Source organism: Choloepus didactylus, chromosome 5 (assembly GCF_015220235.1).
Source record: "Choloepus didactylus isolate mChoDid1 chromosome 5, mChoDid1.pri, whole genome shotgun sequence".
Taxonomy (NCBI): domain Eukaryota; kingdom Metazoa; phylum Chordata; class Mammalia; order Pilosa; family Megalonychidae; genus Choloepus; species Choloepus didactylus.
In genome coordinates, this window is record NC_051311.1 from 50,286,518 (window position 1) to 50,563,689 (window position 277,172).

Sequence of the window (277,172 nt, forward strand, 5' to 3'; positions counted from 1 at the left end):
ATCTATTTAGCCAGTTATCTATGTATCGCTGTCATTTATTTTCTAAACATTGGAAAGTATACATCACGATCCTTAATACTTACATGTTCATTACCCAAGAACAAGGATATTCATTTACGTAACCACGTTAAATACAATCAATTATCAAGTTCAAGAAATTTAACATTAATATAAAGCATAAAGTCTACATTCCAATTTTTTCAATTATCTCAAAATATCCTTTTGGGTACTTTCTCCTCTATTATTAGATCTAGCCCAGGATTATATATTGCAATTAATTGTCATTGTCTCTTTAGTCTCTCTCTCTCTTTTTAATTGTTGTAACATGAATACAACATAAACTTTCCCATCTCAACCAATCCCAGGCATATAATTTAGTGATATTAATCACATTCACAATGTTGTGCTACCATCATCACCATCCATTACTGAAGCTTTTCCGCCATCCCAGAGACCCTGCACCCATTATGCCTTAATTCCCCACCCCACACCCCAACCTGTCTCTGTGAATTTGGGTATTCTAGTTATTTCATATAAGTGGAATCATACAATATCTGTCCATTTGTGTCTGGCTTATTTCATTCAACATGATGTCTTCAAGTTTCATTAATGTTGTAGCATGTATCAGAACTTCATTCCTTTTTACAGCTAAGGAATATTCCACTGTACAAATATACCACATGTTGTTTATCCATTCATCTGTTGATACACAATTGGGTTGCTTTTATCTTTTGGCTATTGTGAATAATGCTGCTATAGACATTGGTGTACAAATTTCTGTTTGAATCCCTACTTTCTATTCTTTTGGGTATATACCTAGAAGTGGGATTGCTGGGTCAGTCACAATATTATTTTTAAAAATAAGTGTCATGGCTGATTTATTTTTGCTTACCCTGACATCACATTTTTCCATTACCCTAGCTCAGCCACACCCACGGATGGAGGCAAAACTACAGGTGCACTGAAAGGGAACCCAGAAGGGCAGAGGATTCCCTCTTCAGAGATAGTGTTGCAAGATCTTTCTTTCATTTTTGTTTGAGGTTGCTAGGATCTTAGCACTCTTTTTTCTTTATCTGGATGGGAAACGTGGCATATACAACAGTGAGTAATACTGGCGACAAGGGTCCTGCTTGCATGGGCTACATCATTTCATTATTTCAAACAAAAATCTAAAGCTTATGTCCTCCTGGCAGGTCAGTATCACACCTAGCAGCCCGTTACTTTCTATGAAAACAAAGAGCAGAATAAAGCTTTTTTTTTTTTTTTTTTTTTTTAATATCTATACACCATTTTCTCCCAAATTACAACTTTTGACTGGGAGAAACGAATCTCTCCCTCAGTACCCTTTTCCAGCTAACATTCCTTGCCCGTATAGGTCCACAGACGCCACCACTGCACTGGAAGCCCCCGCCCCGACCCCGACCCCGACCCCGGCCGCGACCCCAACCCCGACCTCGGCCCCGGCCCGGGCCCCGAGGCCGCGGGTCCCGTCCTCTCCCTTCCCCTCCACCCTTCTTAACCCCTCCCCTCTACCCTTCTTAACCCCTCCCCTCCACTCCCCGCTTGCAACCGCAGGTGAAGTCGCCGGGTCGGACTACAATTCCCAGCATATCTCGCGCAACCAGGGAGGGGGCGGGGGTCACGTGAGCGACCGGAAACCCTGGACCCGGAGCTTTGAGGTGAGGTGGCGGCGGAGTTCAGGCGAGCAGCGGAGCGGAGCGGACTGAAGGGAGCATTGTGCCGGAGCGCAGTGGTTCTTGCGTCCCTTGGGTGCGCGAACCGCGGCGCGTGGGGCGGGACCCGCGCAGGGGCTGGAGCCCGGCTTGGGGGACTGAGGGGGGCTCGAGGGGCTTCCGGGGAGATGGAGATGGACATGGTGGCGGCTGGTGGGTGTGGCGCCGCGGGTTGGGAATGTCGGCCGCTCGCCCCCTTTCCCGCTCCGGGCCTGGGCCTGCGACCCCTGCCGCCCTCATCCTTGTTAGCTCTGCTGGCAGCCAGCGCGGCCGGTCGGCTGCTGGGTTCTGGCGGGGCCGGGGAGGACAAAGAGGGGTAGGAGAACAGGAGGAGAGGGACACTGGGAGATAACGCGGCGGCGGGGGCTTCTTGAGCCTCTTGTCGATTCCGGTGTCGCCGGCCTTTGAGTCTGATAGGTTTCGACTTATCAAGTAAAGGAGTTACAGTTTAGACCAGATGAAGAGATACTTTTCAGGTAGTGTGGGGCAGCTTTCTGAAAGGGTGACAGAGGCCAGAGAGAGAGTAATGTTTTAGTAGAATAACTGTGTTTTGGTTTTTTTTTTGCTTTTTGTTTTTTGGTAACTATTATCTCATTCGGTGAATTTGATCAGATTGCTTGATTCATTCCTTCAGTTTTATTATTGCAGAGTGTGGGCTTTTTATACTCAGTCTTGACGAGTATAATGGGAATGTGTCTACAGTTTTTTGGTGTTTCTTGAAGTACAAGATTGTAGGCGGTCTCATGGTAACTTTACTAAAATGTTTATAGGAAGGAGAATATGTTCCCATGGTGAGCAAAGTCTGATTCTTTTTACTATCTTATTTCATCACTGCTTTTTTTCTACCTTTCCACAAGTTAAATCAATGTGTGTGTGCATTGTTGCTGTTGTTGGAGGAAATGTTTTAAATGCTTTAAGATTTGAATTATTTCCTTTCCATTTTAGTGTTTACTGTATGCCAGCTTCTATGCTAAGAACTATATGCAAATTATCTCACTTAATCCTTTTTAATGAGGAACTTGAGACTCAAAGAAGTTAATTAAGTGGAGGGTCTTGGATTCCGACTCGAACCTTAATGCCTTGGTGTGGTCCACACCTGACTGTCCCTTGAATGACATCATTCTTCTGCTAATCTTTGGTTCCCAGTCTCTGCATCAGAAAAAAGACCTCCAAATTTAAGTCAATGCATTGTCTTATTGTTGCCCTCTAGCTGTCAAGATCAAGTGCACTATTCATTATTTAAGGCTCTGATTTGTCCCTGTTCATCAGCAATAATGGCATGTCACTACTGTGATGATTAAGTAGAAGTCCTATGTCTAGGAGAGTGAAAGATTATCTCAAAAGCTGGTTGACTTTGGAATATGTTCAAGATAAGTAGGAAGAATTTGGCTTTTGGAACCCTGGAATAAGATGAGAGAATTTTACACCTAAGTGTTAGGTATTTTACATCTGTGGTAAGGAAACAAGAGAAAAAAAAATATTTCCAAGAGGAACGTTGAGTTTGGAATAAAAGGATTTAATTGGTAGAGGTATATGGCTTTAAATTAGAAAAAGGGAGGTAAAAAAATTACTTGTATAGCAATGTAAATGTTAAGAAACTGTTGAACATTGGGATGCTAAATTACAATACACAATCCTGTAAAAATAGATGAACCCAGCTATCCATTTAATACTTTCCCACCTACCTCCATACTTTGAGTACACTTGATCTTTTTGCTTTGCAGATATAAAAACTGAAGACTGGGGAGTGAGGGCCCATCCAATGTCCTTTCATTTGTGTAAGAGAACTACTATTACTCCTCCCAATCTAGATATATATATCTAAGTTTAAGGTGTGATATCTCTAATTATCATGTTTTACCCAGCTTGGGATATTTTATATTTTAACCTCCCCTCTTATGCAATATAACATGGGATCTGGAGTCACGTCTGGGTTTGAATGCTTGCTCCATCTGCTAAGAGATGTGTGACCTTACTTTCTTTTTCTTTTAACTTAATTTTTTTTTAATTAGAGCAGCTGTAAGTTTAAAAAAATAATGCAGGAAAGTACAAAGTTCCCATAAGCACCCCCCCATATACAGTATCCTCTATTATCAGCATTTTGCAGTAGTGTGGTATTTTGTTACCACATGGGTGAAACAATGTTACTGTCATTATGCTGTTAACTTAGGCCAATGTTTACACTGCGGTTTGCTCTGTGTTGTACAGTTCTGTTTTTTTGTGTGTGTGTGTGGTGTGTATGTGATGACTTATATACAACCTGAATTTTCCCTTTTTCATCCCTTTTTAGAAATGTAATTCAGTGGTATTAATTACATTCACTGTCCATTGACAAAACTTTGCCATCATCCCAAAGAGAAAAGGTAAACCAATAAAACAGTGACTTCCCATTTCCCTCCCCCACCTGGCCCCTGGTAATGTGTATTCTAATTTCTGGCTTTAAGAATTTGCATATACTGCTTAATTCATGTGAGTGAGGCCATACAGTGTTTGTCCTTTTGTGTCTGGCTTATTTCACTCAACACAATGCCTTCAAGGTTCATCCACGTCGTCCCATGTATCAGTTCAGTCCTGTTTATGGCCGAATAGAAGTTTATGGACAATGTGTCTTGAAGTTCATTCCAAATGATCACTGTGATTCACTGCAGTATTTTTAACAGTCCCAGAGCATTGGATTGTAGCGGTGGACCCTAATACACGGCCCCTGCAGATACACTTCCAGGTTGTTTTCAGCCTTGCTATTCTTTCAAACACAGCAGCCTATTTGCCTGTCTCTGGTTGCATATTTTTTTTCTTTTTTTTTTTCTTTTGAAATAAATTCAAAGTTATAGGAACAGTTGGAAAAACAATACTAACCCCATACGCAGAACTCCATCATACCCTGACCCCCCTCCCCTGATAGGCCAACCCACCAACTTTAACATGCTGTCACATTGCTATTTCTTTCCCTCCACCCCTCCCTCCCTATCTGTCATCAATCATCTGTTGCTCTGTCTTCTGAACATATGAGAGCTAGCTGCACACATCCTTGAACAAACACTATAATTCACAGATACACTTCCCATGAACAAGAACATTCTTTTATGCAATCCCATTAAGTGCAGCTAAGAAGTACGAGAGATTCAACAATGATACAAAGCTTACATTCTATATTTCCTTTTCCTTATGTCTCAACTGTGTCCCTTTGAGCCTCGTGTCTTCCATCCTCCAATCCTATCCAGTTTCATCCTTGGCATTCAATCATCATCTATTTAGACTTTTTTTTTTTTTTTTTTCAGTTGTGGAAACATATATACAGCCTAAATCTTCCCATTCCACCCCCTCCCTAGCCTTCCATTAGTGGGATTAATCACATTTAGAATGTTGTAATGCTCTTTCCCACCATCTGTTACTAGAAATTTCCCTTCACCTCAAACAGCAACCCTACACTCATTTCTTAACTCCCCATTGCCCCTTCCTCCATTTCTCTTAACCCATACTCTACATTTCATCTCTATGGCCATATTCTCTGATAATTTCTTTGTGTTTACTGTGGGCCTAAAATTAATCTCTTAAATCCATACCAATCTTGTTTTTCTTTGATACCACCTTCACTTCAATAGGACACATAAACTATGTTCCTATACTCCATTCTCCCACCATTATATAGTTGTTTAAAGTTACATATTTTACATTGAGTTCAAAACCACTGATGTCATTAGAGTTTGTGTATTTTATATCATGTAGGAAGTAAATAGTAGAGTTACAGTTAAAAAATTATTGACTTCTATTTGTATTCCATTGTGGTTGGAGAATGTGCTTTGAGTATATTCAATTTTTTTTTTTTTTTGATTTCTTGAGGCTTGTTTTATGTCCCAGCTTATGGTCCCTTCTGGAGAAAGATCCATGATCACTTGACAAAAATGAGTGTCCTGGTGATTTGGGATGTAAGGTTCTATATATGTCTGTTAAAATTCTCTGTATCTCTTTCTCCTTTCTTTGTTTCTCTGTTGGTAGGGCTCCCTTTAGTATCTGAAGGCAGGTCTTTCATTGGCAAAGTCTCTCAGCATTTGTTTGTCTGTGAAGAATTTAAGGTCTCCCTCAAATTTGAAGGAGACTTTTGCTGGATAAAGTATTCTCGGTTGGAAATTTTTCTCCCTCAGGATTTTAAATATGTCATGCCACTGCCTTCTCGCCTCCATGGTGGCTGCTGAGTAGTCACAGCTTAGTCTTATGTTGTTTCCTTTGTATGTGGTGAATTGCTTTTTTCTTGCTGCTTTCAGAGCTTGCTCCTTCTCTTCAGTATTTGACAGTTTGATCAGAATATGTCTCAGAGTGGGTTTCTTTGGATTTATTCTATTTGGAGTTTGCTGGGCATTTATGCTTTGTGTATTTATATTGTGTAAAAGGTTGGGGAAGTTTTCCCCAACAATTTCTTTGAATACTTTTTCTAGACCTTTACCCTTCTCTTCCCCTTCTGGGACACCAATGATTCTTAAGTTTGGACGTTTTATTTTGTCTATCGTATCCCTGAGATCCATTTCTATTTTTTCAGTTTTTTTCTCCATCCTTTCTTTTCTTCTTTCATTTTCTGTTCTGTGGACTTCTAGGACACTGAGTCATTGTTCACCTTCCTCTAATCTTGTATTGTGAGTATCCAGAGTCTTTTTAATTTGACCAACAGTTTCTTTAATTTCCATAAGATCTTCTATTTTTTTATTTACTCTTGCAATTTCTTCTTTATGCTCTTCTAGGGTCTTCTTGATGTCGCTTATATCCTGGGCCATGGTCTTCTTGATGTCCTTTAAATCCTTTGCCATGTTTTCATTCCTCGATTGTAGTTCTTTGATTAATTGTGCCAAGTACTGTGTCTCTTCTGATATTTTGATCTGGGTGTTTGGAATTCTCCATATCGTCCGGTATTATCATATGCATTAAGATTTTCTGTTGTTTTTGGCCTCTTGGCATTTGCTTTGCTTGATAGGGTTCTTTCAAGTTGTAAAAAAAGATAACAATCTAATTTTTAGAAACACAAGTTGGTGGCATACACTTTCTCTGACTAACCAGCAGATGGCGTCTGCGAGTCACCTATACCCCTCAAGTCAGTTCTCAACCTTGTCCCCGTGGCGTGTGGGGAAATGATTCTTGTGGGGTTCAGTTGGTGAATTCCGTTTGGGTGTGTTGCTGGAGCCATCCGCCCTGAATGTGGGGCATGTGTCTGGGTGGCCAGGGAGGAAGGGCAGCTTTAATGTTCAAACCCCCCAGTTTCCCGGAGATTGAAGGCCGCCACAAGAGTCTAAGCCTTCATTTCTGTTCAGCCCCAGACCCTATCTCTTGCTGACCCACAAACCACCGGACTTGGCGTAGCGTCCCTGGGTTTTCTGAGCAGGCCCCCTTTCTCAGCTGTGATCTTCCAGGACCTCTGCTGAGGGAGGGCTGTGCTACATCACCAGTGCGCGCTGTCCCTCAAGGGAAGTCCTGGGCTCCCGGGCCGTGCAGGAGCGCTCTCAGCCTGATGCAAAGATGGCCAAACGGGGCATCTCAACTCCCCCCTCCTCTCACAGTTCCTCCTTCCCAGCTCCGGGATGACTGGCGGGGCTCTGGGCTGTGGGTACGGCCACGGGCAGGAGTTTATCCAGCCCTCCGGGGAGCCAGCTGTGAGCCATGGGGTTTCTTTCTGCTTCTGGCTCTCCCCTCCGCTTCCCTGGTCCTGAGGGTATCTGCAGCGGGCTATCCTCCAGGCCAGACACCGAGAGGCCGGCTCAGCCCTCTCATGCTGTGTTTTACTGCGTGGTTCCCACTGTCATAACTGCAGCCGCTCCTGGGTTTTCCTTTTTTTTTTTTTTTTTCTTTAAAAGAACCAGTTGGTCTCCAAACGCCACCTCCTGGCTTCCCCACACCACCGCACGGCTGCGGGTCTTCCAGCCAGCTTACTTACTCGTTTCAGAGTGCAGATTCCCGGTTTCACCAAGTGTACGGCCTCTGTGGTACTAGCAGACCTCATGCAGCTGGTGCATTGCTGTAACCGGTATTCTGGGTCACTTTATGGTTTTTGTCTAGTGGTTTTCACGGAGGTGTTTTTTTGTCCTGTGTTACCTAGCCGCCATCTTAGTTTTTCCTGTGACCTTACTTTCTAAATTGTATTTTCTCATCTGTAAAATATTGTGAGAACTAAATGAGATAATACATGTTAAGTACCTAGCACAGTGCCTGACACATTGTAAGCATTGAATGTTGGCCATCAGTCAAGAAATTCATTCACTCAACAAGTTTTTATTGAGCATACTAAGTGTTCTGCTAGGTCTTGGGCATATATCTCTGGACTTAAGTCAGATAAAGCTGCTGCTTTCCTGGAGTAGATGAACAATAGGCATGTAAGCAATTAAACCCAGATAGTTAGATTGGGAGAAATGCTATGAAGGAAGGAAACACGGTGATGAGAGAGAGAGGAGAAGTAACTGAGGGGAGACCCTTTTAGATAGGGTGATCAGGGCACACTACTCCAGGAGGTGACATTTATATGTGATGAGCTCAAGAATTAGAAGGAGCAAGCTATCTGCAAAGAACCTGGAGAAAAATATTTCAGGCAGTGGAACAGCAAATGTGAAGGCACAAGACAAAAAGAGTTTGGAGGGTTCAATGACATGAAAGGGATTTGGTGTGGGAGAGATTGTAGTGAGTGTGGAGGAGTGGTGGTAGTGATGCTGGGAGGTAGGCAGGCAAAGTGTAGAAGGGAGACATTCTAGCTCTTTGCTGTGTGCGCTGGCAAAATACTGGGAACCACCCAGATGTCCAGTAGAGGACTGGTTAAATATGTGAAGATTTGTTCACATAATGGAAGACTAAGTAATGTTCAGAAGAATGAGTCAGCTCTGTAGGCATTGATACAGACCGACCGCCAACCTTTGATAAGTGGAGGGAAAAGTGCAGAATAGTATATATTCTCCCATCTGTGTGAATAGGAGGGAGGAGGTGGCTGTGCATAGACATAGATTCTTCAAGGCTGCAAAAGCAACTGGTAGTCGGAGAACAGGGTGACTTGAGAACAGGAAAGGGAATTTTCACTGGTTACCGTTTTGTGTCTTGAATTTTTTATCATATGTATATATTATCTGGTCAGAATTAAAACAAAACAATCCAACCTTTCCAATTTGATCATCAACACAGGAGGTCCCCTCCTTCACCCTCAGCCTCTGTCTGCCAACACCTACCTGTCATCTCTGTCCCTGAGCCTGCTCCCTGCCTCTTAACCTTACTACTTCACTAAAAGGACCAGGTTATACTAGAGTTTGAAGGTCATGGCAGGGAGTTTGTTTTTATCTAATAGTCTTAGGAAGCCATTATAGGGTTTTAAACCAGGGAATGACAGCTGATTTAGGTATTAAAATATATTTCTGGCTGATACGAGGAGAGCAAGTTGCAGGGTGGGTAGGAGTGGAAATAGGGAAACCATTCAAGAGGCTATTGTGGTAGATGGTCTTGGTGGGAGATGGTGGTGGTTTATTTCAAGGTAGTGGCAGTGGGGATGGAGAAAAGAGGGTGGGTTCTGGATTTTGGAGGTAAAAAGGACTGGAGTTAGTAATGGGTTGGATGTAAAAGTTGAGAGAAAGGGAGAAATACAGAGCAAATAGGAGAAATGGTGGTATCAATTATGGGGGAATATTGGGAGAGGAATAGGTTTGGAGGGAGGAAAAGAATTCTAATTTAGTTACACATGTGTACGTCAAGAGGTCAGTTGGCTGTTTGGAACTTGAAAGATCTGAATTAGAGTTATAAATCTGAGAGTTGGCATAAAGCCATGGTCCTGGATGAATGAAAAGAGAAAGAGGTTGAAAGTTTAGTGAGAAAAGTATGAAATAGTTGTCTCAAGAAGTTGACAAAGGAAAATTATTAGGGAAGTGTAGTAGAGTTGCCGGGCAGTGTTGCATGCTCTTTTGAGGTTTGTGGTTTTGAATCTAAAAAGTGAAACCAGCTGGTTTGTGTGATTTTTTTTCTGGCAAAACTGAGCTGCTTGGGTGCAGGGAAGGAAGAGGACAGAGGCAAGGGAAAAGAAAAGGCCTATAAGAGAGAGAGAGTACAGATTCTAAGCTGGTAAAGAAGGAAGTGAGAATAAGAGGAGGGTGATTGATAATAAATAGTGTGGTTATTGAACTGGGAGCCCTGTTATGGTAAAATGACTGTTGGAGGGGTAAGCAATCTGGAAGGAAAGTGGTTTTCAGAAAGTAGGATGTTTGAAACCGTTTTGGGAGGTGATATAGTTACTGGTGATGAGAAAGGCCAGGTTTCTTCCGTGGAATAGGATTTTATTTTGGGGTGGAGGAAAAGGCTTGGTGGTGAAGAGGACATTGAACTGATAGGGTAGGGAGTTAGATTATCCACCTGGATGTTAAAATGAGATGGAAGCAGTGGTGGAGAGGAAAAGTGAACCAGGAGCCTGTCTACAGTGAAAGGGACAGGAGTGACTGAGAGATCTGTAGAGGACCTCCGTGAGGGACGCAGCAGGCAGGTAAACCTAATGGCCTGAGTTATTAAGAAGCTGGGGGTCTAGCAAGGAGGAAAATGATTTGGAAGAGGCAGTGGGAACAAGGATATCTAACATGTAGGTTGTGAGAGGAAAGAAGCTTCTCTTTGAAAGGCCTCAGAGAAAGTGGAGTTAGCAAGAAAGACAGTGAGCTCTCAGAGAAGAGGGTAAACATATAGGGAAGTTTATTAACCACATAACTAGATTTCCAGGGATGGAATGGCATGGGTATCAGTACGGTCAGATTAGGTGTATGCAGTAGAATAGGCATGAAATTCTCAATGCTTTCTATATGTTATCTCCTTTTACCAATCTCTACCAATCTTTCCACTTTCTGTCTTACAGTTTACTTTTCCCAAAGTGTCCATAATACAAGGCAGCCTTAAAATCTTATCCAACTATATTTGGGTTGGAATGGATTCTAAATATTTCTATGGAAAGTGACATTATAGGAATGTTTTGTATCCCCAAACAGTATATTGTAAGAGGGAGATAGACTTCTATCTGGACAGGTTACAGTGTGAAGCTATCTTTTATTCAGCATTGATTGCACAATATTGTTGTTCTGCAAAATAACATTTTTATGGGTGATCTTCTAGGACCAAGAAAAGCTTCATTACAAATCAGATGAGTTAGTTATTATTAACTTGCTTTGAAAAGTAGAGCATGGCATATTGGTTCCTAATGCTTTTTGATTATAAGGATCTCTTTTTTCTTTTTAAACAAGAATCTTTTTAAAAGATAATCCTGGTTCTCCCCATGTGATAGTTGTACATTCATTATCCATTAATTGAGGAGATACTAAATGACAAGCTATTATAAAGTCAGGAATGCTTAAATGAATTTTGGTTGTATTAATTATAACAGCATTTACATATATTTGAAAAATGTTAGATATTATTTGATCTATATTTAGAGCAGGAAAGAAAGTGGTCTTCAGAAAGTAGGATGTGCTTGATGGATTAAGACATGGCAAAAACTCTGCTTCTGCAGGGCCCCTGAGCTCACAAATTTGGAAATCACTTCTATGATGTATGGTATATAGGTACAAGGTAGTATTATTATTATTTTAATTATGTAGGACCAGATGTTAAAGTAGCTTTCATTATAAATGGCATTTTGTCAACAGCAGGTCAATGTTTAAAACTATTTTCCCAACTGTAGTTATTAAGCCTTTTCTCCTCTATGGAAAAGATGGTTTATTTAGAAACTAAATTCAGGGAGTTTCAAATAACTCAGTAGTCATTTATAGCTAACTACACAAGTACTGAAATACATAGCCATTATTGCTGAGCAAAATAATCCCAAACTGTTGGAGCATACATTTTTGGAATTATTATTTTACCTGCTAAATTATTGGGTTTCAGATTCCTTACTCTTTCCTGAGGTGCTCAGTATGTTTTGAGGTATAAATGTATTAAATTCAAAAAGCTGTGGTTTATAAAGAATGGTTAAAGCTTTGAGATGTTCAGTTTGGATTTCATTTTTAATTTCTGGGACAGAGGTAAATTTAGCGATAACACGAATAGTTCTGTAATTCAGACCAGTGTCATTTTTTTAACTTTCTGTAATTACAGACAGAAAGCTTATTTACATTTTTTGAGTGGAATTGTATAGCCTTACTCTTCTCGTAAACTTGTTAACATTTTTCAGAGAGAATGATTTTAAGATGATATAAGCTACATTCTACTGATTTGGGATTAGTCCTGGGCAGATCAGTGGTTAAAATAATTATCTTAAATACTGTATGTACATTATGTCATTTAAGCCTCACAGCTCTCAAAGGAGGTAAGCCATTTTTTATCTGAAATTCATTGAGATTAATTGACTTGTCTAAGAGCTCATGGCCAATAAGTGAAACAGCTGTAATATGTAATATTTCTACCACCTCACGTTTCTATTAATTTGTTCCTTTTTTCCAAAAGTCTACTGGGCTCTTGGCTTTTAAGGTTTGGGTGCATCTACTAGGTCTGCTTGTGAAAGTAAGTAGTATAAGAGTGAACACAGGGAGAGAACCTAAGATGGCAACTAGGTGAGATAGGGCAAAAAAACACCTCCATGAAAAATACTAGATAAAAATCAGAAAGTGACCCAGAACACCAGTTCCAGCGATGCACCAGCCAGAAAAGGTCTGCTAAATCCACAGGGACCATGCATTTGGTGAAACTGGGAGTCTGCATTCTGAAATGAGTGAGTGAGCCGGCTGGAAGTCCAGCAGCTGTGCTGCGGTGTGGGGAAATGGTGGGTCGGCATTTGGAGATGGACTGGTTCTTTTAAAAAAAAACCAAAAAAACCTGGGAGCGGCTGCGGATACGATGGGAGAACCACACAGTGAAGCAAGGCAGGAGCGGGCTGAGCCAACGCCGCGATGTCTGGCGTGGAGGATAGCCCTTCCCACACCCACTGCTGATTGTCTTGGGGCCAGGGGATCAGAGGGGAGCCAAAAAGAGAAATAAACCGTGCCCCTTGCAGCCATCTCCCTGGCGGGCTGGGGACACTCCTGCCTGGGGCTGGACCCACAGCCCAGAGACGCACCAAGAAACTCAGTGTGATGGGGAGTCTTTCCCGCAGCACCGTGCACACACCATGATATTGGCCGTGGACAGTGGCCTTTAGAGCACCCACGGCTAATTTTCCTGGAGCTGGGAAGGTGGAGCTGTGCGAAAAGGGGGAGATTAACATGTCCCACTCAGCCATCTTTACAGCAGGCTGGGAATGCCCCTGCACGGCCCTGATGGGCCAGCGCGCACTTGTGCTGTGGTACAACCTTCCCTCACCAGAGGTCCTGGAAGAGCACGGCTGAGAAGGGGGACCTGCTCGGAAATCCCAGGGACCCTACACCAATACCAAGGACTTGTGGGTCAGTGGCAGAGACAATCTGTGGCAAGACTGAAATGAAGGCTTAGGCTCTTGCAACAGCCTTAAATCTCCAGGAACTCCTGGGAGGTTTGATTATTAAAGCTGCCCTGCCTTCCTAACCACCCAGACACATGCCCCACATTCAGGGCAGACAGCATCAACAACACACCCAAATTTAGTGCGCCAGTTGAACCCCACAAGAATCAGATCCCCACACACCACAAAGACAAAGTTGGGGAGAACTGACTTGAGGGGAATAGGTGACTCACGGGACGCCATCTTCTGGTTAGTTAGAGAAAGTGTATGCCACCAACCTGTAGTTCTGACAAATTAGAGATCAGGTAAAGCAAATGCCAAGAGGCCAAAAACAACAGAAAATCTTAAAGCATATGATAAAACCAGATGATTTGGAGAACCCAAACCCAAACACCCAAATCAGAAAATCAGAAGAGACACAGTACTTGGCGCAATTAATCAGAGAACTAAAGACAGACAACGAGAGCATGGCACAGGATATAAAGGACATGAAGAAGATCATGGCACAGGATATAAAGGACCTAAAGAAGACCCTAGAAGAGCATAAAGAAGAAATTGCAAGAGTAAATAAAAAAATAGAAGATCTTATGGAAATAAAAGAAACTTGACCAAATTAAAAAGACTCTGGATACTCACAGTACAAGATTAGAGGAAGTTGAACAACGACTCAGCATCCTCGAGGACCACAGAATGGAAAATGAAAGAACAAAAGAAAGAATGGGGGAAAAAAAAAATCGAAATGGATCTCAGGGATACGATAGATAAAATAGAACGTCCAAATTTAAGACTCATTGGTGTCCCAGAAGGGGAAGAGAAGGGTAAAGGTCTAGAAAGAGTATTCAAAGAAATTGTTGGGGAAAACTTCCCCAACCTTTACACAATATAAATACACAAAGCATAAATGCCCAGCGAACTCCAAATAAATAAATCCAAAGAAACCCACTCCGAGACATATTCTGATCAGATTGTCAAATACTGAAGAGAAGGAGCAAGTTCTGAAAGCAGCAAGAGAAAAGCAATTCACCACATACAAAGGGAACAACATAAGACTAAGTAGTGACTATTCATGCGAGAAGGCAGTGGCATGACATATTTAAAATTCTGAGAGAGAAAAATTTCCAACCAAGAATACTTTATCCAGCAAAGCTCTCCTTCAAATTTGAGGGAGAGCTTAAATTTTTCACAAACAAATGCTGAGACAGTTTGCCAATAAAAGACCTGCCCTACTTCAGATACTAAAGGGAGCCCTACCAAGAGAGAAATAAAGAAAGGAGAGAGAGAGATATAGAGAATTTTAGCAGACATATATAGAACATTACATCCCAGGTCACCGGAACACACATTCTTCTCTAGTGATCATGGATTTTTCTCCAGAATGGACCATATGCTGGGACATAAAAGAAGCCTCAATAAGTTAAAGAAAACAAATGAATTTGTTCAAAGCACATTCTCTGACCACAGTGGAATACAAATAGAAGTCAATAACCATCAGAGACTTGAGAATTCACACACACCTGGAGGGTAGAAATGAGGGGGAGATGAAAACATTCCCAGATAATCAAAAGCTGAGGGACTTCATCACCAGTTGATCAGTCCTATAAGAAATGCTATAGGGAATTGAGCAGGCTGAAAGGAAGGGACACTAAACAATTGACTGAAACCACATGAAGAAATAAAGATTTCCAGTAAAGATTACATGGTAAATATAAATACCAATACTATTGTATTTTTGATTTGTAACTCCACTATTTACTTTCTACAGGATCTAAAATACATAAACTGTAATGATAAATCAGTGGTTTTGGGCTTAATGTAAAATATGTCATTTTTGACAAGAACTACATAAAGGTGGGGAAATGATGGAGTATAGGAACATAGTTTATGTGTCCTATTGAAGTTAAGTTGGTATCAAAGAAAAACAAGATTGTTACAGATTTAAGAGGTTAAATTTAAGCCCCATGGTAAACACAAAGAAAGTATCAGAGAATATGACCATAGAGATGAAAAGTGGAGTATGGGTTCCAAGAAGTGGGGGAAGGGGCAATGGGGAGTTAAGAAATGAGTGTAGAGTTTCTGTTTGGGGTGAAGGGAAATTTCTAGTAATGGATGGTGGGGAGGTGATAGCATTGCAACATTCTAAATGTGATTAATCCCACTATTGGAATGCTAGGGAGGAGTTGGATTGGGAAGATTTAGACTGTATATATGTTTCCACAATTGAAAAAAAAAAAGTCTAAATAGGTGACAATTAAATGCTAAGGATGATCCTGGATGGCATCTGAGGATGGAGGAGAGGAGGCTCAGAGGGACACAGATGGGATGTAAAAAAAAAAAAAGGAAATATAGAATGTAAGCTTTGTATCAATGTTGAATTTCTTGAACTTCTTAGCTGCGCTTAATGGGATTGCATAAAAGAATGTTCTTGTTCATGGGAAGTGTATATGTGAATTATATTGTTTGTTCAAAGATGTGTGCAGCTTGCTCTCATGTTCGGAGGACAGAGCAATAGATAATGGATGATGGATAGGGAGGGATAGGGAGGGAGGGAGAGAGGGAGGGAAAGAAAGAAATGGAGGTGTGACACGATGTAAAGTTGTTGGATCGGGGTATCGGTGGAGGAGGGTCAGGGTATGCTGGAGTTCTGTGTATGGGGTTTGTATTTTTTTTGCAACTGTTCCTGTAAGCTTGAATTTATTTCAAAGAAAAAAAAAGAGTGAACACAGACTTGGAAATGAAACCCTGTTATTCTGTATTTTCAGTGTTGGGGGCTCTTGAGTTTGTCTCCTTTCTTCGAACACTATAGTAGATTTATCATGCAAGTCATTTTGTTAATTTAATTTTTTTCTTAACGTGGTGTTCCGGTTTGCTAATGCAGCTGTTATGCAAAGTACCAGAAATGGATTGACTTTTATATGGGGGTTTATTTGGTTACAAAGTTACAGTCTTAAGGCCATAAAATGTCCATGGTAAGGCATAAACAATAGGGTATCTTCACTGAAGGATGGCCGATGGCGTCCAAAAACTTCCGTTAGCTGGGAAGGCGTGTGGCTGGCATCTGCTTGCTCCCGGGTTGCGTTTCAAAATGGCGATCTCCAAAATGTCAGTGTCAGCTTCCAATGGCCGTCTTCGAAATGTGTCTCTCAGCTGCAGCTCTGAGGTCCTTCTATTTGTGAGCTTTTATAAGATTCCAGCGAACTACTCAAGGCCCATGCTGAATGGGCGGGGCCACACCTCCATGGAAATATTCAGTCAGAGGGCACACCCTAACCAAAGGTGTCACTCACAGTTTGGTGGGTCACATCTCCATGGAAACATTCAATCAAAGGATTCCAACCTAAACAACACTAATACATGTGCCCTGACAAGATTGCATCAAAGAACATGGAGTTTTGGGGGACATATTACATCCAAACCGGCACACATGGGGATAAATTAGAGGGCTTTTCCAACGCTGTAGATGTTTTTCCCACCAATTATTAAATGTTATATACATGTTCATTTTAGAATTTTTAGGAAAGTATATAGAAGAAAATTAAAATTACCCATAATTCTATTACCCAAAGGTAACTAGTTTGTTCATTATTTATTTTGTAAATATGTAAAAATAGAGTTGAGGTGGTTATATTTATAAATCATATCACTTTATCCACTTGACATTCTCTCATGTCATTAAAAATGCTATTAATTCATCATGTCAAATGATTACATAATATTCAGCCATGTGGATGTACCTACCATAATTTATTTAACTATTTCCCTGTTTTTGCATATTTGGGTTGTTTTTGCAAACTCCTAAGTAAGAATATTAACTTTAGATTCTTACTTTATGCTTTAGTGTTCTTAGATATCAGAGCATAGTTTGCAGCTTTTAAAGAATACCGCTAAGAGAGAGGAAATGGTAGAAAGAGATGACATTGGAGTGGCCCTTTATGACTGTAGTATAAAAAAACTCCATCATTTTGTGAAAACTGTCTTTGTATATAGATTTGAATATATCTTATATTTCTTTACTAATAGATTCCTGGAAATTGTGTCGAAGGTTTTTGATGAACATGGCCAGATTGTCTTCCTAAAAGATTGTACTAATTTTGCTTCTGTCAGCAGTGAATAAGAATTCAGAATCATACCCTCAAACATTTTTTTTTGTTCTAATTAGCATTTCTTATATTACTAGTGAGGTTGGAACTTTTATTTTAAAAGTTCAATGGCCATTTCATTTCTTCTGAGTAGTCTGTTCGTTTCATTTGCTTATTTTTGTGTCAGAATTAGTAATTTTTTTCATGACAGCTTTTGTTGAGGATGTTTTGGGTCTTTTTTAGAATTAGCTAACAGCTGTAAAACATAATTATCAATCCAGTTTTCTGATGCCAATTAGCCCATGAAATTTTCCTTTAAGACCTGATTATATGCTTACTGGATATAAATCTAAATAATTCAATTTTTGGATAATCGGCCCATTTTGAGAAAGGTTAATAATGTGTTTTGTCTTTCCAGGAAGGAGAAATGATGTAACTCATTCACTATCCAAACTTTAAGGTCAAAGGCAAGAAGGAAGGTCAGGAATATCATGGCCTGGCCAAATATTTTTCAGAGAGGAACTCTGCTCTCTCAGTTCAGCCATCATCATGTCATTGTGTTCCTGCTCACTTTCTTCAGGTAAGTGGATTGCTAAAACTGTTCTCTTGGTTTTTTTGTTTTTGCTTTGTTTCGTTTCAGGGGAGACGTTGGATGGATGGCAAGTATCTAGTGCAATGCTTTGCATGGGTTTGTAATGAACAGACTGGTTACTCCTTCTGTTGTCCTTCTTGATAGATCTAATATGGTAGTTCTCAACTGGGAGTGATTTTGCCCCCCCCCCCCCGAGACTTTTGGCAGTATCTGAGCCATTTTTGGTTGTCACATTGGGGGGACAGGTGCTCTTATTGTCTAGCGGGTAGAGACCAGGAATGCTGCTAAACATCCTACAGTGCACAAGACAGCCCCCACAACAAAGAATTATTTGGCCCAAAATGTCAGTAGTCCTGAGGTTGAGAAACCATGACTGATATAAAGTCCTCAGTTTGTTAAAACTGGCAGCTTGAAAATAGAGGATTTGCGTATTCAGAGAATGCCCAGTGCCGCCTTTGATTCATAAAGATGACATGAGACAGCTGTGGGGAACTCTGTTAACTAGTATGAGATTCCTAAAACTGTTAGTCTCTGACTTGTCAACATTACTAAATAATTCGTCCATGTTTATAATTTTGTACCCCTAAGTGGTCTTCAGGTAACATAAACTGGGCCATTCGGTATTAGGGGCATGTTATTTGCACCCGTGACATAACTGTTTTGATTATTTTCCGAATACTTTTTTTTATTATTAAACTTTGTTTCAGGCACCACAAATGGTGATGAATTTTTTTTAAGGCAGAAATTAGGAAAGAAGTTCTCTAACTATTTAAGAGTTGATAAATAGTTTTGATGGTTGGTATACAGAATATCCAGCTGTGGAGGGAAAAGGTAGCAGTATGAGGAAAAACAGAGACTCGAGGAAAAACAAGGACTCAAGGAAAAAGCTTACTGAATGGCTAATGTAGTAACTCATCTGAGTGGTCAATGGTTATCAAAGATGTAACATTCTTTACAGAACTGCAACGATGATTTAAAATGGGTTGAGATCAGTCATACCTCCATCTTTTAGTTCCAGGGATGAGTTATGAGTTAACAAGACTCTGTTGAAGAAAATAATTTTTTTTTTCTGTTGCTTAGCAGTGACTATCTCAATTGATAATTTTTATAAAGCAGTACTTATTATCTTTTTTTTTTTTTTTTTAGGAATTCTAAAATTGAATAAAACAAATGGATATATAGCTTTGATTTTATTGAGTGCCATTTTTTTTGGCTATCCATTTAGCTATATTTCTTCTCTGTTTTGTAGTTATTCATTGCTCCATGCTTCAAGGAAAACATTTAGCAATGTCAAAGTCAGTGTCTCTAAGCAGTGGACCCCAACTGCTTTCAACAAATCAACTGAACTGCCTGCAGAGGTAAGAAAAGTACTAGGATGGATTAAAGAATCCACCCACCCCTGAAGTCTTTTTAAGTTTTTTTTCTCATCCTTCACCCACTGAGGAATATTGAAAGGCTTACCATTTCCTATGGCATAAAATTCAAACTTTTCTGCCTGACTTTAAAGCTTTCTCTGATCCAAGACCATTTTTCTTATCCAACAGCTTATTTCTCTCTGCTTTGGAATCACACACTTAGTTCTGTTAGACTGTTTTTCATTGAGTTTTGCGAGTATCATGCTTATTTCTGTCTTTGTGATTTTGCTCATATTCTTTTGTTTGCTCTGTCACCTTCTCCCTTTGTGTCAAGATAAAATGCCACTTTTTCAATCAAGTTTTTTTCCACCTTGTATTAATATTTCCCTTTTCTGAACTCTTGCATACTATATATTACATAGTTTAATATCTCAATATTTAAATATTTTCTAGTTGTCTCATTTGTTTGTATTATGCTTAAGCTCCTTGAAGTCAGAGTATGTGTCTTGGTTCCTTGTATTCATTATGGACCAAATAAATACCTTGATGACTGTTTGGGTCAGAGATACTATCCTTTAAAATTCTGTTATTATTATTATTATTATTGTAAAATAGATATTTCTTAAAATTTACCATTTTAACTATTTTTGTTTGCAATTCAGTGGCATTGATATATTCCCAATGTTGAGCAGTCATCATTACTGTATTTCCAAAATTTTTTTCATCACCCCAAACAGAAACTCTGTATCTATTTAGTAATAACTCCCCATTCTCCCTTTCCCCCAGGCCCTGGTAACCTCTGATCTACTTTCTGTCTCTATGAATTTTCCTGTTCTGGATATTTCATATGAGTGGTGTCATACAATATCTGTCCTTTCGTGTCTCGCTTCTTTCACTTAGAATAACATTTTTAAGGTTCATCCATGTTGTAGCATGTAACAGAACTTCATTTCTTTTTACACTGAATAATATTCCATTGAATGTGTATACCACATTTTGTATCTCCATGCATCTGTTGATGGACAATTGGGTTGCTTCCACCTTTTGGCTATTGTGAATAATCCTACTGTGAACAGTAGCATACAAGTATCTGAATCCCTGTTTTCAATTCTTTTGAGTATATACCTAGGAGTGGGATTTTCAGATCATATGGTAATGCTATGTTTGACTCTTTGAGGAATTGTCAATCTGTTTTCCATAATGGCTGCACCATTTACATTCCCATGAAAAATGCACAAGAGTTCCACATCTTCATCAACAGTTGTTGTTTTCTATTTTTTTTTTTTCCTTTAGTATAAGCCATCCCAGTAGATGTGAAGTAATATCTCATTGTGGTTTTGATTTGCATTTCGCTAATGGCTAATGATGTTGAACATCTTTTTGTGTGCTTATTGGCCATTTGTATATCTTGTTTGGAGGAATGTCTATTCAAGTCCTTTGCTCATTTTATAATAAGTTGTTTATCTTTGTTGTTGTTGAGTTGTAGGAGTTCTTAAGATATTCTGGATATTCAACTCCTATCAGATATGTGATTTGCAACTATTTTCTTCCATTCGGTGGGCAGTTGTTTCACTCTTGTGATAGAGTCCTTTGATGCATGACTTTTTAAATTTAATGAAGTCTAATTTATTTTTCCCTCTATGCTTTTGAAGTCATATTTAAGAAACTGTTGCCAAATCCAAGGTTATAAAGATTTGCCCCTGTAATTTCTTCTAAGAGTTTTATAGTTTTGCTCTTAAATTTAGGTCTTTGATCTGTTTTGAAGTAGTTTTGGTATATGGGGTAAAGTAAGAATCCATCTTCATTCTTATGCATGTGGAAATCCGGTTTTCTCACCACCATTTGTTGAAGAGACTGTTTTTTTCCCCCCCTGAATCGTCTTTGTACCCTTGTTCAAAATCAGTTGACCATAAATGATGAGAGTTTATTTCTGGGCTCTGAATTCTATTCCCTGTTCTATATGTCTGTCCTTATGCTAATACCACACTGTTTTAAACACTGCGGCTTTGTACTAAGTTTAGAAATCTTGAATCTGAGTCCTTCAACTTTCTTCTTTTTCAGGATGATTTTAGGCTATTCTGGGTTCCTTGAAATTCCGTATCAATTTTAGGATGGGTTTTTCCATTGATCACTTTGCATAGTATTGCCATCTTAACAATATTAAGTCTTCCAATCCATGAAAATAGGATGTCTTTCTATTTATTTAGGTCTTTAGTTTCTTTCAATAATGTTTTGTTTGTTTGTTTGTTTTCATTATACAAGTCTTGTGTCTCCTTGGTTAAATTTAGGAAAGAGTGTATGTCAGCAAAATGGTGGAGTGGGCAGCTCAAAAGATCTGTCCCTTCACAGAAACATCAAAAAACAATCTGAAATTGTCAGAACCAACTTTGTCAAACTCTGAAAGAGAGTCAAAGAATTACAACAACCAGGCAAATGCTAAATCAAGAAAAAAGTAACTTAAAATGGTTGGAAATCTTTGTGGCGTTTTTACTTGCCTTTGCCCTACCCTCTCCATGGCTCAGTGACACTCTTGAAGATGGTAGCCTGTGTTTCCAGTATGAGGCCTTGTTCCCTGGTTCTGGAGAGAGCACAGCAGTCCTTATTGGCCAGTTACTGTGTTTGTCTCGTCTAACCTGAAAGACTAATACAAGGTGCTATCTCTGTTTCTCCCAATTCAGGACACACTCTGGTTGGAAAAATGGCAGGCATTGCTCAAGAACATTGTAAGACTAACAAAAAACCTGTAGTTGCATGGGGCAAAAGATTAGAGGATTAGAGCTGAGAAATACAATAGACCTCCTAAAGCCTGGGGAGAAAAGCCTGGGAAAGAGTGTTTTTGGGAGATTAGGGCATCAGAAGTACCTTTGTATACTGGGGAATTTGGAAAGCCACACTTCTGTCCATATCAGGATGCATGCCTAGAAAAGACATAAAATTTCACCACTGGTGATCTCTAGGCTCAGTGCAAGCAGCAAGTGAAGGATGAGGCAGAGTTGTAAATGGCCTGGCCAAGTCTTAAAGGAGTTCCCTAATGCAGAGCCAATCTGCAAAGACCAAGAGAGGATTTTTTTTTTTTTTTTTTAATATTAGTTGCTGTCATTCAATAAAATGTCTGTCAAAACACGGTGAATACAAACTAAAGGAACAGAGGTTTCATTGACCACACGTGGCAAGGAATAGAGTCTTTGCAAAAATAGATTGGAGAAGTCACCAAACAAATGGATGACTACAGCCTTCAACAGTGAATAACAGCAAATCAAGAGGAAGGGAGAGAATCTTTTTTCCAGGGTTACCACATTATACTATTCAAATGTCCAGTTTTCAACAACAACAAAAAATCTCAAAGCATACAAAGAAACAGGAAAGTATGGCTTACTTCAAGGTAGAAAATAAATGAACAGAAACCATCCCTGAGGAAGCCCAGACATTAGACTTGCTAAAAAAAAGACTTTAAATCTTTGTCTTAAATATGCTCAAAGACCTAAAATTCCATGGACAAAGAACTAAAGGAAAACAGGAAAATGATGTAGGAACAAAATGAGAATATTAATAAACAGATAGAAATTGTAAAAAGGAAATAAAAATTCTGGAGCTGAGAAGTGCAACAACTGAAATGAAAAATTCATTAGACGGCTTCAATAACTGATTTGAGCAGGCAGAAAAAAGAATTAGCAAAATTTAAGATAGGGCTATTGATATATTATACAGTCTGAGGAAAAGAAAGAAAAAAAGAATGAAGAAAAATGAAATCAGTAACAGAAGGAGCACTGGAAAACTGAATTTTGTGGAAATTAACATACTCTTTAAAAAATGAGGGAAAGTAGAAAATACCTTGAAAGGAATGAAAATACAATATACCAAAACTTATGGGATGCAGTGAAGTCAGTGCTTGGAGGAAAATTTATTGTTGTAAACATTTATATTAGAAAAGAAGAAAGATCTCCAACCAATAACCTAACTGTTCACCTTACAAAACTAGAAAAAGAAGAGCAAACTAAATCAAAAGCTATCAGAAGGAAGGAGATGATAACCATTAGAAGCAGAGAGAAATGAAATAGAGAATAAAGAAATAAACAATAGAGAAAATCATCGAAATCAAAAGTTGTTTCTTTGAAAATTAGTATTAACATTTGAAGAATCAACATTTGAAAAAGAATTAACATCAATTCTTTTCAAACTCTTCTAAAAAATAGAATTGGAGAGATGGATTGTGGGAAGATGGCAGAGTAGGAATCTCCAGGAATCAGTCCTTCTACTAGAACAACTATTAAACAGGCAAGAACTGTCTGAATCAACTATTTCAAAACTCCAGAGTCCAGTAGAACACAGTGCCTCATCCAGGAAAGAATGGGAGGACAAGCTGGTAAATACCAGTGAATTGCTCTCTTGGCACGTGGCATGTGGTTACTGTCATCCATCCCCACTCTTGTGGCAGGCAGCAGTGGGGTCCAGCCCCTGACATAACTTGCTGGTGCCAGGGAGGGACATTAAAAACCTGGTTCCTCAAAACCCAGGTTGGGGGTTGGGGTCTGATTTCTGATCACTGCTTTTGAATAGCTGCTTCGAATTGCTAGGGATCTGGCTCTGAGGGTGGCCTTTGTTCCAACCTGCCCCAGAGGTGGTGGAAGAGACTCAAAGACAAAATGCTTCCTCAGAACTGTGGAGGACAGTTGAAGGGCTGTATGTGCTGGGCAGATGACAAGTCAAGGAAGTGCAGCTTTGGCGAGCTGTGGAAGAAGTTCCTGGCACACTTCCTGGCCTCCCCCTCGTCCTTTCCGCCGGGCTGTTTGGTGCCAGCTGGCACTCTATTTTGTCACTCTGGCCTTCTTCCAGCTGGGAAAGACTGACTTGGGAAACACCTCTCCAGCATGCCGCCCTCTCAGAATTTGCCTTCTATGTAAAAGCAGCTCAAGACCAGGAAAACAGCATAAGAAACAATTGTGGAGGATGGTCTGGGGCAAATGCTTGCTTTAAGTCCTATAGTGGAATGCGTGGGAGAGAGAGAAGTTCTGCTTCTTGGGAAATAGAGGAACAGGGAAACTCCTAAAGCACTAGCAAGCACAATATCAGGACAAGACCCAGGCCCAGAAAGACAGGGAGGACCCTGCACTTTGCATTCTCCTTGGGCTGACCTTCCTGATAGGGGGACTGAACTCTGAAGGAGAGCACCAGCCAATGAAAAACCAATTTACAAAGTTGGTGAAAGGCATTTTTTGCTTCGGTTTGTTTGGGTTCATTAGCTCCTGATACTGAAGAAAATCTGTCACTAGCTGGGTATAAACTCAAGAAACAGATGTCTGAGGGAATAAATCCCAGAGTTAACATTTTAGAGTATTAAAATATACAGTGTGCAAGAAAAGATTACAAGATACAAAGAAACAGTAAATATCCTCATCTAAAGGAAGAGGATAAAAATCCAGAAAACATCAATGAAGAAGACCAGATTGGACATTCTGGATAAAGACTAAAAAAATGATCTTTATTATGCTCAAGAAGACGAAGGAAGATACAGAGAAAGAACTAAAGGAAATAGGAAACCAGAAATGAAAAATTCCCATGAAGGTTTCAGCAGCAGATTGGAGCTGACAGAAGAAAGAATCAGTGAATTCAGAAACAAAACAATTAAAATGAGTGAGACTGAGGAGCGGTAAGTAAAAAGAATTATAATAAGCAGAAACAGCCTAAGAAACCTGTGGGACACCATTAAATGTACCAATATACATAGTTTGGGAGTCCCAGCAGGAGAAGGAGAGAAAGGGGCAGAAGAAATAGACAAAGACATAATGACAGAATACTTCCCAAATTTAGCCAGAGACATGAGTATGTACCTCCAAGAAGCCCAAAGAATACCAAAAAGGATAAACTCCCCATTACATGCTGATCAAACTATCAAATGCAAAGGACAAAGAGAGAGTTACGAAAGCTGCAAGCAAAAAGCATTTTGTTATGTACCAGGGAGTTCCATTTAGATTCAATGCCAGTTTCTTGTCAGAAACTATGGAAGCAAGAAGGCAGTGGGTTGAAATCCTTAATGTGCTGAAAGAAAACAATTGCCAACCAAGAATTTTATCCCCAGTGAAACTTTTTTCAAAAATAAGGGAGACATTAAGTCATTTCTAGATAAACAAAAGCTGAGTGAGTTTTTATTACCTTTATACCTGCTCTACAAACAAGGGTAAAGGGAGTTCTTCAGACTGAAAGGTTTAAAGGATACTAGACAGTGGTTCAAAGAGGCATAAAGAATTGAAGATCTCTGGTAAAAATTACCATATGGATAATTATAAATGCTACCACTACTGAACTATATTGTTTGGTATGTAACTCCACTTCTTACTTCCTACAGTTGCTAAAATACAAAAGCATAAAAAGTAATGACAAATCCATGGTTTTGGGCATAAAATATACAAAGATATAATTTGTAACAAGTACAAAAAATGTGGGGGGTTGGAGGGGTATAGGAACAGTATATGTGTACAACATTGAAGTTAAAGTTACTATCGAAAAAAGTTCATTATAATTAGGATAAGTTTTAACCCCATGGTAACCAGAAGGAAAAATATGGAAAATATATTCAGAAAGAAATGAGAAGGGGCTCAAAAAGGTACAATCCAAAAAAATCAAATTAATATGAAGGGCCTTAATGGAAGAATTGAGGGACAAAAAAGGTATGAGACTTACAAGGACTAAACAGCAAAATGGCAGGGGAAAGTCCTGCATTATCGGTTACTTTAAATTTAAATGGATTCAACTCAAAAAGCAGAGATTGGCAAAATGGATAAAAAAAGCAGGACCCAACTATATGCTATTTACAAAAGACTCACCTTAAATTCTAAGACATAAGTAGGTTGAAAGTGAAATCATGGGAAAAATACCATGCAAGTAGTAACCAAAAGAGAGCTGGGGTATCTATTCTATTACCAGATAAAATAGACAAAGCCTGTTAGGAAGGACAGAGATTTCATTATATACTCATAAAGGGTCAATTCAACAAGAAGACTTAACAATTATAAATAGGTATGCACGTAACAGCAGAGCACCAAAATATGTGAAGCAGATATTGATGGATTTGAAGAAAAATAGATGGTTTTATTTTAATAGGAAACATTAATACATTGCTTTCAATAATGGATAGAACGTCTAGATAGAAGATCAGTAAGGAAGTAGAAGACTTGAATAATACTCTTAACCAACTAGACCCCCAGACTATATTGAAACACTTCATCCAGCAGCAAAAGAATACACATTCAAGTGCAAATGAATATTTCTCCAAGATAGACCATATATTAGCTCACAAAACAAGTCTCAATACATTAAAAAAATATTGAAATCGTGTAATGTGTCTTCTCTGACCACAATGAAAGGAGGCTAGAAATCAATAACAGGGAGAAATGGAAAATTCACAAATATGTGGAAATTAAACAACATGCTCTTAAACTACCAGTGAGTTAAAGAGGAAATCACAAGGGAAGTTAGGAAATATCTTAAGGTGAATGAAGATGAAAATACACCATACACAGGATGCAAAGAAGGCAGTTCTGGGAGGGAAATTTGTAGCTCTAAATGCTTACATTAAAAAAGAAGAAAGATTTCAAATCATAAACCTAACCTCAAAACTGGAAGAACTAGAAAAAGAAGGGCAAACTAAACCAAATGTGAAGCAGAAGGAAGGAAATAAGAAAGATTAGAGTGGAGATAAATGAAATAATCAACAAAACCAAAATTTGGTTCTTTGAGAGTATCAATAAAATTGACAAACCTTTAGCTAGAGCAATGAAGGAAAAAAGAGAGAGGATGCAACTATTATCAGAAATGGAAAGGGGGACATTACTACTGACCTCACTGAAATAAGAAGGACTAAAAAGGATGCTATGAACAACTGCCAACAACTTAGATAACCTAGATGAAATGTACAAATTCCTAGGAAAATCACAAACTGCCTATGCTGACTCAACAAGAAACAGAATATCTCAACAAACCAATAACTAGTAAAGAGATTGAATCAGTAATCCAAAACTCCCAACAAAGTAAAGCCCAGAGATAAAAACTAAAGGACAAATGGGGTGGGATGGGGGGATGATTTGGGTGTTCTTTTTTCACTTTTATTTTTTATTCTTATTCTGGTTCTTTCTGATGTAAGGAAAATGTTCAGAGATAGATTGTGGTGATGAATGCATAACTATGTTATCATACTGTGGACAGTGGATTGTATACCATGGATGATTGTATGGTGTGTGAATGTATTTCAATAAAACTGAATTTAATAATAATAAAAAAAAAGTAAAGCCCAGAACCAAATGGCTTAACGGAGGAATTTTCCAAACATTCCAAGAAGAATTCAATCCTTCTCAACCTTTTCCAAAAAATTGAAGAGAAGGGAACACTCCCTAATTCCTTCTCCAAGGCCAACATCACCCTCATAAAAAGCCAGGTAAAGATGCCACAAGAAAAGAAAATTTCATGCAAATATCTCTTCTGAATATAGATGCAAAAATAGTCAGCAGAATACTGCAAACTGAATGCTATTGAAAGAATGATCAAGTGGTAATTATGCCACATCTGCAAGGGTGTTTCAAAATAAAATCAATTGTTGTAATACACCACATTAACAGAATGAAGGTAAGAAATGGCATGATCATCTCAATTGAAGGAAAGAGGACATTTGACAAAATCCAGGACCCCTTCTTTTTTTAAAAAAAAATATTTTTAAAAGCTTTTTTTTTCCCAAGTGTTTTAAAAGACAAGTTTTTTTTTTAATTAAATTCAGTTTTATTGAAATACATTCACACATCATACAATCATCCATGGTATACAATCCACTGTCCACAGTATGATAACATAGTTATGCGTTCATCACCACAATCTATCTATGAACATTTTCCTTACATCAGAAAGAACCAGAATAGGAATAAAAAATAAAAGTGAAAAAAGAACACCCAAGTCATCCCCCCATCCCACCCCATTTGTCCTTTAGTTTTTATCCCCATTTTTCTACTCATCCATACACTAGATAAAGAGGGTGTGATCCACAAGGTCTTCACAATCACACTGTCACCCCTTGTAATCTACATTATTATATAATTGTCTTCAGGAGTCCAGACTGCTGGGTTGGAGTTTGGTAGTTTCAGGTATTTACTTCTAGCTATTCCAATACATTAAAACCTAAGAGGTGTTATCTCTATAGTGCATAAGAATGTCCACCAGAGTGACCTCTCGACTCCATTTGAAGTCTCTCTTAAAAGACAAATTTTATACTTAAGCCAGCCTTGAAGACAAGCACAAAATTTATTAGCTTACATTTTGTTACCCATACCAACTCAAGCACCCACTTTGTGCTTAGCACTACTCTAGGTGCAATAAAAGGGATTCCTGGAAACATGATCTCACTTTCTGGATTGTATTCTCTTCTTTTCCAGAGTGTAAAATAAATAAAACCACTACTGTTCACCATAACCTGCCGCAAACCCAGTTTTGACTCATGGAAAAGCTAATTTCTGCCCAATTTAAGATGTAATGAACATTCTCTCAAAATGAAAAGCAGAACTCCATTTTATTAAAAAAAAAAAGGAAAGAAAGAAAGAAAGAAAAGCAATTTTTCATACAAGAGTGATTTCTGTTTCTAGTTAAGTATTACAAAAAATTTAATTTGAACTTTTCTGTAAAGTTTGTACCTCCAATAAAACCTTTTCTTGTACAAGGGATACCAGACATCTTTTTATGCTGCTTTTCCTTTCTGAAGAAAAGTACTATATCTTGAAGACAAAACATTTCCAAGTTTAGTGATAAAAATAATATTTTTTAAAACTTTAAAGATGGATCATCTACAATTTCCTTCATGAAGGAAAAAAATAAAAAGCAGTGAACACTAAGATAGCTATTCCAAATATCTGTTTAAACAAATTTTAAAACGATTTTGTAAGAGTGCAAAGTTTAAAGACGCTAGGTTTTAAAAATCTTTTGGCCAAAAAATGACAAAAACCCCTTTCAGTTCAACCTAATAAAAGTGATATCTAGAAAATATTCCACATTATTAAGTCTGTCTTAAAAAGCTCAATTTCTAAAGCATTTCTAAGACTCAGTGTTCTGGAAGACAAGTGCGCTTCTGCTGGAAGACAAGTATGCTTCTGCTGGCATTGTGTTATTTTTTTTTTTTTAATCATCATTTTATTGAGATATATTCACATACCACGCAGTCATACAAAACAAATTGTACTTTCGATTGTTTACAGTACCATTACATAGTTGTACATTCATCACCTAAATCAATCCCTGACACCTTCATTAGCACACACACAAAAATAACAAGAATAATAATTAGAGTGAAAAAGAGCAATTGAAGTAAAAAAGAACACTGGGTACCTTTGTCTGTTTGTTTCCTTCCCCTACTTTTCTACACATCCATCCATAAACTAGACAAAGTGGAGTTTGGTCCTTATGGCTTTCCCAATCCCATTGTCACTCCTCATAAGCTACATTTTTATACAACTGTCTTCGAGATTCATAGGTTCTGGGTTGTAGTTTGATAGTTTCAGGTATCCACCACCAGCTACCCCAATTCTTTAGAACCTAAAAAGGGTTGTCTAAAGTGTGCGTAAGAGTGCCCACCAGAGTGATCTCTCGGCTCGTTTTGGAATCTCTCTGCCACTGAAGCTTATTTCATTTCCTTTCACATCCCCCTTTTGGTCAAGAAGATGTTCTCCGTCCCACGATGCCGGGTCTACATTCCTCCCCGGGAGTCATATTCCACGTTGCCAGGGAGATTCACTCCCCTGGGTGTCTGATCCCATGTAGGGGAGAGGGCAGTGATTTCACCTTTCAAGTTGGCTTAGCCAGAGAGAGAGGGCCACATCTGAGCAACAAAGAGGCATTCAGGAGGAGACTCTTAGGCAGAAATATAGGGAGGCCTAGCCTCTCCTTTGCAGCAACCATCTTCCCAAGGGTAAAACTTATGGTAGAGGGCTCAACCCATCAAACCACCAGTCCCCTATGTCTGTGGTCATGTTAGCAACCATGGAGGTGGGGTAGGCGAATACCCCTGCATTCTCCACAGGCTCCTCAAGGGGGCACTACATCTTTTTTTTTCCTTGTTTTTCTTTTTTTTTTTTAACTTTCCCTTCTTTTTTAAATCAACTGTATGAAAAAAAAAAAGTTAAAAAGAAAACAAACATACAATAAAAGAACATTTCAAAGAGACCATATCAAGGGGGTAAGAAAAAGACAACTAACCTAAGATAACTGCTTAACTTCCAACATGTTCCTACTTTACCCCAAGAAAGTTACATAATATAGCAACATTTCTGTCAACTTGTTCCTACTATATCCATCAGAAATTAACAGACCATAGTCATTTCTGGGCATCCCCATAACGTTAAATAGCTTATCTGTTCTTCTTGAATTATTGTTCCCCCTTCCTTAATTGCTCTGTACTGCTAGTTCCCCTACATTCTACATTATAAACCATTTGTATTACATTTTTCAAAGTTCACATTAGTGGTAGCATATAATATTTCTCTTTTTGTGCCTGGCTTATTTCGCTCAGCATTATGTCTTCAGGGTTCATCCATGTTGTCATATGTTTCACGAGATCGTTCCTTACTGCCGCGTAGTATTCCATCGTGTATATATACCACATTTTATTTATCCACTCATCTGTTGAAGGACATTTGGGTTGTTTCCATCTCTTGGCAATTGTGAATAATGCTGCTATGAACATTGGCGTGCAGATATCTGTTCGTGTCACTGATTTCCGATCTTCCGGGTATATACCGAGAAGTGGAATCGCTGGGTCGAATGGTAGCTCTATATCTAGTTTTCTAAGGAACTGCCAGACTGACTTCCAGAGTGGCTGAACCATTATACAGTCCCACCAACAATGAATAAGAGTTCCAATTTCTCCACATCCCCTCCAGCATTTGTAGTTTCCTGTTAATGGCAGCCATTCTAACCGGTGTTAGATGGTATCTCATTGTGGTCTTAATTTGCATCTCTCTAATAGCTAGTGAAGCTGAACATTTTTTCATGTGTTTCTTGGCCATTTGTATTTCCTCTTCAGAGAACTGTCTTTTCATATCTTTTGCCCATTTTATAATTGGGCTGTCTGTACTATTGTCATTGAGTTGTAGGATTTCTTTGTATATGCAAGATATCAGTCTTTTGTCAGATACATGGTTTCCAAAAATTTTTTCCATTGAGTTGGCTGCCTCTTTACCTTTTTGAGAAATTCCTTTGAGGTGCAGAAACTTCTAAGCTTGAAGAGTTCCCATTTATCTATTTTCTCTTTTGTTTCTTGTGCTTTGGGTGTAAAGTCTAGGAAGTGGCCGCCTAATACAAGGTCTTGAAGATGTTTTCCTACATTATCTTCTAGGAGTTTTATGGTACTTTCTTTTATATTGAGATCTTTGGTCCATTTTGAGTTAGTTTTTGTGTAGGGGGTGAGGCAGGGGTCCTCTTTCATTCTTTTGGATATGGATATCCAACTCTCTCAGCCCCATTTGTTGAAAAGACCATTATGGCTCAGTTCAGTGACTTTGGGGTCTTATCAAAGATCACTCGGCCATAGATCTGAGGGTCTATCTCCGAATTCTCAATTCGATTCCATTGATCTATATGTCTATCTTTGTGCCAGTACCATGGTGTTTTGGCAACTGTGGCTTTATAATAAGCTTCAAAGTCAGGGAGTGTAAGTCTTCCCACTTGGTTTTTCTTTTTTAGAGTGTCTTTAGCAATTCGAGGCATCTTCCCTTTCCAAATAAATTTGATAACTAGCTTTTCCAAGTCTGCAAAGTAGGTTGTTGGAATTTTGATTGGGATTGCATTGAATCTGTAGAAGAGTTTGGGTAGAATTGACATCTTAATGACATTTAGCCTTCCTATCCATGAACATGGAATATTTTTCCATCTTTTAAGGTCCCCTTTTATTTCTTTTAGTAGAGTTATGTAGTTTTCTTTGTATAGGTCTTTTACATCTTTGGTTAAGTTTATTCCTAGGTACTTGATTTTTTTTAGTTGCTATTGAAAATGGTATCTTTTTCTTGAGTGTCTCTTCAGTTTGTTCATTTCTAGCATATAGAAACATTACTGACTTATGTGCATTAATCTTGTATCCCGCTACTTTGCTAAATTTGTTTATTAGCTCTAGTAGCTGTATCGTCGATTTCTCAGGGTTTTCTAGATATAAGATCATATCATCTGCAAACAATGACAGTTTTACTTCTTCTTTTCCAATTTGGATGCCTTTTATTTCTTTGTCTTGCCGGATTGCCCTGGCTAGCACTTCCAGCACAATGTTGAATAACAGTGGTGACAGCGGGCATCCTTGTCTTGTTCCTGATCTTAGAGGGAAGGCTTTCAGTCTCTCACCATTGAGTACTATGCTGGCTGTGGGTTTTTCATATATGCTCTTTATCATGTTGAGGAAGTTTCCTACAATTCCTACCTTTTGAAGTGTTTTTATCAAAAAGGGATGTTGGATTTTGTCAAATGCTTTTTCAGCATCTATTGAGATGATCAATTGATTTTTCCCTTTCGAGTTTTTAATGTGTTGTAATACATTGATTGTTTTTCTTATGTTGAACCATCTTTGCATGCCTGGAATGAACCCCACTTGGTCATGGTGTATGATTTTTTTAATGTGTCTTTGGATTCGATTTGCAAGTATTTTGTTGAGGATTTTTGCATCTATATTCATTAGGGAGATTGGCCGGTAGTTTTCCTTTTTTGTAGCATCTTTGCCTGGTTTTGGTATTAGATTGATGTTAGCTTCATAAAATGAGTTAGGTAATGTTCCATTTTTTTCAATGTTTTGAAAGAGTTTGAGTAAGATTGGTGTCAGTTCTTTCTGGAAAGTTTGGTAGAATTCCCCTGTGAAGCCATCTGGCCCTGGGCATTTATTTGTGGGAAGATTTTTGATGACTGATTGGATCTCTTTGCTTGTGATGCGTTGGTTGAGGTCTTCTATTTCTTCTCTGGTCAGTCTAGGTTGTTCATATGTTTCCAGGAAATTGTCCATTTCTTCTACATTATCCAGTTTGTTGCCATACAGTTGTTCATAATATCCTCTTATAATTTTTTAAATTTCTTCAGGATCTGCAGTTATGTCACCTTTTTCATTCATTATTTTGTTTATATGGGTCTTCTCTCTTTTTGATTTTGTCAGTCTAGCTAGGGGCTTGTCATTCTTGTTGATCTTCTCAAAGAACCAACTTTTGGTGATATTTATCCTCTCTATTGTTTTTTTGTTCTCTATGTCATTTATTTCTGCTTTAATCCTTGTTATTTCTTTTCTTCTACTTGGTTTAGGATTGGTTTGCTGTTCATTTTCTAGCTTCTTCAGTTGATGCATTAGTTCTTTGATTTTGGCTCTTTCTTCCTTTTTAATATATGCGTTTAGTGCTATAAATTTCCCCCTTAGCACTGCTTTTGCTGCATCCCATAGGTTTTAATATGTTGTGTTCTCATTTTAATTCGTCTCTATATATTTAGCAATTTCTCTTGCTATTTCTTCTTTAACCCACTGATTGTTTAGGAGTGTGTTGTTTAACCTCCAGGTATTTGTGAATTTTCTAAGTCTCTGATGGTTATTGACTTCTAATTGTATTCCATTGTGGTCAGAGAATGTGCTTTGAATAATTTCAATCTTTTTAAATTTATTGAGGCTTGTTTTATGTCCCAGCATATGATCTATTCTGGAGAAAGTTCCGTGAGCACTAGAAAAGTATGTGTATCCTGGTGATTTGGGATGTAATGTCCTGTATATGTCTGTTAAATCTAATTCATTTATCAGATTGTTTAGGTTTTCAATTTCCTTATTGGTCTTCTGTCTGGTTGATCTATGTATAGGAGAGAGTGATGTGTTGAAGTCTCCCACAATTATTGTGGAAACATCAATTGCTTCCTTTAGTTTTGCCAGTGTTTCTCTCATGTATTTTGTGGCACCTTGACTTGGTGCATAGACATTTACGATTGTTATTTCTTCTTGCTGAATTGCCCCTTTTATTAGTATGTAGTGGCCTTCTTTGTCTCTCAAAACATCCCTGCATTTGAAGTCTATTTTATCTGAGATTAATATTGCTACACCTGCTTTCTTTTGGCTGTGGCTTGCATGAAATATTTTTTTCCATCCTTTCGCTTTCAGTTTCTTTGTGTCCCTGTGTCTAAGATGAGTCTCTTGTATGCAACATATTGATGGTTCTTTTTTTTTGATCCATTCTGCGAATCTATATCTTTTAATTGGGGAGTTTAATCCATTTACATTCAACGTTAAAACCGTGAAGGCATTTCTTGAATCGGCCATCTTATCCTTTGGTTTATGTTTGCCATATTTTTCCCTCTCTCTATTAATATCCTTTATTGTACCCATACCGAGTCTCTTTAGTACTGAACCTTTGTCCAAGTCTCTCTGTCCTGTCTTTGTTTCTGTGTCTGTAGGGCTCCCTTGAGTATCTCCAGTAGGGCAGGTCTCTTGTTAGCAAATTCTCTCAGCATTTGTTTGTCTGTGAAAAATTTAAGCTCTCCCTCAAATTTGAAGGAGAGCTTTGCTGGATAAAGTATTCTTGGCTGGAAATTTTTCTCACTCAGAATTTTAAATATATCGTGCCACTGCCTTCTCGCCTCCATGGTGGCTGCTGAGTAGTCACTACTTAGTCTTATGCTGTTTCCTTTGTATGTGGTGAATTGCTTTTCTCTTGCTGCTTTCAGAACTTGCTCCTGCTCTTCTGTGTCTGACAGTGTGATCAGTATATGTCTCGGAGTGGGTTTATTTGGATTTATTCTATTTGGAGTTCGCTGAGCATTTATGATTTGTGTATTTATTTTGTTTTGAAGATTTGGGAAGTTTTCCCCAACAATTTCTTTGAATACTCTTCCTAGACCTTTACCCTTTTCTTCCCCTTCTGGGACACCAATGAGTCTTATATTTGGACGTTTCATATCATCTATCATATCCCTGAGGTCCATTTCGATTTTTTCAATTTTTTTCCCCATTCTTTCTTTTATGCTTTCATTTTCCATTCTGTCATCTTCCAGGTCACTGATTCGTTGTTCAACTTCCTCTAGTCTTGTACTATGAGTGTCCAGAATCTTTTTAATTTGGTCAACAGTTTCTTTAATTTCCATAAGATCATCCATTTTTTTATTTAGTCTTGCAATGTCTTCTTTATGCTCTTCTAGAGTCTTCTTGATTTCCTTCATATCCCGTACTATGGTCTCATTGTTCATCTTTAGTTGTTTGAGTAGCTGCTCTAGGTGCTGTGTCTCTTCTGGTCTTTTGATTTGGGTGCTTGGGCTTGGGTTATCCATATCGTCTGGTTTTTTCATATGCTTTATAATTTTCTGTTGTTTTTGGCCTCGTGGCATTTGCTGAACTTGATAGGGTTCTTTTAGGGTTTGTAGACCTATTGAAGTCCTTATCTCTAATTTATCAGATCTACAGCTTCGTGGAGTACACTTTCTCTAACTAACCAGCAGGTGGCGTCCACGAGCCACCTGTTCTCCACAAGCCAGTTCTCCCTTGCTTAGCCTTTTTTTTCGTGAGTGGGGGAGTGAGTCTTGTGGGGCCCAATTGGTGTACCAAGCTTGCGTGTGTATTTGGTGTTGCCTGCCCTGTATATGGGACGTGTTTCTGGGCAGTCGGGGAGGGGGGGTGGCCCTAACAATCAAATCTCCCTGATGATCCTAGAGTTTTAAAGCTGCTGCAATAGTCTAATCCTTCAGTTCAGTCCTGCCACAGTTTGTCTCTGCCACTGACCCACAAGTCTTTGGTATTGGCGTATGGCTCCTGCGACTTGCAAGTGGGCCCCTCTTCCAGGCCGTGCACCCCGGGTCCTCTGTTGAGGGATGACTGTGCTATGTCACAGGTGAGTGCCGTCCCCCCAGGGCAGTTCTGGGCTGCTGGGCTGTGTAGGGAGGCTCCCAGTCTGCTCAAATGATGGCTGAATGGGGCTTTGTTAATTCACACTGCTCCACCTTCCCAGCTCTGGGACAATCAGCTGAGGTTGCAGGGAAGGCTAATGTCCACGCCCAGTTTTGTGGTGTGTGCCTGTTATTTGAAGCACTTCCGTCACACTGGGTTGTCTGGGGCAGCTCTGGGCTATGGGGCTGGCGATGGGCAGGAGTGTTTCCTGTCCACCAGGATGGTGGCTGTGAGCGGACACCCCCCTTTTCTTGGGAAGTTGTGGTGTTTAGTGAATTTTCTCAGCCACTGGATTATTGCCTTTTGTCTCAGAGCTCTCTTAGTTCTGCTCTTGACTTGACGTGCCCAAATTGCAATTCTTTGAAGCTTTCTGTATTGGGCTTCTTAGAGTAATTGTTTTAGAAAAGGAAAAAAGGATTAAAAAAAAAAAAAAAGGGCCCTCCTCAGAGATCTAATGGGTTATTGAAATGCTAAGAGACAAAGCAACCAGGGCCATTAAGGAATGGTCCACAGGGCAGAGAGATCAGCTTTTCTTCGGGATTTGCATATGCGCCTCAAGGCCTGAGCTCCGCCCTTCCTCTTTCTGTGTTCACCAGAACTCCAAAAATCCTCTGCTTTTATTTTGGAGTTTTTCGTGTTATTTTTTTTTTTTTCTATGCCTGTCTCCTCTCTGCTGGGCTGGCAGCTCTCAGATTCTCTGGTGTCTGGTCTCAGTCTATCTATGGTTGGAGTCTGGATCAGTAGAATGAGTTTCCGAGAAGGGCTACCACTGCAGTTCTCCCTTCTCCTTCCCGGAGCTGGCAGCCCCTCCTCCCACGGGACTGAGCCTGGCAGGGAGGGGCGCGGGTCCCCTGGCCGCAAAAACTTACAGATTTCGCTGATCTCAGCAGTTCGACATTTTCATGAGTGTTGTATGAAGTATGCCCAAAGACAGATTGCTCTGTGGTGTCCAGTCCACGCAGTTCCTGGCTTTTTACCTACTTTCCTGGAGGAGTAACTAAAACTTACAGCTCACCAGTCTGCCATCTTGCCCCGCCTACCCGGCATTGTGTTATACATGAAGCATCCATGACTGGCTCCAAATGAGCCCTGCTAGGCATCTTCTGATGTTGCTAAGATTTTTTTTTTTTTTTTTTTTTTTACAAAACAAATCGTACTTTCGATTGTTTGCAGTACCATTACATAGTGGTACATTCATCACCCAAATCAATCCCTGACACCTTCATTAGCACACACACAAAAATAACAAGAATAATAGAGTGAAAAAGAGCAATTGAAGTAAAAAAGAACACTGGGTACCTTTGTCTGTTTGTTTCCTTCCCCTATTTTTCTACTCATCCATCCGTAAACTAGACAAAGTGGATTGTGGTCCTTATGGCTTTCCCAATCCCATTGTCACCCCTCATAAGCTACATTTTTATACAACTGTCTTCGAGATTCATGGGTTCTGGGTTGTAGTTTGATAGTTTCAGGTATCCACCACCAGCTACCCCAATTCTTTAGAACCTAAAAAGGGTTGTCTAAAGTGTGCATAAGAGTGCCCACCAGAGTGACCTCTCGGCTCCTTTTGGAATCTCTCTGCCACTGAAGCTTATTTCATTTCCTTTCACATCCCCCTTTTGGTCAAGAAGATGTTCTCCGTCCCACGATGCCAGGTCTACATTCCTCCCCGGGAGTTGTATTCCACGTTGCCAGGGAGATTCACTCCCCTGGGTGTCTGATCCCACATAGGGGGGAGGGCAGTGATTTCACCTTTCGAGTTGGCTTAGGTAGAGAGACAGGGCCACATCTGAGCAACAAAGAGGCATTCGGGAGGAGGCTCTTAGGCACAACCATAGGGAGGCCTAGCCTCTCCTTTGCAGCAACCATGTTGCTAAGATTTTGAGAGGAGGGTCACACATAGACTCCCAGGGCTGCATGGAACTCTGTGAATTTATGTCTCCCCTCTGGATCCAAGACCCAGCAATAGCCTATCACAGCAAATATTTATCAGGGTGGTTGATTGGGCTATTTGGTAACCATCTCTCAGGTATATGGCCGTCTCAGAGTGATCAGTGTTCTCATATGGTGTTTGGCCCAGAGTCATGAGTTCCCACAGCGTCACTCTGAAGGCCTACACATTATTGAGCACTAGAAAACATATTAACTAGTCTTTCAAGAGCCATTAAGTGAACTGGCCTGTTTTCATTGTCCCTCAGTGATAGGTTCATGGGCAACAGATCTCTGGAGAGGGCACTGTCTGTGATCTTAACTTGAAGTGTATCATCAGTGACACAATTCCTAGCAGCTAGATCTTTGTGCGTGACTTCCCTTCTGGCCAGATAGCTCATGCCCCAGGCAATATGAATAGCCATGTGTACCAGGTCTTGTTGAAAAATTGCCTGAGGATTATTGGCCTCTTCTAATTTGCACTGCCTTAAGAACAATTTTAAGATTCCCCCAGTTCATGTAAAGCAATAGCACCATGGGGTTTTCTCCTTTTGTACATACGTGAGTAATAGGAAGATTTCTGTGATGAAGACCACATAGCTTACAACTTTCATTGCGCATCGTCACCTGAATTTCAGATGATCTTTTGTTTTAAATTCAGTTTTATTGAGATATATTCACATACCATGCAGTCATACAAAGCGTACATTCAGTTGTTCACAGTACCGTTACATAGTTGTGTGTTCATCACCAAAATTAATTTTTGAACATTTTCATTACCACACAGACAAAAATAATAAGAATAAAAATTAAAGTGAAAAAGAACAATTAAAATAAAAAAGAACACTGGGTGTTTTTTTTGGTTTTGGTTTTGGTTTTGTTTTTTTTTTTTTCCTCCCCCATTTTTCTACTCATCTATCCATACACTGAACAAAGGGGAGTGTGGTCCATATGGCTTTCCCAATCACATTGTCACTGCTCATAAGCTACATTTTTATACAATCATCTTCAAGATTCAGGGGTTCTGGGTTGTAGTTTGATAGTTTCAGGTATTTACTGCTAGCTATTCCAATTCATTAGAATCTAAAAAAAATTGTCTGTATTGTGCGTAAGAGTGCCCACCAGAGTGACGTCTCGGCTCCTTTTGGAATCTCTCTGCCACTGAAGCTTATTTTGTTTCCTTTCACATTCCCCTTTTGGTTAAGAAGATGTTCTTCATCCCATGGTGCCGGGTCTAGATTCCTTCCTGGGGGTCGTATTCCACATTGCCAGGGAGATTCACTCCCCTGGGTTTCAGGTCCCATGTAGAGGGGAGGACAGTGATTTCACCTGCCAAGTTGGCTTAGCTAGAGAGAGAGGGCCACATCAGATGCTTGATCTTTAACTGTTTTTACATATGCTTGCTTTTCTTTATTTGGATCTTCATCTATTAAAATCCCATGGGAAATATGCCCAAACGTACCTTCTTGGAGTACAGCTTTTAGAGTTATCCTCTCCCTGGATATTGCTGTATCTTTCACCTTTGCTTTGGCTTCCAAAAGAGTGACATTTTCCTTTTCTGCAAAGTAGAATAGCTGGTAATGGAAGTTACACTGTGGTGCGTGTTGGCTCTCAGATACTGAGTAGTCTGGGTGGATGGCTGAGACAGACTTGGGAACGACTGCTGCCATTGATGTTGTCATCCACTTCAGTCCTTTTCATACTCTGAAGGTGCAGAACAGCTATTACTGTTGCAAGAAATATTACTGCACAGCAAACCCTTACACTGATTCAAAACACATGTTTAGAAGTGATTGGAGCTGCATGTAACAGGGCCGTAGTTTTTTGTCCAAGGCTGAAGTTTTTACTTCTTCAGATTTTTTTCCTAGCACGTTTTACTTTGATTAAAAATTAAGTCTGTAAAATTTTTTGAAGAATTTAATGTCAAGTTGAGTTGCATTAGTATCATAACCTCAGAATCTACTTTGCCAGGATAGGAAATCTCGACTGATGAGGTGCATGGAACTTTCCCCTGAACAGAAATGTTGACCTGGGGCATGTCCATAGCCACAAAATTATCTACTTGAATCCCAGCTTATATTCAACCTTGGATTTTGCATGCCAAGTGAAGTGCAGGATGTTTGTCTCACTGAGTACTAACGGGTTAAAGGACAGAGCATAGTGACTAACAAGGTCATTTCTCACATAGTAAAGTTCTGCATCAAGGCCAATTAGCCGGCACACCTCAGTCCTCACTCAGGGAAAGGCTCACTCTGGGCCCCACAGTCACGGGCAGCAGTGCAGGGATCTGTGGGGCAGGGGTGGCAGCAGCAGCTCTGGATGTGGGCAGTAGCGGCATCAGTGCAAGGAGGAGTGGCAGTGGTGGGGCCCTTAGGCCGTGGGCCCCTGGGAGGTGGCCCCTGCACAGCAGACCTGGCTGTGCAGTCTGGTGCATGGCCACCACTGCAAAGAAGGAGCTTTAGCCGGCTGCCAGGGATGGCCGTTCAATTCATGGTGGAGCACAACGATGCCCCCTGGACCCCTTCTTGATAAAAACACTTATAGAAGGAAACTTTTGCCACACGATAAAGCGTATAGATGAAAAACCCACTGCTAACATCGTACTTAATGGTGAAAGACTCAAAGCTTTCCCTCTGAGATCAGAAATGAATCAAGAAGGCCCATTGCCACCACTGTTATTTGACATACTGGAAGTTCTAGCCAGAACAATTAGGCAAGAAAAAGAAATAAAAGAAATACAAATTGGAAGGGAAGAACTGAAATTTCCCTATTTGCAGATCACAGGATCGTATGTACAGAAAATCCTGAAAAATCCACAATAGAGCTAACAGAGCTAATAAGTGAATTCTACAAAGTGGCGGGATTCAAGATTAATATCCCCAAATCAGTAGTGTTTCTGTATACTAGTAAGCAATAATCTGAAGAAGAAATCAAGAATAAAATTCACTTACAGTAGCAACTAAAAGAATCTAATATCTAGGAACACATCTAACCAGGGGTATAAAGGACTTGTACAAAGAAAACTGCAAAAAATTGCTAAAAGAAATCAAAGAAGTCCTAAAATGGAAGGACATTCTTTGTTCATGGATTTGAAGACTAAATATTGTTAAGATGTCAATTCTACCCAAAATGATTTACAGATTCAGTGTAATCCTAATCAGAATTCCCATAGCCTTTGCAGAAATGGAAAAGCCAGTCATCAAATTTATGTGGAGGGGTAAGGGGTCCCAAATAGCCAAAGCCATCTTGAGAAAGAATGAAGTTGTAGGACTCACACTTCCTGCTCTTAAAACTCATTACGAAGCCATGGTTATCAAAACATCATAGTACTGGCAGAAGGACAGACATATATGCCAGTGGAATTGAATTTAGAGTTCAGAGCTTTACCCTCACGTTTATGGTCAACTTAATTATTGTTTATTTTTATTTTTATTTTTTGTTGTTCACTATTTATTTAAATTCCATTTTATTGAAATATATTTACATACCATACAATCATCCATGGTGTACAATTAACTGTTTACAGTACCATCATATAGTTGTGCATTCATCACCCCAATCTATTTTTGAACATTTTCCTTATACCAGAAAGAATCAGAATAAGAATAAAAATAAAAAAAGAACACCCAATCATCCCCCCCATCCCACCCTATTTTTCATTTAGTTTTTATCCCCATTTATCTACTCATCCATCCATACACTGGATAAAGGAAGTGTGATCCACAGGGTTTTCACAATCACACTGTCACCCCTGTAATCTACATTGTTATACCATTGTCTTCACAAGTCAAGACTACTGGGTTGGAGTTTGGTAGTTTCAGGTATTTACTTCTAGCTATTCCAGTATGTTAAAACCTAAAAAGTGTTATTTATATAGTGCATAAGCGTGTCCACCAGAGTGACCTCTCGACTCCATTTGAAATCTCTCAGCCACTGAAGCTTTATTTCATTTCATTTCACATTCCCCTTTTGGTCAAGAAGGTGTTCTCAATCCCACGATGCCGGGTCCAGATTCATCCCTGGGAGTCATATCTTGCATTGCCAGGGAGATTTACACCCCTGGGAGTCAGGTCCCATGTAGAGGGGAGGGCAGTGAGATCACCTGCCAAGGTGGCTTAGTTTGTATATTTATTTTTAAAGAAAAAGAAAACAAAAGCTGGATAAACTCATGTTGTCTAGGCAAAGAAATAAACTGAAATTTTTCTTTCATGTCACATATTATAATCTATGTAAGTTTTTTAATTAAAGTTATTTTATATGCCTGGGCTGTCTGATTTGATTAAAACACCACCTATATATGGCACAACTCTTTTCTAAGCCAAAATAAAAACAAAAAATAAGAAACAGAATTTTACTTTGCAATATTAGATAAAAACAAAAGCAAGCTCTATTCTATGCTTAAATGTAACATTGTTATTTTTTCATATCTTATTTCTCAAAATTCATGGTAACCTAAAGTTTAATGACACTGTCCCATTATTTCTTGCCATATTTTTACACAGCAAGTGACTGATACATATTTGTTGTCTAAGTATAATTTGGGGCACAGTTATAAAACTTTTAATTTACTGATAAGCTCTTTACTTTGTCATCTCTTAGCCCACAAGGTCTTTCATGGAGTGATAAAATATATATCCTTGGGGTCAAAATCTGTAGTTCCAGAATATTCTCAGCTATCTGATTCTGCTACAAGGTAAAGTCAGACCAGAAATAAGACAGTGTTAAGTAAAGGAAGCTTTCTTTTCCTAACACACTTCCCAAGAGTTCATTTGTTAAAATAGTACATACCAGAAATCCTGTGTCCTAATGTATACTTTCCAGGGTACCACCTGTTCTTCATTTTTTAAAGAGGAGCAAAAAATACCTGTTCTACCACTCTTAGGAGTGACTTGTAGATTTAATGAGATTATATCAACATACTTTGTAACCTACAAAACATAAATTGATATAATAATAGCTACATCATATGCATCTAAGCTCTAGTATTACTGGAATATTTACATATAAATCATTATCTCTTACTCCTCAACACAACTCTGCAAAGGTTTTAATTAAGTTCATTTCACAAATGAGTTAATAGAAGCTCAAAGAGACTGGCTGATCTGCTAAGTCAAATACCTGGAGAGGGGCAGAGTCAGGATTCAAGTCCATATTACTTCCAAATAGAAGCTTTCCTTTTCCTTTCTTCTCAGAGCTAACAAAACAGCACTATCTAATGTCCTTAAGAATGGTATATGGGGAAAAAAAAGAAATCACTATGTTATATCCTGTCCTCTCAGCACCCAGAGAACCCTCCTCCCCACCCTCCACTCAATAAAATCTATGCTTAAATTTTAGAATAGATCACAGACCACCTGCAAAGCCCTGGACTTCATGCTTTTTTTTTTTTTTTTTATTAAATTCAGTTTTATTGAAATACATTCACACACCAGACAATCGTCCATGATATACAATCCACTGTCCACATTATGATAACATAGTTATGCGTTCATCACCACAATCTATCTATGAACATTTTCCTTACATCAGAAAGAACCAGAACAAGAGTAAAAAATAAAAGTGAAAAAAGAACACCCAGATCATCCCCCCATCCCACCCCGTTTGTCCTTTAGTTTTTATCCCCATTCCTCCACTCATCCATACACTAGATAAAGGGGGTGTGATCCACAAGGTCTTCACAATCACAAATGTTTTGCTGCATCAAGTATACGGGGAAAAGTGAAAAATAGATAATTTAAATGGCATAAGAATATGTTATCCCATCCCAGCCAGATCCATGCTTAGATTTTTCATATGTTCCATTCTGGTCGTAGTATTAAGCATAAATACAAATCACAAATGACATGAAACAGTAAAAACATAATGACTTTGTTTCTGGAAAACAGCTGAGAAATAACAAAGTTCTTTGAGAAATGTAGAAGAATCCTTTTTTTAAAAAATAGTAGCTAATATGCCTCCCTTAGGCATTAGACACATTTTTGTTTAAAAAATTAATAATACAGCCATACTTTTACTCTTTTTTTTTAAATTTAGTTTTATTGAGATATAGTCACATTATACAGTCATTTGTGGTGTACAGTCAACTGTTCACAGTACCATCATCACCTCAGTCTATTTTTTTTTAACATTTTCCTTACACCAGAAAAAGCAAGAATAAGAATAAAAAATAAAAGTAAAAAAGAACACCCAAATCATCCCCCCCTCCCACCTTATTTTTCACCTAGTTTTTGTCCCCATTTTTCTACTCATCCATCCATATGGTGGTTAAAGGGAGTGTGATCCACAAGGCTTTCGCAATCACACTGTCACCCCTTGTAAGCTACATTGCCATACAATCATCTTCAGGAGTCAGGGCTACTGGGTTGCAGTTTGATAGGGTATTTACTTCTAGCTATTCCAATGCATTAAAACCTGAAAAGGGTTATCTATATAGTGCATAAGAATGCCCACCAGAGTGACCTCTTGACTCCATTTGGAATCTCTCAGCCACTGAAACTTTATTTTGTTTCATTTCACATCCCCCTTTTGGTCAAGAAGATGTTCTCGATCCCACAGTGTCGGGTCCAGATTCGTCCTTGAGAGTCAGCACATTGCCAGGAGATTTATACCTCTGGGAGTCAGATCCCACATAGTGGGGAGACTTTTACTCTTTATAAAAATCAAGCCTCCCAGTAAAAACAGAATTTTCCACACTAATCTTTAAATTCCTTCACTGAAAATGTAGTTATTAATATACACACCAATTTCTTACCTCTTAGAATATTCTGCACCATAGATTTTAGTCAGTGGAATGAATAATTTCTCAAAAAAGTAGTACAGCTTCAATTGCAATATGAATTGACAGATAGCCTTGTTTTCCAATAAAAAGGAGATTTCATGAGTAGAAACACTGGACTCTTTGAGGTTTCATCAATCAAGAGAATGTTTCTGAGCAGCTTTTGAGCAAACATTTCTCAACAGGATGATCACAGATCTGGGGTCTTCACTTCTCATAATGGCACTGCCAGACACAATCATGTTAGTTCCTGCCTCTGCACATTTATGGACAGTGTCAGGACTTACTGACCGTTAACCTCTATGTCCAAAGATGGGAATTGGGTCCTTAGTCAGTGAACCTTTGGCATCATATCTTCCATGAATTTCTACCCTCCAAACCTGGGTTCTATTGTCATAACCAAGGGCATACCTATCTGATTAGCCCATGGTGCCAAATACTCAACTGTAGTTCCTGCTTTGTTGGCCAAGCCAACCTTCATCCCATTCTCCCGAATGTCTCTGATCAAAGCTTCTGGGTTCTCAGTAGCCTCAAGATGAAAGGTATATAGGTTGGCTCCTGCTACAGCCGTTGGCTTTACCCAGTGTTCCAGCCTGGACACCATCATGTGCATGTCAAAGAAAGGGTCCTGGCCTAGCTGCTTTCAGAGGCTTTCTACCACAGGGTGACCAAAGGTGATGTTGGGAACAAAATGCCTTGATAAACTCAGGGTCTGTCATAATACTGGGAGGGGGCAAAAAAGATTTCTTAAGATCCCTCCCATTATGATCAATTACTAACAGGTATCAAGTCATTCACTCATTCATTCAACCAAATTTAATCTTGTCTAGTTGCTTTACAAAAAACTGACCTCCCTGAAAAGCAGGGTGCCTGGCCATTAGTAACATCCAGGTGCAGATAATTGGCCCTGGAGTCCAGCATCTGGAGGCACTCTGCTCCTAAGTTGGCTAGGTCGCTGTTGAGGACAGATGGACCAATCTTGCAGCTGGATGCCATCCCAACTTAATTTTAACAAGGGGGCAAAGACCACTTTATTGGGAAAGAACAGTGTCTTCAACAAATGGTTCTGGGAAAAACTGGATATCCATGTACAAAAGAAAGAAGGTAGAACCCTACTTCACACCATATACAAAAATTAACTCAAAATGGAACAAAGATCTGAATATAAGAACCAAAACTATAAAACTCCAGGAAGAAAATGTAGGTATGCATCTTTCTGACTTTGTGTTAGGCAGTGGTTTCTTACACTTTACAGCCAAAGCACAAACAGCAGAAGAAAAAAAATAGATAAAAGGACCCTCATAAAAATTAAACACTTTTGTGCATCAAAGGACTTTTTCATGAGTGTAAAACAACAGCTTACGCAATGGGAGAAAATATTTGGAAAGCAAGTATCCGATAAAGGTTTAATATCCGGAATATATAAAGAAATCTTTCAACTCATCAATGAAAAGACAAACAACCCACTTAAAAAATGGGTAAAAGACTTGAATAGACATTTCTCCAAAGAATATATACAGATGGCCAAAAAAAAAACACATGAAAAGATGCTCAACATCAATGCAAATCAAAACCATACTAAGATACCATTTTATACCCACTAGAATGGCTACTGTTAAAATAGCAGAAAATTACAACTGTTGGAGAGGATGTGGAGAAGTAGAAACACTCATTCATTAATCATGGGAATGTAAAAATGGTGCAGCTGCTTTGGAAGACAGATTGGCAGTTCCTTAGAAAGTTAAGTATAGAGTTACTATATGACCTGGCAATCCCACTTCTAGCTTTATACCCAAAAGAATTGACTGCAGGGACTGGAACAGATATTTGCATGTTGATGTTCACAGTGGCATTATTAACAGTTGCCAGAAGATGGAAGCAGCCCAAGTGTCCATCAGTTGATGAATAAATAAATTGTGGGAAAAAATCCACAGTGGAATGTTATTCAGCTGTAAAAAGGAAGGAAGTTATGATATATGTGACAACATGGATGAACTTTGGAGACAACATGTTGGGTGAAATAAACTAGAAACAAAAGGATAAATCTTTATGATCTCACTGATATGAAATAGTTAAAATAAGCAAACTCATAGCGTCAGAATCTAGAATATGGAGTACCAGGGGCCAGAGTAGAGGTTGGGAATAGGGAATTAATGTTTAAAATGTACAGTGTCTTTTAAAATTAATTTTATTCAGATATATTCACATTACATACAATCATCCAAAGTGTACAATCAATTGTTCATAGTACAGTGTCGTTTTGGGATGATGGAAAGGTTCTATAATGAGTGGTAGTGATGGTAGCACTACAGCACTGAATTATATATTTGAATGTGGTTAAAGGAGAAAATGTTAGATTGTATATATAGAATAAAAAATTTTAAAACCATCCACGGACTGCACAACACAAACAGTGAAGCCCAAGGTAACCATGGAGTATAATTAATAGTACAGTTATCAAAATGTGCTTTCATCATTTGTTGCAAATGTACCCTGCTAATGCAAGGTGTTAATAGTAGGGTGGTATACGGGAATCCTGTATTTTATGCATGATTGTTCTGTGAACCCACAACTTCTCTAATTAAAACAATTGATTTGTAGGGAATATTTCCTAATTTACTCTATGGGGCCAACATTACCCTGATTCCAATGTCAGACAGTGACACTAAAAAAACTGTGGATCAGTATCCCTTTTGAATGTAGATGATAAACCACTTAACAAAATATTAGCAAACTGAATTCTGCAGCATATTAAAAGGATTATACATCATGACCAATTGGGATATATCCCAAGAATGCAAGGGTGATTCAACATACAAAAATCAGTTAATGTAATTAGTTGAATGAAAGGAAGAAACTCCACGTGATTGTTTCAGTTCATGCAGAAAAAGCATATTACAAACTCTAACACCCTTTTATGGTAATAACATTCCGTAAACTAGGATTAGAAGGGAGCTTCCTGAACATACTAATAGTCATATATAAAAAACCCACAGCTGGCATCGTACTCAATTGTGGAAGACTGGAAGCTTACGTCTAGGATGAGGAAAAATAAAAGGATGCCCGCTTTTGCCACATCTATTCAACCTAGTACTGGCATTTCTGTTCAGATTAATTAGGTAAGAAAAATAAATAAAAAGCATCCATGTTGTTAAGTAAGAAGTAAAACTATCTTTGTTTGCAGTTGACATGATCTTTTATGAGCACCATAAAGTTTCCACTGAAAAACTGTTAGAGCTAATGAATGTCTTTAGCAAAGTTGCACGATACAAAATCAACATGCAAAAAATCAGTTGTGTTTCTATACACTAACAATGAACAATCTGAAAAGGAAATTAAGAAAATTCCACTTACAATAGCATCAAAAAGAATAAAATACTTATGATACAAGACCCTATCTTAATACACAAATCCAGTCCTCAATACTTGAGTTCTACTTATATAGAATTTTGGGTATTCTGTTAATATTCTTAGCATGTTTTATTTCTTAAAAATTATTTTCCTTATTTGGAACAATTTGAAGTTGACAGATTTCAAGTTTATATGAATAATCCAAACATATATAAATTAGTAATATATTTAATCACTTATTTGGTGTCTGTTTTATATAAAAACTCTTATAGGCACTGTGTTTACAAAGAAGGAAAACTTGGAAAATTTTTAAAAAGCAGTCTGTCCTCATGGAGCTTACACTGTAGTGAGGGAGCTCCTGTACAAGTTTTCCACAATTTTAGTTATTAGAAACTTGTAAATGGAAAGGTATTGAAAATAGTGTTCAAGATTTCAGACTGAGCCTCTTGATTAGTGCTGTGTACTCAGTGATCTAAATGATCATTAACTGGCTTGTTAGAATGTTGAGAATCAGAAATCTTAAAGATGGAAGTGGCCTTATAAAGGTCAGCACCCTAATCTCACAGCCTGTATAGAATCCTTTCTTAGTCATTTTTGAGGTTGACTTTACTACTTCCAGTCAGAGTAGAAGAAGCTCATTGTTTTCTAAGATGGACAATTACATTTTTATTCAACTCCTATTACTAGAAATTTCTTTCTTATATTGAGATAAATGTATTCTGCTGTTTAATTTTGATCATGATTTTATCTTGAGCTGTGCATACTAAATCTATTTTTGCTGCTTAATAGCCTGTTGTATAATTGAAGAAAACTCTCCCCTGGCTGCCTGTGTTTCTCTTAGGCTAAGCATCCCTGGCTGCTTCAACTTCTTGTCATATAGTTTAGTGACACTGAGCACTAAATTGATATTTGAGGTACAGTGTGACCAATATACAGAGAAATAGGATTTGATTTAGGGCCTAAATTTCTGGTTATAGTGCTTAAAGATGTCTTTGTTTTTTTTTTTAAGTAACTGGGTTGAATTTCCCCAGGACCTCCCCCAGGTTTGATGATTTACTAGAACTCAGCATTTAGTCCTCCTCATGGCTTTAATTTAGTACAGTGAAAGGATACAAAGCAAAATGAGCAAAGGAGAAAGGGATGTGAGGTGAAGTCCAGTGGAAACCACGTGCAAGGTTTCCGAGTCCTTTCCCAGTGGAGTCACATATGATATGCTTAATTCCTCCAGCAGTGAGTTGTGACATGTGAAATGACGTCTACCAGGAAAGCTTATTAGAGACTCAGTGCTCAGAATTTTTATTGGAAGCTGGTTACATAGGCACCCTCTGCCTTACCCATACTGAAATTCAAGACCTCAGAAAGAAAGAGGTATTCAGCATAAACCATATTGTAGAAACTATTTAGGTACATTCTTAATCAGGGAATAGTGAGAATGCTCTTGAAATCCAAGTCCTTAGACTCCAACCAGTAGGCAAGTAGGCCTTTTGAAGGATAGTAGTCTCAGCTTGCTATAGTAACTCTTTTCTGCCAGTAACCATATGTTAGGGTTTTCCGGGGTAACAGAACCAACAATGTATGTATGTATGTGTATATATATATATACACATACATGTGTGTGTACATATTATGAGATTTATTATAAGAATCGGCTCATGTGACCTTGGGGATTGGCACATCTGAATTTCTTAGGGCAGGCTGCAAGCTGGGAACGCTGATGAAGGTTTTGATGAATTCTCCAGGAGAAACTGGCTGGCTGAAGTAGAGATAGAAATTCTTTCTGACTGCTAAAATCATCAGTTCTCCCTTTAAGGCCTTAAAATGATTGGATGAGACTTCTCTGATTGCTGAAGTCCATCTCCTTAGATGATTGAAGGTATAATTGCCGTAGATGCAAACAACTGTCTAATGATTTAAATCAATGAAATATCTTTACACTAAGACTCAGGTCAATGCTTGACCAGTTGACTGGACAGCATAACCAATCAAGTAGTCACATGAACTTAACCATTACACTATGTGAAATTACTAGCTCTTATTGAACTTGCATTAACTTTTCTGCTTAGATATTTGTTTCCTTACATTAATTGCCACCAAAACAGATTTCATTGTTTTGTTTTGTTTTTTTCAGAACTACGGTTTAAGTAGTTTGAATAGTTTGGTGGTATAAAAGTATAGTCTAAACAATCCGGGAGATATTTGTATTTCCATACCTGCCATAGTGGGGAGCAGTGCTGATTTTAAACTTTAAAGCCCTGTTATTTTCTTTCCTGTGACCTGCTGGGAAGTGGAATGGTTAGAGTGATGTGCGTCTTTCACTCATCCTGGCTTTTGGCTCTATAGCTGTCTGTAACTCTAGCTTCTCTTTGAGGCCACCTTTTTTTGTTCAGTGTGGAAAATGTTCTCAGAACCAGAAATATATGTAAGATTAGTCTGAATTCTAAAGAGTATTTTGCTTATATATGCTATTTAAGATTTCTTAAATGTTCTAAATGGCATCCTAAAAAATATCTATTATAATTTTCATTTTTATGTGTAGCTATCTAAGGGTGCTTTATGAAAATATTTAAATAAGTTCTCTGTACCTTAAATTTATAATGTGAGATGGATCCCACTGACATGGGCAAACATTGAAAATAGTACATGAACATAAGAACATAAAATTATGTTTATAGATAATAAAGAGGTAATGGTTAGATCCACTATTTGAGAACAACTTTACTGAAAATTATAAGCCAAAATTCATTCTAAGAAATTAAAAATCTTACCTCCAGTCGGTACAGTCCTCTCATGAGAATAGTGTAAGAGAATTTAAACTTATCTGTAGGAGGAAGGAAGCAGGATTTAAGGTGTCTTCAACATTCTGTCTCAAGCTCATGTACTGCTACTCTTACTCAGTAGATTCTTACATAAGCCTATCCCATTCATCTTATAGAAAGAACAAACCCATGAAAACAAGTCATCTTTAACTCATCTTCTATGCTCACCATTCTCAGGAAGCTCTTTTATGTTAGTAGTCTTTCCCTATTCCCAATGTATAGCCCTTATTCTCTTATGTTTCTCACTTAAGAAACTCACACAGTGATCTTTAGTATGTGCAATCATTTCATGCTGCCAGGAAGTGCTCCAAAATTTAGCAATTGTAGTAGCTTAGTGCACAACACAAGAAAACCCTACAACACATACAGGCTGATATATTTACATCCAGACCAGGTTGAGTCACATTCAGCTTGTGTGGGATTTTAGTGTGTTAAATTCATTTTGTCTGTGACTTTAATTAAACATTCAATGATTCGCTATGTATACTTGGAACATTTCCAGCCTGCTAGTTTAATCATCATGATCTGAGCTAGTTTATTGACATAAATTTCTTCTGTAGGTTTTTATCTATAAATTATGCTATTATCTGAATCTCATTTTGTTAGTGTTACTTAGCTTTTTTGTGTGGTTTTTTTTTTCCACTTAAGTAGGAAATCAGAAGTATATTTTGACTGAAGCAGTAGTCTGGCAGTGAAATTTAAAGAAAAGCTGTTTAAAACCTGCCAATTCTTGTGAAAGCCACATCTGCAGGAAGCCTCCTGCAAGGGAGGAAAGAAAAAAGAAATCTTACACTTTGAGCAGCTGCGTAAGGTCCCTGTCTCTAGCTCACATTTGTATATGTACCTAACAGGTCTTTATCATGGGTCCTTTAGATGTAGGGACTAAAAACTATGGTTATAGGGAAAATGTGGCAAAATAACTAATCAAAGATATTTTGGGCCCCAGATTGTCATGCTGAAAGTACTGGTCGATCTCAGCTGTGTAATCCTGCTCTGGTTTCTTATTTATAATGAAAGTATTATGTGTGGTGGTGTTATAATGAGACTGATGCCATAAGCCACGCAGAAATGAATCTCAGTACTTAAGAGTCATACCTTATATATTCTTTGATAATTTGGGGATTTTGCTTTCTATTGAATGTATGGTGGGGTTTTTTGTTTGTTTGCTTTTTAATATTGCTGATTGTGATTTTTCTCTTTAGTATTCTCAAATCAAACTTGCTTTCCTGTAACACCTCATCTTAGGAATACCATAACATTAAAATTAAAAGGACCTCAGAAATCATTTAGTTCAGTGATTCTCTAACTTTTTGGTCTTAAGACCCCAAAGAGCTTTTGGTAATTTGGTTTATGCCTATAGATATGTACTGTTTTAGAAATTAAAACTGACAAATTTAAAACTATTTTTGTTATTTTTCAATGAATTAAATAAACCTATAATATGTTAATGTAAATAACATTTTATGAAAAATATTTTTTTCCAAACAAAAAATTACTTAGTGAGGAGAGTGGCATCAATTAACTTTTTTCCAAATCTCTTTTTGTCTGATTTAATGGAAGACTAGATTTTCATGTCTGCTTCTGAATTCAGCCTGTTGTGACATGATACTTTGCATTATATTAAGAAAATTCAGCTGGAAAAGGGAGGAGTATTTTAATAGCCTTTCCAGTTTATTGTGATATTCTTCTTTGATACTATACCAAAACTTGTCAAGTGACGATTTCTTATAAGTTAGTTGCAAAGTATAATCTGAAACTGTATCACTGAGCTTTTCATACTTTGTTACATTATGATCCATTTGTTTGTCTTGTACTTTGAGTGGATCTTTGAAGTGATGAACTCATTTAATTAATTTTTGAAAAATACCTGCCAAATGCCGAAATCTGGATAACGGTAGTTTGGATGTGAATTGTTCTTTCAAATAGAAATGATGTTCCCAACTTGTAACTCAAACAATTGCACAAATACTTTCCCTTGAGACAACCATGATACTTTGGTGTGGAGAAGTGCTTTGTACACACTTTCCAGTTCATACAGAATATTAAAAATTAGTAATACTCAAGAGACCCGATTTGATAAAAGTTAATAATTTTTACTGCTTCAACAAGGACATTCTTAAGTAAGTAGGCTTCCTTTTTTTTTTTTTTTTTTTTACTGTGAGTTTGTGGCAGCAAAGAATATAGTGATTAATAGTACAGTTTGGTGTTACTGTCTTGATTCATACCAAGGCACAACATTTGTATCCACTCCTGCTTTTGCACGATGAGTGCAAGAATTAGCAAAGGGAAAAAGGCAAATGGCATGTTAATATTATGCAAATAGTTTTCATCTTGCAGACCCCCTGGAAGACTTGAGGATTTCACACACACACCCCCGACAATGTTCCATGGACCATATTTGAGAACTATGATCTAGTCGAACTAGTCAGTCTGTCTCTCATTATATTGTATTTAAGAATCCCTTTTATATTATTTTTGAGAGGTTATATTTTAGGATTTTCCAGAGAAACAAACAAGATATATGTGTGTTGTATGAGATGTGCATCTGTGTGTAAGGTTTATTTTAAGTGATTGGCTCACACAACTGTGGAGGCTGCCAAATGTGAACTCCATAGGGCAGGCTTCAGGCTGGAAACACGACATTGAAGTCCTTAGTTCAAATTCCCCAGGGAACTGGCTGGCTAGAAATTCCTGCAAGAGCCAGTGTTGACTTTGAGGCAGAAACTCATCCTCTTACCTCTGAAACCCTTGTTCTGGCTTTTAAGACCTCTAGCTGATGGAAGAGGAGATTACTCACAGTGCTGAGAGTAATTTCCTTTGTTGATTGTAAATGCACTCAAGTGATTGTAGATGCAAATTCTGTCTATGAAATACCTTCACAGTAACAAGTAATCTGTTTGACCAAACAACTGGATACCATAACCTAGCTGAGTTTACGTAGGAAATTACGATCACAAGTTATCTTCCAGGTTCTATCATGGATGTCTAATATAGGGGAAATTCACTACACTATAAAGCAGCTCATTACATTTGGAAAGTTCTATAGATGAACTAAAATATTTTTTCCTTTGGGAGCCCTTGATAAAATTGAAGCCAACTTTCATGTGGTTCCCTATGTCTTCTCTTTCTCAGCATAAACATTTCCAGTTCCTTTACTGGTTCCTTCCAAGCACTATTTCATATGCCTTGGTCATTGTTCTTTAAAATGGAAATTAATTAATTAATTTAAAAAATATTTACAAAATAGCCATGTCTCCTTTTCCCTGTTATGCACTACATAAATATGTATAAGATTTGGTTCTTATCCTAAAGGAATTAATCTTAAAAACTAGATTCATTTAAACACAGCTCTGCAATATATTAATTACGGAAAGAATCATGTACTTACATGGCATTTTATAGTTAGAAAGACTTAATTTTGTAGATAATTGGCCACTGGGGTTCTTTGAAGGCATCTTAACTGTTTTGCCATGAAGGGGTTGCAGGTGGGCTGAGGTATCTCCTCCCTAAGCCTCTCTGGTTGCCAGGTGAGGCTTGGAATGATTTCCTGATTACGGGTGGTAAATATCCCTAGGTCAATAACTCTAACCTTGAACAGCTTCTTTTGATTACCCTGTGGTATTGTAAAAATAGTATTTTCTGTGTGTGCCTTGATATGAAGAGGTTGGAAAGTGTTGGGATAAGTGATTTCTCCAAGATAATGAACATTTTGGACTAGAGCTGGGTTTAAATCTCAAGTTTTCTGAGTACCAGACCAGAAGGACAGAAAAATTAACAAAACATTGTTATTTTTTTTGAAGTAGGTTAATGAAACTGTATTTTTAAAAATGAAGATATAATTTATATACACTAAAATTCACCCTCTTTTTTTTGGTAAAAGTACATTTGATTGTCAGACATCATGCTTACTACTATCCCTCTTGTTTGAAACTCGACTGCAGCTGCTGTGAGATGTGTTTTTAGTATTCCTTGAGTTTATACATAGAGGGATGTACTGGTTTGTATAAATTATGTCCCCCAGAAAAAACCATGTTCTTTGATGCCATCTTGTGGGGGCAGACATATTAGTGGGGATTAAGTTGGAACTGTTGGATTAGGTTGTTTCCATGGAAATGCGCCCCACCCGACTGTGGGTGAGAACTCTGATTGGATAATTTCCATGGAGGTGTGGCCCTGCCCATTCAGCATGGGCCTTGATTAGTTTACTAGAGCACTATATAAGCTCAGACAGAAGGAGCGAGCTTGCTACAGCCAAGAGGGACACTTTGAAGATTGCACAGGAGCTGAGAGAGGAGCTTCAGTTTACAGAGACATTTTGAAGAAGGCCTTTGAAAGCAGACTTTTGCTCCGGAGAAGCTAAGAGAGGGCAAACGCCCCAAGAGCAACTGAGAGTGACATTTTGGAGAGAAGCTGAAGCCTGGAGAGGAACGTTGTGGAAGAAAGCCATTTGAAACCAGAACTCGGGGGCAGATGCCAGCCATGTGCTTTCCCAACTAACAGGTTTTCTGGACACCATTGGCCATTCAGTGAAGGTACCCGATTGTTGATGACTTACCTTGGACACTTTTATGGCCTTAAGACTGTAACTTTGTAACCAGTAAACCCTTTTTATAAAAGCCAATCCATTTCTGGTGTTTTGAATTCCGGCAGTATTAGCAAACTAGAACAAGGGAAAAAATATGTTTTTAAAAAAAAAGAGTGCTTAGGGGCAAGACAGGTCAGTTTGTGTGGTGATCGTCCCAACTTTTTTTTTTTTTTAAGTTAGAGAAGTTGTGGGTTTACAGAACAATCATGCATAAAATACAAGATTCCTATATACCACCCTGTTATTAACACCTTGCATTGGTGGGGTACAGTTGTTATAGTTGCTGAAAGCACATTTTAATAATTGTACTGTTAACTGTAGTCCATGGTTTAACTTACGGTTCATTGTTGGTGTGCAGTTTCATGGAAATTTTTTTTTCTATTACCATATATACAACCTAACATTTCCCCTTTTAACCACATTCATGTATATGTTTCAGTGCTGTTAATTACTGTCACAATGTTATGCTGCCATCACCAACACCATCCATTACCAAAACATTTCCATTGCTCCAAGTAGAAATTCTGTACATTTTAAGCCTTAACTCCAGATTTCCTATTCCTACCCTGCCCCCTGGTAACCTATATTCCAGATTCTGACTCTCTTAAGTTTGTTTATTCAGATGATTTCAAATCAGTGAGATCATACAGTATTTGTCCTTATGTGTCTGGCTTATTTCACTCATCACATTATGTCTTAAGGGTCATTCCATGTTGTTGCCTGTATCAGAACGTCATTCCTTTTTATGGCTGAATAATATTCCATTGTGTGTGTACACCACATTTTGTTTATCCATTATTGGTTGATGGACACTTGGATTGTTTCCATCTTTTGCCAGTTGTGAATAAGGCTGCTGTGATCATCAGTGTAAAAATATCTGTTCAGGTCCCTGCTTTCAGTTCTTCTGGGTATATACCTAGAAATGGGATTTCTGGTCATATGATAATTTTATACCTAACTCTAGGGAACCGCCAAACTGTCTTCCACAGCAACTTCACCCTTTTACATACCCACCAGCAATGAATGAATATTCTTGTTTCCCTATATCCTCCTCTCCAACACTTGTAATTTTCTGTGGTTTTGTTTTGTTTTGTTTTGCTTTTTTGTTTTTTGTTTTTTAGTAGTAGCCATTCTAGTGGGTGTGAAATGGTATCTCATTGCAGTTTTGATTTCCATTTCCCTGATGGCTAATAATGTTGAGCATCTTTCCAAGTGCAAAATTCACCTTTTTTTTTAGTGTACAGTTCTGCAGATTTTAGCAAACATATATTTAGTCTTATAACTACTACTACGATTAAGATAAAGAATATTTCCATCATCTCAAAATTATTCTCTGCTCTTTTATAGTTAGCCCATCCACTTATCCGCAGTCCCAGGCAACCACTGATCGATAGGAAACTGTTTTTAAAGACTACTATAAAACATTTTTCTTCTTGGATGGAGGTAGAGATGATTTCTGATTTATTGGATATTGAATTCTGTAGAAAAAAAGATTGGAATCAGAGTTTATTTCTTATGAATGTCTTTTATACTTATTATCCAGCATTGTCAATTAACTTAGTAGCATTTGAGCATTTTGATTTAAAATAAATAAGTACATTAGTTAAACAACTTTCTAAATGCATTTGAAGTAAAAGTTGGTCTTTAACATTATGGGTCTTTTGGGAATGTGTGATTTTTCACACATTGAACTATGTGAGTTTGGACACATCACTTAAGTTTTTTTCTGTGTGTTTCCTTATCTACAGAGTACTGATTGCTCTTTTTAACATCACCAGGTTTTTGTGATGATCAGCTGAGGTTGTTTAAAAGTGCTTTGAGAAATATAAAGCACTACATAGGTATCAGTGATATTAAGTTATTATTATTATATTACTTTAGATTTGGAGCAGCAACCATTTGTTCCCCAGTGCAGAGGAAGCCACTCTTTTCCTTGGAACACTGGATACTATTTTTCTCTTCTCCTATGCTGTGGTAAGTTTTAGAATTCTGAAATTTCAAGTTTAGGAAAAATGTGAAAGAAATGACTCAAAACATTATGAAGTTTGAAGGAATTGTGAATTTGCTGATTGAGAAGTTCGGCATTTTGAACTTTGTATTTTGTTTTCTTCCTATTTATGTATTCATTTAATAAATATTTGTTTAGCACCTACCATGTATAAGGTACTTTTCTAGTTACAGGGAATTAGTCATTGAGCAACTCAGATTAAAATCCCTAGCTTTATAAAGCTGTCATTCTCAAAATGGGAGCTGGGGGAGACAGACATTAATAAAATGCTATGAATGGGTAAATTATAGAGTATGTTTAAAGATGATAAATACTATGGAGAAAAGTAAAATGGGAAAAGGGGTCTAGATAGTCCTGGGAATGGGATTGTAATTTGAAGCCAGTTGGGAAAGAGTTCACTAAGAAGGAAATATTTGAGCAAAGTCTTGAAATAGGTGAGTGAGGTCAGTGTAACTAGAACAGAGAAGCAGGAAGTGAAGTCAGGTGATGGGGTCTCATGTCTGTAGGCTTTTGTCTCCTTTAGGAGGGGATTTGGCCTTAACGCTGAGATAGGAGCCGCTGTTTTAGAGGAATGATACAATATGCCTTGGGTTTTGAGAGGCTTATTTGCCGCTCTGTGGGACCAAACTAGACTGAAAGGGCAAAGGCAGAAACGGAAATGAATTAGGCTATTCCATTTTTGAGGTAAAGAGTGATGGTGGCTAGGAGCCAGGGTAAAAGTGATAGAGACGGAGAAGTGGTGAGATTTTAATTAGTTTTTGAAAGGAAGAATTAGTAATATCCTTTTCTTATTGAATATGGAATATGAGAGAGAGGTGTCAAGGATGACTCCAAGGTGGAAGACTATGGGAAGAAAAGGTTTGAGGGGAAGTCACTTTTGGACATGTTACATTTGAGATGCCTATTGTTCCAAATGATCGAGCGTAGACACTTGGTTGATTTTGGAGTTCAAACGGGAGGTTCAGGCTGGAGATATAAATTTTGGACTCTTCAGCATAAAGATGGATTTTTTAAATGCATTCAGAGACTGGATGAAATCATCAAGGGGATAGATGAGGATAGAGAAAAGGTATGAAAACTTAGCCCTGGGGTATTCCAGTATTTAGAGGTAGGGAAGATGAGGAATGGGGAAGGAGGGCTGAGATAGGGTAGAAATGGAGGAGAGTAATGTCCTGGGAAGCTATACCAAGATGGTAAGGGGTAATTATATGTCTGAAGTAGTTTTCTTATATTGGGAGCTAGAATCTCTGTTTGATTGTAGGGAATTTCTGTGGTGGCTGCTGTGTTAGAACTGTGGAGCTAATGGTGGCAACATATGAACTGAAGACTGTATGAGGAGCCTGAGTTTTCCCCTTGAGTGTCTTAATTCCTGCCTTTAAAATGTGTCCAAGCCTTTTTAATTATGAATGTCAAGGTGATATGAAATACTGGGTGAAAGGCCTAAAGTAGTGTTTTTTGAGTAATTATTACAATAGCTTTTCTTCAAAGAGGAAACTTATAGAAACAGTTGGACATTTTTTTTTTCTTTTTTCTTTTTTTTAACAAATCCCAATATATGGTCATTTGACTTTGGCTAGAGTGCTTCGAGTGTGTTGCTTTTTCTTTTGAGACATCCTTTCCTTCTTTGGATTATTTCAAAAGGTTACATTGTCTAGTGGTAAGAGCACTGGTTTTGTGAAAGGACCAATTCTACCACAGTTAATTAGCCATGTTAAACTAGTATTTGGAATTAAGTTTAACCTTTTTTGATGTTTAGTTTCCTCAGCTATGGAATTGTGACAATAATACTTGTCTATAGGATTAAATAGATTTAGGAGGTAAAAATAAGTACCGCGAAATAATCAGTGACCATAGTTCTTTATATTGAGCTGAATTTGCCTTCTGTAACTTCCAGGCAATTTGCTTTTGAACAGTTTTGAAACAATCGAAAGATTTTCTTCATCCCTTTTATTATATGCAGCATAAGACAGTATGAGTAGCAGCTATAGAACATAGAATCTACCCTGTTATTTACATTTGCCCCTTTTGAGGCAGTGAATTTTTGATGATAGAGATACTGTTTATCTGAAATTTCCTTAATACAGATAGAAACAATTTATTAGAAACACTTCATCTTATCTGAATTTAGGTTTTTAGTCAAGATGTTTATTCAGTTTTCATTTTTATGGAAGAAACCTCATGTATATTGCTCTTAAGGTCTCAGCCTCCCTTCCTGCCATGCTCGCAGCATTTCAGTCCCTGGCACTCAGTGAGAAGAGCAGAAGGCAAAACATTTGTACCTATTTTCAAATGATTATAGTCTTCAGCTCCCTACTCCCTGCCTTGTGGAACCTAAGGGTCAGTTTTTTGTTTTTTTGTTTTGTTTTTGAAAAGTTAAAAATACCTTAATTTTTTATTCCTGGTACCACTACCACAATTTACAGGACAATATGCCTGATATAATGAAAAGAAAAAGCTACAACAGATAAAAGACCTCAGGAATGTACATCTAATTGACACTACATTGCATTAATCAGTAGCTGCACTTTTTGCAAACTGTGGCTATGACAGTCCTGAACGAGAAGAGTTTCCTGTTTAAGCTGCAGTAACTTTTCTGACTATGGATCATCGTTCCTTCTGTGGCAGATTTTTACAGTTCCTCTAATGAATATGGGACAACTGTCTCAAAATAACCTGCAGCTTTCCTGACAACTCCTTGCTCTCTCTCCTGCTAAGAACTGTAGCCATTTTCTGTTGAGTTTTTAGAACCTTCTGCTACCATATCCACCACTTCCACCACCAGATCCATAACCACCACCATAGGGACTGCCTGAGCTTCTTCCACCAAAACTGCCCCCTTTCCTGGGTCCATAATTTGATTGCTGTTGTCCACTGTAATTTCCAAAATCATTATAGTTCCCACCACCATAGTTAACCACCGCCAAAATTTTCTCCTTCATTGTAGCCATCATATCCTCCACCACCGCCACCATATCCACCACTATGGTTTCCATATCCTGGTCCATCACCACCACAGCCCCCTCTAATACTGTAACCAGGACCACCGCCATAGTTGCCACCATCACCTCAAAATCCATTATAACCACCATTACCTCCTCCATAACTACCCCTGCTGCCACCTCCACCACCATAGCCTCCTCTTTCACCAAAGTTTCCACCACAGCCAAAGTTCCCTCCACCACCTCCGAAGTTCCTTCCATGGCCCATAAAGTTGCCAGATCCACCTCCACAACCTCTTTGTGATCTAGCAGACTGCATCTCTTATTCAGAAAGGGCCTTTTTCACTTCACAATTATGCCTGTTAATAGTGTGGTATTTCTGAACAACAATTTAATCAGCCGTATCATGATCATCGAAAGTTACAAAAGCAAATCCTCTCTTTTTTCAACTCGGCCTGTCTTCCATAACTTCTGTGGTTTCAATTTTGCCATACTTTTCAAAGTAGTCTCTCAAATTATATTCTTCTGTATCTTCTTTAATACCACCAACAAAAATTTTCTTCACTGTTAGATAGGCACCAGGCTTTACAGAATCCTCTCTAGAAACAGCTCCCTCTGGTTCCACTACACGCCCATCAACCTTGTGTGGTCGAGCACACATTGCTGCATCCACCTCTTCAACACAAGGCTAAGTCACAAAACCAAAGCCTCTGGAACGTTTTGTTTGGGGGTCTCTCATCACCACACAATCTGTGAGTGTGCCCCATTTCTCAAAATGTTCTCTTAAACTATCATCCGTAGTTTCAAAGCTAAAACCACCAATAAACAGTTTTCTCAGCTGTTCTGGTTCCTTTGGATCATGGCCCTCCTCCCCATGGTGGCGGCGGTGGTGGGAGCGCTGCCAGAATCAGGTTGGGGACGACTGGGTGGCGATTTTACCTCCATTTTGAGACTGGACTCGCTTCCTCCAACTTGGATTCAATATGGGACCAAGAGGCAAGGGTCAGTTTTAAATAGGCAGCTAGTGTGCCCCAAGAAGCTTCTGTTATGCTTATTACAAAGTCAGAACTGGAAACTGCAGGGTATTGCTGTAACACATCTTACTACATAATACAAATAGGTGGAGAGAAGCCCTTTGAGAAAAGCTTTATAACTAATGTTTAGGAGGTAATCTAATCGAGAAATAAAGTATACTTATGACCTTGTTTTATTGGAATTATTCTTATTCTTTTCAGTCTCCTTTTAGATGGCCAGGGAATTAAGTAAAACCAAAGATTGCATTAAACTGTAATGTATTGGTGTATAAGGTGTTTACAGTTAAGTGTGCAAATGTTTATTGTCATTTCATGAAACATTTGTGAGTCTAATATAGATGGCCAGTCCAGGTATGAGAATAAGGTGTAATTTAAAATAATCTCAATGTTATGTTTGCTTTATTTCCTTTGGAATGCATAAACTTTTATTCAAATTGTGTTATTATTTGGAGCTGTAAAATAAAATGCTTTATTTTTTAGGGCCTTTTCATCAGTGGCATCGTTGGGGATCGGCTTAATTTACGATGGGTTCTGTCTTTTGGCATGTGTTCTTCTGCATTAGTGGTAAGTTGGAAAGGTCTTTTTTGTTGCTTTTAAATTTTTTTAACTTTTATTTTGAAATAATTTCAAATTATAGGATAATTGCAAAAATAATACAAACTCCATACAGAGAATTCTAACCCTCCCTCCCCCTACCCCAGATACCCAGGTCCACCAATTTTAACATTTTGCCACCTTTACCGTATCATTTTATTACCTCCCTCTCTCCCTTTCTTCCCTTTCCTTCCTTCCCTCCCTCCCTCTCTCCCTCCCTTCCTTCCTTTCTGTCAACTGTCTGTCCCTCCTTCCCTTTCTTTCCTTTCTTCTGAACATTTGAGAACAGGTGTCATACATCTATATGAACACTTAATACTGCCATGTGCATTTCCTGTGAACAAGGATATTCACTTGGGTGCAGCTGTCAAGTTCAAGAAATTTAATGTTGTATAAAGCTTACATTCTAAACTTCAAATTTTTCTTATGTCCCAACAGTGTCCTTTTGAGCCTTTTCTCTCCACTCTTAGATCCCATCCAGTATCATGTATTGCATTTGTCATTATCTCTTCAATTCCTCTTTCTTTTTTTTTTCATTGTAGAAACATATATACAGCATAAATCTTTCCATCCCAACTCCTCCCAAGTATACCATTCAGTGGCATTAATCACAGTCACAATGTAGCAGTACCCTCACCACTTCCATTACTATTACTTTCCCTTTACTCCGAACAAAAACCCTACACTCACTTTGCAATAACTCCCATTGCTTCTGCCCCGCCCCCGGTAACCTGTATTCTACTTTCTGTCTTTATGAGTTTGCATATTCTCTGATATTTTCTTCGTGGTTACCATGGGGCTCAGTGTAACATCCTAAATCCATAATGATCTTGTTTCTTCAATAGCATGAGCAAACTATGTTCTGTTCTCCTCCATCCCCCTACTTTTATGTAGTTCTTCTCACACATTACACGTTTATACATTATGAGTCCAAAACCACTGATTCATCATTACATTTTATGCATTGTCTTTTAGATCCTACAGCATTTTGTTGCCTTTTTAATTTGGGGCTGGTGGGGAGGGGCTAGGTATTTCAGAATCCAAGTCGTCCTACTTCTGTATATTAATTGGAATAGTAAAATTAATTTTTGAGTTTCCTAATCCTTTTTATGCCTTTATACTTAGTGAAGTCTCTTTCAAGTATGATTCTGGTCGTGTTCTTCCCTTGCCTCTCTGTTACCAACAGCATGAAGTCTAAACATGTTAGCATGGCATTCAGTGCTTTCCTGAACTTGGTCCTGTCCTACCTTTACAATCTTATTCATCACCATGCTTCACTGCTTTGCTTTAGCCAAAGTATATTATTTTCTGTGCTCCTTACATATCCTGTCTCCTTTCTATTTAGTACTTTTGTTTCTTTTGTTCTTCTGACCTTGAATGGCCCTCTTTCCGTCTCTTTATAGTCTAATTCAAGTTTTCCTCAAACATTGGCCAAATGACACCTCTTTCGTACAGCTTTATACTCATTCTCTCTTCTGAACTCCTGTGCCTATATTTCTTGGAAGGCAAATAAAATTGTCTGCTACTTAGCATAATTATTTCTGTATAACTCTTGCTTTTCCTAAAATATTCTATAGCATAGTGGTTAAGATCACAGACGTCCCCAGAACTGGATTGCCTGGGTTTCATTTCTTCTGCTATTTCGTAGCTTATGATCTCAGGCAAGATACTTTTCTGTGCATCTCCTTCGTCATTTGCAAAAGGGGATATTCGTATTATCTCCTCCAAGGGTTGTAATGAGGATGAAATTAGTTACTATATGTAAGGCATTTGAGTGCTACATATGGCGAGATCTGTAGTTGATTCATCTTTATTTGCGTAGCAGCTTAAAGTAAGGAGTTTTTATTGATTGAATAAAAGCTTGGAGACTAGACCTTAGTTTATTATTGTTTCCAATCTCTGCCCTTTGAATGCAGGGAAAAAGGACTTTTTTTTCCCTTGAAGTTTTAGAGATTATTTATGAGCTGCTTACTCACATATATGTTCTACTTTTGAATGTATACATTTGTTTTTGTTTTATACATTAAAAAATTGAGATATTATATGCATAAACTTACCCTTTTTAGGGTATAGTACTGAATTTTGACAAATGAATATAGTTGTATAATTAAAACTCTTCCTTTTCCCCTCAGCTCCTGGCAACCACTGACCAGTTTTCTTTTCCCTGTATTTTTGCTTATTCCCAAATGTCGTGTAAGTGGGACCATACAGTTTTGTACTATTGTTTAACCCATGCCAAATATTCCCAAATAAGGCTTTGACTGCAAATAAAATGTCCTGGAAAAAAGCAGTTATTTGATGAATGTTATTAAATTATTTGACAGGTCATGATTAGATAAGTTTAACTTACACTGGTTAACTTAGTGGTTGCAGTACTCGCTGTGAGTCTGGCACTGTTTTTTTTTTGTTTTTTTTTGTTTTTTTTTTAATTCAGTTTTATTGAAATATATTCACAAACCATACAGTCATCCATGGTATACAATCAACTGTTCACAGTATGATCATATAGTTATGCGTTCATCACCACAATCTATTTCTGAACATTTTCCTTACATCAGAAAGAATCAGAATAAGAATAAAAAATAAAAGTGAAAAGAGAATACCCAAACCATCCCCCCATCCCACCCTATTTGTCATTTAGTTTTTACTTCCATTTTTCTACTGATTTTTTTTCAATTTTTTAACTTTGTTTATCAAAAAATTAAAAACAAACAGGCAAACAACAACCAAAAAAACCCCACAACATTTCAAACAAAGCAATGGATTAAGGAAAACAAATAACCTAAAATAACTACTTTGCTTCCAATATGTTCCTACCATACCCCAAGAAAATTAATAAACCATGTCCAAACAGAGGAGTAAGAAAAACAAATAATCTAAAATAGCTACATTACTTCCAACATGTTCCTACCATACCCCAAGAAAATTAACAACCCCTAAGAAAACAAAGGAATAAGAGAAAAAAAAAACCTAAAATAACTCTGTTGCTTCCAACATGATCTTACTATATCCAAGAAAGTTTACAAACCATAATCATTCCTGAGCATTCCCATAACATTGAGATTACCCTCCATAGTTTATCTGTTCTTATTAGATTATCATTCCCCCTCCACTAATTGGTATCTCTAGGTCTCTGGCAGTGTTTTGACTGAATTTACATCTATGAAACTCACTCAGTACTCACAGCAGACCCTGAGACAAGTACTGCTAGCCTCATTTTACAGAGGAAGAACCTGAAGTGCAGAGCTTCTTTATGCAGTTTACACCATGTATCCAGTTTCAGACTAAAATGAACCTGTTTCATTTTTAGAGAATGTGCACATGATCAACAACAAAAGTCTAGGGGCTGTAGATAATATCCAGCTGATTTTCAGAGGCACAGAAGCCTGCCAGGACTACCAGAGCATTCAGAAAAATCATTGATTAAGCAGCATAATATAGTGGTGTTATGACCTGGGACTCCAGAGTCTGATTGCTTGGGTTAAAATCCTAGGTACACCAATTACTAGCTATATGATGTTTGGAAGGCTAGTTAATTTCTGAGCCTCAGCTTTCTTGTCTGTAAAGTGGTATAAAAATAACTACCTTAAAAGAATTTTAAAAGTGAGATGATGCATGTAAAATGCTTAGTGAATTAGCATAGGCTCTGGGGCAAAGTGAATTAGTTATTATCATGTTATTACCCCTCACATTTCTTCTCTCTGGTTCACTGTCCTTTGGTATCTAGTGCCCTAAGCTAAGCAAGCTGCACCCACACCCCCCAATCAAGAAAATAATTTTTTTTTCTACTTCTGAGAATAGGGGAAAGAGGAAGTACTGTTCTTATAGCTGTACTCTCAGAGTATTCTTTATATAATCTCTCAGTGTTCAGGAATAATATAATTGTATTGACTTAATGCCTCCACATGTGAGTTTTCACAAGCATCACCTATAATAATAATGTTCACTTTTATTGTTTATTTTTTTGGAAATATATGTTTCTTCATTTGATAGATGATTGTAACAATTGTGTATCTGGCTAAATAGAATAAATGAAAAAATTTTAGTTTGTCATTTAAAAACTCTGAGTTTGGAGAATGTGGGTGTGTATATTTACTTGTTATTGTAGTAACATATATAACACAAAGTTTTCCATTTTAACCATTTAAAAGTATACAATTCATTGGTATTAATTACATTCACAATGTTGTGCCACCATTACCATCATCTATTACCAAGACTTTTTCATTACCACAAACAGAAACTGTACTCATTAAGCAATAACTCCCCTTCCCCACCCACCCCCCAGCCCCTGGTAACTTCTAGTCTACTTTTTGTCTATGAATTTCCTTATTCTGGATAGTCATATGAGAGGACTCATACGTTATTTTTCCTTTCGTTTTTGGTGTATGTCACTTAGCATAATGTTTTCAAGGTTTATCCGTATTGTAGCTAGCATTTATTAGAACTTCATTCCTTTTATATAGCCAAATAATATTTCATTTTATGCATATACCACATTTTATTTGTCTGTTCATCTGTTGATGGACACTTAGGTTGTTTCCACCTTTTGGCTATTGTAAATAATGCTGCTATTATCATTGGTGTACAGGTATCTGAGTTCTTGTTATCAGTTCTTTGGGATATTTACCTAGATGTGGAATCGCTGGGTCATTCTATGTGTAATGTTTTGAGGAACTGTGAAACTGTTCTCCACAGCAGCTGCTCCATTTTATATTTACCAACAAAGCTACAAGTGTTCAGAGAATCATTTTAATACCCACACTTTTTGGGTGTCTTTCTAGCTTTGAGACAGGCTAATATGAATTTTTAAAGAAGTCTGAATTTGGGTAAGGTGATCTGTATTGCAGCTCTATTCAGCAGAAACCAAACAAGGTTTGGAATTATAATTAGAAAATCAAGTGCAAGTGTTGTAAGACTTTAATAGGTTTTCTAGAAGTGGATTATCTAGTTGGTAGTTTTAGTTTTTCAATACCATACTTTTGCTCATGTGATCATACTAAAGATTTGTACTTACCCCTATACATATAGGTTTGAGGAAGAGGAAATGGATAAGGATATAAAATGAGGTCTAAAAATGAAGGATTAATTTTTTAAAGTTGAAGATGCAAGATGGAGGCATGAGAATAAAGAGTGTATTTATGTTGTTTGACATCTTTGCCCTCTCTTAAGGGTGGTGATTTGGTGGTTATCTTACCCAGAGCTGGCTTTGAGCAGGAGTATCTAAGTGTCAACTATGTGTCCTTTAGACTCTAAATATTTGAATGCATTCTCCATATAGTCTTTACTCAGAAACATAAGTATGGTATGTAGTCAGGAGTATGCTAAAACTATGTGGATGTGACATGTCACCTTTTATTTCCTTCTCTAAGGTATTTGTCTTTGGCACCCTCACAGAATGGCTACATTTCTACAACAAGTGGTTCTACTGCTGTCTGTGGATTGTGAATGGTCTGTTGCAGTCCACAGGTTGGCCCTGTGTAGTTGCTGTTATGGGCAACTGGTTTGGGACAGCTGGGTATGCAACCTCCTTTTAACAATTTTCTATCTAAGTATCTTTAATATTGGATTATTCAGACTGGCTAAGGTCAATTAACTTCATCCTTTGGATACTATCCATGTTTTCTTTCTATTTTAGAAAGAATGTTAGGAGGTTTTGAGTCAAAGTATATTGGATATGGTATGGGTCTTCGAGATTATCTAGCCCAGTAAAACACATTTTAATAACTTTCTCTTGGCCATATTCAGATTTTGAGTATGAACTAAAGCAGTGTATCTCAAAAGTGTATCTTTAAACTTTTATTCTCATTAGAAAACATAAATCCCACTTGCCATCCTACCTTATATTTTCCTGTAGGTTTTGCCTTCCACTCCCTGTTTGAGACTCAGCAATCTAGTGTAACTTTTTTACATTAAAGATAAGGATACTGACACCAAAAGATATCCATTACTTGCCTAATGCCTAATGTCACATAATAAGGATTGTAATAAAATTCATATGAAGAATGCCAAATGTTGGGACATATTTAAGTTGGACACTTTTTTCCTGAACTTTCAGGTAGTTACTAAGTTGTATTTGACTTTATGTGTGTGGTGCTGTGGGGCAAGGGTGGATACCTACTAAAGTATCATATAGAATCATACTTAATTTACAGGATGATAAGTCAATCAAGATACCAAAAGAATTTGCTTTGCTATTTATTGTTGTTAGTGACACTCTGATTTCAGGTGTATTATTTAATTTGGATATTTATCAGTTTTCCTAGATAAATATTTATTTATGTATTGTCAGATGTACATTTATTTCATCTGTGGCCTTATCTTTTTTGTTTATTTACTCTTTTATATAGGGGCCAGTGTATATAACAGAGACACTGTGCATCTACCGTGGTGTTCAGTAAATGCTCTATCTGGCTTGGTTTTTCAGCTTCCCCAGTTTTATAATGGGAGTAAAAATACTTGTTAATGATCTGCTAAGTTACGAAAGTTCACCTATAATATGTCTTCTGGTTAGAATAAATACCACTTAATAAGAATGTTCTGATTTATATTTCAGCATGCTAGTGATTTATATTTCATTTTAACTCTAGTGTTACTAGTTTAACAATTGCATTTTAATAGGTATTCCCTTAGTTTCTTCTGGAGTAGGTGATGCTCCCTGCTCATGTGCTGTTTGTTTTTTATTAAGAGTTTTTAAGTAATTTTTTTCTGTTTACTATTTTATGTTATACAAAGGATACTTGGTTATTGTAGAAAACCCTGAAAATATAAAGGAACAGAAACAAAGGAAAGGTAAAATGATCTGAAATCCTATCACTCAAAGATAATCACTTGTTTGGACGTGCCATTTTGAGAAAATTCCTATTTAAGCTTTTATTAATTGGAGACACCAGGTGTTTGACGACTGTGACTGAACAGTCTGACCACTCATTATTTGTTTGGTTCAGTCACAAAGAAAAAAATCAAATTCAAGAAAGCCATTACAGTTTGTTTTTGAAAATAAATTTTTTCCTAAACAGAACCATAAATGAAATTGTACAGTATGAATTCTTTTTTCCTGGCTTCTATGACTCAGCATAATTATATTGAGATTCATTCATGTTATGGGTATCAATAGTTCATTCCTTTTTATAGCTGAATAGTATTCCATTGTACCCCTTTTGATGGGCATTTGGTTCTTTGGCTGTTACAAATAAAGGTAGAGGGACATTCTTGTACAAATCTTTGTGTGGACATATGCTTTCATTTCTCTTGTGTAAATACTTTGGAGTAAAATGGCTGTGTCGTATGGTTGGTGTATGTTTCTTTTAAGAAACTGACAACCTCTGCCAAAGTTACTGTACCATTTTACATTTCCACCAGTAGAGTGTAAGAGTTCTAGTTGTTCTGCATCCTTGCCAACACTTGGTATGGATTAGTCTTTTTTTATTTTAGTCTTTCTAGTAGGTGCATAGTAGGATCTCATTGCATTTCTCTAGTATCTGTTGATGTTGAACATCTTTTCACATGCTTATTTGCACCGCGTGTGTGTGTGTGTGAGAGAGAAGTATCTATTTAAATCTTTTGCTCACTTAAAAAAAAACTTTATTTTGAAAGGATTGTAGATTCATGCCTCCTTTCCCACCTACCCCTCATCCCCGTTTTTAAATTGAGTCATCTGTTTTCTTATTGAGTTTTGAGAGTTTCTATAATTTGGATACAAGTCTTTTGTCAGATAAGTATTATGTAAATATTTTCTCCCAATCTGTAGCTTATCTTTTTATTCTCTTAAAAGTGTCTTTCAATGAGCCCCAAATTGTACTTTAATATAATATTATATAATATTAAAAAAATTAGAGTTAAACAGACCTGATGTTCTGTCATTTTGTTGTACTTTTAAAATATCGTGAAATAGAATTTGTTGTACTATGAACCTTCACTGTTTTGGCTGTTTTGTATTTGAAACATCTCACAGAATCCCTTCTGATACTATTTTCTGTTTTGCACTGTTTTGCCTTTTAGACGAGGAGTTATTTTTGGTCTTTGGAGTGCCTGTGCTTCAGTGGGTAATATTTTGGGAGCATGTCTAGCTTCTTCTGTTCTGCAGTATGGTTATGAGGTAGGTACCTTTTTCAGTTTTTTCTTTTTCTTCTCGAGTATATATGTATTTTGTTTAGCCCTTGTTCTTTTTTTAGGAAACAATACTATGGCCATTTAAAACTGCATAAAGCTATGTCTGGGCAGGGCAATGTTTTTATTAAAAGTGGACAAATTTTTGATAAATTCAGCCACACAAGAGAACTCATAGCAGAAGCATCATAAGACAGTCTAAAGACAAATAGGTACTGGGAAAAAGGGTTTGCAACTCCTATTACAAAGACAAAGGGCTAATAATTTCCTTAAAATATAAGAGCACCCACAAATTGATATGCTAAAGACCAATAACCCACATAAAGAAAGGTAAAGGATTTGAATGTATAGTTTATGAAAAGGAAATAGACAACTCTTAAATATGTGAAAAGATATTTAACCTCACTTATAGCTTATTTATTCATTGAAAAAATATTTATTAAATTCTTCTATGCAGCCTATGGCATTGGAAAGTATAGCACTGTCTAAAACAGACAAAAATTTCTGCCCTTACAGAGCTTAGATGTTAGATGGGATAGAAATACAAATAATAATAATAAAAAAAACAACTACACTATGCACCTATTGGATTGGTAAAAATCCAAGAGTTTGATACAATGCCATGGTTATGAGGATGTGAAGAGACAGGCATTTCTTGTCCCTAAATAATTCCTAGAGGGGTCAATATGGACTATCAAAATTGTAACCGCTCTGACCGAGCAATTTCACCTCTAGGAGTTAATCCCACAGATATACATATATTTAAACATGTACGAAATGATGGCTCTATAAAGTTATTATGCCAGCATACTAATAGCATAAGATTGAAAACAAATGCCAGTCTATAGGGAAAAAGTTAAAAAACACTGCTATGAGATAAACCTTTTCAGTGGAATGCTGTGTAACTATGAAATAGAATTGGGGAATTCACTGTATACAGATAGGAAAATATCTCAAAGATGTATTAAATGAAGAAAGCAAGAGTGCAAAACAATGTATATTAAATGACTGTTTATGTAAAATAGGAGGAATTAAAGAGTATATATGTATATTGATTTGTGTGTTTCTAAAACTGTCTCTGGATCTGTCTATGCATCTTTAAACAGTTAAGCAGTTTTTTGGTCTCTGAAGAATTTTGGTCTAGTGAAGGTCAGTGGGCAGTCCGTTATTCATGGTTACCTTAAATCTATTTTTCTTAGATTCACACCTGGATTGTACTAATTGGTTCATAAGGGAATTTCATTTTACCCTAGTGCTACTCCCAGATTTAACTTCTGGGAATACTGCTTTAATTTTGTCACTCACTTTGTTAAAAATTCAGACTGTATTTACATCAGGCTCCTTTCTCTTCCCAATAAAATTCAGCTATGCAGCCTAGTTTTTGATGGTCTTTAATCTTATTTCAAGCTTTCCAAGTCAGTTTTATTTCTAATTAGTACCCAGAAGAAGCCCTTTACTTCAGCCAAAGTGAAGACTTTCCACCTCATTCCCACTTGTGCCTTTGCTTTAAGTTGTGCCAGGAAAGATGTTTAATTGCTTGGATTTTCAGTTCTTGTTTAAACACTGTCTTAACTGTGTTAGCCTCTTTAGCTGTTTCCTTCTTTTGAATTCCTGTGTATGTTTCTTGTTAGGAGCAGACCTTTTCATTCATTGAGCTGTGTGCTACCTTATATTATTGTTTTGTGTATTGATTTATTCTCTCAACTGGATATAATATCTTTGAAAGTAGATACTATGTCTTTTGTGGGAGACGGTACTGTGGTGTAAAGAAAAAGATTTTTGGAGCCACCTCTCATTTCACAGTCATCATAGTGCCACTTAGTTTTCAGGAGACCTCAGTTTTCATCTCTGAGCCTCATAGTGTTATGGGAAGAATTAAATGAGAAAACACAAGTAAAACACCTAGCACTGTGCTTGTCACATTATAAGGACCCCGTGCCCATTTCCTTTCCAATCTCCCTTCTCCTTCCCTCCTCAAGCCCTGTTTCCCAAACCCTACTTCCCACCTCCCACACCTTCCCACCTCCTTTAAAGTAGACATTTGATGAATATTCCCAGATGTGACGTTTTTCATCTCTCTTCTAGTATGCCTTTCTGGTGACAGCATCTGTGCAGTTTGCTGGTGGGATCATCATCTTCTTTGGACTCTTGGTATCACCAGAAGAAATTGGTGAGAAAAGCTGTCCCTTCTGTTCAGAACTTATCATTATGGACAAAGGGTACTCTGAGGCCAGGAAATCAAATCTCTTTTCTCCTAGGAAAACTGTGAGCTCCTTTCAGTTAATTAAGGGCGCATTATTGCACTATTGCTCTTTTGTGTCCTATAGATACTGTGGATAACTCCTGGTGTAACCATGTGTGTATGAGGAGGGCAATGTGTATCTTCTATAGATACAGGAAAAACTCAACATTTGCAAGAGATTTTTATAATTGAGGCACTGGATAAAAATTAGCGTGACCTATTTCTGATTTCACCTCTTGAGACAGATTTATTTTCCTTCATGAAAATAATTTGGTTTGATACATATCTATGGTTAAATGTAGAATATGTTCAAACCAAACCACAGAAACAAAGAGAAGTATGATTTTTCTATCTTTTGAATATTATTAAAGAGATATTACAGTTTAATAGTATATAATTAACTTCTTTTGTATATAAGGGAGATAGTCTGATGTAGTAGAATTAGAGTGTTGGGTTTTTGCTCATTAGCTAAGTAGCCTTAATTGACCCAACCTTAGTTCCTTCTTCTATAAAGTTGAAATAAAAATAATACCCCAACCCATAGGAAATGATATATGTAAAGCACTTAGCATAAGGCCAGGCACAATAGTAGGTACTCTTTAAATTGTAACTATTATTTTTTTTTTAGGTCTCCCAGGTATTGAGGTAAAAGAAACTTTTGAAGAAGACTCACACAGGCCTTTAATTAATGGTGCTGAAAATGAAGATGAATATGAGCCTAATTATTCAATCCAAGAAAGCAGTACTGTTACTCAAGCCAAGGCAATAAGCTTTAGTCAGGCTTGTTGCCTTCCTGGAGTTATACCAGTAAGGACTATTCAAATTTCCATACTATAGTCAGTGAGACATTAAAAGCCCTTGATATTTACTCTGCCTCAGATAAAGTATCTTTAAGTATTTAACTTCTCTTTGATACTTTAATTTAGGAATATATGTTCAGAAGAATTTGTATAGTACCCCTCAGCTTTTTCTATATTGGCACCACTTGAAATTTTATCTGATAGGTAACGTACGGGTTAGCAAGCCTTTTCTTTAAAGGACCAGATAGTATTTTCAGTCTCTGTCACAACTACACAACTCTGTAGAGCAAAAGAAGCCATAGACAATATGTAACAAATAGGCTTGGCCAGAGTTGGCCATGGGCCCTAGATTGCTGGGCCTTAATCTAACATGTAAGTTGGAAGGCAAAATTGATATTTTAAATACATACGTTTAGTCTGTTGTAGTATTATATAACTATATAAAGACCAGGAAGGGCTTTGAATGGTTCATACACCTGCCTTATTTGCCTACATTCTGATCATTTCAGGAAAACAATTGTTTGCCCTTTTAGTAAAAGGTCCAGAACAGAATACTCCACAGTATTTCTTGGTAATGCATTCCAGTGTTTCCACAACCTTTACAGTCAGGAAAGCTTTCTAATGTCTAAACTAAATCCCTTCTGCTGCAGTTTTTCTGTCTTGATGTTTCGGGAGCTCTAGCACTGGAGAGGAAGTTAAGAGACCTAGGTTATGTTTCCAGTTTACCCACTAACTTACTGTGAGACCTGGGGTAAGTCACTCAACCCATCCTTGTGTCTCAGTTCCCCTTCCCATGGAATAGAAATTGTATGAGTCTTTCCCAGGGTCTATAACATTGGGTTATTGTGTTGTGAATAAGCACCTGTTGTTTCTTTTTTAAAGTATTATTTTGTTTTTTTTAATGGTGCTTTATAAATGTAACCTCCCACATAGATTCAAAATCCACAGTCATCATATTTCAAACTTATCAATTCCCTTCTTACATATGCCCCCAGGCTAAGAGAACTAACATTTGCAAACAGGTAGTTAAGTATGAATTGTATACTTATAATGTATATGTATACATTATATATATGTGTAACTTTCCGCAATTCTCTAATCAAATGATGATACATAATATAAAAGAAATGCATATTCCTTTAGGTCTGCTCTTATGCCAATGATTGGTATCTTAATAATTATTAAACTCTTCTGCTGGTAATAGTTTAATTTCTGAGCCAAAACTTAGATTTGTCCTGACTAAATATGGAACTTTTGCTATTCATTTAGTATTGCACAAGCTATTTTTCTCCTGTATGGTCAGGGATAAATCTAGTTAATTTAATGCTTTTGTCTGGGTGGAGCAGGCTGCCTGGATAAAAAGCACTCACAATTGGGATTTGGCTTTCTAGAGGGTGGGTGTTGCCCTGCTAGGGAAGCTGTTTTAAAACAGGTGATACCTAGGGAATAGCTGGCAGCTCCAGGGAAGGAAAAATAATATACTATCCAGACACCCTTTGAAGTCAATCCCTCTGTTCCTCCCCTCTTTTCCCTTTGATGCTAATGTCAGGATTTCTTGGTAATAATGTGTTGAATATAGGAGTCCTAGCTCCACCACCCTCTTAAGGGAGCTGCAACTTTTTTCTTGAAAGGAGAGCCTCAAGGCTGATGATGTTGACGTTCTTTCATTTTTAACCCACGAAAATACTCCTCTTTTCCACTAAATGTTTTTGGAAACTAAAATTTGAAAGTAGTTTTAATGTTGATGATTTTCTTAGTCCTTGAAACTATATAGTTTAATGATTGCTCACAATTGTTCATAATATTAACTTTGCAGGAAGTAGAATGACGAAAACAGTTTGGCTGCTTGCAATAAAAGGTGTCACATTTACTGGATTTATGTACCTATGGTTAATGCCAGCTAGTGACATGAATACCATTTATCTTTGTCTAAATAAAGAAATATGACCATGTGCCCTGCTTTATAGGTTCAAAACACTGGTTTGCTTCTACCAGAGAACTGAAAGGAGGAGAAACTAGGGATAATTAAGAAAAAATCATGTTGTTTTTTTTTTTGTTTGTTTTGTTTTTAAATTCTAAAGCCCTATTGCCCATGTTTTTCTAGAAGTTAGGGATAAAAAGAAGAGAGAGCCTAGGTAGAGTCAACCTAATGGGAATTTGTAGAAATTTTGAATTTTAAAACCAGGTACTATTCACCCCAAGCTCCTTTATTTCTTTTGCTTTTAAATTACATTAAAAATTGTGGTCAGATTGTGCCATTTATTTCTTACTGGTTTGGTGAATGTTTTTCTTGCAGTATTCACTTGCCTATGCCTGCTTGAAGTTAGTGAATTACTCCTTCTTCTTCTGGTTGCCGTTTTATCTGAGTAACAACTTTGGATGGAAGGAGGCTGAAGCTGACAAGCTGTCCATTTGGTACGATGTAGGAGGAATTATAGGTATGCCAGAGATGCATCTTTTTCCTTAATGAAGAGTTAGTTTCTAGTAATCTCTTTTTGGGTTATGATATGTGGCATCATTTAAAGTTTTATGACTTACTCCACAGACAGCCATTTTCCTAAGTTGTCCTCACCAATAGGCAAACTCTTAAAAAAAAAAGAGTCCATAGAAAGCAAGACCCAGCCTAAGGCAACCCTGTGATTTTATAGGGCTCTTTTTCTCACTCCTTTGTTGATGGATCATTTCTTTTGTCTTGGGAAGCAGCGGATGTTTCCCTTAGTGGTCCCTCTAAATGTAACCCTTTTCTACACTTTCAGTGATATCTAGTTCTAAAGCTAATTGTATGTCAAAGGTGAAAGTTAGAATGTGAGTGAATGTGTCCATTTTATCTTCCTCCCACCTTCCCCACCATCCCCGAGCCAAAGAAGGGAAAATAATAGGTTAGCATATAGATTGTCAGATTATAGAGGTAGGTGTAATAGTAGGGCTTAATTTTTGTGAATGTTTTGCAGGTGCTTCATTGTAAGCAACAGATTATTTTTTAATTCAATTTTTTTGAGATATATTCACAATCCATAGAAACATCCACAGTGTACAATCAGTTGTTCACAGTACCATCGTGTAGTTGTGCATTCATCATCACAATCAATTTTGGAACATTTTCATTACCACACAAACACACACACACACACACACAAAGGAATAAAAATTAAAGTAAAAAAGAATACCCAAAATATCCCATACCTTCCATCCCTCCCTATTATTCATTTACTTTTTGTCCTCATTTTTCTACTCATCTGTCCCTACACTGGATAAAGGGAGTGGGAGCCACAAGGTTTCCACAATCACATGGTCACACAGTGTAAGCTATATAGTTATACAGTTGTCTTCAAGAGTCAAGGCTACTGGGTTGCAGTTCAACAGTTTCAACTATTTCCTTCTAGCTATTCCAGTACAATCTATATAATGACAAGAATAACCTCCAGAATGACCTCTCAACTCCATTTGAAATGTCTTAGCCGCTGAAACTTTATTCTATTTCTCTTCCCCCTTTTGGTCCAAGAAGTCTTTCTCAATCCCATGATGCCGTGGCCAGGCTCATCCCCACGAGTCATGTACCATGTTGCCAGGGAGATTTATACCCCTGGGAGTCATGTCCCATGTAGGGGGGAGGGCAGTGAGTTTCCCTGCTGAGTTGGCTTGGAGAGACAGGCCACATCTAGCAACAAAAGAGGTTCTCTGGGGGTCACTCAGGCACAATTTTAAGTAGGCTTAGCCTCTCCTTTGTAGTAACAAATTTCATAAAGGCAAGCCCCAAGATTGAGGACTCAGCCTTCTAAATTGGTAGTTTCCAATGCTTGTGAGGATATCAGTAATTACCCAGGTGGGGAAGTTTAATATTTCCACATTTTCCCCCAGTCTGTCAAGGAGGCTTTGCAGATACATTTTTATTCTCTGCCCAGATTTCTCTGGGATGTATCGGGGCTTCACACTAACCTGTACAAACCAAGCAGATTTCACTCACTATTGAAAGTTCCATCTAATTATGGTGTTTGAATAAACTAACCATACAAGTTAAATTATATAGCAAAGCAACAGGTTTTGATAGTGACTTTTTACTATAGCTGGACCAAAATATACAAATAATATTTTGTCTTAAATAAGACAGACTTACAGAATGAATTTTGATGGGTATTACTTATATGGCTTTGGCAAAACCATCATATTCTTTATATAATACTTGCATTTAAGATTGTGGTAAGATTAAACTGCCTCAAACACCTGAAAGCAAACAGTATATCTTTAGGGCGATATACAATTAATGTATTTGAACTTGTCTGCCCTTATTCTTAGATCCAGAGACGAAGGTGAGATTGCTACCTTGAGACCTGACTGTACTTGTTGTCTCCTCTAAAATTAAAATTGCCTAGGTACTTACTCTCTGATGAGGACGTACCAATTTTCTGTAACCCCTAGAACTCAAAATGGGACTGTATCTAAATGTGACAGTGTTGCTTAGAGAATTCACATCACTTCTATTTAAACATCCTGACCTATTGGTTATTACCACACTGTAATTGCTACATTTAATTTTATTGAATATTTATTGGCCATTATTAATAACCTGTGAGTCACAGACCTTAATTAATCATCTTTTAAAATAAAAACCAGAAAGTCAGGAAAATAATTAATAGCTTGTTTTAGGAGAAAAAATAGCAAGGGATAGTGGATGGTTTTGGTGATTTTTCCTTTTTCCTTATTTTGGTGTCTGATTTGTGGTGTCCTGTTCCTATTAACTATCACATAACAGTCAGCTAATCTTCCTGAAAAGAAATTATGGAGGAAGCTTTTAGGAAAGCCATCATCTTTTCAGTTAGACCATTGTTATAATCCCAGTAGTGAGAACAGAGAAAAAGGATACATGGTTTCAAGTGACTAAACTAAATTATAAATGATGCTGATTGTGATGTGCTCTTTGTGTCTGAAGGTGGAACTTTGCAAGGCTTCATCTCTGACATGTTACAAAAGAGAGCACCAGTTTTAGCTCTAAGTCTACTCCTGGCAGTTGGGTCGCTTGTTGGATATAGTCGTGAGTATTCTTTTGCAATTGTTATTTTCCTGATCAATTAAAATTAAGGCATTTGCCTTGAGTAACTGATCAAGCCTGGGGAGATCTTTGAGACCAGCTACAAAGAGATGATATATGGTACCTCTGTATTGTCCTATAAATGCCTGATAAAACTACCATTGCATAGTTTTATTTGTGTTGGGGAGGAAACTGGCATCTCTTCTGCTTGGTTGAGTTGTTTAAAAGCTTGTTTGGGAGTGCATATGCTTTGTTTGTGAGTAGGCTCCCGAGGGACAGCATTATAGCCAATAAAACAATAAAAGGGAAAAAGGTTTCAAAAGAGGAAAGATGGTAATTAGTAGGTTTGGTATATGTTTCTTAAGATACTGCTGAGATGGGCATAGAGTTTTTATTTATCTTTTAGAAATCTCAGTTTGAGCACCAGCAAGAGGCAGACATTACAAATAAAAGTTGGAAGAGACAGTGATGTGTCTCTTTGTAGTCTCTGGGAGTGAATTGTGAGGTCATTTAGATTCAGATCTTTGTGTACTGCACTGTTGAGGCATATGTAATATGCTTTTAAAGTCAACGTGACATTTCTATGACTTTCCTTACAGGTTCTCCAAACAACAAGTCCATTAATGCACTTTTAATGGCTGTTACAGGTATGGTGTATAGCTCACTTTCACTGTACTATTACTCTCTCAATAAAAAGGAAAAAAGAAAACTCTTTTTTCCCTCCATTTGAGTAACACTAAAACCTTAATTATAGAGAGCTCAAAAGGTAAAAGAAAGACATGTCTTCCGGATTATATTTCTCTGCTATTATGTGCCTCAGTCCTTTTGTACAGAAGGAGTCCTAATTGACAGAGATTTTCTAAATTTTTTTATTGCTTCCCTGGCTTCTGTTTTTTTTTAGGGAAAAAATAAGCTCTGAAACACTGTTAGTAAAGGGCACTAGGATTGGGGAATCATTTCTTTCAAAACAAGAAAAGAAAACATTGCCTTCATGATAGCTTTAGTCAACCGAGGGAAGGTTGTTCTGGGCAAAAATATAGGTGATCCACCTTTTAAAGTGTCCCTCTTGACATACAGTTTGTCTTCTATCCTGTATAAAACTCTGCTCATACTGGGACTTTACAAAGTCCTTTTGTGATTTTTAGTGTGATTAACAATATTCTTATTATGAAGCAGAATGAATGAATCCTAATTTGTAGGATTTTAAGAGACTAATCATCTTGTCCAGCTCCATCATTTTATAGATGTGGAAACTAAGACCCAGAGAAATTAATCTGCTTACTTGAGGACACATGTTTAATTAGTGACTGAAATGAAATTGGAACTCCATCTTAGGCAGGTCTTTTCTGTTCTGTCTTATTGCCATTCAGATCAGTTTTGATAGAAATTCTAAATAACGATCCTAGCATTTTTTGTTTGTTTAGGATAAGTACATTGCATAGTTATACATGGTATGTAAAGGTATATGCTCTTACACGTGATATACTTTTAGACCCAATAAATATTATTGATAAGATAGCAAACTATCCTGTTGCTAGCAGAGCTGACACTGATGTCAGGTGTAGGAAAAGTATTCACTTCTCTATCAGAAAGTTTACAGTGATTTTTTTTTGAACTTACTTAGTATTTGTTCAGTTTTTAAAGTTTTGGTTTAAAACAAGGACATAAGATTATATTTTCATCACGAATACACAGCATCTTCAGAAACCAACAGGCAAATAAGTTTTTAGAACTGTGATGTACATACATCTCATGCATAAATATAAAGGGCACATTGTCACCAAGATTTTACACTTCTGGCTATCTTTCCTTCCAAACAGCCTCATCCTATGCTTACCCAATTCCTTTTTCTCTATTGTGCATAGCTTCTTAGATATTTTTCACTGAATGACATCAAGAAAAAGCTAGCACCTACTTTATGTAGAGAGCATGAGTGATGAATGAAGCAAACACAGGGTGCTATTAAACTTATTGCCTAAAAAAACAGATGCCATCATAAATGAGGAATATCTTAATTTTGTTTTGTTTTGTTTTGGAACTTAGCTCTATCAGATACTGTTTGAAATAAGGGGACTGTTGGCTAGTACTTGTAGATCTTTGAGTTCTGTAGACATGTTTGTTGTAGTGAGTCCTTGTAGGTAGGCTAGTGTTGCATGTTACAAAAGGAATAGGTTCTAAAGTGTGTGAGGTAAATATTTTATATAGTCAGAATTCCTTCTGAAAGTATCTTAAGCACGTGCCACATTGGAAACCAATTCAGTGTCTTTCGAAAGTCCAGTATAGTTAGGTTTTACCTCTGTGTTGGAACTGATCAGTATTTCTTCACTTGAGCACCAGATGTAATAATTGAGTGCAGTTAGGGACTATGTTATTAAAAAGCATAACATATTTTAAACTTTGGATCATACTTACAGTGATATGCTCATGCTATGAGAGACACATGGAACTGATTCCAAAGCGTGAACAACATTCATTGCTCCCAACTCACACTCAATTCTGGGAAAGACTCACCAAGAGGAGTGGCAGAGTCACCTACAACATTTAAATAATTTTCCTTCCTCTTTTTTTTCCCAATGTTTGGTTAAATTTGGGTAGTTAAAAGCTCATATGATGCAATGCCATTGTAAATGAATTTGACAAGCTAATGCAATTAATTATTAATGAATGCCACTTCACAGGATTAGAAAAAGGCTATGAATTTCACTATTTTCTGTAGCTTTGAGTTGTGTAAAATGTCAATAATTCAAGAAGAGTTTTGAGAAATGTGGGTGCTAACGAGTTTGAAGATGATACTGTCTGGGAGAGTTTCTATTTATACCAGTTATTTTTTTCCTTTTGTCCCCACGATACCAATTCAAATATTGGGGTAATGGCTTGCCTTATTCAATAGATTCCTAGTGGTATTATTAATAGGGTTCTAATAAGAAACTGTTTCATTCATGACTTTAGGATTTTTTATTGGTGGACCATCTAACATGATTAGCTCAGCTATTTCTGCGGACCTGGGTCGCCAAGAACTAGTCCAAGGGAGCAGTGAGGCTTTGGCCACAGTCACAGGAATTGTTGATGGAACTGGGAGCATTGGAGCTGCTGTGGGCCAGGTGAGAGAATAGGAAATGGGTTGAAATTCCAATGTTGAGTAGTACTTTAAAGGTGTAAGAATTTAAACCTGACGGCTGTGCTGCAGTAGGTGGCAGTCTTGTGCTATAGTATACATATATTAGTCTTTTGAATTCCAGCTCATGTGAACTGATAAAGAAGGTTCCTCTACATTTTTTAGTTCCTTCTTTCCAATTTTATTGCTTCCAGATTCTTCCAGTCTGGAAATAAGCTAAGAACTCCTGAGATAGGTCCTTTGACCCCAGTCCCCTTTACCAGCCTGAACTTGGCACTCCACAGGGAAAAGGGTGAGGCTTGAGACATCCTTACCATATCTCTGCCTGACATGCAAATCCTGCATCTTCCCTTCTCTACTGTCTCCCCATACCAAAGACACACATGTCCACACATTATTTACGTGGATCTCATAAAAAATTACCCCGGACCCTGCAACTGCTCTCTCAGTCACATTTTCTCTTTCATAGATGTCCAAAAATCTAAGACTGTGCTTCAAAGGGTGTTACATAAGTTTTTTGAATCATGATTACCTGAGGTACTCCTTAAAATTCAGAATACTGGGCTTACTACAGACTTGCTGAATCAGAGCCTGGGGATCTATATTTTCAACAGACCTTCTTGGTGATTCTTATGCACTCAAAAGATTGAGCTCTCCTAAGTTAAGATTGGCCTAGTACAGGTATGCAGAACTGTTGTAATTGATTTTTTTTTTTTCTTTTGTTTTTGGTTAAATTCACACCTTCTCTCAGAAACATATCTTTCCTCTGGGAAGGAGAGGGTTTAGCACTCCAGGTTACTGAGTGCTAATTTTGCAAAAATATGGATTTGGGAGTCATGGATAAAATAGTTGAAACTGTGGAAGTGGAAAGTACCAAAGGCAGAATCTCAGGGATTGCCCAGTGGTCAAAGAGACAGGAATCCAGGAGAGTAATATGTAGTCAAGGGATAGAATTTGAGGAGTTATCAGTTAGTAGGGCCATAGACAGAAAGTCAGGAGGAGAAATGAAGGGAAAAAAAAAGGCTCTTGACATGTAGGAGGTCATTAACGGCCTTGAAGATTGCTGTTTTGCTTGCTTAGTGGGTTTGGATTGCCAATCTCTGATTACTAGAGGTTTATGAGAGAGCAGGTACTGAGGAAAAGTAAAAACCGTTTTAATACTTATGCACTACCTAACCATAATAATAAATATTTATTTGCTTAGTGTCTGTCTCTCCCACTATAATATAAGCTTCACAAAGGCAGATGTTTTGTTTGTTTTATTTTCTACCTATCCCAGGATCTAGAACATGCCTGGCACATAGTAGACATTCAGATATTTGTTGAATGATTGGCATGCTTAGCATAAAATTTTATTATGACTGTAAATGGCAAACAACAGCCAAAAAAAAAAAAAAAAAAAAAAAAAAAAACCCTTAGCAAAGGTGAGGGAAATATGCTTACTTGGCCATGCTCTGGTGTAGAAATAAAAAACAGGTATTGGCTACCAGTTCCAGTGTCTTCAAATATGGGGAATGGAGTGACTATATTGGGCTTCGTTTTCTGAAATTACTGTATTTAAGTTATCCTTCCTCACTAATGTTTTCTTCATTAATAAAATGGGTGGATTATAATTAGGATTTTAAGAAGTTTACTTTTATTTAGAATGTCTTATCTGCCAGTATTTAGATCGATCAACATTAGACTAACCTTCTTGGTTAGGGAAACAGGATCAGAAGTAAATTATTGTTAATTTTACTAATTCTTCCTTGTTGATTTTTGAATGTTTTCCCATTGCCTAAGGGATAAAATCCCAAACTGCATGATTTAATATTAAAACTCTTTATCAGGCTTGTCTCCAACCACTCCCCTAACTCACCCTGAACAGAGTTCCCAAGAAAAGAATTCATTGGTCTTTCCTCCTTGTTTCCAAAACAGTTTATGCATGCCTCTAATAGAACATGGTGTCAGTGTTATCACATTTACTGGCTTATTCATCTATCTACTGATCCAGCTTTGCATTCCTCGAGAACAGAATTCTGTTTCCTTCATCTTTGTGTTCCCATTGCTTAGTACTTTTTTTTTTTTAAACTTATTTTGAAATACTTTCAAACCCACAGGACAGTTACAAAAACAATACAGATAACTGCAGCAAACCTCCACCCCTCCAGATACCTAGATATACCAATTACAACATCACATCACATTTGCCGTATTTCATCCATCCATCCATCCATCCATTTATCACTCCATTTTCTGAACACTTGAGTGTAGGTTGCACACATCAATTTGAACACACTTTTCAAATTGCTGAAATGCAATATACCAGAAATGGGTTGACTTTTACATTGGGGATTTATTAACTTACAAGCTTACAGGTCTGAGGCCATGAAAGTGGCCAAATCAAGGCATCATCAAGGCAATACCTGAACTTTGAAGACAGGCTGCCAGTGCTCTTCACCTCCTCTGTCACATGGCAAGGCACACAGTGCGGGGCCGGGGACGGTCTGCTGGTCTCTCCTTTCTCTTGCGGGTTTCATTGCTTTCAGCTTCTGGCTGCTTTGTCTGTGGCTTTCTTTCTGAGCTTCTGTTCGTATCCTCTCTCAGCTTCTGTGTTTTCTCTCTATTTCATGCTTTTTTAAAGAGCTCCAGTAAGAGGATTAAGACCCACCTGGGGCATATAAATAACTTAATCAAGAGTTCCCACCCACAATAGGTCTACACCCACAGGCCCACAGGAGGAATGGATTAGCTTTAAGAATGTGATCTTTTCTGGGGTTCATAAAGCTTCAAACCATCACAAACACTGAACAACTACCATTTACATTTCCTAAGAACAAGGACTATTCACCCATGCAGCCACCTTAAGTACAGCTATCAAGTTCAAGAAACTCAGCATTGATATAAAGTCTACAGTCTACAATCCAATTTTTTCATATTTCCCAATAATGTCCCTTTGAGCCCCCTCTCCTTTTTTGTTAGATCCCCTCCAGGATCATGTACTGTACTTAATTGTTATTGTCTCTATTGGCTTATTTTTTCCTTTTTTATTTTTTATTGTGGGGACAGATATACAACATAACTTTCCCATTTCAGCCATTCCCAAGCATACCATTCAATGAGGAATTGCATTGACAATATTGTAGATATCCTCACCACCTTCCATTAATAAAACTTTCTCATCTCCCAAAACAGAATCCCACACCTATTATGCATTGACTCCCCATACCCCTGTCCCGCACCCCTGGCAATCTGTTTTCTAATTTCTGTCTCTGTTGGTTTACATATTCGCCAGTATTTCTTTGTAGTAACCATGGTGCTTAAATTTAACATCCTAAATGTGTAACAATCTCATTTACTTAACTTCAGCAGTATACACAAACTATGTTCCTGTACCCCTCCATCCCATGACCTTTATTTTGTTCTTGTCATAATTACATATTTATATATTATGAATCCAAAACCATTGATTTGTCGTTACATTGTATACATTTGCCTTTCAGACCCAGTAAGAAGTAAAAAGTGAAGTTAAAAGTCAAAAATACAGTAGTACTAGCATTTATATTTTCTCATGTTGTTACCCTCATAGGAGATCCTTATTTCATCATGTGGCTTCAATCTATTGTCTGTTATCCTTTCCTTTCAACCTGCAGAACTCTCTTTAGCATTTCCTACAGGCCCGTGGTAGTGAGGAACTCCCTCAGGTTTTGTTTATCTGGGAATGTCTTAATCTCTCCCCCTCCCCTTTTTTTTTGTCTTTTATTATTATTTTTTTTAATCTTCATTTTATTGAGATATATTCACATACCACGCAGTCATATAAAACAAATCGTACTTTCGATTGTTTACAGTACCATTACATAGTGGTACATTCATCACCCAAATCAATCCCTGACACCTTCATTAGCACACACACAAAAATAACAAGAATAATAATTAGAGTGAAAAAGAGCAATTGAAGTAAAAAAGAACACTGGGTACCTTTGTCTGTTTGTTTCCTTCCCCTATCTTTCTACTCATCCATCCATAAACTAGACAAAGTGGAGTGTGGTCCTTATGGCTTTCCCAATCCCATTGTCACCCCTCATAAGCTACATTTTTATACAACTGTCTTCGAGATTCATGGGTTCTGGGTTGTAGTTTGATAGTTTCAGGTATCCACCACCAGCTACCCCAATTCTGTAGAACCTAAAAAGGGTTGTCTAAAGTGTGCATAAGAGTGCCCACCAGAGTGACCTCTCAGCTCGTTTTGGAATCTCTCTGCCACTGAAGCTTATTTCATTTCCTTTCACATCCCCCTTTTGGTCAAGAAGATGTTCTCCATCCCACGATGCCAGGTCTACATTCCTCCCCGGGAGTCGTATTCCACGTTGCCAGGGAGAGTCCCTCACCTGGGTGTCTGATCCCACGTAGGGGGGGGGGGGGCAGTGATTTCACCTTTCAACTTGGCTTAGCTAGAGAGATAGGGCCACATCTGAGCAACAAAGAGGCATTCGAGAGGAGGCTCTTAGGCACAACCATAGGGAGGCCTAGCCTCTCCTTTGCAGCAACCGTCTTCCCAAGGGTAAAACCTGTGGTAGAGGGCTCAACCCATCAAACCACCAGTCCCCTATGTCTGTGGTCATGTTAGCAACCATGAAGGTGGGGTAGGCGAATACCCCTGCATTCTCCACAGGCTCCTCAAGGGGGCACTACATATTTTTTTTTCCTTGTTTTTCGTTTCTTTTTTTTTTTTTTAACTTTCCCTTCTTTTTTAAATCAACTGTATGAGAAAAAAGTTAAAAAGAAAACAAACATACAATAAAAGAACATTTCAAAGAGACCACAACAAGGGAGTAAGAAAAAGACAACTAACGTAAGATAACTGCTTAACTTCCAACATGTTCCTACGTTACCCCAAGAAAGTTACCTAATATAGCAACAATTCTGTGAACTTGCTCCTACTATATCCATCAGAAATTAACAGACCATAGTCATTCCTGGGCATCCCCAGAACGTTAAATAGCTTATCTGTTCTTGGATTATTGTTCCCCCTTCCTTAATTGCTCTCTATTGCTAGTTCCCCTACATTCTACATTATAAACCATTTGTTTTACATTTTTCAAAGTTCACATTAGTGGTAGCATATAATATTTCTCTTTTTGTGCCTGGCTTATTTCGCTCAGCATTATGTCTTCAAGGTTCATCCATGTTGTCATATGTTTCACAAGATCGTTCCTTCTTACTGCCACGTAGTATTCCATCGTGTGTATATACCACATTTTATTTATCCACGCATCTGTTGAAGGACATTTGGGTTGTTTCCATCTCTTGGCAATTGTGAATAATGCTGCTATGAACATTGGCGTGCAGATATCTGTTCGTGTCACTGCTTTCCGATCTTCCGGGTATATACCGAGAAGTGCAATCGCTGGATCGAATGGTAACTCTATATCTAGTTTTCTAAGGAACTGCCAGACTGACTTCCAGAGTGGCTGAACCATTATACAGTCCCACCAACAATGAATAAGAGTTCCAATTTCTCCACATCCCCTCCAGCATTTGTAGTTTCCTGTTTGTTTCATGGCAGCCATTGTAACCGGTGTTAGATGGTATCTCATTGTGGTCTTAATTTGCATCTCTTTAATAGCTAGTGAAGCTGAACATTTTTTCATGTGTTTCTTGGCCATTTGTATTTCCTCTTCAGAGAACTGTCTTTTCATATCTTTTGCCCATTTTATAATTGGGCCGACTGTACTATTGTCATTGAGTTGTAGGATTTCTTTATATATGCAAGGTATCAGTCTTTTGTCAGATACATGGTTTCCAAAAATTTTTTCCCATTGAGTTGGCTGCCTCTTTACCTTTTTGAGAAATTCCTTTCAGGTGCAGAAACTTCTAAGCTTGAGGAGTTGCCATTTATCTATTTTCTCTTTTGTTGCTTGTGCTTTGGGTGTAAAGTCTAGGAAGTGGCCGCCTAATACAAGGTCTTGAAGATGTTTTCCTACATTATCTTCTAGGAGTTTTATGGTACTTTCTTTTCTATTGAGATCTTTGGTCCATTTTGAGTTAATTTTTGTGTAGGGGGTGAGGTAGGGGTCCTCTTTCATTCTTTTGGATATGGATATCCAACTCCCCCAGCCCCATTTGTTGAAAAGACCATTATGACTCAGTTCAGTGACTTTGGGGGCCTTATCAAAGATCAGTCGGCCATAGATCTGAGGGTCTATCTCTGAATTCTCAATTCGATTCCATTGATCTATATGTCTATCTTTGTGCCAGTACCATGGTGTTTTGGCAACTGTGGCTTTATAATAAGCTTCAAAGTCAGGGAGTGTAAGTCCTCCCACTTCGTTTTTCTTTTTTAGAGTGTCTTTAGCAATTCGAGGCATCTTCCCTTTCCAAATAAATTTGATAACTAGCTTTTCCAAGTCTGCAAAGTAGGTTGTTGGAATTTTGATTGGGATTGCATTGAATCTGTAGATGAGTTTGGGTAGAATTGACATCTTAATGACATTTAGCCTTCCTATCCATGAACATGGAATATTTTTCCATCTTTTAAGGTCCCCTTCTATTTCTTTTAGTAGAGTTATGTAGTTTTCTTTGTATAGGTCTTTTACATCTTTGGTTAAGTTTATTCCTAGGTACTTGATTTTTTTAGTTGCTATTGAAAATGGTGTCTTTTTCTTGAGTGTCTCTTCAGTTTGTTCATTTCTAGCATATAGAAACATTACTGACTTATGTGCATTAACCTTGTATCCCGCTACTTTGCTAAATTTATTAGCTCTAGTAGCTGTATCATCGATTTCTCAGCGTTTTCTAGATATAAGGTCATATCATCTGCAAACAATGACAGTTTTACTTCTTCTTTTCCAATTTGGATGCCTTTTATTTCTTTGTCTTGCCAGATTGCCCTGGCTAGCACTTCCAGCATAATGTTGAATAACAGTGGTGACAGCGGGCATCCTTGTCTTGTTCCTGATCTTAGAGGGAAGGCTTTCAGTCTCTCACCATTGAGTACTATGCTGGCTGTGGGTTTTTCATATATGCTCTTTATCATGTTGAGGAAGTTTCCTTCAATTCCTACCTTTTGAAGTGTTTTTATCAAAAATGGATGTTGGATTTTGTCAAATGCTTTTTCAGCGTCTATTGAGATGATGAATTGATTTTTCCCTTTTGACTTGTTAATGTGTTGTAATACATTGATTGATTTTCTTATGTTGAACCATCCTTGCATGCCTGGAATAAACCCCACTTGGTCATGGTGTATGATTTTTTTAATGTGTCTTTGGATTCGATTTGCAAGTATTTTGTTGAGAATTTTTGCATCTATATTCATTAGGGAGATTGGCCGGTAGTTTTCCTTTTTTGTAGCATCTTTGCCTGGTTTTGGTATTAGATTGATGTTAGCTTCATAAAATGAGTTAGGTAGTGTTCCATTTTCTTCAGTGTTTTGAAAGAGTTTGAGTAAGATTGGTGTCAGTTCTTTCTGGAAAGTTTGGTAGAATTCCCCTGTGAAGCCATCTGGCCCTGGGCATTTATTTGTGGGAAGATTTTTGATGACTGATTAGATCTCTTTGCTTGTGATGGGTTGGTTGAGGTCTTCTATTTCTTCTCTGGTCAGTCTAGGTTGTTCATATGTTTCCAGGAAATTGTCCATTTCCTCTACATTCTCCAGTTTGTTGCCATACAGTTGTTCATAGTATCCTCTTATAATTTTTTTAATTTCTTCAGGATCTGCAGTTATGTCACCTTTTTCATTCATTATTTTGTTTATATGGGTCTTCTCTCTTTTTGATTTTGTCAGTCTAGCTAGGGGCTTGTCAGTCTTGTTGATCTTCTCAAAGAACCAACTTTTGGTGATATTTATCCTCTCTATTGTTTTTTTGTTCTCTATGTCATTTATTTCTGCTTTAATCCTTGTTATTTCTTTTCTTCTACTTGGTTTAGGATTGGTTTGCTGTTCATTTTCTACCTTCTTCAGTTGATCCATTAGTTCTTTGATTTTGGCTCTTTCTTCCTTTTTAATATATGCGTTTAGTGCTATAAATTTCCCCCTTAGCACTGCTTTTGCTGCATCCCATAGGTTTTGGTATGTTGTATTCTCATTTTCATTCGTCTCTATATATTTAGCAATTTCTCTTGCTATTTCTTCTTTAACCCACTGATTGTTTAGGAGTGTGTTGTTTAACCTCCAGGTATTTGTGAATTTTCTAAGTCTCTGATGGTTATTGACTTCTAATTGTATTCCATTGTGGTCAGAGAATGTGCTTTGAATAATTTCAATCTTTTTAAATTTATTGAGGCTTGGTTTATGTCCCAGCATATGATCTATTCTGGAGAAAGTTCCATGAGCACTAGAAAAGTATGTGTATCCTGGTGATTTGGGATGTAATGTCCTGTATATGTCTGTTAAATCTAATTCATTTATCAGATTGTTTAGGTTTTCAATTTCCTTATTGGTCTTCTGTCTGGTTGATCTATCTATAGGAGAGAGTGATGTGTTGAAGTCTCCCACAATTATTGTGGAAACATCAATTGCTTCCTTTAGTTTTGCCAGTGTTTCTCTCATGTATTTTGTGGCACCTTGATTGGGTGCATAGACATTTACAATTGTTATTTCTTCTTGCTGAATTGCCCCTTTTATTAGTATGTAGTGGCCTTCTTTGTCTCTCAAAACATCCCTGCATTTGAAGTCTATTTTATCTGAGATTAATATTGCTACACCTGCTTTCTTTTGGCTGTGGCTTGCATGAAATATTTTTTTCCATCCTTTCACTTTCAGTTTCTTTGTGTCCCTGTGTCTAAGATGAGTCTCTTGTATGCAACATATTGATGGTTCATTTTTTTTGATCCATTCTGCGAATCTGTATCTTTTAATTGGGGAGTTTAATCCATTTACATTCAATGTTATAACCGTGAAGGCATTTCTTGAATCGGCCATCTTATCCTTTGGTTTATGTTTGTCATATTTTCCCCCTCTGTCTATTAATATCCTTTATTGTACCCATACTGAATCTCTTTGGTAGTGAACCTTTCTCCAAGTCTCTCTGTCCTTTCTTTGTTTCTCTGTCTGTAGGGCTCCCTTGAGTATCTCCAGTAGGGCAGGTCTCTTGTTAGCAAATTCTCTCAGCATTTGTTTGTCTGTGAAAAATTTAAGCTCTCCCTCAAATTTGACGGAGAGCTTTGCTGGATAAAGTATTCTTGGCTGGAAATTTTTCTCACTCAGAATTTTAAATATATCGTGCCACTGCCTTCTTGCCTCCATGGTGGCTGCTGAGTAGTCACTACTTAGTCTTATGCTGTTTCCTTTGTATGTGGTGAATTGCTTTTCTCTTGCTGCTTTCAGAACTTGCTCCTTCTCTTCTGTGTTTGACAGTGTGGTCAGTATATGTCTTGGAGTGGGTTTATTTGGATTTATTCTATTTGGGGTTCGCTGAGCATTTATGATTTGTGTATTTATGTTGTTTAGCAGATTTGAGAAGTTTACCCCAACAATTTCTTTGAATACTCTTCCTAGACCTTTACCCTTTTCTTCCCCTTCTGGGACACCAATGAGTCTTATATTTGGACGTTTCATATCATCTATCATATCCCTGAGGTCCATTTCGATTTTTTCAATTTTTTTCCCCATTCTTTCTTTTATGCTTTCATTTTCCATTCTGTCATCTTCGAGGTCACTGATTCGTTGTTCAACTTCCTCTAGTCTTGTACTATGAGTGTCCAGAATCTTTTTAATTTGGTCAACAGTTTCTTTAATTTCCATAAGATCATCCATTTTTTTATTTAGTCTTGCAATGTCTTCTTTATGCTCTTCTAGAGTCTTCTTGATTTCCTTCATATCCCGTACTATGGTCTCATTGTTCATCTTTAGTTGTTTGAGTAGCTGCTCTAGGTGCTGTGTCTCTTCTGGTCTTTTGATTTGGGTGCTTGGGCTTGGGTTATCCATATCGTCTGGTTTTTTCATATGCTTTATAATTTTCTGTTGTTTTTGGCCTCGTGGCATTTGCTGAACTTGATAGGGTTCTTTTAGGGTTTGTAGACCTATTGAAGTCCTTATCTCTAATTTATCAGATCTACAGCTTCGTGGAGTACACTTTCTCTATCTAACCAGCAGGTGGCGTCCACGAGCCACCTGTTCTCCACAAGCCAGTTCTCCCCTGCTTAGCCTTTTTGGTGAGTGGGGGAGTGAGTCTTGTGGGGTCCAATTGGTGTACCAAGCTTGTGTGTGTAGTTGGTGTTGCCTGCCCTGTATATGGGACGTGTTTCTGGGCAGTCGGGGAGGGGGGGTGGCCCTAACAATCAAATCTCCCTGATGATCCTAGAGTTTTAAAGCTGCTGCAATAGTCTAATCCTTCAGTTCAGTCCTGCCACAGTTTGTCTCTGCCACTGACCCACAAGTCTTTGGTATTGGCGTATGGCTCCTGCGACTTGCAAGTGGGCCCCTCTTCCAGGCCGTGCACCCCGGGTCCTCTGTTGAGGGATGACTGTGCTATGTCACAGGTGAGTGCCATCCCCCCAGGGCAGTTCTGGGCTGCTGGGCTGTGTAGGGAGGCTCCCAGTCTGCTCAAATGATGGCTGAATGGGGCTTTGTTAATTCACACTGCTCCACCTTCCCAGCTCTGGGACAATCAGCTGAGGTTGCAGGGAAGGCTAATGTCCACGCCCAGTTTTGTGGTGTGTGCCTGTTATTTGAAGCACTTCCGTCACACTGGGTTGTCTGGGGCAGTTCTGGGCTATGGGGCTGGCGATGGGCAGGAGTGTTTCCTCTCCACCAGGATGATGGCTGTGAGCGGACACCCCCTTTTCTTGGGAAGTTGTGGTGTTCAGTGAATTTTCTCAGCCACTGGATTATTGCGTTTTGTCTCAGATCTCTCCTAGTTCTGCTCTTGACTTGACCTGCCCAAATTGCAAGTCTTTGAAGCTTTCTGTATTGGGCTTCTTAGAGTAATTGTTTTAGAAAAAGAAAAAAGGATTTAAAAAAAAAAAAAAAAAGGGCTCTCCTCAGAGATTTAATGGGTTATTGAAATGCTAAGAGACAAAGCAATTAGGGCCATTAAGGAAAGGTCCACAGGGCAGAGAGATCAGCTTTTCTTCGGGATTTGCATATGCGCCTCAGGGCCTGAGCTCGGGCCTGAGCTCTGCCCTTCCCCTTTCTATGTTCACCAGAACTCCAAAAATCCTCCGCTTTTATTTTGGAGTTTTTCGTGTTGTTTTTTTTCTATGCCTGTCTCCTGTCTGCTGGGCTGGCTGCTCTCAGATTCTCTGGTGTCTGGTCTCCGTCTATCTATGGTTGGAGTTTGGATCAGCAGAATGAGTTTCCGATAAGGGCTGCCACTGCAGTTCTCCCTTCTCCTTCCCGGAGCTGACAGCCCCTCCTCCCATGGGACTAAGCCTGGCAGGGAGGGGCGCGGGTCCCCTGGCTGCAAAAACTTACAGATTTCGCTGATCTCAGCAGTTCCACGTTTTCATGAGTGTTGTATGAAGTATGCCCAAAGTCAGATTGCTCTGTGGTGTCCAGTCCACGCAGTTCCTGGCTTTCTACCTACTTTCCTGGAGGAGTAACTAAAACATACAGCTCACCAGTCTGCCATCTTGCCCTGCCTCCTTTTATTATTTTTTAATGCAGTTTTATTGAGATATATTCATATCATACAAACTGACTGAAGTGTACAGTCACAGGTTCATAATACCATTACATAGTTGTGCAATACAACCCCATGATCAATTAGAACATTTTATTACTCCAGAAAAGAAATACAAATAAAAAAGGAAACTCACATTTTCCATGTTCCCCATCCCCCCTATTATTATTATTACTATTTTTTTGCTTATCAAGTCAGTTTAAAATGCATTTTTAAAAATTGTGGACTTTAATATATATACATAACAGTGGTAACTTTCAAAGTACGATTTAACAAGTTGTTATATGCCCTCTCTCCATCATGGGACATGACTCCCAGGGGTGCAGACCTCCCTGACAAAGGCAGAACGTGACTCCCAGGGATGAGCCTGGACCCGGCATCATGGGATTGAAAAAGCCTTCCCTTTTTATAGGCACGGCCCAGATAATAATGAGAACCTGATTGTGCACAGAACTTTTAAAATTCTGCAAGTGGAGAATTTATTCTTTCCATATGGATCAAATCTTGCGTTTTCTGATGTCAGAGCTTTGTTTTCATTCACCTTTCTTCCACCACTTTCTATTGTATTCCTTGCACCATCTTTCCAAGTATCTGGAGTGATGACAGTACCGAGTCTCTTTTCACACACCAACATTTTGCCAAAGCTCCCCCATTTTTTGAAAGATAGTTTTGCTGGATATAGAATTCTTGGTTAGCAATTTTTTGCTGTTAGCACTTTAAATATGTCATCCCACTGCCTTCTTGCCCCTGTGGTTTCCATGAGTAGTTGGAAAGTGAGACTCTCTTGCAAGTAACACATTGCTTCTGTCTTACAGCTTTCAGAATTCTCTGTCTTTGGCATTCAAGACTATGATTATAGTATGTCATAATATGGGTTTATTTGGGTTTATCCTGTTTGGAGTTCTTTAGGCATCTTGGATGTATATGTATATTCACATTTTTTGTTAAATTTGTGATGTTTTCAGCTATTATTTCTTTGAACAGTCCCTCTGCTCCTTTTTCTCTTTGTTCTCCTGGGACTCCCACAATGCGTATACTGTTATGCTTGATGGCATTCCACAGGTTCCTCAGGCTCTTTTCAGTTTTGATTCTTTCTTCTCCTCAAACTGAATGATTTCAATTTTCTTATCTTTAAATTCTGTGATTCTTTTTTCCTGCCACCTCTAATCCCCTGTTAAACCTCTCTAGGGAATTTTAAATATCTGTTACTGTGGTCTTAGCTCATAATTTCCATCTCTATATTGATATTCTTTTGGTGTTCATCTGTCATTTTCCTGATTCCCTTTAGTTTCTTTGTCCTGTTTTCCTTTTGTTCTTTGAGTATATTTAGACTATTTTTTAGAAGTGTTTGCATGGTATGACCAAGTCTAGTCCTCCTCATTGATGGTTTCTAATGCTTTAATTTTTTCCTTTGCATGGCCATTGCTTCCTGTTGCTTTGTATGTTTTTAATCTTTTATTGAAACTTGGACATTTTGATATTTTAACATGTTATTGCTGGAATTTAAACTCTGAGGCATCTGTTCCTTAAGGTTTTATCCAGCTAGTGTTGTTATGACAGTTTTCCTTGACTGCCAGGACCTAACAAAAAAAAAAAAAAAGAAAGGAACAGAGAAAACACCTTTTCCAGTCTTTGCAGAATGACCTGTGCAGGTTCTCGCAGTCAGGGCTTCTCCATACAATAAGTTTTGAGAATAGCTCCAGGCCGAGGAGTATTTTTGTCATGTCTTAGGCATGAGTGCGTGACCCAAGAAACTCCTTCACTTATATGGTTTCGCATGGCCCCTCTTCCCTAGAAAAGTTTCCTCAGGGTCCTGAGCACTGCCCTCCACCCGCTACAGACAGCAATCCTTTGCCCCAAGCAGTACAACTTGACTGCTCTTCTGCAGCATTCTGTAGGTGAGCTTTCTGAGCAGCTTTCTAGACTCAGGGTAAATTCTGGGACAGTAAGTTCTTCAGGCTGCCACCAGACATAAAAGCTTCCAGCATATGCACGTAAGTTATTCTGTTACCTCTAGTACTGGCACCAGGGATCCATGCTGGAAGCACTGTCAGCTCTGCCAGTGAGGGGTAGGAAAGGGCCCAGCCAGGGCTTCACAAGGTCCTACTGCTTTTAGGTAGCCTTTTCCTTGATTCAGTGCTGCCTTGTACTCCAGTCCTTTTAACTGTTTTCTGGAGCTTTGAGAAAGATGTTTCTGCCAATTCTTGCTGGTGGTTCAAAGCTTCTGTGGGTAGACTGCTTAGTATATTTTTGACATGTGACAGGGATCAGTAAGATTCAGTTACAGTATCTACCCAAGAGAAACAAAAACATGTCACACAAAAATGTGTACACAAATATTCATAGCTGCATTATTCATAATAGCTAAAAAGTGGAAACAACCTAGATGCCCATCAACTTATAAATGAATAAAGAAAATGTGGTGTACCTACGCAGTGGAATATTTTTTTGGCAACCAAAAGGAATAAAGTTCTGATACATGTTACAGTGTGGGTGAACCTTAAAAATATTATGCTAAGTGAAAGAAGCCAGTCACAAAAGACCACATAGTGCATATGATTTCATTCATATGAAATGTCCAGAATAAGTAAATCTGTACCAAAAAGAAATTAGATTAATGGTTGCCTAGGACTATATAGGGGTAGGAGTGAGGTATCAGATGGGGAATGACTGCTGATTGGGTACAAGGTTTCTTTTGGGGATGAGGAAATGTTCTAAAATTAGATTATGGTGATGGTTGCACAACTCTAAATAAGAACCATTGAATTTTGAACTTTAAATGAGTGAACTTTTAATATGTAAATTATGTCAATAAAGATGTCAACAAAAAGATTGAGTTGCAGTCAGAGTTTGGAGGGCCATTGTACTTGAATGAATGATTAGACCTCTGCTTTTTTGCTTTCCATGATGTGATCTAAACTAAATCACTCAATGGTTCTACTTTAATTTTTCCATTTTGAAATTTTAGTAGTAATATGATTAGAGAACATGGGTTAAATACTATTAGATCGTTTTCAGTAATTGAAAAGAATGAAAAAAACATGCTATTAAATATTAAACTAGTACAGTTAAATAGCATTATTGAAAAATGAGAGGCATACTTTAAAAACAATTTTTGAAAACATTAATTAAAGTTACTTTCATTGGAAGAAAGAATGATTAAATGGGAGTGGTTTGAGAGTGTGCATCTTTCTTTCTTCATGGCAAAGTGAATAAAAACAAACGTCTGAGCCTTATGTATTTTCTATGACAGTTTCTATATTTGGGCCTCTGTAGGCTTACAGAATTAAGGACACTAATGTAGCTTAAATGGGAATAGGTACATGGAAGAACTTTGTAAACAGGAAAGCATCATACAAATCCTAACTCCTTTCTTATTCTCTAAAATAGCCAGACTTAATCTACTTTTTAGCTATTTTATTTTACTAATTTATAAAAGTATTACATTGTGATTTCTTTTTCTCCTTTTTAGTATTTAGTGTCTTTGATACAGGACAACCTAGGGTGGATGTGGGTTTTCTATTTTTTCATTCTCATGGTAAGTATGTGCCCTTTTTTTCAATAGTTTTCTTATTTATTAAGTCACTTCTTGAAACAAGTAAAATTGTTGATTTTTTTCTAAAGACCCTTTTGTAAAAAGTAACATTTTATAAAAAATATTTTTTAAGGAGGAAAATGGCCCTGAATTTTCTCTTGACCTGAGTCTAAAGAGTATTATCACTGATCATTCCAGAATAACTAACAATGAGAGACTTATTTCAAACATCACCATTAATAAGTGTACTCTTCCAGGATACTCTCTATCTGATAAATATAAAGGAAACTAAAGTGCATGCCAAGCAACATAGGATGAATAATCAAGCATTACTATAATTAACACTGACATGATGTGTGTAGATTCTAAAATTGTTATATACTCTTGAAGCATTTGCTATGCCTTAGACACTCTTGGCTTGAATTTTGTTCTTTTTGGGAAATAGCCGATACAGAATAATGCCTTGTACTTTTAAAATGTTCTCTGTTGAAGAAGCAAGTGACATAGTCTATCACATTATCGGTGGGCAGTGCTCAGACAGGTCTACTTGAGAATCTGGTGACTACCTTTCCACCAAGAGATGCATTCAGTATTTTGTACCTAAATTTAGGTCATCCTAATTGGGGTGGCATGGTTTTCTTGTCAGCTTCAGTCACCCCAAGTACAGATGGCTCTCCTTTAGCCTTATCTAAGGAGCCCTTAAAGCTTGTGTACTCCTCTGCTATCACAAAGGATGCCTTTTTATGCCTAATTGCCTTCTAGTTTCTAAAGACTGGGCCATGTACCTCTGTGTTCCACTTTTGACATCCATGTCAAGGAGGGAAATAACTCCTGCTTTACCTGGTGGTTGATCATACTAGAAATTATAGTACAAAGAAAACTGGATGTATTTTAAGAAACATTGTTTTCAATCTGAGCTCCAGTATCAATTTCCTGCTTTACCTTTGGCAAATTATTTAATTTGTGTACCTTAGTTCTTTTTTAGGAGACTATAATGTAAAATTATTTTGTCATAATATTAACTACAATTTTTAAAATTGTTTTGTAATTCATTTAAGATTGAGTTATCTTTGTAAGAAGTAAAAATGAATGTAATTGTCTAGATCTATTGTAATGTTCAAAATGTGATGCTCTAACAGAAGTAATTAAATTATGACTGCATTTTTAATACTTCTTTCTCTTCACAGACAAGTTGTACAATTGTATTTATCTCACCATTAATAGTGAGGGAAATATACTACCTTGTGCAGAGGAGACAAGCTTACACATTGAATGAGTGATCGGTGCCTACAAAAGAAAAAGAACAATGGGAGACAATTCAGGACTATAATTTCTTTTTAATAAACCCTATTTTGGGGTTGTCTAAGCGCGCCAACATAACCTTGGATTGTCAAACCTGCTTCAACAGTGTCAGCCACCTGAGATGCTGATCTGCAGTGAAGACTGGGCTATTTTTCTACATTACAGGAATTATTGATGATGATTTTGTTATTTCATGAATGTACTGAATGGCTCATGAATCTGCAGCCTCTTTGGCCATGTTACTGTTTGTCCCTTTTTTTTCTTAAAATCCTGTATTGGCCTTGGACTCATGTTGTGAAGCCTATAAAGTTGAGGGAACAAGAGACAGAGAATCATGCATGATTTGTATCAATGATGTACGTTGTGAACAAAAAGGATTGTTGCATTTTGCCTTGGTAATGAGTTTTCAGAGGACGGGTCATCTTTGAAGCGTCAAATCCTGATGAAGTGCTCAAGCTAGATGAAGAATAAGTCTGCCTTGGACAAAAAAATCCCTTTGATTAACTGTGTTTGGAAAAAATTCTACTATGTGCTTCTTGGCTCAGTCACTGTCTATTTGATCTGAAGTCATCCAGCTCTAGAAGCAGAAATAACTTCAAATTATTGTCAATTTGTTCTGCTCCATCTTCATTCAAAATTAACTTTGACTCCTGAAAGTATTTATATTTAGTCTTCCTTTCAAGGACCATAAGGCACATCAGTTATCTTGAACATTCCAATGTATAACTCAAAACTGAAGTACTCAACCCCAGATTTGCTGTCTGGGAATTGCAGGATCCACTGTAGGAGACTATTCTGTTTAGCCCTATTTTTAGAGGATTGATCTCAGTTGCAACTGAGTTCCTTGAGTTACCTCAGCAGAACACTAGAATTAGAGAAAAGGAAATTGTAGAGTTTATGTCTTCATGGCTGTGAATTTATTCAAATTATCGATATTTTAAGGTCATTCTGTATATGTATTTTAAATTATATAAGCAAACCAGGGAGAAATGTGCAATTTTGAGGGATACTTGATTTGCGTTGGGTTAGGGAATATTTTTCAACCTCTTATTTTATACTCTGAAAGAAATGTGGTGTGTTTATGAACTTGTTAATCTGAATCAATGTTATTTAATCAAATTTCCAGCCCGTTTATTGCTTATTACGGGCAAAAAGGGAAATTATGAAACACAGGAAAGTGAAATATAAACTGACTTTAATAATAAATATATGTCCATTTGTTTATTTAAATATGTACTCTGTACTCTGAGCTCTAAGTTTTAGAATGTAGTTAATGCCTTAAGATTTCCTCACATTGAATGTTCCCTAGTGATCATTAACTAATCCTACAGTTTTGGCCTGCCAACACAATCTCTTCTCTTAGTAGATACTGGGATGGCCCCATTTCTGTTATGTTCTATGAAAGCCTTCCTTTTCCCTTTGTATAAGATTGTACTACACAAAGTTTGGTTGAATTGCCTGGTTTCTACTTAAGAATTGTTTGTACATGAACCCCATTTTTATTACTGAACCTCTTTCTGACATTTAGTTCAGCAAGAGTTTTATCCCCCTGCATAATCAGTATAGTGCCATCTTAGTGTCCCTAGACCAACCATTGTTTCTTATACAGTTTAAACTGGGTAAGTCGGTAGGTACTTTTCTGAACCTCTCAATAGTTCCCAATGTGTACTTGAAATAAAATTATAAATGAAATTATAAATAAAATAAATCATCACCACTGAAAGAGAGTATGTATTGCATTGTGGAGATATTTCCTATTGTTCTAGTTCTGGTAATCTTCGTAGGATTACCTTTAAAGAACTCCTGGGAGTTAACTTCACTTTTTAGGAATTTTTTTCCCCATTAAACAAAAGTCACAATGAAAGCTAATTTGAAAATGCATCCTTCCTGACATTTAGGTCTCTCATGCTCTAGCATGAGAAATAAGATGCTCTAGCCTGCTTTTTCATAAGATTTTTCTTTTACCCATCTTTATAGTTTCAAAATAAGAAATGTCCCTGCTTATTTCTTCCTGATTATTTTTTTCCTTTTTGCTTCCTGAGTGACCAAAGTTCCATGGTCAACATTCATGCAACAAATATTTGAGGGCCTTCTATGTGTGTCTTTTATTCTGTGAGGTGGAGAATGTAGGATCCTCTTAACCATTTACTCTTTCCCTCTCCTTTGAAACCACCAGAAGTCCTCCCTGACTCCCAAACAAGTAATTGAAAAAGACTTTTCATAAGTACCTCTAAGTTCTACTTTTCTTTTCACAACCAAGCCCTTTGAGTTGGTGGGTGATAATCTGGTGCCTTCCTGGCTCTACTACTAACTTCCTCCTCGACCAGCCAATCATGTATCTCTCTACTGAGGACCGTCTGGTTTCTGCCCACTGCCTCGCCATAGTCATCACTAACACCCCCTTCACTCTCCCAGTGTCCTGCTTTGGACACTTGACCTTTAACCTCTATAGTCTGACCTCTTAGTTTACCATCCTACAGAAACCATGCATCTGAAGGGCGTTTGGAGATTTTTTCTTCTCATTCCTTATCCTTAACTCTTCTCTTGTACTTGATACTCTAACCACTCCATCTTTCCCAGGACTTTTTTTCCTTTGGCTTCTGTGACTTTTTAATTTATTGAATCTCTTTTCTCCCTCTCTGTTTTATTGGGTTCTCTCCCCTACTCACCTGCTGGTTTCCTTTCCACAGTAGGTGTCACCAACTTCTCCCTGAAGAGCTATTTTTGTAATCTACAGTAGACTCTATTAAATGCTTAGTGTATAGGAAACCACTAGAGAGAAGAATGGTATCAATTTATTAAGTACTTTCTGGTGTATACTTAAGAACAAGTCTCAAGAGAGGAAACCTCAACCCCTCACTCCCATCCCCATAAAGACCACTCTGCCAATTGCTTGCAAGCCATGCGTTAATGGTTTTCAAGTTTTCTAGGTCATGAACAGTTTCGAGAATCTGAAAGCAATTTGCCCTCTTCCCAGATAAAAGTGCATATATGAACAAGCATTCAAAATTTTATTTAGGGTGTTCATGGACCAGCCACCCTAAGGCCATTCTTGGACCACAAAGTTAGAAACCTTGGCCAAGAGAATCAATTACCACCTATCATTGAGGTTCTTTCCAATCCAACTTAAGTCTTTTTCTTTAGTGAATTACTGATTTTCTTTACATTAACCTTCTACAAAATCAGACTAGTCAGCTCATTACTACAAATGGTGTGTATTCATACCTTCTTGATTCACAATTCTCCCTATCTTGATATCCTTTTTTAACTCAGCTTTCTGAATCTTTTTTAACTCAGCTTTCTGAATCTTAATTTTCCTTCAATGCTTGACTAAGTACCTTCTAGTCCAGGAAACCTTTCCCAACCAGCATAACTAGCCTTCCACCTCACTCCTTCCATTGGTAGTAATGTCAACATTACTTATTTGGTGTTTAGCTGCTTTGATCTTACTTATTTTTGTATCTAACTCCCCAAGGAGATTACTACTCTTTTTCTCCATTGCCTAGTTCCTTGCATAGTTGGTGCTGAATGAAAGTTGGTCATGTTAGAGAAGGTAGAAAGCAAATGAAAGAACGGAAGATGGGCAAAGCAGGCCGTGGCTCTCTAACCTGACAAACGGCCCTCCTACTTTTTTTTTTTTTCTTTTTTTAATTACAATAAATGGCTGTAGATCGTCAGGGCTGCCCCAAGTTATCAGACTTGTTTGGGGGTGCAAAATTTTCCTCTCCTCAGCTTCTTCAGTAGACCTGTCAGCACTCTTGGAGAGCTAAGAACGGTGAACAGTGAACATTTTGCTCAGTACTTTCAATATAAACTCCTTGTTACCTTATTCCTGCTGTTTTATTAATTTTTTAAAACCTGGAATGTCTTCTTCCTTCCATTACAATTCAAAGTCTATTCATCCCTCTCAGTCTCCCTTGATGTTCCACCTCCATGAAGCTTTTCCTGATTACCCAGCTCATAATGCTTTCTGTCTTTTAAACTTGTAGAGCAATTATAGTTAGACCACACCGTCTGCCCTAGTCTGATTGATTTTACTGACCTCATTTTGTTCCCTAGTCGTTTTGGTCATTTTCTCAATTAAATTGTGAGTGTTACAAGAATAAACACCATATCCAAGAACACAGTAGCCATTTAACAAAGGCTGATTTACCTTCCCAGTTTGCCTCTTTTGTACTTTTAGATTCAATTTCATTTTCCTTTTGCTTTTCCTTAAATGTTATCATTTCTGGTGGCATAAAGTTTGTTTAAAAAAATCTAGAATAAATCAGAATTAAATAGGAACTGCCTGTCTTTACACATATGGCCATAGATAATAAAAATTGTTTAAATGGTTATTGGTCTAATATTTGAAAAGGAATTCTGTACCTGGGCACCTACTGGTGTAGTCTTTAAGTCATTAATAAAAATAATTCATATGTATACAAATCTTTTAAAAAGTGTTGCCCCCCTCATTATTGTATTTTATCCTCGCTACAGTCTTTGTGAGATAGGTATGGTAGGTGGTTTTGTTTTTTAAAAGTGAGAACTGGAGCTCAGAGAAGTTAAATGGTTTGCCTAGGATCACATAATCTGGTGAATGACAGAAGCAGGACTAAATTAAGACTCAAGGCTTTTGACCCAACTCCAGCATTTTTTCCATTTTGTCATGTGGCCTCTTATCGTTTAACTTAATCTCATCCTGGACTTTCTTCCAAGGCATAAACTGTGCAACTGCTCTCATCATTTCTGAGGGCCAGAGTCCCAAAGGATGAGTAGGGCTGTCAGACTTTGTGAGGTTTTGTGTGGAAATGACCTTCAGCCCCTGCACCTGATGCTGGGCTAAGGGCTTCCCGGAACTGGCCAAGCAGCAGCGAGGACTTGCACCCAGATCTCAGCTTCTCTGTGGCTGCCTTCTGCTCTGTCTGCCTTTTAAAAAAACACCTCTTTGGGCTTTTTTCTTGAGCCTTTTACCTGAGTCTAGGAATGATTCTGCCACCTAGTAAACTCTTGAATTGCAGTTTCTTCCCTCATTCCATGTTCCTGGATAGTCAAGGAAGGTGTGATTGATGATTCTGTGTGCCTGGCTTAGCTAGGACTGACTTCGCTGTCCTATTAAGGTTCCTGCTCAGTTACTTCTTTCTAATGAATATTTAATTAACTTTGAATGAGGTTCTTGCTTCTAAAATGCCATTACTTAGCATTTACTGCCTGCCTGCTTGTTGCCCTCTGAACAAAGAATTCCTTTTTTTTTTTCCTTTTCACTCTTTCAGAAATTGGATTAAAAGTGGATATTGTTTCAAACTGTTTTAAATGCCCTCTATCACTGTGGTACAACGAAGTTATCATCTAATAACTTTATCATCAGTGAAATACTGATAAAAGGGCCACTCTGTTTTACAGGAATATTGTGAATTTTAATGGGATAATTGTATTTAGGTAAAACCTTTCATCAGACTTCAAAGGCCTTTACCTTGTTAAATAGTTATCACACCCTAGAGAGTGACATCAGGATACCATAGTCCTAGATTTTTTTTCTATGCGTATTTGCTTATGTATTTGGATTTGGAATTTTTGTTTTCTGAGGCTCACCATAGAAAGTTTCAGGAACCTAACAGTATTGCAATTCATTTCCATTTTTTTTTTTTAAAGTACTCAATGAATTGCATGCATAACTTGCCTTTGTTTTATAGAATGAAGATGTAAATAGAGTTATAAAATAAATAAAGAGCAACTGCTCTGGAGCCAGGAAGTTAGAGCTGGGAGGCAAAGGAGCAATGCTCCTGGTAGACTGATGGATATAGGCCGCAGGGATCTCCACTCCCAAATGCCCTGTAGTCACAAAATAGGTTTTGTCATTATTTATACCATTGGTTTGAGTCACATAAAAGGTGATTCATTGAACAAGCTTGAGGAGAGTATGTAAGTACTGCCTGATCACCCAGATTTTTAGAGAAGCAAGCCTGTGAAGGAAAATATGCTAATTAAATTAAAACATGACCAAAGCCCCACCATGACACCCTCAGTGCTGGTCTCTGCAGTCAGCAAGAGGCTGAAGAAACAGCCTCTGGGCACAGGGATTGGTTTGTTAAGAGAAGACTCTTTTAGAGAAAAGACTAGCAAGGGTGACCCACAGGAATGACCAAATGTTAACTCCCTTTCCATGGACATCTGGCACAACTTGTATAAATTTTGTCAGCTCATTTAATGCTGTAGGATGATAGTTGTTCTAAGTTATAAGGAGATTTTTATACCAACACTTATGGTTTTCTCCCTCTCCCTGCAAAAAGAAAGGATTCAATATGAATATAGCAATTCCAATGATGAAGCTCTTTTCCGTACCAAAGGCCTAATGCCTCTTGGCTCAGCAGGGGGAGACAAAGTTCCAAAAGACATTACCAGGCTGCACTTTAGAGTCCGAGATAATGCCACATGTTCTTTATGTTATTATTACTTTATGTATGTTTGTTTAAAAAACTTCCTGGATAGTCATTCTTTTTTTCTCCCCCTCCCTCTAAATTCTCAGTTCCCTCCCTTCAGTCTCCTATAACCACTGGTGGCTTCCCAGCCTATTTTACTATCTGGAGGTTTCTCCACCGTGACAATTCTTTCTCTGAATCCCCTTTCTTAGCCTTCAACTGCAGTCCCAGAGGAATAGACGCCTTTACTTCACTCTCAACCTCACACCCTTTGATTAGCTTCTCTCTTCTGTTTCAGCTTTTAAAGTTTCCAGGCCTCTAAATTGAAGCCAGGGGGAAAGGAGAACCTCAGTCATTCCCTCCACCTCTTGTGGCTACCATCCCTTCTGCTATGAATAGTGAACAAATTTTCCAAATGGGTGGCCTGTGCTAACCTCATTTTTTTTTTCCACCACTAACTTTTCCTCTTATCTGGAATCAGTTTTGAATTATAGAGTTGAGGGCTAATAATGAGCCCAAGTCTACCTCTTCCCCAGAGTGTGCCTTTCTTACCATCATCCCTAACAGTGGTTGCTGGCTTGTCCTTAGAAATTGTACTCTTCCCAGTAACTGAGCACTGTCTCCCTTATTAGTCCATGCTAACTTTGGATAGCCTTGAATGTTAGAAACTTTGTTATATTATTGTAAGTAAAAATCTGTGTAATTTTTCCGTTGGTCCTAATTCATCTTCTGAAGCAACACAGATGTACATTTTCTCTTAAATTTGAAGACAACTTTTGTCACTCCCTTTCAGGTTTTTAGGCTTCTAATCTTAGTTTTATTGAAAGTATTACCCCAGCTATTACTTTTTGATCAAACCTGGTAGTCCAGTTCTTTATTTTTGACATTGTTGACTACCTCTCATTCTTTGAACTGTACTTTTCTCCCCAATTTGATTCCCCCTTTTCCTCCTAATCCTTAAGCCCAAGAAAACTCTCTAGACAAAATTGTTTCATCTTCTTTGTTCCAGGGAATCTTGTTCATACTCCATTTTCAGTCCTGTTTCCATCAGTCTACAAAATTCTAAAAAGTCAGGACTACATTCTAATAATTTTTTTTAATCCCCAAGCACAATGCCTGGTAAGAACTTAAATTCTTAGATAGGTAGAGTTTAATAAATGTTTAATGAGTGTCATAATTTCCTATTATTTTCATTCCATTATATCCTCAAGTAAATTCACTTCTTTGTGTTTTTCCAAATCTGCAGATGACTGCCAAATATTTCTCTCTAGCCCCAATTTGGTACACACTTTCCAATCTTAAATTGCCTAGAGATCACCAGGATGTCCTGCTGGCGACCCAATTTTAATAAAGCTAATTTTCTCACCCGGTTCCCTACAATCCCAACACCTGCATAATTTTCCTATTGGTCTTTGTTGAATAAGCTGCTTGAAACATTTGTGAGTAAACTTAAATTTGCCTATTCTAGATATTTTCATATAAATGGAATCATATTATATGTGGTCTTTTGTGACTGGCATGTCCAGAGTTTTATTCATTAAATAGTTCTCTCTTATTACTAGATGCTTAGTCCTCAACTGTGCCCTAATTCTAACACTTTCTGGTTTCTCTGTAACTGTCAGTGTCAACACAATTTTCTAGTTCCCCCAGGCTCACAGCCTTAAGGATAATTCGTGACACATCTTTTTCTCTCTCTGTATAGTCAGCCTCCAGGCGTTGCTGACTCTTTCTTGCTTCTCCACTTCATGTTTCATTCTGATTTCTAAGCCACCATCCTCTACCTGAGTTGCTCCCAACAGCTTTATTTTTGGTGTTCCCAATTCCAGTCTTGTCTTGCTCAGTCTGCCCCATGCTGAACTCTTAGAATAATCTTGTTAAACAGTATTTTTGTGGCCTTCTCCCCTGCTAAGACATCTAAAGTGACTGTTATTTACTGGATAATTCTGAGTTCTTGCAAGAAACCTCATCTCTAACTAGAAAATCGGAGAGACTAGAGATCCGAAAGTCAGCAGCAGTTACACTTCTTTTCTACTGCTGTGTTGTTTGTAATAGTATGGAACACCTCTCTTCCTTTTTATTTTATTTTTTTAAATTAAGCCATTTTTAGAAAGAATTTATTGTGGTAACATATATAATGTAAATTTGCCATTTTCACTACTTTCAAATATAAAATTCATTGGTATTAATTACATTCACAATGTTGTGCTATCATCACCACTATCCATTTTGAAAACTTTCCATCCCTGCCAACAGAAACTCTGTACCCATTAAGTGATAACTCCCCACTGCCCTTCCCGCCAGCCTCTGGTAACCTGTAATCTACAGGATTTGCCTATTCTAGATATTTCATGAAGGGGAATCACACAATATTCGTCCTTTTGTGTATGGCTTATTTCACTCTACATGTTGCATGTATCAGGACTTGATTCCTTTTTACGCCTGAATAATATTCTATCTTATGTATATACCACATTTTGTTTATCCATTCATCTGTTGATGGACACTTGGATTGTCCTCTGTTTTAGCTTTTGTGAATAATGCTGCTATGAACACTGGTGTCCAAGTGGAATTTCTGGGTCATACAGTAATTCTATGTTTAACTTTTTTGAGGAACTGCCAAACTGTTTTCCCCAGTGGCTGCACTGTTTTACATTCCCATCAGCATTGTACGAGGGTTCCAATTTCTCCACATCTTCTGGAGCACGTTATTTTCTGTGTAAATAATAACTTGCCTTAAAAAAATAACTTTGAGATATAATTCACATACCATACAATTCACCCATTTAAAATGTATACTTTGATGGTTTTTAGTATATTCACAGAGTTGTGCAACCATCACCACAATCAATTTTAGAGCATTTCATCACCCCCAATGAAACCCCATACCAATTAGCAGTCACTCCTGGCAACTGCTGTTTATGTTCTGCATCTATGGATTTGCCTATTCTAGTTATTTTTGTATAAATGGAATCATATAATATGTCATCTTTTGTGACTGGCTTCTTTAACTTAGCATGATGTTTCAAGGCTTATCCATCTTGTGGTAAGAATCAGTACTTCATTCTTTTTATGGCTTAATAATATTTCATTGTATGGTGTGATGTTCAGGTTCATTTGTCAACTTGGCTAGGTGATGGTACCCAGCTGTCTGATCAAGCAAGCACCGGCCTGTTATTGCAAGGACATTTGTGGCTGTTTAGTAAACCAGAAACCTGGTTTATTAAATCATCAGTCAATTGGCTGCAGCTGTGACTGATTACACCACTGAAGGGTATGTCTTCCACAATGAGAGAATGCAATCAGCTGGATTTAATCCAGTCTGTTGAAGACTTTTAAGTGAGACAGATAGAGGACCTTCACTTCTTTGGCTGACCAGCAAAATGTTTCCTGAGTTCTTTGAAGTTGCCAGTTCGTTGCCTGAGGAGTTCATCAAACACGTTCATCAAAGTTGCCAGTTTGCTGCCTGAGGAGTTCATCTAACGTTCATTGGAGTTGCCAGTTTGCTGCCTACCCTTTGGAATTTGGACTTGTGTACCCACAGTTATGTGAGACACTTTTATAAAATCTTATATTTATAGATATCTCTTGTTGATTCTGTTTCCCTAGAGAACCCTGATACAACTTTGTACCAGGAGTGGTTCTTGAGAAACAGAATCTTAAAATGGGGCTTTTACAATTGGTTTTCTACTCTGATTAGATTCAAAGGCACTGATTGACTACATTTCCAATAATCAAGATGGCACTGACAGTCCTTGGCATGAGTTGGCAATGGAGATACACAAAATATCACCATTTGATTCTCTTAATCATACTTTTGTATGAAGCAAGGCTCTTGGGTGACAGTGCTTTTGACAACTTCACAGAGTTCTGCAGAGTTAAGAGGTATAATGATGTTGGCTGGTTGCTCTTAGATATGCTGGATAAAGTTATAAGAGAAAGGGACAAGCTAAAGGTTTCGAACTTGAAACTTGGGCCCCATGTGACAGATGTAAAAGTTTCTATGTGTGCCCTGAAAGAAAATCTTATTTCCTGTGGCCACAGACTTGAAATTTCTGAAAACCAGACCCAGAGTCTCATTGTGCGAGTAGCAGATTTACAATGTAAACTAAAATCTCAACCTTGCAGGGTGTCTGCTGTTAAAATAAAGGCATTGATTGGAAAAGAATGGGATCCTGAAACTTGGGATGGGGACATATGGATTGATAATAATGATAGTGAGGACATTGGAACCCTGGATTCTGCTGAGGCTTTGTTAGATATACCTGTAGTGGTTTGTCTTGAGGAAACAGCTCCCCCACCCACCTCCAGTCTGCCCTGAGGAGCCTACTGTCCAACCTCCACCTAAAGAGATTAACCCTTCAGTGCCTGCTAAGCCTGTAATCCCCTCCCTTGAGGAAGCAGCCCTCACTCCTCTGTCTGGAGATCTTAATCCCGTTTCAGGAGACAAAACTGCAACAGATGCTCAGATGTGGCCCTCTCTCTCTGGCTAAGCCAACTTGAAAGGTGAAATCACTGCCCTCCCCCCTACGTGGGATCAGACACCCAGGGGAGTGAATCTCCCTGGCAACGTGGAATATGACTCCCGGGGAGGAATGTAGACCCGGCATCGTGGGATGGAGAACATCTTCTTGACCAAAAGGGGGATGTGAAAGGAAATGAAATAAGCTTCAGTGGCAGAGAGATTCCAAAACGAGCCGAGAGATCACTCTGGTGGGCACTCTTACGCACACTTTAGATAACCTTTTTTAGGTTCTAAAGAATTGGGGTAGCTGGTGGTGGATACCTGAAACTATTAAACTACAACCCAGAACCCATGAATCTCGAAGACAGTTGTATAAAAATGTAGCTTATGAGGGGTGACAGTGGGATTGGGAATGCCATAAGGACCAAACTCCACTTTGTCTAGTTTATGGATGGATGTGTAGAAAAGTAAGGGAAGGAAACAAACAGACAAAGGTACCCAGTGTTCTTTTTTACTTCAATTGCTCTTTTTCACTCTAATTATTATTCTTGTTATTTTTGTGTGTGTGCTAATGAAGGTGTCAGGGATTGATTTAGGTGATGAATGTACAACTATGTAATGGTACTGTAAACAATCGAAAGTACAATTTGTTTTGTATGACTGCGTGGTATGTGAATATATCTCAATAAAATGATGATAAAAAAAAAAAAAAAAAAAAAAAAAACTGCAACAGAATGTCCTGAGGTAAATGGTTTGAGAGATACTTCTAATTCTTTTCATGACCCATCTCCACCACCAGTCTTTGCTTCAAGACCTATAGCTAAAGTCCCAACAGGCCGCAAAGGGTGAAGTACAAAGTATGACCCATGAGGAAGTATGCTATACTCCAAAAGAACTGTATGAGTTTTCCAATTTATACAGACAGAAATCAGGGGAATATTTGTGGGAATGGATATTAAGGGTGTGGGATAATGGTGGAAGGATTAGGCTGAATTTACTGACATAGGACCACTAAGCAGAGATTCCACCTTCAATGTTGTAGCTCAAGGGGTTAGAAAGGGTGTTAACAGTTTGGCTGGCTGGCTGAAACATAGATCAAAAGGTGGCCGACATTACCTGAGGTTGAAATGCCAGAACTGTCCTAGTGTAATGTAGAGATGGGGATTCAAAGGCTTAGAGAGATTGGAATGTTAGAGAGGATTTATCATGGAAGACCTGCTCACACACCCCTGGAATGTCCAGAGGACACACCTTTTATCAGGACCGTGAGGAATAAATTTGTGAGAATAGCTCTGTCATCCCTTGAAGAACTCTGTAGTCACCCTTCTCTATAGGTCGGATATTATTACTGTGAGAACTGCTGTCACTGAGCTGGAATCCTTAAACACAATGGGGATAATTGGATCCTGAGTTGGCAGAAGACATGTGGCAGCAGTTAATAGTCAAAGACAAGGTGGGCGTGGCTACCATAATGGAAAACAGGCTCAAGGCATCAGTCAAAATAATCTGACGTGTGTTGGCTAGTAGATCATGGAGTACCTAGCAGTAAAATTGATGGACAGTCTACTAAATTCTTGTTTGAGCTATATAAGCAGAAGAATTCTAGGTCAAGTGAACAAAAGTCTACCTTGAATTACAAAAAGAGAGAGTCATGGCCCCTTAATCAATTCCCAGACTTAAGATAGTTTACAGATCCAGAGCCCCTTGAATGAGGAGAAGGCCGGGTACCCTTCAGGGAGGACCCTGTTACACTGCCAAAAATTTATACTGTTAATCTTCCTCCCAGCCTTCCCTAGGGGGACCTATAGCCTTTTACCAGTGTAACTGTGTATTGGGGAAAAGGAAATGATCATATATTTGGGGGATTATTAAATACTGGTTCGAAGTGACATTAATTCTAGGAGACCCAAAACGTCACTCTGGTCCACCAGGCAGAGTTGGGCTTATGGAGGTCAGGTGATCGATGGAGTCTTAGCTCAGTTCCATCTCACAGTGGGTCCAGTGTGTCCCCAGCCCCATTCTGTGGTTATTTCCCCAGTTCTGGAATGCATAATTGAAATAGACATACTCAGCAACTGGCAGAATACTCACATTGGATCCCTGACTCATGGAGTGAGGGCTATTATGGTGGGAAAGGCCAAGTGGACGCTGCTGGAACTGCCCCTCCCTAGCAAAATAGTAAATCAGAAGCAATACCAGATTCCTGGAGGGATTGCAGAGACTAATGCCATTCTTAAGGACTTGAAGGATGCAGGGGTGGTGATTTCCACTACATACCCATTCAACTCTCCTATTTGACCTGTGCAGAAAACAGATGGGTCATGGAGGATGACTGTGGATTATCGTAAGCTTAACCAGGTGGTGACTCCAATTGCAGTTGCTGTTCCAGATGTGGTACCGTTGCTTGAGCAAATGAACACATCCCCTGGTACCTGGTATGCAGCTATTGATCTGACAAATGCTTTTTTCTTAATAGCTTTAGTAAGGACCACCAGAAACAGTTTGCATTCAGCTGGCAAGGCCAGCAATTTATATTCACTGTCCTACCTCAGGGTTATATCAACTCTCCAGCCCTAAGTCATAACATTGTCTGCAGGGATCTTGATTGTTTCTCCCTCCCACAAGGCATCACACTGGTCAATTTTATTGATGGTATCATGTTGATTGGACCTAATGAGAAAGAAGTAGCAACTACTCTAGATTTGTTGGTAAGGTATTTGCATGGCAGAGGATGGGAGATAAATCCAACAAAAATACAGGGGACTTCCAGCACACTTTCTAAGTGTCCAGTGGTATGGGGCATGTCGAGATATCCCTTCTAAGGTGAAGGATAAGCTGTTGCATCTGGCCCCTCCTATGACCAAAAAGAGGCACCATGCTTAGTTGGCCTCTCTGGATTTTGGAGACAACATATTCCTCATTTGGGTACGCTACTCCAGCCCATTTACCGAGTGACCAGAAAGCTTCTAGTTTTGAGTGGGGACCAGAACAAGATGAGGCTCTGCTACAGGTCCAGGCTGCTTTGCAAGCTGTGCTGCCACTTTGACCATATGATCCAGCTGACCCAATGGTGCTGGAAGTGTCAGTGGCAAATAAAGATGCTGTTTGGGACTTTGGCAGGCTCCTATTGGAGAATCACAATGCAGGTCCTTAGGATTTTGGAGTAAAGCTTTACCATCCTCTGCAGAAAACTACTCTCCATTTGAGAAACAGTTTTTGGCCTGCTACTGGGCCTTAGTAGAGACAGAACGCTTAACCATGGGTCACCAAGTTACCATGAGACCTGAATTACTTGTCATGAGCTGGGTATTGTCCAAACTGCTTAACCATCAAGTTGGGAGTGCACAGCAGCATTCCATCATAAATTGGAAATGGTATATAGGAGATAGAGCTCAAGTGGGTCCTGAAGACACAAGTAAGTTACATGAGGAAGTGGCCCAAATTCCCATGGCTCCCACTCCTGTCACATTACCTTCTCTTTCCCAGCCCACAGCTATGGCATCTTGGGGAGTTCCTTAGAATCAGTTGACTGAGGAAGAGAAAACTTGGGCCTGATTTACAGATGGTTCTGCATGATATGCTGGCACTACCCGGAAGTGGAGTGCTGCAGCACTGCAGCCCCTTTCTGGGATGTCCTTGAAAGACAGTGGTGAGGGGAAATCCTCCCAGTGGGCAGAACTTCGAGCAGTGCACTTGGTTGTTCACTTTGCTTGGAAGGAGAACTGGCCAGAGGAGTGTTTGTATACTGATTCCTGGGCTGTTGCTAATGGTTTGGCTGGATGGTCAGGGACTTGGAAAGAACATGTTTGGAAAATTGGTGACAGAGAAGTCTGGGGAAGAGGTATGTGGATAGATCTTTCTGAGTGGGCAAAAAACATGAAGATATTTGTGTCCCATATGGATGCTCATCAGAAGGTGACTTCAACAGAAGATTTTAAGAACCAAGTGGATAAAATGACCCACTTGGTGGATAGTAATCAACCTCTTTCCCCAGCCACTCTTGTCATTGCCCAATGGGCTCATGAACAAAGTGGTCATGGTGGTAGGGATGGAGGTTATGCATGGGCTCAGCAACAAGGACTTCCACTCACCAAGGCTGACCAGGCCACAGCCACTGCTGAGTGTCCAATCTGCCAGCAGCAGAGACACACACTCAGTCCCCTATATGGCACCATTCCCCAAGGTGATCATCCTGCTACCTGGTGGCAGGTTGATTACATTGGACCATTTTCATCATGGAAGGGGCAGTGATTTGTTCTTACTGGAATAGGCACATACTCCAGATATGGGGTTGCCTTCCCTGCACAAAATGCTTCTGCCGAAACTACCATCCATAGACTCATAGAATGCCTTATGCACTGTCATGGTATTCCACACAGCATTGCTTCTGACCAAGGAACCCACTTCACAGCACATGAAGTGAGGGAATGGGCACATGCTCATGGAATTCTGTGGTCTTACCATGTTCCCCATCATCCAGAGGCAGCTGGGTTGATAGAACAGTGGAATGGCCTGTTGAAGACTCAATTACAGCACCAACTAGGTGACAATGCCTTGCAGGGCTGGGGCAGTGTTCTCTAGGAGGCTGTATATGCTCTGAATTAGCATCCACTCTGTGGTGCTGTTTCTCCCATAGCCAGGATTCACAGGTCCAGGAATCAAGGGGTGGAAATAGGAGTGCCACTACTCACTATCACTCCTAGTGATACACTAGGAAAGTTTTTGCTTCCTGTCCCTGCAAGCCTAAGCTCTGCTCATCTACAAGTTTTTGTTCCAAAAGGAGGAGTGCTTTCATCAGGAAACACAACAATAATTCCACTGAACTGGAAGTTAAGACTGCCACCTGGCCACATTGGGCTTCTTATGCCTCTGAATCAACAGGCAAGGAACGGGATTACTGTACTGGCTGGGGTGATTGATCCTGACTATCAAGGGGAAATAGCACTGCAACTACGCAATGGAGGTAAAGAAGAGTTTTCCCAGAATACAGGAGGTCCCCTAGGGCGTCTCTTACTACCACCATGCCCTGTGATTAAAGTCAATGGAAAACTGCAACAATCCAATCCAGGCAGGACTACCAATGACCAAGAAACTTCAGGAAAGAAGGTTTGGGTCACCCCACCAGGCAAAGAACCATGGCCAGCTGAAGTGCCTGCTGAGGGTAAAGGGAACATGGAATGGGTAGTGGAAGAAACTAGTGATAAATATGAACTACAGCCATGTGACCAGCTACAAAAACAAGGACTATGATGGCATGAATATTTCCTCCTTGTTTTGTTATGAGTATGTTTGTATTTGTCTGTAAAGCAAATATCTTTGCTTTCTTCTCTGTCTTATTCCCTTATCATATGACATAATCTTTACTGTTCACTTTGCAGTATTTAAGATAAAGGAAATCAATTTTAAGAGTTAATGTCACCCAAGGACTTGCACTCTATTCTGGAGAGATTTAGTGCATTTCTGGTTGTATGCAGGACAGCGGAGTATTGTTAGGTGAAATATATGTCTGTTATTGTTCTCTACTTAGAGATAAAGTATGGTTTAAGGTGATGTGTATAACTGCCAAGTTGACAAGGGGTAGACTGTGATGGTTAAGTTAATGTGTCAACTTGGCCAGGTGATGGTACCCAGGTGTCCGGTCAAGCAAGCACTGGCCTAACCGTTATTGCGAGGGCATTTGTGGCTGGTTAATAAACCAGAAAGCTGGTTTATTAAATCATCAGTCAATTGACGGCTGCTGTGACTGATTACATCAATGAAGGACGTGTCTTCCACAATGAGAGAATTCAATCAGCTGGATTTAATTCAATCAGTTGAAGACTTTTAAGCAAGACAGATAGGGGACCTTCACTTCTTCTTTGGCTAACCAGTGAAGCATTTCCTGAGCAGTTCATCAAAGTTGCCAGTTCGTTTCCTGAGGAGTTTGTTGAACATGTTCATCAAAGTATGAGATAGGAGTCCAGTTTCAGTCTTTTGCATGTGGATATTCAGTTCTGACAGCATAATTTATTAAAAAGACTATTCTTTCCCATTGAATTTTCTTGGCACCCTATCAAAAATCAATTGACTATAAGTGAAAGGGCTTATTTCTGGACTCTATTCTTTTCCATTGATCCATGTCTATCCTTATGCTAATACCACACAGTCTTGATTCCTATTGCTTTGGAGTAAGTTTTGAAATTGGAGAGTGTGAATCCTCTGTCCTTTTTCAAAATTCGTTCAGCTATTCTGGCTCCCTTGTGTTTCATTAAGAATATTAGAAGGAGCTTGTCAATTTTTTGCATAAATGGCAATTGTTTTTGATAGAGAAGTAGTGTGTCTGTAGCTCAATTTGCAGAGTATTTCCATCTTAGCAATAGTAAACCTTCCAATCTATGAAAATGCCTTGTCTTTCTGTTTATTTTGAACTTCTTTAATTTCTTTCAATGATGTATCATAATTTTCAGTGTACAAGTCTTGTACATCTTTTGTTAAATTTATCCCTAAGTACTTCTTTCTTTTTTTTTCATTAGAGGAATTGTGAGTTTATAGAGCAATCATGCATAAACTACAGGATTCCCATATACCATTTTATTATTAACGCCTTGCATTGGTGGAGTACATCTGTTACCTTGATGAAAGCACATTTTTATAATTGTACTATTAACTATATTCCATGCTTTAACTTAGGTTCATGGTTTATGTTGTGCAGTTCCATGGTTTTTTGTTTTTATTTGTTTTTTTTTTTTTTTGTAATTAGAGTTTGTGTATTTTATATCATGTAGGAAGTAAATAGTGCAGTTACAATTCAAAAATTATTGACTTCTATTTGTATTCCATTGTGGTCAGAGAATGTGCTTTGAATATATCCAAATTTTTTTTTTTTAATCTATTGAGGCTTGTTTTATGTCCCAGCATATTAGTCCATTCTGGAGAAAGATCCATGATCACTAGAGAAAAATGAGTGTCTTGGTAATTTGGGATGTAAGGTTCTATAAATGTCTGTTAAAATTCTCTATATCTCTTTCTCCTTTCTTTGTTTCTCTGTTGGTAGGGCTCTCTTTAGTATCTGAAGTAGGGCAGGTCTTTTATTAGCAAAATCTCTCAGCATTTGTTTGTCTTTGAAAAAATTAAGCTCTCCCTCAAATTCTGAAGGAGAGTTTTGCTGGATAAAGTACTCTTGGTTGGAAATTTTTTCTCTCTCAGTATTTTAAATATGTCGTGCCACTGCCTTCTTGCCTCCATGGTGGCTGCTGAGTCGTCACAATTTAGTCTTACGTTGTTTCCTTTGTATGTGGTGAATTGCTTTTCTCTTGCTGCTTTCAGAACTTGCTCCTTCTCTTCAGTATTTGAGAGTCTGATCAGAATATGTCTCAGAGTGGGTTTATTTGGATTTATTTATTTGGAGTTTGCTGGGCATTTATGCTTTCTGTATTTATATTGTGTAGAAGGTTTGGGAAGTTTTCCCCAACAATTTCTTCGAATACTCTTTCTAGACTTTTACCCTTCTCTTCCCCTTCTGGAATACCAATGAGTCTTAAGTTTGGACTTTTTATTTTATCTATCGAATCCCTGAGATCCATTTCGATTTTTTCCTCCATTCCTTCTTTTGTTCTTTCATTTTCTGTCCTGTGGACTTCTAGGAACTGAGTCGTTGTTCAACTTCCTCTAATCTTGTATTATGAGTATCCAGAGTCTTTTTAATTTAGCCAATAGTTTCTTTTATTTCCATAAGATCTTCTATTTTTTTGTAATGTCTTCTTTATGCTCTTCTAGGGTCTTCTTTTCTTTTCTTTTTTTTTTTAAATTCAGTTTTATTGAGATATTCACATACCAAACAATCATCCATGGCATACAAATCAACTGTTCACAGTACCATCTTATAGTTGTGCATTATCACCCCAATCTATTTTTTTTAATCTTCATTTTATTGAGATATATTTACATACCACGCAGTCATACAAAACAAATCGTACTTTCGATTGTTTACAGTACCATTACATAGTGGTACATTCATCACCCAAATCAATCCCTGACACCTTCATTAGCACACACACAAAAATAACAAGAATAATAATTAGAGTGAAAAAGAGCAATTGAAGTAAAAAAGAACACTGGGTACCTTTGTCTGTTTGTTTCCTTCCCCTATTTTTCTACTCATCCATCCATAAACTAGACAAAGTGGAGTGTGGTCCTTATGGCTTTCCCAATCCCATTGTCACCCCTCATAAGCTACATTTTTATACAACTGTCTTCGAGATTCATGGGTTCTGGGTTGTAGTTTGATAGTTTCAGGTATCCACTACCAGCTACCCCAATTCTTTAGAACCTAAAAAGAGTTGTCTAAAGTGTGCATAAGAGTGCCCACCAGAGTGACCTCTCGGCTCGTTTTGGAATCTCTCTGCCACTGAAGCTTATTTCATTTCCTTTCACATCCCCCTTTTGGTCAAGAAGATGTTCTCCATCCCACGATGCCAGGTCTACATTCCTCCCCGGGAGTCATATTCCACGTTGCCAGGGAGATTCACTCCCCTGGGTGTCTGATCCCATGTAGGGGGGAGGGCAGTGATTTCACCTTTCAAGTTGGCTTAGCCAGAGAGAGAGGGCCACATCTGAGCAACAAAGAGGCATTCGGGAGGAGGCTCTTAGGCACAACCATAGGGAGGCCTAGCCTCTCCTTTGCAGCAACCGTCTTCCCAAGGGTAAAACCTGTGGTAGAGGGCTCAACCCATCAAACCACCAGTCCCCTATGTCTGTGGTCATGTTAGCAACCATGGAGGTGGGGTAGGTGAATATCTAGGGTCTTCTTTATGTCACTTATATCCTGTTCCATGGTCTTCTTCATGTCCTTTATATCCTTTGTCATGTTTTCGTTCCTCGATTGTAGTTCTTTGATTAATTGTGGCAAGTACTGTGTCTCTTCTGATATTTTGATTTGGGTCTTTGGGATTGCGTTCTCCATATCAACTGGTTTTATCATATGCATTAAGATTTTCTGTTGTTTTTGGCCTCTTGGCATTTGCTTTGCTTGATAAGTTTCTTTCAAGTTGTTAAAAAAAAAATACCAATCTAATTTTTCAGAAATACAAGCTGGTGATATACACTTTCTCTAACTAACCAGCAGATGGCGTCTGCAAGTCACCTATACCCCTCAAGTCAGTCCTCAACTTTGTCCTTGTGGTGTGTGGGGAAATGATTCTTGTGGGGTTCAGTTGGTGAACTCAGTTTGGGTGTGTTGCTGGAGCCGTCCGCCCTGAATGTGGGGCGTGTGTCCCAGTGGCTAGGGAGGCAGGGCAGCTTTAATATTCAGACCTCCCAGGTGTTCCTGGAGATTCAAGGCTGTTGTAAGAGTCTAAGCCTTCATTTCAGTTCTGCCCCTGATCCTCTCTGATGCTGACCGACAAACCACTGGCATTGATGTAGCGTCCCTGGGTTTTCCAAGTGGGCCCCCCTTCTCAGCTGTGATCCTCCAGAACCTCTGCTGAGGGAAGGCTGTGCTACATCACAAGTGTGCGCCGTCCCTCAAGGGAAGCCCCGGCTGCCAGGCTGTGCAGGGACGCTCTCAGCCTGATGCAAAGATGGCTGAATGGGGCATCTCCATCCCTCCCCTCTCCTTGCACAGTTCCTCCTTCCCAGCTCAGGGACAACTGGCGCTGCTCTGGGCTGTGGGCACGGCCCCGGGCAGGAGTGTCTCCAGCCCGCCGGGGAGTGGCTGCAAGCAGCGAGGTTTCTTTCTCCTTCTGGCTCTCCCCTCTGCTCCCCTGGCCTTGAGGGAATCTGCAGCGGGCTATCCTCCATGCCAGACACCAAGAGGCCGGCTCAGACTGCTTCTGCCATGCTTCCACTGCATGGTTTCCACTGTCGCAAATGCAGCCGCTCCTGGGTTTTTCCCTTTTTCTTTTTCAAAAGAACCTGTCTGTCTCTAAATGCCAACCCCTGGCTTCCCCACACTGCAGCATGGCTGCAGGTCTTTCAGCCAGCTTACTCACTCGTTTCAGAATGCAGACTCCCATTTTCACCAAGTGTACGGCCCCTGTGGTTCTAGCAGACCTTGTCCAGCTGGTACATCGCTGAAACCGGTATTCTGGGTCACTTTCTGGTTTTTATCTATTATTTTTCACAGAGGTGTTATTTTGCCCTGTCTCACCCAGCTGCCATCTCAGGTTCTCCTCTCCATGGTTTTTTAAAAAATTTCTATTTTAGTGACATATATAGCATTTTCCCTTTTAACCACATCAAATATATAACTCATTGCTGTTTATTATATTGACAATGTTGTGCTACCATCACCATCATCCATTACCAAAACTTTCCCATCACCCAAAATAAAAACTCTGTACATTTTAAACCTTAATTCCCTATTCCCTACCACTGCCCCATCTCCAGGTAACCTATATTCTGGATTCTGACTCTATGAGTTTGCTTATTCTAATTATTTCATATCGATGAGATCATACAATATTTGTCCTTTTGTGTCTGGCTTATTTCACTCAACATGATGTATTCAGAGTTTATCCATGTTTTCACATGTATCATGTGACATGTTTCTTCTTGTTGCTATTGTAAGTGGAATTGTTTTCTTAATTTCATTTTGGATTTTTCGTTGCTAGTATACGGAAATACAATTGATCTTTGATACTGATCTTACATCTTGCAACCTTGTTGAACTTATTTGTACTAATAATTCTTTTGTGGATTCCTTAGGCTTTTTTTTTTATATACAAGATCATGTCATCTGGGAATAGAGATAGTTTCACTTCTTTGTTGCCAATCTGGATGACTTGTATTTCTTTTTCTTGCCTAGTTTCCCTGGTTAGAACCTCCAGTACAATGTAGTATAGAAGTGGCAAGAACAAACAACCTTGTTTTGTTCCTGATCTTGGGGGAAAGCATTCAGTCTTTCACCTTTAAGTATGATGTTACCTATGGGTTCTTTGCAGAGGGCCTCTTGCCTTTTTATCATTCTGAACTATCCTGTTTATCTTTCTACTCTCTGTATGGTGCAATTGAAGGAACGTGAACCTCAAAATCAGACTTGGGGTTGAAATCATTGTTTCATTTATTCAACCAGAAGATGTTGAGTGGTAGACACCAGTGTAGAAAAGAAAATCCCTGCTCCCAAACTTCTGACAGTATAGTGAGAGAGACTCATATTGGTCATATATTGTAGTGTGATGTTCCGTATTGCTAATGCTGCCATTATGCGAAACACCAGAAATGGATTGACTTTTATAAAGGGGGTTTATTTCATTACAAAATTACAGTCCTAAGCCATAAAAGTGTCCAAACAAAGACATCAACAATAGGGTACCTTCACTGAAGTATAGCTGATGGCGTCCGGAAAACCTCTGTCAGCTAGAAGGCACGTGGCTGGGGTCTGCTCGGGGGGTTCTGGTTTCAAAATGGCTTTCTCCCAGGATGTTTCTCTCTAAACTCCTCGGGGTGTTCTCTGAGTTTCTCCCAGGCAAACTCTGGGCTAGCAAAAGTCTGCTTTCAACGGTTGTCTCCAAAATGTCTCTCTCAGCTGCCCTTGGGGTGTTTTGTCATCTCTTAGCTTCTCTGGAGCAAACTATGGGCTAGCATCTCAAAGCATCAGCAGCATCTGGGTCTTGGCTTCACATATCCCAGGGCATTTTCTGTCCTCCTGCTCTCTATGTGAGCTCCCTTTAATGGACTCCAGTAAACTAATCAAGACCTACCCTGAATGGGTGGGGTCAAACCTCCATGGAAACATTCAATCAAGAGGTCACACCCTAATCAGAAAGATTAATGAATCTTCCCCCACAAGATTGGATTAAAGATTATGGCTTTGTGGGGGACATAATGCATCTAAACTAGCATATGTGGTAAGTGCTGTGATGGGGGTGTAGGCAGGGGAATGAGGAAGTACAGAAAACAGGCTCCTAGAAGCTCAGGACAACTTGAAGATATGATGCTTGAATTGCTTTTGAATAATAGTAGGAAATAGCTTGGGGAGAGAGGGACATGTGCAGAGATGGAAAGGTAGCTGTGTTCTGTGAACCCTGTGTTTTGTGAGGCTGGAGTGTGGGGTACTTGCAAGTGAGGGGCTGAGGTTAGTGGGAACCATCTAACCTAGGGCCTTGCAAGCTTCTGAAGGCTTTGTGACTACCAAATTCGTGAATTAGAGCACTTGGGTGGGTGAGACCATGAACAGGGAGAACTGGAGGCAGGAGGTTGGCTAAAGTAGGTCCCGAAATAGGGTCAGAAGAAGGGAATAGAGTTAAGGCAGATAAGAAGGTAGAATTAACTAGTTTTGTTGCAGTTGACCATGAGAAATGATAGTAATGGATTTGAAGAGAATAACTCTAAGGTTTCTGATATGGGCATGTGGTTTGTTTGCTGGGCTAACCTGAAATTCTGTTTTCTCATCTTTAAAATGGAAAAACACCTCACAGATAATATTATATGCAAATCTCTTAGTACAGGTAGATGATTGGAACTCAGTAAATATGAATCCTTTTTTCTCCTACCATCCCCACCCTGCATTATGTTTCTGTTTCTTCCACTCTCTAAATGTAGTTCCACCTTCAGAGAGCTTTTCTTTGCAGGTGTTACCATAGCTCACAGTTTCTCTGATACCCTGTGTGAATGACTCCCAGATACCTCCAGCCCTGACCTCTCTCTTGAGCACTTTGGACTGTGTTCTGGCATCTACGTGTCTCTCCACCCTCATGAGGAAGAACCATCCCCCGGATCTCTTCCTCCTCTTGATGTCAAAATGCCCGTTAATGGCACTGACATATTCCCAGTCACTCCAGCCTTTTTTTTCCATAGTTGAAAAAACACAGCCATCTCTAGTGGTTTCCAGAATCATCTTGGTGCCTTTCTCTCCCTTCTCATTTCCTCATATTTAGGGAAGATCCAGGCTCTGTTTAATCACCTCCGTAACATTGTACACACCTGTTTCCTTTTCTATCCTCACTGTCACCATCTACATTCAGGCCTTTGTTAATCCCATCTAAATTAAAACCTTAGTTCTCTACCTCTGCTTTCTGTCCCTTTCAATTCATCCTTTATGCAACTGCCAGTCTGAGATTCTGGAGGCCTGATTCAGTCATCACTCCCACCCTATTGAAGGTCTTCAGTGGATTCTCCACACCCACTGGATCAAGCCCGAACTTCTCAGCTTATCATTTAAGGCATGTCCACAACCATCTACCTTTCCACTTTTATCTCCCTACATCCTTGTAGAAAAATGGGACAGTTCTCTGAAGCTTTAGTATCACCTCTGTGTCTTTCTTTGTAGAAATGATACTTGTTCTCCAAGGCACAGTTCATGAATCCTTCCTGACTTGCATCAAACCAGGTAATTGTCTTTCCTTATTTCCCAAGGGACCTTGTGCTTATTGAAAACTATTATCTCTCCTACCAGATTTAATCTCCTGGTGGGATGCCTTCATCTCTATAATCCTCAATACCATCTTTGTAGTGGGTATTCACTAAGTACTGGGTAAAGGGTTGCACTACATTCCCAGTGTCCTGAAGCATATATATGGGCACAACAGTTGCTTTTCCAAATGCCCATCCCCAAGAGTCTGTGGCACAGTCAATGCAAGGATGAAGGACAGCTGACTGTCCCACACAGATTTTCTTGCAATTTTATACAGAGCAGTGAGAGGATATTACACACACAGTCTTATTTAAATTCCTGGTGACTGTGATTAGCAACATTTGGTGAGTTTGATATAGTCTCGCAGCACTAAACTCTTTAGCTTGCATGAATGTAAGTCATCATAGACCAGGTGGGAGACAGTGATTGAGAAATAACCCAATTGCCAAGCCATTATGCAGAGCTGTAGGTGCCCGTCTGATTTTTCCTTGTAGAATCTAGAAATGAAAATTACACACTTGAGTACTTTCAGTAAAAAAAATAGCCAGGTGATTCATTTGGGAAATTCCCCAAGGTATGCCCTGCCCTGTCCTGTCTGGCCTTGCTCTGCCCTGCCCTGCCCTGGAATGGCCTTCTCAACAAGGCCACCTCAACTAGGCTTGGAAGAAGGTTGCTCTCAGTTTCAGTTTCCTGTCAGTGATTTCCAGGAACTCAGAAGGCAAGCAGGAAGAACAGAATGAGTTAGATGGTTTCTGTCTTGGGCTAAAAAAAAAAACAACCCCTCAACTACTCAGTTCCTGTGAGCATTTGTATCCTGGCAGCTAGACCAGGAAGGAAAGAAGCTGCTAAAGATGCCAGGGTGCCAACAAGAGCATCCGTGTCCTTGGCAGAGCTCAGAATAGAATTCACACTCTTAGTGACTCATCATCCGCTGGCCTGCCCACCAGTGATCAGAGTGACTGAGGACAGGGTGAGTCAGGCCTCCCCGCAGCTTCCTCCCATGACTTCAGTTCTGGGGTGGAGGACTTGGTGCCCATGAGGAGAGGGTGCCTGCTCCGGGTCTGGATTTCTTTAGTGGCATTTTGAGGGGCTTCCCACTGCCCTGTGCACTAAGCTCTGGGTGCATTCGGAGAAGAAGGGGAATCCTGCTAACTGGAAGATAACAGTAGTCTCGGGGACGTCTCTAAATTTGGGGCCTACTTAGTTCTATGAAGCTGAAAAGTGCCCCTGAGTTGATCTCTACATCACCCTCCTTTGCCACATTCAACCCTTCTTAAATTGACTGGCATTCTGTTCTCTTTCTTTGTCCCATTCTTTTCTCTTTATGTTTCTCTCTTCCCTTACTCAGTAATAATTATATTTATTTATGAAGCTATAGCTGTTGGATTTTTGATTCTCAGGATACTTTTTTCAATAAGGTGCCTCCATATCTAGCCTTTGCTAGCATATCCCATTGTACTCAACCCTAAACCCCACTGTGTGTATCCAGGCCCAATGTTCACCTGGCTTGTCCCCCTTTGACCTGCAATAGAATCACTAGTTTAAAAATTACCCTAATGCCATCTTCTGATTAAAAATGGATCATTCCATATTGGAAGCAATGCAGTTAATTTAGGTTGTTTGTTTTTCATATTCCTTTGTTTTGTTTGAATTGTTTTTTCTAATTTTTTGATAAAGTTAAAAAAAAAATAGACTCATTCTTCATCTGGCCAGCGACAGACCACAGATCTCAGATCTCATGGTGTCCTTTAGCTAAGCGCTCTCATTCTCTTATCAATGCACATCCTCACTGTGGGTCCCACTTTACCTTTGTAGCCAGTCATTTTACTTCTTTGGCCGCTTTTTCAAAACTGATTTTCTTGGATCCACTCAAGTTACAACTCTAAAGTGTCCCCATTTGTCCCTCACCAAGGGAGATATCTGCCTTCCAGCTCTGCATGGGAGATTCTTACCAGAATCTTTCCAAGATGCTTTGTAGAAATCAAGGCCCAGTTCAGCTCAGCAACTTATCTACTGTGACACAGCTCTGTCTGGGTGAGAATTATAATTTGTTGCTTTAGATGTTTCCTAGTCTACCTTCCTTGCTGCTGCACAGCACCTATTCCCTGAGGGGAGTGCAGCTGTAGTAGCAAACATCCAAATATATTTATTTCCCAAAAGAGCAAGACAAGATGAAGAAGTGGGTGCTCTGAAAATTATACCCTGTATGAGGCTAGAAAGCAGGAGGGAAGTTGGGTGTGAATAATACTTCACTTTTGTATAGGAGTCAAACTTGTGATGGATACTACTGGGTAACTGGATCACATATAGTTTCAAACCCCCATGGATGACCCACTTACTTCAAACACATTATACAGCATTTTAAAGCACAAGAGATAGTTGTCTGAAATTCATCATAATGGGACAATTTGTGGCACTTAAATGTGAAAATGTTTTGAAATAGCTTTAATCTTTATCATCAGAGCAATCCCATGAAATGGGTAGGACAGGGAGTTAGCCCCATTGGAAAGTGGGGACACTGAGGCACAGCAAGACCGTCATTCAGTATTTATTAAGAAGGGCACACACTTGGTTAGCACAGGTGGGATTAGACGCCTGATCTGTGTTTGATTTCCATTACACTGCTCTTTTTTCAGTAAACCTCTTTCACGGAAGAAGTAAAACCCATCCACCATCAGGAGGGCCTCTGTGTGCTCTGAGTTGTTTTATTGAAGTGTGAGTGGGTTTCACGGGATTATCCACATACTCTTCCCTAGCATTGTGTGTATATAATCTGGAATTTGCACTAAATCCTAGGAGCAGACTCCCTCCTGTGCAATACAATACCTAAGGACTCAACTCATCTGGTTCTGCCCGTTATTTCCCAGGCCCATTCCTGGGGCATCAATCTGACTTTCTCCTGACTATGCCACTTTCCATCACAGTGCCTTCTTTTCTCACCAGCTTCCTGACTGCAGGGCAGGAATATGGAATGGTATAGTCCTTTCTCCCCTGTGATGCTTCCATTCATTCCACAAATACTTAGGGAGCATCTGCCATGCATTGGGTTTCTCTTCTATTCTAGGTCCGAAGATACAAAACAAAGAGAAGGCATAGGTCCTGTCCTTGAGAACCTAGAGTTTAGTATTGGAAACAAATTGGTAGCTCATCACCATTATTTAACAACCTCTCCCCTTGCTAGGCCTGAATTCTGATTATGCCACCTACCCTCTCACATCCTTTTACAGACTTCAAGGAAGCTCTCCATCTTTCCTTAATGAGTTTTGTGCTGGTCTGGTGGTCTCACACCCTATTTTCTGCCATCACTGTCAAAGGATTGAACGTCCATGCTACTGCCCATTCAAACATCCCTCTTTTCTAGTTTGGTCTATTTCTAGCCTTTAATGTCTTTGAAGACAGGGAATATATTTTTTAAAATGTATCCATTCCCAACTCCCTCCTCCAGTGTCTCATGTAGACTTTGCATTATTGCTAAGAACTTGCATGTATTAGATGCTCAGTGTACATGAGTTGTTGCATGTTAGTCACTCTGAGCCCAAGGTCCATATTAGTGGGACATAAAAACTTAGATTTTTTTAAACCATCTCTTGAAAATATTAAAAGTCTGGCACTATCTTTGTAAAGATATATGATCTGAGGGGATGAGTCGGAGTTGCTCCTTTCTATGGGGCAACTGATCTCCAGGTCAACAAGGTGCTCACCCAGCGGCATCCGACATCGGTGTTCCCTGCCTGGGTGCCCTTGTGCTGACACCCCTCCTTCACGATTCTCCCCAGTCCCCCCACACAGACCCTCCTTTCCTCCCCCTTGTTGTGCTTGTCACTTCCCTCTCCATGCTATTATTTATTCACATCTTATCCCTTTTCCCATCTAGGCTTTGGGTGTCTGAGGACAGGATACTTGTCTTTTCATCCCTGATCTACCTAGGGCTCATTGGCACATTGTTTGGTGCCCAAAGTCAATTTTTAAATTGAGTAGCAGAGGTTTAAAGCAGAACTAGTGGCTATAGTTCTATTGACTGAGTCAACCAAACCCTAGATTGCGTTGTAGAATGCTACAGAAAAGGAAGAAAAAAATGTAAAATTGGGGAAATGGATTACAGACAATGAGAGAAAGGCCAACAACTTCTTCATTTAAAATATTTCTTTTAGTTTTTGTTTTTAATTATTATGCCTGCTTTTACTCTGATGAAACGTCGCCTAAATGGTGAATTATGGAAAACAACGTCATAGAACAAGTTAATCAAATGTAGAATTAAAATGTAAAGTCTGTATCCACATACAAAAGAATGAATTTAGACCTCGTACATCACACCATACACAAAAATTAACTAAAAATGGATTATAGATATAAATGAAGAGCTTAATCTATAAAACTCTTTGAAAGAAACATAGGAATAAATCTTTGTGACCTTGGATTTGGCAGTGGTTTCTTATATATGACACCAAAAGTACAAGCAACAAAAGAAAAAAAATAGGTAAATTGGACTGCATCAATATTTAAAACTTTGGTGGTTTAAACGAAACCATCAAGAAAGACAACTCATGGAAAGAGAAACAATATTTGCAGATCATATATCTGATAAGGGACTTGTATCCAAAATATATAAAGAATTCTTACTCCTCAACAATAAAAAGGCAAATAACTCAACTGAAAAATGGACAGAGGAGGCATTTCTCCAAAGACATTATACAAATGGCTTATAAGCACATGAAAAGATGCTCAACATCATTAGTGTTTAGGGAAATCAAATCAAAACCACAATTAGATACTACTTCACACTTAGTAGGATGGCTAGTTATTATTATTACACCTGTCTTTACTCTGACGAAATGTTGCCTAAATGGTGAGTTGTGGAAAATAACATCATAGAACAAGTTAATCAAATGTAGAATTAAAATGTAAAGTCTGTACCCACATGCAAAAGAATGAATTTAGACGTCGTACGTCACACCATACACAAAATAAAAAAGGGTTGCTAAGGATGAAGAGAATTGGAGCCTCATTATAGTGCTGGTGAAAATGTAAAACGGTGCGTCATTCTAGAAAACTGTTGGTTCCTCAAAATGTTAAACATAGAGTTACCATATGACCTAGAATTTCCACTCCTAGGCATATCCTAAGAGGATTAAAAACATATATTCACATAAAAATTTGTACATTAATGTTCATAGCAGCATTATCCATAGTAGCCAAAAAGTGGAATCAACCTCAGTGTCCATCAATTGATGAATGGATAAATAAAATGTGCTATATCTTTACAATAGATTATCATTCAGCCTTAAAAAGGAATGAAGTACTACAACATGGATGAAACTTGAAAACAAGAAGCAAGAAGAGTCACAAAGGACCGTGTATTATATGATTAAATTTATAGGAACTGTTCAAAATAGGTAAATCCATAGAGAAAATGGATTAATGGTTGCTTGCCAGGAGCTGAGGGCACTGGAGGGATTGAGGGGTGATAGCTAAAGGGTATGGGATTTCTATTCGAAGTGAAGAAAATGTACTAAAATTAGTAGTGATGGTTGCACAACTCAATGAATGTGCTAAAAACTACTGAACTATAAAAAAGAAAAAACGAATGAAAGAAAAGAAACAGAAGACTCAGACACAAAATGCTATTCATTCCTTTTATATAACTAATAAAATAGACACCAAAAAAAAAAAAAAGGTGTCTGAAAGAGTTTACACCAAAGTGTTTACAGATGACATAGCATGGTGTGTTGAATTTGTTTTGAAATAGTCCACAAACCCCTCCCTGCCAAGTAAACTTGGGTAGAGGATAGATTAAATAAGATTGGCAAAATGTTGATAATTATTGAAGCTGGGTTAGGGGTACAAGAGTTCATTATACATTTCTATTTTTGTGAAAGAAAAAAAATTCCGTGACAAGAAGTTTAAAAAAAATAGATTGCTTACACATCTGCAGTTCAGTAGTTAAACACAAAATACCTCTGTTTGGGAGCTCTGTGTGGAGGGCTATGGTAACGGACGCTGCATGTTTATTCTTAAGCATGTGTTTCTATGTGGCCAAAGGGGGATGAGTGTTTACTGCATCTGAACACCTGAAGTAGAGAATGAAAACCTTTGGGACTCAAGGCAGAATAAGCAGACACATAAGACAGGCTCTTGGCAGCACTAATCTCTCCAGCCAAGTCTCCAGCTGTCCAATAGGCCATGCCCGTGACTAGGCTTGACCATAATGGAGCACTCACTGGACAACTTTATCTTTTCCAAACTGAGCCATGCCTGTCCTGTAATCCATTTCCCATTCAGCAGCTTTGACTGATGATTGACACATTTAGACCTTCCAGTCTATCAACCCTTTTCACCAGAAAGTTCTTGGGGTTAGTTCTAACCGATATTCGTGTAAAATATGTTTCAGAAAAGGTAAGTTTCTTACTCTTTGCACGCATTACTTTTGGAGTTTATCTTTCAAACTGGCTGCTGAAGTTATTTTAGACTCTAAAGTTAACTTGACCCAGAAATAATTCGTCCTTTGAAAGTTCCTCTGAAATGTTATTCATTCTGACTCTTTAATTCAAGATTACATTGTGCTGCTCTTTGCTCTGTAATTTTACTCTGGCCTTTGACCAAAAGCAATAAAATCTGACCTCTATGGTAAATGGTACTTAGAGTATTTGTAATATTATTCTAGTAAACCAGATACCTGGCAATCACAATGTATTTTCAGATAATCCCTTGAAGAGTTTCATGGGGGGAGTACAAGCCCCTCATACTTCATGAATTGCGTGGGCCATTTCCTGTTGGTTTTCTTAGGGAGGGCGTTGGAGGAGGAGGAGCTGGACTTTAGGCTCATTAACTCACGCTTCGTCCGCAGTAATCTCCAACCTATATTTCCCACCAATCAATGGGAATAATTTTCAGCCCATTTACTGTCATCCCATTCCTTTCACAAGAGTGGGAAAGGCCCAAGCAGGAGGTGGCTGTGGTTTGGCAGAAGCCAGCCTGACCCAAGTGGAGGGAGTAGAGGGTGGGGATTGGGGCAGGTAAAAGACAACTTTGGATGTTGTTCTGGGGACTTTAGATTTGAACCACTGTGGGTTCCTGAACAGAGACTTTAAGAGAGTGATGATCGCTAGATGAAATATGGACCCGTGGTCACCTCCAGCCCTTACGTAGAAGAAGAGGTTAAGAGAGCCAGTGTCCAAACAAGGCCAATAGCAATATTTTGAGGGGTTCCGGGTACTGCCTGCTTCTTAAGGGCAAGGCTCTGTGCTAACTGCTCTACACGCACTGAGTGCCTGACAACACTCCTGAATTTCTATCCTGTGTGCGATAGTAATTCACTCTTTTAGCTTGGGTGGGCTCTTTCATCTCGCTTTTCAAAGTCCAGATTTACAAAAGATTCTCAGTTTTATGGTAAAACTCATCATAGAATTTCTTTACGTTACAAGTTTCTCCTTCTCCTATAGTGCAGTTAATAAATACCCTGTTGACAATTTGCAGAAAGTCTGTTTACAAAGAGCTTTGTAAGAAGACCGCCCCCCACCCCACTTTTTTTTAAAGCACAGTAGCATGAATAACAGAAAGACTCAGCTTCCATTAATGGTCCACTTATCACAAGCAATATTTGATGCAATAGAATTAATTGTACTGCTAGAAAATACTGGAGCCCTTGGAGTTTTTCATAGTTGGATTGAAAGAGATCATAGACTGCCATCTGACCTCTGATCTCCAGTCGGGACTGCACCTAATTCACAACCAGGCATGGTGATTTTTTTTGTTTTTTTTTAAGCTATCCATTTGAAAAAACTCTTCAGAGGTGAGCCCCGTATTTCCTTTGTTAGTTTGGATCAGTGACTAATAGTGCTAATAAGTCAAAGTTGTTCCTTTTACCTCTTGCTACGATTTCAGTCTATTTCTTTTGTGTCATGTTTTCAGTGGAGATGGAAAAGAAGCTTTCACCTTCCTCTGATGAGAACCTGTTAAATTCCTGAGAATTGCTGTTGACTCACACATTTCAATAATTGCTACCTTGTTTTCTAATGTTTATTCTGACCTCTTGGCTATTTTCTGTTTTCTACTGGATTTTTTGGTTTCTCCACGTTTCCTTTAAAAAGTAACACCATCTTGGTTATTTTCTGTTTTCTGTTGGATTTGTTTTGGTTTCTCCATGTTTCTTTTGAAAGGCAGCACTCACTGTGTTCACATTCTAATCTCATTGACTTGTTCTCCATCTCCCTCTTTTCTCAAAAGACAAAGAGAAGAGTCAATTCTCTAAATTTCTGAAAACTCTGTGAAGACCAGCTGCTAAGGTCTTCTTACGGACCTTACAGATTAGACATCCCTGGGCTCTTTCAGACAAGCAACTTCCAGATGAGGGCTTTTTATGCATTTTTGCTGTTTTTATTGTTTTGTGTTTTTTTAATTCAATTTTATTGAGATATATTCACATACCATACGGTCATCCAAAGTGTATAATCATTTGCTCACAGTATCATCATAAGGTTGTGCATTCATCATTACAATCAATTTTGAACATTTTTGTTATGCCAAAAATAAATAAATAAATAAAAATAAGATTTAAAAAAATGAAAAAGAACACCCAAAACATTCCGTCCTCCCCACCGCCCCCCCATTATTCATTTACTTTTTTGTCCCCATTTTTCTTCTCATCTGTCTATACACTGGATAAAAGGAGCGTAAGCCACAAGGTTTTCGCATTCACATGGTCACACCTCGTAAGCTACATAGTTATATACTCATCTTTAAGAATCAAGGCTGCTGGGTTGCAGTTCAATAGTTTCAGGTATTTTCTTCTAGCTATTCCAATGCACCAGAAACTAGAAAAGGATATCTATATAATGCATAAGAATGACCTCCAGAATGAGCTGACTCCATTTGAGATGTCTCAGCCACTGAAACTTTATTTTGTTTCTTTCTCTTCCCCCCTTTGGTCAAGAAGGCTTTCTCAATCCCACGATGCTGGGACAAAGCTCATTCTTGAGAGTCATTCCCACTTTGCCAGGGAGATTTACACCCCTGGAAGTCAGGTCCCACATAGGGGGGTGGGCAGCGAGGTTACCCGCCAAGGCCGCTTAGTTAGAGAGAGAGAGGCCGCATCTGAGCAACAAAGAGGCACTCAGGGGGAGACTCTTAGGCACAATTATAAGTGGGCTTTTCTTGCTCATTTTTGATCCATGCCTTGAGTCCAGATTGTGTTTTATGTTGCAGCTCTAGTAAGGGGCTTAGTAAACCTAATGTGCCTTAAGTTACCTGGAGTATTGAGTGAACATTTGCTTGTTATTCTTGAGTCCTTACCCAAAGTCCTTTTCATACTCCTAAGAATTCAGTAGGTTCTAGATGAATGTTCCCCCAAGTGTTTGATCTGCAATCAACTGTTGCCTTATCCTGCCTGAATAACAATGATTATGACCCCTTCTGTGTCCTGCAATGTAGTTAAAAACATCAGGAAAAAAACCAACTCCACACATTTGTCCCAGCTCTAAGGGGGCCCCTGTGCACTACTTGCACAGTCATTCCTCCAAGCAGGTTTCTCTGGCATGGCACACACATCACCAGGGTAGATTTGGAGGGTTTATGGAAAACATGTAGCAAAATGTTAATATCCATGTTTCTATTCCAATGTGATCCATGTATCTATTCCAATGTGTATTAGAAAGAATATAATAAGTACATAAAACCCAAAATTTGAACCTTCTTCTCAAAAGTAGTCCAAGTTTAAAAGTGAGTCAATTTTTAAAACCATTAAATAAGGAAATATATGAGGCAGCATGTGGCCATGGAGAAAACTGTGAGGGGAAAGATAAAGGCCTCGGGTCGGGAGCTGCCTGGAGACAGGCCGTGACCCTGCACCCTCTCCTAGCTCCCCTTGATGCCATCTGCCCACCTGGTCCCTTCTCTCTTTCCTTTTCCTCTTTCTCCTTCTTCATTACTTCCTCTCTCTTTTCTCTCCAAGTTTTTCCGCTTCTGGGCTTGTTTCTTTTCCCTCCCCTTCCTGTAAACCTCTCCTGTGGTCCTTGGAGGTTTAAGAGGGAGAAGGCCAGGAGCTCACATTTATTATTAGTGATTTGCTGGAAAGTCACAGACATAACAGGTTGACTGCCCGTGATGGGTTTGCCTGATTCCTTGGCAGTGTGTCTCAAATTTTAAATGTGCCTTTCGGTAAGAAGTCACCAGGGATCTGGTTAAAATACAGATTCTGGTTCCCTAGGTCTGGGGTGGGGCCAAGATTTGCATTTCTAACACGCTCCCATGTGATGCTGATGCTGGGGGTCCGTGGACCACACTTTGAGTAGCAAGTACCCACCTGCCCCCTAGCTCTACTTCTTTCAATAACTAAGAACAGAGAAGGATATTTTTAGGAAGAAGAGTTCTGCAACCACCTCTTTCATTGCAATGAAACCAGTATAAATATTAGGGACATTGTTTAGAAGACCAGTGCATCTTGCCCTGTGTGAGGAACACCAGAAGGCTCCTCTTACTGAGGCAGTTTGTGATGAAAACTTCTGGTTTGTGTTGTTGCTAGGGCACTGCCAAGGGAGCCAGCTACATGGAGGGAATGTGTAACCTAATATTAGTGCATGTTAAATAAGGAGCTCTGACCTTAGAAAGCTGGGAAGGGTTCTGTTTCACTCCTTTCCTCAGCCAACAGGCTAGTACCCCTGATGAGGTAAACCTGAGTGTGTTCATCCACTTGAGGTGGCTGCAGAGCTCTTTCTCTACGTAAAAAAAATATTGTATTGTTGAACAACTCAAAATATATTGGTATATTCACATTTATTTGGTTATGAGAACTAGACCTGCAGATGAATTCTAAGACTTAATAGGTACAGCATTTAGAAAACAAGCCAGCTAAGTACAACTGGATTCAGGCTGCTGTCACATTAAACCTAAGGGGCGATGCTCTTTTCAACAAAATGGCCCTGGATGTTATCTCACCCGCAGAGAGTTATTAAGAGGCACTGCAATTTTACAGTATCCTATCCAATAGGGCAGGAAAACTTATGGAAGCAAAAAAGCAAGGCATATCATCTTGTCTTTCTTTTTTGAGTTTTAGCTGGAGCCAGAAGTTAGCAAAAGTCAAGCCTCCTGTTGACACAAGTAGCCACATAATTGCAGAATGTTAGTGCTGGAAAGGTCCTAGGGGATCCTCTAACACAATGCCACTTAATTTTCAGGGGCTTCTTGTACTCTAGACTCCCTTCCCCAGAAAAACACACATATGCTATCTTGTATGTAATTCCGGGGATTGGTGGATTCCCTGGGGGACCCGTGGATTCCAGGTTAAAACCCTCTGCTGTAGTACATATTCTTCTTTTTTAAGATGAGAAAACACGGCACAGAAAAAAGGTGACCCATCACTGGTCTCATAGCAATGCATAAGGAGAACTAATCAGACCAGAGGATTTAAATGCTGTAAACATCCATGAAGGAACCAGGGGTGAGTATCTGCAGATTATTTCTGACAACTCAGAGAAGCATAGGCACCAAGTATTTTTTGAGAGAGTTATAATTTTTAGCCAAGAGAATCCCAATATTTAACCAAGTAACATTTGAAAAAGTAGGAAAAGTATAACTGAGCCAGAAATTTATTAGACCTAGATTTTATGATGTATTCAAAAGGCATAAGCAGGGTGCCTGGCTGCTGCTTTGTAGCTGCGGTTGAAACTGCAGTTTGGGGTGTTTTTTAGGGCACATAATAAATTCCTTTCAAAGACTGAATTCGCAAGCCTTTGTGATTCTTCCACATCCCCGCAAAAGATGCAGGCAGGATGCTGCCCTGAAACAGAATTCTCAATTTGGCAACACATTTTAGGGTTCAACCCCTGGCACAGTTTAGGTGCTCAATAGTTGCTGATTTGAATGAATGGGTTTTATTTAATATTAACCGGAGAAGGGAGATGGGGGAAGGTGGAGAGAGATAGCACCTAATGTGTAAATCCACAGTGGATTTTGGGGTTCCCAGTAAGGGATTTAGAGCTCTCCAAACATAATGTGGAGCAAAGGAAGCTAGACCCAAAAGGATATATACAATATGATTCCATTATATGAGGGACAAAGCTGGCCAAATTAATCTGTGCTGTTAGAGGTCAGAATATTGGATACCTTTGGTGAGGAAAGGGGTATGCTGGTTTGAATCTGTTTTGTACCCCATAAAAATCCATGTTCTTTTAATCCAATCTTGTGGGGCCAGATCTATTGTTGTGTGGGATCTTCAAGGTGGGTCTTAATCCCCTTGCTAGAGTCCTTTAAAGGAGAGACATTTTGGAGAGAGCTCAGAGCCAAGAGAGTTTAGAGAAGCTGAGGAAGAAAATGCCCCAGGGAGAAGCAAGAAGGACCCACAGTGGCTGAGAGAGCCATTTTGAAACCAGAAGACCGACAAGAAGAACCAGCAGAAGTCACCATGTGCCTTCCCATGTGACAGAGGAGCCCAGATGCCAGCAGCCTTTCCTCTGAGATGGTATCCTCTTGTAGGTGCCTTAATTTGGGTGCTTTCATGGCCTTAGAATTGTAACTTGTAACTTAATAAATCCCCATTGTTAAAAGCCAACCCATTTCCGGTATATTGCATTCCAGCAGCCTTAGCAAACAGAAACAAGGGGTTTGGTAATGGGGTAATATGAGACATGGACTTCTTGGATGCTGGCAGCCTTCTATTTCTTACTCTGGATGCTGGTATTCACTGTGCATTCACTTCGTGATGACTCATCAAACTATACTCTGATGATTTAGCACTTTTCTTTATGTACGTTATACTTCGAAAACACACACACATACACACACACAAATAAGAGGTCTAGGTCAGTGGTTCTCAAGTTTGAATGTGCACACAGATCACCTGGGGATCTTATTAAAATATGAAATTTTAATTCATTTGGACTTGGATGGGGTATGGGATTCTCCATTTCTAAAAAGGACCTAGAAACTGATCTCTTCAGGATCTCTGATGAGAGTAGTTTCAGTTTGCTAAAGCTGCCAAAATGTAATGTACTGGAAATAGGTTGGCTTTTACAATGGGAGTTTATTTGTTCACAAATTTACAGTTTTGAGGCCATGAAAGTGTCCCAGTTAAGGCATCAACAGGATGATACCTTCTCTGAAGAAAGGCCAATGACATCTGCGGTTCCTCTATCACATGGGAAGGCACATAGCTGGAGACTGCTGGCCCTCTATTGAGTTTAGCTTTTGGTTTTCATGGCTTTCTCTAAAATATCTCTGGGCTTCTGTCTTAGCTTCTCTTGTGGGTCCTTCTTGCTTCTCTTTCTAAGTGTCTCTGAGCTCTCTGAGTTTCATCTGTCTTTTATCCTTTCATAGAGGACTCCAGCAAGGGGATTAAGACCCACCTTGCATGGGCAGGGTGTTGTTTGTTTTTTTCCTTCCCCCATTTTTCTACTCATCCATCCATAAACTAGAGAAAGGGGAGTGTGGTCCATATGGCTTTCCCAATCACATTGTCACACCTCATAAACTACATTTTTATACAATCATCTTCAAGATTCATGGGTTCTGGGTTCTAATGGCATTTCAATGAAATGTTGGTGTAAGAATACATTTGGAATTGTAAAACAAAAAGCTCCCTTATGTGTTAAATAACAAATTGGTAACTGTAAGTTGCCTCCAGGAAATTGCCCTACCCCACTTTGTTTAAAGTTAACTGGTCTGTGGTACTCAAAAGACTGGGAACCACAGGTGTGGTTCTTTCCTTTTGAGAAAGGAAGACATTGCCTTAGTATCCAGCTCAAAGGAGTTTGCCAAAAAAGTGGAGGGAGGGATAATGCCTGGAGACTAGGAAAAGGATGGGTAGACTATTCTAAGACTTTTTCAAAGAGCTTTGCAGGTTATCAGCTACATTGTGTTAGTTTTATAATCTTTCTTGTGATCTTAAAAAGAGGAAATGTGTGTGTGTGTGTGTGTGTATGTGTGCAGAACTGCTATATGTCATATTTAGTAGGACACCATCAAGTGGAACTGTGCTGTAACTTTATTTTGAAGTTGGAATTGTTTAAAAGGGGATATTCATTCACTTCTCCCCAAAACTGATGCTTTACACCACTACCAAGTAGCAGTACTCACAGAATCTGAGAGGTAGAAGAAAATTTAGGGATATGTATATATAAAGCCTTTTTCTTTTTGGAATAATTTTAGACTTACAGAAAAGTTGCAAGGGTAATGCAGAGAATTCCCATATACACTTTACACAGCTTCCCGTAATGCTCATATCTTACACAACTTTGGTACAATTGTGAAAACTAAGAAATCAACACTGATATAATACTATTAACTCGGCTACAGACTTTATTAGGATTTCACCAGTTTTTCCACTAATGATCCATTCCTGTTCCAGAATCTATCAGGATAGCACATCATATTTAGCTGTCATATCTCCTTAGATTCCCTGTATCTGTGACAGTCAGTCAGTCTTTCCTTAAAACAATGTTTAACTCTAGGAACTGCAGACATATAGAAAAATACAAAGGAAAAACAAACCAGCCAGAGAGAAGAGGCATTAACATTTAGCACACTCATTCTTGGAGCAGACTCTATTCTTGGTTCATATACGTCCACTTCCTCCTTTCTTGCAGAGATCCAATTTTACCTGGGAATAGAACCTTCAAGAGGCTCTGCACTCAGGAAAGGGGCTGTACTTTGAGGATGGTTTTCCTTACTCTTAAAAAGAGTTATACAAGATGAACAGTGCATTTTCTGCCTCTGGATATTGTCCTCTGGATATGCCCCTTGTAATGTAAGCTACTTTTAGTTGAGTATTTTTTTCCTTGCAGCCAAAAATATCCTAACTGATAATCCTACCTAGCAATCACTCATCATGTATTCTCATTTCTATGAATCCCAGTTTGTTCTGGAATTCATCCTGTTCTTCATAGCTATTTGATTCAAGGCAGGCAAGTCCTAGCCCCAGGAAGTGAATGAGGAGTGGGCTAAAGAGAATTTAGGGAAAAGAAATGATGAACTCAGGGATTTAAGTTCCCAGCTCAAGGTGTGCATAAAACCTTCCGTTACTTCCTTAAAAGAAATTCCTATCTCCTGCTGCCATAGGACATAAATTTCTGAAAACCAAACCTAAAGTCTAATCATGCAAGTGACTGAATTGCAACAAAAATTGAATTCCCAATCTCAGAGTCTCCTTCGTTAAAGTTAGGGCATGGACTGGAAAGGAAGGGGACCTAGAAAATTGGGGTGGGGGCATGTGGGTAGATTCTGACAGAGCTGGGGGCCTTGAACTTGGAAATTCTCCTTTGATCCTTGCCTGGGGGTGGGGTGGGGTGGAGGTTAGACTCTCCTAACCTGAAGACCCTGCACTGGCCTCCCCTGCAATGCACTCCTCAGGATCTTCACTCACCACCTCTCCTTGCTTCTAGACCTGGACCTAGACTCAAGTCCCAGCAAGCATTTATGCTTAGGTGAGGTACCACATATGATCTGTGAGAAGGTACAATACACATCAAAAGAATTCTTGATTTTTCCAGGTTATATCAGCAGAAACCTGGGGAATGAGTGTGGGAAAGGATCTTAAGGATGTGGGCTCAAGGTAAAAGGCATATAAAATTGGATTGGCCAAATTTATTGATAGGAAATCTAAGCAGAGAATTTGGATTCAATGTGTTAGCTTGAGGGGCTGAGAGAGGCTCTAAGAGTTGGGTGTTTATTTGATTAACATATGGATCCACTAAATGAAGTAGAAATGCCAGAGCTTCTTTGAAATACTGTAGAGGAAGGTATCCAATGACTTAAGAGATAGGAAAAGAGGGGGGGAGAATCTTCTCTTTATATAAAGGAATGACCCTCTCTTTATCTTTCCCAGGAAGGTCCTTAGGACATGCCTTTCACCAAGGTTGTGAAAAATAAAGTTTGAGGTGAGTCACAGCACCCTTGTAAAGCTTGGAAGTGGCTCTTTTCTGTAGGCTGGGAATACCTGTAGGAACTGCTTCCATTGACCTGGGATCTTAAATTCAATGGATGGCATTCAATCACCAAGACAGTGTGGGTGTGGTTACCATGCAGAGCCAAAGCAGTAATGAGAACAGCCTGATTTGCAGAGATCTTTAGTGTTGACTAGTTCTCATGATGTCCTTAGAACTAAAATAGATGGGTAGTCTACTAAAGTCTTATTTGATCTATATAAGTGGAAAAGCTGTAGGTCTAGTGAACAGAAGTCTGACTTGAATTACTAAAACAGAGTTACAATTTCTCATTCAGTTCCTAGACTTGAGCCAGTTAATAGACCCAGAGTCCCTCAAATGAAGGGTAGGCTGTGTCCCCTTGAGGAAGGACCCCCGTACACTGCCAAAACTTTATGTTGTTAATCTTCTGCCCAGACTTCCCCAAATGACTATGCCTTTCCATCCACAGAACATCCTGCTGGTCCATTATATTGATGATATTATACTAATTGAACCTGGAGAGATGGAAGTAGCAACTATTCTAGACACAGTGGTAAGATACTTGTGTGCCAGACAGTAGGAAATAAGCCCCACAAAAATTAGGTGCCTTTCAGTTTGGTGAATATTCTAGGGGCCCAGTGATCTGGGGCATGTCAATATATCCCTTCTGTGCCAGTTTGATTGTATTATGTCCTCCAGAATGCCATTATCTTTGATGCAGTCTTGTGGGGGCAGGTGTATTAGTGTTGATTGTGTTGGGAACTGTTGATTGAGTGTTTCCATGGAGACGTGACCCACCCAACTGTAGGTGATAGCTCTGATTAGATAGTTGCCATGGAGGTGTGGCCCTGCCCATTCAGGGTGGGTCTTGATTGATTTGCTGAAGTACTTTAAAAAGAGCCACACAGGCACAGATGTTTGCTACAGCCAAGAGGGACACTTCGAAGAATGCACACAAGCTGAGAGAGGAGATGAAGCTTAAAGAACAACATTTTGGAGGCAGCCTTTGAAAGCAGACTTTTGCTACAGAGAAGCTAAGAGAGGACAAACGCCCCAAAAGTAAGTAAGAGTGACATTTTTGAGGAGCTGTAGCCTAGAGAGGAATGTCCTTGGAGAAAGCCATTTTGAAACCAGAACTCTGGAGCAGTCGCCAGCCACGTGCCTTCCCAGCTAACAGAGGTTTTCTGGACACCTTTGCCCATCCTCCAGTGAAGGTACCTGATTGTTGATGCCTTACCTTGGACACTTTATGGCCTTAAGACTGTAACTTTGTAACCAAATAAACCCCCTTTATAAAAACCGATACATTTCTGGTGTTTTGTGAAAAGGCAGCATTAGCAAACAGGAACACCTTCCAAGATGAAAGACAAATTGCAGCATCTGAACCCTCTCCCATTAAAAGGCACAATGCCTAGAGGGTCTCTTTGGATGTTGTGGGCAACATGTACTTCATTTGGCATGTGTGCTGGTTTGGATGCCTTATGTCCCCCAAACACAACATTCTTTGATGCAATCTTGTGGGGGCAGATGTATTAGTGTTGATTAGGTTGGAATCTTTTGATTGTTTCTGTGGAGATGTGACTCAATCAACTGTGGGTGAAACATTTGAGTAAATTATTTCCATGGAGATGTGGACCCAACCATTCCGAGTGGGTGTTGATTTAATCACTGGAGTCCTATACAAGAGCTCAGACAGAAGGAGCTCACAGCTGCAGCTTAGAGAGACATTTTGGAGAACACCAGTTTGAAATGCAACCCAGGAGCAAGCAGACACCAGCCACGTGCCTTCCCAGCTAATAGAGGTTTTCCAGACGCCATTGGTTTTCTTCATTGAAGGTACCCTACTGTTGATGCCTTTGTTTGGACATTTGCATGGCCATAAGACTGTAACTTTGTAACCAAATAAACCCCCTTTCTAAAAGCCAATCTATTTCTGGTATTTGCATAACAGCAGTATTAGCAAACTGGAATAGCATGCTACTCCAATCCATTTACCCAGTGATCTGAAAAGCTCCTCATTTTGAATGGGATCCAGAACAGGGAAGACTCTGCAGGAGGTCCAGACTGTGGTGCAAACTGCTCTGTCACTTGAGCCATGTGACCCAGCAAATTCCATAATGCTTGAGGAGTCAGTGGCAAATGGGGATGCTGAATGCAGCCTTGGTAGCTCCCTAAGGTGATTCATAGCACAGATCCTTAGGATTTTAGAGCAAAGCTTTGTCATCCTCTGTAACTACTGTTCTTTCGAGAAACAACTTTTGGCTTGCTACTGGGCCTTAGTAGAGATGAATACTTAACCATGGGCCCCCAAGTTACCAAGTTACCATGCAATGTGAGCTGACAATCATAAACTGGGATGTTGTCTGACTCAGCAAGCCATAAAGTTGGGCACGCACAACAGCACTCCATCAAGTGGAACGGGCATAAGAACCTGAGCTCAATTAGGACATGCAGCCATAAGTAAGCACTGAAAGGAAGTGTCATAGATTCCCATGACCTCTACTCCTGCCACAACACTTTCTCTCTCTCAGCTTGCACCTGTGGCTTCATTGGGATATCCCTATGGCCAGTTTACTGAAGTACAGAAATGCCAGTTGACTGAAGCAGACAAACCACAATATGCAGGCACCATACAAAAGTGGACAACTGCAGCATTACAATCCCACAGTGAATGGACCTGCTGGACAGTAGTGAAGGAAAGTACTCCTGGTGGGCAGAACTTTACCAGTTCATTTGTTGGTTCATTTTGCCTGGGAGGAGAGTTGGCATCAATCAATTCATTGGCTGTGGCTAGTGGTTTGGATTTATGGTCAGTGACTTGGAAGAGACACAGTTGGAAAATTCATGGCAAAGAGGTTTGGAGAACAGGTATATGGATAGATTTTACTGAATGGTAATGAAAGGGTGACCTCAATAGAGGAGGATTATAATAATCAGAAGGACAGAATGATCCATTCTGGAGGTGTCAGTCAGCCTCCCTCTCCAGCCACTCCAGTCATCACCAATGGTGGTGATAAAGGTTATGAGTGGGCTCAGCAACATGGACTTCTGCCTATCAAGACTGATCTGGCTATAGACACTGCTGAGTGTTCAGTCTTAGAACAGCAGAAAAAACACTGAACCCTTGAAATAGCATCATTTCCTGGGTTGGAGGTCAGCCTGATGCCCGGTGGCATGTTGGTTATATTGACCCACTTCCACCAAGGAAAGGGCAATGCTTTTCTCTTACTGGAATAGACGCTTACTCTGGTTATGGATTTGCTTCTCTGCCCACAGTGCTTCTGCCTAAACTACCATCCATGGGCTTACAGAATGGCTTTCAGACTGATTGGTGACTTGATCTATGATCTTCCAACTTCCCTCCTGGACTTTCACTTCCCCAAATGTGAGGCATAGCTCCTATAATAAATTCCTTACCTATTAACTCAGGGGTTGGCAAACTGACTCCTGGGTCCAAACCAGCCTGCTGCCTATTTTTATAAAGAAAGATTTACTGGAACACAAGTTGCACCCATTCCTTTACTTATTAACTATAGCTGCTTTAAGACAGCATTGAGTAGGTGTGACAGAGACTGTATGCCCCCCAAAGCCTCAAACATTTATTATATGGTCCTTGAAAATGTTTGTCAACCCCCCATTCATAGTGGATCTGCTCCTCCTGTTGAATCCTGATAAATACACATGGCCAACACAAATATCCGTGAGGTGGGGAAATATACTCCACCTCTAGTGAAAAGAACCGAAATGTCAGAAGGTAAAGGGCATGGATGCAGAGAGGGTTGAAGAATTAAGAAAAATAATACACCCTACCACATATGCTAAATTAAATTAAATTTAATTTAATAGAAGTGAAATTGAAGAAATTTCTGACCTTAAGATAAATGTTTCTTCACCACAAGAGATAGTAGTTCCTAAAATATCCTTCCAAGCCCCACCCCCTGCCAAAAAATGATGATGAAAACCATTAGGGGTTGAATTCACTATTTTTTTTTTTTTTTTTAATCTTCATTTTTTTTTTTGTGGCTTTTTTTTTTTTAATCATCATTTTATTGAGATATATTCACATACCAGGCAGTCATACAAAACAAATCGTACTTTCGATTATTTACAGTACCATTACATAGTTGTACATTCATCACTTAAATCAATCCCTGACACCTTCATTAGCACACACACAAAAATAACAAGAATAATAATTAGAGTGAAAAAGAGCAATTGAAGTAAAAAAGAACACTGGGTACCTTTGTCTGTTTGTTTCCTTCCCCTATTTTTCTACTCATCCATCCATAAACTAGACAAAGTGGAGTGTGGTCCTTATGGCTTTCCCAATCCCATTGTCACCCCTCATAAGCTACATTTTTATACAACTGTCTTCGAGATTCATGGGTTCTGGGTTGTAGTTTGATACTTTCAGGTATCCACCACCAGCTACCCCAATTCTTTAGAACCTAAAAAGGGTTGTCTAAAGTGTGCGTAAGAGTGCCCACCAGAGTGACCTCTCGGCTCGTTTTGGAATCTCTCTGCCACTGAAGCTTATTTCATTTCCTTTCACATCCCCCTTTTGGTCAAGAAGATGTTCTCCGTCCCTCGATGCCGGGTCTACACTCCTCCCCGGGAGTCATATTCTACGTTGCCAGGGAGATTCACTCCCCTGGGTGTCTGATCCCACGTAGGGGGGAGGGCAGTGATTTCACCTTTCAAGTTGGCTTAGCTAGAGAGACAGGGCCACATCTGAGCAACAAAGAGGCATTCGGGAGGAGGCTCTTAGGCACAACCATAGGGAGGCCTAGTCTCTCCTTTGCAGCAACCGTCTTCCCACGGGTAAAACCTGTGGTAGAGGGCTCAACCCATCAAACCACCAGTCCCCTATGTCTGTGGTCATGTTAGCAACCACGGAGGTGGGGTAGGCGAATACCCCTGCATTCTCCACAGGCTCCTCAAGGGGGCACTACATCTTTTTTTTTTCCTTGTTTTTCTTTCTTTTTTTTTTTTTTAACTTTCCCTTCTTTTTTAAATCAACTGTATGAAAAAAAAGTTAAAAAGAAAACAAACATACAATAAAAGAACATTTCAAAGAGACCGTAACAAGGGAGTAAGAAAAAGACAGCTAACCTAAGATAACTGCTTAACTTCCAACATGTTCCTACTTTACCCCAAGAAAGTTACCTAATATAGCAACATTTCTGTGAACTTGCTCCTACTATATCCATCAGAAATTAACATACCATAGTCATTCCTGGGCATCCCCAGAACGTTAAATAGCTTATCTGTTCTTCTTGGATTATTGTTCCCCCTTCCTTAATTGCTCTCTATTGCTAGTTCCCCTACATTCTACTTTATAAGCCATTTGTTTTACATTTTTCAAAGTTCACATTAGTGGTAGCATATAATATTTCTCTTTTTGTGCCTGGCTTATTTTGCGCAGCATTATGTCTTCAAGGTTCATCCATATTGTCATATGTTTCACGAGATCGTTCCTTCTTACTGCCGCGTAGTATTCCATCGTGTGTATATACCACATTTTATTTATCCACTCATCTGTTGAAGGACATTTGAGTTGTTTCCATCTCTTGACAATTGTGAATAATGCTGCTATGAACATTGGCGTGCAGATATCTGTTCATGTCACTGCTTTCCGATCTTCCGGGTATATACCGAGAAGTGCAATCACTGGATCGAATGGTAACTCTATATCTAGTTCTCTAAGGAACTGCCAGACTGACTTCCAGAGTGGCTGAACCATTATACAGTCCCACCAACAGTGAATAAGAGTTCCAATTTCTCCACATCCCCTCCAGCATTTGTAGTTTCCTGTTTGTTTAATGGCAGCCATTCTAACCGGTGTTAGATGGTATCTCATTGTGGTCTTAATTTGCATCTCTCTAATAGCTAGTGAAGCTGAACATGTTTTCATGTGTTTCTTGGCCATTTGTATTTCCTCTTCAGAGAACTGTCTTTTCATATCTTTTGCCCATTTTATAATTGGGCCGACTGTACAATTGTCATTGAGTCGTAGGATTTCTTTATATATGCAAGATATCAGTCTTTTGTCAGATATGTGGTTTCCAAAAATTTTTTCCCATTGAGTTGGCTGCCTCTTTACCTTTTTGAGAAATTCCTTTGAGGTGCAGAAACTTCTAAGCTTGAGGAGTTCCCATTTATCTATTTTCTCTTTTGTTGCTTGTGCTTTGGGTGTAAAGTCTAGGAAGTGGCCGCCTAATACAAGGTCTTGAAGATGTTTTCCTACATTATCTTCTAGGAGTTTTATGGTACTTTCTTTTATGTTGAGATCTTTGGTCCATTTTGAGTTAATTTTTGTGTAGGGGGTGAGGTAGGGGTCCTCTTTCATTCTTTTGGATATGGATATCCAACTCTCCCAGCCCCATTTGTTGAAAAGACCATTATGACTCAGTTCAGTGACTTTGGGGGCCTTATCAAAGATCAGTCGGCCATAGATCTGAGGGTCTATCTCCGAATTCTCAGTTCGATTGCATTGATCTATATGTCTATCTTTGAGCCAGTACCATGCTGTTTTGGCAACTGTGGCTTTATAATAAGCTTCAAAGTCAGGGAGTGTAAGTCCTCCCACTTCGTTTTTCTTTTTTAGAGTGTCTTTAGCAATTCGAGGCATCTTCCCTTTCCAAATAAATTTGATAACTAGCTTTTCCAAGTCTGCAAAGTAGGTTGTTGGAATTTTGATTGGGATTGCATTGAATCTGTAGATGAGTTTGGGTAGAATTGACATCTTAATGACATTTAGCCTTCCTATCCATGAACATGGAATATTTTTCCATCTTTTAACGTCCCCTTCTATTTCTTTTAGTAGAGTTATGTAGTTCTCTTTGTATAGGTCTTTTACATCTTTGGTTAAGTTTATTCCTAGGTACTTGATTTTTTTAGTTGCTATTGAAAATGGTATCTTTTTCTTGAGTGTCTCTTCAGTTTGTTCATTTCTAGCATATAGAAACATTACTGACTTATGTGCATTAACCTTGTATCCCGCTACTTTGCTAAATTTGTTTATTAGCTCTAGTAGGTGTATCGTCGATTTCTCAGGGTTTTCTAGATATAAGATCATATCATCTGCAAACAATGACAGTTTTACTTCTTCTTTTCCAATTTGGATGCCTTTTATTTCTTTGTCTTGCCGGATTGCCCTGGCTAGCACTTCCAGCACAATGTTGAATAACAGTGGTGACAGCGGGCATCCTTGTCTTGTTCCTGATCTTAGAGGGAAGGCTTTCAGTCTCTCACCATTGAGTACTATGCTGGCTGTGGGTTTTTCATATATGCTCTTTATCATGTTGAGGAAGTTTCCTTCAATTCCTACCTTTTGAAGTGTTTTTATCAAAAAGGGATGTTGGATTTTGTCAAATGCTTTTTCAGCATCTATTGAGATGATCAATTGATTTTTCCCTTTTGACTTGTTAATGTGTTGTAATACATTGATTGATTTTCTTATGTTGAACCATCCTTGCATGCCTGGAATGAACCCCACTTGGTCATGGTGTATGATTTTTTTAATGTGTCTTTGGATTCGATTTGCAAGTATTTTGTTGAGGATTTTTGTATCTATATTCATTAGGGAGATTGGCCGGTAGTTTTCCTTTTTTGTAGCATCTTTGCCTGGTTTTGGTATTAGATTGATGTTAGCTTCATAAAATGAGTTAGGTAGTGTTCCATTTTCTTCAATGTTTTGAAAGAGTTTGAGTAAGATTGGTGTCAGTTCTTTCTGGAAAGTTTGGTAGAATTCCCCTGTGAAGCCATCTGGCCCTGGGCATTTATTTGTGGGAAGATTTTTGATGACTGATTGGATCTCTTTGCTTGTGATGGGTTGGTTGAGGTCTTCTATTTCTTCTCTGGTCAGTCTAGGTTGTTCATATGTTTCCAGGAAATTGTCCATTTCCTCTACATTATCCAGTTTGTTGGCATACAGTTGTTCATAGTATCCTCTTATAATTTTTTTAATTTCTTCACGATCTGCAGTTATGTCGCCTTTTTCATTCATTATTTTGTTTATATGGGTCTTCTCTCTTTTTGATTTTGTCAGTCTAGCTAGGGGCTTGTCAATCTTGTTGATCTTCTCAAAGAACCAACTTTTGGTGATATTTATCCTCTCTATTGTTTTTTTGTTCTCTATGTCCTTTATTTCTGCTTTAATCCTTGTTATTTCTTTTCTTGTACTTGGTTTAGGATTGGTTTGCTGTTCATTTTCTAGCTTCTTCAGTTGATCCATTAGTTCTTTGATTTTGGCTCTTTCTTCCTTTTTAATATATGCGTTTAGTGCTATAAATTTCCCCCTTAGCACTGCTTTTGCTGCATCCCATAGGTTTTGGTATGTTGTGTTCTCATTTTCATTTGTCTCTATATATTTAGCAATTTCTCTTGCTATTTCTTCTTTAACCCACTGATTGTTTAGGAGTGTGTTGTTTAACCTCCAGGTATTTGTGAGTTTTCTAAGTCTCTGATGGTTATTGACTTCTAATTGTATTCCATTGTGGTCAGAGAATGTGCTTTGAATAATTTCAATCTTTTTAAATTTATTGAGGCTTGTTTTATGTGCCAGCATATGATCTATTCTGGAGAAAGTTCCATGAGCACTAGAAAAGTATGTGTATCCTGGTGATTTGGGATGTAATGTCCTACATATGTCTGTTAAATCTAATTCATTTATCAGATTGTTTAGGTTTTCAATTTCCTTATTGGTCTTCTGTCTGGTTGATCTATCTATAGGAGAGAGTGATGTGTTGAAGTCTCCCACAATTATTGTGGAAACGTCAATTGCTTCCTTTAGTTTTGCCAGTGTTTCTCTCATGTATTTTGTGGCACCTTGATTGGGTGCATAGACATTTACGATTGTTATTTCTTCTTGCTGAATTGCCCCTTTTATTAGTATGTAGTGGCCTTCTTTGTCTCTCAAAACATCCCTGCATTTGAAGTCTATTTTATCTGAGATTAATATTGCTATACCTGCTTTCTTTTGGCTGTGGCTTGCATGAAATATTTTTTTCCATCCTTTCACTTTCAGTTTCTTTGTGTCCCTGTGTCTAAGATGAGTCTCTTGTATGCAACATATTGATGGTTCTTTTTTTTTGATCCATTCTTCGAATCTATATCTTTTAATTGGGGAGTTTAATCCATTTACATTCAACGTTAAAACCGTGAAGGCATTTCTTGAATCGGCCATCTTATCCTTTGGTTTATGTTTGCCATATTTTTCCCTCTCTCTATTAATATGCTTTATTGTACCCATACCGAATCTCTTTAGTACTGAACCTTTCTCCAAGTCTCTCTGTCCTGTCTTTGTTTCTGTGTCTGTAGGGCTCCCTTTAGTATCTCCAGTAGGGCAGGTCTCTTGTTAGCAAATTCTCTCAGCATTTGTTTGTCTGTGAAAAATTTAAGCTCTCCTTCAAATTTGCTGGATAAAGTATTCTTGGCTGGAAATTTCCACAGTTTGTCTCTGCCACTGACCCACAAGTCTTTGGTATTGGTGTATGGCTCCTGAGACTTGCAAGTGGGCCCCTCTTCCAGGCCGTGCACCCTGGGTCCTCTGTTGAGGGATGACTGTGCTATGTCACAGGTGAGTGCTGTCCCCCCAGGGCAGTTCTGGGCTGCTGGGCTGTTTAGGGAGGCTCCCAGTCTGCTCAAATGATGGCTGAATGGGGCTTTGTTAATTCACACTGCTCCACCTTCCCAGCTCTGGGACAATCAGCTGAGGTTGCAGGGAAGGCTAATGTCCACGCCCAGTTTTGTGGTGTGTGCCTGTTATTTGAAGCACTTCCGTCACACTGGGTTGTCTGGGGCAGCTCTGGGCTATGGGGCTGGCGATGGGCAGGAGTGTTTCCTGTCCACCAGGATGGTGGCTGTGAGCGGACACCCCCCTTTTCTTGGGTAGTTGTGGTGTTTAGTGAATTTTCTCAGCCAGTGGATTATTGCCTTTTGTCTCAGAGCTCTCTTAGTTCTGCTCTTGACTTGACGTGCCCAAATTGCAATTCTTTGAAGCTTTCTGTATTGGGCTTCTTAGAGTAACTGTTTTAGAAAAAGAAAAAAGGATTAAAAAAAAAAAAAAAAGGGCCCTCCTCAGAGATCTAATGGGTTATTGAAATGCTAATAGACAAAGCAACCAGGGCCATTAAGGAAAGGTCCACAGGGCAGAGAGATCAGCTTTTCTTCGGGATTTGCATATGCGCCTCAAGGCCTGAGCTCCGCCATTCCCCTTTCTGTGTTCACCAGAACTCCAAAAATCCTCTGCTTTTATTTTGGAGTTTTTCGTGTTATTTTTTTTTTTCTATGCCTGTCTCCTCTCTGCTGGTCTGGCAGCTCTCAGATTCTCTGGTGTCTGGTCTCAGTCTATCTATGGTTGGAGTTTGAATCAGTAGAATGAGTTTCCGAGAAGGGCTACCACTGCAGTTCTCCCTTCTCCTTCCCGGAGCTGACAGCCCCTCCTCCCACGGGACTGAGCCTGGCAGGGAGGGGCGCGGGTCCCCTGGCCGCAAAAACCCACAGATCTCGCTGATCTCAGCAGTTCGACATTTCCATGAGTGTTGTATGAAGTATGCCCAAAGACAGATTGCTCTGTGGTGTCCAGTCCCCGCAGTTCCTGGCTTTTTACCTACTTTCCTGGAGGAGTAACTAAAACTTACAGCTCACCAGTCTGCCATCTTGCCCCGCCTCCCCATGTGTCCCAATGAGTCTTATATTTGGACGTTTCATATTATCTATCATATCCCTGAGGTCCATTTCGATTTTTTCAATTGTTTCCCCATTCTTTCTTTTATGCTTTCATTTTCCATTCTGTCATCTTTGAGGTCTCTGATTCGTTGTTCAACTTCCTCTAGTCTTGTACTATGAGTGTCCAGAATCTTTTTAATTTGGTCAACAGTTTCTTTAATTTCCATAAGATCATCCATTTTTTTATTTAGTCTTGCAATGTCTTCTTTACGCTCTTCTAGGGTCTTCTTGATTTCCTTTGTCTCCCGTACTATGGTCTCATTGTTCATCTTTAGTTCTTTGAGTAGCTGCTCTAGATGCTGTGTCTCTTCTGGTCTTTTGATTTGGGTGCTTGGGCTTGGGTTATCCATATCGTCTGGTTTTTTTCATATGCTTTATAATTTTCTGTTGTTTTTGGCCTCGTGACATTTGCTGAACTTGATACGGTTCTTTTAGGATTTGTAGACCAATTGAAGTCCTTATCTCTAATTTATCAGATCTACAGCTTCGTGGAGTACACTTTCTCTAACTAACCAGCAGGTGGCGTCCACGAGCCACCTGTTCTCCACAAGCCAGTTCTCCCCTGCTTAGCCTTTTTGGTGAGTGGGGGAGTGTGTCTTGTGGGGTCCAATTGGTGTACCAAGCTTGCGTGTGTAGTTGGTGTTGCCTTCCCTGTATATGGGGCGTGTTTCTGGGCAGTCAGGGAGGGGGGGGTGGCTCTAACAATCAAATCTCCCTGGTGATCCTAGAGTTTTAAAGCTGCTGCAATAGTCTAATCCTTCAGTTCAGTCCTGCCACAGTTTGTCTCTGCCACTGACCCACAAGTCCTTGGTATTGGCGTATGGCTCCTGAGACTTGCAAGCGGGCCCCTCTTCCAGGCCGTGCACCCCGGGTCCTCTGTTGAGGGATGACTGTGGTATGTCACAGGTGAGTGCCGTCCCCCCAGGGCAGTTCTGGGCTGCTGGGCTGTGTAGGGAGGCTCCTAGTCTGCTCAAATGATGGCTGAATGGGGCTTTGTTAATTCACACTGCTCTAACTTCCCAACTCTGGGACAATCAGCTGAGGTTGCAGGGAAGGCTAATGTCCACACCCAGTTTTGTGGTGTGTTCCTGTTATTTGAAGCACTTCCGTCACACTGGGTTGTCTGGGGCAGTTCTGGGCTATGGGGCTGGCGATGGGCAGGAGTGTTTCCTGTCTACCAGGATGATGGCTGTGAGCGGACACCCCCCTTTTCTTGGGAAGTTGTGGTGTTTAGTGAATTTTCTCAGCCACTGGATTATTGCGTTTTGTCTCAGAGCTCTCCTAGTTCTGCTCTTGACTTGACCTGCCCAAATTGCAAGTCTTTGAAGCTTTCTGTATTGGGCTTCTTAGAGTAATTGTTTTAGGAAAAGAAAAAAGTATTAAAAAAAAAAAAAAAAAAAAAGGGCCCTCCTCAGAGATCTAATGGGTTATTGAAATGCTAAGAGACAAAGCAACCAGGGCCATTAAGGAAAGGTCCACAGGGCAGAGAGATCAGCTTTTCTTCGGGATTTGCATATGCGCCTCAGGGCCCTTCCCCTTTCTATGTTCACCAGAACTCCAAAAATCCTCCGCTTTTATTTTGGAGTTTTTCGTGTTGTTTTTTTTCTATGCCTGTCTCCTCTCTGCTGGGCTGGCTGCTCTCAGATTCTCTGGTGTCTGGTCTCAGTCTATCTATGGTTGGAGTTTGGATCAGTAGAATGAGTTTCCGATAAGGGCTGCCACTGCAGTTCTCCCTTCTCCTTCCCGGAGCTGACAGCCCCTCCTCCCACGGGACTGAGCCTGGCAGGGAGGAGCGCAGGTCCCCTGGCCGCAAAAACTTACAGATTTCGCTGATCTCAGCAGTTCCACGTTTTCATGAGTGTTGTATGAAGTATGCCCGAAGTCAGATTGCTCTGTGGTGTCCAGTCCACGCAGTTCCTGGCTTTCTACCTACTTTCCTGGAGGAGTAACTAAAACATACAGCTCACCAGTCTGCCATCTTGCCCTGCCTCACTATAGTTTTTTAAAACAACAGTTTCAGTTTTAGACAGAGTTGGTGCTCTAGTTTGCTAATGCTGCCAGAATGCAAAACACCAGAAATGAATTGGCTTTTATAAAGGGTGTTTATTTGGTTACACAGTTACAGTCTTAAGACCATAAAGTGTCCAAGGTAATGCATCAACAGTCAGGTACCTTCACTGGAGGATGGCCAACGGTGTCCAGAAAACCTCTGTTAGCTGGGAAGACACATGGCTGGTGTCTGCTCCAAGTTCTGGTTTCAAAGTGGCTTTCTCCCAGGACATTCCTCTCTAGGCCACAGCTCCTCTTCTAACTGTCACTTTTGGTTGCTCTTGGGGCATCCTCTCTTAGCTTCTCTGGAGCAAGAGTCTGCTTTCAATGGCCATCTTCAAATTGTCTCTCATCTGCAGCTCCTCTCTCAGCTTCTGTGCATCTTCAAAGTGTCCCTCTTGGCTGTTGCTCCTCTTCAAAATGTCACTCTTAGCTGCACTGAGTTCCTTCTGTTTGTCAGCTCATTTATAAGGCTCCGGTGATTTAATTTAGACCCACCCTGAATGGGTGGAGTAACACCTCCAGGGAAATTATCCAATCAGAGTCATTACCCACAGTTGGGTGGGGCTCATCTCCAAGGAAACACTCAAAGAATTAAAATCTAATTAACACTGATAGGTCTGCCCACACAAGATTACATCAAAGATAATGGCATTTCGGGGGACATAACCCATTCAAACTGGCACAGTTGGTACACTCCAAGTTATAAGAGATGAAATGATTACTACTGTTACATTGCCTTTCTTCTCCCCTCGCCCCATCTCCCAATTTTTGCCTGGATTATTTTTCCCTTTAGTCCTAACTGTCTATTTAAACAGATTCAGTGTCTACCATCTATTTTTCTAGGTGGCTTCTCCATTCTAGAGTAATTTATTTCAATTCCTCTTTTGATGAGATTTTGATTCACCATAAAAATTATTTTTTAAAGAAGAGCTCATAGTCACTCAAGTCTCTGAATTATTTCGTGTTTGAGAGTGCCTGCCTGTTCCTTCTGTGTCAATTTGACTGGATATAATATTGGTCACACTTTTTGCCCTGAAACATTTTTAAAGGTACTCTTTGTCCTCTTGTATTGAATGTTCCTGTAAAGGGAGTCTGAGGCCAGCCTGTTTTCCTCCTTTAAAAGGGACCCATTTTTGGTTGCCAAGGGTGGGGGTGGAGGTGGGCTAGACAGGTGGGGAGAATAGGGGAGTTAATGCATAATGGGTGCAAGGTTTCTGTTTGGGATGATGGGAAAGTTCTAGTAATGAATGGTGGTGAGGGTAGTTCAACATTGTAAATGTGATTAATCCCACTGAATTGTATGCTTTTAAAAAGTAGGTTTACTCGGACAAGCCCCAGCCTTCGAGGGCTGACTTCTCTGTGAATACAAATGTTAGAAACCCTGAGGTAGGGTGCAAATAAACAGTAAGACTGACGTGGTATTTGGCCAAGGAACTCAAGAGCTCTTAACCAGTCACTGAAGTCTATGAAGCCCTCAAGGTGTAACATACAAGCATTGAACCTCAAAGTGTATCATACAACTATTCGTGCTCGGGAAGAAAGAGAGACAGAGAGGAACGGAGACGTGGCACGATATACAGTGCAGGGAGTTGTGAGCATATGGCCCTGAGTGTGTGAGGGAAGCAGGCCTGTGGGCTTCTCAGAGTGGGAGCATCTTTCCCCGTGGAGTTGATTCTAGTCATTTGTTTGCTGGGTTTTGTGGGGTGACACTGTGTGAGTGAGGTCATCAGAGGCACAAAGGTGAGCCCTAACTCAGGGGGCATTCTGCAGGCACAGAGCTGTTGGCCGGTTCCCAGCACTCCCTGACTTCCGTGGAGGTTGTCCCACCTCCTGCCATAGGGGCCCACCTTATCCCATTAGGGACACAGAATCAGTTTTCTGGGGAACCCGAGCTGGGTTATTATCCCCATGTACGCGGGAAGAAGTGGAGGCTGAAGGTGGTTCAGTGACTGTCCCAGGGTGTCACAGCAAGTGAGCACCGGATCCCACACCTGGGAACCTGGGCACCCGTTTTAACAACGGCAGTCAGGTGACAGGCCCAACCAGGAAGGAGTATGTCCTGGGGACCAAGGGTGCCCCACTTATGCTCTCCTTGGGGCCTGTGGGTGCATCCACCCCACCTCACTTGGCTGGCATCCCCTCCTTGCACCCTTTGGCATGGGAGTGGGAAGTGGGAATAAAAAGGACCCTTTTGAAATAGAAGAGAAGCCCGGCTGCATCATCTGAAAGACTAGAATTCGAGTCTTTGCAGTACCCAGGACGATGAGTGGCAGGAAGTGTGGTAAGGAGCTTCTAGCCACAGCAATTTTGTTACAGAAGGTCTGGATTTGTGCAGGAACTTGGGTCCTAAAAAAGTTACCCCGACTGAAATTTTAGAAAGCAATGCCATAGTAAAAAAACCTGAATTTTCAAATGACAAGCTCTTTTTGAAAAACACAGAACCCACCTGGATAGTGACCTAAAAGAATTTCTACTATTCCATTGTTTTCACGCATGCTAAGCACTACAGTTCATAAATGCATTTCTGAAAAGGGCCTTTTATTACAGTATCGTAACCAAATGGAAGGCACAAAGTGTATTTACAAAAGAGCCACCACCACCACCACCAGAGAGAAAAGTTAATATTTTGGTGAATTTCCTTCCTGTTGTTTCTATGCATATATAATTCTTTTAGGAAATTGTGAACATATTGTACAGACAGTTTAGGTTCACCTTCTGCTTCTTTTATTATACCAATATATCATATGGGAATTCTATTATTGTAGAAGCAGGCAGGTGGGTGGTGAGGGGAGTTCAGGCCTCCCTATGAGCTGGGGCAACATAGGACCCCAGATTCCAAGGAGAGCAGGAGTTAGACCCAGTGGGGGCCACAACCCCCCATCTTTGGTCCACTCTTCACATGGGGGATTGGGCTGAGGTCCCTGGTGTCAGCTGAGTTTCCGGTTGTGACCAACGCTGGGCTGAGTGGTACACTGCGACAACAGTACATTGAAGGGAGGCTATTTTTCAGGCAGTCAAAGAGAGAGAAGCATGTTGGTTTAGCAAGGTGCCCTGTAGACTTGGGAGCAAGCTGAGGGAGGGTCTGATATGGAGGGGAAGGGGCCTGCAGCTGCGCCAAAAGGGAGGACGGAGGCTTCTCAGGAGGGTGGAGGAGGAGCCCTGCGGCCCAGCTCCCTGACCTTGAGACCCTCCTTCTCTCACCTGGTGATTCCTGAGCATCTGCAGGGACAGTGCTCTGGGCCAGGTGCGGAGGACGTAGAAGGTCCTCCATGCAGAGCTGTTCCCTCTGCTGGAATATTCTCTCCAGAATACTCTCTCCGGAATACTCCCAGGGCTCGCTGGCTCAACTCCTTCAAGGCCTTCTCCACTCCACGTCACATGTCATTTCAGCAAGGTCTTCCCTGGTCACCTTATTTAACATTCCAACCATTACCCAATAGTCCCTATCTCCCTTCTCTGCTTTATTTTCCTTCTTTATAACTTATTCCCTTCTATTATACAGTAAATTTGATTTCCTTATTTTGTTTCTTGCCTGTCTCCCCCTACTAGAATGAGAGTGGGGATTTTTGCCTTTTGTTCACCGATTTATCTTTGAGGCCTAGCACAGAGTAGAAACTCCATAAACTGTTTCTGAGTGAATAAATACAACCAAATCTGGCACATTGCCTATGCTTGGAAATGAGCGAGTGTTTGGCCTATTGAGAACTAAGGAAATCACATTGACTCTTGCTTTATGATTTTCTGGCAAGTGGCTTTAGATTTATTCATCCACTCAGAAAATATTTATTGAGCGCCTACTACATGCCTGGCACTGCTCTCAGCGGTAAGAGTACAGCAGTAAACAAAACTAAGAGGACAAAAGAGACGATAAGCAAATAGCTTATAACATAATGTCCAGTGGTGATAAGCGCTATGAAAAATTCAGCAGTGTAAATGTTCTGATTAACTATTGATGCAAAACAAACCAGCCCCAAACTCAGTGGCCTAAAACTACGTTTTGGTATAATTCCTCATGGTTCTGCGGTTGCCTGGACTCATTGGGCTGGAACTTGCTGGGGGTCTCACATGTGGCTGCAGTCGGATGTTGGCTAGGCCTGGAGTCCTTGGAAGGCCCTGCCGTGCTGGACATCGAGATGGGTCACTCGCTTGGCTACAGTTGATGTTGACTGTCAGCTGGGAGCTCAGCTGGCTGCTGACCAGAGCGCCTGCTTGGCGCCCCTCCATGTGGTGTGGGCGTCTCACAGCAGGCAGCTGGGTTCTGGAAGGAGCTCTCCAGGAGCAAGAGTTCCCAGAGGCAGGAAGCAGAAGCAGCCAGGCCAGTTAAGGGCTGGGCCTGGGACTGGCACAGCAGCTCTTGCACCATATTCTCTTGTCTCAGTAGTCACAGGGCCCACCCAGCTACAGGGGGCTGGAGAAAGAGTATGTGAGGCAGGAGAGCTGGCTGCAGCACCTTTAGAAAACACAATCTGCTTCAGAAAGAGGGTACTGAGTAGTGGGGAAGCAGTAGGGAGAGGCAGTTTTTATAGGGAAGGCCTCTCTGATAAGGTGACTTTTGAGAATAGGCCTGAGGGGAGTGAGGAAACGAGCCTTGTGGGTATCTAGGGAAGAATGTTCTAGGCCAAGAAATAGCCAGCACAAAGGCCCTGAGGCAGGAGCCTGCTTGGCATGGTGAGGATCAGTTGCAGCAAGGTGGGAGGGCAGCCATAGACCAGCACGTGTAATGGCGGGGTGTGTGGACACCGTGTCTCACCCTTAGGTCTGAATATTTCCAAGAAGCATAGAGGCTTTTAAGTGGGTGAGGGGTTTTTGCCACAGCCCATGCTGATGACCTCTTCTAATGCCTGCTTCGTGTCCCCATCCCAAACCCGCTGGTGCTGTCACCTGCAGGTTTGTCCTTTGCTTCTTGTTCTCCACCAACCCATGAGGTCTTGTCATTAGGTCACGCTCTTGGTTCCAGAAGCCAGGTGCCAACCAGGTCTCCCCTGTTACTGTGTTTGCTGCTATCAGACGTGGGTGCCTGGGGCAGGTCCTGGGTGCCCATGCCATAGCCCTGGTGTCACAGCTCTCTTCCTTGTCAGGTCAGCCCAGCAGGGCTGTGACACATAAACAGGGTAACAGCTCAGAACCAAGGAGGCCCAGGTGCCTTCTGCCAGGACTTCAGCCTGCCCTGTCCCCTGCCCAGCTCTGGCCAGGCCCCTTCTGTGGGTCTGAAGTACCCCCCATCCCCATCCTCACCCATGAGCAGATCCACTGGCTGGCTGAGCCCTGCTTTACACGGTTGGATAATCTGGAACCATGACTGACCCCAGCCTGGCTCTGGACTCCTCTGGACTTCCAAAATGATAGGCTCATCTGTCTGATTTGCTGCCTTAGGCCCAGCTGCTTGGGTAGAGGTTTCAATGGTGCATGAGTCCAAGACCTCCTGGGTTTGAATGTGGCTCTGCCACATACTCATAGTGTTACCTTGGGCAAGTCATTTAACCTCCCTGTGCTTTTGTTTCTGCCTCTGTAAAATGGGGCTTATAATAGTACTGACCTCATAGGTTTGTTGTGAGAATTAGTTGAATTAATTCATAAAAAGAGCTTAGAAGGGTGCCCAGCACATGGAAGGTGCTCAGTAACTGTTGGCTTTTATTATTTGACTATGTTAGAGTCTTGTGACTCCTTGTAAGACGCTCCAGACTTTCCCAATCTGCTACCCAGAGCTGGACCCCACAGCTAGAGCCCACCTTGAGGCCCGTTTTCTACCGGGGCCTCTCAGGTTACTCCCCCCTCGGACAGCCCCACTTTCCTGATAACCCCTCAGGCCCTGCGGCCCAGCCCACTCAGAGTCCCTGAGGCAGGGCATAAAGTCCATCCTGTGATAAAATTTCTAGAGGCTGGACCCTTAGAGATTAGCAGCTGCCACATAAGCGGCAAGCTTTGGTTGGCTAATAACATTTCTTGATTAAAGGATCTGGGTGGGAAGAGGCGCAAGGTGGTGGGAAGAGGACACTAAGAGAATTCTCTTGAATCTGCACCTGCAGAGCAAGCAGTTTTTACTTAGACTGCCTGTCTACAAGCACATGCTGCTTGGGGGTGCTCGTGTGTATGTGGGGGTAGGGAGGAGAGACGCCGAGCGGGCGGCAAAGCCTCTCACCCTCCAGTGGTGATGAGCAGGAGGTGATGAGCTTTGTCCCTCATTTGGGGATCACAGCTAGTCCAATGAGTTGACCTCATCACCAAAGACAGAAGAATCAAGGAACGTTTGAAGGTGAGAAACAGGCTGTGGTTTCTTTGTTACTTTTGAAAGCTTGGACGTTTTGACACCTTCATTCTGGCCATCAGTGCAGATGCCATCCTCCTCCTCTCTGGCCACTTATTCTCAGTCTCCTCTTTGGGGCTTCCTACCCAGGCCCCATCCACAGACAACGCTGTCCTCCCTATTCCGTCCCTGCCCAGCGAATTCTCCCTTTACACATCCCAGCCATGGCTTCAATCACCCTCTAAAGCTGATGGTTCCTGGCTCTCCTCAAGGTTTGATCCTCCCTGGGCCTCTGCCCAGAAATGCCTGCCCTTTTGACTCCCCCTCTCCTGGCTAACTCCTGCTCATCTTTCAGGGCTCAGCCCTTTTGGACAAACATCAGGGAGATTCTGGCATAGGTGGTCCTGAAACCGATTTAAAGAAACACTGCTGTGCTGTAGCAGGCTGTTTCCTTGTCTCTAGCTAGAATGTAAGTGTAAGTTCTGTGAAGGCTATTTCATCTTCTGAATCTGTCTCAACAACTGAAAATAGGGATTCCAGAAGGAAAACAGAGAAAATTGAAGGGGAGGGAATAATCAAATTATAATTTTTAAAAATCTCAGAACTGTAGGGTATGAATTTCCAGATAGAAAGTGCCCAACACCAAAGAATGATAATATGACACTTCATCAAGGCACAGCATTGTGAAATTTCAGAACACTGGGGACAAAGAAAATTCTCCAAGCTTGAGGGGAAAAGGGGGAACAGGTAACAAGGGATTACAACAGTTTTTTAATTCTAAACACTAGCACTGGGAACAAGAAGGTAATGGAGCAATGTCTTCAAAATTCTGAAGGAAATTATTTCTATCCTAGAATTCTATATCCAGCCCAATTATCAAGTAAATATGAGAGTATATAAATACATTTTCAGATATTCAGGGTCTCAAAAAGGTTTATTCCCACCCCCACCCCATATGCCTTTCTTTAAAAAGCTACTAGGAGATGTTCTCCACCAAAACAAGATAGTAAACCAAGAAAGAAGAACTCTTGGAGGAAAGAAATCCAACCAGGAAAAAGTCTGAAGGAATCCGCATGAGGGCAGTTAAGGCAGAGCCCAGGATAAGCTATGCCCCAGTTGCCAGGGGCAGCCAGGTCATACAGGAGCAGTGTGTCCAAGACAGACAGGAGGAAGGATGTCCTCTTTAAGATGCCTGCTGAGGACAGAATGCCTGGGTGAGCCTGGCCCAGATTCAAATCTGTATTTGTCTTGTTTTTACCTTGTACAGGTAAAGTACCTGGTTTTCCTTCCATGCCCTCCTGGGTCAGCTGAGGTCACTCATTTCATCTCAGTTATGTGCTGCTTTGACTGCTTTCTGAGTGCTTGAGGTAAGCCATGTGTATTAGTTACCTATAGCTGTGTAACAAACTACCCCAAAACCTAGTGGCTTAAAAGACCAAACCTTTGTTATTTCAGGGTCTCTTATGAGGTTGAAGTCAGACTGTCAGCTGGGGCTGCAGTCTTGTATGGAGGCTTCAGCGGAGGATCTGCTTCCAGACTCACTCAAGTGGTTATTAGCAGACTTAGTTCCTCTCTGGCTGTTGGCCAAAGGCCTCCCTCAGTTCCTTGCCACATGGACCCCTTCATAGGACAGCGTATAACAAGACAGCTGGCTTCCCTCAGAATGAGTGAGCAAGACAGAATGTGTACCCAAGATGGAAGTCACGGTCTTTTTTAGAACCTAATCTCAGAAATGACATCCCATCACTTTTGTTGTATTCTGTTCATTATAGGTAAGTCACTATGTCCAGCCCAAGCTCAAGGGCAGAGGATTACATGAGAGTATGAATATGAGGCAGTGGGATCATGGGGGGCAATCTAGAAGCCGTCGACTCCATTATGTGAGCTTCCAGGCACAAAATGCAGCCCGCTTACCCAACCATATCCCTGCCAGATGTCCAGTCTTGCCCACACGATAGCACTGCCAGGCAACCTACTCCTGGTGAGCTCTAAGTTTCCAAGACTAGCTGTGCCCACTGTCCTCCTCGGAAGGGGTTCTTGGACATTCTTAGGGAAGCTGAAGCTTTTCTATGACCTGGAGACACTGTTTAGAATATCTCATCCTTGGAGCCTTCATCTAGGAGCGGCAATACTGTCCTCTTACACAGCTAGGTTTGTGGTGAATAACCAGTTTTCAAAACTAAACAACACTTAGTTAGGTACATATAGTTAGGTGGTCAACAGTTTTAAAAGTAAGAAAATGATGTATGTAAAAATCAGCCAGTTGGTTACATCTTTGGAGGAGGGAGGAAGATATGATTCAGGAAGGACCCACCTGGGGGTCCTAAGGGTCTACTAATGCCATATTTCTTAACCTGGGTTATGCATACACAGGTGTACATGTATGTTTTATATAATATATGATTTCACAATAAAACATGAATAACAACAAAAAAGGAACATCTAGCAACCAGCTGGGCTTTTGTTGGGGACAATTAAGGTAGCATATATAATATTCACCTTCAGCGATACCGGTGACATGCAACATGGCCGCCAGGGCTGATGCAAGAACAGCCTAAGCTATAATTAGCCTTCTTCAAGGAAGTAACAGTAGTTCCCACCTAAGCAGTAGCTAGTTCACGCCTAAACAGTAGCCGCCCATTGGCCATCCACCCCAGCAACAGTTACCACCAATCCCAGACCCCCAGCAACAGCAACCGCCAATCCCCCTACATCTGCCTTCCACCCTAGCAACAGCAGCAGCCAATCCTAGATCGCCACCCGTCCTTACTAGCCACTCCCTCCACCCTTAGAGTATATATACCCTGCCTCTTCAATAAAATTTTGCAGCTTGATCAGAAACCTGTCTTGCTGTCATTCCTCGTGTCTGTTGTCCCATACCATTCTTCCTTCGCAGGACTTGGAGCTTCCGTTGAAAGTCCCGTGGGCCGGGACAGGCTTTGAAGATAAGTTCAGTTTGGGCACATTTGGCTATGGGTTTGCTTTGTGTAAAAGGTCACTGCAGGGGATGTCACCATCCACAGGTCTTTGGGGCATGTGGATAAAGGACCTTCTGGGGTAAAGCTTCAGCATGTTAGGTAATGGGATACAGCAAATAGAAGAGGAGCTGTGGAAGCTTCCTGTCTTACAAGTGAACATTTCATGTGATTGTGGACCAGACAACATCCTAGCAGGGGCAGAGTCAACAAGAAAATGAGGTGCTCTGTCTTCCTGGGTGCAGCAGACTATGTATCCTCACAGGAAAGATCCCGAACTGGGATGCTCATTGGGTGCGGCATCCAGACACCCTTCTGGAAAGCTATGTGGGGGGCTGGCTGACCTGCAGCACCAGGAGTTCCAACTTTCCTCTGTGGAAAGCAGCCAGAGGGTCACCTTCTTCGACCTCATGGGGGATATTTTGGGGATAGCTAAATAAGAGCCCTCTCTACCTCAGACCAGATAAGGTCTGAGCAGTGCCACCAGGTCCAAGATGCTCATTACAACCCAAGACAATGTCTGTCTCTCTGTTGATGATGCTGGGGAGCTTCCAGGAGGAAGGCCTTGTCCAGGGTCAGCTACCTCAAGAAATGGTTGTAGACAGAGGAGCAAGTGGTAAGGAAAGACAACCCCCCACTGCAGTGTCATGGGACTTCCTCTCAGCATACCTCCTTCAAAACCCCCTTGGATTCATGAAAACTGGCCTCTGTTCCCTTTCCTGGAGGAGCAACTTCCTCTTCCCTTTTCTCGGCCAGAGGTATCAGGACAGTCTGTGATTTCTCAGTGACTTTTTTCCCACTGGTTGGTTCCCTGCCTCATGGTTGGAGGAGATAACAGCCATCCAAGGAATTATCAATAAATGTGTATTACTTTAGCTGGAAAAAAGTATTTTTTAAAGACAGGGAAAGTGTGAATATTGAACACCTTATAGAACTGTCCTAAATAAACAGATTTTGGATTCTGAATGTAAGATGAAAGTACACTTTGAAAAGTGAGTAGAGATTTGAGAAAGTCACTTCATATCTTGCTCTTAAAACTGTGCTAAGTTCAGTTTAATGGATATTCTGGGAAAAGGATATAATTCCTTTTAAAGCTGGGTTGCCCTGCAGCTGAAGCCAAGTTGTAAAACTGTTTGGGATGTAGAAAGGTTAGTAAAGAGACCAATTGTATGGTCATTTCTAATGATCTGATGGGAGGGGTAGTTGGAATGGTTTAAATGCTGGCTGCCAAGGAAAGTGATGGTTGGAAAAATAATGTCATGGGGCTTTTTATATGGCCCACTGGTATCATGATGCAATGTGAGTATTTTTCTGACTTTTTTTTTGCCACAGGAAAAGGAAGAAGCAAGGGAATCCGAGGAGCACTCAGATGCCTAATTACCAGTGCTTCTCTCAGCTAAATTACAAACAGACAGTTAAAGAATTCTCCTACTAGAGCAAAGAAACAAAGCAGCCTTAAACACTTTGGATGTCAACATGCCCTAATTTTGAAAGCTGAGTATAAGTCCAAGAATGATTTTTGATCCAAGGAATGATTATGCAGAGTCAAAAATAAGTAGCCTCAACTCCCCATTCCTGGGCCTGTAGCAGACATCATTAATCAATCAAGGCAGATTTTTCCATGGCACCTAGGTGTTGCCCAGAATTCTTTGCAACAATTGTTGCTACTATAAATGGGTCAGAATTGGCATGTCAGCCAAGCCACCTAAAGAGACACCTCCACAGTGGTTAAAATTACAGACTCAGGTTAATCTCAGCTCAGCCACTCAACCTCTCAGTGTGCCTCAGTTTCTTTATCTGTGAAATGCAGACAATTATAGTACCTATTTCATCAGGATAAAATCAACTAACACACCAAAAGAGCTTAGAAAGGAACTGAGGGTAAATACACAACAAATATTATGTTTTGCTTTTCTAGAATAAAGAATTAAAGATTACTTACTATTTAAGCCTGAAAGAAGAACAAGATTAAGATTTAGTAATACTCTTTAAGAGTTGAAGATTTATTCACTTATTCACTAAAGATATATTTTGCAACTCTTATGTGCCAGACCTATTCAAAATGCTGGGGATTCTATGACTAGCAAGTCAAACAAAGTTACCAATTTTATTTAGATGCTCTATATATCTTTTAATCTTGCTCAAAGCTGGCATCTTTTTAATGTAATGATGTATAGACAAATTAATTTTTTATATTTAGTTGTTTTAAATAAAGAACTATATTTAATAGAAAATGAATAATTGAGAAGATAAATGGTCAATAAAATATGGAAAGCTACTTAACCTCATTAATAAATGGGGAAAAAATTAAAACAACAAAGAGCTACAACAATGAGAATATGTAGGGAAAAGGTGAGATAAATAGATCAATCTAGTCCTTCAATATCTAAATATAGGGAATTTTAGGAAGATAGAAAAGAAGCAATTAATTATGCATTATTTTTCTGTAAATCTACAACTTGTCTACTAAAACAAAGAAACAATTAAATAAGATAAAATTATCAAAGAAATAATTTAAAAATATTCCAGACCCAAAGGCTGGCGCCTCCAGATATAAAGGCCCACTTAAGTACTTGCCAAAATGAATGAAAAAAGACCCTTATCAAGGCATATTATAAATTTTTGAATTCCAAGGATAAAGAAACAAAAAACAAAAAAAAAACTCAAGATGGAGGGAGGGTTGGAAATTAGTTGTATGCAAAGAAACAGGAATCAAAATGGCATTGGATTTTTAACCTACAATTTTATACCCAGCCAGACTATCAATTGGGTGTGATGATAGAAAAAAAATATTTGATTGTAGTGATTCAAAAAATATAACTCTGTTAAAGGATAATTTTTTTAAAAAGGTAAAATCATGTCTCATATAGACATGAAATGAACACATGTTAAATATCTTAGTCAACTTATTGATGAGGGAACCAGTATGATGTTGCAACCAGTTTAGAGATGTCAAAGCAATACACATAAATATGGAATAAAGGAATTTTGAATCGCATTTACAGATAGATTTATAATTTAGTATAATTTATACTGGCTTTTTTGAGGGAGGTGGGGAGAGGGAATCATTTGCATGTCCATAGGTAAGAATTATTTTGTATTTCTATCAGTTACCTAAAACATTCAGTTGTTAAATTGTTCAAAGGCAATGAAAACAATAAAATCCCCAGAGAATCAGGATCAGATAACTGGGAAGGGGGTACTGTAAACAATGCACAGGTTTTCATTGAAGCCCAGATTTTCCTTACACTTCCATATAACTTTCATTAGGATCCTACTGGAGAATACACGTCATCAAAAGGAGAGAGTAAATTAAAGGAAGAGATGTGGGCGCCCCCAAGCGGGGTGTCCAACCCTGAGGGTGGGGAAGGAGGTCCCAGGGATATCGCGGAGCCCGAGGCCAGCGCCCAGCCAGCTCAGATTGCAGGAAGAAGGAGCGCTCCAGAGCGGGTCCCAGGAACAAAGGAAGGGAACCGATGTGCTCAAGCATATGGAAAATATTGAAAAGCTTTGGCCTGAAGCTTTTAGAGAGCACTAATGATGAGTAATAGAAAATAAGGTAAATTTGAAAATGAGGCCCTCACGTTAGGAATACTGGGGGTGGCACAAGAACGGAGTGGGTGATGCTCTGCTCGGCTCAGCAGCCGACAGGATTAGCATAGTCATTATAATGTAAATTCCTCCAAAAAGGGTGAGAAGACTCTGTTGGAATGATGGGGGCAGGGGAAGCGGTGGGTAACCACCCCGGGGAGTTAGGTACTCATCTACGGAAGTCAGTGAATAATGTCCAAAAACGATAAATTAAGAAATAGCAGTAGGAACCTGGTATTCATAAATATGGAGATTAATATCAGAGAAAATAGCTGGAAGAGTTGCAGATGGCTGGCTTTGGGAAGCAGGTCCCTGTGGTGAAAAGACATGGGGCAGAGAACTGCTGTTTTTCATTATATATATATGTACACACATATGTATAATTATATATTTATTAAGAGTAAATTTGAAAAAATGATTCCGTCTAAAAAATATTTATATTATTAAGTGCTGGTAAGATATGGGCAATTTGAAACACTGCTAGTAAAGTATAAATCGGTACGGTCGTTTTGGAAGGTCATTTGGTTGCATCTAATGGCGTTTTAAATGTACATACCCTTCTACCCAGCGGTTTTACTTCTTGGCGGTTTTATTTCTTGACGTTTTCTGAAAACGTCCTTTTGTGCGCCAAGCAGTCAAAACTCACCCGGAGCCTGTCCCTGGAGCGGAAGAAGGTCTCCTTGGCTCCAAGGGAGGAGGTGGCTCTACCCTGATCAGTCCTCCCAAACCCTGCCCTTCCCAGCTGGGGCTGGAGGCCCTGGTGGGTCCAGACAGCCGGTGGCTGTGCGGAGGGAGCTGGGCGCGGTGTCAGGGGGGGGGGCGGGGGGCGCCCCAGACGTGCCCACTCTGAGCAGGTGGGGCTGCACTGGGTCCTTTAAATAGCCGGAACTCCCCACCCACACCAAAGTCAATAGGGTTGTTTTTAATTAGACAAGCTGATTCTAAAGTTCATTTGGAAAGATAAAGAACCAGGAACCTTTGAAAAAGAAGAGCAATGATAAGGGACTAACTCCACTAGGTCTTTCAACGTGTCTTAAAGCTACATTGATTTTTGAAATGTGGTACTATCCTGTGATTGTACAAATCAATGGAATAGAGCTGAAGGTCCAGAACAGACACATCTATATACAGGAATTTAGTTTATAAGAGAGGAGGCATTGCAAATTAGAGGTGGATACTGAGATTCGCATTCTTCAATAAACGTTGTTGGGAGTTCTGGTTAGCCATCTAGAAAAAAAAAATTGAATCTCTTCCATACACCTTAACCTGAAATAAGATGCAGACTAATTGATGTTTAAATGTAAAATTTGAAATCATAAATGTGCTAGAAGAATATGGGAGAATTTTTTTAACCTTGTAAGTAAGAAAGCCTTTCAAACATGAAGCAAAACCCAGAAATAATAAAATAGAAGGATGAAAAATTCAATAACACCAAAATAAAAAATGTCTCCGTAATGAAAATCAAAGTCAACAGACAACTATTTTGGAAAGTGTGTTTATAACTCACCTTCTAGACAAAAGAAAAATACTCCTAATATGTATATAAAAACTCCCACAGACCTATATCTTAATAGAAAAAAAGTGGACAAAGCTAACACCTACAGAGCACTTTTCCTTGTCCTCAGTACTCTTCTAATTTAATTAGCACATTTAATCCCCAATCACAACACTACAAGGCACATACTGTTAATTTGTCCCCCTGAGAAATTAGGCACAGATGGGTTAAGTAATTTGCCAAAGGTCAAACAGCTGGTAAGCAACAAAGCTGACATTCAAACCCAGATGTGCTAGCTCCAGAGTCCATGATCTTAACCACCATGTGAAATTACCTGACTCTAGCCTTCATATAACTCTTAATGTAAAAAGAGGCTCAGTTTAACTCATAACATACAAAATGACAATTTAAAGTGCAATGAGGTTCTATTCTTTTGTGTGCATCAGTTTGGTAAAGTTTGATAGTATTTTGCTGGTAAGTTGATGAACATGTGGAGAAACAGCAGGTCTTAAACTGATAAGAGTGTAAAGTGGTTTAACCTATGTGGAGAACATTTTGGCAATATTTTCACAATTACAAATGCCCATACCTTTTGACCTAGAAATCCCACTTCTAAGAATTCATCTGACTGATCAACTCATGAACAAAGTGAGTTACATGCAAGGATATTAGTTGCAGCATTGTTTACAATAGTGGAAGTTGGAAGCAACCAATAGTGGACAGATTAAATAAACCGTAGGCATCAATAGGACAGAATACTATGAAGCCGTTAAAAAGAATGAGGCACCTCTATATGTACTAATCTGAGATCATCTCCAATACACAGATAAAGAAAAAAATAATAAAAATATGGAACTGTGTGTATAGTGTGCCACCAATTAGATTTTTTTATTTTTTTTTTTCAGAAAGAATATGCACATATATAATAGGATGCGATGCGGTCTTTGGATTTTCAGCTGAGACCCCAAAATGAAGACAATGGGAGATAAATGCCCACAACTTCTAAAAAGAGAGTCCAGATCCATCCCTGCAAGACTTACTAAAAGATAGCCAACCTTTCCTGCAACCCACTTTAATCTCCACCTCCTGCCTCCATAAAAGCAGACCAGAGAGTTATTGGAGGAGTGAAGGTATTTTCTTCTCCCATTTGGGGTTTGGGTATTTCTTCCCCCATGTGGAATTTAGCTTCCTGAAACCAAGAAGATAGGGACTTAATGAAAATCAATCACAGAGAGCAAGGGTGTCTACCAGGAAGGGAGCCCAGAATTTTGCACTGCGGTTGGGTTGTTACCAAAGGTCAGAACTGCACGTCTTGGGCTTCCTTAGGACCAAAGAGGGAGCTTAAAGAGTGTCTCCTAGAGTTGGGGGTAAGTGTGGAGAAGTCAGAGGGCAGAGGTGGGCTGGAGCGGCCCCTAACAGTAGCATGAGGGAAGAAGGCAGCAGTGGGAGCAGATGGCCTCCCAGAGTCTGGTGGAGGAAGGACGCTGAGATGTCTCCTGGACCCAGGTCACCCCATGGAAAGCAGCTGCCCCGGAGCCTGCCCAGGAGAGGGGATCTGGTGATGTTCCCCCAGGTGGGAGCTGAGGGAGAGCCACTCAGGCTAGCCCAGAGAACAGCACGGCATCAGGAAATGGTGTCATGCCGAGGCCTCAGAGGGAGCTCTCCAGAAGTCCCAAGGCTTCCTCAGGAGTGAACCCGGCACCTGCCATTGTGGAGAGCATTTAAAAGTCAAGTGAGAACCAGAAATAGCACCAGTTTAATAAAGAGGTTTTTGTCCCTTATAGCTCGGCCCTTCTCCCCAATCAGAGGAAGCAGCAGTGCTAGGAGGGGGTTGTGACTGTTGAGGGTGATGGTAGTGGAATAAGAAATCAAAAGACCAGAACAGAGCTCTACCCATTTCTGGGGGTGAAGGGCCATTCTACCCAGAGTTGGGGGCAAGGGAGAGGCTGCGAACTGGATGCAAGATCGAAGTTTTGATTTTGTTTGAATGGTACTTTTTAATACTTGAACATAGCATATTTCTAATAACTGAAAGAAAGAGTGAAGGCTATGTAATCTCCCCAATATGTCACCAAGGGACAGGAAAGGGAAACCAGACAGATTATGCTTATGGATAGAAAAAAAGAAAGCTGTATTCTGATTGTGCCATACTGAGTTCAGTCCATTTAATAAATCACAATAAGCACACACATGCTTGTATATCCATTGACTGTCATGAGTGGGACCTACACAAAACTGGTAACAGTATCTGCTTCTGTGTTGTAGAACTTTGGTGGCAGTGGAGGGAGGAGTGGAAGGAGGATTTGCATTACCTTCACTGTACAGAAATTTGTTCTATGTTATTTGACCTACTTTTAAAAAACATAGTACATAGTGCCTCCTGGAATTCAGTTGGACAGTTGTATGTTAGCTCCCCAAATTCCTTCTGGGTTTGGAGGGTCCCTGATCCAACTCCCCTATTTTCCAGCCCTGACTCTGGTGCCTTCCATATTATTCAGACTCCCAGAACTGATCCAGGTTTTGTCTTTCCACTCCACTCTTGCATTTTTAGGGTTTTCTATCTTGCTGTGCTCCTTCTCTTGCCCAGTGTGACAACAAGAGTCAGTAGAGCTTAGTAGTTAAGAGAGCAGATTCTGAAGTCAGACTCTTTGGGCCAATCATTCAACAGCTCTTTGCCTCAGTTTCCTCATCATAGTATTATTGAAAGGATTACATGCTCCAATCCATGTAAGATGTTTAAATCAATGCCTAGCACTGAGTAAGCACTATATCAAGTGCCATATGTAGCAAAGGGTGAACTTGCACATTCCCCATGGGTGGGCTGATGAGCCTTGTGAGGTGGGCTGGCTCTTCGAGGTTTGATCAACTTGGAGACAAACAACAGGTTGTATCAGAAAGCTCAAGTCAATGGCAATATGCGTAGTCATTGACATCAGAGACTGATCTCCAGTGGAGGCGGCACCAGGCCATGGGTAGGACTGATGGCCTGCTGCCCTTGCTCACAGCTCTCCAAAGAACCAGCCTCCTGGTCTTCACACCCTTGTGTGAATGTGGGCTGGGCCTGTCACTCTTACTTCTCCCATTCAGGGCACAAGCCTTGAGAAGGCCTGTACTGACCATACTGAGGGCAAAAATCCCAACTAGACCAGCTTCCCCATTAAACCCCTAGATGAACAACTTAAGAAAATCTTGAAGGGAGTTGTTTTTTAAAAGGGATACTCTCCACCCCACCCCTCTCTGTTTAAATTGGAATGGGGTTTAGTTCTTCTTTTGCATTTTTGGATACCCCGAGCAGCCAGGTAAGAAGTCTGGCTACCTTCCAAGAAAAGCCACTTGGAAAGACCTACGGAGAGGCCATGTGAAAAGGGAGGCTGCCATTCACAGAAAGCAAGAGATGCCTGACCATCCTAGTTTTCCCATTGAGCCCAGCTCCCAGCTGAATGTGGCCCCAGGAATGATCACTGGCAGGTTCAGCAGAAAATTACCCAGTGAGCCCAGAATTGGGAGTGAAAGAAAACAGCTGTTGTTTTAAGCCACTTTGTATCAGGATTGTTTGTTATACAGCAATAGACACTAAGACAAAGATCAAGTGCTGTTTTTGCTGCTTCGGTTTTGCTGCTCTGATTGCTTCAGAGACCTCCTAGAGTAATTTTAGCCCAGCTTCAGCAGGAGAAGAAGAAGACATCCCCAAAAGGAATGCACTATTGCTAACATGAGCTCTGGCCCTCATGGAATCACTACAATTACTCCACAACTGACCTTGGTTTCTGTGTAGAACAGAAGGCAGTAAGATGGAAGGGAGAGAGTCTAGGATTTGGAGGAGACAAATCTGTATTCACCACCATCTCTGCCATATACTGGTTGTATGACTATTGGAAAATTACTTTATTTCTAGGCACTTCATTCCTCACCTGTTGTGCCAGTTTGAAACGGTTACGTACCCCAGGTGTTGTAGTTTGCTAATGCTGCCAGAATGCAAAACACCAGAAATGGATTGGCTTTTAAAAGGGGATTTATTTGGTTACATAGTTACAGTCTTAAGGCCATAAAGTGTCCAAGGTAATGCATCGACAATCAGGTACCTTCACTGGAGGATGGCCAGTAGCATCTGGAAAACCTCTGTTTAGCTGGGAAGGCACGTGGCTGGCATCTGCTCCAAGTTCTGGTTTCAAAATGGCTTTCTCCCAGGACGTTCCTCTCTAGGCCACAGCTCTTCTTCAAAATGTCACTCTCAGTTGCTCTTGGGTCATTTGTCCTCTCTTAGCTTCTCCAGAGCAAGAGTCTGCTTTCAACGGCTGTCTTCAAACTGTCTCTCATCTGCAGCTCCTCTCTCAGCTCCTGGGCATTCTCCAGAATGCCCTCTTGGTTGTAACAAGCCTGCTCCTTCTGTCTGAGCTTATATAGTGCTCCAGTGAACTTAATCAAAGACCCATGCTAAATGGGCGGGGCCACACCTCCATGGAGATTATCCAATCAGAGTTATCACCCACAGTTGGGTGGGGCATATTTCCATGGAAACAACCTAATCCAATAGTTCCAACTTAATCTTCACTAATATGTCTGCCCCACAAGATTGCATCAAAGAATATGGCTTTTTCTGGGGGACACAATACATTCAAACCAGCACACCAGGAAAGGCCATGTTCTTTTAATCCAGTCTTGTGGATGTGGACTTATTCTGGGTGGGAACTTTTAATTAGGTTATTGCCATGGTGGTGTGACCCCCCCCCCCATTCAGGGTGGGTCTTAATGAAATCACTGGAGTCCTTAAGAGAGCTGAGAACCCACACAGACCCAGGCTGTTGGAGACACTGGGAGATGCGGACATAAGGATTTTGGAGATGCTAAGCTAAGAGACGAAGCCCAGAGTTTGCCCCAGAGAAGCTAAGAGAGGACTCTCAGACACTTAGAGAGAAACACCCTGGGAGGACAAACAAGGAGACACAGAGGCTGAGAGAGAGAAGCTAAGAGAGACAGAAGCCCAGAGACATTTTGGAGACAGTCATTTTAAAATCACAACCCAGGAACAAAGGATCAGCAGACACCAGCCATGTGCCTTCCCAGCTGACAGTGGTGTTCTGGATGCCATTGGCCTTTCTTCAGTGATGCCTTAGTTTGGACATTTTTATGGCTTTAGAACTGTAAATTTTTAAGCTAATAAATCCCCTCTATAAAAACCAATCCATTTCTGGTATTTTGCATTTTGGCAGCTTTAGCAAACTAGAACATTTCATGGTCCAAAATGGCTGCCAGAGCCTCTACCATCATGTCTCTATTTCAGGTCAGAAGAAGAAAGAAACAGAAGTGAACAAAAGGGTACCCTCTTCCCCTCTCCCTTTTTTTAAGGCGTAGATTATTGCTTTTTATTAGAATTTGTTTCCTAGTCACAGCAGAGTACGTGGTTTTTGCTGGCTTCCTCTTATATTTGTTCATTTATTTTTTAACCCACAAGAGACTTTTTTAAAAATTGAGATTGTTTACATACCATACAATTATCCAAAGATCCAAAGTGTACAGTTACCCACAGTACCATCATACAGCTGTGCATCCATCACCACAATTAATTTTTTTGAATTTTTAGAACATTTTTATTACTCCAGAAAAGAAATAAAGACAAAAAAAGGAAACTCAAATCCTCCTGTACCCCTAACCACCCCCTCTCCATTATTGACTCATTGTATTGGTATAGTACATTTGTTACTGTTAATGAAAGAATGTTAAAATACTACTAACTGTAGTATATAGTTTGCAATAGGTGTATTTTTCCCTATATGCCCCTCTATTATTAAATTCTAGTTACAGTGTCATACATTTGTTCTAGTTCATGAAAGAGGTTTCTAATATTTGTACAGTTAACCACAGACATTGTCCACCACAAGATTCACTGTTTTATACATTCTCATCTTTTAACCTCCAACTTTCCTTCTGGTGACATATGTGACTCTGAACTTCCCCTTTCCACCACATTCACACACCATTCAGCACTATTAATTATTCTCACAACATGCTACCATCACCTCTGTCCATTTCCAACCATTTAAGTTCAAGCCAGTTGAACATTCTGCTCATAATAAGCAACCTCTCCCATTCTTTAGCTTCATTCTATATCCTGGTAACTTATATTTCATGTCTATGAGTTTACATATTATAATTAGTTCATATCAGTGAGACCCTGCAATATTTGTCCTATGTGACTGACTTAATTCACTCAAAATAGTGCCTTCAAGTTTTCTTCATCAATCCACTTTTTTTTAAGATGGTTTTGTTCACACACCGTACATTCTATCCTAAGTAAACAACCTAGCTTCCCTGTATAGTCACATATTTATATATTCACCACCCATCACCACCATCTATATAAGGACATCTCCATTTCTTCCACAAAGAAGGAGGAAGAGTCAAAGAAGGTACAGAGACAAAAGAAAAAGAAAGAGAAAAAATTTTTAAAAAAATGACAGCTAGGAAACAACACAAAGAAAGATAGCATTAAACTAAAGTAGAATTAAGAGTCAGAAAACATCACCCTTGCTAAGAGTCCCATACTCATCCCTTATGTCCCCCTTTTATATGCATTTAGCTTTGGTATATTGCCTTTGTTACATTAAAGAAGCATAATATAATGTTTCTGTTAATTATAGTCTCTAGTGTGCATTGATTGTATTTTTCCCCCAATACCACCCTATTTTTAACACCTTGCAAGGTTGACATTCATTTGTTCTCCCTCATGGAAAAACATATTTGTACATATTATTACAATTATTGAGCACTCTAGGTTTCACTGAGTTATACAGTCCCAGTCTTTATCTTTCCTCTTTCCTTCTGGTGTCCACATGCTCCTAACCTTCCTCTTTCAACCATACTCACAGTCATCTTTGTTCAGTGCACTTACATAGCTGTGCTACATCACCCCAAATTGTGTTCCAAATCTCTCCTGTCTTTTCCTATTTGTCTGTAGTGCTCCCTTTAGTATTTCCTGTGGAGCGGGTATCTTGTTCACAAACTCTCTCATTGTCTGTTTGTCAGAGAATTTTTTAAACTCTCCCTCATATTTGAAGGACAGTTTTGCTGGATATAGGATTCTTGATTGGTGGTTTTTCTCTTTTAGTATCTTAAATATATCACCCTATTTCCTTCTTGCCTCCATGGTTTCTACTGAGAAATCCATATATAGTCTTATCAAGCTTCCTTCGTATGTGATGAATTGCTTTTCTTTTGCTGCTTTCAGGATTCTCTCTCTGTCTTTGATGTTTGATAATCTGATTATTAATTGTCTTGGCATAGGCCTATTCAGATCTATTCTGTTTGGGATACACTGCACTTCTTGGATCTGTAATTTTATGTCTTTCATAAGAGATGGGAAATTTTCATTGATTATTTCCTCTATTATTGCTTCTGCCTCTTTTCCCTTTTCTTCTTCTGGGACACTCATGACACATACATTCATATGTTTTATATTGCCATCAGTTCCCTGAGATGTTGCTCATTTTTTTCCATTCTTTTCCCTATCTATTCTTTTGTGTGTAGGATTTCAGGTTTCTTGTTCTCCACTTCCTGAGTGTTTTCTTTTTCCTCTTGAGATAAGCTGTTGTATGTCTCCATTGTGTCTTTCATCTCTTGTGTTGTGCCTTTTATTTCCATAGATTCTGCCAGTTGTTTTTCTGAACTTTTGATTTCTACCTTATGTTCACCCAGTCTTTTCATTATATGCTTCATCTCTTTTGTCATATCTTCCCTAAACTTTTTGAATTAATTTAGCATTCATTGCTTCAGTTCCTGTATCTCAGTTGAAGTGTAAGTTTGTTCCTTTGACTGGGCCATAACTTCATTTTCCTTAGTGTAGGTTGTAGTTTTCTGTTTTCTAGGCAGCTGGTTTCCTTGGTTGCCCTAGTCAGGAATTCCCAGGCCAGAATGGGCTCAGATCTCAGAAGGGGGGAAATATTCAGTATCAGGTTTCCCTAACGGTGTGTCTTAGAAGATTTACACACCCTGTGAGGCCTCTAGCCACTGTGCTTTTCCTAACCTGCCCAGCAAGTGGTGCCTGTTAGCCTGTCGCTCCTGACTGGTGTAAGGTGGTATGGCCCACTTAGTTTATGTTTTGGCTGTCTTCCCCCAGGCTCTGAGGTCTGGTTCTGAATGGGAGGCTGGTAGTAGAGCTTTGTACCACCTCCTTCCTCTTAGGGAAGATACATCCCCTAGGGAGTGATCATCAGCACTTAAATAGGTTCTTTGTTTCTCTGACTCTGCCAGCTCCACCCTTGTCTGGGTCAGAGCACTACGGACTGAAAATGGCTGAGGCTTTCTCCACTGAGCCACCAAGACTGAGAGAAAAGGAGGAACAGAAAGCCTCCCTTCAGGGCCAGTCCATGGACCCTCCAGCTTCACCCGCTGGCCAGAGATAGCACCTGGTTCTCTGGGCTCCCCCTCCCAGGACTGGAAAGTCCTCCGGCTCTTTAAGGTCAGTCATCACTAAAAGCCTCTGTCTGCTTGTTGGGGATTTGTAGCTTGTATTGAGCAGTTCATGTTTGTTAATTAAAACCCCAGTTAGAGCTGGACTGAGGTACATTCGCTTGTTCAGAGAATGCTGCTTTCTACTATAGTGAGGTTTTGCAGTTCAGGCTGCTGTGGGGGGAGGAGGCTCCTGGCTCGGGTCCACAGTTTTCACTTACAGATTTAATGCTGCGATCTCAGGCATTCTTCCCAGGTTGGTGTACGATGTGTGGACTGTCACGGTTGTCCCTCCACAGTTATTCCAGATTATTTACTATGTGTTCCTGGTTGTTTATTAGTTGTTCCAGGGGAACTAACTAAGTTCCACTCCTCTCTATGCCATCGTCTTCTTGGTCCCCCTATATTTACTTTTAAAAACATTTTTATTGTAGTAATCTATATCTATCTATCTATCTATCTAAAATATGGCACATAACATTCGTCATCCTAACCATTTTTAAGTTTACAAGTCATTATATTTACAATGTTGTGCTACTATCACTACTATCCATTACTAGAATTTTTTCATCACCCCAAACAGAACTCTGTGCCCATTAAGGAACAGAACCCCCATTGCCTTCTCTCCCCAACCTATAACCTCTAATCTATTTTCTGTCTTTATGAATTTGCTTATTCTAGATATTTCATATAAGTGCGATCATGCAATATTTGTCCTAATAGCATAATGGTTTCAAGGTTCATCCATGTTGTAGCATGTATCCAAACTTCATTCCTTTTCATGATTGAATAATATCCCATTGTATGGCTATACCATGGCCACTTTTTTTTTTTTACATTTTTTATTGTGAATATAACATATATACAGAACAGTGAAACTTTCAAAGTACAATTTAACAAGTAGTTTTAGAGAGCAAATTTCAAAGAATGTTATGGGTTACAGTTTTACAATTTCAGTTATTTCCTCATTGGCCCACTTCCTTTTAAGGAGCTTTCCTGGGAATCCCCTCTGCTTACATTTCACTGACTAGAACTTAGTCAGTTCTAGCTGCAAGAGAAGTTGAGAAATGAAAGCTTACAGCTTGAAGCATTCACACCCTGAATAAAATTGGAGTTCTATAGGATGATGAAAATGTTCTAGGTTGGATAGTTGAGATAGTTGCACAAAATTGTGAATGTAATTATGAATGTACTAAATACTGAATTGTACAATTTAATATGCTGAATTTTGTGAATTTTTCATAATAAAAATTTGGAGTTCTGTTATTAAGGACTAAGATGAAAACGACTATCAGGATAGACAGCCAATAGGCTTGGCACACTTTCTTTTTGGTCATAGCCATCTCATTGCATGAGTCTCTTTTGCCTGCCTGTCACCATGGACAGGGGAATGGAGCCCCACAATTGGTCAGGGTGGGTCATGTGCAAATCCTGTAGTCAGGGACTGGTAGAGATACAACAATCATCCTGCAATTTGGCATTAGGATTTAGCTACACAGCTTCCTTAAATTGAGGCACACTTGTTTTGGCATTTGGGAGAGGTGTGGGATTACTTCCCATTACCTGAAGCAGCTTCATCACAAGCGGCTTCAGGACAAACAAGTAATTTATGTGGTCAAGATACAATCCTGACTTAACAATGCAGAAAATAATGAACTCACAACACCCTGATCAGTTTTCTAAGGACAGCCATGGATAGAGTTCTGCTCTTCACCCTCCCCATTTAATGACCAATTTCTCCCCATTGTCTTGCTGACAGTCCAGGCTGGGCTAGGTGTTTGCTTTGTAACCTGATGTAATTGCTCTTTGTAACTTACACCCAGCACTGAGGATTTCTCTGTCTCTAAGAGAACCAGGAGAAGCTTTTGTCTAGATGGGCTTGATTTTCATCTGCATCCCAAAAATGAAGAGGGATGGTCATTGACTTTTCATGAAATGTTACCTAGGAAAGAAAGAGGAGAGCATAAAGCAGAGACTGAAGTGTGTGTGTGTGTGTGTGTGTGTGTGTGTGTGTGTGTGTGTGTGTGGCAGGGGGGGGCTTGACTAAAAAGTGGCTTAGCCCCCTCTCCTGCCTTGATGGTCCCCAGAGGACTGAGTCATGTCCATGTGCCATGAAGCTTGGAAGGACAGGTAACAGGAGAGAAGGAAGAGGGAAAAGAAAGGGTTAAGTCTGGCCAAGTCTCTCCATGTGATGAAACAAGGGTACAGTGTCTGCCAAGAACAGGTCAGGTTAAAAAACAGGAAAGCCCAGGGAAATGATAAATGGACACTTCTCTGGATTTTACATGGATGTCTAGGGAAAGTGCTGGAAATGATCTCACTCAACAGTTTTTACAAATCACATAGAAGAGGAAGTACACAATGAGCTCTCCAGGTTTGCAGATGACATTAATCTCTTCCAGGTGCTGAAATGCTAAGGTAATGGGGAAACGCCGCAGGATGTCCCTAATGAGCACATACTAGGAGGGGGCAGGAAAAGAGCCAGTGGAGGGCAGGAGTAAAGTGGGGTGGCAGGAGGGCAGATTCCCACTGTGCTGCCCTGGGTTCACACAAGCTCCAGTGAATGTGCTTCCCTGGGTTCCTGCAGCTCCACTGTTTGTGTGGGTGGGGGTGGGGTGGGTGGGGTGGGGAGGTGGGGGCAGAGGGGGAGCAGGAGTGCTTTGGTTCCTGACCAGTCTGGGAGCCCCTTTAACAACCCCACTCCTTCCTGGCCTGCACACAGCTTCCCTGGATACCCCACATCACAGAATTACTTTGAGAACTTCCAGCTTTTGGTTAAATAGCGTCCCCCCCAAAATTCAGGCCCACCTGGAACCCCAGAATGTCTATACTTGGAAACAGGCTCTTTGCAGATGTAATTAAGAGAAGGAGTGAGACAAGATCATTCTGGATTTAGGGTGGGCCCTGAATCCAATGAGAATGCCCCTAGAAGAGACAGATTTGGACACACAGAGATGGAGAAGGTGATGTGAAGGAGGCAGAAATTGGAGTGATGATGCTACAAGCCAAGGATTGCTGGGACCATCTGAAGCTAGGAGAGTGGCATGAGGCAGTCTCTCCATCAGAGTCTCCGGAAGGAGCCGACCCTGCTGAAACCTTGATTTTGGATGTCTGCCCTTCTGAACTGAGAGAGACTAAATTCCCGTTGTTGATTTTTTATTCAGTTTGAGGTAATTTGCTGTGGCAGCCACAGGAAAGGAACACACCTCCTCGGGCAGTGCTTGCTCTGTGCTCACCTCCACTGCTGGCTCTTCTCTTCTTGCCACACGCCTCCCGCTGGACTGTTGACCTGCCTTGGTTTCTGAATGCGCCCTCCCCTCTGCCTTGGCATCTGCTTGGATGGAGTTTGGGTGAGCTCAGCCTGCCCCACACCTGGGTTCTGCCTCCCTGGCATCATCTGGTCTCTTCTACCCCTTCCAATAAACCTGGCCCCCTAAGTATCCCCTTCTGCCTGCCCCCTCCAGTAAACATTTGACCGGAGGACAGGGAAGCCCTGCCTCAAAGTCTTTCTCTAGAATTAAAGCAGATTCTCACCATTTTGCCAGCTCTGTGGCAGGGGCTTCTCCATCTCATCTTTCCTGCTTCTCTCATACCTGCTGGGATTTTCACCTCAGCATCCCATCTTTTCTTCCACTCACCCTGCTCGGCATTTTCACATGTATTTATATCACCTTGGCCCTTCCCTTCCTCACCCCCTAGAGCCCAGAAATGATTCTGATCCTTTCTTTTCAGTCACCATGACCAAGGATGCTTTTCTCCCTGTGTTTGGTCTCCACAGACAGACGTTAAGTTTGAGGACTCTTAGGAAAGAGAAAGGCTTTGAAAGGTGTATATCCTACTGTATGTGTGACTAACTATGTGGTAAAATGTTTGTATGCTGTGGCCCTGTGAGGGGTAAACTCTCTTAAGTTTAAATTAAGAGAAGGCAGCCAATGAAATAACTGATTCAGGAATGAATACCAAAATCAGGTGAAACCAGGTTGGGAAACAGGATATTTGCACAATGCCATAATATCCAACTCACAGAATTACTTGCTAATCACAAGGAAAAAAGTAACTTTATAAAATGAATATCTGTGATCAAGTGATAAAACTTAGCATCATTAATCGAGGGACTGCAAGACATAATGTGCTTCTCGATGTCATGTGATATGAAATGTTGTTGACCAAAGTGATGAACCTTAATCTGATTACATTGCTTTCTCTGCCAGGGTTCTGGGAGAGAAATAAGTCCAGATGTCCACAGGTATCCTTTGTATGCAACCGATAAGCTTTCCTGAAGCAAATCTAGAACGGTGCTTAGAAATAGTGATTCAAACAATAGTTCAGTGTTCTGTGGTTCAGATGAGGGACTCAGTTGAGAAAAACCAGTTTAGAGAAAATAAAGGGATAGAGATTCAAGTTAAATGGCTCCACAAGAACACAATCAGAAAAATCCAGGATGTAGGACGTTCTACCAGACTACTAACCTGTTTTTATTTTTTTAAGTCAATGTCAAAATAAAATAAAATAAAGTAAAATAAAAGTCCCAGGGGACTATTTTGGATTAAAAGATACATAACAATCAAATAGTTTGTGAACTTGGTTTGGATTATGGTCCCATAAAAAAGAGCTATAAAAGATATTTGGGAGGTGATTGGGGAAATTTAGATCTTATAACTATATAGCATATATGGAGTGACTGTGTGATTGTGAAAACCTTGTGGCTCACACTCCCTTTGCCCAGCGTATGGACAAATGAGTAGAAAAATGGGGACAAAAAGTAGATGACTAATAGAGTAGGTGGAGTGTGGGATGTTTTGGGTGTTCTTTTTACTTTTATTTTTGGAGTGATGGAAATGTTCAAGGATTGATTGTAGTAATGGGTGCACAGCTGTATGATGATACTTTGACAATTGTTTTATACTTTGGATGATTGTATGGCATGTGAGTATATTTCAATAAAATTTAAAAAGGGGAGAAATTTAAATATGGACTAGATATTAGGTGATATTAGGAAATTACTATAAATGTTCTTAGGTATAATAATGACACTATGGTTATTTTAGGAGAAGGATACTGAGGTATTTAGGGGTAAAATATATCTAAAACTTATTTTCAGACATTTTAGTAAAAATATACAAATATAGATAAAGCAAAGTGGCAAAATGTTAACAGCTATTAAATTTATGTGGTGGGAATGTGGGTGATTTTTGTGCTATTCTTTCAACTTTTCTGTGTGTTTGAATATTTTATATTGCAAGTCACCAGGAGGGAGGGTGGGGTGGTGACTGAGTGAGGCCTTGAGTGTACTCAGGTATAGAAGAAGTCAGTAAGTAATTCTAGACCCAGAAAAATCCCTACCTTTTGTGAGACTGAAAGAGTATCATTTGCCATTATCTATACTCAGCTAAATGGGGCACAGCTGTCAAACAGGAAAGAGAGTTCAAATGAGGCAAAATTTAAACTCTTCTGTGCTTTTCTGGGGATAAGACAAGACAAGATGGCCGCTGGAGCCACCCCCTGAGAGAGGGCAGGAAGTGGAGAGGGAGCCAGGCCACGGAAGCCACTTGGGGCTCTTGTTGTCTTACATTTTGGAACCTTGACCATCAGGATAGAATTTGCTTTTAAATAACTCTCTGTTTTGTTCTCATATATATATATACATTTAAGATAGAAAATTTTACTAATAAGCATAGTAAGTGTATTCAAAGGAAAAAATACAAAAATCCAAGATTTACCTTATGATAATTTATGAAATATCCTCGATAAAATTTTAGCTTTTTGTTTCTATTTAACTTATCTTGACATCCCATATATTTTATAACTAAGCTAAATGGTTTTAAAAAAAGTTACTTCAGTAATTGGAAACAAATTTATCCTTTGCAAAGAAAGCCAGAAATAATCAACATCTGATAGGCCAGATGAGCGGTCTTCAGAAGTGCTTCACCTACGGCCACAAATGGGAGGCAGAAGAGTGTTATGGAAGGAGCTTTGGCTTGACTTGGATGGACGTGGGAACGAATCCTGCCTCCTCCGATTAAGAGCTGAGACCTTGGGCAATTTACATGGACTTCTTTGAGCTACACTGTACTTCTGTGTAAAATAGGCAGAATACCACCCACCTTGCAGAGTGACAATTAAAGATATCAGATGTAAAGCCCCGTTACAATGCCTGGACACAACAAATGGTGGCTCTTATTACTGTTTCTGTGTTTTAGAAATATGTAACAAAGGTGATGGAAATGCAATGTAAGGGAAATAGGGGTGACTGTCAAAGAAAGCTGCCTTAAACCAGAATATAGGGTACTAGATAAAAACATAGAGGAATTTAAAAAAAATACAAACTATAAGCCATAAAAATATTGATACATTTGACTATGTAAAATTTTTTTAATTCTACAGGGCAAAAATCACTATAAACAAAGTCAAAAGACAAAGAACAGATGGGGAAACATTTTCAGTTTGTATCAAGTACATTTCCCTGCTGAAGAAAGAAGTCCATGTGTTAGGAGAATGGCCTCCGAAAGGCTAGAAAAGGGGATCACAGAGAACATGAATTTTACAGTTTCTCTGGGGCCTTCCAGAGGCACCTGTGATGGTGCAGGTTGGTTGGACAGATAGTTCTTTTTTTTTTTTTTTTTTTTTTTTTTTTTTTTAAATCATCATTTTATTGAGATATATTCACATACCACGCAGTCATACAAAACAAATTGTACTTTCGATTGTTTACAGTACCATTACATAGTTGTACATTCATCACCTAAATCAATCCCTGACACCTTCATTAGCACACACACAAAAATAACAAGAATAATAATTAGAGTGAAAAAGAGCAATTGAAGTAAAAAAGAACACTGGGTACCTTTGTCTGTTTGTTTCCTTCCCCTACTTTTCTACACATCCATCCATAAACTAGACAAAGTGGTGTTTGGTCCTTATGGCTTTCCCAATCCCACTGTCACCCCTCATAAGCTACATTTTTATACAACTGTCTTCGAGATTCATGGGTTCTGGGTTGTAGTTTGATAGTTTCAGGTATCCACCACCAGCTACCCCCAATTCTTTAGAACCTAAAAAGGGTTGTCTAAAGTGTGCATAAGAGTGCCCACCAGAGTGACCTCTCGGCTCCTTTTGGAATCTCTCTGCCACTGAAGCTTATTTCATTTCCTTTCACATCCCCCTTTTGGTCAAGAAGATGTTCTCCGTCCCACGGTGCCAGGTCTACATTCCTCCCTGGGAGTCATATTCCACGTTGCCAGGGAGATTCACTTCCCTGGGTGTCTGATCCCACGTAGGGGGGAGGGCAGTGATTTCACCTTTCAAGTTGGCTTAGCCAGAGAGAGAGGGCCACATCTGAGCAACAAAGAGGCATTCAGGAGGAGACTCTTAGGCACAAATACAGGGAGGCCTAGCCTCTCCTTTGCAGCAACCGTCTTCCCAAGGGTAAAACTTATGGTAGAGGGCTCAACCCATCAAACCACCAGTCCCCTATGTCTGTGGTCATGTTAGCAACCATGGAGGTGGGGTAGGCGAATACCCTTGCATTCTCCACAGGCTCCTCAAGGGGGCACTACATCTTTTTGTTTTTTTTTTTTTTTTCCCCTTGTTTGTCTTTTTTATTTTTTTTTTTTTTTTTTTTTTTTTTTTAACTTCCCCTTCTTTTTTCAAATCACCTGTATGAAAAAAAAAGTTAAAAAGAAAACAAACATACAATAAAAGAGCATTTCAAAGAGACCATAGCAAGGGAGTAAGAAAAAGACAACTAACCTAAGATAACTGCTTAACTTCCAACATGTTCCTACTTTACCCCAAGAAAGTTACATAATATAGCAACATTTCAGTGAACTTGTTCCTACTACAACCATCAGAAATTAACAGACCATAGTCATTTCTGGGCATCCCCAGAACGTTAAATAGCTTATCTGTTCTTCCTGGATTATTGTTCCCCCTTCCTTAATTGCTCTCTACTGCTAGTTCCCCTACATTCTACATTATAAACCATTTGTTTTACATTTTTCAAAGTTCACATTAGTGGTAGCATATAATATTTCTCTTTTTGTGCCTGGCTTATTTTGCTCAGCATTATGTCTTCAAGGTTCATCCATGTTGTCATATGTTTCACCAGATCGTTCCTTCTTACTGCCGCGTAGTATTCCATCGTGTGTATATACCACATTTTATTTATCCACTCATCTGTTGAAGGACATTTGGGTTGTTTCCATCTCTTGGCAATTGTGAATAATGCTGCTATGAACATTGGCGTGCAGATATCTGTTCGTGTCACTGCTTTCCGATCTTCCGGGTATATACCGAGGAGTGCAATCGCTGGATCGAATGGTAGCTCTATATCTAGTTTTCTAAGGAACTGCCAGACTGACTTCCAGAGTGGCTGAACCATTATACAGTCCCACCAACAATGAATAAGAGTTCCAATTTCTCCACATCCCCTCCAGCATTTGTAGTTTCCTGTTTGTTTAATGGCAGCCATTCTAACCGGTGTTAGATGGTATCTCATTGTGGTCTTAATTTGCATCTCTCTAATAGCTAGTGAAGCTGAACATTTTTTCATGTGTTTCTTGGTCATTTGTATTTCCTCTTCAGAGAACTGTCTTTTCATATCTTTTGCCCATTTTATAATTGGGCTGTCTGTACTATTGTCATTGAGTTGTAGGATTTCTTTGTATATGCAAGATATCAGTCTTTTGTCAGATACATGGTTTCCAAAAATTTTTTCCCATTGAGTTGGCTGCCTCTTTACCTTTTTGAGAAATTCCTTTGAGGTGCAGAAACTTCTAAGCTTGAGGAGTTCCCATGTATCTATTTTCTCTTTTGTTGCTTGTGCTTTGGGTGTAAAGTCTAGGAAGTGGCCTCCTAATACAAGGTCTTGAAGATGTTTTCCTACATTATCTTCTAGGAGTTTTATGGTACTTTCTTTTATATTGAGATCTTTGGTCCATTTTGAGTTAATTTTTGTGTAGGGGGTGAGGTAGGGGTCCTCTTTCATTCTTTTGGATATGGATATCCAACTCTCCCAGCCCCATTTGTTGAAAAGACCATTATGGCTCAGTTCGGTGACTTTGGGGGCCTTATCAAAGATCAGTCGGCCATAGATCTGAGGGTCTATCTCTGAATTCTCAATTCGATTCCATTGATCTATATGTCTATCTTTGTGCCAGTACCATGCTGTCTTGGCAACTGTGGCTTTATAATAAGCTTCAAAGTCAGGGAGTGTAAGTCCTCCCACTTCGTTTGCTTTTTTAGAGTGTCTTTAGCAATTCGAGGCATCTTCCCTTTCCAAATAAATTTGATAACTAGCTTTTCCAAGTCTGCAAAGTAGGTTGTTGGAATTTTGATTGGGATTGCATTGAATCTGTAGATGAGTTTGGGTAGAATTGACATCTTAATGACATTTAGCCTTCCTATCCATGAACATGGAATATTTTTCCATCTTTTAAGGTCCCCTTCTATTTCTTTTAGTAGAGTTATGTAGTTTTCTTTGTATAGGTCTTTTACATCTTTGGTTAAGTTGATTCCTAGGTACTTGATTTTTTTAGTTGCTATTGAAAATGGTATCTTTTTCTTGAGTGTCTCTTCAGTTTGTTCATTGCTAGCATATAGAAACATTACTGACTTATGTGCATTAATCTTGTATCCCGCTACTTTGCTAAATTTGTTTATTAGCTCTAGTAGGTGTATCGTTGATTTCTCAGGGTTTTCTAGATATAAGATCATATCATCTGCAAACAATGACAGTTTTACTTCTTCTTTTCCAATTTGGATGCCTTTTATTTCTTTGTCTTGCCGGATTGCCCTGGCTAGCACTTCCAGCACAATGTTGAATAACAGTGGTGACAGCGGGCATCCTTGTCTTGTTCCTGATCTTAGAGGGAAGGCTTTCAGTCTCTCACCATTGAGTACTATGCTGGCTGTGGGTTTTTCATATATGCTCTTTATCATGTTGAGGAAGTTTCCTTCAATTCCTACCTTTTGAAGTGTTTTTATCAAAAAGGGATGTTGGATTTTGTCAAATGCTTTTTCAGCATCTATTGAGATGATCAATTGATTTTTCCCTTTCGAGTTTTTAATGTGTTGTAATACATTGATTGTTTTTCTGATGTTGAACCATCCTTGCATGCCTGGAATGAACCCCACTTGGTCATGGTGTATGATTTTTTTTTTTTTTTTTTTTTTTTGTTTTTGTTTTTTAATTTTTATTCTAGTACCATACATACAACCTAAAATTTCCCTTTTAACTACATTTAAATATATAATTGTATATATTACAATTAATTACATTCATAATGTTGTGCTATCATCACCACCATCCATCACCAAAACTTATCCATCATCCCAAATAGAAACTATATAATTTAAACCTTAACTCCCCACTTCCTACTCCCACCTCGGTAACCTGTATTCTAGATTCTGACTCTATGAGTTTGCTTATTCTAATTATTTCATTTCATTGAGATCATACAATATTTGTCCTTTTCTGGCTTATTTCACTAAACATGATGTCTTCAAGGTTTATCATCCATGTTGCTGCATGTATCAGAACTTCATTCCTTATTATGGCTAAATAATATTTCATTGTGTGCGTATGCCATATTTAGTTTATCCATTCATTGGTTGATAAACACTTAGGTTGCTTCCATCTTTTGGCAATTGTGAATAATGTCAATATGAACATCAATGTGCAAATTGTTCAAGTCCTCGCTTTCAGTTCCTTTGGGTATATACTTAGAAGTAGGATTGCTGGATCATATGGTGTTCTGGTTTGCTAATGCTGCTGTTAAGCAAAGTACCAGAAATGGATTGGCTTTTATAAAGGGGGTTTATATAGTTACAAAGTTACAGTCTTAAGGCCATTAAGTGTCCAAAGTAAGGCATCAACAATAGGGTACCTTCACTGGAGAAAGGCCATCGGTATCTGGAAAACCTCTGTTAGCTGAGAAGGCATGTTGCTGGTGTCTACTTGCTCCCAGGTTGCATTTCAAAATGGTGTTCTCCAAAATGTCTGTCAGCCTCTTGGGGTAAACTCTGGGCTAGCACCTCCAAAGCGTCAGCAAAACTCTGCTTTCAATGGCTGTCTTCAAAATGTCTCTGTAAGTTGCAGCAGCAAGCTCCTTCTGTCTGAGCTCTTATATAGGGCTCTAGTAAGCTAATCAAGGCTCACACTGGATGTGCGGGGCCACACCTCCATGGAAATGATCTAATCAGTTATCACCTACAGGTGGGTGGGTCACATCTCCATGGGAACAGCCTAATCCAAAGGATCCAACTTAATCAGCACTAATACATCTGCCCCCACAAGACTGCACCAAAGAACATGAATTTTTCTAGGGGACATAATATATACAAACCGGTACATATGGTAATTCTATACTTAACTTTCTGAGGAACTGCCAAACTGTCTTCCACAGTGGCTGCACCCTCTTACATTCCCATCAGCAATGAGTGAGTGTTCCTAGTTCTCCACATCCTCTCCAACAACTGTATTTTTTTTTTTTTTTAAACAGTAGCCATTCTAGTGGTGTGAAATGGTATCTTGTGGTTTTGATTTGCATTTCCTTAATGGCTAATGATGTTGAACATCTTTTCATGAGTTTCTTGATCATCTTTGGAGGAATGTCTATTCTAGTCTTTTGGCCAGTTTTTAATTGGGCTGTTTGTCTTTTTGTTGTTGGATTGAAGGATTTCTTTATATATTCTGGATATTAAACCCTTATCAGATAGGTGGTTTCCAAATATTTTCTCCCAACGTGTAGGGGTCATTTTACTTTCATGATAAAGTCCTTTGATGCACAAAAATTTTTAATTTTGATGAGATCCCATTTATCTATTTTTTTTTCTTTTGATGCTTGTGCTTTGAGTGTAGAGTCTAAGAAAGAACTGACTAACACGAGGTCCTGCAGATGCTTCCCTACATTTTCTTTTAGGAGTTTTATCATTCTAGTCATCATATTTAGGCCTTTGATCCTTTTTGAGTTGATTTTTGTATACGGTGTTGAAGTACGGATTATCCTTTACTCTTCTGACCTTGTTCCTCCTCTTTTGACTATGTTAAATTCAATATGAAGACCAGGAATTTGCTGGTCCTGTACTTACAGCCTTGTTCTACCTAAACTCTGCAGAAAGTCATCATTTACAAGAACTTTTGGTTATCTGCATTTTGTAATGTGGGGACTGCTTCTCTGCTCTCAGGATATTCATGTACTAGGACCATTAATCCCTCTAGGAGGACAAGTCCTCTCCCTGCAATCAGTTGATCAGATGTTAGGTTTTTTTTTTTTTTTTTTTTTTTTTTTTTTTTTATCATCATTTTATTGAGATATATTCACATACCACGCAGTCATACAAAACAAATTGTACTTTCGATTGTTTACAGTACCATTACATAGTTGTACATTCATCACCTAAATCAATCCCTGACACCTTCATTAGCACACACACAAAAATAACAAGAATAATAATTAGAGTGAAAAAGAGCAATTGAAGTAAAAAAGAACACTGGGTACCTTTGTCTGTTTGTTTCCTTCCCCTACTTTTCTACACATCCATCCATAAACTAGACAAAGTGGTGTTTGGTCCTTATGGCTTTCCCAATCCCATTGTCACCCCTCATAAGCTACATTTTTATACAACTGTCTTCGAGATTCATGGGTTCTGGGTTGTAGTTTGATAGTTTCAGGTATCCACCACCAGCTACCCCCAATTCTTTAGAACCTAAAAAGGGTTGTCTAAAGTGTGCATAAGAGTGCCCACCAGAGTGACCTCTCGGCTCCTTTTGGAATCTCTCTGCCACTGAAGCTTATTTCATTTCCTTTCACATCCCCCTTTTGGTCAAGAAGATGTTCTCCGTCCCACGGTGCCAGGTCTACATTCCTCCCTGGGAGTCATATTCCACGTTGCCAGGGAGATTCACTTCCCTGGGTGTCTGATCCCACGTAGGGGGGAGGGCAGTGATTTCACCTTTCAAGTTGGCTTAGCCAGAGAGAGAGGGCCACATCTGAGCAACAAAGAGGCATTCAGGAGGAGACTCTTAGGCACAAATACAGGGAGGCCTAGCCTCTCCTTTGCAGCAACCGTCTTCCCAAGGGTAAAACTTATGGTAGAGGGCTCAACCCATCAAACCACCAGTCCCCTATGTCTGTGGTCATGTTAGCAACCATGGAGGTGGGGTAGGCGAATACCCCTGCATTCTCCACAGGCTCCTCAAGGGGGCACTACATCTTTTTTTTTTTTTTTTTTTTCCCCTTGTTTGTCTTTTTTCTTTTTTTTTTTTTTTTTTTTTTTTAACTTTCCCTTCTTTTTTAAAATAACCTGTATGAAAAAAAAAGTTAAAAAGAAAACAAACATACAATAAAAGAGCATTTCAAAGAGACCATAGCAAGGGAGTAAGAAAAAGACAACTAACCTAAGATAACTGCTTAACTTCCAACATGTTCCTACTTTACCCCAAGAAAGTTACATAATATAGCAACATTTCAGTGAACTTGTTCCTACTACAACCATCAGAAATTAACAGACCATAGTCATTTCTGGGCATCCCCAGAACGTTAAATAGCTTATCTGTTCTTCCTGGATTATTGTTCCCCCTTCCTTAATTGCTCTCTACTGCTAGTTCCCCTACATTCTACATTATAAACCATTTGTTTTACATTTTTCAAAGTTCACATTAGTGGTAGCATATAATATTTCTCTTTTTGTGCCTGGCTTATTTCGCTCAGCATTATGTCTTCAAGGTTCATCCATGTTGTCATATGTTTCACCAGATCGTTCCTTCTTACTGCCGCGTAGTATTCCATCGTGTGTATATACCACATTTTATTTATCCACTCATCTGTTGAAGGACATTTGGGTTGTTTCCATCTCTTGGCAATTGTGAATAATGCTGCTATGAACATTGGCGTGCAGATATCTGTTCGTGTCACTGCTTTCCGATCTTCCGGGTATATACCGAGGAGTGCAATCGCTGGATCGAATGGTAGCTCTATATCTAGTTTTCTAAGGAACTGCCAGACTGACTTCCAGAGTGGCTGAACCATTATACAGTCCCACCAACAATGAATAAGAGTTCCAATTTCTCCACATCCCCTCCAGCATTTGTAGTTTCCTGTTTGTTTAATGGCAGCCATTCTAACCGGTGTTAGATGGTATCTCATTGTGGTCTTAATTTGCATCTCTCTAATAGCTAGTGAAGCTGAACATTTTTTCATGTGTTTCTTGGTCATTTGTATTTCCTCTTCAGAGAACTGTCTTTTCATATCTTTTGCCCATTTTATAATTGGGCTGTCTGTACTATTGTCATTGAGTTGTAGGATTTCTTTGTATATGCAAGATATCAGTCTTTTGTCAGATACATGGTTTCCAAAAATTTTTTCCCATTGAGTTGGCTGCCTCTTTACCTTTTTGAGAAATTCCTTTGAGGTGCAGAAACTTCTAAGCTTGAGGAGTTCCCATTTATCTATTTTCTCTTTTGTTGCTTGTGCTTTGGGTGTAAAGTCTAGGAAGTGGCCTCCTAATACAAGGTCTTGAAGATGTTTTCCTACATTATCTTCTAGGAGTTTTATGGTACTTTCTTTTATATTGAGATCTTTGGTCCATTTTGAGTTAATTTTTGTGTAGGGGGTGAGGTAGGGGTCCTCTTTCATTCTTTTGGATATGGATATCCAACTCTCCCAGCCCCATTTGTTGAAAAGACCATTATGGCTCAGTTCGGTGACTTTGGGGGCCTTATCAAAGATCAGTCGGCCATAGATCTGAGGGTCTATCTCTGAATTCTCAATTCGATTCCATTGATCTATATGTCTATCTTTGTGCCAGTACCATGCTGTCTTGGCAACTGTGGCTTTATAATAAGCTTCAAAGTCAGGGAGTGTAAGTCCTCCCACTTCGTTTTTCTTTTTTAGAGTGTCTTTAGCAATTCGAGGCATCTTCCCTTTCCAAATAAATTTGATAACTAGTTTTTCCAAGTCTGCAAAGTAGGTTGTTGGAATTTTGATTGGGATTGCATTTAATCTGTAGATGAGTTTGGGTAGAATTGACATCTTAATGACATTTAGCCTTCCTATCCATGAACATGGAATATTTTTCCATCTTTTAAGGTCCCCTTCTATTTCTTTTAGTAGAGTTATGTAGTTTTCTTTGTATAGGTCTTTTACATCTTTGGTTAAGTTGATTCCTAGGTACTTGATTTTTTTAGTTGCTATTGAAAATGGTATCTTTTTCTTGAGTGTCTCTTCAGTTTGTTCATTGCTAGCATATAGAAACATTACTGACTTATGTGCATTAATCTTGTATCCCGCTACTTTGCTAAATTTGTTTATTAGCTCTAGTAGGTGTATCGTTGATTTCTCAGGGTTTTCTAGATATAAGATCATATCATCTGCAAACAATGACAGTTTTACTTCTTCTTTTCCAATTTGGATGCCTTTTATTTCTTTGTCTTGCCGGATTGCCCTGGCTAGCACTTCCAGCACAATGTTGAATAACAGTGGTGACAGCGGGCATCCTTGTCTTGTTCCTGATCTTAGAGGGAAGGCTTTCAGTCTCTCACCATTGAGTACTATGCTGGCTGTGGGTTTTTCATATATGCTCTTTATCATGTTGAGGAAGTTTCCTTCAATTCCTACCTTTTGAAGTGTTTTTATCAAAAAGGGATGTTGGATTTTGTCAAATGCTTTTTCAGCATCTATTGAGATGATCAATTGATTTTTCCCTTTCGAGTTTTTAATGTGTTGTAATACATTGATTGTTTTTCTGATGTTGAACCATCCTTGCATGCCTGGAATGAACCCCACTTGGTCATGGTGTATGATTTTTTTAATGTGTCTTTGGATTCGATTTGCAAGTATTTTGTTGAGGATTTTTGCATCTATATTCATTAGGGAGATTGGCCGGTAGTTTTCCTTTTTTGTAGCATCTTTGCCTGGTTTTGGTATTAGATTGATGTTAGCTTCATAAAATGAGTTAGGTAGTGTTCCATTTTTTTCAATGTTTTGAAAGAGTTTGAGTAAGATTGGTGTCAGTTCTTTCTGGAAAGTTTGGTAGAATTCCCCTGTGAAGCCATCTGGCCCTGGGCATTTATTTGTGGGAAGATTTTTGATGACTGATTGGATCTCTTTGCTTGTGATGGGTTGGTTGAGGTCTTCTATTTCTTCTCTGGTCAGTCTAGGTTGTTCATATGTTTCCAGGAAATTGTCCATTTCTTCTACATTATCCAGTTTGTTGCCATACAGTTGTTCATAATATCCTCTTATAATTTTTTAATTTCTTCAGGATCTGCAGTTATGTCACCTTTTTCATTCATTATTTTGTTTATATGGGTCTTCTCTCTTTTTGATTTTGTCAGTCTAGCTAGGGGCTTGTCAATCTTGTTGATCTTCTCAAAGAACCAACTTTTGGTGATATTTATCCTTTCTATTGTTTTTTTGTTCTCTATGTCATTTATTTCTGCTTTAATCCTTGTTATTTCTTTTCTTCTACTTGGTTTAGGATTGGTTTGCTGTTCATTTTCTAGCTTCTTCAGTTGATCCATTAGTTCTTTGATTTTGGCTCTTTCTTCCTTTTTAATATATGCGTTTAGTGCTATAAATTTCCCCCTTAGCACTGCTTTTGCTGCATCCCATAGGTTTTGGTATGTTGTGTTCTCATTTTCATTCGTCTCTATATATTTAGCAATTTCTCTTGCTATTTCTTCTTTAACCCACTGATTGTTTAGGAGTGTGTTGTTTAACCTCCAGGTATTTGTGAATTTTCTAAGTCTCTGATGGTTATTGACTTCTAATTGTATTCCATTGTGGTCAGAGAATGTGCTTTGAATAATTTCAATCTTTTTAAATTTATTGAGGCTTGTTTTATGTCCCAGCATATGATCTATTCTGGAGAAAGTTCCGTGAGCACTAGAAAAGTATGTGTATCCTGGTGATTTGGGATGTAATGTCCTGTAGATGTCTGTTAAATCTAATTCATTTATCAGATTGTTTAGGTTTTCAATTTCCTTATTGGTCTTCTGTCTGGTTGATCTATCTATAGGAGAGAGTGATGTGTTGAAATCTCCCACAATTATTGTGGAAACATCAATTGCTTCCTTTAGTTTTGCCAATGTTTCTCTCATGTATTTTGTGGCACCTTGATTGGGTGCATAGACATTTACGATTGTTATTTCTTCTTGCTGAATTGCCCCTTTTATTAGTATGTAGTGGCCTTCTTTGTCTCTCAAAACATCCCTGCATTTGAAGTCTATTTTATCTGAGATTAATATTGCTACACCTGCTTTCTTTTGGTTGTAGCTTGCATGAAATATTTTTTTCCATCCTTTCACTTTCAATTTCTTTGTGTCCCTGTGTCTAAGATGAGTCTCTTGTATGCAACATATTGATGGTTCATTTTTTTTGATCCATTCTGCGAATCTATATCTTTTAATTGGGGAGTTTAATCCATTTACATTCAACGTTAAAACCGTGAGGGCATTTCTTGAATCGGCCATCTTATCCTTTGGGTTATGTTTGCCATATTTTTCCCTCTCTCTATTAATATCCTTTATTGTACCCATACCGAATCTCTTTAGTACTGAACCTTTCTCCAAGTCTCTCTGTCCTGTCTTTGTTTCTCTGTCTGTAGGGCTCCCTTTAGTATCTCCAGTAGGGCAGGTCTCTTGTTAGCAAATTCTCTCAGCATTTCTTTGTCTGTGAAAAATTTAAGCTCTCCCTCAAATTTGAAGGAGAGCTTTGCTGGATAAAGTATTCTTGGCTGGAAATTCCTCTCTCTCAGAATTTTAAATATATCGTGCCATTGCCTTCTCGCCTCCATGGTGGCTGCTGAGTAGTCACTACTTAGTCTTATGCTGTTTCCTTTGTATGTGGTGAATTGCTTTTCTCTTGCTGCTTTCAGAACTTGCTCCTTCTCTTCTATGTTTGACAGTGTGATCAGTATATGTCTCGGAGTGGGTTTTTTTGGATTTATTCTATTTGGAGTTCGCTGAGCAGTTATGATTTGTGTATTTATGTTGTTTAGAAGATTTGGGAAGTTTTCCCCAACAATTTCTTTGAATACTCTTCCTAGACCTTTACCCTTTTCTTCCCCTTCTGGGACACCAATGAGTCTTATATTCGGACGCTTCATATTATCTATCATATCCCTGAGGTCCATTTCGAGTTTTTCAATTTTTTTCCCCATTCTTTCTTTTATGCTTTCATTTTCCATTCTGTCATCTTCCAGGTCACTGATTCGTTGTTCAACTTCCTCTAGTCTTGTACTATGAGTGTCCAGAATCTTTTTAATTTGGTCAACAGTTTCTTTAATTTCCATAAGATCATCCATTTTTTTATTTAGTCTTGCAATGTCTTCTTTATGCTCTTCTAGGGTCTTCTTGATTTCCTTCATATCCCGTACTAGGGTCTCATTGTTCATCTTTAGTTCTTTGAGTAGCTGCTCTAGGTGTGTCTCTTCTGGTCTTTTGATTTGGGTGCTTGGGCTTGGGTTATCCATATCGTCTGGTTTTTTCATATGCTTTATAATTTTCTGTTGTTTTTGGCCTCGTGGCATTTGCTGTCCTTGATAGGGTTCTTTTAGGGTTTGTAGACCAGTTGAAGTCCTTATCTCTAGTTTATCAGATGTACAGCTTCGTGGAGTACACTTTCTCTAACTAACCAGCAGGTGGCGTCCACGAGCCACCTGTTCTCCACAAGCCAGATCTCCCCTGCTTAGCCTTTTTGGTGAGTGGGGGAGTGAGTCTTGTGGGGCCCAATTGGTGTCCCAAGCTTGCGTGTGTAGTTGGTGTTGCCTGCCCTGTATGTGGGGCGTGTTTCTGGGCAGTCGGGGAGGGGGGGTGGCCCTAACAATCAAATCTCCCTGATGATCCTAGAGTTTTAAAGCTACTGCAATAGTCTAATCCTTCAGTTCAGTCCTGCCACAGTTTGTCTCTGCCACTGACCCACAAGTCTTTGGTATTGGCGTATGGCTCCTGAGACTTGCAAGTGGGCCCCTCTTCCAGGCTGTGCACCCCGGGTCCTCTGTTGAGGGATGACTGTGCTATGTCACAGGTGAGTGCCGTCCCCCCAGGGCAGTTCTGGGCTGCTGGGCTGTGTTGGGAGGCTCCCAGTCTGCTCAAATGATGGCTGAATGGGGCTCTGTTAATTCACACTGCTCCCCCTTCCCAGCTCTGGGACATTCAGCTGAGGTTGCATGGAAGGCTAATGTCCACGCCCAGTTTTGTGGTGTGTGCCTGTTATTTGAAGCACTTCCGTCACACTGGGTTGTCTGGGGCAGCTCTGGGCTATGGGGCTGGCGATGGGCAGGAGTGTTTCCTGTCCACCAGGATGGTGGCTGTGAGCGGACACCCCCCTTTTCTTGGGAAGTTGTGTTGTTTAGTGAATTTTCTCAGCCACTGGATTATTGCCTTTTGTCTCAGAGCTCTCTTATTTCTGCTCTTGACTTGACGTGCCCAAATTTCAATTCTTTGAAGCTTTCTGTATTGAGCTTCTTAGAGTAATTGTTTTAGAAAAAGCAAAAAGGATTTAAAAAAAAAAAAAAAAAAACAAAAAAAACGGCCCTCCTCAGAGATCTAATGGGTTATTGAAATGCTAATAGACAAAGCAACCAGGGCCATTAAGGAAAGGTGCCCTGGGCAGAGAGATCAGCCTTGCTTCGGGATTTGCATATGCGCCTCAAGGCCTGATCTCCGCCCTTCCCCTTTCTGTGTTCACCAGAACTCCAAAAATCCTCTGCTTTTACTTTGGAGCTTCTCGTGTTGTTTTCCTTCTATGCCCGTCTCCTCTCTGCTGGGCTGGCTGCTCTCAGAGTCTCTGGTGTCTGGCCTCAGTCTATCTATGGTTGGAGTTTGAATCAGTAGAATGAGTTTCCGATGAGAGCAGCCACTGCAATTCTCCCTTCTCCTTCCTGGAGCTGACAGCCCCTCCTCCCCCGGGACTGAGCCTGGCAGGGAGGGGCGCGGGTCCCCTGGCCGCAAAAACTTACAGATTTCGCTGATCTCAGCAGTTCCACGTTTTCATGAGTGTTGTATGAAGTATGCCCAAAGACAGATTGCTCTGTGGTGTCCAGTCCACGCAGTTCCTGGCTTTTTACCTACTTTCCTGGAGGAGTAACTAAAACATACAGCTCACCAGTCTGCCATCTTGCCCCGCCTCCAGATAGTTCTTTAGGCTTCATAATGTCCTGGCTAAAAATCTCTCTGTATACTGCCCGTATCCCTTTTCTCTGTACTTTATTTTAAGACCTTTTCAGACACAAATTAGGTACTAACAAATATTTATTGAACAATTTAATGTATCAGAGCTTGTTAAGTTACAAATTATGGAAAGCACAACCTAACTAGTTTAAACAGATAAAAATAATTATTGGTACAATTAACAGAAAAGTCTCGGTGTAAATGTAGCAACACCAGGAATTTCTTGATCAAGGAGCTCAGTTTCTCTCTGTTACTCAGATCTGTCTTTTACCCTATTGGCTTCATTCTTAAACTCCATTTTATGGTTTCTGGCAATCGTAGGCTCTCATCAACCTTGTTGACCAAGTACCTCTCCCTGAACAATATCAGCAAAAGTCTCATGCATTTGGCTTTGATTAGGTTACAAGCCCAATCACTGTGGCCAGGTCTGAGTCCAGATCTCAGCTCTAGTGCTAGGACTAGATTCAGTGCCACTGAAAGCACATAGACTGAGGATGGCAGAGGGGTTGTTCCAGAGTAAAATTGGGGTACTATTACCAGGAAAAGGGTGAATGGGTGCTAAGTAGTAAAAAATGAACTCTTCTAGGTAGTAGAAAATGCAGCCATCCACTAGAGTGTAGGTCTTCCCCCATAGTCAGAGAGCTCCTAGAAGGCAGGGACCCTGGCTTTGATGCCTGTGTTCCAAGACCTCAGATAAAAGTAAGCTCTCATATAAACGTTTGATAAATTGTTTTTGAATATTTAATATGATTCAGTGTTTGTGGGTTTATCCACTATAAATCTGAGACCCAGCTCCTAAACCAGTGACCCCTTTGAGATACTACCCCTTGTAAGGCCATGTCTAGGTAGACCAGTTGGCCTTCTTTTCTGAAATTATTCATTCTTTAAAACTTCCATGAGAGGGAATCAAGCAAAAAGGATTTGGTCCATGTTTGAGCCAAAGTAAGCCAGGACAGATATGCCAGTGAAAGATAAAACTGAGGAACAAAGAAATACATTACCACCCCCTACTTCTGCCCCAACACACACACACACACACCGACCCACACACACCCACACATCCACACACACACACCCACACACACACACACACACACACACTCAAAATGTGGATGGTTGGAGTATTGTTACCCTCAAAACTCCTGGAGCTTTGGTGGAGAAAAAAAGAGTCCAGGTTTAGGCCCAGAAGTGTTGTGCCTTGAAGATCCACAAAGGGTTTTGTCTCCCATGTACCAGAAGAGCTGAAGCCCACAAGGTGAAATCAGACAGCCTTTAAGCTAGATGACACTGGACTCGGTTACCACACTGTGGAGTTTAATTTGCTGACCTAGATGTAGTTTGCAGCCCACAAAACCTCACACCACAGCAAAGCTTTTTCTTGTGCTGAGACAGCTGGCTGGGTGTGATGTTGCAATGACTTAGTTTTCAGTAAAAGGTCTGAAGAAATGAGGGGCAGGGCTACAGCCCCAAGACCACAGCCCCAAGAGGCCTTCCTGTTTATTTCATGGGTGAGAAGAGGGGAGAGAAGAGGAACCTTTGTTTGTGGGCACTGGTGTTTCACTGAGGAGACTAGGCAGAGCTTTGGGTTTGAGCTGTGCATGCATGGCCCACACAGGATAGTAAGACAATTATACTTAAGAGTGATAATTCATACCTAACCACATAGACCGAAAATGTTTTTGAAAAGTAGTCTTCACACCCAGGGAAGTGAATCTCCCTGGCAACGTGGAATATGACTCCCAGGGAGGAATGTAGACCTGGCACCGTGGGACGGAGAACATCTTCTTGACCAAAAGGGGGATGTGAAAGGAAATGAAATAAGCTTCAGTGGCAGAGAGATTCCAAAAGGAGCCGAGAGGTCACTCTGGTGGGCACTCTTATGCACACTTTAGACAACCCTTTTTAGGTTCTAAAGAATTGGGGTAGCTGGTGGTGGATACCTGAAACTATCAAACTACAACCCAGAACCCATGAATCTCGAAGACAGTTGTATAAAAATGTAGCTTATGAGGGGTGACAATGGGATTGGGAAAGCCATAAGGACCAAACACCACTTTGTCTAGTTTATGGATGGATGTGTAGAAAAGTAGGGGAGGGAAACAGACAGACAAAGGTACCCAGTGTTCTTTTTTACTTCAATTGCTCTTTTTCACTCTAATTATTATTCTTGTTATTTTTGTGTGTGTGCTAATGAAGGTGTCAGGGATTGATTTAGGTGATGAATGTACAACTATGTAATGGTACTGTAAACAATCGAAAGTACAATTTGTTTTGTATGACTGCGTGGTATGTGAATATATCTCAATAAAATGATGATTTAAAAAAAAAAAAAAAAAAAAAAAGAAAAGTAGTCTTCAAACTAAGTGAATCAAATCTTGTTTCTCCTTGACTTCCATTATAAAATTGGGCATAGGTTTAGGTGAGAAAGCCTACTCCAATAAGCTAGAATTGAAAACTCTTTGTGGGCTCTGAGGACTTTCCATTACACGCAGCAGATTGAACACATGCACATGCCTCCATTGCTTTCCAAAACCCCACTAGTATGTGAATAAAGAGACTAAGAAAAAAAAAAAGCATAAATCCATCAGAGAGATAAGAGCAGAAAAAGGCATCAAAATTTTCTTTAATTTGAAAATTAGATGGAAATGTTTACTAACCTCACATATCAGAGAAAAAGATCTGGAAAGGGGGGAGCCAAGAAGCAAGCCAATCCATGTCTGTGAACTCCAGCTCCCCCTCCCCAAAGGCTTAGGAATTGAAGGCACCAGGTACTACTGAAGACTGAATATAGCTGTGGATGAAAACTAGAAGACTGATTAAAAGTTTTCCTGAGAAATAATTGGATTCCTAAAATCCCTCCTCTAACCTATGCAACAAACCACTACCCTTTCCCAACCCCAGAAAAAACTGGCCATTAATCCTATGGGGAGGTTGAATCAAAGGGACTGTGAACTTGAGGACAACTGAGGGGTGGGTGGCATAGTAGAAAAACAAGGGGATTAAGTGAAAGCCAACATATCAGCCAGTGAAACTCTCACTCTTCCCACATTTTAGTCCTAGAACACTGTCAGACAAGTTTATAACCCCTAGGAAGGAGTTTGGAGAACTCCTTTGAGAAAATTGAACACCATGTAAACATCTACTAACAATTGGGAGAACCCCAAGGACAACTGGCCCTCGACTAATCATACTATTCTGACATCCAATACACACCTAAATCTTTTGATCAGATTTTTAGTGTGTCATTTTTAAATATGAATAGACAACCAAAAATGGCAAGACAATTTATGAAAAGCCCCTAACATAGAAGATGGAGATCAAACCAAGCAAACAGACCAAAGTACCCAGGGAGAAGGGAGCTAGTAAAGCGAGCAGAAGAAAATGTCAATAAAACCATAATAAATATACTTAGAGAGATAAAAGTAGATTTTTGAGTCCATGAAAAAAAAAAGGATTATCTTGAATTGGGTTCTTCAGAATCAGATGCTGAGATGGAGTTTGGAGTGCAGGATATTTATTAGGGATGAACTCTTATGGAAGAGAGGAAGAAGCAGGATCAGGCTAAGGGAGAAGTCAAGCTGTCATGCAGGTCTGATGGACCCTTGGCCAACCCCATAGGGAGCTCCAAAGCACATATGGACATCAGAGCAATCCTGCCTTGGGTTGAAATGGCCAGGTCATTACACCTTGGCCTTGATTAGTTGTTGGGTCATCCTGAGAAATGTATGCTCTTGGGCAAGGCAGACTCTGCAGGTAAGGCAAACCCTGAAGGAGATGACAGCTGGGTCAAACTAGTCCTTTCTTAAAGGAGAATCTGGATAGTCCATCTCCATATCCAAGGACATTATTAATACTATTTTTTCTATATATATATTTTTTATTTTTAAAATTTAATGACATGAAATTCACATAACATAGAAAAGGATACAGTTTTTAAAGAAATATTCAAAGAATAAAAAAGAGACTTTGGGAATTTGAGCTGAGGTAGTAGAAACTAAAAATTTAAGACAAGGGTTGTAAGATTATGCTGAGAAAATATCTTAGAAAGGAAAAAAAGAGCAGAAAATCAGAAGAAAATGGTAAGAAAACCAGAGGATCATTTTAGAAGGTTTGATATTTGAACAATTGGAGTTCCATAAAAAGAGAACAGAGCAAATGAAATGAAGGAAGTACTGTTTTAAAAAATAACAATAATTCATGAAAAAATTATAAAATGGAAGACTATGTCTTCCCAGATTGAAAGGACCATTCAAGAGTCCTATACAATGAGTAAAAAAATTCCATGCCAAGGCACAAATCATGACATTTCAGAACATCTGTGGATAAAAAGATCCAAAAAGTTTGCAGAAATAAAAAAATGCAGGTCATATACAAAAGATCAGATGAGTAGAAAAATAGGGGAAGGAAACAAGCAGACAAAGGTACCCAGTGTTCTTTTTTACTTCAATTGCTCTTTTTCACTCTAATTATTATTCTTGTTATTTTTGTGTGTGTGCTAATGAAGGTGTCAAGGATTGATTTAAGTGATGAATGTACAACTATGTAATGGTACTGTAAACAATCGAAAGTACGATTTGTTTTGTATGACTGCGTGGTATGTGAATATATCTCAATAAAATGAAGATTAAAAAAAAAAAAAAAAAAGATCAGGAGTCAGAATGGCTTTGGACTTCTGAACAACAGCACCAGAAGCTGGAAGACGATGAATTTAGAATGCCAGAATTCTTAAAGAATATGATTTCCAATTTAAGATTCTATATCCAGCCAAACTTAACCTCAAGTATGAGGGTTGAACAAAGATATTTTCGGAAATGCAGTTTCAAATTTTTTATCTCCTAAGCAGCCTTTCTCAAGAAGCTACCAGATGATATACTCCACCAAAATGAAGGAATCGATCATATAAAGAGGAAAAAGTGAAATCCAGGGAACAGGGGAAGAAAACAGAGTTTGGAGCAGGAAGATAGAGACTGAAAGGGATGGCTTCAAGAGGAAAGAGAAAGAAAGAAAGAAAGAAAGAAAGAAAGAAAGAAAGAAAGAAAGAAAGAAAGAAAGAAAGAAAGAAGAAAGGAAGGGAGGGAGGGAGGAAGGAAGGGAAGGAAGGAAGGAAGGAAAGAAAGAAGGAAGGAAGGAAGGAAGGAAGGAAGAAAGAAAGAAAGAAGAAAGAAAGAAAGAAAGATAAAGAAACCAAAAGATGATCTCCTATATCTGAATATAATGAAAGGAGATTTGTATTTCTAATAGAGACTTTGGGGAAGAATTAGCAATAAGTACACAGATAACTGAACAAATAGAAAATAAGGCAAATTCATCTCCAGGAAAACAACAAAAAGTTTGTAGCATGTAGGGAAAGCTACCATAATTCTACACTATGTGGCTCAGCTGTGAATAATGGTCATATTGTCATAATAAACACTGGCTACTGATTAAACATGAAAATGCAATACAAACAAATTAGGAGGATAGGAAAAGAGAAGGGATATGAAAGCTAAAATCCTTATTTTCCAAAGAAGGAAGACAACAGAATAAATAAACCCCAAAATACCCAAAGAAGATGGTAAAAGTTAAAAAGCGCTTGCTTCTGGAAATCAGGGGTGGGAATGCTGGGGAAGGGACTGCTCCTTTTAGACTTCAAAAGTCTATTTTAATTTAAAAATTCATGTGTATTCCTTTAATAAAAACAATGGTTAAGTGTAGGTTCAGTTACTGGTGGACCTAATACTCCCATACTAAGGCACAATAACCCACCTACCTTGTCTGTTTCATCTAAAGTAGGGGCTCCAATATCCCTCACACAGCAAAGATTTATGGTAAGATGCCCACGTCACAGTCCCAAGCTGTAAAATTGTGCACTCCTGCAACATCGCAGTTCAGAACGTTCTGATCAATCCATCATTAATTGGCCAAAAACACATTCTTATTAACACTATAATGGTGTCATCACAAAATACTGCTAATGACCTATCAAAGGCACTGGAAAATAAACACGCTGACAGTGATGATGATGATGACTACGATAATCTGTAATTTAGCCTTAATGCATGTAACATGTATACTTGGTTTTGAATCCATTGTACTTGAGAAGATGCGTGCTGGATCCTTTCAAGTTCTGTTTTAGAAAACTTAATTAGTTTTTAATGAGTAAATGTGGTTACCATACTTTTCAATTGAGATGTTGGATTTTAAGAGGATTAGTAATAGTTCTTTTTTTTTGCCAAACTTCAAGTGTAAAAAATAAAGTCATTCACAGAAAAAAGAAAAAAAACCCACAATAACTGAATAAAATTATTGAATTATGGAAGAAGTTAAAATAATAGCGGCTATTATTTGTTGAGCACTTGCTAAATGCCAGAAACTGTGCTAGGCATTTCATATACAATGTTTAATTTAGTCTCAAAATAAACAAACAAACAAGTAGAAGATGTTCCATCAGGCACTCTAGTGCAGCAATTGAACCCTTTTTCTGCACTTAGGTGTGAAGGATGATGACCTCATAGGCTACACACTCCCACCGGTGTGCCCAGGGCTGTGCATAATTCCTCACTATAACTTCATCCCTTTTCTCCCACTCAACAAAGCATATCTGGATAAGTGAGTTAGAGTGACATTATTTTTGGAATAACTAAAATCTTCTCAACTTTAACTTGTACAAAGTAAATCATTACAAATCTCAGGTCCTAAACTTCTGTTAGTAACAGAGTCCTTGTGATATATCTCACAGCCTTTTGAGGAAATGGAGCCAGAGAGAAGCTTGGAGACACTGAGTTAATGGCAGAGCCTAGAACTCCTGCTTTTCCAGCCTATGTTGATAGAACGACTGGTTAGAATACGCTTTTATAGACTGGTGAGTGTGCAGGAGCCTTGGCCATCTGACCAAACTTGTCATGAGGCATAGATCTTCCTTTCTTTTCCTGTTTGGGCCACTCCTTACAAACCCACAAAACCAATTTTTATTATTATGTATTTTATTAATTACATTTTGATATAGATATCCTGTGGGAATACATTCCTTCAACAAACATTTGACTGAGCATCTAAATGCCCACGTGATGTCCACTCAGCATTGCGAGTCACCCCTGGAGACCAAGCCCTGCCCCGAGTCCACGCTGTGAACAGGCACCTGCATGCTGCCCCAACCTGGGAGCTCAGTTCCAGGACAGCATGTGATGGGGAAGGAGGTGGCATTGGATAAGAGGAAATGGGATCATGGTCTCTAAGAGTGGTCCGTTCATCCATAAATAAATGCAAAACCACAACAATACTACATATTTTGGAGAAAAGATTTGAGAAGGGTTATTTTAGTTTCCTGGCTGCTAAAACAAATACCATGCAATGGGTTGGCTTAAACAACAGGAATTCATTGGCTCATGGTTTTGAGGGCAGGAGAAGTCCAAAATCAAGGAGTTGTCAAGGTGATACTTTCTCTCAGAAGACTCTGGCGTTCTGAGGCTGGCTGCCAGTGATCCTTGGTCCTGGGCTTTTCTGTCATGTGGCACAATGGCCTTTTCTATCATGTGCCTCTCCTGGCTTCTCTCTTTTCCTCCAGGTTTCACTGACTCCTGGCTTCTGGCTGCAGCTTGTGGCTTTCTCTCTCTGTGGATTTCCTTAGAAGGACTCCAGTAATAGGATTAAGACACATTCTGATTCAGTTGGGTGACATCTTAGCTGAAGTAACCTCATCAAAAGGTCCTATTTACAATGGTTTCACACCCACATGATTAAGTTTAAGAACTTGTTTTTCTGGGGTACAAAGCTCCAAACCACCACATCTATTATGTGTCAGTCAACAACTAGACCAATGGTGTAAAAAAATCTTTAGGAGGAAAATTCTTTTTTAACACAAAATCTGACATAGACATGTAATGTTACAATAGAGATGAAAGCAAGGCTCTCTGGTTGCAGGTGGTGGGAGTGAAAGAGAACTACTCCTGTCCACTAAGCTTCCTCTTCACACCCACTTAGGCCTTTGCCTCATACTTTGCAGAACTTAAAAACCAGCTGCAAATCGTTTTACTTAACAACTAGCTGAAGCCCATTGACGTTCAAGAGAAATAAACTTACTTTGGATACATTTCCCCATTGTGAAATACATATACCTAATAATAAATTGTTAGACACTGTCACACTGATCATTGTTCACCAAAATACTTGCCATCTTTGTGTGTGTGTGTGTCTCTGTGTGTTGTGTTGGTTTTTGCAAAAGTTTATGCTGTTTTTCAAAAGAATATATTTTATAGTTAGGGTATGTTGGCAGAAAGAAGGTGGCAGAGGGTTTAAATATATTTATGTTTTTATAACATCAACCAGTGTTTTTCAACCCTAGCTGTGCATTAGAATTGCCTGCAAGTGCTTATTAAGTGGGAGTGCTTGTTTAGAATGCATATTTTGGGGCCATGCCCCAGACATACTAAACAGAACAGGGTTTTGGATGGGGGGAATTGCCAGGAAGCTATGTTTTTCCTTCAACTTTTTATTTTGAAAAATTTCAAACACAGAAAATTGAAAGTATACATGATCACCCCTATATCTTCCACCTAGAATCCACAATTTGCATTTTTTTACATTTGTTCTCTCTCTCTTTGTGTATAGTTTTTTTTTTTTCCTGAAACATTTGAAAATAAATTGCAGACATCATGACATTTTACTACTCAATTCTTATGCAGGTGTCTCCTATAATAAAGATGTTTTCCTCATAACTAATGCCATTAGTGCAGCTAAGAAAATTAAAAATAATTTTGTAATAGGCAGTCATAATGTAAATGTAAATTAAATAATATATATTAAATAATATATAATATATAATAAAATGTATCCAATTGTCCTCAAAATACCTTCTGCAGATTTTTTTCTCATTTTTTGATCCAGAATTTAATCAAGTTTTCTTATATTCATTTGATTATGTCTCTAATTTCTTTTATGGTAAAATAACCCATCCACCTCTTTATTTATTTTTATGACTTTAACTTTTTGAAGTATCTTGGTCAGTTGTCTTATACTATGTTCCACACTGTGAATTTGTCTTTTTGTTTTCTTTTGCTGTAATTTAACTTGTTCTTCTATCACTGTATTTTCTGCAAACTGGAATTTAGATCATAAGGCTTGATTAGATTCCTGTTAACCATTTCTAGCAAGAAAAATTCGTAGGTGATGTGTATTTCAGATTACATCACATGAGAAGGCAAGTAATTTTTGCACTAAATGATGCTCAATTTGACCACTTGGTTGAGAGGATAACCACCAGATCTCAGCATTGTGAAGGGATAATTTTCTATCGGTAATTTATAAGTCATTGCGGGTGATTCTTTAGCCCACTGGGAATACCTTGCTCTCCAACAACCTTCCATCCAATGGGTCCATTGATAATCTTTGCCCAAATCTATTATTTCACTGGGGTTTGCAAAATGAAGATTCCTAATTCTATCTCTCCTTCCATTTTTATTAGCTGGCATTCCCCTTGTTTTGAATATCACCATGGTTGCGAAGATATTTTTATTCATTGTGTTGTCACAATATTATTATTACTTTTGATGCCCAAATTGCCCCAAATTTGGCCAGTAAGAGCCTCTTCAAGCTGGCTCCTGTGTCTTTGAGCAATATTTCCTTGACTTCTAGGATAATTAGTTGTCCCAGGCTCACCTCATACATTCCCTGCCCCAGTGTCAGGATCAGCCATTTATCTCCAAGAAGCATAAAACATGCCCATCTTTCTCAATTACCTTTAACTAAGGTATCCCTTTCCTTACCCATTTAAGGTAAATTTAATAGTAGCTAACATTTATTAATTATGGTGTGCCAGGCACTATGCTAAGTGTTTTACATTCATTATCTCATTTACTCTGCATACTTTTTCCAATTTTACAGATGAGGAAACTGGGGTGTGGAGGAGTTAACTATATTGCATATGGTCTCTCAGCTAGTAAGTGGAGGAGTTAAAATTAGAATTCGGATCATTCTGATGCCAAAAACCAACCTTGGAACCACTATGCTCTATTGCCAATTTTGCTGCAAAGAAAAGAATACTCCTTTAAAAAAAACAACTTCATAACATTCACAAACAAATTTTTTAAACAAAATACATGGTTTAAAATGGTATGTATTAAGCAAAATTTAAAGAAAGACCTCTTTGTGTACAATCTGGCACCTTTCTCATTAATTCTAACTTGCCAATTATCACAGTTTGGGATAACCTTGGTCAGGCCCAGAATGTGATTACAAAGTTTTGTTACTGCTCAACCAGAATCCTTATCATGGAGTGAAGTGGGGCAAGGGACCTCAGACCAGGCTAGCCTTAAAAGGCCTTCAAGCCTCTCATAGCCACAAGATTTTTTTCTGCTCCGGGATGGTCCATTCAGAGATTAAGCTGCCCAGGTTAATTAAAGGGATAGCTGAAGGAGGGCAGGGTGAGATACTACAATTACGTAACTACGCCCAGATTGTCTTTGCTGTTGGGTGCCCAGGGGTGAGTGGGGGCATCCAAGCTGAGTGCCCTGGCACAGGGCTGGAAGAAGGGAAGTCTTTTTCTAGTCCATACATACATGCTATATGAGTGAGCAGAGGCCCTATCTGCAGTGAAGTTCTTCCAGTACCAAACTGACAAGGTTCAAGGGCAAATGACTATTATCTCTTAATCAGAGCAACTTCCTCCTCCCAACAGGAATTTCCAGTTGCTAGTTATTAGCCTAGGTGTAACCCCAAATTTAAGTATAATTACATATCTCTTAGCAGCCAGGGTTGCTCCTAGCAACCTGCCAGTATTGTGTTTCCCTTTTGGGAGGAGAGTCTTTGGTGTTTTACCCTTTTTTCCCTTTTCCACTTGGAACTTGGGGCCCAGTTAAGCCTCAGGGTGGTGTCCCAGGATACCAAGTCTGGGGCGTGTCTTCTCCCATCCTTTCTTCCCTGCTTTCCTGGGTCTTTGCCCCTGAGTGCAGGGATTAGTGGAGTATCATAGGAGCACTAGGTGGGAGGAACCCATTAAGATAAAGGAGGAGAATAAACAGAAGCAGCTGTTCCTTCAGCCCAGGTCCCCAGCAGACTGAGTAACAGGAAACTGGGATGGCAGCTGATAAGCAGGCAGTCTCCAGGGCTGGGCCGGGACTCTTTGGAGCCAGGAGATGAGCTGGGCCCATGTCCTCATATCTCTACCAGGACCTTGTTTCCTTCCCCTGGGGACAGGCCAGAGTGGCTTTCCCTCTCCCTTTTCCCTCCGAATGAAGACGTATCAAAAATATATTCACATTCTAGCTCTCATCAATTCTAAAGACCTCTCTGATTTTCAAAGATGTGCACAGACAACCATTCTCCCGTGAGCTACAAAGGTGGAGAATGGACGTAGGCACAAATGCGCGGGTGCGCGCGCGCGCACACACACACACACACACACACACACACACACACACACACTAGCTCTTATCTAGGCTGAGACAAAAAAGCCCTGAGATGACCTGTTTCCTAGGAGTGATGGTCCCCCCCCCCCCAAATCTCCAAAGGATGGGTTGTCTATGCTGTGCTAAGGACTCTTTGGGCCTGGGGTTTCACCTCAGTAAAATGAGGAAGGGGAACAAGAAAACCTCTAGGACCCCTTCCAGCTCTAAATTCCTGTGACTGTAAGGCTGTCTAGACCACCCACTTCCAATCCAGAAGGGACCAGAGCAATATGAACTCCAGACCACTAGGAGGTAGATGTCTGGGTTGGGGCTGCTGAGGCTCCAGGACCCTCCCCTGGTGTATCATTCTACAGCAGTGTTTCCCTTTTAAAAGAAAAAACATTGTCATGGACCCCAAGTAGACTTAAAAATTTTTATTTTTAATATTATCTAAAAATGTGCACATTTAAACCTAGGGATAAACTCCTTGTCCTTATATGTAATTTATGTTCTTAAAATTCAAACATGAAGGAAGGGGGAAGCCAGGTATTCCCACTGCCCCCCAATTTGGGGGGCATCTCCATCAGGGGCTGCTTGCCTGGATGGTTTCAGATCCTACCAGCCCAGCCCTCTGTGGTTCCAGCTTCCGCCGGGTGATCCCTGGGCTCAGATAACACTGCTCCCTCCTTCTATCCCTCCAGCCTAGAGAGCCAGGAGTCAGGGTGGGGTGGTGGGGTGCATGTTTACTGTTGTTAATCTCTGGCTTGCCTCATCCTCATGTACTTGGATTCTTGGGGAGGCAGCATTTCATAAAGGTGAGGAGGCAGGTGTCTTAGTTGAGTTGGGCAGGGAACCAACTCTAAGAGGGAAATTTGAAGGCAGAAATTTTACTGGGGAGTGCACACCTGTAAGAGCGTGAGGGAAGCAGGATCTGGCAGAGGAAAGTTGAAAAGCAATGCAGTTTCAGCAAAAGCCTCTGATCCCTGGAGGTCCTCTGAAGCCAGATGACTCACAGAGTCGTCCTGAATTGAGGCAAGGGGGCTGGGTCTCTGTACCCCATCCCATACTCACTACTGGACCAGCCATTGGATTCAGGCCCCACCCCAGGAAGGGGCATCTCCCTTCAGCTGAGGGCATTTCCTGGGAAGGGACTGTGAGCTGTCCACAGCCTCCCCTCAGCCCTGAAGGGAATCTGGACCAAGGTCACAGCATCCACCACACAGGTTTGAAGCCCACCTCTGCTACTTACCAGCTGTATGACCTTGACCAGATTCTTTATGCTTATTTAGAATACATTTCACTTTCCTCATCCGTAAAAAGGGAAACTGTAAGGATTAAAGGAGACAATGTTCCCGATGGAGAGAGAAAGCCTTCACCCCTCTGCTGGCTTCCCTCCAGCGAGGTGCTGTTAATCTGTTTGGTCAGGATCCAGGACACTGGTTGGCATTCCTGTGTCAGAGGGTCATGTGCCCAGGTGTGGCCTTCTCTCCCACTTTCTGCTTCCAAAGGGTGGCTGGATCTTGTTCCCCTCGCAGGTGCTCTCCAGCTCCGGGACAGAACGAGGAAGCTGAACCAAGTCCTCTTGGAGCCTGGCCACCTTGCCCTCCCTCGACTTTTCCCCATGAGCACTGGCTGGCTGGTGGCCGGTGGTAAAGTTGGAACTTGGTGGGGGAGGAGGCAGGCGGAGTGGGGGAGCTCAGCTCTGCCATCCAGCCCAGAGCCCTGCTCTGAGTGGTATATCAGGACCTGTGCTATTTGCCTTTATTCTCGCATGTCAATTCCTCAGGAACCCCACAGGAAGGAAACAAAGAAGGGATGGGTGGGCCACGGAGGAATTTGAATACAATGGAGTGGGAGTGTGGGGAAGGGTACAGCAGCCCCCCCTCCCCAAACTGCTTCAGGGTCAGCCTGGGGCATTCAGGGCCTTGATGTGAATTGGAAAAAGTCTCTTTGCTAGGCAGATTCAGCCCCACGAATGCTCAGCTTAGCAAACAGGCAGTGCCTTTGTGCAAACTAAAAAGAAAGCCCTCGTTCTTCCCTGTGTGCTTGAGGTATGGTGTACAACCTGCCTACCCCTACGGTGACCCAGAGTGGTGACCCTGAGTGAAGGCTCCACTCAATCTCGGAGGCTCCTTGTCCGGCCTGTTCTCCCCCCACACACCGAGTCTAAGGTGTAGCCTTGGGTCCTGCCCATTTAGTGTGGTTAATGTGTCAGCTCGCGGTGCATCAGGTTACATGCCACAGAGCCCACTTTCTCACTCCTCAAATATCTCTCTCTGCCTTGGAGCCTTATACCTTGCTTCCTGTGATGACAGCTAATAGATTCATGGAGCCCTGGAACTGCAAGGGACCTGAGCAATCACTCTTCACTGTTGAGTGGCTGAACAGGATGAAGTCCTGTTCTCTCCGTGACAGATCCCTGGACAGTGGCCTTTGCACCATGAGGTTCTTCCAAATTTCTGTCCAGCCAGTCTCCCTTGCTATGCCAAGAGCACCTTACCAGTGACGTAAGTCAAAGGGCATGGAAAACAGAATCTTCTCCATAAGACGTGTGGTTGGGGGAAATGGTGTGGGTAGATGGAAGGTTATGAAGTCTATGTCCTTGGGCTGGATTTAGCTAGATTTGCTCCATCCACCCAGTATTGATCCTTACAGCTTTTTTAGGGGGGTGGGGTGGGGGTGGGGGAATGAGTAAGACCACAGTGGTTCTGCATTCCTTATTGATAACATTTGGCTGAGTTGAGTAGTGCCTTCCCCAGCTTTAGCCCCTATATAATGGAAAAGTAGTAAATTATGGACTCCAGGGTCAGACTGCTCAAGTTTGAATCTTGGATTGACCACTTATTAGCTGTGGCACCCTGAAAAAGTTACTTCTCTGTGCATCAGTTTCCTCATCTGTCAAATAGAGCAATGAAATCATAGTACCCTAGTCACAGGATTGTTATAAGGATTACATGAATAGTGCTTATAACGCCACCTAGGAATACTCAATAAATGTTAGCTAACATAATGACAAGTGAGTTCCCAATGAATAAACATTTATGTAAAATTGCCATAAGCATCACTTTATTGTTTCAATTACCTCTAATTCCCAGTAATGGATTGCAGCTGGCCTACAGAAAACCAAGCTGGGAAAGTCAATCTATGAGGATCCCCCCCTGCAAGGAGTCTTCCAGGCTGTGGCCGTCTCAGCTCCTTGTCTTGTCCTGGCTCAGAACTCTGTCTCTGCTGGGGGTAAGGAGGGAAGCATCAGGAACAACCAGTTATGCCCCTTGTCAGCAATGTCAAAGAACACATCCCAATATCCCAAGGCATCTTCCTTCCCCTTAATAAGTCATTAGGGATCTGTCAATGGCAAAGTTCTCCAAGGTTTTTCTGGGTCATTTTATTTCCCACCTGACTCCTGCTTGGGGTAAGGAGTTCCATGAGCTTACCACCCACAGAGAGAAGGAGAATTTTCTTTTATTATTCCTAAACATACCTCTCTCGCTCTTTAAGCATAGACTCATGATTCTATTTCAGGATTTGGTGAATGAGTTCAGGGTCACTCTAACCATAGCACTCATGATTAAACAGATCTTACTCCTTTTAGTCTTTATCTTTCCAGATGGGAGAACCCTCTACATATTATTCTGTATTTTTATGGCAGCTTCCCTATTTCCTTGATAATTTTGGTTTGTCCTTTTTTATTTTCCTAGTTTCCCACTGTGTTTCTTGAGGTATAGAAAGCACAAAGGACAGAAATTCCTCCCTAACCACAAATTCCCCTTACACCACTTTCTACTGTACTTGAATGCACTTGCAAGTAACAAATGAGAATTTTAGCTCAATATATGCAAATTGCATTTTGTTGAAGAGAACTGGAAAAGGGAGGGATTGGGAGTTGATGAAAGAAAAGTTATAAAAGCAGCAGGCACAGCACGAGCAGATTTTGCCACAGAGGTGTGGGAACAATAAAACAAGGCGGGGGGGTGGCACTCAGAGGCCTCACCCAGACTCCACTCCCAGAGCCACTACACACAGCTTTTCAGGTTGTGACCAAACCAAGGACAACCTCCAATGGGGCAAGTGGGGGGTGAAATCCAGCCCTCACCCCTCATCAGGGTCCACGGCTCTGGGCTCCATCAGCCAGAGAGGTTACCTTTTCCTGATCTGCATAAAGGTGCCATGTGGACAGCAGCAGTCAGATCCATTCCTGTGTTGGCCAGTTTGGGGACAGCTGTGTACTCTAGACAGGGAGGGCAGAGATACCCAGGCCAGAGCTAGGCACTGGGTTCTATGCCATAAAGTTTTCATAGTCATTCATCTAACGAATGTTTATTGAGCGTCTACAACTATGTGACTAGCACTATTTTAGGTGTTGGGAATATAGAGATGAGTAAGACACAAAGTTCCTGTTCTCATGGAGTTTACATTATGATCAGGAAACAAATTAACAAGGTTAATTTGAACCCTATTGTAAATGATGGACCACAGTTAACAGTACAATTATAAAAATGTTCTTCCATGAATTGTAACAAATATAACACATTAATGCAAGGTGTTAATAATAGGGTGGTGTTTAGGAACTCTGCATTTTCTGCATGATTTTTCTGTAAGCCTACAACTTCTTTAATACAAAGAAAAAAAAAACATAGATGCCACAAGCATCACAACAGTCTAGATCAGGGGATGACAAACTGACTCTTACACCAAATCCTGCCCTTGGCCTCTTTTTGTATGGCCCATGAGCTAAGAGTGATTTTTTTAAAAAAGCAGTTTAAATCATATACCATACAATCCATCCAATGTGTACAATCAGTTGCTCTCAGTATAATCACAGAGTTGTGTTTTCATCAACACAATCCATTTTAGAACATTTCCATCACTACAAAAATAAAAATCCCATATGCCTACACTCCCTATTATTGACATGTAGCATTGGTCTGGTGCTTTTGTTAAAAATAACCAAAGAATATTATAATATTACTATTCACTATAGTCTGTAGTTTGCATTGGGTGTATTTTTCCCATTGGCAACCCTATTTTTAACACTCCATAGTAGTGACGTACATTTGTTCTAGTTCATGGAAGAGCATTCTTATATTTCTGCTATTAACCACCTTCATCGTCCAGAATAGGGTGCACTATTATACAGTACCATGTTTCATCCTCTAGTTTCTTTCCAGTGACATAAACGACCCTAAACGTACCTTTTCAACCACAATCTCACATACAGTTCAGCACTGTTAATTACACTCCAGTAATGTGCAACTGTCTATGTCTGTCACCACTATCTATTTAAGGACATCTCCATTTCTTTCACAAAGGAGGAAGAGTCAAAGAAGGTAAAGTGACAAAAGAAAAAGAAAGAAAAAAACATGACAGCTAAAAAGCAACAAAAGGAAAGATAGAATTAAATTAAAGTAGAAAAGAGTCAGACAACATCACCAATGCTTAGAGTCCCATACCCCTCCCTTATGTTCCCCTCTTATAAGCATTTAGCTTTTGTATATTGCCTTTGTTAAATTAAAGAAGCATAATACAAAGTCTCTGTTAACTACAGTCTCTAGTTTGCATTGATTGTATTTTTTCCCCAATACCACCCTATTTTTAACACCTTGCATGGTTGACATTCATTTGTTCTCCCTCGTGGAAAAACATTTTTGTATGTTTTATCACAATTGTTGAGCACTCTAGGTTTCACTGAGTTATACAGTCCCAGTCTTTATCTTTCCTCTTTCCTTCTGGTGTCCCACATGCTCCTAACCTTCCTCTTTCAAACCTGTTTACAGTCATCTTTGTTCAGTGTACTTACATTGCTGTGCTACTGTCTCCCAAAATTGTGTCCCAAAGTTCTCACTCCGGTCTTTTCCTATCTGTCTGTAGTGCCCCTTTAGTGTTTCCTGTAGAGCAGGTATCTTGTTCACAAACTCTCTCATTGTTTGTTTGCCAGAGAATATTTTAAGCTCTCCCTCATATTTGAAGGACAGTTTTGCTGGATAAGGATTCTTGGTTGGTGGTTTTTCTCTTTCAGTATCTTAAATATATCACCCCACTTCCTTCTTGCCTCCATGGTTTCTACAGAGAAATCCGCACATAATCTTACCAATCTTCTTTTGTATGTGATGGATTGCTTTTCTCGTGCTCCTTTCAGGATTCTTTCTTTGCCTTTGACATTTGATAATCTGATTATTAAGTGTCTTGGCATAGGCCTATTCAGATCTATTCTGTTTGGGGTATGCTGCGCTTCTTGGATCTGTAATTTTATGTCTTTCATAAGAGATGGGAAATTTTCATTGATTATTTCCTCTATCATTGCTTCTGCCTCTTTTCCCTTCTCTTCTCCTTCTGGGACACCCATGACACATATGTTCATGAATTTCATGTTGTCATTCAATTCCCTTAGATGTTGCTCATATTTTTTCATTCTTTTCCCTATCTGTTCTTTTGTGTGTAGGATTCCAGGTGTCTTGTTCTCCAGTTCCTGAGTGTTTTCTTTTTTCTTTTGAGATCTTCTGTTGTATGTCTCCATTGTGTTTTTCATCTCTTGTGTTGTGCCATTCATTTCCATTGATTCTGCCAGTTGTTTTTTCAAACTTTTGATTTCTACCTCATGTTCACCCAGTGTTTTCTTTATAGCCTTTATCTCTTTTGTTATATTTTCCCTGAACTTGTTGATTTGGTTTTTGATTTGATTTACATATTTCTTTGAAAATATTTACTAGATTGTTTCATTAAAGTGAAACAATATCTCAACTGTATCTTGATTGTGGTATAAGTTTGTTCTTTTGACTGAGCCATATCTTCGTTTTTCTTAGTATAGATTGTAGTTTTCTGTTGTCTAGGCATCTGGTTTCCTTGGTTACCCCAGTCAGATTTTCTCAGACAAGAATGGGTTCATGTCTCAGAATGGGGTTATATTCAGGGTGCATCTTAGAGGAATGACAGACTTTCCTGTGAGGTTTCCAGTCACTGTGCTTTTCCTAACCTGTCCAGCAGGTGGCACCTGTCAACCTTTCACTCCTGGCTGGTATAAGGAGGTGTAGCCTCCTTAGTTTCTGTTTTGGTTGTTTTCCCCCAGGCTCTGGGGTCTGTTTCTGAAGGGAAAGCTGGGCCCCACCTCCTTACTCTTAGGGAAGATAAGCATTTGAATTGTGGTCTCTCTGACTCTGTTATCCCCTCCCCTGCCTGGGTCAGAAAGCTGCAAACTGAAAATGGCTGTGGCTCTCTCTTCCGAGCCCCTCAGGTTGAGAGAGAGAAAAAGGGACAGAAAGCCCCCTTTTGGAGCCAGTACACGGCCCCCCAGTTTCACTCATCAGCCAGAGGTAATATGCGGTCTTCTGGGCTCCCCCTCCCAGAACAGATGAGTGTTCTGGTTCAGTTATGACTAAAAGCCTCTGTCTGCTTGTTGGGGGTTTGTAGCTTGTATTCAGCAGTCCACATTTGTTAATTAAAAGCCCATTTGGAGCTCAGCTGAGCTATATTCACTCACTCAGAGAGTGCTGCTAGTTTCTACCACAGCGAGGTTTTGCAGCTTACTCTGCCATGGGGGAAGGGGGCTCTTGGCGCAGTTCCACAGCTTTTACTTAACAGAGCCTATGCTGCAATCTCAGGCTTTCCTCCCAATCTAGGTTTGTGTACAATGTGTGGACAGTCACGGTTGTCCCCCGGCAGTTATTCCAAATTATTTACTAGTTGAACAGTTGCTCTTTGTTGTTTATCAGTTGTTCCAGGGGACTGACTAAATTCCACTCCTCTCTATGCCACCATCTTGCCCCTCCTCTCAATGCTCAGTACCATAGGTTTTGACCACTAGGAGGTGGGGCCCAGCTTTGCCTTCAGAAACAGACCCCAGAGCCTGGGGGTCTTCTTCTTTTTCAAGATGTTTTTGGCTATTTGGGTTTTGACCACTAGCTTTGTAATATGCTTTAAAGTCAGGAAGTGTGAGTCCTCCAACTTCATTCTTCTTTTTCAAGATGTTTTTGGCTATTTGGGGTCCCTCACCCTTCCAAATAAATTTGATAATTGTTTTTTCCATTTCTGCAAAGTAGGCTCTTGAAATTTTGATTGAGGTTGTGTTGAATCTGTAAATCAATTTGGGTAGAATTGACATCTTAATGATATTTAGTCTTCCAATCCATTAACATGGAATGTCCTTCCATTTATTTATGTCTTCTCAGATTTCTTATAGCAATGTTTGGTATTTTTCTGAATGTAGGTCCTTTACATCCTTGGTTAAATTTATTCCTAGATATTTGATTCCTTTTGTTGCTATTGTAAACGGAATTTTTAAAATTGATTTTCTCCTCAGATTGCTCATTACTGCTGTATAGTTACACTACCGACTTCTGAGTGTTGATTTTGTATCCTGCCACTTTGCCGAACTCATTTACTAGCTCTTGTAGCTTTGTTACAGATTTTTCAGGACTTTCTAAATATTGGCTTATGTCACCTGCAAATAGTGAAAGTTTTATTACTTCCTTTCCAATTTGAGTGCCTTTTATTTCTTTTTCTTGCCTAATTGCTCTGGCTAGAACTTCCAGTACCATGTTGAATCATAGTGGTGACACTGGGCATCCGTGTCTTGTTCCAGATCTTAGAGGGGAAGCTTTCAGTCTTTCACTATTGAGTATGATGTTAGTTGTGGGTTTTTCATATATGCCCTGCATCATGTTGAGGAAGTTTCCTTTGATTCCTATCTTTCAAAATGTTTTTATCAAGAAAGGATGCTGGATTTTGTCAAATGGCTTTTCTGCATCAATTGATATGCTCATGTGATTTTTCCCCTTCAATTTGTTAATGTGGTGTATCCAGTGGTCTAAACTCACTGGCCCATAACTGGCTCAGTACTGAGCCGTGTCCCCCTCTGTTCTTGCGGAGGAGGTCTTCCACAGCTATCCCAGTCTGCAGCAGCCAGCCCTGGCACCAGATCAACCTGAAGCTGCTTGCCTTCAGGGTGGGGGATGGGTGCCAGGAGCCTCAGCCACATGAGTTACTCTCAGTTTTTCACTGCAGTTTCTCAGTCTCTTAGTCCCATTCTTCCCTGGATGCTGTGCAGTATTTCCTTGGTCTTTGGAGCCCCAGAACATTTGTTTTGGAGTTTCCACCTGTCCATTAACTGTTTTGGGGAGGAGAGTGAGCTCTGTAACTCCCTAGTCCGTTATCTTCCCAGAAGTCCTCTCCTAAGAATGATTTTCATATTTTAAAGGATCTTAAAACAAAAAGAAATAAAAACAAGCAAAGCCAAAAATATTTACTATTTGGCTCTTTACACAAAGCTTGCGGACCCCTGGTCTAGACAGTGCCTTGCAGTGGTAGGGTGGCCTAGTGGACACTGCTGATTGCCTCCCCAGCACCCATCAACTTCTTCCTAATACATAGTAGTCTTGAGATTTGGGTGGAATGGATGAGATCAGGGACGCTTCAGCAGTGACTGGCTCATGGATAAGCCAATTGGCAAGTGAGAATCCCCTGGGCTAAATGATTGGTTGGCTGAAGTCTAGTACTTTCCTTTGAGTGTTAGAAAAAATGAAATGCTCTCTTTCTGGATGGGGTGGGATGTGGATGTGAGACCAGAGATTGGGGCAGCCATTTTGCTAATACATTTTGCTCATACAGTTGTCCTGTGGAGGAGGGAAGTGCCCAGAGAATCACACAGAAAAAGATCCAGGGCCCTGACCTGGCTGTGGAACTTTTTAGTTCCACAAACCAATACATTTCCTTCAATGTTTAAGCCAGTTTTGGTTTCTTGTTTCTTTTGACAAAAAGCATCCTAATTTATACAGGTGATCAAGGAAGGAGGAAGTGATGTTTGAGCTGAGACCTGAATGATAACAAATAACTAGCCATGTAAAAAAGATCTGGAGGAAATACACTTCAGGGAGAGGAAAAGGCAAATGCAAAGGACTCGAGGTAGACTGAGCTTGGCACATTTGAAAAATAGAAAGATCAGTGAGCTACAGGGAAAATGGTGTGGAATGAGGTAGAGAGGTAGGCACGATCTTGGTGGCCATGGTGAGGAGCTTAGATTCCACTCTAAATGCAATCAGAAGCCATTGTTAGCTTGTTTTATAGTTTTTTAAATTCATTTTTATTTATATTCAGCAGTAAAGTGCACAAATATCAAGGACACATTTTGATGAATTTTGACACACACACATACCCATATATTTCCATCATACCCATATTTCCATCACCCAGACCAAGAATGTTTTCAGCCCCCAGAAGGTCCTTTTCTGTGTCTTCTTAGTCAATATCCCTCCCAAAAATAACTAATGTCCTGATTCCTATCACCACAGATTAGTTTTGCCTCTTTTTTTAACATAATATAAATGGAATCAAACAGTGCATACTCTTTTGGTCTGGATTCTTTTGTTCCTACCATGTCTGTGAGAATTTGCATGTCATTGCATGTTTCCATGGTTAGCTCTTTTACTGCTGTGGACATTCATTACATAAACATACCACAATTCATTTATCTATTTTACTGTCAATGGATATTTGTTTCTAGGTTTTGGCGTTTATGAATAGTGCTATGAACATCTTTTGTACACATCTTTTGCTGGATGTGTGCATTCATTTCTCTTAGGTTTATACCTAGGAGTGGAACTGGTAGGTCACAGGACAGGTGTATGATTAGCTTTAATAGAGGCTGCCAGTTTCCAAAGTGGTCGTATCAAGTCACTGGATTTCAAGCAACAGAGTGATGTCTTACAGGGGTAAAAATGGAAACAGGGAGACCAGATAGGAAATTGTTGGAGTAGTCAAGGTAGACTAGCATGGTAGCCATGAAGATCAAAAGAAGCGGAAAGATTTAGAAAATTTTTTCAAGGTGTTGCTGAAATGAAGCTATGTAAGCCTGCTGATGGTAAGGAGGGCTGCATGTGATCCCTGGGGCATATTACCACCGAACTGAGTAGAAGGAATAAAGAGTTACCAGAACATTTTCATAAACTTAAAGTCATAAATTCAGAGGCATTTGTGTAGAAAGCCAGATGGAGAATAGAGTCTCACAGTATGCACATTATGTGCTGCAATGCAAAACAATATCACAGGAATCTCACTGCAAGTGCAGAAAATGGAGAATCTAATACAGCAGCACTGTCAAATAGAAGTTTAATGCCAGCCATATATGTAATTTTAAATCTCCTAAGAGCCACATGAAAACAAACAAAAAGAAACAGATGAAATTAATTTTAATAATGTATTTTATTTAACCCAACATATCAAAAAATTATCATTTCAACACGTAATTCAATACTAAAATTATTAATGAGCTATCACATTTTTCCTTATTTAAGTCTTCGAAACATCTACTTTATACTTACAGTGCATCTCAATTTGGACCAGCCACATTTCAAGTGCTCAATAGTTACACGGGGCTAGTGTCTATTGTTTTGGATGGTACAGGTCTAGAGAGTAAGAGATGATAAAAGGAAATTAAGCATGATATGGCAAAAGTGACAAAATATTACAATTGATGTATCTGGGTATTAGGGGTAGGGGATGAGAGTATGTTAGAGTTCTCTGCACAGGGTTTGTATTATTTTTTAAGTTGTTCTATAAATTCGAAAGTATTTTAAAATAAAAAGTTTAAAAAAAAAGGAAATTAAGCAAGCAGCATCTACTGATGGGATTATAAATCATGTAAGCTGTCCCTGACCTTATCTCTATTCAGAGCATTGACTTTTTGTTTTATTTTAGTGAAAATAAAATAAGCTCACACCCAATCTCAGTTCCCTAGCCCCACACCCTTTTAAGGTTTTAGATTACTCAACACAGAATTTTCCTACCACAAGGTTTTTAGTTCCCTTTTGGACTCTCTTATGAACAGAGAGGCAATGAACGGGTCATTCTGCACCCTCTTAGCCATTATGTTCTTATTTTTTTTTTTTTCTTTTCTCTTAGCCATTATGAATATCTGAATTACAGGTTCCTCATCTGACCAACAATCCTCTATTTTCACCCGTGAGTGATCTCAAACTTTTCAGATGGATGGCATTCTACATCTATGGGTTCCAAACCTGGCTGATCATCCAAATCAATTCAGAGTATTTAAAGCAACTCAAAACAAAACAGTGTGCACCCGGCACCTCCCAAACCCCAAATCAGAGATGTGCTCAGCAATATGTATTTTTAAAAGCTTGCTGGATGACTGCAATTGGCGTTCAGTCTTGGGAGCCAGTGACCATCACCCACTTTGCTGAAGAGGCCCAGAGTGTTCACCTGGCACCACCGTAGTGGCACAGCAAGTGCCTGATGGACAAATCCTCTAGGAGAAAAACTCCTATTTTAACAAAGTCATTGTGGCCATAGAAGGGGCAAGTTGTTTTTTGTTTCCTCAGGGCTGGGACAAAGGCAGTGGCTGAGGTAGAGGCTTCAGAGGTCCCCCTGGGTATAGTCTTTTAGGCAGGCCAGGGCCCAGCCCATGTGACAGGAAGCAGCATCTCTAGTTGGGGACCAATATGACAGGAAATCTATAGCTGGTAACCCCTCCTCATTCTCTCCTCTGGTAATTGCTTTCCTGACAGTGACTCAATGGGAATCTCTTCTTAACAAATAGGTGTAATGTAGCAGATCAAGCCTGTGTTTCAAGGGGACAATCTGAAAGAGCAGTAACTGAGGCCATATGTGTATATGTGTGTGTGTGTGTATGCACACACACACATACATACCCATACACACAGTCCTTTAGGACTTCACTTTAATCACTGGGTGTGCCCTTTGCACTAGGATCATAAAGCAAGCCTAGTTTCCTTTGAAATATTTAAAGAGCTCCAGATTTACAGTTGGGACACCTGAATTCCAGTCCCAATCCTGTCACTCACCACCTGTCTCACTCGGCATATTTAACATAGCTGAGCCTGACTTTCCTCGCTGGTAAAATATGAATAATAATGCATGTCTCATAGATTATAATGATTAGTGGATAAAATAAGGCATATGAAAGCAATTTTTAGACACAAACGTTTAGACACGCTAACACGTTTAGTGGGGAAATAGAACAGCGGGAGTAATCTTCGCTAATACCTCAGGTCAGAAACCACGTTTACTCACTTCTGCTCTCTCTCTCTGCTCTACCGACCACGGCATGTGCCTTACAAACAAGCAGTAGGCGCTCTAATACAAATGAATAAATGAATGCGCTCCTAGGATTTTGGTCCTTGATGCACACCCGTCCTAGGCTTCTGGCAAGGCAGCCCCAGGAGAAGGCGGTCTGCCAGCTCTCCCTGTTTCTACTGGGAAATCCTCACAGCCCGGCAAGTTTTCATTGGTTCGGTAACCTTCTGAGTCGATTTTTCATTGGGTCAGTGAATCCTCACCGCAGCTGGAATGAGGCGAGACAGCCCCATCTGAGGTCACAACAGCGTATCACTTAGGGCTGCTCACTCCGTTGCTGTCCACACCCGCCCCGCAGCCCGCCGGGAGCCCCCTCCTCCGCGCGCTCACTGCCTGCCCCGCCGCCCTTCTCCTCCCAGTCCCCTGCCCAGCCCCGACATCCTCCGCTCCAGTCGCCTCCTTGGGGGAACCTTTCCTGGTTAAGCCTGGCCACCGCCCGGTCCCGTAAGGGACATTTTTCTGGGCCCCTACTCAGAGGCGGAGCCTCGCTCCCCGGGCCACGCACGTGAGCTGCGGGCCTTTGTCACTTTCTCCGGTCCTGCGCCAGCTGCGTTCAAATCCTCAGCCTCCTTCCTAACGCCTCCCCTCCCTCCTCCCAGAACACAGGAAGAAAGATACGTTCTGTCCTGAAGCTCTATAGTGAAAACATCTGATCACCTACAGAAAGTATTTTCACTCGGCAGGAACAGCACCTACAGCTGTTCAGAGCAAGCCTATTTAAGCACTGCCGCGCAAGAGAACTCCGGTGCAATTAGCGGTGATCCCTCAGCCGCTGCCTCCTCACCCCCGCCAGGCTGTCATTGTTTTCCTGCCGCCGCGACGAACCCGTGGAGCGCAGGAGGCGTGCGGACGCCGGGGTCTCCCCCCGTGGCAGGTCCCAGCCCTCCGGACCGCCTGCAGCACCCACCCGCCTGCCCCTCCAGACGCCTCTTTGCAAGCCGGCCTCGGGGATCCGCACCCGCGCGGGGGCGAAGACGCGAGCGTCGCTGCCAATCACCGCGCGGCGCACGTGCCGCACGTCTCCGCAACGCGCGCTGGCGGGGGCGGGGGAGCGGGGCGAGCGCGCGGGGCGGGGCGGGAGTTCAGTCGCGAGGGCGCGGGGCGTGCGGGCGCGCGGGACAGTGGGGACTGCGAGGGGTTGAGGGGTGCGGAGAGGTTAGAGGGGGATGAGGTATGAACCCGCGAAGGCAGGGAGGACACGTAGAGTTCAGGGGTGTGTGACGGAGCAGCGATAAGGGGAGGTGCGCGCGCGCCCGGAGAACCCCACCGGCCACCTCCCAACAAATGAGGGGCGCACTAGAAAACTCCCGTCACTCAGTCTCTCACTAAAAATGGGGCCACAAATGAGTGGGGACGGGCTCGTCGACCCCGCGCGTCTATCGCCAGCTGCTGAGGACCTGCAGCAGGAGGACGGGGAGAGAAGAATTCAAATGCTGGGTCCAGAGCACTTGTTCCAGAAGAAGGCGGGTTTTAGTTATAGGACCCTCCTTTACCACCACCTCGCACCGCGTGCTAAAAAGATGGGGAGTGCTTATTTTTGGTTGTGATTTTCAAACAGAACCATCAGATTTGTAGACCAAAGGGTGGAAGTCCAGGACTCAACTGAGTTGTCCGTGGGGATTTGACAGACGGCAAAAGGGAAGAGGGCCTCAGACATTTATTGATGGCCCAGTCTGTGTCAGGGCTTGCTGGCTGCCCCTTTTCGTAGGGGTGAAATGAAGTCATCAAGGGCCAATATTCTTTACATAGAGTGACATTTTCATTTTCGAGTGTACCATTTGGGCCCCTGAATGTTCTAGGCCCAGCGTGGAAGCCAGTTTGATGTCGATGTACTTACCTGTGAGTCCCCTGAGCTCTATTGTTTACCCTCCTTGAAAGGGTTGTTGTAACAACTTCCGGAGGAGGAATGCCCTTTGAAGTGTGGGCAGGATTTCAGTGCCTCTGATTTCACAGTGTCTGTGTGGCTCCTTTGATGTGGCCTGGACGCTGAGGCTTGGGAAGAGACTGGTTACTGGGACCAACAGATCAAACAACACTCCAAGTTCACCTCCACCAGATGGGCGTATTGAAGGGGCAGATTGAAATACTCTGGAAAGAATCTCAACATTTTCTATTCCCTGGTGTGTATGTGTGTGTGTGTGTGTGTTTAATTAACAATACATATTTTTCAAATGTATCATTCAATTCTCTATGCCTGTGAAATTACAATTAAAACCTTGGGCTAAAGAGCTCTACCTATATTATTTATTTAGTCTTGGTAACAACTCACAAATTTGTCTGACTGAAAGCCTTCCTTCTTGAGCAATCCTTCACTGAAGTTAATTGTATCAATTAAATGAATCAACCCATGCAAAAACGCTTGGAACAGTGCCTTGCACATAGTGTGCAATGAATCTTAGCTGTTATTCTTAGTCACTATTATTATTACAAATAAGAAACATAAAAGTTTTCTCTATTGCTGCTGCAAGTTCTACAAGAATCTCAGGCAGCAGACCTGGATGAATCCTTTTAGAGATGTTTTAGAGTTTTGCTTTTCTTTGGTTAAAGCTGACTCCAAATGGTATTGCAAGTAGAGCTCCTGAACAAGACGCTCAAAGACAAACTACAAAATGTCTTCCCATAGAGATTTGCTCCTAGACTATCTGTTCCTTCCCTTCTCAACGGTAGAATGTTAACAAAAGCAAGCTCTTCAGCCCTCAGTTGGGTGCTTTGATATCCATGAGTTAGAAGGAAAGGAGTGTGTGTGTGTGTATATGTTCTAATGATGTAGATAATGAAACTTAGTCTTAAAATTTTGCAAAGCAAATCAGCGTTATTTACTAAATCACTTACTTTTGAAAAACTTTTTAGTTGGCTGCTGCTTTTGGAGTGGGAAATATCCTCCTGAATGTCCCCACTAAGAGAGCTGATAGGAATAATCTGAGGCAGAGTGGGATGGGGACCATCCTAGAGACAGAGTGGCCTGGGAGGCTCAGGGAGAAAGCAGTTAGGCTGAGCTACCCTGCTGGAAGTTAAGGACTGGGATGATGCAGGAGCTACAGAAACACTGATAACTAAGACGCCCACAAGGAGGGCCTCTCTTTTAAGACAGAGGCTGATGGGAAGCCAAGCACAGCCAAGGCTTTGCTCTTACCTGTATTCCTGATAAGCTGAAAGAAGGTTAAAGGATAATATTTCAGCTAATAATATTTATTGAATATCTACTGTGTTCTAGGCACTGTGCTAAGGGCTTCACATGCGTTATATTATTTAACTACATAAAGTCAGTTATTATTATTATTCCCATTTTATAGGTAGGTAAATAGCCATAGAGAGGTTAGCTGCTCAATGTTATCCAACTAGTAGGATTCATGCTCCCGGTTGTGTAACTAAGCCCCTTAGGAATGGAAGTGCTTTGCTCTTTTGTGCTGAGACTCAGCTCACAAGTTCTTGTCATGGTGGAAATTAGGGACTTCCTGATCCAACAGAGGAGAAGTTGTTGGATAATCAGAGGGAAAGGGAAAATAGATAAGGGTCAATGGGCCAAGCAGGGATCAGTGTGAAGGAATTGGGATAAATGATACAGTGGGCAACAGGGTGTTGGAAAAACAGAGTGCCTGAAAGTTGCTTGCAGGTGATGCAAAGCGGAAGGAGGGAAAGGTGCATTTTCTCCACCTGCACACAGAGTGCCTTTTAGACTCATCGGTTTGTGGTCAGGGAGACAGGAAGAGAGATGGGCCCTTTGTTCAGTTGAATTGGGAGCACTGGGTGACAAGCACATGAGTTGAGGGATCATTGGAAGGCATCCAACTGTAGGGTGACCAATTAGTTTTAAGGTACAGCAGTATCACTTCACACTTTTAACACTGCCACATATATAATGGGTGTCCTGGATGTGATAAAACCCTAAAATTTTTGAAAACTTGCTTTGTAGCAGCTGGGAATACCTGCTTTGTTGAAAATTACTTCCCTCTTTCTTTTTAACAGAATAACACATACAATAGTTTAAAAAGTCAAATAGAATAAAAGATTTATAATGAAAAATAATAGTTTCCCTCACCCTCTTGACCCATAAGTCCTCTCCCTGGAGGCAACCATTCTCAATTCTATAGCTCTTTTCTTGGCATTTATCTCCATTTTCTCAAATAACATTTATGGTGGCCTGGAGTTATGTACATGTTCTTAATCTTAATCCATTCTTGTGGGTGTGAACCCATTGTAAATAGGACCTTCTGCTGAGGTTTCTTCAGTTAAGGTGTGTCCCAACTGAATCAGAATGGGTGTTAATCCTGTTACTCAAGGCCTTATAGGGAAGGTCACACAGAAAGAAGGCCAAAGGGAGCAGCCAGAAGCTGGAAGTCAAAGGGACCTGGGAGAGAAAGAAGACACTGTCATGTGCGTTGCTATGTGACAGAAAAGCCAAGGAACCTTAAAGATTGCTGTCCAGCCAGAAGATAGCGACCCTGGGATGAAGCAAGCCTTCTTACCTCTGAAACCACGGGCCAATAAATTCCTCTTGTGAAGCCAACCCATTGTGTGGTATTTGTTTTAGCAGCAAGGAAACTAAAACACATGCTTATATTACTCTTTCCAACCACACTCCTTCCCCTATCCTTCCCCCATCTGTCCTTATACTTATATCACAATATTTGATGAAATGGTTAGTGATCATGTTAAGACTAGGCAAATATTGTTCACTTCTGAACCTAGGACAACACCCCTTTCTTACATAACCCTTACTCCCCCTGGAGTTGTTTGTTTTCGTTTACCTGATTTTCTCTGAACCTATATTTTCCCCAAATACTCTAACATCTCTGGCACACCATCAGCAATATTTTCCAGGCCCTCAAGCCTTCATTATTTCCCCCTAGGTGGTGCCCTCTGCCCTTCTGCTCCAAGATGGACAGGCGGCCTAGGCTGCAGGGCAGCCCTGGTCCTGGGGCCAAGAAGAAGGAGCTATCTTTTAAAAGTAGCTAGCAGTTTTTGATTTCTTGGGGTTGGATGTTTCCACTCACTTATGGGGCAAGGTCTTCTTTTGTTTAGTGAAGGCTACCAGAACAAGCAGATATACTCTCACTGTTCTAGGGGAAGTTGACAAGCCATCATTAGTCTCATCTCAGTGCAGAAAGGTTACATTTCTGGTTTTGAGCTCAGGCTGAGCCAAATCTGAATCCAGCGGGAGAGGTTTGCTGGGACTGTGGATGACTGGAGGTCCGGTGATTCCTGAACTCACTCTTGTGACAACTGGTATTTACTCTTGGTTGTCATTTGGGGGCAGGATGCTGAAAGTTGCTTGCAGGTGATGCAAAGCAGAAGGAGGGAAAGGTGCATTTTCTCCACCTGCACGCAGAATCAGCACTGCTTGGTCATGCAGGGTGTGGGAGATCTGCAGAGTGTGGAAGCAGCACCCTGGCCTTAAGCCTGGCAACCTTACCACCGGGAACTGCACCATCAGCAGCTGGCCCCGTCTCCTTCTGGTGGTTTTGACTTCATCAGCCAGAGGAGCCGGGACAGAAGAATGGGAAGGTAATGACTGGAACTAATAGGTTAAGCAGATGTGGGGCACCTTTTTGAGGATTCCTGAATTACCTGGAGTATTCCTTGTGGGGTGCAGCTGAGGATGTATATCCATCTGGGGCCTCAGGCTCATTGTGATTTGGAGCATCCATGTAAAAGGGATCTCATTTATACCCCACACTGGTGAAAACCGAGAATGCATGCATATTTTCTTATTTTATCCTCAAAATGATTCTTGGAGGCAGGTAGGATAAACATTTTTATCCCTGTTTTATAGATGAGAAATTTGAATCTCCAAGAGGCTCATATCATTAAGTAACAGACATGGAATTACAAACTTGTCAGGTGCTTTTCTACTTTCACTAAGCAGCTTAAGTTGCTGGTAGGTAACAGGGGAGGCACCAGCCCCACCGTACATTTTACTGATCATAGACAGGAAGTTTTTATTATATTCAATTGTGGGCATCACATTTTAAGAGGAACAAGCATAAACTGGGGCACTCCCTGGACTGATAAACATCATAAGGACAGATCAAGTCTGTCCTGTTCAACACGATATCCTCTTTACTTAACAGGACCGGCCAGTGGTAGGTGTGCAATTATTATTTATTGGATACATTACTGACTCCTGGGGATGAGGAAAGCCGTGGAAGCCAAGTCATTCAGGAAATAGTTGGAGGAGCTGAAGACATTTAGGTAAGAAAAAAACCCAAGAGAATTGTCTTAAAATCTGAAAGGCTGCAGTACAAAAGAGTGATCTGGTTAATATGTGTAACTCCAGAGCAAAGCAGGGACAGTACAACAGGCAGGACAAGAGCCAAGGGACAGATTAGAGTGAGACCGATTTTGGCTTAAGATAACAGAAAACCTCGTAACAATTTAAATGTCAAAAGGAAAATAGTTTGCTTGGAACAACCATCTGCCAGGTAATTTTATAAAAGCAAAGAGTGTCTTGGGAAAGAGGTTGCACTATAATACTTACTATACTACTTGCAGCTGAGTATATGGAGAAAGCCACTCTTTCTGTGAGCCCTGGTCCTGTGGTTCTTGTTGGCCCCTCTCCCTATCCCTGGGGATGAGCCCAAGTCTAGGACTTGTGTTCTTTGATCTCTCCCTAGCCTGTCTTTACTGCCGAGGCACATACAATGCAACATGAATGGGGAAACTGGTGCCAGGCCATGCTGTGCAGGACGGATTAGTGCAGGGTGGAGAAAGGTGCTGGAGACAGGAGACTGGTGACAAGGCTATGTCAGGAGTCAAGGGGGAAGATATCATAGTCTGAGGCCAGAGTACTGGGAAAAGGAATAAAGAAGGGGCAAACATGAGAGACATTCTAAAAGAACCCCAGAACCTGTTGACTGACTGGATGTGGGGGATACAGGAGAGGAGGTTGAAAATAATTCTGAATTTTCAAGCCTAGCAATTGTACATAACCGAGGAAACTGGGAAGGAGAGAAGTTTTTTGTTACAGAAGGATTGTCAGTGAGTGCCTTGGAATGAGCCCAGAGTTTGGATGAAAGGGCAGAATGGTAAATTGAAGTAGTATTTGGAATTCAGTGTAAACGGGAAAGATGAAGACTTGTGGACAGAAGAGCTCCAAATGAAAGAGCTGGAGAAAGAGAGTGAAGCCTGAAGAACATGCACCAAAAGCACACCCTGCCAGAGCTCAGGACTGCAGGACACGTACATTCCCAGTCACTTGTTTGCCCATTGGTACTTTATTATATACGATAGTCATTCTCTTCTAACATAACCAGGCCAAAATTTTCGAAAGGTGGCATTAGTATTAGGAACCACTGCTATGTCACATTCTCTGAGCCTAATTCTCTGCAAGAAAAACCTGAGAAGAGGACTTGCAGTCACATAGTTTATTGTGAGAAAAATCCTAGGAATAAGAGAGAGGGACTGGGACAAGTGAACCTGGGAAGGAAAGATGTGTATTGGCTTTAGATGACTGGGGCTCAATCCCACTGCAGGCCCTCTGAGGAGCCAGGAGAATATACCTACAAATTGTTTGCATAAGCAAAGGAAGAAGAGAATATTTATCCACTGGTTCTTGTTTCCTAATTGTCAGAAGTTCTCCCACAGTGTGGTAACTCTCTCACACTTCCAGGCTTGTACATGTCTCAGAATGGCTGAGTGGTTTCCTGAAGGCGGCGGTCCATACGCAAAAGCAGGGAGGCCCTGGGCCAGGAAGCAAGAGATACAGAGTACAGCTGAGGCAAAGTGTCTTAGATTATACCTGCATATAGCCAGAGAGTTAAGGAAATTCCAAATTCCCAGTAACCCATTTATTTCATAGCTATTTAATCCAGCTTTCTCTGATAGAGACTGCTAGCTGCCTACAACCAAACAGCAATGCTCCTTCTTCCTCTTAGTGATGAACTCCAACATCCCTAGTGTGTCTTCCCTGGCAGGGCTAATAGCACCAGGAAGCAGTGTTCGCTCTAGGTCTTCCACATGAGGACCCCAGTGATGTCACTGGGCACATAGTGTCATGGGCGGGAAAGGGCACCTCTCCATCTGCCTTGGAACCATCTCCAACTATGGCCAATGTCTTCAGGCAAGTGCCCTTCTGTTGCAGCCTTTATAATTGAAATGGTTGCAAATGTCATGATTTAGTCACCCTTCTCAGGAAGTAAACTTCCTTGCCTTGGTTTCATAAATATGGGAACCCGTACTGTCCCCTTTCAGCCTCCAATCAGCTTGATTAACAGAAGAGATAAGGGACCAACAAGCTGCTTTGTTTCTTATTGCTAACAGGTACAATTTCTCCATGGCAGCTTCACTCCTACCACTGAGGCTAGGGCATTAACTATGGTAGAAGAGCTTTGGTGATTGAGGGACTGCTTATCTCAACTAGGAAGTGCATCTCCTAAGATGCTTCTCTTCAATAGGAAGTAAATGGAAATTTCTTCCATTCTGGTTTCTCCAGGCAGGATTGAATTTGTTGCTTTATGGAGAAACTCTACTGAAGTCTCTAGGCTCCCATTCTAACTATTTTTAACCATGACTGGATCTGAATCTGTTATATTTACAAATTCATTTTGTTTCACTCACAGCTACTAAGTGTATTTTTACTGAGTTTCTTTGAACAAGGTTAAGGAGTGTCTTTTGCTGACTTCTTTTGATTTTCTGTGACCCTTGTTTGAATTCATAATCACAGACCCTCAGGGGTTTTCTGAGGGTAAGGGAAAATAGCAGCTTGAAGGCTAAGGTAGTGGTTGGATTTTGCGAGTTCTGGAATAGAGTCCAGAATTTAGACTTAGAAAACTCTGTGGAGACTTAATTGGTGGCTCAGATGATCTGGTCCTCCAAGGACTGAGTAATGTTGTTAGGCTGGCCTCCCATCTCAGGAAGCACAGAACCCAGGAGTTTCCAGAGTGAATGGAAAGCTGCTGGTCAAAACTTTCCAGGTCTCAGAGATGCAATCTGGGCCACACAGTTTGGAATTGTCCTTAGGGCTTAGAGAAAACAATTGAACGTGTTTATGATTTGTATCAGTTCATTTAGATTCAGCTTCATGTGACAGAAAACACAAAGCAACCGTATCTTCAAAAAGCTATATTAAATTGTTTCTCATATACATAGTCCAGGTCTATTATATCAGTTCCACCATCCTTTGGAACCCAGGCTCTTTCCAGTTCTCTGTCTGCCCTCTCTGGGCTATGTGCCTCTGCCTCGTGGTCTAAATTGGTTGCTGGACTTCCACCCATCACATCTGACTTCCAAGAAGCAGAGCAGAGGAAAAGGAGAAGAAGGGCCTACATTTTCCCTTCAGGAGACTTCCTGAAGGGACTATACCATACTTTCGTTTACATCTCATCTGCTAGAACTTAACTGCCAGACCAAGTTGAAGGGAAGCTGGGAAATTTAGTCCTTTAGCAGAGGGCAATACTACCCTGAATAAATTTGGAGTTCGTTACTAAGAGGAAGAAGGAGCATTGCTTTTGGGTTGTGTAGACAGCTAGAAGTCTCTATTAAAGAAAGCTGGATTAGGTAACTATGAAATAAATGGGTTATTGGGAAGTTGGAATTTCCTTTACTCTCCATATGACTGTAGGTTTGACATTTTTGACTTCAATATCTTCATTATAAAATGTAAAAAGTTAGACTTCATGACCCATCATCGCGGTTAGATTAGAGAATAATGGAGCAACTGGAGTAGAGACAAAGGCTTCTGTGATCTCCTTCCCCACTTAATACAGATCAGCTTCTCTTTTATTTTATTTATTTTTTTTATGTTGTCATGGATTTCAAGCTCTGATGCTCAGTGGCTAGGGAAGAAACTTCAGGAGCAGTTATGGAAAGTTCCTGGGTTTCTAGAGAAGCAAGTTGGACAGGTTATGTAGGTTCAAGGTTTTTGTGGGTCGGAAGACTGAGGGTTATGTTTCTGTAATTCTGATGCCAGGGAGTCATCAGCAAAAACCCTGGTCATACTTTGATGGTTCCGTAGGTAAAAAGGCATAGTTTTCTTGACTGAGGGGCATTAGAATATATTTCCTAAGGTGTGGAGAAAAAATAAAATGAGCTTTGGAGTAAGATCCAGGCTTGTTTCCCAGCTCTGCCATTTACGGCTTATTACTTAGCTTCTCTGAGCTTCAATTTCTACATCTATAAAATGGAAATAATAATGCCTATTCTGAGGGCTGCTGTGAGAATTAAATGTAATTAAGCAAATAAAGCCTATAAAGTAAAGTAAAAGCTGTAAGTAAATGTTCGTTTACTTCACTGTCACACATTCATCAAAGAGCAGTTTTCTCAAGATCCTGTATCACCTTACGGGGTTCATGCAGAGTAGAAAACCTGCTCTTAATGATTCAGGCCCTGGATTCAAAATAAAAGCAATGACAGGAGGACACTGCAACTCCAGCCTGAACAGGTATCTGGGCCAAGCCCCCTCCCCTAGAGGGTTCTTTCCAATGAGCAGTCCTAGAAATAACCAAATCCCACTCTCGGGCCCCCAATTCAGTTGTTTACTTTCTTCCTTAAATCTTCAGTCTCTTCCTCCTACTGTTTTTTCTTTCCTTCTCATCAATTAAATATCCTGAAGTCTTTCTCTCCTTAAAGCAAAACAAAACCCTTCCTGCCATTAAGCAGAGGACTGTCCTCTGTTTCTCTTCCCCCTTTCCTAGCCAGGCTCCTTGAAGGCGCTGTGTACTCTGGCTGCCTTTCCTTTCTCCCCACCCGTGCTCTCCTTGGCTCACCGTGAGCTCGTTTTTGCTAAATCTCTACACTGAAAGTGCCCATGCCAACATCACCCAAAACCCCCAATAAATAACTTAGATTTTTATCTTATGTAGCCTGAATGTCCCTGGTTTCTTTGGCTTCCTGAAGTCACCCTTTGCTTCAACAAAGTCAAGTCCAGTGTGCAAGTAACACATGTAATCCAGTGGGCTCCCTGACATTTTTGAGGATCCCCCACCTCAGAGGGCATATAGAGTGTGCATATGTGTTTTAACTTTTCCAGTTTTCTCTCTAAACTTCTGTTCTCAGCCCCAGTCCTGAATCACCTGTGGCTGACCTACCTCTGCCCCTCCTCTGGGCTGCCCAAGGTTTCTCTGATTTGCATCTTCCCCAAATGTGAACATAACCCCTCGTCTTCGCAACCAAGGGCATCACTAGCCTAGTGCCACTGTGAGAAAGAGACTATTACTAAAGTTTATGGATGTTTCCAGGGAATTATAGCATAGAAGAGAAAGCAAAGAAAACCCAACATCAGCCACCGAGGTCCTGAGGCCCTCCAGCCAGCCAGCTCTACGAATCTCATACCCACAGCCTCTCTTCTTGGCCACTATCTACTGTTTTGGTTTCTTGTTTTCTACTTGAAAATTTCTTCCATATTTTAGCTTCTTTTAGATCCAAGGCCCACCCCAAAGTCCTGTCTATGAGTTCACCAGAAACTCACAAAAATAACTTACTCTCTCATGCTGGGTAATTTCAGTTCCCCTTTGACTCAACCTTCCCTTTCAGACCACGAAGGCGGGGTGGGGGGTGGGGGGGGGTGAGCCTACTAACTACCTTCCAAACAGAAATACAGTCTTCCCTGGGTAGCTACCTCCAGCCACACAAAGAAACTGGCAGAACTTCTGAAACCAGCTTTTCTTTAATGGAGTCAATGGTTTCAAACAAAATTCCAGGCTTCCCTCCCTACTAATAGTGACTTTACAAGGAGGGTGAAGACCTGTTCTAGAGCAAACTCACAGGCTATGGTTTGTTTGTCTTGTCTCCTCATTACGTTTCTGTCACTTCTCTGCAGCATTCACCCCTCTGACCACGAACTTCCGCTTGACACCCTTCTCCCTTGGCTGCCATCATGTCACCATCTCCCATTTCTCCTCCTACCTCCATGGCTATTCCTTCTGTATCCAGGATTCTCCATTGTAAAGTTACTTTGTTTCTCTGCAGTGAGTGTCATGTGTGGGAGATACTTTGAGACTATGTAAATTTCTGTGTATCTCTTAATGCTGTTGTTTTCCAGGGCTCCATCCTCAGCCTTCTGCTCTTCTCATTCAACAGTGTTCCTGGCTTTAGTTACTGTTTGCAGACTGATATCTCTCGGACTTGATATCTCTCGGACTTGTGTCTTTTGCCAAGATCTCTCCTGGGGACACAGCTCCCTCATAGGTTCCCAGGGCAATCTTCAACTCAACCCTGCTTTTCCTGCCCTGGACCTTGCCTTCCATCCCACCACCCCCCACAAACCCTCCCTCCCTTCTCTATTCCCTGATAACCGTTCATGGCATCACCACACTCCCAGTAGTTCATCATCCTAGACTCCACCCCCACCCCCACCCCCACTTACATTGCATATACAAACAACCATTAAGTCCCATTGATTTTACATTTCCAATATTTTTTACTACTCCCTTGGTTCAGATCATTATCATCATTTGCTTAGAATCCTGCCACAGTCTCTTGTCTTTGTTATTCTGACCTAGGACCTTGCCTTCCCTCTAATTCATTCTCTATCACGGTGACAGAATAAGTTTTCAAAGTGCAGATCTCAAGATGAAGAGTAGAGCAGGTGTAGTGGGTGCTACTTAGAACTCCTCAGTAGCTCCCCCAAACCCTTAGGAGATCAACCAACTCTTTCTTGATGATTAGGCCCTACCTACCTCTCCAACTGCTCCAAATATGTTCACATTTTTATTTTCCTCAAAGTGCCCTACTCTTCCTCCTTGTTTCTTTCACACATGAAATCTTGAGTGCCCTTGCCTCCTTGTTCACCATCTCTTGTCTACCATTCTGGACTCAGCTTGGATTTCATATTCACCTGCTGGGGAAAATATTCCCTGCACCCCTGGGTACATGTTAGATGTCTTTCCCTGGTACCTTGAACTTGCCCCAGTCCTACTGTGACACTTTTCATAGTGTTGAAATTGAGTGTGTTTACTTTGGTGTCTTCCCCTTGGGCTGTGAACTCCTCTAGGCCAGGAACCATGTCTAGTCCATTCCTTATTGGGAAACCTCAACCAACACTTTATCTGATCCCAAAATGCATGCACCATAAACATTTGTCGATTGAATATGTGAGTGAGTGAATGAAGGAGGTGAATGAAGGCAGGACTCTGACACAGCTGGTATTTCCTGATCTAGGGAAAGATACCAGACTCTGGTGACTTGGAGGCTTAGGTTTCAGGGACAGGATGGCAAGTTCTAGGAATCCAGCTCTTACAGGCCTAGGACATCCAGGAACTAGATGAGACATTTCAGGGTCCAAAAGACTTAATTAAGGCAGGGCATTCATCAGATATCCAAGAGGCCGGTTACCCAGAAGAACTGGATTTCCTAGTTGCAAATGACTCAATAGGAGCAGGTTTCCAAGGTCCAGGTGATTCAGATAGGGTTGGGCTCTTAAACCCAGGAAGAGGAACTGCCAGATAAGAAAGCAATCAGCCAGGTTTCTGCCCAGGTGGCCAACCACATGGCCTAAATCCTCCATTGACTTGGCAGCCAGTTCAGCCTACGGTTTCCTAGGGAACGGAGGGCCAAGCAATCTGTAGCTCCACTTGGCATGGAGCCTGGGACATTTTATGAGGGCCAGATGGCTGGACTCTGTGCATTGTCAGTGTTACGGGGTGGGAGGCTGAGGGTCTGGGGTAGAACTCAGCTCCAGGGCTGGGAGAGCTAGAGGAAGGCTAGAAACTCATTATAGGTGAGGGGCATGGGAACAGATGAGACCTAGAGATGTATGTCAGAGTGGCAGTTAGGAAAGCCTAGAATCAGAGACTGGCAAGGAGTCGGGAGCCAGGGGCCATTGGTTCTAAAAGTCGGGATAAGGACGTGAGTTAAAAGGAGACTGGGAGTAATCACACAGTTGGAATCTTGGTCCAGAATATTATTTGCCCTGTGAGAGCAGAAATCCCGTCTCTCTTTCTCAGAGGTATCCACACTGCCTAAAACACTACCTGGAACAAAAGAGTCACATCCATCAAGCTGATAGGAATCAGAGCGCTACTTGAAGGACAGTGGTTGACAGTTGAAGAATAGGCTTTTTGTAGCCCCAGGAGACAGCAAGAGAGAATTGGCCCTTTTTTTTTTTCATTTACTTACTAGGAGTCATGCCTAAGTGATGCACTGAAGGTAAACCTTCCAAAGGAATAAATACTGGCACAGACATGGTACTAGGCAGAAGGTAATCTGCTAAAGGCTGGACCATCAGGACCTTGGACCCCTTATGCCAGGTTTAAGAAGTTGAGGCTGCTTCTGCCCCATTGTTAAGCAGATCTGGAGCAATGAGGGGTCTTCGGTGGGAGGCTGAGAGGGCAGGAACCAATCTCTAGACCTGACTTCTCCTGAGAAGGCAGGAAATGACTAAAACTGAACATGCTCACCAAATCTGTTGTGCATTGAGCTTACTCAGAAGATATTTAGATTAAAGTGGTTGAGAGCATGCATCCTGGCAGTCTGTAACAGGGAGGGGAAAATGTTTGTGATTTGTGGCTGTAGAATGGTGCAAAATACTCCAGGTGTTAGACTTTTTTCCCCCTGATGGCAACAAGAACTAGGACATAGGTACGCCTGGGCAATGATTTGAGGGGCTGACAGACAAGTGGAAAGGCCTGACTGCTTACTCTCAGGAACTGGGGCTAGAACTTCAAGCAGGGAACTCTAATCACCAACAACAAGGAATTTTTGACCTTGAGCCTCTTGCCACACATGTGGAATGGGTCCAGTTCAGTGCCTGCAGATAGGGAGCAGGGAGACTAGTTAAGAGAACTGAGGCAGACAGGGTACTAGGCTGAAGGCAGAGGAAATGCAGGTCCTGCCATTTTGCTAGAGCCTGTGCATGGTTCCTCACTTTCTGTATTGTAAATGACTCCTCTTTTTGGGTTTGAAGGCTTCCATCACCATCATCAACATCATCATCATCATCAAATTACCATTTGCTGAGCACTTTCTATGTGTCCAATTATCTCACTTAACTCTCACAAAACACTATAAGGCAGAAATTGTTATTATCCCCCAGATGGGGAAAACTGAGGCTTTCAGTCAGAAAGGCTAAATGACTTGCCAAAGGTCATATACCTAGTAAGTGGCAGAGCCAGACTTTGAATCAAGGTTTGACGGACCCCAAACTCTGTAAGGTAGCCCAGAAGTTAAGAGCATGTATTGTGGAAACAGTCTCAGTAGTTGTGTGGCTGTGGTCAGCTCTGTGACTCAGTTTTCTCATCTGTAAAATGGAAACAGTGGTGATACCTATGGTACCTACTGAGGATCAGGTGAGAAACGAGCGAGTATTAACTATTTAAGGAGTAGGGTTGCCATCTTTAGCAAATAAAAATACAGGATGCCCAATTAAATTTGAGTGTCAAATTAACAATGGATACTTTCTTTAGAATAAAAAGTCTTGCATTATCTGGGGCACACTTACAGTAAAAACTTATTCATTGTTTTTCTGAAACTCAAATTTAACTGAGCCTCCTGTATTTTATCTGGCAACCCTTTTAGGAGGCTTCTCCAGGCTGGCCTCGACCCACCAGCTGGCTCACTCTGCCTCTCTCGGCTCTAGCAAGGTGTGTTTCTTTGTGGTTGTCCTTGTTTGCATGCTTCTGTTCCTGGAGTTCCAGCCCACTCCCAGCCCCCCATACCGTCTCCTCTCCTTTTCTTCCAGCCTCCCAGCCCCTTTCTGCCTTGACGCTTCCTCCATGGGATCGTCAGTCTGAAAGGACTTTTCCTTCCTGACTACCAGCACTCACGGCCCGTGTTACATATTTAGCCCTTAATTGTACAGGTCAGGTCCATTTTCTATCCTTTCGGGTGGGTTGTTCTTCTCTCCCTGACTAGGCTCTAAGCACCTTTCAGGTGGGGACTGTGTCTTCCACCGTCTGAGCACATATAGGTTTCAATAAATCCTTGCTGCTCCAGTAGTTGCTGAAATAGAAACATTCCTCTTCCAGGAACCAGTGTACAGAGGGGCCACTTCTTTTTTCTTAGTATGGCTGGGGTTGTACCGTCAGAGTGAACCAGAAAGCCACCAGCTCTTCAGAATACCTCCAGCCAGCCCTCCTTCCTCCCCCAACCCACAGCCCTGTTTCACTTCCCCACAGCGGGGAGTGGCTTGGGCAGAAGCTTGTTTTCTCTCAGCCAAGGAAGTAGACCCTGTAATGGAAGGGAATGCACCTCCCTTCAACTACAAAAAAGGAAATGACAACCAGCACGGGGACCTTTAGAACAGAACAGGGAGAGTGACGTCAACTCCACCTCATTTCCAATGGCATTGGGTCAGTTCTGAGTGTCAGGGCCTGCCTGGCTTCTTCATCTTGTCTCCTTTGATGGACACATTGACCTCTGATATTCTTTCCTTCCTGCTCTTGTCTTTTTCTTTTTCCTTGGCCAGGTGTGGGTCCTTGCAGAGGCTTGGCTCTTTAGCCACTGCCTTGCTTTGATCAAGTAGCGTTTCTCAAACTTTGGTTGCATCACAATCACCTGGAGGGCTTGTTAGAACACAGACTTCATGGCCTCACCCCCAGAGTTTCTGATTGAGTAGGTCTAGGGTGGGGCCCAAGAATTTGCATGTCTATCAAGTTCCCAGGTGATGCTGGAGCAGCCTGTCCTGGGACCACACACTGAGCACCACTGCACTGAAGCATCTGGCTCAGCAGGAGGTTGAGGTTCTGAGAGGTGTTCTTGGCCCTCAACTCCAGCTTTTCAGTATTCTAGGGCAATTAAGGATCCCAAGTCAGAATGTCACTCCTCTGCATCCTGATTTATTATGCATTTATTCCCATTTATTATGACTTTAGATATGGTCATTACAGGATTGGTTGGTAATCCTGTCTGGGGAGGCCCAGATTTTTTCATGAGCTTTCAAGAGGCAAGGGGCATTGTGGGGATCCTTAGAGCTGGAAGGCCAAGTCCTTCCCCTAAAGTGTTTATCATCTATTCAGTGAAACAAAATGAGAACTATAAGGAACAATGTATCATTTATTATGTAACCGCACCTTGGGCTGTAGTGAGGGCTGCAGGCTCCCAGGACTTGCTCTCCTTGCCCAAGGTCACCCCCTTCCCCCAGGGAAGCCCGCATCCACTGACAGGTCATTGCTGGGGTACAACTCCCTTTCCCCAATTCTGGACAGCTCTGAAAGGCCATCTCAGCTTCAGAGTTCCCCATGATATCAGCTGAGGCCTTTGTTGCAACTGTATCACAGTTCAACTTCTTCTTCTGCCCAAACCTGCCTCCTTCACTCCCCTTCAGCTATTGATCCTGAGAACATTCCCCAATAAACTTCCTGTGTGCAAATCTCTGTGTCAGAGTCTATTTCCCTGGGAACCTGAGACATCTATTTATCTCCAAATCCAGAGAAGCTCGTCCAGATGATAAATGCTCTAGAATTCAAAGGTGGACCCCATCACTAGGACCTGGGCTTCATACAGAGGAGGACATAGATCCAGCAACGAAGGGGGCTCTAACTTCTTTTCCCCACCCTCTCTGCACAGGCTCCTTGCTCCTGTAATTCCTGGGAGCCACTCCACGGTTCTCTAGCTTGATCTTGCCCAGCCTTTGCCCCAGCCTGTCTACTCATTGCTCTTCCACCCCTAGCCTGGACTCAGCTTTGCCACCGAGCTTATGTTCTTTTCACGCCCTTCCTTATACTAATGATCTCTCAGCCGTGACCTTGTGTCATCCACATAAAACTACTCACATAGACGCCATCTTCAAAAACAGACAAAATGAAAAGAATGTCTGGGGAAAAAAATGATGCTGAAACTCTGTAGTAAGTCTTGATAGATGTTCCAGTTTGCTAATGCTGCTGTTTTGTAAAACACCAGAAATGGATTGGCTTTTATAAAGGGAGTTTATTTGGTTACCCAGTTAACAGTCTTAAGGCCATAAAGTGTCCAAGGTAAGGCATCAACAATCAGTACCTTCAGTGGAGAAAGGCTATTGGCGTCCGGGAAACCTCTGTTAGCTCGGAAGGCACGTGGCTGGTGTCTACTTGCTCCCAGGTTGTGTTTCAAAATGGCATTCTCCAAAATGTCAGTGTCAGCTTCCAACTGCTGTCTTCAGAATGTGTCTCTCAGCTGCAGCTAAGCGTCTGGGCCTGTGTGGCCTTTTTAAAAGTACTCCAGTAACCAATCAAGTGCCACACTGAATGGGCGGGGCCACACCTCCATGGAAATTATCTAATCAGAGTTACCACCTACATTTGGGTGGGGCACATCTCCATGGAAACGGCCTAATCCAGTGGTTCCAACTTAATCAACACTGATACATCTGCCCCCACAAGGCTGCATTAAAGAATATGGCTTTTTCTGGGGGGGATAATATATACATACCGACACAGGAGAGGATCCCCTGATAAAGTGCTCTGTGAGTTTATGAAAAGCAGAGATGCTCTTTCAAGTCAAATGTGAAGTACCCGAAGGTTTTCTAGGAGTAAGGATACTTGCTCTGAATAAGAAGGATTTTTGGGTTCCACCTGGGGTACTCCCTGAAGGAAACAAGGATAACTCTGACTGCCTGGGCCCAGAGCAGGTGTTCAACAAATGTTGAGAGAGTAAATGGATGGACTAGATATCTAGGCATGTCTGTCAGTTGTTTTTTAACAAATTATTCAGATGAGATCAGCTAATTTTGAGATTTTTTAAAAACATTCCCACCATGTTTTTTTTCCACAGTATTAGTATAATTATATTACATTAGGGTTCATTCTTTGTGTTGTGCAGTTCTATTCTGATCACATATACAACCTAAAATTAATCATTTTAGGCACTTTCAAGAATACAATTCAATCCCACCTTGTTAAGGCGAGGTGTGGATTCTGACTAGTTCAGAGCCCTGCAAATCCTACAAAGTATGAAAGAAGTTGGTCTATTTGGAAAGTTGAACCATAAAGGAGTTAACTCAAACTTCATACCCCAAAGGCTCTCCTAACCCTTTTTTCCCCACTCCTAATGGGCAGAATTAACCTCCTCTTTCTTTCTATCCCCCTCTAGAGACATCTGTTAGAACTCCTGAAGCTCTGTATTACGCTTGCTTAAAAGTCTCTCTCCTGCCCAACCTGTGAGCTCCTTGAGGGTAGCAACCAGGTTGTTTTTATGTACCTGAACACAGTGTCTGGCACAATGGGGGTACTTAATGTTTATTGACTGAATGAATAAATTACATGTATTTGTTCAAGAAATAACCTAGCAAGGGAAAAACACAGAACTTAACTTTAATTTGGACAAAAGTTCATTTTTCCCAAATCCTTGAAGGTGATAAAAAAGAAACAAAAAGCAAAAATTTATGTTAGTGATGGCACACAAAACAAGACTGATTAGACAAGTTGAAAAAAGACGTTCTCCGTGAATCTGGGTTTGTCTTATTCTCAGCTCCTTTTCTGGAAACCTGGGCTTTCTGTATCTTTTTGACACAGGGGAGGACACTGAGTGCAGAGAACATAGTGACTTGTTTTATTCTAAGCCTGATATTTTGCCCAGTTCTTAGATTTTGTCCAGCTTTCATAAACTGGCAAAAAACTGACAACCATGATTCTTTCAACACCTTGTAACTCCATTCACAACAAGAATTGAAAACATGTAAAATATAAGTCAGTTGCTAGATTTGTAGCTAATGCTTAAGTGACCTATACTTTCACATTTATTATATAAAACATGCTATGAGCAAGTTACACACACACACACATACACACACACACACACACATTACATTTTAATATTCCCAAACGTCTAAGCGATCTCAGGTCTTTAAAGAGCATTTATGTATATTTCCCTTTCCCCCTAAATCCCCACCTCCCCACCCCCACCCCAGAAAAGTTTATTTCATCATGTCTTCAACTTTGGTAACAATACAACTATCCAACACATAATTTCTTTAAGTGAAACCAAATAATTAAAGGAAGATGAAAGGAGAAAATTCTGGAAAATAAAATACTAGCTAACTGTCTTAGTTTCCCATCTGCTGAAACAAATACCATACCAGGAGTTGCCTTAATAAGATTCATTAGCTCACAGTTTTGTGGCTAGAAGTCCAAAATTGATGCCTCAGCAAGGTGATGCTTTCTCCCAGAAGGCTGTGGCACTCTGGGGCTGGCTGCAGGAGATCCTTGGTCCTTGGCTTTTCTGTCACATGGCAGTGCACATAGCAGTGTCTTTTCCTTTCTCTTCCTGGTTGCTTTGAATTCCAGCTTTTGGCTGCTCCTGTGGCTTCTCTCTATGTCTTGCTTTCATTCTGCTTAAAAAGGACTCCAGGAATTTGGATTAAAGCTCAACCTGATTCAGTTTTGGGCCACAACTTAACCAAAGTAACATCTTGAACAGATCTTATTTACAATGGGTCCACACCCACCTGGACCGAGATCAAGTACATGTCTAAACTGGAGTACACAATTCAATCCACCACACTAACATTTACTAAGCAACAGAGACATTCTAAATACTTTAGTCTTACCTCATTCAATTGTCACATTAACCTCAGGAGGTAGGTGTTACTAAATTTAGCCCCACCGTACACTAAGGTCATGTTGGTATTAAGTCCCGGCACTGGGATGCGAATGCTTATCTGACTTCCTGGAGCTTGTGCTCTTAAATACCATAGCCCCTTGCCTGCCTTTGGTGACAAAGAGGAGACGGGGGAATGTGGGGCTCTTGGTTAAGCCCCAACCATGAGAACTGAGATCTTCTTGTTACCATGTAAGATTTTCTCCTGTGTTTGACTGAGCCTACTTGATCTGAAGCTGCTTGGCTGCCTCCAGTCTCAGGTCACTGGTGTTCCGTGTAGAAGAAGGATCTGATATTTTCTCTCTCTGTGTGTTTCTGTTTACCTGCATTTTGTTGAAACATATTTTTAGGCTTTTTACTGGATTCTCATCAAAGGAAAATTTCTCCTACTTTTTCAGTTTGGTAGACACTTAAGATCTCTCCAACCCTGTTACTTTGCTACTGTGAGAGAGCCACCAAAATCAATTAGGAAGTTGAAAGTCAATGGCTGGAGTCAGAGGATACCAGCCTGGTCCCCTAAACAATTGTTCAGGGTCAGACAATTGAAAACTGAAAAGGTGATGAAAAGGTGATAAAAACTTCTGCATCTGTAGCCCAACTAATTGGATCCCTGTCACCGTGGAATGAATGCAAAATATTCTCAGATCCAGTGATGGACAGAGCTAACAAAATACTTTCCTAAAGTGAAGCTATCATGAAGAGATAAAGCTGTCCAGAAAAAGATCTGGCTTCTCAAAGACCTTCTATTATATTATTCATATATTCCATTCACTGTTCCAAGAATTATTCTAGTCTGCCTGCTGTGAGCATGGCATAAGGAGGAGGGCGTAAAGGACATTTTATCTGTGAAGTCAGGAAACTCTGGGGATGGCCCTTTCTCCAACAGGTAGAGTGTAGTGTGGGCACCTATTACCCCTAAGGCCTATTCTCTCTGTCCTTCCATCAGCAATTACAAATTAGACTTGCTTGCATGCACCTGTATACCCTCCCTACCTTCCTTTCCTGGACAGGGAGTAACATTTGTTCTTAAAGGAGAGGCTTTAGGGCCTGTCAGCTTTGGGTATCCCACAGCCCCCAAACTGATCAGATTTGGGCTCTACAGATCATGGTTATTCAAACTCCTTAAGTAGCCTTCCAAAGAAGGGACTTCCTTGCTAAGCAGCTACATCCATCTGGGATGATCAGCTTTTTGTTTCCCACTTGTGAGTAAGAGTATTCTCTAAGAATTCTTGTGTGTGGTCCCTGACTCTTTAGCACCAGCTCACTTGCACTCGTACAGAAGTGTTTACTGATTAAACAATAATAATGATAATAATATCAAACATATTCATAAGTGTATTCATAAAGAGAGGAAGCTTGTATAGTAAAAGGTGGTAGGTTATGTGTGACTGGTTTGTTTTTCTTTGCACTTTTATGCAGTTAAAAAGTTTTCTGTGATAAACATAGATTACTTTTAAAATCAGAAAATAAAAATGCTATTTAAAAATATTGATCAGTTAGATGAACAAGGCAATCTTCATAACATCATGTAGAGATATACTTCTGCTTCTGGTCATAATGGACAAACAGGGACTAGATTTCCCCTCCCATATGAAACAATTTAAAAAATACAGACAAAATGTATGAAATAACCTTTCAGACACTGTACAATAGGCAGGGCAGGGCAATGAGACATGAAAGAAAGGATAAAATCAGGGGCACCATGCAACTGCGCCCAGTGAGAGAGTTTCCAGTCTGTGGTGCAGGGAGAAGGTGCTTAAATGGAGCTTGAGGAGACATTCCTCAGAGTTCAGGGAGATTGAGGTGGCTGAAATTTGCAGGGCAGAGTGCTAGAGAGGAGAAAGCTGCACACACACACACACACCCACACCCACCCACCCACACACACACACACACAGAGACAGAGAGAGCTCTGAGATCTGCAGATCTTGAGTCTTCAGTTGAGTCCTGATCTGTCCATGAGTGTGAGGAAAAAACATGAGTCTGGAAAAATAATCACTTGAAAAGAACAGGAGGAACAATCACCGGAGGCCACATAGGGCGGGGAATAGTGTCTGTTCTTACCGGCCAGAGAGGAAATACTTTCTAACACATGGGGCATTGAGTAGAGTCCTCAGAAAGGTATTGCCTCAGTAATGGGGCCAAATTAGACTAACACTTGTTCTGAACCTGATGAACAAAGTTTAAACATAAACCTTGAAAGAATTAAATTATTTCTAAGCTCAAAAATATTCACAGAAACACAAAAACCTGGTACCCAATAATGTAAAATCACAATGTCTGGTATCCAAACAAAAATTGCTAAGCATGCCAAAAAAAACAGGAAAATATGCCCCTAATGAGGAGAAAAATCAATCAATAGAAACTGACCCAGAATGACATAGGTGATAGAATTAGTAGAAATGAATTTTAAGATAGTTATTATAAATATACTCCACATGTTCAAGAAGATTGAGAAAAACATGAGTGTGATAAAGAGACATGGAAGATACAAAAATGACCCAAACTGAACTTTCAGAGATGAAAAACACAATGTCTGAGTTGAAAAGATAATGTAGGCATAGAAAAATTAATTAGAGGACTCTGTCCTTAGGGCCAAAGACAATTCAATAGAATGGAAAGATGCACAACCTATAACGCTAGGCATAAGATGAAAAGTGCTAGGAAAAAAGCCCCGCTAGCTCATCCAGGTGAAGAAATTAAATAAAGCACCATGGAGAAGGTAGCATTTGAGTTTGACCTTCAGGGATTTCAATCAACAGAGATAAGGGGAAGGGTGGGCATTTCATATCAACAGACTCATATAAGCAAAGCACAGAAGGGATAAAACCTGAGTAGGTCAATTGCACTGAAGGGTCAAGGTTCATGTATGGGAACAGTTTGAGAACAGGTTGAAAATAATGCTAGCTACCATTTATCAAGCAATCCTTTTATGTCAGGCACAGCTCTAGCTGCTTCACTTACATTACTTAGTTTATTTTTCAAAAACATTATTATTCAGTCCCATTTTGCACATGAGGAAACTGGTGCCCAGAGGAGTCAGGCAACTTGCTCAAAAACTAGGGTAAGGCCATATTTTTTTTTTTTTTTTTTTTTGGTGCTAGAGGAGTTTGAGGCTAAGGAAGTGAATCTTATTCGTGGAATAATGGAGAGCCACTGAAGTTTCACAAGCAGAGGAGTGTGGATCAGTGAGATGATTTGGAAGATGCCTTGACTGAACTGGATGCATGAGAGGGGAAATATGGGAAATAGTCTGGGGATGGGGCTGCAAGAATCCAGGTGTATGGTGGGAAGGGCAGAGGGAAAGGATGGGAAGGAGGGGATAGATGGGAAAACAACTTTCAAGAAAGAATTCATAGGGCCAGGTAAAGACTATTTCTATTCTTTTCTTGATGTGTGTGTGTGCGTGTGTGTGTGTGTGTGTGTGTGGTGTTTAACAGTGTTGTAAATGGGGGTAACAACCTAAAAAAAAGCCAACAGAAATGGAGGGTTGATATTTGCACAGCTGGAAGAAGGGTGAAGACTGCAGAAGGATAAGGAAGTGAAGTGGCCAAGGTAGGGAGGAAAGAAAATGGTGTGAAGAGTTCAAGATGCTGAGGGCAATGCTCTGGAGGCAGTGGAAACAGAGATGGGAAGCTGGGGATTTGGGTGTCAGCAGCACCAAGGGGAGAGGCATGAAGGGCTTTGAGAGGGAGCTCTGTGAGGGGAGAGAAGGAGTCCTGGGTGTTCAGCAAAGGAGCCAGACAAAAGAGAAGATGATGCAGTGAAAGGGCTGTGCAGGTGTTTAGTTAGTGTCTGAGTTTCCAGGCTGCTATGACAAACACAATGGGTTGGGTTAACAACAAGAATTTGTTGGCTCGTGGTTTCAGAGGCTTGCTTCCTCCTGGGGTTGGGAGTGTTCTGGCTGGTTGATGATCCTTGGGTTCCTTGGCTTTCCCTTCACTTGGTGACATCCTCTCCTTTCTCTTCCAGGTTCCATTCCAGCCTCTCCTCCCTGTGGTTTTCTCTTCCTAAAACCTCCAGTAGTAAGATTAAAGCCCAACCTCATTGAACTGGGCCACACCTTAACTAAAAGTGGCATCTTCAAAAGGTTCTATTTATAATGGGTTCACATTCTCAGGAATGGATTAAGATTAAGAACATGTTTTTTTCTGAGGTCCACAGTTCAACATACCATAGTTTGTTTTATTGTGAGGAAAACCAGGGGTGTCACAGGACACAAAGAAGAATAAACCTTTAAGAGGGTGGGCCATCACTGTCATCAAGTGCTGCAGAGATTAAGCAGAATGGGATGGAGAAGAGGTCCTTAATTTACCAATCAGGAGACCATAGGTGACATTTTGGAAGCCAATTCTATGGTGTCCTAGTAGTGCAAACCAGAATACCAGAGATTGGAGAGTTGATTGAGAGTGAGGAAATAGAGGCACTGAAGTGCCTCAGGGAAGAATGGCAAAAGCTAGGTCAGTCAGTTCTTTTAGGAGTGACGGGCTCCAGAAGAGCTTATCTAGAATTCCTTTTATTTTTGTTGTCATTCTCTCCAGGTCACATGTTTCTTGAGCAGTTACTGCCATCATACACTCTGCTGGGCAATGCAGAGGGAAACCTGAGCTCATAGGAAGAGAAGGAAGGGAGTTCATGGGGAGAAGGAGATGAGAGATGCACAAGCAAGGAAGGGGATTAAAGGATAGAACAAGGTTGGCAAGGAAAGGGAAAGGCAGGGGTTACAAAATCACAGGTGGAGGGCTGGGCTGCTGCTTCTGAGAATAGAAAAAATACTAAGAAATTCTGGGGGCAGAGGGAATCTGAGGGGGTGGAGGTGGGCTGACTTCCATCTGCCCTGGGGATCATGCAGATCCAGGGAGACCTTTCCCACCCTTTATCCCCAGCTGCTTGGCCTTGACCCTGAGGGTGGCTTATTGAGTCATAATTAGTGCTCACTGGACTACTGGCTGTACTCTACCTGAATGAATGACTGCTCATTCAGTACAGCTTGTTCAGCAGGTGATATTTGTTGTTCTCACGGAAGATGGTAATTTCCAACCCTAAGGTACCACAGAGTGCAAGGAAAGGTATGTCTGAGGCTGGAAAGAAGTCCTCACTGCAAAACTTTCCTTGGGACATGGAATTTAAACTTTTGTCACCGGCTTGGAGTTTGCTCCTAGTTTTACTGAATGACTCAAATGTTTGCTTCAGACAATGACAGAGTGTATCTTGCTTGAATCATTGAATTTCTGTTATTTTTGTAAGATGTGGGTGGGCAATATGACTCAGTATTTTTCCAGGAGATGTGAAAATTATATTGCCTATTTTAGATCATTTCATGCTGAGATCTGGAACATTTTTCTTGAATTTAAAATCTTGGAGCTTGGGGAATTTTTGTTTTTGTTTTGCCTTTCAGTCATTTCAGATCTTTGTCAGATAAATTTTAAAGGAAAATTACTTAGCCTGTAATTTTTACAATTTCTTTCCACATTTAAAAAAAAATATTAGCTGTGTGGCATATTTGTCATTCCAATTCTGGAAAAAAAAAAAATGGGTTAGATAGGCCCTTGAAAGTCATCTAATTCAAAACCTTATTTGATGTGTAAATACCCTCAGGTAAGTTTTCAGACTCTCCCTTCCCCTTTTCTAACAACTAAGTTCTTTTTGAATGCCTTAGTTGATGGGGAGATCTTTTCTATAGGTGGCAGTACATCTTCACATCAAATTAAAATTGGCCTCCCTAGAGATTTCTGGTGAAGATGGCAGAGCAGAGAGTTCCAGGACTCAGTCCTTCCACTAAAACAACTACTAAACAGGCAGGAACTGTCTGAAACAGTTATTTCTAACCTCTACAGGCCAGAAGAACACTGTATAGCATCCAGCGAAGAGCAGGAAGAAGAAACAGATAAATATGGCAAAGAACTGTAACTTGCTCTCTCCTCACAGTGGCTACCAGTGCCCATCCCACCTCTTGTGGCAGTCCTTGGCTAGCTGCTGGGGACAGAAAGGGACCTTCTACCAGGTCAGGGGTGGGCACAGCCAATTGCTGATCCAGACTTTTGAGTAGCAAATTTGGATCACTGGATCCCGGCTCTGAAGCCAGCTATTATTTCAACCTGCCCCAGACAAAGGCAGTGGCAGCCATTGTTTCAAACCTCCCTGGACAGGGATGGAGGTGGTGGCGATTTAAAGACACGATGCTTCCTCAGGACTGCAGGGGACAGTTAGCTGAAGGACTGTATCTGCAGGGCAGGCCAAGAAAGGTCAGCTTTGGAAAACTATCAGAGAAGCTTTTGGGCACTTTGGAGCTGGTCTGCACCCCCTTCATGGGTCCCTGCCTCTGTTTTGGCTGGGAAAGACTGACTTTGGAAAGTCTTCTCCAGGTTAGCCTACTCACAGAATTTGCACTCCAGGCAAAAGAAGCATGAGACAATGAAAGGAATATAAAAAACTATAGAGGCAGACAGTCTGTGGCAAAGGCCTGCCAGTGTTGAATACCCAGGAGAGGGAGGTCTGTCTCCTGGGAAACAGAGGGAACAACCAAAATCTTGTAAACAGACGAACTGTAAAACAAGTAAGAAGCAAGAGCCCAGGACAAGACAGAAGCCCAGAAAGACAGGGAAGACCCTGCACACTGCGTTCACCTTGGGCAGACCTTCCTGATAGAAGGGCTGAAAATCCCTATCTTATCTCCAGCTGGTTCCAAAACAAAGAAACAGACATCCCAGGAAGTAAAACCCAGAGTTAACATTTTAAAATGTTAAAATATACAGTATGCAACAAAAGAGTACAAGACAAAGAAACAGGAAATCATGGCCCATCCAAAGGAAGAGGATAAAAATGCAGAAAACATCAACAGAGAAGATGAGAATTTGGTCACACTGAACAAAGCCTTTAAAAAATGATCTTAAAAATACTTAAGGAGATGAAGGAAAGTACAGAGTAAGAACTATAGGATATCAGGAAAACAATGAATGAACAATATGAGAGTCTAAGTAAAGAGATAGAAATTTTAAAAAGGTAACAAACAGAACTATTGGAGTTGAAGATCACAATAATTGAAATGAAAAATGCCCAGGAGGGTTTCAAGAGCAGATTGGAGCTGGCAGAAGAAAGAATCAGTGAACTTGAAGAGAAGACACTTGAAATGAGTCAGGCTGAGGAAGAGAAAGAAATAAGAAATGTTAAAAGTGAAAATAGCTTAAGACAGATATATATGCATTATGAGAATCCCAGAAGGAAAAGAAAGAGAGAAAGGGGCAGAAGGAGTAGTCAAAGAAATAATCAAAGTGAATTTCCCCAGCTTAACAAAAGACATGAATATGCACATTGAGAAACTCAGAGAACATCAAACAGTATAAACCTGAAGAAAAATACACCCCATCATATATTGATTACACTATCAACTGCAAGGGACAAGGAAAGAGTTCTGTAATGTAAGCTGCAAAAGAAAAGCAATATGTTGTATACAAGAGAGTCCCAATTAGATTGAGTGCTGATTTCTCATTAGAAACCACAGAGGCAAGAAAGCAGTAGGTTGAAATACTTAAACTGCTGAAGGAAAGAACTGCCAGTCAAGAGTTTTATATCTGGTAAGACTCTTTTTCAAAAATGAGGGAGAGGCTAAGACATTATCAGATAAACAAAAACTGAGGGAGTTCATCGCCACTAGATCTGCCCTACAAGCAATGCTAAAGGGAATTGTTCAGACTGAAAGAAAGAAAGGACACTAGACAGTAGTTAAAGCAGCATAAAAAAATAAAGACTGTGGTGAAAGTAACCATTTGGGTAATTATAAATCTCAGTATTATTGTATTGTATTGTTTGGTATGTAATTCTACTTCTTACTTCCTACAGGTGCTAAAATGCAAATGCATAAATAGTAATGATAAATATAGGTTTTAGGATACACAATGTACAAAGATATAAGTGATAACAGGTAAAAAAATAGTGAGGGGACAGAGGGGTATAGGAATAGCATATGTGCATGTTATTGGAGTTAAGTTGGTATCAGACCAAATATAATTGCTATGTATTTAGGAAGTTAAGTGTTAACCCCATGGTAACCACAAGGAAAACAAATGAAAATAAATTGAGATGCAAGTTAGAAGGCTCTCCATATGGTACAACACAAGAAAGCAAATAAATATAAAAGTCGGTTTTAACAGAAGTGTGGGACAAAAAATATAAGACTTACAAAGGCTAAACAGCAAAATGGCAGAAGAAAGACCTATATTATCAGTAGTGAATTTAAATGTATATGGATAAAACTCTCCAGTCAAAAGACAGAAATTGGCAGAATTGATTAAAAAAAAAAAAAAAAAAAAAAAAAAGCATGACCTAACTATATGCTGTCTGCACAAGACCTTAAAGTCAAAGATACAAGCAGGTTGAGGGTGAAAGGATGGAAAAAAAAATACCATGGAAAAAAAAATGCCATGCAAGTAGTAACCAAAAGAGAGCTGTTGTGGTTATACTAATATTGTATAAAATAAACTTTAAGTAAAAAACAGTTACTAGGGACAAAGATGTGTATTGTGTCCGGGGAAAATTCAATAGGAAGATAAAACAATTATAAATATATACGCAACTAGCAGCAGAGCCCCAAAACATATGAACCAAATACTGACAGATTTGAAGAGAGAAACTGATGGTTCTACATTCATAGTGGGAGACATTAAGACACCACTTCCACTAATGGATAGAACCTTTAGTCAGAAGAGCAATAAGGAAGTCCAAGACTTGAATAATACACTAAACCAACTAGTTTTTTTACCTTGCAATTTGATTGAGCTATAGTCACATACCATAAAATCATCCAGAGTGTACAGTTGTTCACAGTATCATCATATAGTTGTGCCTTCATCACCAGTTAATTTTTGAACATTTTCATTATTCCAAAAAATTTAAAAACAAGAATAAGAATAAAAGAAATAAAAAAGCCCCCCTATTATTCATTTACTTTTTTGTCCCCATTTTTCAACTCATATGTCCATACAGTGGATAAAGGGAGTGTGAGCCACAGGTTTTTCTACAATCACACAGTCATACCATATAAGCTATATAGTTATACCATCATCTTCAAGAATCAAGGCCACTGGGTTACAGTTCAATGGGTCCAGGTATTTCCTCCCAGCTATTCCAATACACTAAAAACTAAAAAGGGATATCTATGTAATGCTAAGTATAACCTCTAGAATGACCTCTTGACTCCATTTGAAATCTCTCTGCCCCTGAAACTTTACTTTGTTTCATTTCTCTTCCTCCTTTTGATCCAGGAGGCTTTCTTAATCCCACATTGCCAGGTCCAGACTCATCCCCAGGAGTCACATCCACATTGCCAGGGAGATTTACACCCCCCGGGGGAATCATGTCCCATGTGGGGGGGAGGGCAGTGAATCCACCTGCCAAGTTGACTTAGAGAGTAAACCAACTAGCTTTAACAGACATATACAGAACACTGCACCCAACAAAAACAGAATACACTTTCTTCTCAAGTGGACAAGGATCAGTCTCTAGGATAGACCATATATTAGGTCACAAAATAAGCCTCAATAAATTTTTAAATATTGAAATCATATAGTGCATATTCAACCACAGTGGAATGAAGCTAGAAAACAGTAACAGAGGGAGAAATGGAAAATTCACAAATATGTGGCAATTAAACACTATACTCGTAAGCAATGAATTAAAGAGGAAATCAAAAGCAAAATTAGGAAATATCTTGAGGTGAATAAAAATGAAAATACAAGATACCCAAACTTATGGGATGTAGTGAAGGTAGTGCTGAGTGGGAAATTTATAACTCTAAATGCTTACGTTAAGAAAAGAAGAGAGACTTCAAATCAGAGACCTAACCTCAAAACTGGAAGACCTAGAAATAGAAGAGCAAACTAAACTCAAAGTGAGCAGAAGGAAGGAAATAACAAAGATTAAAACACAGATAAATGAAATAGAAAACATACAAACAAAAAAAACAACACAGGTAATCAGCAAAACCAAAATTTGGTTCTTTGAAAAGATCAAGAAAACCAACAAACCTTTAGTTACACTGACAAAGCAAAAAAGAGAGAGGATACAAATAATGAAAATGAGAAATGAAAAGGGGAACATTACTCCTGACCTCACTGAAATAAAAAGGACTATAAAAGGATGCTGTGCTCCTATGCCAGCTAAGTCCGAAAACCCAGAGGCAATAGCCTCTTCAAGAACATCTACCAGATATGTCCCCTTTGCTCATAAAGTGACACCCCTTTGCAACTTGAATAGGTTAGAGTGGTCACTGTCTAGACATCCCTGAAGATTGGGAAAGTGATTAAACTAGGGGAGGGGGTAGCAACAGACAAGGTGGCATTTACCAAAAAATTATGAACACTGAAGCTTTATATAATTTGATTTTTCTTAGTTGCTAGGGTATTAGAATAGACAGAAGGAAACAATTGAAATGGTGGAACTGTAGCCCATAACATCCTTTGAAGTTTGTTCTATGGCTACTTGTTAAAGTGTAATTTGAAAGCTATGCCTTTTTGTATATATGTTATATTTCACAATAAGGAAATAACTGAAACTGTGGTACTATAACTCATAAAAACTTTGGAAATTTCCTATGTATCTACTTGTTAAATCATACTTTGAAAGATAGTACCTTTTTGTATATATGTTATATTTCACAATAAGGAAATAGCTGAAACTATAGACTTGTAATCTATAATATTCTTTGAAATTTGCTCTCTACTTGTTAAATTGCACTTGGAAAATTATTACATATACATACGTATGTATGTGTGTATATATATATTTGTTATATTCTACAATAAAAAAAAAAAAGAGGGGGGGGGGGAAAAAGGATACTGTGCCTGTTTCCGGGCTGGGCTCCGCCGCGATACTCTCGGAAGGAAACAGTGGGGTGGGGGGCCCTGCGGTAGCCCCTGCCGGGCAGCGCAGCCGCGCCGGGACCCCGGCTTGACCCGCTCCCAGGGCCTCCGCCGACCGGACGGTCCCGGGGACATGTAATCCTCTGAGAAATCTCGGACAGCACATTTTGGTTTAGTATCTGGTTTGGACAACACACAGAGACATTTCTAGTCATGAATTCAGAGCAAGATGTACCAGTCAAACTTGCCCAGGAAACAGTTACTAAATACGACAGAGGATGCGAAGGTGCAGAGATTGAGCCTCGAGAAGATGCCGATTACCTTATTTACAAAGTCGCAGATGGGTTTGGCTTTTTACATGAAGAAGAGCTCCCGCATCACAATGTGGCTATGAAACAGTAAAAACACCTTGAAATGGAAAGAACTACAAAGTGGCTGAAAATGCTGCAAGGATGGGAAAAATACAAGAACACTGAAAAGTTTCATAGGAGAATTTTCAAAGGAATCCCATTCCAACTCAGAGGAGAAGTCTGGGCTTTACTTCTTGAGATCCTTAAAATGAAAGAAGAAACAAGAGACCTTTATAGTAAATTAAAACACAGAGCATGGGGTTGTTCATCTGATATCAGACAAATTGACCTTGATGTCAACTGCACATTTAGGGACCATATTATGTTTAGACACAGATATAGAATTAAGCAACAATCCTTATTTCATGTTCTTGCTGCGTATCCTATTTATAATACAGAAGTTGGATACTGTCAAGGGATGAGCCAGATCACAGCTTTACTCCTTATGTTCATGGATGAAGAAGATGCCTTCTGGGCCCTGGCCAAACTGTTCTTAGGTCCCTAACATGCCATGCATGAATTTTTTGTCCAAGTTTTCCTAGACTTTTGAGGTTTCAAGAACACCATGAAAAAATGCTGAATAAATTTGTCCAAGCTTAAGCATCACTTTGATTGTCAAGAAATCTGTAAAAGTTTTTACACAATGAAATAGTTTTTCCAATGTTTCCTTGATCTTACTCCATTTATACGAAACCTGAGAATATGGGATATCTACATCTTTGAAGGAGAATGGATTCTTACTGCTATATCTTATACAATCTTAAAATTGCACACAAAAAAAAATCTAATGAAATTGTCTGTGGAAGAACTTGTAGAATTTCTTCAGGACATTCTGGCAAAGAATTTTTTCTTCAAAGATGACTTTGTAATAGAGCAACTTCAAATTTCTATGGCAGAACCAAAGCGAGCAAAGTTAGAATCTCCCAGAACCTGGTGAAGAGGATGAATATCCAAGGAAGCCTTTGGGGGCAACTTTGGCCTGAAAGGCAGTCTGCTGGCATTCAGCACCTAAGCCTCGGAGAGAGAAGTGTTGGCAGGTCAAGTCCCTACAGGGTCCCCAAGAGAGAAAGTGGCCCTCCCCTCACCGGAAGCAAGCATTCCCTTCACCATCAGAATCGAACTTGCAACCCACAAAGAGCAAGGCAGCTGAGACAGAAATCAGTGGGTGAAGGATAGCAAAAAGCTTAAGGGATGACTTTCAAAGGAAACTTCCATCAGCTCCATAAGACAAGTCCAAGCAATATAATAATGCAGCTGCTAACCAAAATAGCAATGCTACTTCAAATATCAGAAAAGTACTTGTGCCCAAATGGAATAACCCTCAGATAATTCAGATATTGAAAAAAACTGCCAAATATGCCATTGAAAGCAAAAGTAGTCCAGCAAATCCCACGGTTAAAATCACTGTCCCAAGTTCAGCTGATTTTCGAGTATCAACTATAAGGCAAAAGATAAAGGTTCTGGATGCAGGTGACAGGGAGCAGGGCTCAAACGCCTCACATTAGGATAACGTCCCTGGGGCTGAAAGAGAACAGGGTGCTGCTGTTGAAGAGGCATTTAAAAGGGTTTCCTCGAAAACTCCAAAGCATGCGGTGCACACTAATAGTCCAAGAAAGCAGGCGGACCCCTACAAGCCCCCTCTCCATAGCTGCTGTGGTCCTGGCCCACCTTTGGAGTTGCTCTTTTCCACTTCTTCTGCTCTGCAATGACAATATTTCAAAGGAGAATCTGGTTATCTCACTTCACGTTTAAAATCATCCAGTGGCACCAGCATCGTGGGATTCAGAATACCTTCCTGACCAAAAGGGGAAGAGAAATTAAACAAAATAAAGTTTCAGTGGCTGAGATATCTCAAATGGAGTCGAGAGGTCATTCTGGAGGTTATTCTTATGCATTATATAGATATCCCTTTTTAGCTTTTAGTATACTAGAATAGCTAGAAGGAAATACCTGAAACTCTTTAACTGCAATCCAGTAGCCTTGATTCTTGAAGATGATCTATAACTGTATAGCTTACACGGTGTGACTGTGTGATTGTGAAAACCTTGTGACTCATACTCCCTTTATCCAGTATATGGGCAAATGAATAGAAAAAAGGGGGACAAAAAGTAAATGAATAATGGAGGAGAAAAAGGAGTATGAGATGTTTGGGGTATTCTTTTTTACTTTTATTTTTATTTTTATTCTTAGTTTTTGGAGTAGTGAAAAGGTTCAAAAAACTGATTGTGGTGATGAATGCACAACTATGTGATGATACTGTGAACAACTGATTGTACACTTTGGATGACTGTATGGTATGTGAATAAATCTTATTAAAATTGCATTAAAAAAATCAAAAAAAAAAAAAAAAAAGAAAGAAAGAAAGCAGGCGGAGCCAAGTGCCTGTCCATCAAAAGTATCAAACCATTTTACTTTTAAGGCACAGCCTCCAGGTTACCTAAAACACCCCACTCAGATAGAGGGGGAGATCCTGGAATGGCACGCTCATCTTCCTACAGCGAACCCCCCAACCCCACCCCCCACTTGCCACCGGAACTCGCCGAAGTGGGCCCGACGACTGACAGCAGCTTCATGCCGTCACACTCCAGCCGCGGGGCACAGCTGGGTCCTTCCAGGAGACCACCCGGTTCTGCTCTTTCAACAGATGCTTCTCCAGAGAAATCTTACAGCTGCCTTGGTCCTCTTCTACTACCCTCTAGTCAAATAGAAGTTCTTCTTGTTGACATTGGTGTTGGGGGATATTCAGGCAAATTGGGTCACCAAAGAATGGAAAATTCGTCATTCTTACAGTGCATTATTTGCCAGATAACAGAAAATGGTCAGAAGATAGCTAAATGTAGACAGAATCTGAGGTGCATGGACAATCCTGGTATCCAGATGGTAAGGGTAGCCACCTAAGCAATGTACCAAAATAGCCCAACTTTCAATACCTGACCTTTCAGGACCATGACCTCCTGGCAGTTTTAGTTGACAGTCCAGTTCGGTGTAGATTCAGAAGATGCCAGTTCAGCTGGTATCAATATTCAGATCCCTCCCCTCCAGCATATCACTACAGAAATCGGGTTTGACTTTCGGTTCAACAATCAGTATTGCTGTGAGAATTTATCTATACTTGCTATAGACAAGAGAAGAGAACCATGTAACTCCTACATTGCTTGTTTGTAATTGCCAAAGCAGTATTTTATACAATTGTAAACAACTTGTGCAATTCTAATATATGTTAATAAGAATATATGGAAATATTTTCATTCCACGTAGATGCTGCTTAAGATGAGCAATTAAAAATGCATCATTCCTGAACCTGTTAGAAAGCATTTAACATGGAAACATAACCATTGCATTTAGGGATGCACACATAATAACAATTCATTACTCAGTTTCATATAGAGCTTTCTCCAAAACCTGAATATTTTTATTCTATTGACCCATTCTATTTTGAGTAATGTTACAAAGAGCTGAAAAGCTGTGTAGAATAGATATTTTGTCTATATTTTATATAGACTGCTATATGCAGCATGTGTCTTTCAATAGATAACCGTAAGCCTCTGATACACAGAACTAAAGAAACATTTAAAAAAACAACTACTTATAGTCTAGATCCATGCAGTAAATTGTTATTCTTCTTTACCTTAACTTGTCTTTTTAGTCAAGCCCCCCCCCCCCTTTTTTTCCCCCAGTCTTTAAACTAACTAAAGGGTTTACTCTGGCTTTACTAATTCACCACCTCACAGAATTCTCATCATGCTCCTTCAATTGCTTTCATTTTATTTCAATCTGAAAATTAAAGACATTGAAGGGAAAGGTTACTCATTTAATGGTGCTTAAAAATCAGGGCAGTTAAAGTAAGTTTATGGCCAAAGGTGCGGGACTTGATTCTATTTGCCCTGAGATCAGAGTAGCATTTTCATGCCCTGTGTTCTGGTCTGACTTTTCAAGCTCAGAGGAGAACCTTCCCTGCCAGGAGTGGAGGCAGTGCTGCATTCTAGCTCTCCAGTGGAAGCCAGCAGGAGAAGGTGCAAGCTAGGATCTTCAAGCACTCACATGTGCCAGAAGAATAAACACCTGTGAAATTGATTTGAAAGCAGGATTAACAATATGGTTACTTCTTCCTGTACCCCTTAAATTTTTGTAGGGCCTCACCCCAAGGGGCCCACGGTTCATTTACACCATCTTCCCTTAAAGAATATAGTCAAAGGATTTTCCCAGGCCATTAAATTATCATTGTGGAAAATACTGTATATATATATACACACATTATATATATATATGCAATATATATATATACACACACACACTATATTCTTATGTCATCTATGACATTTTAAAATTTGTATACTTTTTTGATGTGATTGTTTTTAGCATGCTTAAAGTAATAAGTAAAAAATAAAAGGTTACTATGAACAACTGTATGCCAATGAATTAGATAACCTAGATGAACTGGACAAATTCTTAGAAACACACAAACTTTTTGGCTCAAGAAGAAATAGAAATCTTAACAAAACAATTAATCTGTAACCAATTGAATCTGTAATCAAAACCCTCCAACAAAGAAAAACCCAGGACCATATGGCTTCACAGGAGAATTCTACCAAACATGACAAGAAGATTAACTTCAATTCTGCTCAAACCCTTCCAAAACATTGAAGAGCAGGGAACACTCCCTAAGTCATTCTACGAGGCTGACATCACCCTCATACCAAAGTCAGGTAAAGATAGCACAAGAAAAGAAAACCACAGACCAATATCTCTTATGAATATCAATGCAAAAATCCTCAACAAAACACTAGCAAATGGAATCCATAAATTATAAACCATAATCAAGTGGGATTTATCCCTGCTATGCAAGTTTGGATCAATGTAAGAAAATCAATTAATGTAATACACCACCTGTGATGGTTAGGTTCATGTGTCAACTTGGCCAGGTGATGGTACCCAACTGTCTGGTCAAGCAAACACTGGCCTAACAATTGCTGCGAGGACATTTGTGGCTGGTTAATAAACCAACAGGCTGGTTTATTAAATCATCAGTCAATTGACTGCAGCTGTGACTGATGACTCACCAAAGGGCGTGTCTTCCACAATGAGAGAATGCAATTGGCTGGATTTAATCCAATTAATCAGTTGAAGACTTATAAGTGAGACAGAGGACCTTCACTTCTTTGGCTGCCCAGTGAAGCGTTTCCTGGGGAATTCGTTGAAGTTGCCGGTTGGTTTCCTGAGGAGTTCATCAAACACGTTCGTTGAAGATCCCAGTTCATTTCCTAAGGAGTTCGTCGAAGTTGCTGGTTCGTTTCCTGAGGAGTTCATCAGACGTCTTCCTTGGAGTTGACAGTTTGCTGACTACTCTACAGAATTTGGACTCGTGCATACATACAGTTGTGTGAGTCACTTTTACAAATCTGATAGTCAGAGACACCTCTCATTGATTCTGTTTCCCTAGAGAACCCTAACTAATACACCACCTTAACAGAATGAAAGAAAAACCACAGATGGTCATCTCAACTAATGCATTTCCCAAAAGGCATTTTACAAACTACAGCATCCTTTCTTGACAAAAACACTTAGAACACTAGGAATAGAAGAAAACTTCCTCAACATGGGAAAGGGCATATATGAAAACCCCAGAGTTAATGTCCTACTTAATGGTGAAAGAGATCAGGAGCAAGACAAGGATGCCCACTGTCACCACTGTGAATCCACATTGTATTGGAAGTTCTTGCTGGAGCAATTGGCAAGAAAAAGAAATAAATGACATCCCAATCGGAATGAAAGAAGTAAAACTTTCCCTATTTGCAGATGATATGGTCCTATGTGCAGAAAATCCTGAAAAATCCACAACAAAGCTCTTAGAGCTAATAAATGAGCTCAGCAAAGTGGCAGGGTACAAGATCAACACCCAAAAAATCAGTAGTGTTTCTGTACACAATGAACAATTGGAAAAAGTAATAAAGAAAAAAATTCAATTCACAATAGCAAATAAAAGAATCAAATATCTAGGAATAAATCTAACCAAAGATGTAAAGGACTTGTACACAGAAAACTACCAAAAGTTACTAAACGAAATCAAAGAAGAACAATAAATGGAATGACATTCTATGTTCATGGATTGGATGACTAAATATCACCAAGATGTCAATACTACCTGAAGAAATTTTTAGATTCAATGTAATCCCAATCAAAATTCCAATAGTCTTCTTTGCAGAAATAGAAAAGCCAACCATCAAATTTATATAGAAGGGTAGGAGTTCCTGAATAGCTAAAGCCATCTTGAAAAAGACAAATAAAGTTGGAGGCCTCACACTTCCTGATCTTAAAATTTATTACAATGCTGCAGTAATCCAAACACCATGGTATTGGCACAAGGACACACATATAGACCAATGTAAATAAACTGAGGGCTCAGAAATCAATCCTCACATTTATGGCTAACTGATTTTTGATAAGGTGGCAAAAATCACTCAACTGAGAAAAAACTGTCTCTTCAACACATGGCCTGGAAAAACTGGATCTCTATTTGTAAAGAAAAAAAGGAGGACCCCTCCCTCACACCATTTACTAAAATCAACCCAAAATGGATCAAAGTCTTAATAGAAGAAGTAGAACTATCAAACTCCTCAAAGAAAGCATAGGGAAGAATCTTCAGGACCTTGTGTTAGGCAACGATTTCTTAGACTTTACACTCAACACACAAACAACAAAAGAAAAAATAGATAAATGGGACCTCATCTAAACTAAAAACTTTTATGCCTCAAAGGACTTTATAATGAAAACAAAACAACAACCTATACAACGGGAGAAAATATTTGGAAACCACATATCCAACAAAGAATTACTATCCAGAATATATAAAGAAATCCTTCAACTTAACAACAAAAGGAAAATCAACCCAATTTAAAAATGGGGAAAAGAGTTGAACAGACATCCCTTCAAAGAAAGTATACAGATGTCCAGAAATCACATGACAATATGCTCTACATCATTAGCCATCAGGGAAATGGAAATCAGAACCATAATAAGCTAGCATTTCACACCCACTAGAGTAGCTATTATTAAAACAAAACAAAACAATACAAAACAGAAAATTACAAATGTTAGAGAGGATGTAGAGAAGTAGGAACACTCATTCATTGCTGGTGGCAATGAAAAATGGTGCTGCTGCTGTGGAGGGCAGTTTAGCAATTCCTCAGAAAGCTAAGTTCAGAACTCCCATATGACCCAGCAATCCCACTACTAGGTATATACCGAAAAGAATTGAAAGTAGGGATTGGACAGTTATTTGCACACTGATTTTCACAGTGGCATTATTCTCAATTGCCAAAAGAGGGCAGCAACCCAAGGGCCCATCATGTGGTGAATGGATAAATAAAATGTGGTGTATACATGCAACAGAATATTATTAGTCATAAAAAATGAAATCCAATAGAATATTATTAGCCATATAAAAGAATGAAGTCCTGATACATGTGACAACATGAATGAACATTGAAGACATCAGGTTGAGTGAACTAAGCCAGACACAAAAGGAAAAATATTTTATGATCTCACTGTTTTGAAACTATTATAATAAGCAAACTCATAAAGTCAAAATATAGAATATAGGTTACCAAGGGATAAGGTGGGAATAAGGAATGGGAAGTCAAGGCTTAAAATGTACAGGGTTCCTATTTGGAATGATGGAAATGTTTTGGTAATAGATGGTGGTAATGGTAGCACAATATCGTGAATGTAATTAACAGCATTGAAATTTATATCTGAATAGTATTAAAAGGGGGAGACATTAGATTGTGTGTATTGTAACAGAATAAAAATTAAAAAAAAATCCATGGAACTACACCTCACAGTGAAACCTAAATTAAACTGTGGCCTTTAATTAATAGTACAGTTATGACAAAGTGCTGTCATCACTTGTAACACATGATCCACACCAATGCAAGGTATTGGTGATGGGGTGGTGTGCTGGTTTGAATGTATTATGTCCCCCAAATGCCGTTATCTTTGATGTAATCTTGTGTGAGCAAATGTTATCAGGGTTGATTAGATTGTAATTCTTTGAGTGTTTCGTTGGAATGCACCCCACCCAGCTATGGGTGATGACTCTGATTGGATAATTTCCATGGAGGTGTTGCTCCACCCATCCAGGGTGGGTTTAAGTTGATCAGTGGAGGCATATAAATAAGCTGACATAACAGAAGGAACTCAGTGCAGCTGTGAGTGATGTTTTGAAGAAGAGCAAGCTTGCTAGAGAGGAACGTCCTGGGAGAAAGCCATTTTGAAACCAGAACTTTGGAGCAGACACCAGCCACGTGCCTTCCAGCTAACAGAGGTTTTCCGGACACCATTGGCCATCCTCCAGTGAAGGTACCCGATTACTGATGTGTTACCTTGGACACTTTATGGCCTTAAGACTGTAACTGTGTAGCCAAATAAACCCCCTTTTTATAAAAGCCAATCCATCTCTGGTGTTTTGCATTCCGCAGCATTAGCAAACTAGAACAGGTGGTATGTGGGAAGCCTGTATTTCATGCATGATGTTCTGTAAACCACAACTTCTCTAAAAAAATTTTTTAAAAGAGCCACACACAAACACACATACCAATCTGCCAATCTGCTTCCCATAGCTTCCAAACATGGGTCTGAGATCTGATCCCTATTCTATATAATTCTGTATAGAACAACTTTGCAGTGTGTGTGTATGAGAGTCTACCTGAGTAAGCATGAGAACAGATCACAGGGGAAGCATGTCAAATGCAAGTGCTGTCACTGTCCACCATCCCCACTCTCCATCCAGGCCTGAAATCAGTCCTGGCTAGGAGCAATTGAGGGCCAGTGGAAACACACACAGAGAGAGTAGATTTACCTTGAAACTAATGAAGTGGAGGCAGGGCAAGATGGCAGAGTGGTGAGGTGTGGGTTTTAGCTACTCCTCCAGGGCAGTAGGTAGAAAGCCAGGAACTACGTGGACCAGACACCGCAGACCAATTTAACTTTGGGCATACTTCATACAACACTCATGAACACGTGGAACAGCTGAGATCAGTGAAATCTGTAAGTTCTCGCAGCCAGGGAACCTGTGCCCCTCCCTGCCAGGTTCAGTCCTGTGGGAAGAGGGGCTGTCAGTACTGGGAACCAGGAGGGAGAACTGCAGTTGCAGCTTGAAAACTCAGACTGCTGATCAAAACTCCAAAAACTGCTGATCAAAACCCCATTAAAACTGAGACCAGACACCGGAGAATCCTGGAGCAGTCAGCTCAGTGGAGAGGAGATAGGGATAGCAAAAACAGCAAAAACAGCAAAAACAGCAAAAACAAAACAACAGCAACAAAAAAAAACCCAAAAAATAAAAACAGAGATTTTTTGGAGTTCCAGTGAACATAAAATGGAGAAAGGCAGGGCTCAAACAGAATCAGGCACATATACAAATCCAGAGGGCAAGGACCCTTGTCTGAAGAACTGGTTTCTCTGCTTTCTTGATTGTTCCTTAATGGCCCTAATCTCCTTATCTCTTGGCATTTCAGTAGCCCATTAGATCTGCAAAGAGGGCCCTTCTTTTTCTTTTCTTTTCTTTTTTATTTTATCTTTTTCTCTTTTTCTAAAACAATTACTCTAATAAGCCCATTACAGAAAGCCTCAAAGACTTGCAATTTGGGCCCAGGCAAGAGCAGAGCTAAGATAGCTCTGAGAGACAAAGCAATAAACCTAGTGGCTGAGAAAATTCAGTGAACACCATAATCTCCCAAGAAAAGGGGGGCATCCCCTTAAAGCCATCTTCCTGGTGGGCTGGGAACACTTCTGCCTGGTGCCGGCACCACAGCCCAGAGCTGCCCCAAACAACCCATTGTGACAGGAAGTGTTTCCAACAACACACGCACACACCACAATATCTGGCATGGACAATAGCCTTCCGCGCACCTGAAGCTAATTATTCCAGAGCTGGGAAAGCGGAGCTGTGTGAAAAGGGGGAAATTAACATGTCCCATTCAGCCATACTTTCAGCAGGCTGGAAACACCCCTACATGGTCCAGTGGCCCAGAACTTCCCTTGGGGGATGGTGCTTACCTGTGACATAGCACAGTCTTTGCTTGGCAGAGGCCCTAGGAGGACACTGCTTGGAAGAAGGACCCACTTGCAAGTCCCAGGGACCATACTCTAATACCATGGATTTGTGGGTCAGCAGCAGAGACAAACTGTGGCGAGACTGAACTGAAGGATTAGACTATTGCAACAGCTTTAAATCTCCAGGAACACCTGGGAGATTTGATCATTAAAGCCGCCATCCCTCCCTAACCTCTCAGACATGCCCCACATTCAGGGCAGGCAGCACCAACTACACATGCAAACTTGGTACACCAATTGGACCCCCACAAGACTCACACCCCACTCACCACAAAGACAAAGTTGGAGAGAACTGACTTGAGGGGACTAGGTGGCTCGCGGACACCACCTGCTGGTTAGTTAGAGAAAGTGTGCTTCACCAAGCCATAGATCTGACAAATTAAAGATAAGTGTTTGAATCAGTCTACATGTCCTAAAAGAACCCTGTCAAGTTAAGCAAATGCCAAGAGGCCAAAAACAACAGAAAATTTTAAAGCATATGAAAAAAACAGACAATATGGATAACCCAAACCCAAACACCCAAATCATAAGATCAGAGAAGACACAGTACGTGGAGCAATTAATCAAAGAACTAAAGACAGACAATGAAAGCATGGCACAGGATATAAAGGACATGAAGAAGACCCTTGAAGAGCATAAAGAAGAAATTGCAAGAGTAAATAAAACAATAGACATTCTTATGGAAATAAAAGAAACTGTTGACCAAATTAAAAAGATTCTGGATACTCATAGTACAAGACTAGAGGAAGCTGAGCAGTGAATCAGTGACCTTGAGGAAAATGAACAGAAAATGAAAGGACAATGAAAGCATGGGGAAAAAAATAAAAAAAATCAAAATGGACCTCAGGGATATGATAGAGAATATAAAACATCTAAATATAAGAGTCATTGGTGTTCCAGAAGGGGAAGAGAAGGGTAAAGGTCTAGGAAGAGTATTCAAGAAATTGTTGGTCAAAATTTCTCAAACCTTCTAAACAACATAAATACACAAATCATGAATGCCCAGCAAACTCCAAATATAATAAATCCAAATAAACCCACTTCAAGACATATTCTGATCAGATTCTCAAATACTGAAGAGTAGGAGCAAGTTCTGAAAGCAGCAAGAGAAAAGCAATTCACCACATACAAAGGAAACAACATAAGACTAAGTAGTGACTACTCAGAGGCCACCATGGAGGCGAGAAGGCAGTGGCATGACATATTTAAAATTCTGAGAGAGAAACATTGTCAACTAAGAATTCTTTATCTAGCAAAGCTCTCCTTCAAATTTGAGGGAGAGCTTAAATTTTTCACAGACAAACAAGTGCTGAGAGAATTTGCTAACAAGAGACGTGCCCTACTTGAGATACTAACAGGAGCTCTACCGACAGAAAAACAAAAAAAGGAGAGAGAGAGATGGAGAAAAGTTCAGTACTAAAGAAATTCAGTATGGGTATGTTAAAGGACGTTAAGAGAGAGAGGGAAAAAATGTGTCTGACAAACAGAAACCAAAGGATAGGATGGCTGATGCAAGAAATGCCTGCACAGTAATAACATTGAATGTAAATGGATTGAACTCCCCAATTAAAAGATACAGATTGGCAGAATGGATCAAAAAATATGAACCATCTATATGTTGCATACAAGAGACTCATTTTAGACACAGGGACACAAAGAAATTGAAAGTGAAAGGATGGAAAAAAATATTTCATGCAAGCTACAGCCAAAAGAAAGCAGGAGCAGCAATATTAATCTCAGATAAAATAGACTTTAAATGCAAGGATGTTATGAGAGACAAAGTAGGCCACTACATACTAATAAAAGGGGCAATTCGACAAGAAGAAATAACAATCATAAATGTTTATGCACCCAATCAAGGTGCCACAAAATACATGAGACAAACACTGGCAAAACTAAAGAAAGCAATTGATGTTTCCACAATAATTGTGGGAGACTTCAAAACATCACTCTCTCTTACAGATAGATCAACCAGACAGAAGACCAATAAGAAAATTGAAAACTTAAACAATCTGATAAGTGAATTCAATTTAACAGACATGTATAGAACATTACATCCCAAATCACCAGGATACACATTCTTCTCTAGTGCTCATGGAACTTTCTCCAGAATAGATCATATGCTGGGACACAAAACAAACCTCAATAAATTTAAAAAAATTGAAATGATTCAAAGCACATTCTCTGACCACAATGGAATACAATTAAAAGTCAATAACCATCAGAGACTTAGAAAATTCACATGTACCTGGAGGTTAAACAACACTCTCCTAAACAATCAGTGGGTTAAAGAAGAAATAGCAAGAGAGATTGCTAAATATATAGAGACGAATGAAAATGAGAGCACAACATATCAAAACCTATGGGATGCAGCAAAAGCGGTGCTGACGGGGAAATTTATAGCACTAAATGCATACATCAGAAAGGAAGAAAGAGCTAAAATCAAAGAACTAATGGAACAACTGAAGAAGCTAGAAAATGAACAGCAAACCAATCATAAACCAAGTAGAAGAAAAGAAATAACAAGGATTAAAGCAGAAATAAATGACACCGAGAACAAAAAAACAATAGAGAGAATAAATAACACCAAAAATTGGTTCTTTGAGAAGATCAACAAGATTGACAAGACCCTAGCCAGACTAATGAAGCTTACGTTCAGGGCCCCTCACTTGCTGCAGCTTCTTCCAGTGTTCTAGGAAGAGCCCTAACAATGTGTCCACGTAATCTTCTTTAAAAAAAAAAAAAAAAGTTTACAAAAGATGTTTTAACTGCAATTGGTTGGAGCCGGTGTTTCTTTCCTCTCTTATGTCCTCTCCATCACTCTTATCCTCCTGTCAGGTGTTGTAGGGGTGTTCAAGGCACTTTTGGCATCCAGCCAGATTGCATTTTATTTGGGTTTTGAGGGATATATTTACATAGGTTGTAGTCAGATCTGTGTATAGTTATGTTATGGCTAGCTGTCATGGAGTGGGAATGGCTACCAGGCCAGATTTGTAGTGTTTGCTGACTTCGATGGTGTAAATGTTCCCACTGGGGCTATTTCATGCTATCAATGTGGCATTACTGAACATGGTGTTGGGAAGAGACATGCAGTAGCACACCCTTGTACAATATTTGCACCATACAGATATAATACCTATAAATATTCTCAAAAGCATAGTGAATGTAGTGAAAGTATTGGGAAATGATGAGATTTGAGTATATATTTCCTTTGTTTTTAATATTATTTATTTAATTGTAAGTTTATATAATTTAATTCTAATAATGGCTGTGTATAACAATGGCCTCCCAAAATTCCTGAAAAGTGAGCAGTCAGCTCTTGTGAGCTAATATGAGACAGTTTCCGCACATCGCTGTATACCAGGAATTCTCCTACACCCATTTTGTTGATTCATCCTGTTTTATGCCATGAAGGTGCAGGGCCAGATTTAGTAATTTGATATGAATTATGTAAATAATGGAAGAGAAATGAGGTTTTAAATGTATGGAGCTAGAAGCTAGTCTGGGGGAAGTTCTTTCTATCATCAGATACATAAATTTGTATGCAGATGATTTGGTTTTCGTCAATGCCTAGTCAAAATAAAAGTTCTCACTTCTCAAGATTATGCTTGATAATGCACTGTATAGCATGATGAATGTCCCATGTATTAAACAATTGTGATGGTGTGTTAGTTATCTTTATCTACTGCTGCATAGCAAGTTACTCCAAAATTCAGCAGCTTAAAACAATAACCATTCATTATCTCACAGTTTCTGTGGGCTAGCAATCTGGATGTGGTTTATCTGCATCTTCCAATGGAAGGTCTCTCACAAGGGTGCAATCAGGGTGTCTCAAGGCTTGATATGGGGACGATTCCCTTCCGAGCTCACTCAAGTGCTTGTTGACAGGATTCAGTTTCACGTGGGTTGCTGACTGAGCCTCAGCTCCTCCCTGGCTGTTGGCAGTTCCTTGCCATGTGGGCCTCTCCCTGGGGCAGCTTACAACATGGTGGCAGCTTCCATTACAGTGAACGGGTAGAACAAGAAGGGAGGGCAAGTGAGATGGAAGCCACAGTGGCATCCCATGACATTTGCCGTATCCTCTTAGTTGGAAGCAAGTCACTAGGTCCAGTTCGCCTAAAAGGGAAGGGTATTTGCACAAGGGCATGAACATCAGGAGGTAGGTATCACTGGGGACCATCCTAAAGGCTGTCCACCATGGATGGAATGAAGTTTTTGATAAAGGTTGAATATACATTTTAACTTCAATTTGGAAAATGTTTTAAGCATTTCAGTATAAAATGTGAGAAAAATCACAGAATTCTGACTCGGGTTTATATAATGGGTACCTTCTGTTGTCATCTTTAAATGTATTAAGATCTTAGAGAAAATTCAGATAAGCATTAATGGAATGTGAAATAAAAGCAATATAGTTAGACAATAAAATGTAAATTATGCTGACAGACTTGGATTGTAAGAAAACTATTTTCAGATTACACCAAAATCATCAATTAAAGGGAGGAGATAAATTTCAAATAGAAGTAATGAATAGACTTAGACTTTTTAATAATCCAATTAAAGAAGAGGAGTGAATTATACAACATATTGGAAAAAGAGTTTAATTTGCTAACATGACCCAAAATAACGACATCAAAAAAGGATTAAAAACTGATCATATGTCATTACAATGGACACAATAATAACAAACTAGTTATTCAATGTCACCAATTCAAAAAACATTTAAGATTAGTCCCTGCACAAGAATATTTAAATTGCCTTGAAATCTTATAGTTCATATGTGAAAGAAACTAAATGGAGGCATTTCCTAAATTTAACAACAATCCTAAGGATGTATATGAAATTTCTTACTAAAGAGTTGTGGAACTGAAAGAAACTTTTCTAAACTATCAATAATCAACCAAGCTTGAGGAAAGATTGAATTAGTTTTCTAGGTTCTCTATAGAAAATGCTATTCCAAAATTTGTCATGTGAAAATGTAATCAAAGAGTATGTAGCAAATAGAGGAAATACAGGAAAAGAAGTAGGAAAATATATTATAGAAGTGTGTCAGGCAGTGAATTAACAAAAATATTGTTATTTTTCTGGATTTTGTGATACTTGTGATATTCATCAGCTTTAAAAATATATTTGTTGGGATCTCTTTTCTCATTCTAAGTAGATACTCATTTTCACACCAAATTTTGTGTTCATTGTTGTGTGTTCCTTTTTTTGAAGAGGGTTGCCCCAATTGAATATGATTTATCCTTCACAAAACCTGCATCTGTCTCTCATCTGAGGGATCCCAGAGCAGGTGGCTTGCTTATTGCCTCTCAGAGTATTGTTCGAAAAAACAGCAAGTCTGTTTAAAGAAGCCCTTCATTCAGCATTATATGTGCAACATGGTGTCACCTTGCAGGTGGGCATCTCTCTGTGAACTCAAGATGACCCAGAACCCCCTCACCCACCATGATCTTATCTGATCTTTGGGGAGAAGAACCCAAGACGGCAGAGGGGAAGCATCCAGAACTGACTGAACTGAAATCATGAACTACTGTGTTAATACTCAAAAGAGACTGTTCTAAACCAAAAGAGACAGAGTCATCTTTAATCTCACCTCAACCCCAAGGTAGAATAGCAGCCCAGGAGCATAGTAAGAAAAGTTATAAAAAATCAAGTTAAGATTTTTTTGCACATCCAAGTTGTGGTGTGTAATTTTACTTCCTTGTCATATTCTGATTCCTTTTCTTTATGACAATGCTTAACATATCAGAAAACAATAATGCCCTCCCCAGAGCCCCCTCTTTCACCTGGCGAAGCAACTCTAGGTCCTTTGCCCATTCCTCATATACTTTTTGGCAGCCTGGTTGTTCTCTTTCAGATGGGTTCTGGTTTGTCAATGCCTGTCTTAAAGTGTGGTAGCCAGTTTGCAGATTGTGTGAAGTTTGGGGGCATTCTCAATACATTGTTGATATATTTTTTATTAGAAGAAGTAATGCAGGCCTATAGCTTATATTCAAACGATTTCCTCTGAGTTCTTTTTCACATATCCTTCTGAAGAATATCACCCCACCTCCTACTCTTCATCCTATCTTGAACTTATGAAATTGCTTTGGGGGAATTATGCGTAGGACATATATTTATCCTAATCAAATCTTATTTTATTAGACTCTGACCAGGTTCTAATCTTTCCAGATCTTTTTGAGTCCTAATTCTGTCACCTAACATTAGCCTTCCTTTCCAACCTCAGATCAAACAAAGATATTGACCAACTTGCTAGCAAGAGCCACCCTGAAGTTATGACTAACCAAGGTGATAAGGTGGAGGTTAAGAACAGAGCCCTGCAGCGGGCCCCTGGAGAGATCACCCTCCAAGTTAATCAGCATTCTCTGTAAAGCCTTCTCCAACCAGCCATGAACCCACCCCACTGTATATCCTTTATTATTCCACCTTGTTCATGAGGAATCAATGAGGGTTTTATCAAATATTTTGCTGAAATTAAGCTGTTAATTCCAACAAATCTTTTTGTTGTCTCCAGGAAGTCATAAATTAAAGAATCACCTCATTTTTTAGGTATTATATATTGTGTGCCACATAACATTGGACATGGCATGAATAAATAGAAATGTCCTAATTTGCCATTCTTGAGTAGATGTCAATGATATCATAAAGACAGGGAGGGGGCTTTGTACAAATGGAGGCCATTTTAAAATTTGAGCTCTCAGCACAAAGAACTCTCAGCTGCCCACCAAAGGAGCCTTAACACTTTGTCCCCATGAAAGAATTGAGCCTGCAGAGCACAAGATCATGGACTATTGGAGCCTGGACCCAGAAGTGGGAGAGGAGAGCTGCAGCCACTCCCAGGGTTAACAAACAATGGTTAAAACCACACCAGCGCATGAGGTGAGCAAGGACCGAGGACTTTGAAGTAAGGGACAGAAACACACAGGACAAGAACAATTTAGAACCTTCAAGAAAGGGACTTCAGAGTGATCCAGACCGAAATTCGTTTCATACCTCCACTACTTAAAGGATAGCACCAGTTCCTTACCGAGGAGGAAATCAGGACTGGAGTTAGAACCCACAATATTCCTTATAGTTTGTTGTATAAACATATATACAGGAAATTGTAGATGTTTGTCAAGGATAATTGTGGGCTAGTCAAATTTCAGCAGATCCTTTTGCTGTCTGCATGAAGTTGCAAATTGAAGAACTCCTTCCTTCTTTAGCTAGTATACATTGTTATTGGGCCAGGTAACCTTATCTGACCATAAGAGTAAAAAGTCTCTAGAGCTTAGAACTTTTTTTTAAAATTCAGTTTTATTGAGATATATTCATATACCATACAGTCATCCATGGTATACAATCAACTTTTCACAGTATCATCCCATAGTTGTGCATTCATTACCCGAATCAATTTTTAAACATTTTTCTTACACCAGAAAGAATAAAAATAAGAATAAAAAGTAAAAGTAAAAAACAACACCCAAATAATCCCCCCCATCCCACCCTATTTTTCATTTAGTTGTTGTCCCCATTTTTCTACTCATCCATCCATACACTGGATAAAGGGAGGGTGAGCCACAAGGTTTTCACAATGACACCATCACCGCATGTAAACTACGTAGTTATACAATCATCTTCAAGAATCAAGGCTACTGGGTTGCAATTTGATAGATTCAGGTATTTACTTCTAGCTATTCCAATACATTAAAACCTAAAAAGGGTTATCTATATAGTGTGTAAGAATAACCTCCAGAGTGACCTCTTGACTCCATTTGAAATCTCTCAGCCATAATTATTTTACTTCATTTTGCTTCCCACTTTTGGTCAAGAAGATGTTTTCAATCCCTTGATGTCAGATCCAGGTTCATCCTTGGGAGTCATATCCTGCATTGCCAGGGAGATTTACACCCCTGGGAGTCAGGTCCCACATAGGGGGAGGGCAGTGAGTTCACCTGCCGCGTAGGCTTAGCTAGAGAGAGGCTACATCTGAGCAACAAAGAGGCACTCAGCGGGAGACTCTTAGGCACAATTATAAGTAGACTTAGCCTCTCCCTGCAGCAACATAGAGCTTAGAACTTTTAAAAGCAGCTTGCCCCTCTCTATCGAAAGCTGTCTTCTTGAGTCTTTTTTCTGCTTGGATGAGTTCCCCTTGCCACCCACAGTGTGGTCTGCACATCAGCAGCTTTAGCATCACCGGAAGCTTGTTAGAAACAGAAAAAAAATGCACAGCTCAAGCCTACTGAATCTGCATTTTAACATGGTCCTCAGATGATTTGTGCTCAAATTAAAGTCTGAGAAGCACTATGCTATAACACATCTCAGGGCATTCTCTTGTCATCTTGTTCACAATAAAAGCCAAAGTACTTGAAAGAGCCAATAAAGCCTGCGTGATCTGCCCCTACCCCCTTACCTCTCTGACGTCATCCCTTGCTCATTCCTCCAGCCACTCTGGCCTCCTTGCTCTTCCTGGAATTTACTGGGTACCCTCCTGCCCCACAGCCCTTGCACTGGCTATTCATCTGGATGGTTTCCACCCAGATATCCATGTGGTCACTCCCTCATCACTTTCAGGTCTCTAGTCATTTAGGTGCTTTCTCAGTGAGGCCTTCTCTAGCCACCCGATCTAAAATTGCAACGTATCTCCCTACCCTGAGGCATCCCCTTGACCCTTTCTTTAGAACTTAACACCTAGGATGTGTGCTTCCCACACTTGGATATAAGTTCCTTGGGGACTGTGTTTGTTTTATTTTACCTTCTAGAATTCACTGCTACACTTCCAGCTCCTAGAAGAGGGTCTAGGATATGACAGTAATGGGTTCTCTTAATCTACCAGTCTCATAACCAAATTAGGAAACAAATGATGCTAATAGAGTCATACTGGCTCCTGCTATTCCCGCCCTCTCTCATTTCCTTCCTTGTTCAATGTATTTTAATGATAGAGATAATGCATTGCACATAGCAAAATTAAAATGGTACAGAAAAGCATAAAATGAAAACTAAACTTGATGCTCCCCTCCGCAAACTGCTCCCTCAGTACCACTTCCCAGAAGCTACCATTGGCACGATTTCCTGTTTTTTAAGTTTCTGTGGTGGTTATTACGGAACTGAAATAACATGCTTATCCCTTAATATCTTGGTACATCGATTTAGACATTGTCTATTGATTCCCTGCTATAAAAATGAAGAATTTAGTGCATTTACAATGCTGCGTACTTTCCTTACCTAGTTTTTATTAGATATAGTATTTGTTCTCTAGTGGTATGTTTTACAACTTTTTTTTTTTTTCCTGAGAATATGTTTTTATTAAATGTAGAACATGACTCACATTTTACCTGTAAAGGATTCGTTGTATTTACCTACATCCATTTCTAAAGCCTTTCCTCACACTGACACCACCGTTCTGCTGGTTTGTGACATACTGAATTAGATGCCCAGCAGGAAAGTCCTCTGTGGGGATTGTGGAGTCGCCTGGGTCAGCTCTGTTGAGGTGGCCACTTTCCTTGAGTGACACGCCACGCTGTTCTCACTTCGGCCTCTGCCTCCTCTTCCCCCTGGAAGGGCTATTGTGCAGCGCTGCGGGCCTCCAGCCCAGGGGTCTGGGCATTTTCCTTCCTGGCAGGTCCTGCCTCCTACAGTCAGAATTGTTTTCAAGAGGCTTGCTTTAGGGATTTGTGTTGTATTTTATTTTTGAGGGGAGCACAGAGATGATAAGGATTAGCCACGAAACCCTGAGAGTCCCAAAACTTTACAGCCCATGGAAGTGTCAGGAAGTGAGAGTTGGTGGGGTCATTCTGAACGAACATCTGTGTGTCCATCCCACAGGCTCTTCAGCACAGAAGACAGCATGACTATAGCTGAGTTGCCCAGAGGAGACTGCAGGCAAGTCCCTAAGTGTTTGCAGGGTCTCAAGAGCTTCACAGAGCCCCATGGATTAGTGGCCAAGGTGGCACGGTTGGGGTTGTTTCTCCAGGCAAGTGGGACGCCCAAGGCGAGGCTTGGCCACCAGAGACGCTCGAGACAAACTCTTCATCATTTCCCAGGAAGAGCTGGAGTGGAGGCAAGCTCTAATTGGGCATCTCAAAGTTCCAGGCCCCAGCAGCGGCCAGAGGACAGGTGGGTTTTTCCCAGCCAGGGGCCTCTGAAGACAGTCCCCAGGCCCTAAGAGTCTGGCCCTCCAGCCCCAGGGAGCCACAGGCTTCCCACCTCTGCCTCCATCGCCCTTGCCTCCCTCCAGGCGGGGGAGCGAGGTTGGCCCTGCCTGTTCCCCTGCCTGGCCATGTCCCCAGTGTCTGATTTTGCCTCAGACCTCGGTTCAGTCACCCGCAGCTGCCTGGGCTTCTCCCAGCATAGGCTCTGCACTCCTGCATCAGCACCTCCTGTGAAAATGCAGATTCCTGGGCTCCACCCCAAAACTACCCAAGGGGAAGCTCTGGGGTTGTGGCCCAGGAATCTGCATCTTTAAAAGCTCACCAGGTCATGCTGATGCACCCTAAAGTGTGGGAACTACTGCCATCAGCAGGATTCAATCATGATCACTCCTAACATTTTTCTCTGGGTGACCCAGGCAGCTTTTTAAAAAAAAAAAATTAATTTTTTTAATACAGGAACTGTGGGTTAAACAATAATGATACATAAAATACAGGTTTCCCATTTACCACACTATTATTAATACCTTGTATTAGTGTGGTACATTTGTTACTATTGATGAAAGCACATTTTTTTAGTTGTACTATAAACTGTAGTCCACAGTTTAACTTAGGGTTCACCATGTAGTGCAGCTCCATAGATTTTTTAAAAAATCTTTATTCTAGTAATGTCACAACAACCTAAATTTTCTCCTTTTAACCTCATTAAAATACATGGATCATTGTGGTCAATTACATTCACATTGTTGTGCTGCCACCACCACCATCCATTACCAAACTTTCCCATCATCCCAAGTAGAAACTCTGTACCTTTTAAGCATTAACTTCCCATTCCTTATCCCAACCCATCCCCTGGTAACCTGTATTCTAAATTCTGACTCTTTTGAGTTTGCTTATTCTACTCATTTCGTATCAGTGAAATCATACAATATTTGTCCTTTTGTGTCTTGCTTATTTCACTTAACATGATGTCTTCAAGGTTCGTATAGAAAGCAGCTCCTGAACAGATGAGCATTTGCACACTGATGTTTATAGCAGCTTTATTCACAATTGCCAAAGACGGAAGCAACCCAAGTGTCCATCAACTGATGAATGGATAAACAAAATGTGGTATATATACATAATAGAGTATTATTCAGCCGTAAAAAGGAATGAAGTTCTGATGCATCTTTGAGCTCCTTTAGCCACTTTTCTGTTATTTCTCTCCTTATTTCTAAATAAATTATCTATATGACTGTTTATCAATTTTGGACATTACCTGTTGACTTCCAGTTACTGTTATTGAGGATTTAATTCTTTTACTCCTTCCACGCCCTCTTCTCTTCTTTCCATCTTTTAAGTATATTTCTATTATATTTTTGTTGCTATTGTTTAAACAATAGCAAGAGTTTAGACGGGAGCCAAGTAGCATATCATGGTAGTATTTTTTACTTTACAACTTTAGTTTGTCCTGAGGTTAAATACTTTTTTTTCATCTGCTGATTGTTCTAAGTGCTTGTTCATTAATATTCCCCAAATTCTCCAATATATGTCACACTCTGATCAGTTTTTTCTAATGTTAAAAGACCGCTTTAAACCATCTATGAGCTTCATTTAAAAAATTTTTTTTAATTAAAAAAACATTTTTTTTGGGGGGGGGGCATCATTATGTTTTAACCCCCACCAGCCTCTGTCTTTTATCCTGTTGTCTTCTCCAAACTGGCAGTTTGTTCTTCAGGCCTCTGCTCAACTATAATCCTGGGGTTTCACTTTACCATTCTCCCATGTTTCATGAATCTTTGCAGGAGGTACTTCAGCAGCTCAGCATCACATCACCCTTTCTTGAATTGTACTTCTAATTGCCTTCTGTCCTGGGTTCTGTGATTGGGTGACTCTTTGGATATATCAAAGGCCACTTAGGCTTAGCACCTAACTTCATCCTTGTCAGTCTCTTCCCTTACACGTCATCCAGCCCAGTGATGGAGACCTAATACCTGCTCACAGGTTTTCTTGATGCCAATAATGGCTTGAATTCTTGGGTTTATTTTCCCTTGGATTCTGTGCTATCATGCCCTCTTCAGTATATAGAGGAAAGAGTTAGACTATGAAGTTGTACAGTCTTGGGTTCAAGTTTTACCTGCTCCTCTTGCTCACTGTATAACCTTAGACAAGTTAAGCCTTATCTTCCATGTTAGTAAAGCCCAAGTTTCACAAAACCACCCTCACTAAGGTTGTTGTAGTGTTTGGGTATATTAAGTATCTAGGATAGTTCCTGCCACGTGAATGCTAATTACATTCCCCAATCTCTACTTCCTTACGTCTGGTCCCACTGCCAGCAACTTTTTTGCTTTGCCATTTGGCTTTACTGTTTCCTTTGGACAATGAGCTTTTTTTTTTCTAATTAAATTCAGTTTTATTGAGATATATTCACATACCATACAGTCATCCATGGTGTACAATCAGCTGTTCACAGTACCATCACAGAGTTGTGCATTCATCACCCCAATCTATTTTTGAACATTTTCCTTACACCAGAAAGAATAAAAATAAGAATAAAAAGTAAAAAAAAGAACAACCAAATCATTCCCCCATCCCACCCTATTTTTCATTTAGTTTTTGTCCCCATTTTTCTACTCATCCATCCATACACTGGATAAAGGGAGTATGATACACAAAGTTTTCACAGTCACACTGTCACCTCTTATAATCTATGTTGTTATGCAATCATCTTCAGGAGTCCAGACTACTGAGTTAGAGTTTGATAGTTTCAGGTATTTACTTCTAGCTATTCCAATACATTAAATTCAACATTACCTGTTGACTTCCAATTACTGTTATTGAGGATTTAACTCTTAAAACCTAAGAGTTGTTATCTATATAGTGCATAAGAATGTCCACCAGAGTGACCTCTTGACTTCATTTGAAATCTCTCAGCCACTGAAACTTTATTTTTTTTCATTTTGCATCCCCACTTTGGTCAAGAAGATATTCTCAATCACATGATGTTGGGTCCAGATTCATCCCCGGGAGTCATATCCTATGTTGCCAGGGAGATTTGCACAACTGGGAATGAAGTCCCACATATGGGGGAGGGCAGTGAGTTCACCTGCTGAGGTGCCTTAGTCAGAGAGAGAGAGAGAGGGCCACATCTGAGCAACAAAGAGGTAATCAGGGGGAGACACTTAGGCACAATTATATGCAAGTCTAGCCTCTCCTTTGCAGTAACAAGCTTCATAAGGGCAAGTACCATGATAGAGGGCTCAGCACATCGAACCACCACGGACGATGGGCTTTTTTTTTTTTTTTTTTTTTTGATTTTTTTTTATCTACATTTTATTGAGATATATTCACATACCACGCAGTCATACACAACAAATCATACTTTCGATTGTTTACAGTACCATTACATAGTTGTACATTCATCACCTAAATCAATCCCTGACACCTTCATTAGCACACACACAAAAATAACAAGAATAATAATTAGAGTGAAAAAGAGCAATTGAAGTAAAAAGAACACTGGGTACCTTTGTCTGTTTGTTTCCTTCCCCTATTTTTCTACTCATCCATCCATAAACTAGACAAAGTGGAGTGTGGTCCTTATGGCTTTCCCAATCCCATTGTCACCCCTCATACGCTACATTTTTATACAACTGTCTTCGAGATTCATGGGTTCTGGGTTGTAGTTTGATAGTTTCAGGTATCCACCACCAGCTACCCCAATTCTTTAGAACCTAAAAAGGGTTGTCTAAAGTGTGCGTAAGAGTGCGCACCAGAGTGACCTCTCGGCTCCTTTTGGAATCTCTCTGCCACTGAAGCTTATTTCATTTCCTTTCACATCCCCCTTTTGGTCAAGAAGATGTTCTCCGTCCCACGATGCCAGGTCTGCATTCCTCCCCGGGAGTCATATTCCATGTCGCCAGGGAGATTCACTCCTCTGGGTGTCTGATCCCACGTAGGGGGGAGGGCAGTGATTTCACCTTTCAAGTTGGCTTAGCCAGAGAGAGAGGGCCACATCTGAGCAACAAAGAGGCATTCGGGAGGAGGCTCTTAGGCACAACCATAGGGAGGCCTAGCCTCTCCTTTGCAGCAACCGTCTTCCCAAGGGTAAAACCTATGGTAGAGGGCTCAACCCATCAAACCACCAGTCCCCTATGTCTGTGGTCATGTTAGCAACCATGAAGGTGGGGTAGGCGAATACCCCTGCATTCTCCACAGGCTCCTCAAGGGGGCACTACATCTTTTTTTTTTTCCCTTGTTTTTCTTTTTTTTTTTTTTTTTTTTAACTTTCCATTCTTTTTTAAATCAACTGTATGAAAAAAAAAGTTAAAAAGAAAACAAACATACAATAAAAGAACATTTCAAAGAGACCATAACAAGGGAGTAAGAAAAAGACAACTAACCTAAGATAACTGCTTAACTTCCAACATGTTCCTACTTTACCCCAAGAAAGTTACATAATATAGCAACATTTCTGTGAACTTGTTCCTACTATATCCATCAGAAATTAACAGACCATAGTCATTCCTGGGCATCCCCAGAACGTTAAATAGCTTATCTGTTCTTGGATTATTGTTCCCCCTTCCTTAATTGCTCTCTACTGCTAGTTCCCCTACATTCTACATTATAAACCATTTGTTTTACATTTTTCAAAGTTCACATTAGTGGTAGCATATAATATTTCTCTTTTTGTGCCTGGCTTATTTCGCTCAGCATTATGTCTTCAAGGTTCATCCATGTTGTCATATGTTTCACCAGATCGTTCCTTCTTACTGCCGCGTAGTATTCCATTGTGTGTATATACCACATTTTATTTATCCACTCATCTGTTGAAGGACATTTGGGTTGTTTCCATCTCTTGGCAATTGTGAATAATGCTGCTATGAACATTGGCATGCAGATATCTGTTCGTGTCACTGCTTTCCGATCTTCCGGGTATATACCGAGAAGTGCAATCGCTGGATCGAATGGTAACTCTATATCTAGTTTTCTAAGGAACTGCCAGACTGACTTCCAGAGTGGCTGAACCATTATACAGTCCCACCAACAATGAATAAGAGTTCCAATTTCTCCACATCCCCTCCAGCATTTGTAGTTTCCTGTTTGTTTAATGGCAGCCATTCTAATCGGTGTGAGATGGTATCTCATTGTGGTCTTAATTTGCATCTCTCTAATAGCTAGTGAAGCTGAACATGTTTTCATGTGTTTCTTGGCCATTTGTATTTCCTCTTCAGAGAACTGTCTTTTCATATCTTTTGCCCATTTTATAATTGGGCTGTCTGTACTATTGTCCTTGAGTTGTAGGATTTCTTTATATATGCAAGATATCAGTGTTTTGTCAGATACATGATTTCCAAAAATTTTTTCCCATTCAGTTGGCTGCCTCTTTACCTTTTTGAGAAATTCCTTTGAGGTGCAGAAACTTCTAAGCTTGAGGAGTTCCCATTTATCTATTTTCTCTTTTGTTGCTTGTGCTTTGGGTGTAAAGTCTAGGAAGTGGCCGCCTAATACAAGGTCTTGAAGATGTTTTCCTACATTATCTTCTAGGAGTTTTATGGTACTTTCTTTTATATTGAGATCTTTGGTCCATTTTGAGTTAATTTTTGTGTAGGGGGTGAGGTTGGGGTCCTCTTTCATTGTTTTGGATATGGATATCCAACTCTCCCAGCCCCATTTGTTGAAAAGACCATTATGACTCAGTTCAGTGACTATGGGGGCCCTATCAAAGATCAGTCGGCCATAGATCTGAGGGTCTATCTCTGAATTCTCAATTCGATTCCATTGATCTATATGTCTATCTTTGTGCCAGTACCATGCTGTTTTGGCAACTGTGGCTTTATAATAAGCTTCAAAGTCAGGGAGTGTAAGTCCTCCCACTTCGTTTTTCTTTTTTAGAGTGTCTTTAGCAATTCGAGGCATCTTCCCTTTCCAAATAAATTTGATAACTAGCTTTTCCAAGTCTGCAAAGTAGGTTGTTGGAATTTTGATTGGGATTGCATTGAATCTGTAGATGAGTTTGGGTAGAATTGACATCTTAATGACATTTAGTCTTCCTATCCATGAACATGGAATATTTTTCCATCTTTTAAGGTCCCCTTCTATTTCTTTTAGTAGAGTTATGTAGTTTTCTTTGTATAGGTCTTTTACATCTTTGGTTAAGTTTATTCCTAGGTACTTGATTTTTTTAGTTGCTATTGAAAATGGTATCTTTTTCTTGAGTGTCTCTTCAGTTTGTTCATTTCTAGCATATAGAAACATTACTGACTTACGTGCATTAATCTTGTATCCCGCTACTTTGCTAAATTTGTTTATTAGCTCTAGTAGCTGTATCGTCGATTTCTCAGGGTTTTCCAGATATAAGATCATATCATCTGCAAACAATGACAGTTTTACTTCTTCTTTTCCAATTTGGATGCCTTTTATTTTTTTGTCTTGCCGGATTGCCCTGGCTAGCACTTCCAGCACAGTGTTGAATAACAGTGGTGACAGCGGGCATCCTTGTCTTGTTCCAGATCTTAGAGGGAAGGCTTTCAGTCTCTCACCATTGAGTACTATGCTGGCTGTGGGTTTTTCATATATGCTCTTTATCATGTTGAGGAAGTTTCCTTCAATTCCTACCTTTTGAAGTGTTTTTATCAAAAAGGGATGTTGGATTTTGTCAAATGCTTTTTCAGCATCTATTGAGATGATCAATTGATTTTTCCCTTTGGACTTGTTAATGTGTTGTAATACATTGATTGATTTTCTTATGTTGAACCATCCTTGCATGCCTGGAATGAACCCCACTTGGTCATGGTGTATGATTTTTTTAATGTGTCTTTGGATTCGATTTGCAAGTATTTTGTTGAGGATTTTTGCATCTATATTCATTAGGGAGATTGGCCGGTAGTTTTCCTTTTTTGTAGCATCTTTCCCTGGTTTTGGTATTAGATTGATGTTAGCTTCATAAAATGAGTTAGGTAGTGTTCCATTTTCTTCAATGTTTTGAAAGAGTTTGAGTAAGATTGGTGTCAGTTCTTTCTGGTAAGTTTGGTAGAATTCCCCTGTGAAGCCATCTGGCCCTGGGCATTTATTTGTGGGAAGATTTTTGATGACTGATTGGATCTCTTTGCTTGTGATGGGTTGGTTGAGGTCTTCTATTTCTTCTCTGGTCAGTCTAGGTTGTTCATATGTTTCCAGGAAATTGTCCATTTCTTCTACATTATCCAGTTTGTTGCCATACATTTGTTCATAGT

At 40.2% G+C, this 277,172-nt stretch overlaps 1 protein-coding gene and 4 pseudogenes across 3 annotated transcripts; 2 read left to right on the top strand and 3 right to left on the bottom strand.

Annotated features, from left to right (window-relative positions):
* The first annotated feature begins 1,645 nt into the window (after positions 1-1,645).
* On the top strand, positions 1,646-158,545 carry SLC37A3 (solute carrier family 37 member 3). 3 transcript variants are annotated; one of them, XM_037836028.1, is made up of 15 exons: positions 1,646-1,679; positions 17,623-17,784; positions 19,046-19,154; positions 57,395-57,487; positions 61,975-62,058; positions 67,461-67,606; positions 70,090-70,186; positions 72,283-72,367; positions 73,068-73,246; positions 75,536-75,677; positions 78,167-78,268; positions 78,865-78,912; positions 81,215-81,366; positions 96,456-96,521; positions 97,706-99,543. In XM_037836028.1, the coding sequence occupies exons 2-15, from the start codon at positions 17,696-17,698 to the stop codon at positions 97,796-97,798; spliced, it is 1,485 nt and encodes a 494-aa protein (XP_037691956.1). In that variant the 5' UTR covers positions 1,646-1,679; positions 17,623-17,695; the 3' UTR covers positions 97,799-99,543. The 3 variants fall into 3 exon arrangements, with proteins under 3 accessions (XP_037691956.1, XP_037691957.1, XP_037691955.1); XM_037836029.1 differs by lacking the exons at positions 1,646-1,679; positions 96,456-96,521; positions 97,706-99,543 and adding exons at positions 1,680-1,770; positions 158,195-158,294; positions 158,383-158,545; XM_037836027.1 differs by lacking the exon at positions 1,646-1,679 and adding an exon at positions 1,680-1,770.
* LOC119534741 lies at positions 37,951-40,420 on the bottom strand (annotated as a pseudogene).
* LOC119534021 lies at positions 44,896-45,757 on the bottom strand (annotated as a pseudogene).
* On the bottom strand, positions 60,263-61,405 carry LOC119534020 (annotated as a pseudogene).
* A 91,036-nt stretch (positions 158,546-249,581) lies between the features above and the next one.
* LOC119534906 lies at positions 249,582-252,816 on the top strand (annotated as a pseudogene).
* Positions 252,817-277,172: the final 24,356 nt, after the last annotated feature.

Excerpts from the sequence above, each read along its gene's own strand:
- SLC37A3 (XM_037836028.1), top strand. The coding sequence starts at position 17,696 with ATGGCCTGGCCAAATATTTTTCAGAGAGGAACTCTGCTCTCTCAGTTC. Across the intron at positions 73,247-75,535 it reads GCCTTCCTGGAGTTATACCA|TATTCACTTGCCTATGCCTG; the intron begins GTAAGGACTATT and ends TTTTTCTTGCAG. Across the intron at positions 75,678-78,166 it reads CGATGTAGGAGGAATTATAG|GTGGAACTTTGCAAGGCTTC; the intron begins GTATGCCAGAGA and ends TTGTGTCTGAAG.